At 38.9% G+C, this 288358-nt stretch overlaps 1 protein-coding gene across 1 annotated transcript; it reads right to left on the reverse strand.

Moving 5' to 3' along the window:
- Positions 1-2850: 2850 nt before the first annotated feature.
- On the reverse strand, positions 2851-216098 carry PLCXD3 (phosphatidylinositol specific phospholipase C X domain containing 3). Its single transcript, XM_036736655.1, has 3 exons — positions 215996-216098; positions 62128-62836; positions 2851-3007 (listed from the first exon to the last, which is right to left on the reverse strand). The coding sequence occupies exons 1-3, from the start codon at positions 216096-216098 to the stop codon at positions 2851-2853; spliced, it is 969 nt and encodes a 322-aa protein (XP_036592550.1).
- Positions 216099-288358: the final 72260 nt, after the last annotated feature.

Raw genomic sequence — 288358 nt, forward strand, 5'->3', positions numbered from 1 at the left:
TATGTTCCAATTTAACTATATTCCAGCTATGCATATATTCCAATTTTTATGTATGTATACATGTGTATCTGTACATGTATAAATACATACTTTTTTCCAATTTAAAACTATTTCAGGGAAAAAGAGACAATGGAAACCAGAGCCTGAGGGGTTGGGGGAAGGGCGTAATTTGCCTTCCTGAAATAAATGGGAATACAGACTGTAAGTGTCAACTAAGTACACCAGCAAGTACAATCAGACCTTCATTTTTAAAAAAGTTGCTATCACATATTTTCAACTCTAAAATATTTTGAAGCAAGTTTAGTCAATTGGACTTCCTTAATGTTTCACACTAAGGTTTTTATCTGAAAATCAAAGGATTGTGTGCGTGTCTGTGTGTGTGTATGTGTGTGTGTGTTCGTGTGTGTCTGTGTGTGTGAGTGTGTGTACAATTGTTTTGTTATGCTATGTATGCTAATACATGGAGCTGATATGTACACATAAACATTAGCCTGTACATACGCAGACCCAGTCATCTTACCATGTACACCATCCTACTTATACACTATTTTTTGATTCCTTTTTTAAAGTGGTATAGTAGAAAGCACTGGCCTTGGGTCAGGGGAGCTGGGTTCTGCTCCTGACTCTGAGACTTACTAGCTGTGTGACTATAAGCAAGTCTTTTAACTTTTTTAACTATTATCTAAGGCTAATATCCACACTCCTCACCTCACAGTGTTATTGTGAAGAAAGCACTTTGGTAACCTCACCAGTGTGGTATAAATGAATTACCATCATTAACTAAGAAGATAATAAACACAATTTTCTGGTCACTAGGTTTCCCAGTTGTATAATCTTGATTATGGATTCCTTTTCTAGGTCAGGTTTTAGTCCCTAGAAGTTGGTGAATGTGTTTTTATAATATATAACCTGTGTGTAAAATGTTTATCAAAATTCAGACAAACTTTGAAAGCTTGGTCCTTACTGAATGCAATAATTCAATTGCACTTTACTAATACCAGGATTAGGGGCTGACCCTGGAGTCAAGAGGGCCTGAGTTCAAATCTGGCCCCCAACACTTACTGGCTGTGTGACCTTGGGTAAATCACTTAACTCTGCCTCCATTTCCTCATTTGTAAAATGAACCGGAGAAGGAAATGGCAAACCACTCTAGTATCTCTGCCAAGAAAACCCAAAATGGGGTCATGGAGAGTACAACACAACTGAAACAACTTAACAACAATACTAAGATTTTTTTCTAAGGAATTTAGAGATTTTTGTTAATTTTATCTTCAAAGTAGCCTGCAGAGGCAGTTGGAGAAAAGGTTGCTCCCTTTTTAGACTGGGTTATAATTGGGGGAAAAGGCATCCTAAAAAGTCAAATGATTTGCCCAAGGTCATGCTTAAAAGTTTCTGGCACAGGCAATGCTGGACCATCCTTGGCTGGTTTCTGCAATGTCTAGACCAGTGATTTTCACTTTCCAAGGCTGTGGAACCCTTCTGTCTTCTTGTGCCTGCCCCTGGCAAAAGATGGGGAAAGAGTGATGGGTCAGATACCAATTACATAGGACTGTGAGAACAATGCTTTATTTCAATGAACCCCAGGAAGGACTTACAGGACCTGCCTCATGTGTGCCAGGGAACATTTGAGAACCACTGCTCTGGACTACATGCCATGCCTCTGTCTCTATGAGTTCTCCAGTTTGAAAGACTAAGACTCAACTCATGGGTCCCCAGGAACTATGTCCTGCAAATGCCCATTAGGAAATATAGATCTACTTAGGATTGCTTGCTGCTTAACTTTTTCTTGAAACGTGGACCCTATCTCCTAGAAAAAGTCTGTGGGCAACAGGAAAGTTTATCATCTTTCAGTTATATCTCACTGCAGTTGTTGAGTTTAATCAGCTAACTTGGGTTTTTATTTCACTGATATATTCTTGTTTTTTTTTTAAAATCAGATATTCATTGACTTAGCAGAGAAATATCTAAAAGGTGGGATCTTCAAAGAGTTCTGGTGAGGAAGGGTGTCTTGATTCCTAGTCACTTGTGGTAATCTGTCATTTCCAGGCAATGGCAAGACAAGCATTATTTTTTAAAGGAATTCCCTACACCTAAATCAACATCTCCTGCTCCTCTTTATTACTATTATTTTTTGCTGTGGAATTGGCACTCAGGTTTTTGTCAGAAGAAGTTCTGACTCTATATTTATAGCTGCCTTAAATAGAAATACTGCATATCCTGTTCCTTACACACACACACACACACACACACACACACACACACATCAATAATTATGGTGTCTGGGTTTACTAATGCTGGAAATATTTTAATGCATATTTTCTATTGGGTCAAAACTGGGGGGCTGTGACTGACCAGCCATCTAACTACAAAATTGGGCAGGCCTTTCACATTTTATTAAGTCTCCAAAAGCGAATAAGTTACATCTACCTGAATCAATCTCATGTCAGGTTTACGATTGTGGCATGCCCTATGCTGCCTTTGATAGATGGGTGAGGCATTGTGGGTGAAGCATGAATCTTAATCTTGAAAGTAGAAAATGCAATTAAACAGACACTCATAAATATAAGCCACAGCGATTAATTGTGATAAACATTGAACAGGTCTTTTCTAACCCTAACACTAGATACAAGAATAGACTTGGTTTTTCAAATGGGAACATGAAATATTTATAGAGGTGCAGATCATGATGAGAGTCACTGAAAAAAAATGTTTTCCCCCCTTTTCCCACCCACCCTAAGCCCTAAACACTTCCAAGATTCAGTGGCATAGGAAGATCAATATGTTCTAAGATAATATGCCTAATACAATTGGTCTTCTCTATTTTACGCATGGCCATTTCAAACAGCACTATCAAGTGGTGTCTGCTTCTCCTTCCTCAAGGACGTAGTTGAGTTTGATGACCGTGCTGATAAAATCCCCAAGTTCTACAAAATCAGCAGTGACAATGTTGATGCCGCTTTCTCCAGGTTTCTGAGTCCGGACCCAATGCATCATGGCTGGGAGAGCTCTAATGAGGAAACAAGAAAAAGAAGTTACATAGAGATGAAGAACAGAGAGAGAGGGAGGACATATTTCATAGCACTCCAATTCCCAGTCTGTATTCACGGCCAACAAAGTGGGTTTCTGTGTACATGCAGCTCAATCATGGCTACATGAAGTGAAAGAAGTAGAGAAGGAAATCATTAAGCCAATGTCCCTTTGGTGGTAGGCTGTGGCCAAGTCTATACATTTCACAAGGGAAGAGACAGGCCATGGGGAGCAGATGAAACTAAATTCCCGAAACTTTGGAGCATATAGAATTAAAAGCCGTTTTGGAATTAGGGGATGCTGCTGACCAGTGACTCCTGCCACATAGGCAGCTAGATAACAATTGTTTCTCTGTTCCAAGTATAGCAGAAAGGTTTCCAGTGGTAACTTAATGCCTAAAAGTCCCACGATGACATAAAAACACCTAGCCTGGAGGACTATGAAGACAACTAGGTGGCATAATGGATAGAATGCTGGTATTGGAGTGTTGTGACAAAATCTGCAATAAGGAGAAACTGAGGCACAAAGTTCCAAGTATGGTCAATTTATTAGCAATGCTTACAATTGTTAATAAAAGGGAATTGAAGGATCCACCATAGCCAGGGATACCTTGGGCAGCTAGAGTAGCCTTTTTAATACAGTGAAAATATAATAGGTTATATGAGGTGCCAAAAAGTTCTGTGATAAAAATTAAACTAAGACTGTAATTGGTCTACAGCAGAGGTAAAGGGTGGGCTTACATTTAGCTTGACTCACAAGAGAGGATCTCCAGGACCCATGACAATGGGGAAAACACAGAGATGAACAACATCCTCTGGAAAGTCTCATATAAGGCACTTCCCTACACCACAGTGGTTCAGTGCTAGGTAAAACATCTTATGACCAGGGTGACATCCTCCCTTTCCCCCTTCCTGCATTCCGGGTTGAGGCAGATTTGAGTCCAGGCTGTAATCCAGAAGAGTAGGGAAGTTAAACTCTTACAAATTCTATTATTAAGGCTTATACAATGGACTTTGATCCATAAGAATTGATTCCAGTGATTAGATATAATTCTCAATTAATAAATAAGACAAAATAAAGTAGGGTATCATTTTTCAATTTCACAGGAATCAGGAAGACCTGAGCTCAAATCCTGATTCAGAAACTTACTAGTTGTATATGACTCTAGACAGGTCTCTTAACCTCTCTGTGCCTCAGTTTATTCTTCTGCAAAGTGCAAGTTGGATTTGATAAAATCTATGACCCCTATCCAGATCTAAATCTAAGACCCATTGGATTATCGTAGACTTGGTGAGTCTTCTACCTTGAGCAAGCTGCACAAGCCACAATTTGTGTGGAAGGAAGACGAGAAGAGATCAACATTCTACACATGGGAACCAAAATCATTATTATCTCTATATATCCAATCCCTTTGTTTGACAACTGTATCCTTACAAGCTAAGTAAACCTTCTTGGTTTACTCCTTGGTAGTTTGGGGCCAGTCATTTACACATTTCCAATACCTGGTTGTACAATGACTGGCAGTAGTCCTCCTAAGATACTTTTTCCTTTGAGGGGAAATGAATAGACTTAGGCTGTGATCTGAACAGCAACAGGTGGAGGGATTGTCATAGGAAAGGGGGAGCTAGTACCAGGTATCCAACCTCCCAAAGAAAGTTCCTTAGAGCAAGTATATAAGAGCATCTCTGGTGATCCTCTTGCTTTGTGCCAGAGTCCATGGAAACCTCTTCCAAAAAGAGTCACTAAGGAAGGATTGCTGGGTTCTTTTTCTGGCTCTGTAGGGTCTAACAAATGCCCCTTTCTCTAAAACCACACAGCAGGAAGGGAGGGCCAGCCGAATTCTTCATGTCTGCAGAAATCCACAAGGATTTCTCTCAGTAGGCCAGTTTATGCCAATATCCTTTCCAGAGACCAGCTTAATGCTGCCATTTCGTATATAGTATATACAAAAGCAAGAGATAGTATTTGATAGTAGCTCTGTGAAGTCCCCAGTAAACTGTTAAAAGGCTTTCCAGAGACAGAATCTCCTTTCCTTGTTCTTACTTTTCATCCTTGGATTAACCCATTTCAGCGAGTCTTTGTTTTATCTATATTCCATTGGTCTGCTTCAAAAGCTCAACTTTACCCCAGATCACACCAGGTTGCTTACATTGTTGATGAGCTCATCCCATAGCCTCTGTCTAATTGCAGAAATCCTCTCCCTTTGTGTTCTAAAGGGCATTAGCTTCTATCCTCACCCCCATCCCTATCCCTTTCCTCTGCACACTCCCTGGAGCAGCCAAGCCTTGACATGACTTTAGCTGGCTGGCCAGTGGGAAGGTCAAAAATATTCCTGCTACATTGGAAGGGCTTCTCAGTATATGTGTTGTGTGTAGTAGAATCCCTTTGATTTATGTATGAGGAAACTGCTTAAAAAAGTAAAATTGGCCAAATGGAAAAGGAGATACAAAAATTCGCTGAAGAAAACAACTCTTTAAAGAGTACAATTGGACAAATGAAAAAAAAGTACAAAAGCTAATTGAGGAAAACACCTTAAGTGTTAGAACTGGGTAAGTGGAAGCTAATGACTCTATGAGACATCAAGAATCAACCAAACAAATCAAAAGAATGAAAAAATGAAAAAAATGTAAAATACCTCATGGAATAAAACAACTGACCTGGAAAATAGATCCAGGAAAGACAATATCAGAATCGCTGGACTATCTGAAAGCCATAATCAAAAGGAGGATTTGGACAGCATGTTTCAAGAAATTAGGAAAGCTTCCCCGATGTCCTGGAACCGGGGGATAAAATAGGCATTGAAAGAATACACTGATCGCCTCAGGAAAGAGATCCCAAAATACAAACTCCAAGGAATATTACAGTCAAATTTCAGAACTATCAGGTCAAGGAAAAATACTACAAGTGGCCAGAAAGAAACAATTCAAATATTGGGGAGACACAATCGGGATTACAAAGGACTTGGCACTGCAACATTAAAGGATCAGAGGTCATGGGACATGATATTCTGGAATGCAAAGGAGCTAGGACTACAACCAAGAATCACTTACCTGGCAAAATTAATCATAATACATTAAGTGAAAAAAATGCTCATTCCATGAAATAGAAGGATTTCAAACTTTCATACGGAGAAGATGAACTAAACCAAAAATTTGACCTCCAATATTAAGACCCAAGAAAAGTGTAAACATGTAAAAAGGGAAGAGAAAACACAAGGGATTCAATAGAGCTAAATTATTTGCATTCCTTTATGGGAAGATGATACTTGTAATTCTTTAAAATTGTATCATTAATAGTACCACTAGAAGGAACATACATAGATAAAGGGTATGGGTATAATGTGAATTTGAGGGAATGACATAAAAAACCAAGGTATGAGAAATAGAAATACAATGGGTGCAGAAGGAAGGGAGAGGTAGGATGAGGTAAATTATTTCACATGAAGAGGTGAGAAAGACCTATTACAGTGGAGGGGAAGATGGGAGGGTGGGAGATGCGCATCACTTGTACTTTACTCTCATAAGCATTGGCTGAAAGAGGGAATAATATACATAATCAATTCAACATAGTAATCTATCTTGCCTGACAGAGAAGTAAGAGAAGAGGGGGTTAGGGGAGAGGGAAGGCAGTGCTGAGGACTGACAGAATGGAGGGCAGATCAGGGGAGGTGTTAGACAGAAGCAAAACACTGGTGAGGAGGAAAAGGGTAAAAGAAGAGATAGGACAAACTGGGGGAAGAATAGGATGGAGGGAAATACATAGGTAGTAATCATAACTGTTAATGCAAATGGGACAAACTCACCCATAAAATGGAAGAGGATAGCAGAGTGGAACAATAGGTACACAAGACAAAGTATTCCATGGACATAGTAACCTAATGTTTGATAAGCCCAAAGTCCTCAGCTTTTGAGACATGAGTTCACTATTTTACAAAAACTGCTGAGAAAACTGGAAAACAATAGGGCACAAACTAGATATAAATCAACATCTCATACAATGTTCCAAGATAAGGTCAAAATAGGTGCATGATTTAGACATAAAGGGTGATACTATAAGCAAATTAGAAGAGCAAGGAATAGTCTACCAGTCAAAGCTACAGGGAAGGGAAGAATTCATGACCAAACAAGAGATAGAGAGCATTACAAAATGTAAAATAGATAATTTTGATAATGTTAAATTAAAAATCTTTTTCACAAACAAAACCAATACAACCAAGATTAGAAGGAAAACAGAAAACTGGGGAAAAACCTTTACAAGTGCCTTTGACAAGTGTCTCTGAAAAAAGCCTTATTTCTCAATTATATAGAGAACTGAGTCAAATTTATAAGAATAAAAACCATTCTCCAATTGTTAAGTGGTCAAAGGATATGAACAGGCAGTTTTCAGATGAAGAAATCAAAGCTATCTATAGGCATATGAAGAAGTGCTCTAAATCACTTTTGATTAGAGAAATGCAAATTAAATCAACTCTGAGGTACCACCTCATACCTGTCAGATTGGCTAATGTCATAATAAAGGAAAATGATAAATGTTGGAGGGGATGCGGGAAAATTGGGACACCGGTATACTATTGGTGGAGTTATAAACTGATACAGTCATTTCAGGAAGCAACTTGAAACTATGCCCAAAGAGCTATAAAAGTATGCATATCCCTTGATCCAGCAATACCACTTCTAGGTACGTATCCCAAAGAGATCATAAAAAAGTGAAAAGGACCTACATGTGCAAAAATATTTATAGCAGCCCTTTTTGTTGTGGCAAAATATTGGAAACTGAGGGGGTGCCCATCAAATGGGGTAATGACGGAGCAAGTTGTGGTATATGAATGGAATGGAATACTAGTGTGCAATGAGAAATTATGAACAGGCAGATTTCAGAAAAATCTAGAAAGATTTGTACAAACTGATACACAGTGAAATTGTGTGATGCTCAACTATGAATGATTCAGCAACACAATGATTCAAGACAAGTACAAAAGACTCACAAAGGAAAATGTTATCCACATCCAGATAAAGAACTGGTAAACTGATAAAGAACATAATTTTTTTCACTTCCTTTATTCTTTCTGGTGTGTTATTCCCCTTTTGATCTTTTTCTTCTTTCACAGTTATGACTAATATGGAAATATGTTTACATGATAGCACATGTATACACTACTGCCTACCATTATCAGAAAAGGGGAGGGAAGGGAGGGAGAAAGGGAGAAAAATTTGGAACTCATAATCTTGTAAAAATGAATGCTATAATTTTCTTGACAAGTAATTGGGGAAAATACTATTAAAAAAAGAAAAAATGGGAAGGGGAATAAGCAAAATAGCACATAATCAAGGATGTAGTTACAAAGAATAGCTTTAGGAAATGGAATGATTCCTCTTTGCTGAGACTAGAGGTAAAGAAGAAAGAATGAGTGATGGTGCCAAAAATATTTTTTAAACTATGTTCAGATAGTATTATACAAACGTAAAGTGATGGTACTTTGTGGTACGTGGCCAGTTCTTGCTATTCTTCAATCTCTTTAGGTATAGACTCCTCCCTTCAATTCGATTTCAAACAAAAACACATGAGAAAGCCAAGTCAGATCCCCGTTACTCATAGAATGATGCAAGGTATGAATATTTACCAAATATGTTTAGATGATACAGATACTCCTAAGCCACTATAATTATTTGGAACTGATATGCAAGTCCCTGTATTTGCTTGTATTTAACAAGTAAATAGTATGCTGAAGCTTCTGTGCTTAGGAAAATAGAACCTCCCCTGACCATTTTCATTGCATGGAAGCCAATCAAGCTTTAATTCTTGATTTCTTTCATTATCTCCATTAAAAGATGAGTATTTTAATTCCATTTAGTCCTACTCAAATTTCAGTATAACCACTCCTCCCCTCCCCAAACCTTGGTAAATAACAAACACTTTTCTCCTTTTCCTGGAAACTGTTTTGATCTGCGCTAATGATTCTGTGAAGATACAATCCCTTGGGTTGCATTGCCTGAAATTCCTCCTTCCTCAGAGAGAGCTTAGTTTTACATTTGAGAGGTTCCTTGCTGGATTCAGTGTATTATTTTCTAATGTTCCATATGCCTTCATCCAATTTTTAATCTATCTCAAGGGACCAAGTTCCTAAGTGGGGTCTCAGAGCTTGAACACACCCCGAGACATAATAGAGAGGTATTAATCAATTTCCTTGGGAGGTTGCATAGTAGTACTCTCTTCATAACCATGTACAGAGTGGTCCCTGTTCAGCTGGGGAGGGGGCGTGTCAGTCTCTCTGAGAGCTCATATAATAATGGAATACCACCATTGAAAAGCATTATTGTGTTCCTCCAGCTTTCAAGTACTGATTCTCTACTAGTGCTGTTGTATGGTTAGAAGACATGGAGTAGTGTAGTAGGTAACTCAAGAACTTAGTTGAATATGACTCAAAAGCCAATAGAAGCTCATGTTGGAAGTGAACAGGCTATAACACATTATGAACAAGAAGATACAAAGGAAAAGCAGAGTAAAGAACTATCAAAGAAATTCTCAGATGAAAAATATATTAGATTTGTCAGGTGGCAAAAGCAAAAGATGGCAAGTGGACAGTCTTTGGGTTCCACTGGTACCCTTTTGATGTCAAGAACAGGTGAGGAAGACCCTCTATCTATTAGGTAATGAATTATGATAGGATGTAGAGCAGAGTTGCATAGAATGGACAGGCATGAGGAGTGGCTATGATCTATAGTTATTGGAGGGAATGGTCACATCAAGGTTCTATTTGAGCATGTACCCACTTCTTGAGAAAGTTGATGAACTCAAGATGCCAAATAAGAGGTGCATTTTCAGACATGGCCACTGTGGGAATTTGTCTTGCTTAGCTATACATATTTATTATAAGAGCTTTGGTTTTGTTTTTTCAGTGGGGTAGGTGAGTGGGTAGGAAGGAGGGAAAGAGGTGACAGGGATAAGACAGCAAAAAAAAGAAAAGAAAGAAAAGAGGGATATTTAATAGTACATAAGTAAATGTATGTGTATACCTGTATACATATACACATATGTATACGTACATTATATATATATGTAAATATATGTACATATACATATACACCCACACCCACATATTTTTTCCAGGGAACAAAAGAAAGGCCAGAGAGTAGCACAGACAAGCAGGACAGCTTTGAAAGCTAGAGAATGAATTTATTTTACTTAAAAAGAAAAGCAAGCTACACATAATCGAAATCTTCAGTTTCAGGTGCAATACTTTTTTCCCTATTTACTATGTATATGGAAGTTTCCATTTTATTTGGTGCCTGGTAAGCCCAGAATAAAATAAATTAATTTTTAAAAGACACAAAAAAGAATCTGACGTTGTCTTCTTGCCCAAATGTGTTTTCAGTTCTACCAGTTCTTTCAGTCCTGTGGTTGTGGTGTGGCATTAGCCTCTATGTTATATGCAAGACTGGCTTTATCAGCATGAGGATAAACCGAGTCCTCAAAATCAATCAATTTAATGAACTAGTTAAGTTGGTCCAAAACCCCCAGTTTGGTTGATATTTTTAAAGGTTTTAACTATCATAACCATAGATTCAGTTGTAAATGGAGAAACATCCTTTGTCCAAGTTGCAACGATTCTGAAGGAGAGGTTAATCTATGTATATTTTGAGTAGAGTGGGGCATTATGCCTCATTTAATCAATTTATTGTGTTTATTTAATCCAGTTCTCTTTGGCAAAACTTATTAAGTGCCCACTGCATGTAAGACATTCTTCTTGCCCTGATGGTGAGTGTGAGGTCTGCCGGGATTATAACATTCCACTGTGAACTCTGGCCTGCAATCATCACTCACCAAACTCCTATTTGTGCTTTGGATTTGAGAACATTTCTCCATAATCTTCCTCGACCTTTCCATTTCTTGCTTTGCTGGAGATTCTATCTGGTAGGAAAATTTGCAGGACTGTATCATTTGTAACGGTGTGGTATAATTGATAGAGCACTGGATTCAGATTCAAAAGATTCGGGTTTTGTTCTTTACTACCTCTGTCTAGCAAGCTTCTCATTTGTAAAATGTGGGATTTAGACCAGACAATGCTTTTCAAACTTTTTGTTTTAAGGACTCCTTTATACTCTTAAAAAATACTGAAGAATCCCCAAAGAGTTTTTGTTTGTGCAGGTTATACCTATTGCTATTTACTATATTAGGTATTAAAACATCCTAGAATTATTATGAAACTAGTCTTAACTTTGTGGACCTCCTAAAAGGGTCTCAGGACCCCTCACTTTCGAACTATGGGACTTGATCATCTCTAAGGTCCCGTCTAGTTCTAAATCCAAGCAGCTAGGTGGCGCAGTGGATAGAACACCAAGCCTGGAGTCAGGAAGACTCATCTTCCTGAGATCAAATCTGGCCTCAGACACTGACTAGCTGTGTGACCCTAGGCAAGTCACTTAACTCTGTTTGCCTTGGTTCCTCATCTGTAAAATGAGCTGGAGAAGGAAATGACAAACCACTTCGCTATCTCTGCCAAGAAAACCCCAAATGGGGTCACAAAGAGTAGGACATGACCGAAATGACAGAATAATAACAAAGCTCTAAATCCATGATCCTGTGATTTGGGGGTAGCCCTCTTGCTGTTGTTGAACTCAATATTTTTGAAGTTTTTTTTTTTAAGTCTGAAATCAAGCTATTCATTACACTTCGCCAAATCCCATCTGTCAATTTTCAGATGGGTCAGCACATTTTTAAATGGATTGGTTTTAATATATGAGTCATAACAAATTCCCTAAGTACAGGCTAATAACACCTCAAGGAGCTGGGCTTTCATTGGTGGGTGTTCCCTCCATTAACACAGATTCTACCCACTCACTACCTCATCTGTGGTATCTGCGAATTACCATGGTTAAAAACACCCATTGTCTGATGGCTTAGCCTCCTGGAAACATCTCCCCAAATTTAGCTAGCCTGGTCCTTAGATGACACACAAGGTTCATTGCTGGGCCTATACTCAAAACCTTTTCAGTTTTTGTAGGAATTATCAGAGATTTTGCTTGGCTATGAATGAAGAAGGACTTTGGTGGAAGAGATTAAGATTAAGAACAAGTATACAATTCTAAGGCCCTCTCTGGATTACTTATTAGCCTAGGTATTGGTGTCAAGTTCACATTCAAGAAAGTATATTTCCCCTCCTTTGGAAAATCATGTTGCAGGTTGAGCTGAGTAAAATACTTCCCCCACCATTGTCTCGAGCAGCTCTAAACAGATGTGGATGAGTAGAGGGTTGTTCCTCAGGGTCACTTACATTTAAATGCATTTGATTTTCCCTATAGTGTTCCTCTTAGAGAATGAGATGGAATTTCCATCTCATTCTATTAATTTTTACAAAACTCTTCTTAGGGGGCAAGAATACTATGCTCAAGCTTTTTTATTTCCAGCCCCTTCCTAAGAGTCTTTGTCAATCTGCACAATTCAGATACAGATCACTAGCCTTCTTTTCCCTCAACAATTGAATCTCCCAGATCTGTTTTTTTTTTCATTTAAACATGGCCTGATAGTCTCTTTAAAAAGTAAGAAGAAAATGGAAAGAAAAGCTTGTCTAGGATTTGCAAACAGTACAAATGTTGCGGTGAGACAGCTGCTTCTACAGGCTCCAAATAGGCTATAATTTTCAGAATCTGTGTAGGTAATGAAAACATCACCATATCCAGGATTTCCACAGAAAGGATGCCACTAATTAGGCCAAAGTCTCTTCTCATCCAGAGAACAGCAGGGTTCAATAGCACTAAATAAGTCCTGATTGATGCCTAATGCAAGAAATGATTTTACATTTTGCTGATTTTCTTTTTTTTTCAAGTAATGGGTCTGGGAAAATTTAGTTTTTCGGAATAAATGTAAAATCAAATCTTAATGACCAATTCTGAAGATTTTAGACTTGGTTGCTCCCAAAAGATAAGACCATACATCTCCCAAGATTTAGAATTCTTGTTACCTGGAGGAACAAACTAATGTAACTATTTGGGTAAAACATAGGAAGTAATTACAGACACCAAATAGATCATCTAATACCTGTTTTCCCTCCTTCCAGCTGAGAATGGAGAAATTCCATCTTCTATTGACTTCTGATAGTCTCTATTCAATTAAATTCAGGGAGTGCTTGCTAAGTGCCGGACATCAGGCTAGAATAAAACAGTTCTTGCTTTCAAGGAGCTTACATATTACTGGGGTGGGGGAACCAATATGCTCACAGATAAGTAAATATTGTGCGTGTGTGTGTGTGTGTGTGTGTGTGTGTGTGTGTGTGTGTGTGTGCATGATGTATATGAGGGGGGAAGGAGAGAGACAGATAAACACAGAGAGAGGCAGAGACAAAGAGAGAGGAAGGAGGGAGAGAAATAGAGACCTAGACAGAGAGTAGGAGAGATGGAGGGAGAGAGAAGAAAAGAGAGGGAGGAGGGAGGAAGGGGGTGGGGGGAAGACTCATCTTCATGAGTTCAAATTCAGCTTCAGACACTTACTAGCTAATGTGACCCTGGGCAAGTAGCTTAAGCCTGTTTCCTTATATATGGATATGGATATATGTGTATTGATATACATATATATATATACACACACACACACATATATATATATGTATGTGTGTACATGTCTATGTGTGTGTACCTGTATATGTATGTATATATATATGCATATGTGTGTATGTATATAAAACAAAGCAATCACATACAAGAGGACAGACATTACTAATAACAAGAGGAAAGGGCTCTCGGAGGAGGTGTCATTTAAGCTGAGCCTGATAGGAAGCTGGAGGTCACAAGAGGTGGAGGAGTAAAGGTGGAGCATTCCAGACATTGGGACCAGCTTGTACAAAGGCATGCAGGTGGGGATGGAATACTGCGCATAAAGACCAGCAAGTAGGCAGAACTTGAAGTTTGTGAGTAGAAGCAATATCTAAACAGCTTTGAGAGAGGTTAGAGCCATATTACGACAAGCTTTAAATGCCAAAGAGAGGAATTTGTATTTTATCCTCAAGATGAGAGGGAGTCAATAAAACTTCTGGGGTGGGGGTGACATGGTCATGTGCATATGCCTAATCCGTGGTAAGAGTAGAAAGAATACTGGAGAAATAGGAGTTCAGGGCTCTGATCCCAATCTCACCATTTGCTTGCTTTGTGACTTTGGGTAAAATTCCCTCAGAATTATGTATTTTAAATTCATTACATGGCCTCAGTTTCCCTACCTATGAAATGGGAATAATAGTGCTTTTCCCTATCTGGCTTTCTTGGTAGTTATATAGTTGATCCTCATTGTTTGCAGATTCCATATCTGTAAATTCACTTAAATTTATTTGTAACCCCCAAATCAATACTTGTGGATCTTTCACGGTTATTTGCAGACATGCAGAGAGCATAGAAAAATTGCACACATCCTCAGCTTAGGGTAAACAAGGCCATTGATTCTCTGCCTTCTTGTTTCAGCTCTCATAGAGTAAACAAGTGTTCATTTCGTGGTTTATTAAATGCCGCACTTTTCTCATTCCTGTGCTTTTTCGTTGGTGTTTTTGCTGTGTAAAAATAACCCCATATGCTATAGAGCAAACACATGTGGTAGTTAAACTTTGTTCAGGCATGAGCCATGGCACTGCTGGCCAAGAGTTCAATGTTAATGAATTAACAGTACAGTGTATCCAGAACAAGGGAGATGTAACTCTGGGTTCTGTGCATGAGGCTGCTCCTCAAAGTGCTAAAGTAAATGTTAGGACCAGAGGCTCACAGGAAGCTCACCTTGTATTTCCCCCAGGAACAATTCACTAATTCAATGTTTGCAGCAATTTTATAGAACATAACTACCACAAAAGATGAGAAACAGTCGTATAGTGAATATGAAAAATCATACCAATAAAGGCATGTAGAAAAGTACAAAATACTATACAAATGCAGGGTGTTTAAAATATTCAGCTGTGATAATAGGTAACAGATGTCCTTAAGGGGTTCTCAAAGTCTTTTGGAGAACACTTTGAAGAGGCCTATAGGAGTAGCAGTTGTTCTAGATTGAAGATCCATTTTCAATACTGCAGTGAAGGTATTATTAGTCACACCCTAAGGGTGCACCTGACCCATAGTCACATTAAAAATCCTGAATTCTGCCAGGAACTAACCCAAATAGAAAAGTCACTGAATTAAAAGTCAGAAGACACAGAGTCTCAGCTGTATTCTGTCCCTAAATATATGACCTTGGATATGTCACTTACCCATTTGGGGTTTCCATTCATTTCCTCATACATAAAATAAAAGTGTAAAATTAAATGATCTTCTGCTTAAATATTCCACAGTTCCTCTCATGGACCAAATGGTAGTTGAATTTATAGAAGATTGTCTTAGGGAAGTGGCTAGCTCTCCCTTTCCCTCCCAAAGTATGTGAAATAGTGAAAAAAAAAGATCATCCATTTACCAGATGATTTTAACAAGGACACTGTCTGCTGATGCTGAAGAAAAAGAAATATAAAAAACATTAAAAAATCCATTTTCAATTAAAGTGAGGACAATGCATGTTACAAAACAAATGGCACTAAGATTTCACTGAAGCCATCATGTCCTTGGGCTCTATGTTGGTGCTGAGTGAATGTTTCTGTCTGAGTCAGAAGTCCTGCCAGGGTGACAGAACTGAAGCAGCAGCATCATTCTAATGGGATGCACCCTGTGGGGAAGGATCTTTTCCCTTCTGCTGCCTCTTTAAGGAGGAAAGGCCAGCAGTATTGTACATTCTGAACAAAGGAAACTTTCGTTGACATTTCTTGTTCAGTCATTTCAGTTTTGTCTGATTTTTCGGAACCCCATTTGGGGTTTTCTTGGCAGAGATATTGGAGTAGTTTGCCATTTCCTTCTCCTGTTCATTTTACAGGTGAGGAAACTGAGGTAAACAGGGTTTAAGTTACTTGCCCAGGGTCACACAGTTAATAAGTGTCTGAGGCCACATTTGAACTCAGGTCCTCCTGACTCCAGGCCTGGTGCTCTTTCAGCTGCACCACCTATCTGCCTATTTGGGGGCCATAACAAGATTTAAATGGCTATGAAACCCATACTATATTCTCTTTCAGTACAAAATACTGTACAAGTGTAGGGTATTTAAAATATTTTAAAATATTCAGCAGTGATAACAATTAATATATGGCCTGAAGGGGTTCTGAAAGTCTTTTAGACTTTCAATGAGCAACAATACAATGAATACCCTAGAGAAGAGGTAGGAATTTTGACTCTAGTGACTCGAATTCTGTAATGGAGAGCGATTCTTCCCTTGGTGTCACCTTCCAGGGCACTATGGCATTTGGAGCCCAGAAACAGTAGGCCAACATGCATGGTGGGGAAAGGAAGAAAGGCTGTCATGTATCAACATCATCTCATGCTTGGAATATTATAATAGCTGGCTGATGGGTCTGCCTGCCACACATGTCTCCCTGCTCCTCTCCGTCCTCCATTTAACCACCAAGGTGGAGGCCTTCTTTAAGGTTTTCTATAACTCTATGACGGCTATAAAGCAGAGGTATATCTCTTGTTGTTCAGGTGTGTCCTACTCTTTGTGATCTTTTGGACCATATTGTCTATGGGGAGTTTTCTTGGCAAAGATACTACAGTGGTTTGCCTTTTCCTCCTCTAGTGAATTAAGGTAAACAGAGGTTAAGTGACTTGCCCAGGGTCATAAAGCTAGTAAATATCTGAGGCCAGATTTGAACTCCAGTCTTCCTGACTCTAGGCCCAGTACTTTATTCACTGAGCCACCAAGGTGCCTAAAAAGCACCCTTTTACATGCTTAAAATAATGAAATCAGTGGGTACCCTACCATGGGTCCTGAGTAAGTTGAAGAAAGCAGTCTCAGGAAATGCAAGATTAAGGTTAAGTGTTTAATGGTGGGAGGAGTCAGCCTGGCCTAACAGAGAGAGACTTAGTCTCAAAGTCAGGAAAACATGGGTTCAAGGCCCAACTTTGGCACATCCCTTGGCAAGTTGCTTAATTTCCCAATGACCCCAAACGACTCACTAAGGCCAGAGGCTGCAGAATGGGTTTTGACCTGAATTGGTAGAGAAAGTTCCTCATTGAAAGTTCCCTACACCAAGAAAATCACAGGAATAGCTTCACACTCATATGTATATGCCATATGTGCGAGTGTGTATATATACATATATATTCATTTATTCATTCATCTGTTTATCTGTTTATATATTTATTTCTGACCTGCATTATTGGTAGAGGAAGTTCCTCACTGAAAGCTCCCTATGCCAATAAAATTACAGGAACAGAGTCAAGTGTGTGTGTGTGTGTGTGTGTGTGTGTGTGTGTGTGACATTTAGAAATTGGGAAGCCAAAGCCAATATTTTCAACACTAGCTTTTCACTGGTGTTGTTACATGGCAGCAAGACATGGAACACCACTGTCTCTGAAGAATTAAAAATCAGTGGCAGCTAGGTGGCCCAGTGGATAGAACACTGGCCCTGAGGTCAAGAGGATCTGTGTTCAAAATCTGGTCTCAGACACTTACTAGCTGTGTGACCCTGGGCAAGTTACTTGACCCTGATTGCCTCAAAAAAATTAAATTATTTTTTTAAAAGGAAGCTAAAAAAATAGAGACCACTGTTTGGTGCAGTGGATAGAGCAACCAACGCTGGAGTCAGGAGGACCTGATTTTAAATCCAGCCTCAGATATCTACTAGCTGTGTGACCCTAGGCAAATTGTCTCAGGGGGGAAAAGGGTTGGGAAAGAGGGAAATGGAGGTGTGTGGTAGGTATGATCAGACTGAAACACGTAATCCGTGAAGAATTCCAAAGAACAAGGCTAAGGGTTATCATCAAGGAACTGGATGATACGGTAGAAGGAGAAGATGGATGGTCATGTGGTAAAATTGAGGGATGACAGGCACATAAGCAAAGTAGCTCACTGGTACCCTTGAGATTTGGGAGAAGGTAAAAAAGGTTCCAGTGTGTTGGATGGACCCAACAAACTTTTGGAAGGACATAGACAAGAGTCACATAGGATAGTCAGGAATGGATGAGTTATCATCTGCATTGCTGGAGGGAACTTCCAAATTGATGAGATCACAGAGCCATTTGAGTATTTGGTTATTTAGACTCATCAGTTCTTTTTTACAAAGGCCCCTTTGTCTCACTCCCATTAGGTAACAGCTTCCACTTTTCCTGCCAATCACCTCCAGCAGTAAACCAATCTGGTGGAAGCATAACTACCTAGGAAGAAAAAAGGGGTCCAGCTATTTTGGTTGTCAGCATGTGACAGAATAGTCCATTTTTAGCACAAAAATTCAGGGAGTTGTAATGCCTGGACAATCGTGGTTGTTGTTTAGTTATTTCAGTTGTGTCTGACTCTTCATGACCCCATTTGGGGTTTTCTTGGCAGAGATACTGGAGTAGTTTGCCATATCTTTCTCCAGCTCATTTTACAGATGAAGAAGCTGAAGCAAACAGGTTTAAGTGACTTGTCCAGGGTCACAACCTGGTAAGTGTCTGAAGACAGATTTGAACTCAGGAAGGTTTGGCACTCTATCCACTCCAGCTGCCTCAGACAATCGTGGACTCTACTGATTTTCTTTGTTGTGGTGTTGTTGCTTTTTCACTTCTAAAATGTCGCCCTGAGGCACATAAACATTGAAGATAGCTTCTCTGTGTAGTTTTTTTTTTAAATGGTCACAACTTTTCCACATTCTTCATCTCCAGAATGGATGCTAGCAAAACTGCTCCTTATACATTATGCTGAGATGCCAAACTTTGGTTCCTTTATTTATAAACAATGACAGCATAGTCTTATCTCAACCTTCTGCTGAGATTTTCCCTCTGCATAAATTTAGGCTATGAATAACATACAGGAATCTCATAAAACCTAGCCAAACTCCACAGAAAACCACATCATTACCACCTTCATCAGGGATGTCTTTTAGATCATGGATTGTCAGATCCAGAAAGCACCTTCAAAACAATCCAGTCTCATCCTTTCACTTTACAGATGAGAAGATTGAGGCTCACAGAGGTGAAGTGACTTGGCCAACATCATGCGACAAAATATGGTAGGGTCACAACTTGAACTCAGGCCTCCTAATTCACAGTTAATGAATGTTTTTTTCCTACTCCACAGTGCCTACAGCATCATCAGCGGCCAAATGCTTTTATATGTATCACTTTCACTTCATACACAGCAATTTAATGTTCTCATTCTCTAACAAGCCCTTCCTTTCATTGTATTGTTATCTCTTTTCAGGGGAGACAGGGAAGTTGAGCTAAAACCCAAGGGTTCTTCATTGGGATCTGTGAACATTTTTTTGTTTGTTTTGTTTTTTGCAGGGGGGAAGGCAGGGCAATTGGGGTTAAGTGACTTGCCCAAAGTCACACAGCTACAAGTGTCTGAGGCCGAATTTGAACTCAGGTACTCCTGACTCCAAGGCCAGTGCTGTACTTGCTGTGCCGCCTAGCTGCCCCGATCTGTGAACTTTTAATAAAAATTTTGATAAATACATTTCAGTATGATTATTTCCTTTGTTATCTGGTATATTTTATTTTATGCATTTTAAAAAACATTATTCCAAGAAGGAATATGTAGATTTTGCCAGACTGCCAAATAAGGCCAATAGTGTTAGATCCATAACGCCCTTCTGGGGAAATCTGCTTCCCTAGGTGGCCTTCTAGTGTTTCTACACTTGTGTTTCTTTGTGCTTTTTGTGCCTCTAAGAAAAAATCTCATGCTTCTGCCCTGGGAAAAGTCATACCACCAAGCTAAGTAGTTCTTACAACATTACTTACAGTCACGGCAGCTAGGCAGCGCAATGGTTAGAGGACTGGGTCTGGAACCGGAAAGATTCATCTTTATGAGCTCAAATCTGGCCTCAGACACTTATTAGCTGTGTGACTCTGGGCAAGTCACTTAACTTTGTTTGCCTCAGTTTCCTCATCTGTAAAATGAACCAGAAAAGGAAATGGCAAGCCACTCTAGCATCTCTTCCAAGAAAACTCCCCAAAATAGGGTCATAAGAGTCAGACAAGACTGAGAAGTGGCTTACCAGTAATAACAATTACAGTTATATTCTTGACAACATCTTTTGGAGCTTTTTCCAGGGTATACCTGTGTCAGCGGTGATGGGACCTCTTCATTCAGTAGTTCTGACACTAAGATTTAACATTAAGAAGTTGGGTAGGAAAGTATATGTGCCTGCTTGTATATATGGCCATTCATTACTACCAAGGAGGATGTTATTGACATTCTTCATTTCTAATCATAGAATGCAAGTCACTTAACCCAGAGGATCCTCAGTTTCCTTACCTGTAAAATGGGGGAAAAATAAGGGCATCTACCTCAAAGTGTTGTTGTAAGGATCAAAGAAGACAACATATGTAAAACATTTTGCAAACCTTAAAGCAATAATACATAAATACAATACAATAGATAGATATAGTACTACAAATGCTAGCTATTACGGACTGTAAAAATTATAATAATAATACTTTCACTACTTATACCGTAGATTTTTTTGGGGGGGGAGAATAAGTGTTTTGTAAATGATATACCTCTATATAAATATAAACTATTATTGTGATTAGCCTAACAACAAGGGGGTTGAACTATTGTGTTTCTAAAGTCTCTCTCTGCTTTAAAAGTTTTTGTTTCTATGATTCTCAATCAGAGGATCTTCACTTGGGTTCTGGCTACCTCCAAGGTTTTCCATGGATAGACTTCAGGGGGTCCATGAACTAGTATGAGAAAAAAGCTACATCTTTATTGTCAGTTACCTGTAACTGAAATTGAGCATTTCCTTCCATTATGATTTTTAAAAAAAAAACATACATTGTTGTGAGAATGAGTTCATAGGCTGCACCAGACTGCTGAAAGATTAGGTGATGTTTTAAAAGGTTAGGAATTCCTTTTTCTAGATAGAGGTAAAGCCATCTGTCTGCTCTGATCATCTTAGAGAATGAACCAGGACATCATGAGGGACCACTGAGATTACTAAGCAATGCTGAGGGCAAGACTGAGGGAGACCAGCACAGATCTGCCATTGGTCAAGTCTACAGTGGGGCAGCAAGTGGCACAGTGGATAGAGTGCTGGGCCTAGAATTAGGAATATTCATCTTTATGAGTTCAAATCTGGCCTCGCTTACTAGCTGTGACTCTGGGCAAGTCACTTAACCCTGTTGCCTCAATTTATTCATCTGTAAAATGAGCTGGAGAAGGAAATGGTAGACCATTACCACATCGTTGTCAAGAAAATTCCAAATGGGGTCACAAAGAGTCAGACAGAACTAAAGATGACTGAATAACAACAAAGAACTTCCAGGGAGCAAGAGTAGAGGGATTGTGGGGATGATCCAGAATGAGAAATTGTTATGAAAGGCTAAGTGGTCAGGGAGCTCAAACAGGGGATACCATTTAAGGCACCGTCATGGTCATCAGTGAAATAATGAGTAAAGTAATGGAGCTCAGGGAAGAGAGTTGGGGGTGAGGGAAGAGGTAGAGTTCAATGTAACCACAAAGAGGCTAATGCCTTATTGGAAAGGGTGGAGTTGAAGACATGAAGGGCTTCATAAAGGCCTAGAACAGATTTCACAGATGGGGGAAGGGAGGAGAGATGAAAAGTAAGGATATTGTTGTCAGAGAAGAAGAACAGAGATACTGACTCGTCAAGGACCCTACAGATTTAAAAATCCCTCTGGAATGTGTTGGGGCTGTGTTATTTATATTTGGCATACAATTTTGTTCATGCCTCTTTATCCAATACACCCTCAAAAAATGTAGCTACAACAGTGACTGACTAGTCTACAACACCTGATGAAGAAATGATGAGGTGTTGGGGAAAACCAATGAGCAGAAGGGTCTCTATAGATGAATTCATTCACAAGTTCATTTGCAACATGGTATGTTGCATACAACACTGGGCTTGGAGTTAGAAAGATTTAGCTCCAACTCTTTGATGTGCAGCCCTGGGAAAAATACAACCTCTCGGTATCTTACTTCTTCATCAATAAAAATGAGGGAAGTTGGACTAGAAACTTCCTTCCAGTTCTAAATCTATGACTCTATATTCATTCATTAAGAACTTATTTACTGTGCTAAAGGAATTACAAAGATACTTGATGTGGTCCCTGACCTCATAGATTTTATAATCTAAATGTAGAAAGCAGACATCTCATCTTCTTAACCAAAATCTTGCAAGAGGTACAGTTAGTCACGCCTGCATCTGAGCAAATTGTACTTTTCTTGTGTGGAGAATAGTCTCCTGTGCTCTCCCAGCAGGACCTCTGTAAGATAACTGGGTGGCACAATTTCATTCAGGAAATGAGGCTACCAGCAATCACCACTGTCTGCCTTGTCTCAATGTTTTTGTCTATGACTGAATTTCATACATGGCTGCACACTGTGCCCCTGGAAATGGGTACTATGATATTTCGAAATGACTTAATTAAATAGATAATATATTGAAAAATCGAATACACTGTGTAGGCGGCAAAGTAAATTAGTTTCACCAACTACTTGAAGATTGTAAAATAACTTTAATCCCACACTGTCTCAATTCCCCTGCCCTAAATCATGAGGTCAAAGCAGCATTTTGCTTTCAAATAAAACCAAATTTGAATTTTAAAGGTCCTTCACTGCTGCATCTTATAAATTAGACTTTTTGGCTGATCTTGTCTAGTGGCTAAGGACTGGAAATCAAAGGGATGCCCATCAACTGGGGAATGGCTAAACAAGCTGTGGCATATGATTGTAATGGAATATTGTTGTGCTATAAGAATTGACAAGCAGGATGATTACAGAAAAACTCAGAAAGACTTACATGAACTGAAGCACAGCGAAGTAAACAAAACCAGGAGAACATTGTACACAGTAAGAGCAATATTGTTTGATGAAGAACTATGAGTGACTTAGCTATTCTCAGCAGTACAATGATCTAAGACAATCTCAAAGGCTAATGATGAAGCATCTACTTCATCTGCTTCCAGAGAAAGAATTGATATTGTTTGAATACAGATAGCTACGTTATTTTTCACTTGCTTTCATTTTTTTCTTTTATTCAAGTCTTCTTGTACAAAATGACTAATACGGACATGTTTTACATAATCGCACATGTATAACATATCTGGTTGCTTACCATCTCAAGGAGTGGGGAGGAGATAGAGGGAGGGATTGAATTTGGAACTCAAAACTTTAAATAAAAATGTTAAAAGATTGAAAAAAATAGTGTATGCTAAAACTACAGGTAAATTTATATTTTAAAATACCTGGAAGCACACTACTATTGACTATTGGGTTCTGGTTTCTCCTGCTTGATTTTTTCATCAGTTTCATTAGCAATGCTCTCATTGGTATCTACCAACTCTCATCTGGAGTATTAGGCCTCTTCTGCATGATTCTTCCATGGAATCCTTCAGAAGGACATCTTCAAGTGAAAGCAGATGAAAGAATATTTTATTCAAAAGGAGAAATTTACAAAAAAGTTTTGAATGCCTTCTTAAAATGTTTCCATTGGTTTTCCCAATGTTTCTATAGAGGAACTACCCACATTGGAAGTCACAAATGGAAATATTTTGAAAATACAAAAAAACCTGGTTGTCTTAACCAGCTCAAGCTATAATGTTTTCTACCCCAACTTCATTCATAGAACTTAGTCCCTATTTTTAGGGACTTTAATGTTTTTTGTAGAAAATACAAACCTTGATTAACTAAGATACTGCAAGTGCCAAATGATCTAGGGGTATGTTCAATGATGGGCCTCTCTCAGGCCAATTCCCTGGTAGTTTAAGTACAATAATGGAACAAAGCAAGACACTCAGAGATGAGTCAACAGTTAACAAAAGGAGATTTAATTAGCTACAGTAGGAGGAGGATATTCGAGGAGGAGAGCTATTGAAAACATCTCAAGTTGTTTCAGGTGAGCTAAGCTCCCTTGTCAGAGATGCCCATCATGGCTCACCACCCAAGCATCAGAGAGCCTGGAGCTCCTTGAAGTTGCTTTGTACTCAGGCAACCAGGAAACGAAGGGAAGCTAGGTACAGCGGATAGAATGCTGGGCCTGGAGTCAGGAAGACTCAGCTCCCTGAATTCAAATCTGGCCTCAGACACTTATTAGCTGTGTGACCCCTAGGCAAGCTACTTAACCGTGTTGGCCATAGTTTCCTCATCTGTAAAATGAGTTTGAGAAGGAAATGGCCAACGCCTCCAGTGTCTTTACCAAGAAAACCCTCAATGGGGTCACAAAAAGTTGGACCGAGTGAAATGACTGAACGATAAAAGACCAGGAAGTGATGGTAAACATCTTGTGCCTTTAGTCCCCTGAATCAACCAAGACTCAGGGATGATCTCCGTACTATTTAAGGAGAAATTAGCCTAATTTGCATGGGGGTATTCGCTAGGATATTGCTTCTATCATAGGTCAGATAAAATACTTGCCAATTGCAAAACTAGTACTAATGTTTCAAGTGGCAGGTAGTAATTCAGGGAAATGGCTCTGAGCCTTAGGCCGGTGTATCCACATGCTCATGATGCTATCACAACTTGTGAGATCACTGAAGAAAATCAGCAAGGTCTCATAGAAAGAGAATTGAACTAGAAGTTAGGAAATCTGGATCCTTGTCCTGGTTCTGGCAGTTATTTGGTTGTGTGATCTTGGGCAGATCATTAATCCCTATGTAACTCAGTGTTCTGATCTATATGATAAAGATAATATTTGTCTAAGCCTACTTCACAGGGTCGTTGTGAGGATCATTTGAGAGAATACATTTAAGAGCACGTTGAAAAATTAAAGTGATTATATAATGATAAAGTATTATATTAAACCAGTTATTTGGCCTCATACTTTCTGAATTTTTTTTTTCATTTTTTCAAAAGTTTATACTGACATGGTATACATGCTGCTCAAGGTACATAGTTTCCTTGGCTAGGCACCTCACTGAGGCATTATTTGCCAAGGCCTCTAAACTTCTATATGGGCAGCTAAGTGGCAGAGAGGATAGAGTATCAGGCCTGGAGACAGGAAGACCTGAATTCGAATCCAGCTTCAGATACTTAGAAGCTGTGTGACTCTGGGCAAGTCACTTAACCCTGTTTGCCTCTGTTTTCTCAGCTGCACAATGAACTGGGGAAGGAAATGGCAAACCACTCCAGTCTCTTTGCCAAGAACACTCCAAATGGGGTCACTAAGAGTCAGACACAACTGAACTACAACTATCCCTCTATCTACATTTTTAAAGGGAAACTGAGGAATATAGTCAAGAATTTTTAGGTTCACAATGTGTTTTCATGGCAGAAAGAAGAAAATGTGTCTGTTTTCTCTTCCTGAAATTTAAAGCTTTTTGCTTTTTTCCCCTTTTTCAAGGGAAAGAATCTAACACAAAGATACTTAAATCAGCCAATCATTAGGAGCTCCTGGGTTCCTCATGTTGTCCCGTGTATCACTTAGGAGCCATGCACTGCTGGAGGGGCATTCGGGTACAGTGTTGGACTTAGGGTCAGGAGACCTAACTTTGAATTCCTATGTGGAGCCTGACTAGCTGTGTAATTTTGGACAAGACTTTTGACCTCTCTAAGCCTCAGTTTCTTTATCAGTTAAAAGCTGTGAGAAAAGGACTTTTTAAATCTCAAAGTGCTGTATAAAGGCTAACTTTTAGTGGGTCCCTGCAATCCTCCTTCTTCTATAGGGAGTGGACCTCAGCCCAAATGCTTTTGGTTTTGTTTTGTTTTCTGATTTTTGCACCCATTCTGCTTTCAGCAATGTGGATGACTGAGGATTTACTCTATACCTGATTTCTTGGCAAATGCCAGCCTTGGTTCTAAGAGAGAATTCGAATAAGTGAGAAAAGTACTATGATTCTTCGAAGTTAGTTAACATATGACCAATAGCTGCCAAAATATCCTTCATCTGGCTGCCAAAATATCTTTCATGTGGTTGCCAAAATAATCATCCTCCACATTGCTGCCAAGATAATATTCCTAAGATGCAGACCTGACCAAATCTGATTCCTCTGCTCGAAAACCCTACCTCGAGGAAAAAATGTTAACTCCTAAGCCTGGCATTTAAGACAACTCTCTAATATCCCTTTCTAGCATTATTTCACATTACTGCCCATCATGAACTCTATCTTCCAGCCAGACTCAATACAGAGCCTGACATTTCACATCCTTTTTATGTCTCCCCTCCGCTTCTCTCTGCCCAAGCTGTCCCACATTCCTGGAATACATTCTTTCTCATCAATCCCTTCAAGATCCCATTCCCCCCCACCCCGTTCACTTTCCTACATCCTTTTAGTTCACAGTGTTCAGTCCCCATTCAGAAATCCCTTGAATGGACAGATGCCTTGTCTGGGGCCACAATGTCTTGCTTTGTGTGAAACTGTATCCTTCTGGTGGAACTTAAACTGTCTTGTGCCTAGGATTATTTTTATTTTAGTTTTCATATCTTCATGCCTGACATGATGCCTTGTACATGCTACACACTTAATAACTTATTTCTTGAGTTAGATTGATCTGTGGAGTAGTTGTCTGAGAAGCCCTGATGAAAGCAATGAACTTCTATGAGATGTTTTCTAAATCACTTACCCTGACTTGCCAACATTTTTCCACATCTGAATTAGAGTACTACAGTCTACAGGTACTAGGGACAATGATGTCATATCTCAAAATGTCCTTAAAAGTGTAGCCGGACTTACCACCCTCCCCCATAACCCACTCCCTCCAGCTAATGTGCAGAAAGATGATGTTAAAGTTGCTAAGATGAACTAGAAAAAGAACCGGCAATTTTAAAATAAACCAGCAAATTCCTTAGCTTTGGGGCAACAGCCATGTTCCCCTTCCACATTCTAGGTTTTAGCTTAATTACCCTCCCCTCTGTTCTGTAGCTTCTATCTCTATGCCGTTGCCCTTTCCCTCCTCTTCATCTCATAGGATGTCTCCTTTCTTTTGAGATGCAGCTCAAACACTAATTTCACACCTCAGAGCATTTTGTTTGGGGTTCTCACTCACTGGAAGAGTGTTAGTGTGGAGACTCTGGGTAGCTGCTGGAGCCCCCCAGCTTCGAAGAAACCTAGATGTTGGTGCTTCTCTTTTTGGTAACTATGTATGTGGTGTCTTGATCAGACAAAGCCTGTCTGTTGAATTGTGTTTTTGATCTGTTTATATTTTCTGTTTGTAATTTCTGTTTGTATTTTCTCTGAAGCTCAGGGTGCTGGCTTTTCCCCCTGAACTAAGTGAATGATATATGTTTGATTAACATGATTAATATGGTTGATTAAAGTGAGATTGTAAGTTGCTTTCCTTAGAAAGGCAGATCAAAGAACCTGTGCTGGCAGCTCTTGTTGCTGGTCTTGTTGGGTCTACTAGCAACATTGCTGTTACAGGCATTCGCCCTGTTTGCCAAGAGAAACTTGTCTACAATCCAGAGATTCAACCATTTTGACTGAAATGACTGCTCAATTCAGTCATTCAATTACACAATTTGGTATAATATAATCAACATCTATTAAGCACCTATTGTGTTCAAATTGCTCTGTTGAAATTAGAGATGATACAGTTTAGGAGAGGATTAAATTGAATTGATAGGCAAACTAATTGGCTGAGAAGTCCACATTCAAAAAAAAGAAAGGTATGAACTCCTATGAAAATTTTTGAAAACATTTAACCCAAATAACATGGTTTTTCCAAATCAGAGTCCTGCTCTCTGGACTCCTAGGGCTGATAACTCCTTTGGATTCTTGAGAGCAGGATGTTTGTTTGTTTGTTTGTTCTGTCTATGCTTCTCCCTTGGCATAGCATAACATCAAGTACGAAGACTGCTTGTTGTTGGATTGATTGATGCTCGAATATTGGGTATGTCAGTTCAAAATACCTAGTTATCCTAGGCTGAGAATCCATAGTTTGGCATTCCCATAGTTTTTCCTAGTTCTTCAGGTTGTGTCCTAAACTACTTGATATAAAATGCTTGAGGAATGTATTGAGGCTACATATTTTTTTAGTTATAACACTGTGACTAATAAGGTTGTTTCTAAAACTGGATGATCCTATTATCACCTAAGCCATCTCCTTTCTGACTGCTGCTTACAAGTGTTTTTACCTCCTTGGCTACCAAAGCATATCTTACTAGCTCCTTTTTTCTCTTCCTTCTATGGAATTCTATTCTCCTTTTTTCATCTTTCTCAGCATTCTCTTCCTGGAAAATTTCATTGATTTATACGTAACTTCAGGTAATATTTTTATGCAGATGATTCTTAAATCTATACTACCAAGCCTAATCTCTTCTCTGAACTTCTAGTCCCATATTTCTACTTCTTTTTAGACATTTCCACCAGATACTCAACTGGCACCTCAGACTGGACATTAAAAATCAATGGCATCATCTCCCTCTCCTCCCTTCCCCTCCCCTCTAGCTATGAGGGTCTAGTTTTTCCTGACTTCTTTATTTCTGTAAACCTTCATCTAGTCACCCACACTAGAAACCTTGGAATGACTTTCTGTCCTTCTACCCTCCCTACTCTCCCCATAATCATTTGGGAAGTGTTGTTTCCTTTTCCACAGTGCCTCCTGGCAGTTGTCACTACTCTAATTCAGGTCCTAACTACCTCTAACATATTCCTCTTCACTGTTCCCCCATTCAATGCATCATAGACACATCATGATTGTCACTATTCATTTTCCTAAAGCTTACCTTTGCTTGAGCAATAGGCACCACTGGCTTTTTATTGCATGCTAAATGAAAACCTAATTCCTTAACCTTCTAGGCCCCCCACGATATAACCTCAATTTTTCTAGCCTAATTCCTCACTACTGTCCAACCAGTATTCTTAGTCCCAGCCAAGTTGGATGACTCACTGTTCCGCAAGCATAAACTGTGACTCCCTACTGTTGCACATGCTGTTCTCACCACCTAAAATACTCTCTGTATATCTCTGTCTGCCAAAATCCTACCCATCCTTCATGCCTATACTCAGATATCACCTTCATAAAGCCCTCCTTGATAATCCAACTCTATGTGACCTTCTTCTTCCTCTTAACCCCCTTCCCCAGGGCATAACTCTTTGTACCTCCCAGGTATTACAGTGTACTGGAGTTGCATGTGTATGGGCTTTTTTTCTATACTTATGGCATAAAGGTCCCTTCCGTCTCTGTCTCCTCAAGGTAGGGACTCAGCATAGATAGGCAATTGCACACAGAGAAAGAGACAAACAGTTTCAAATTCTGACTCCAACAATACATTCTAGCTTTGTGTCCCTTAACCTTTCTGTGCCTCACTTTCTTCACCTGTAAAATGAAGACACTGGACTTGAAGATACCAAGAAAACTTTAAGTTTTCTCCCTTACAGCTCTAAATTTATGATACTATGATCTGTAATTCAAAAATGTCCTTAATACTGTAAGGCACATACACAGAAAACCATAACTATACACTGTCACATGCTCAGTACATTGGAAAGTTTTGCAAAAGTACAATGTGAGATCTGTAAGAGAAAGTCCTTGTTGAGGGGGTAGGATGGATCAGAAAAGGTTTCTTAAAGGAGTCAGCTTTGAAGTGGTGCTTTAAAACATGGATGAGAATTCGATTAGTCAAACAGGAAGTCAAAGCAGGTGCTGTCTTATATCTTTGATCTCATCTAATTCTGGGCAGAATGCTTTCCACTAAAATAATTTTCAAAAATCATAACAGTATCTGGGTTGAGAATTTTTTTTGGCCACAAGATAATTTGGTATTCTTACATCCGGATCAAAGAAAGAATGATGTTAGCTTGTTACAAATTCCAGTATTTTTTCCTCTGATTTTAATGAAAATACTTTTCAGTGTAACACCCACCACACTCCTGTTAAAACACTTTCAAAAAAGCCCATTAGTGTATTGGCTGTACACAAGACAAACATTTCCATAAGCTGTTATTTACTTGCTTAAACTGAATTGGGTGATTCACTTATTTAGAGATAAAAATTCTTTCTAATACCGCAGGCATTTCCCCCAATCCCAGCTCAGCTAAATGGTTATTTTGCTGTTTACAATTGAGTATTCACTGAAGGTTCTATAAGCATAGACCTGGCACTATTCACAATATAACAATACCTTGAATAGTGGAAAAAACCCAACAGTCTTCCTAAATTGGTGCTGGGAATTGATGGGCACATTACAAAGAAATGACTTAAGATGGGCCTCTAAAATATGAATAATAAATTGATCTTAAAAGGGAAACATTAAGCCAGTGCTTGGTTTCACGTGGATGGATGCAAAGCAGGACAAGGAGAAGAAAAAAAAAGCTAAGAAATACTTGATACCTTGGGGAAAAGTCTAAGTTTCAATTGAGTGAGACAGAAATATTATGATTTAAGGAAACGAGTGTTCAAATGAGGCTCTATTAAAGTCCTGTGGTTCATATGCAAATGAAAGGGGGGGAAAAGATGGGGCTGGCTTTTTATATTTTAAAACTTCTTCTGTTGAATTATAAACAATCAAAATTATGTTTTAGCAAAATGGCATGATTTTATATATATGTATATATATATAATATACAGATTTTCATCCTCAAAGTCCTATTTTCAATATAACTTTTTCTAAATAGTCCCCTAGATTTGGGAATATTAATTTATTTCTTTGCCTGAAAAATTACTTTGTGTAAGAAAATCTGAATGAAGGTGCCACATGATACTATAAACCAAGTTCCCGGAGACTGATTGTAAATTCATAAGACGTTTAAATGGCCTTTTAAACTTTTCTTCTAAATGCTTTCAGCCAAAACCTTTTCAGGATCTTTCTTAAATAGAGGATCCTTTGAAAATTTTAATTCTGGAGAATTAAAATGCCATCTTTCCAATTGTACTGACCCAAACTACTCAAGTTTATTTCCCTCTCAAAAAAACCAAATAAGTATAAAGGTTAATTAATACAGGCAGGGCTTAAGAAAAATGCTGGTCTATGAACTTAAACTCTCTGACAGTTTTCATTTATTCATTCATCCATGCATTCTTTCATCCAGGAAGCAAATGTTTGTCTTATGCCTATTGAGTGCATAGGTATGGGGTCACCCTAGGCAAAGGCACACCATCAGGGCATGGAAAGGCCTGGAAAAGCAAGCTAGAGTCAAGCAGTAAAAATCATTGAATTCAAAGGTGAGCAGTTTGCATTTTATCCTAGAGGCAATAAAGAGCCCCTGAAGATTTTTAAGTAGCAGAGTTATACGGTCACATGTGTATCCTAGGAAGATTACCGTAGCTGCATTGTAGAGGATGCACCAGAAGTGAGAGACATTGAAATCTGAGAGTCTAAGTATCAGGCAGTTAAAGGCAAGAGGTGATAAGGCCTGAACTAGAGTGACAGCTGTGTGAAGGAAGAGGACAGACAGCTGGTAAAATCAGCAAGCTATGACAATCGATAGGCTTTGGAGATGGGGGGCTCCTGAGGAAGAGCAGCCCTGATTGACTTGCCAGAGAATCACTCTTCAACTACTGATTAAAGATTTTCCTTATGGGAATAGAATAAATGGGGGGGGGGGCAGGATAGGATGGAGGGAAATGTAGTTTGTCTTTCACAGCATGACTATTATGGAGGTGTTTTGCGTGATTACACATGTATAACCTATATTGAACTGCTTGCCTTCTCAATGGGGGTGGGTGGGGAGGGAGGAAGGGAGAGAATGTGGAACTCAAAGTTTTAAGAATGAATGTTAAAAATTGTTTTTACATGCAACTGGGAAATAAAATATACCGGCAATGGGGTATAGAAATCTACCTTGCCCTACAAGAAAATAGAGGGGAAGGGGATAAAAGAAGGGGGGGGGGTATGACATATAATAATTACTTAATAACTGTGTGTTGATTGATTGCTCAATATTGTCCATTTCTAAGATTAGTATGCCTAAAAGCCAGGCAAGTAATAGTGAGCTCTAAGCAGTTCATTATTATAAGAGACAGGCGTCACCTCAGCCCTGGAACTCACAGCTCTTGGCAATTCTCTGCCCCTGCGGGCCCCTCCCTCTCTCTGATTGGCAGGTGGAGGGCTCTTCCCAGAACCTCCATTGAAGGAGGGTGTCCAGGCCAGCTATTCCTTTGCTTCCCACCTTGCTGCTCTCTTCTTTACTTCTTCACCTTGGCCCTTCCCTACCTCCTCTTTTGCATCTTGCTTTTGTGTTGTGTCCTCCCCCATTAGACTGTGAGCTTCTTGAGGAGAAGAACTGGCTTTTGCCTTTCTTTGTATCCCCAGAGCTTAGCACACAGTAGGTGCTTAATAAATGCTTATTGACTAACGAGGAATGGAAGCCATGGGATTCACAAAAGTAAATGCAAAAATTCATTTTAACTTCTGACTTCAGTTTCTTCTTGCATCGTTCCCTAAAGGTTGGATAACTAGCTGAACAGCCCTCCTGAGTTTGCATTTTCTCCAGTTAAGGTACTATTAAGAAACAGAACAATTGGAACAACAACAATAACAACAAAAATCCTGGCAATAAGTAATCACCCTTGGATAATGGGGAGTAGACCAGAGGTGCCAAATACGGTGCTGGCCCACAGCTCTCCAGTGCCGCTGATCTAAAGGTAATTAGGAAATATTTAACAAAATAAAGAAAATACAATAAAACATAGATAATGTTAATATGTGGTTTTCTAAGTCAATATGCAACCCACAGAATCCTCATGTATGGTTTAGTGGCCCCTAATTCAATTTCAGTTTGACATCAGTAGAGTAGATTATATCTCAGAAAAATGCCTCAACTTAGTCGCCCTTTCTCAACTAGGACGATACAAGTCAATGTCTCGGTGCTTTTTATTTTTACAACCTGATGATCTAGTAGGTGTAAAGTCTTCTACAATCCTGGTGTTGTTGGAACTCCATTACTCTTTCCAGAGGCTATTGGGGAGTGAATTAGATCCCAGCCACATTTTGCTTTGAGCTCCTCAGCCACAGGCTAAGTAGTAATGAAGCATGTGCAGGGACTTTGGAGCAGGTTCTTCCACAGGGCTGGCTGGCATTCAGGAACTGGATGTATTTTCAAAAGCATCATTTAGCATTTCCATAGGACTTGATACAAAGTGCTTCCCACTCTGAAAGCTAAGTTAGAAGCATTACCCCTATTTCCTGAATGAGACAGGAGAGAGAATATTCTGGATGCTCTTAGTCAACAAATAGCAGGTTTTTGTGGGTGCCATTACAGGCTAAGAGCATCTCTAAATATACACTGGTGTACCATTTAAAAATATATATTAAAAAAGCAAATATTGAGGCAAAGGAGAAGAGGATGTGAAGGAGTAATTATATGCATGTAAGAGTTTCTGTCAGGGATCTGATGTTCCATTTCCCATCCTCTAATGCATGCTGTTAGCAACAGAAGGATGGAAACTGGATGGGAAACCAGAAAGTGTTATCCAGAAACCCTAAGGAATCTTTTCTCACGACCAGAGCTTATTCTGTGATCTTGCTGATTAATTAGCAAGATAATATGGTGCTTCCATATAATCAAATGGAAGGAGGACTGTATTTATGGTTAGAAACCAGGGTTCAAATCCTGGCTCTATCACTTACTAGCTGTGCCTCAATTCCTAGTGTATAAAGTGAGAGAGCTGGATTATATGATCTCCAAATTCCTTTCTGGTTCTAAATCTATAATCCATGGAGCATATCTGCATCATTTGTTTTACACAGTTATGAAGAAAACACAGTAAACTGAGGCACTATTTAAAAGTGCTTTTGTGATATAAGTAGTCTTTGCACCAATGAAGAAGGGTGGAGGAGTAGATTAAAAAGCTAGCCTCAGAGTCAAAAAGATCTGGTTTCAAGAGGCACTTTGGATACCAACTGTCTGTCTGACCTTGGGCAAGGTACTTAAGCTCTCTGTGCTCTAGGAAATTCTCTGACACTCATTTGCAGGAAGGTTCTGACCTGGATTGGTACAGAGATTTCCATGTGTCCATGAAATCAGAGATCTTATCCTTATCCCTGATGATGATAGCCAGATGCTCTTCCAACTTTGGAATCAAATTTTTTTCTCTGCTCTGACCCCCTTCAAAACTCAATCAGGACCAATGGACACCTATGTCTTTTAGGCCTGGGATAAAGCATCCATGGTGTAGTGGAGAAAAGTGCTAGACTCATTTTTTAATCCCAGCTCTGGCATTTACTATGAACAAGCCACTTAACACTCAGTTTCTTCATCAATAAAATGGGAATAACCTCTTAGGATTGTCATAAGGAGAGGCAGTTATTACCAGCAAACAAGAATTATCATCAGAAGACCAATAGAAATGACAACGAAAGGGTTTTGTTTGCTGCTGAGAGAAATGGCTATTTCTCTCCTATATTAATAACGAATTACTGAATCAAGACTAAGATTTTTCCCCTTTTCTATTTCCTCATTTAGCAATCAGTCCCTGAAGGTTATTCAGGCAGTCTTTGAAGCACAGGGCTGATAATGAGATGAACTGTTGGGTGAAACCAGGAAAATTTATATCTGATCAAAAGGTAAAGAAATTCTAGTTTAGGTAAATTGGTGGGTTCCAGTCCATTGTGTTTTAGTTGGACAGGTCTGAGTGGTAGTAGATTACCCCTTTTGTCTAGATTGCCCTAGACAGGGGGATAGTCTGGTATAGATATGTCTCTATGTGTAAGACTGAGTTATCAGTCATGTTCCCCACATTCATTCTCTCCTTGCTTGTTAACCAATTGTAAAGCTAATCAGTAAGTGAAAGATCTTTCCTGATCATTGAATAGGCCTCAGGTGAGGCCAACAAAGGGAGACCTGATTAGGGCTGCACCCTTTCACTAACTAGATGTGAGGCCCCAGGCTTATACCCTTTTGCTAGTTAGCAAACTAGTTTGCTTATTTTTGAGAGGTGTGAAGGCCTTGGGGCCCTAAGGGGAGTTGCTAAGACCAGAGCCAGTGGTATATGTGCTGAGTTCTAGTCAATCAGATGATAGCTAGGACTGTATAAAAAGAGAGCCCAGAACTGGGAGCAGTGGAGAGAGGCAGGATTCAGAAGTAGACATCAAGAAGACATTGAGGCAGCAGACACAAAGGGAAAGCCAGCATGGAGACTGCTGAGCAGAGAGTGCTGAGTAAGAGAGAGTTATGGAGACTAAGGAACTCGGGGTCAGTGGAGCTGCAGGAGAGAGTGCTGAACAGAGAGTTAGGATTCATGAGTGATCTTTTATAGGAAGGCCCTGGCCGGGGGGTGTGGGGGTGTGGGGGTGGGGTGGGGTGTGGGAGAAGGCTACAGTATGGCTAGATCCCTTCCTATAACATTTTGTTATAATTTCCTTGTTACTACAGTAAGGTAGGCTTACCGGTTTTGGAATATTATTGCTACTGTATGAAATTGGGGGCATTGGTCTTTAGATTTGATCCTTTGGAGTCTAAATAAATGTTATACTTCCTCTGCCTTCTACCTAGAGAATTTCTTATACTTTGTGATTCCAAACCACTCAGGAATGTCCACAGCTCTCTTTGAAGTCGTGAGTCTTGCCTTACTGCTATATCTGGCAATGAAGATGGTAATTAAGGTGGATCTTTTTTACAGTTTTCTCTATTGGAGCACTTGGGTAATCACGTGCCTTTAATGAGTCTGGCCTTTGTTTCTTTGATTAAATTGGGACTCTTTGATGACCAGCTTATGTCAAAGGAAAGCCTAGTTCACACGGGTTTGAGTTCCATGGTTGTGATGCCTGAAGAAGCGTTACACGGTTTTGAGTCGCATGGCTGTGATGCCTTTTGACCCTAAACTGGGTATATAAACTCAGAGGTTAGTGTTTTGCTTGGGGCTCTCACTCACTGGAAGAGTGTTGTGTGATTTGAAGAGACTTTGTCCTAATTAGTAGAGTCCTTTCTATGAAAACCCTGGATATGGTGATGTTTTCGTTACCTACATTGATTCTGAAAATCATAGCCTATTTGCAGCATCTAGAAGTAGCTATCTCGCTGCAACATTTATACTGTTTGCAAATCTTGGACAAGGTTTTCTTTCCATTTTCTTCTTACTTTTGACTCTGGGTAGCCACCCCCAGCTTTGAAAACCCAGATGTTGGTGCCTCTATCTCTGGTAACTATGTAATTCTTTGGTCAGAGAGCTAAAGGCCTGTCTATTGATGACTGTGTGTGTTTGTTTTGTTTATATTGTCTCTGTTTGTAATTTCTGTTTGTATTTGCTCTGAAGTTCAGGGTGCTGGCTTTTCCCCCTCAACTAAGTGAATGGTATATGTATGTTTGATTAAAGTGAGATTGTTAACCCCTTTAAGTTGCTTTCCTTAGAAAAGCAGATCAAAGAATCTGTGCTGGCAGCTCTTCTGTGTGCTGGTATTATAGGTCTTTCACCCTCACAACAGCTGCTAGCAACATTGTTGTTACACCAATCAGAGCTGATTTCCACCCTCAGCAATACTCATGTTTCCAAGGCCGTATGAGGATTGAGTGGGCTCCACAAGGGGTCTTTGGTTTGGGGGAGACAGTCAAATGACCTTTTTATTACTTATACACTAGCCATAATTAATAAAACGATTGTTAATTACCCAGAAACTATGTCTTTTGAACTTTTCATGCATCACCCTGCTCACTGGTTCTGCCCAAATGCAGTCACTAAAGTGAGAGGGAAAAAGGCATAACTGAATTGTTAGAGAATTAGGTCAGTATGTTCAGAGGTGGGAATGTCTGGCTGCTGTAGATGTTGACTGTCCAAAGATAAAGTCTATACTTGCGGGGCAGTAACACCACCTTCTCAGAGTTGAGTGTGTAACATTGTCTTCTTGTTGTTGAGTTATTTCAATCACTTTGGACTCTTCATGACCCCTTTGGGATTTTCCCTGGCAAAGATACTGGAGTGGTTTGCCATTTCCTTCTCTACTCCATTTGACAGACTCTTTTTGTGGGGGTTGGGGAGAGTGGGGGGAGGCAATCAGAGTTGGGTGACTTGCCCAGGGTCACGTTGCTAGTAAGTGACTGAGGTCAGATTTGAACTCCTGACTCCAGGCCCAGCACGTTATCCACTGAATATTGTCCTAGGCGCTGGTGATGATAAGACATGCTGAATAAGAGCCACCTAACCAGATGCTTCTGTTATTATACGGGGAGTCCAAACTAAGTCACATAGCAGAGAAGTATTTCACATTTAAAAGCGAGGGCGTTTTACAGGTCTTTGCTTATAATCATCTAAATAATTCATTTTTTTTTCACTTAAAACATTTAAGTGCCTACTATGTTCAATACTCTAGAAAGTATCTAGAAAGGACATAGAGATAAAGACTTAGTCCCTGTTATCAAAGAGTTTATAGTGCAGTAAACATATGCAAATGGATACAACCTTTCCACTGGAGTATTCTAATCTTTCTAATGTATCTCCCTCCTACCAGCCTTTCCCTGCTCCCATCCATCTTCCACCCTGCTCCCAAACTGATATGCCTAAAATAGAGATCTGACGATATCATACCTCTACTCAAAAAAACCCTCAGTGGCTCCCTAGAATAAAACGCCGACTCCGTAGTCTGGCCTTTCGAGTCTTCCACATTTTGGCTCCCCTCCCCCACTCTTCCCAACTATCTTTCCAGTGTTTCATTTTACTCCCCTTCAATCATTCTTCATTCCTGCCAAACTACCCTGCAGTTATTTTTCACATACACTATTCCATCTTTTGTCTCCGTGCCTTTCCATATTCCCCCTGGCTATAGTGTACTCCTTCCTAATCTCTGTTTTATATAACCAGTAGATGCACAAATTTAGAGACATCTCCACTCCAAATGTTCATGTGGACTATTTGAGCCTGACCTGTGGCAGGGCCTTCCAAGCTCCTATTGGTTTGGTCAGCCAAGGTCAGGCACACTGTACCTTGATTCCAAAATAGTGATGTCATTTTGGTTCTCTTCAAGAAGGACAACAACCAACCAGTTTCCTTCAAAGCACAGTTCAGGTGCCCCCTCTCACATGGGGCTTCTGACCCTCTCCAATTGTTGCTGCTCTCTGTGCCTGTCTGTCTCTCTCTCAAAATTATTTCACATGACTTTGTACATCCTTCTCTGTGCATATATCATATCCCTCCAGGGAGAATTTAAATTCTTTGAGGTTAGAGACAATTTGTTTGTTGTCTTTATATCTCCATCACTAGCTAACACAAAGTCTTGCACTTCATAGGAACTTAATAAATGATAGCTGAATTGAAAAGATAAATAAATGGGTGCAGGGGTCTTTAACTAGAATTTCATGCATGTAAAGTTATTCAAATGGAAAAAACTACCTCTCATACGCAGATGATCTCTAACTTAAGTCTTACTTTCAGGGGCAATTAAGTGGAGCAGCGAATAGAGCACCAGTTCTGGAGTCAGGAGGACCTGAATTTAAATCAGACCTCAGATACTGACTAGCTGTGTGACCCTGGGAAAGTCACCTTACCCTGATTGCCTCCCCCACTCTCCCCAACCCCCACAAAAGTCTTTCTTGCACAGCCCCCTGGGGCACTGAAAGATTAAGTGACTAGTCTATGGTTCAACAGCCAGTGGCTGAAAGACATAGGACTTGAACCCAGATCTTTTTAACTCCACAACTTATCCACAATGTCACATTGCCCAATATGATTTAGAATGTGCTAATGTAGAAGAAAAAATATGGAGGTTGTATGATCCAATAAAAGAAACAATGTATTTGAAGTTAGAAAACCTGAGTTTGTATCCAAGTACTGCTATTTGTGTGATATTCGGCAAACTATCTACCCTCTCCAGGCCTGCCTTGGTTTGCTTGTGTTTAAAATAAGAGGGCTTGACTACGCGATTCCTAAGGTTCCTTGCAGCTTTTGCTCTAATTATCTGTTCACTTTTATGACGTTGGGTGAAAGGATGATCATATTCCACTGAGGCATGAGGGTATCAGTGCACTTTATCTTCATGGAGAAGGTGGTATTTGAGCTGGTCCTTGATGGAGGGATAATATGTTAACAGCGAGTGACCAGAGGGGAGGGCATTATAGAACAATGTGGTTAAAGTGTGGAGACAGCAAGTAAGGAACATTCAGGAAAATGACGAGCAATGGTGGTTTAATCTGCCTGCAGTTTAAGCCACCTAGAAGATTGGTGGAGTGAGGAATAGTAGCACGAGCATACATCTGTCAATGATCAAAAAATGGATGGCAATATTATCCTTCTTCCCCTCCCCCCCCAAAAAAGATTCCCAGTACCTTTCTAATATCTCTTCTGCTTGCATAAACAGCCTACTTCCATTAAGAAGAGGAAGCTGGGGAGGGTTGAATAGACATGTTGCCAGGCTAATGTCCATCGATCATCAGAAAATATATTGTGCAAAAGTTGACAGTGCTGTTCTCCATACTCATTTGTTTATTTAACTAAGGATTACTAGTTTTTTTCAGAAGCTGTTAGCACATGTAATACAACAGATGTATTTGCTTTAGGAACAAACATTGATTTTTCTTTAGTGGATTTTTTTTCCATTTGGCCAATTCTATTTTTTAAGAAATTGTTTTCTTCAGTCAATTGTTGTCCTTCCTTTTCCAAGCTGTTGACTCTCTCTTGCATATCTCTCATTTCTTTTCCTAGTTTTTCTTCTACCTCTCTTATTTGATTTTTAAAATCCTTTTTGAGCTCTTCCAAGAAGGCTTTTTGAGCTTGAGGCCAATTCATATTCCCCTTTGAAGCTTCACGTGTAGGCATTTTGACGTTGTTGTCCTCTTCTGATTTTGTTCCCTGTTGCCACAGTAGCTTTCTATGGTCAGGGATCTTTTCTGAGGTTTTTTTTTTCTCATTTTTAGCCTATATCATGACCTAAAAGTTGAGCTCTGCTCCTGGGACAGAGGGAGCACTGTCCTAAGCTTCTTGTGCTGGGGACCAGGGGCCTGGTCACTAGCTCTCTGTGCCAGGACCTCAGGTACTGGCGGCTTGCCCACTGTGCCGGGGTGGCCCAGCCTAGTTGCTCCTCTTGTGCCCAAGGTTCCAGGGCTAGCAGTTTGCCTTCTACACTAGGGCTGGAAGCCTTACAGATGGCTTCTATGCCACTGGCCTGCTCAGCCAGGACTGTAGGACCTCAGTTGATGATCTGTGCTGTGGCTAAGAGCTTCCCACTCACTTGTCCAGACACTGTGCTGGGCTATGCTCCCCTTTTACCCAAGTGAGACAGACCTTTCCTGAAGTCCTTTTGAGTTATCTTAAACTGGAAAATTGTTTCACTCTGTCTATTTGCAGGTTCTATCATTCTGGAATCTGTTTAGAGGGTTGATTTAACATTTCTGAGGAAAACTGAAAAGAGCTCAGGCAACTTCCTGGCTTTTCTCACAATCTTGGCTCTGCCCAAAGATTGATTTTTCATCTTGGGAAATTCATCAAATAGCATTCCTATCTATGATCAGCTAGCTCCTAATGAGGACAGAAGCTGTCTGCTAAACGGGCCCTCAATTTCTTTTCTCCAGCAAAATTAAATTACTCTTTCAGGTAAAAGAAATGCCATAAAGATACCATAAAGAACTTCCTGGGGATCTCTAAATAAGCCCCCTGGCCTCTACATAAAAACAGGCTTTTCATTGCCAGTCCAGAGCACAGAATTGCAGTTCTTGATTTTTGGGATGAGTAAGGAGTCAGAAGATGGTAAACAAGCTGATCATCCCTTATCATCATGACATCATCTGTGAGGAAATAGGTCAAGGTCATTTCTATATTTAGAAGCCTCATTCTGAGAAGGCTACAAATGTCTTCTGGCTAGGAAAGACATTGTTTTGCTTTTTACCTCTCTTCTATCATTAGTAAATCAGTCCATTTCCTTCTCTCTTTTTCCCTTCTGGTACATGGAAGAGGCTTAAGAACTTCCAGTTGCATTCTTAGGACTGGTGAGTTTACAGTAAAAGTATACTGGAGCCAGTTCATACCTGCCCCAGGAAAAATCATCAAATTCTCTGTGTGAGCATTTATACCTCAGAAATGGGCAAATGTTGCAAATCAAGATTTGGTTTATTATTTTATTAATTGTCCATAGTATAAAAAGTGATGGGGAAAACTTTAAAATGTGCCCTGCATGCATTTTTCCCTCTGGAGGGTTGATCGTTAAACATTTACCAGTACACCGTTAGTTTAAAACCCAAAGAGAGGGCAAACCACTACAGTGTCTTTGCCAAGAAAACCCCAAATGGGGTCACGAAGAATCAGGACTGAATAGCAACAAGAAACAACTCACGATCTCCAGGCCTTTGTTTCCTAACACAAATAAAGGGGCCAGACAAGATAATATCTAAGGTACCTTCCAGCTCTAAAACTTTATAGTTCTAAATAACACTGATATTGGAATGGTGTAGTGAAGAGAGTTCTGCACCTGGGCTTTGATTCCCAGTTTTGATATAAGCTAGAGATATGACTCTGGAGAAATTAGTTAATAGCTCTGTGCCTCAGTTTCTTCATCTATAAATGGGGATAAAATGTTTCAGCACCTACCTCACAGGGCTGTTATTGAGGAGAACTCCATGTAGATCTTAAAGCTTTAGACCAGTGTAAGCTATTATTATTATTATTATTATTATAAATATTCACTCCAATTGCATTAACTATAGTAGTAATAAGAAGAATAAGGGTAGATCCTGCATAAATTTGCAGTCATATAGAGGAAAAAGTTATGTGATTTAGAATCAGAGTCCTTGGGTTGAAATCCTAACTCTTCAGTTTGCTGGCTGTGTTATCATGTAACTTATCAGAAGTTTCCTCTTTGCTAAAAAGGGAATAAAAATCCTCATTATGTTTACTTCACCAGGTTCTGAGGAGAGCACCAAAATGACATGTAAAGGTAAATCATTATCATTGCTATCTGTCTGACCTTGGCTAAGTCATTTAACTTCCTTCAGCTTCAGGAGATTTATGAATAAGAAGGTACCTCAGAAGCCATCTAGTTCAGCCCATATGGAACCAAGAAAATTCCCTGCAATATTGCTGAAAATGGTTTCTAGTCTCTCTTGAAGATGTTTGGTGAGAAGGAACACACTGCCTCATCAAGCACCCCTTATTCCTTTGGGAGCAGCTTTTACTGTTAGGAAACATTTCCAGCTAATTCTGTCTCTGCAGCTGCCATCCATTGTTCCTAGTCCTTCCCTCTAGGCCAAGGAGAACAAGTCCATTCCTTCCTTCCGTGATCTAATCAAGTCCATTCCTAATCCATGATGGACCTTCAATTTTTTGAAGACAGCTATCATACCACTCCAATGCATCTCCACCCAAGACTTTTCATTTTGAGGCTGAATAATATATTTATCCTTGCATGGCACAGTCTCCAATCTTCTTGACATCTTGGTTACCCTATTCTGGGTACTCTAATTTGTCTATGTCCTATCTAAAATGGAGTGTCTCAATCAGACCCTAGTATTCCAGATGTGATGTGACCAGAGAAGAGTATAGCAGGACTATCTCTTCTCTCATCCTAGATACTATGACTTTCTTGATTCAGACAAAGACAGCACTAATATTTTTGGCTGCCATGTCACACCATTAACTAACATTAAGCCAACAGTCCAACAAAATGACCACTTATTTTCCCTAAGTTTCTCTCGTTGGTTTCAACTCCACGAATATCATGCTTCTGCCAGGATATACTCATCACCAGCAATCTCATCACCATGGAGAGTGTTTTAGCCTCAATACCTCCTCAGTAACCTCAGTTGCCTTTCCTCTCTGGTTGAAAGGCTAGGTAGAGGGCAAAGCAATTAATTTTCTCCAGAGCCTCCATTTATAAAGGGCTCAGAATTTCCAGCTTTTCATTTCCCATGCTACTCTGCTTGATTCCAATTTCACAAACATCATGCCCCACTCCTCTCCCTTTTTGCTATTTTTTGTGTATTGTTTTCCCACACTAGATTGTAAACTTCTCAAGGGCAGGAACTGTCTTTTTCTTATTTGCAACTCCAACTGCTTAGCACAGTGCCTAGAACATAATAGGTGCTTAATAAATGTTTATTGACTATTATCATATTGTTTTCTTTTCAAAATAGGAAGTGTTATCTTGTTCTGTTTTTCCTGTCTTGTAGTTGTGAAGGTGATTTTCATAAGTTCGAGGACAAAACTTTATGCATTTATCCTTATCAAATTCCATCCCTTTCCATTTGATCCATCTTTATGGCATACTAGTAAACTCACAAGTCTCCCTGAACTGGAAAGTTGTCCCCATATTTTCTTGAGCACATACTTAAAAAAATTAATTTATTTTAAACTAAAATACACAATAAGAAAAGAAAAAGAAATATGTTATAAACTTAAATATTAACATTTAAATATAAAATAAGAAAGGAAAGCATTGCCACAGGCACAGCAGAACTTAAGAGAGAATTCAAAATATATGGCAATAAATTTCCATTTCAAGAAAGCCTATATAATAAATACTACTCATTGTGTTCAGAACTGTCCATCTTTCTTTGCTTCCTTGTAGGTTTCCCATCATTTTCTGCTGTGCATTTTTTACTTTGTTCTTTTTTCCCCTTCTTTGCTCTTTATCCCCAAACACATATACTCTTAATGATGAGTAGTGTATTCTTGTGGTTAGTGTAACTTTAGCATTGGTACCACTGCCTTTACCTTTGCAATTTGTGGACTAAAACATGTTCAGTTAAGATTTTTTCCTAAGGTTTTTGTTTTTGTTTTTGAAATTCAACAACTTTACTCAACTTTTCATTCCTTCTGTTTCCTTGACTTTAAAATAAACTTAGGAAGAGAGGGAGAAAAAGAGAGGGAGAAGTTCAACACTCTAGAAAAATTTTTATACTTAAAGTTCAGAATGAATTAATATTGACATTAGGTATACAGTTGCAATATTAACTAAGATATATGGTTAAAGACTAAAATGCAGTCATGGAAATTCTATTCTACAGATTAGCCAGATAAGTACATTAACTGATAAATAGCAGTTGCCATTCCTGCATTGCACAGGTTACAGTCACAACAAATGAACCCCTCCGCTTAAAGTAAAAAATGAAGATAATGATGGAACAGACCAATCATTTCTATTATTGCCTGTTTTTTTCTCTATGAAATGAGATGAAATAAAGGTAGAAATCCCACTATATAAGCGAACTTTCTCTATTCAGAATTTTCACTTACAAAGTCTAAAATTTTAAGATCTAGATAGCTTTGGAGCTACCCAAGCAAAACAACAAACACACATCTGAACAATTTCCTGAGAGATGAAAAACACTTTATTCAGAGAGTTTTTTAAAAGAGAAATGGATTTCTTAGCAGAGCTTTCCAAGAGTTCTCTTTGGAGCTAAGAAAAGCCAAAAGAACTTTCAAATCATTTTCTACAAAAAATATATGTGGAAAAGATTCAATTGCACAAGTCTGGAGCTCTCATTTCTCTTGGGATGTTAGGTGTTAGGTAGAACATCAGATATGATTCAGTTCTGCCTATGAGATGCTTCCATCATCCTATAAAATTCACCTCTGGTCAGAGGAGGTAGTTCCCCTGATAATTTCTCTGAAAGTCTGTTACTGAAAGAGCAAGAACCACCAATAAATGGCACTCTTCCTGCCAGCTAGAGAAATGAAGTTATCTCAAGTCACCAAGTCTCTCAGTTGAGTCCAGATAGGGATTTTGAGAACACACATTTTTCCCTGAGGCCCGTCCTTGCCAGGCTGAATTAACTGCACAATTACCCCAATTATTCAAAGAGATCAAAGGACCCAGAAGTGATTTAATGAACCATCTACAGCCTTACTGTAACAGCCCTGTGTACACAGATACGCTTGACCTAATCCCAAGACAAGCATATGCTTGCCTGGGACAAAAGCAACCAGGTTGGAAGAAGCATTTAAAGAATGAAAATGCAATTAATTGCAACTTGTCTTCCTTGGTAGAGCACTTTACAGACATCATCTAGCCCAGCCTGTTGACATCCCCATGAAGGACAAGTATTTGGAAATATTTGTTAATTATACTCATTAATCCTTCCCTTGTAAAGAGCAGTATGACTGAGAAAAATGCTTAGTGTCTGTATATATATATATATATATATATATATATATATATATATATGCGCATATATACATATATATGCAGGCTTTTAGGAATGAAATAGTTATTATTAATTAACAACTGGTATTCTCATAAATCAAGGTGACAAATTCTTAATTCTTCAGCTGATAGTTCTCTACTCAAGAACTGTCAGTAGATATCCTGCCCAAAATTCATTCTTCTAATTAATTGTTTTCTTGCTTACTCATTAGTTCAGTGATTATGAAATTATGACAACAATGATAAATACAATAGAGCTTTTTTATAATTCTGATGTTGTAGACAGGAATAACTCACAGTGTTGTGTGCTTGCTAAATCTCTTAGATTATTTTTTTATTGTCAAGGGTGAGGAGAAGGAAGATAATTTTGTTGAAGTAACAAGTCTAGGATCCTAGATGTAGAAATAGAAGAGAAATTAGAGGGCATCTTGTTGGAACCCTTCATTTTGCAGATGAAGAAACTGAGGCTCAGAGAAGCTAATTGGCCACATATGAAGGTAAAGCGGTAGAGCCAAAATTCAGGCTCAGGTCTTGTGACACCAAGTTCCATATTGAACTGAATTTTTCCGAAGGTCCAGAGTGATTCCTTAGTAGTAAACTAGGTACAAAGGGAGGCTTATTAAGTCTTTCAATTAATTAGTCTTTCTATTTCCAAAGAAATATGTTCTTACTATGCTATTCTCAAATGAATGCTAAAGAGTTAATGCTCCTACTTTTACTCATTCATCAAATATCAAACATTTTCAAGTGTCTACTTTATGCAAATGAAAAATTAATATAAGTCCCAAGGAATAGTTTAGGGACTGGAGATCAAATCTAAAACTCTATTATTCCATTCATTCTTGGGAGTCATGTCCCAGGGTCATCATGAGTGCACAGTGATGCCAACATAACATGATCAAAATACAGGGAAAATGAGTCAGCCATCTGGGCTACATTATTTCTACATGACTTCAATAAGTTTTTAAAAAACATGGAGGCATCTGAACATATTTCATGAACTTACTGTGTTTCCTTACTGAATTCTTTGTGCCACTGATACCTCAACCAAACCTTAATGCTAACATATCCAGAGAGAGATGATTTGTGTTCTCCTGGATGAAAGTTAAGAACATGAGAGAGATGCTGCTCAACTCAAGAGCTAGTAAACATTGTGTTCTATCCATTGGCATGTCACTAAGTCAGTTAATGCTTCAACAAGAGATGGCATGTTATAGTGGAAAGAAGCTCTGGACTCAGAGGACTTGTTCAAACTCTACCTCTGATGCTGCATACTTTTGTGACCTGAGACAAGTCATTTAAGCTCCCTAGGCCTCAGCACCCCCATCTGTAAATGAAGGGCTTGGATTAAATAGTCGTTGAGGTTCTGTCTCACTCTTGAATTCATAAAACACTGTGAAAAGGTAGTATCATCTTTCACACTGACCCTCGAACCCTGAAGACTAAAATCCCTTAAGGATATATTAAATTTCCTTGTAAAGTTATAGAGAAGTATATTCTGTCTCCTGGAAATGATAGAAATATCAGGGTTCCCCTTACTCTTTCCTCACTTTTAGGCCCTGATGAGGGTGGTCCAACTTTATAATAACACCTCTTTAGCTTTAGTAGGCTTTTACCACGTGATCTTGAAATATACAAATTCCTTACTACATAAGCAGTGGAATATTGAAATGACCCCAGAGTACCTGAAGTTAAATTTTCCATTTTGCATGTCTAACTAACTGAAAACTTAAAGGAATTTGAAAGCTTGTGCTTTTAAGGGATACATGTAATTCCCACCCTATATTATTAGACCTCTGAGACAGTCAAGATTCCCTCTGTAGTTTGCCAAGTTGGGATAAAATTGTCCCTTTTGCCAAATGGCCAAGAAAGGAAGTTGGGGTGTGGGTAGAGAGAAAATGCCGATGTGCAAATCAACCACACTTATGCATATGGTTGCTTCCCAGCAAATGTAAAAAGAAAGGTTACCTTTTCTTTCAAGCTAATCCAATAGGCAAAGGAAATATAAATAATTTCATATGTATAACTAAAGGATATTCCTTGGTATGTGAACTGAGCATGACACAATATCAAATTTAAAAGCATGTTGTTTCCCTTACAGTTTTTTTGTCCCCATTTAATCCAAGAAATACAGTATGCATTCACCAGAACAATATAATCAAAGGCAGCCCTCTGATCCAAACCTCACCAATTTCCTAGCACTCCCAAGTTCATGGAGGAGAGAAAATGTTTTAAATAATGGATTGTTTCTTCCTCTCTTCTACCCATGTGGGCAATTACAATGATTTTTCTTTTTCCCAGTTTTCAGCTCATTTGAGATAATCTACGTTACTAGGTAGGAAAGCCCCCCTGGCTACCATTATCAAAGTCAAGCAGACAGAATGATGTGCCTTTGTGAGTGATGCCTCTGGAAACCTCAAGTTGCTCTCACTTGATTCCTCAGAATGATGCTTATATTCTGGACAACATCCAAAATCAAGCAACCATCTCCCCACCAGTGAATAGACACTTATTTTCACTTTAATTGTTTAGTCATTGGTTAGCTGCTAGAGCACAATATGGCTTCTATTAGGATAAACAAAATTATTATGGTCCTGATACATACACATAAAAACTCAAATGTATTAGGGAGTGGGAGAACTCTGCTTTTGCTATTCCCGGGGAATGAGAAATATTGAAGTTGTTATATGCTTGTGATCAAGGCACTTCATGGCTTAGCTCTATCCTACTTTCCCAGTTTTGTTTTGGGCTATTCCTTTAAAATGTTCTAAACCTCAGAAGTGTACTAGTTCCAGAGTCAGAGGTGCCGAATTCAAATCTTGTTTTAGCACTTAATGCTTATGTGATCTTGGGCAAAGTCACATAACCTCCCTGAGACTCAGTTTCCTCATGTATAAAATGAGGGAATTGGACTAGGTGACTTTGAAGCTCTAGGTTTATGATTATGATCCTGTGAGTTGTTTCAGTCATGTCTGAATCTCCATGACCCCATTTGTGTGATTTTCTTGGCAAAGATGCTGGAGTGGTTTTCTGTTTCCTTCTCCAGCACATTTTAAAGGTGAGGAAACTAAGACAAACAGGATTAAGTGACTTGCCTAGGGTTACACAGCTAGTAAGTGTCTGAAATTGGATTTGAACTCAGGTCCTCCAGACTCTAGGCCTGGCACTCTATCCTAGCTGCTCCCTATTATCCCAAAACTATTTCCTAATCTTTTCCTACCCTGTCTCTGCCTTAGTGTTTCTTCACATGCCATCCCTTATGCCTGAAATAGACTCTTTCCATTCTCCCTTCACTTAATTCGTTAATATTCTTCTCTTTCAAAACCTAATGCAGAGGCTCCTGATTCCTTCTCCAGGAGGTCTTCCCTGATGCCTCCAGGTAGAAGGTTCCCATGCTTCAAAGTTCCCAGTCCATTCTATTGGAATATCCTTAATACATTTAATTATCTTTATGCTTTTATCTATTATAATTATTTGTGTCCATGTCACCTCCCCCCCATATTTGTTGAGGCACCATCTTTGCCCTCATTTCCTATTGATTTGTGTATGCCACATAGGACAGAAAGTCACTAAAGACAGAGACTAGGTCTTTAGAAGTCCAGGGGCAAGCTGAGGAGCTTTCACCTAATAGACTCTTGAGGAATGTTTCAAGACTTGACTCAAATCCTTCCAATCCAATTCCCCTGACACTAATAGTCTGAAACATACAATTTGGGTTTCTTGAGTTTTGGGTGATTTTTGTTTTGTTTAGCTTTGTTTTTGGTCTGGATCTGTGATTTCAGCTGCCTGATGTAGACATTCTGTTCACCCATGCAGACCAGAACTTCCTACAACCTGTACTCTTACAGATGCCTAGGGCACTGGGAAGTGAAATAATTTGTGGACTTAAACCCAGGTTGTTCTGATTTCAAGGCCAGCCTAAAAAATCAACAACAATAATAATAGCTACCATTTAAGTCATGCGAAGCACTTTTATGTGTAGTATCTCATTTATTCTTTACAACAATCTGTGAAGTAGGTACTCTTAGTATCCCCATTTTATAGATGAGAAAACTGAGACTGACTAGATAACTTGTCTAGAGCCACACAACTAATAAGTATCTGAGACAGACTCTGAACTCAGATCTTCCTGACTATGAGTCCAAAACTCTGTCTCTAGTTGCCTCTACTTCTGACCCCATGCTGCCATAAAAATGATCATTTGATCATATGTTATATTATATTTTGCTCCCTGTTTTTTTTTGTTTATAATGAGAAATGCTGGTTCTATAGACCAGAGATGAGGTCATATTACTACTTTCCTTTGCCATAGTGCTGCGTCAAATTCCTGGGACCCAAAGAAATACTTGTTCATGGAAAAGTTGATGGATCAAATGGAGGATATGATTATTTTCTCTACCCCCTGTGGTTTGGGTGAGAAGCAGAAGATGGAGAGCACAGGAACATTTTGTGGTCCCTTATTCAGGAGAGAAAGTACACATCTATATGTACACAAAGAGATCATGTATCTCTATGTGCATAGAGAGTATACATAACATCTCTATGTTGTATGGTGAACATTTATTTAAAGCATAAATGCAGACAATTGAACATGACCCACTCTTAACTCACCTCTGTCTGATGCAGAAGAAGGGGCTAGTCGAAGCTATGAACAATCCCATCACCTCCCACCCTCACCCTGGACAAATGTGATAGAGAGTTGGGGAAGATCACTGGGAGACATTCAAGAGCAGAGCTACAATACAGTGGGTCTCATGGGATAGAGACTCAACCTATGATTTCATTGGTGTTGGGATGTGGAAATTTCCTCTTCCAATGCAACTTTATAGGTAGAAGCCTGTCTATTAATATTTTCTCTGTTTGTAATTTCTGTTTGTATTTGCTCTGAAGTTTAGGGTGCTGAATTTTGCCTCTAAATGAATGATATATGTATGTTTAATTAAAGTGAGATTGTTAACTCCTTGAAGTTGCTTTCCTTAGGAAGGCAGATCAAAGAACCTGTGGTAGTAGCCCTCCTGTGTGCTGGTGTTATTGTCCTTACACAGCTACAGCAGCTACAAACAACATTGTTGCTACAAAATGGCATAATTGGCAGGTTCAGCAAATTCAAAGGAAAGCATGGGGCCTGGGATACTTGTTCACTGTTGCCCAGTTGTGGTAACTATGATTCTGTGGATCCTGGAGCAGGAGCTGAGTGCTGCTTGCATGCAGAGCTTTGCTTTGCCAGAAACAGAAATTTTGGACAGGAGCCCCTGGAGCCTACTGTCAGGCAGGAGCAGGAAGAACTTGAAGTGGAGCAGTCCCTGTGGGCTGAGACAACAAGTAGGAGCAGAGAGCTGCTTGTGTGTGAATCCAGGTAAGAGCAGTTGGCCCACAGAAGAAGAGACATGGGACTTGAAAGTCGACCACGGGTCAAGATGAAAAGAGAACTTTACTTGGACTCTTCGTATTGACTTAGGAGATTGTAACTTGCTGTGACCTAGGAGTGGATGGTGTTTGTATTTTCTGCCACGCCTTGAGGATGATATGTTATGCTAGGGAAAACCCTGGCCTGGGACCACCTGATTGTATAAACAAGTATTTTGGGGAATACCACTGAATGATATTTTGCTTAAGGATGTTGCTATGAATGTTATGGTTTAGTTTATTGAACAAACAATGATATATGTTGTGTGGGTATTCTGAGAAATGCTATTAGATATACTGAATGATGTTTTATTGAAGACTATATGGCCACCTTACTAATAAGTTATTACGTAATGAGATTGTAAAGTACAGTGCCTCTATTTGTTCCAGGATCCATGGCCATTTAGAATATAGGCCAAGGATCCCAGAAGGGTGAAATGTAAGGGCAACCAAAGTGGCACTTTTTGCTGAAGGGTGCCTAAGGCATTGAGAGGTTAAGTAATTTGCCTAGAATCACACAGCCAGTTAGTCAATAAACTTATATTAGGTGCTTATACTGCCAAGCACTATACACTAAGTTCTGGGGACATGAGGAAAGTTAGAAAGTTGCTGTCAAGATTGGCAGTCCCTGACCTCAAGGAGCCCCTATTTTGAAAGAGAGAGAGACAACATATAGGTAACTAAGTGCATACAATGTAAATAGGAGATAATCTCAGAGGAGAAGCCACTAGCATCTAGGGAGTTTGGGAACGGTTTCTTGAAGAAGGTAGGATTTCAGTTGAATTTTGAAAGAAGCCAGGGAAGCCAGGAAGCAGAGGTGAGAAAAGCATGAAGGAAAGCCAGTGCAAAGGGAAATGGAGTGTTGTGTGAGAGGAACAAGAAGACAAGTGTAGCAGGATCATAGATCAGATGGAGAGCAATAAAATATAAAAAGACTAGAAAAATAGGAAGACCAGGAAGAAATTTAAGTGTCAGTATACGTCAGGGAGGGGCACTTAAACCCAGATGTTTCTGGACCCCAAGACCAGTGCTTTCACATGATGGATGGAATAATGAAAATAAAAACAGCTGTGATTCGCAGAGCTGGCAGGTAATGCTGCTGAGCAACCCTCAATACAGGTGAAGAAGTGACCAATCGTATGCATTGTTGTCCTGCTACCTGGGCTTTTAGAGAGGTACATCTAATCCATCCTCATCTTGCAAACAAGAACACTAAGCTTCTAGTCCATAATCCACAGAGCCATTAAGCTATAAAGTGACCTTGGAGGACATTTGGTTTAACCCCTTCATTTTACAGATGAAGAAATTGATGTCCAGAGAAAGGAAGTGATTTATCCAGATCTAAGCAGTGAATTAGTTTTAGAGTCAGGACCAGGGCTCAAAATCTCCTGAGCCCTTGTTTATTCTATTCTCTGTATAACTATATATGGCTATGGAGTACTCTCCATGGTCCTATTCCCACTGACTGTCTCTACTCCCAGGTTGCTCTCAACCTTCCACTCAAAGGTGGACCTAGCTGTAGGGAGAGGATATCAGGTCTTCAGGAGCACAGGGAAAGGTTCCTTCTATGTCAAAGCATCATAATCTTTTCCTCAAAGAAGCCTCTTTGAAGGCTAGGCCTGTATTATTTTCTATCTTTGTATCCTTAGAGCCTAGCATGGTACCTTTCTTTCTATCCCCTTTTCTGGACACCCCCCAGTGCCAGGAACTGCTGGATAAGGAAAGTGTAATAGACATAATCCTGTTCACAGCTATGCTTTCCCTTTCCTGACTATAGCCATGACTCTGAAAGGACCCCATTTTCAGAATTTTCCAGCCTGGTGCCATACAGGTACAGAGTCATTGCACAGTAGAGATGTGCTCTGGGTGTGTATGCATGTGGGTGTGTATGCATGTATACACACTTAGCACACACACACACACACACACACATATGCACATACATATGAAAGGTTCTCCTGCTCCCTTAGCATTTGTCAAGTTGCCTAAGGCAGTGTGATATATCCCTTTACAGAGAAAGTATAGGGATCATCAAGAAACCATTTAGCCACTCCCCAGAAAAGGCCAGCAGAAGCAGGATCCAAATTCCTCCCCTGTGGTGTAGTAACAGCTTCAGAATGTCCTTTCTAAACCTACAGAGGGTCTCTATATACCTACTGTGTACTACAAATTGAACTACACAGTCCATCAGAAAGAAATGAATATTTTCCCCTAAGTAAATTATTGCTTCTTGGGATAAGATAAAGGTAATAGATTTAGGATTAGAAGGAATCTTTAAGGCCATCTACTATAATCCAGTTTCTTACTGTTATGGATGCTGTCCCTGATGAGGTAGTGTCAGAGGTGAGATTTGAACCCAGGTCCTCTGGCTATGAATTCAATGATCTTTCCACACTGTATCTGACTGTACTTGGGATGGCAACAAATTGAATTGAAGGAAAGCTCCTAAATTGGAACACATGACCTGAATACTAAATACTTGAAAATAACTTTATAGATCTGCATTGCTTTATTTTCTTTTGGTAATGGGTTTAATTTTAAACGTGAGCTAAGTCATGTTGGTTGCAATTTTTCAGTCTGGCGTTCAGATTAGCAGCAGCAATCTTGGTTGGGGGGAGGGATGGACTGGTTTTCATTCGTGGGAAGAGAGGGAGGACGTTAAATCTCACATACATTTCCAAGGGGCAGGAGTTGATTTGAGCCTGCACTAATGAAATCAGAAGCCATAGTTTTGCTGCCAATCACTGTTCCTTCAAGGTAGGATGCCATAGCCCCAGAAATAGCTGGTGAGCTTTCTTCTTTTTACAGCTGAGACTGGAGGGAGTGGGAAGAAGAAATCTTTTAAGGAAGATTTCAATTCACACTTGTGATTTCTGCCAAAGAGAGGGAAAAATCAATCTCAGCAAGTAAGCCTTGGTCTCTAGATATATTTGTATAATTATTTTTAGCATTTTAAATAAGTTAATTAGCAACAGGCTCTAATCCCAGCTCAATTTTATATATACAATACCAAATAGTGTCTGGAGTTAGCAGAATTTTCTTATAAAAATGCAGAATCCTAACAAGATCTAGTTAGAGAACACTTCCAAGATGATCAGGGGTTCTTTTTTTGATCAGGGGTTCTTAACCAGGGGTCCATAAACTTCATTTTTTAAAGAATAGCTATATTTCAGTATAATTGGTTTCTTTGTAATCCTATATATTTCATACATTTAAAAATTATTCTAAGAATGGCCCCATTGGCTTCACCAAACTGCCAAAGGGGTCCATGATGCAAAAAAATTTAAGAAATCTCAATCTAGGCAAACCCTTCCTTCTTTTTACAAATGAGGAAACTGAGACTTAAGAGAGGCATGGCAAATTGTCCTTGGCTATACAAAGAATTGGTGGCAGAGCCAGAATCACAGCTCAGTTCTTCTGACTCCCTGTGCTCTTTTGCATGCTCTAAGAACATATAACTGAGAGAGAGAAAGACGGGGGTGGGGGGGTGAGAGAGAGAGAGAGAGAGAGAGAGAGAGAGAGAGAGAGAGAGAGAGAGAGACCATTTCTGGCTTTATGAGAATTATTGATTGGCAGTGGGGGCATCATGTCAATAGACATTCAAGAATGAAGAGATGAAGTGGTTTTACCTATACTGGCAGTGGGAAACTTTTTATCATCTGATATTTATGCTTGACCACAGAGAGGAAGGGACCACACAGAGGTCAACTAACCTATCCTTCCCACTTTCAGATGGGACCAGACCTAAACAATCTCATTCAAGTCCATAATAAGTTGAGACTTGGCAGCAGAAAGAGGGCTGAGTTTAGAGATGATCTCTATTTGGATTCTACCTATACCACTTAGAACCTGTATGACTTTGGACAAATTGGTTAACTTCACTGTGCCTCAGTTTCCTCATCTATTAAAAATGATTTAAACTCAGTGGCCTCTGAGGTCCCTTCCAGCTCTTAATCAGTGATCCTATACTATTCTTAAAGACTTTCAAGAAGCTCTCTTTGGTATTCCTGGCCATTGCCCTGTCTGGCATATTAATGTAAACTTATTTACTCAGCATGAGCAACTCAAATATTTATCTCAAAAGTATTTGGGGGCGCACATCAAATAATTACAACAAAAACATTCTTTCCAATGGGCAAATAATCTATTCAGTTGAACAGTGGTTTAGGAAGTAGCCTGGAGGACCCCAAGGCTAAGAGCTGAGTGATTAAGGATCTGCCATGTTTGAAAGTTTTGGGTCCCTTTACAAAAGAATTCTTATCTTCTTCTTAGAGATCTTACAACCTCCTCATTCTATAAATGACGAAACTACAATCCAAGTTCCTTCCTAACTCATCTCCCCCAAAGCTAACAAATTGATATCTTTAACACATGAGAGCTGACTATGAAAACCCTGAAATCTCTTCCTACACATACCTTCTCCTCCCTCCCCCCCACTAATCAAGAATCTTCTATGGCTCACTATTACCTCTAGGATAAAATACAAAATCTTCATTCAGACTGGTATTTAAAGCCCTTCACATAAGCTCATCAGGTCAAACATTTAGAGTTAGAAGGGACCTTAGAAGACATTGAGTCCAATATCATCATTTTATAAATGAGGAAAATGAGGTCAGAGAAGTTAAGTGACTTGCCCAGGATCACACAACTAATAAATATCAGGAGTGAGATTTGAACCTGGGTCTTCCCTCATTCTAAAGTGCAGCAATCATACTCTGACTCTGGATTATCATTCCAGCCTTATTTCATATTATTTTCCTCGCTGCACCGCCTCCCCCCTTCCATGCCTCCTTTTCAATCAACCTAGCCCACAAGCTGCTCCCAGTATAGGAGACTCCTTATTCTGCCTCTGTGCCCTTGAAAAAGTAGTTGCTCATATCTGTAGTCGCTCACTATCTCCTTCTGTGTCTTTTTCTCTGTCTCTCTATCTCTCTCATTTTCTCTTCCTCTGTCTCTCTCCTTCATAGCTTCACATTGAAGACACAGCTCATATGCCACTTCCTACATGGCTTTTCCTGATCCCCTAAGTTATTAGCGCTCTCTCTCTCTCTGTCTCTCTCTCTCTGCCTCTCTGTCTCTCTCTCGAATTTACTTTGCATTACTTAGTATATACATCATGATTACTCATTGGTATATATCCCTTCAACTCCCCAACTCTGTAGAAAAGTAAGCTCTTTGAGAACAAGAGTTGTTTCATTTGCTGTTTTTCTTTTTTATGCCCCAGTGCCTAGTACAGTGCCCTGTGTACAATAGGTACTTAATAAACGTTTTTTAGTTGAATTGAAAGAGCAAATCAACTTTAAAGCCTGGCCCAGAACCCAGGCCTCCTGATTCCAGCCATTTCTATTCCTTACATAGTGTCATTTTCCACTATAGAACCTACCACCCTACCATGGGGTTCTCCACACCTGCCAGTCACTTCCAGACACTCAGCAAAGAAAAAAGAGGCCAGACCAAAGAGGGGAAAACAAATCAAATCCAATGCAACTATTCTACTTTGGCTGAAATTTTGTCTTGGGGGAAAATAGTTCTAAGACCACTGCTTTACCTATGCTCAGCCTTTTCCCTTTACTTTCAAATTTTTCTGTGATTGCAGATAAAGGCTTAAACGCTTAATCACTTTTAATGACAACTGCTGGAGAAATAAATGTGAAGTCCTACTATCCCCACCTCCCAAGGTTTTGCAGAAAAACAAAGAAAAGTGACGCTTCATTTAAATTGCTTACTTTTTCGCCTCAGAATAACTAAGTTTTGCCAAAGAAGAGACTGTAACTACCTGTAGATTTAGAGGAATGAGGAAATGCTAAGAAAGGTAATTTGTACTTTCAACTGTGCCATCAATAAACATTTATTAAGCATCTATTCAGGTTCCTCCACGTCTCTATCCCTGGCTCTTTCCATCATTCCACACTGAAAAATAAAGGCAAAAGAGGGAGTCATCTTACTGTATCATTTGAATGAAGTTAGTTAGGGTGGGGTCTTACCTCTACTCCTATTTTAGTTATTTCTGGCTGTGAAGCTTTTTAAAGTAAAGGAGGAGTGTTCATTCATTCATTCAACAAATACCTGGGAATGCAGAAATGAAAGGGGCAGGAGCTCTACTCTCGAGGGTCTTCAGTAGTGACATAATACACACACACACACACACAGAGCTATAAATCAAGGTAAAAGTGAGCACACATAGATTGGCTCTGGAAATGCTTGGCTGGGAGTTCAGAGCAGCTGCCCACTGCCTGGTCTTAGCATGGCCAAAGCTGAGAGAGTGCTCATTAGTCTCTGGGGGTGAGGTTACAATATCTTCTTGATTACTACTCAGTATCAGTGCTAGGCAGATGCTAGGTTTGGTGTCTTCACGTAGATTGTTTTTGGTGGAGGCACAGAGTCTGGAGAATACTAAGACCTTTGGTCTCAGGTGCTTTGCTTCCCAGGCTTAAAGAGTAAAAAGCAACTGAAATCCTCCTTTTTCACTGGCTGCATGTTCTGCACAATGGGGAGCGACCGTGACAATGGAGAGGCCACTGAAGAAGCATCATTGCTTGAAGAAGACTGATCAGCTATTCTGTCTCCATGGAAGACAGAACAAGAGAAAGCAACTTTAGATGTGACAAGGAAGAATTGGTTTAGACTTCAAGGAGCACTGCATGATAGTGGAATGGGAAATTTTCCAATCTCTTTTTGAGATGTTGAAACCTGGAGTAGTTATTGCTTTGTGGTCTGTGGCTGCTGGGGGTACAGTGTGACCTGGCTAGAAAATGGGTTAGAGTCTGAATGCAGATCAAAGCATACTTTTTAAACTTTTTTTCTTGTTGTTTTTGTCTGTTTTCTCTCATAATATGACTAATATGGAAATATGTTTTGCATGACTGCACATGTATAACCTATATCAAATTGCTTACCTTCTCAATGAGAGGAGAGGAAAAGAAGGTAGGGAGAGAGTTTGGAACTCAATTTAAAAAAATGCTAAAAATTGTTTTCACATATAATTGGAAAAATAAAATATTTGAAGATCCATAAATAAAAAAAGAAAATGGGTTACATAGATAATCTTAGGAAGTTTCCTTTCATTCCTATGAATTCCTATGAACCGAAAAGCTCCCAGAAGAGAGAAAAACCAAGTGGTTATAAATCTATGGAATTGACTCCATAGGATTAGATGTCTTCTCTCTCATCCCTGCATCTGATAGGGTGATGGATTTACCTAATGGTCAGCTTCCAGATTCTCTGACCTGCTTAAGCCCTCATGGGGGTACGACCCACTAGCAAAGTGGATGATGGAGGGGACCATGGGCAATACTGTTTCTGAAGATTCTTTATTAGTATCTCCACTCATACAATGCTCAAAGCCAGTTCCCATGCCCCCCACTCCCCGCCCATGTATTTCTAGCCCGGAATAAAAGTTTTTTTCTGGGCTACCACATAGCCTAGTAGAGTAGCTGTTCTATTGGCTGGTCAACTCTCCAGGGGGTGACAGGTCTCACAGCTGCCTGCTCCAGATAATCTAGCAGCAGATGGTAGTAGTTTTCCTGGGTAGGTGTTGATCAGCCCCAGCTCTGAGAGGAACAATAGCCCTGTTTGGTTGATGCTAATAGGGAGAGAGCTACATGGATGAGAAAACTCTCTGTAAGATATAATGGCCCATGCCTCCAGCTACTCAAAAGCATCTAGTGGCATCATGCTGGAGTCATTATGTGGAGACAACTCCAGCTGTGAATCAATAGGAGCTTTTTTCTGATGATGCCCTGGGGAAATTGTGTATATACAATGTTCTAGCCTCCCACCATCCCAAAGCCTCCTTAACCAGGCAAAACTGTGAAGGAGCTGAAGTGTGTCTTTGGTATTCTCCTTTTCTTGGGCCTCTTGCCAGAGCAATAAGTAGGAATTTTGGCACCTGGGACAAATACAGGTGAGGAGTAGGGCTGCTCCCCAAATCTCAAGCCCCAGGAAGAGGCAGCATGGGTAGGAGGTGACAAGTGTCAGGAAGAGGGTGTGTGTCTGTGGGGAAGACTGGCCAAGGGAGAGGAACAAAACTGAAGGATATATAAGGGAAGTGGCATGGGGTAGGCAGAGGAGCCCCAGAGCACAAGGAGTGTGGGCCAGGAAACAGTCAACCTACACCCTCTAGATGTCAGTACCCCAGGGAAAAGTCCCAGCTGTCCTAGAGTTATCAGTGTAAACTTCTTGGAGTCTGGAAGCAGCATGCTGTTGTCTGGTTTCCCACGAATTTTTTCTATGAGCATCCTGCCTGGGTTTGCTCCTCTCTAACTAGCCAACATGATAAACTAACCCTGGATGGTATTTTAAAGGGGGCTGATAGATTAAGGAGAAAAGAGGAACATTTTAAGTTTTCATTCCTTTCTCAAGCAATTCATTTGTATTTCAACAAGGGCCTTTTAACAAAGGTATAATTCTAATTTTCACCATTTATATGCAGGTCTAATCATGTCAGTTCTCTGAAAAATCCTCAGTGACTATGCATTGCCAACTGACTAAAATTCATCTTCTTTTGCTTGGTACTTGTGTCCTTCTCAATCTGGTAAGAAGGGGGAGGGAAGAGGGAAGGAAGCAAACATTTATTAACCACCTTCTATGTGCCAGGTACTGTGGCAGTAAGAAGTTTACAAATATCTCATCTGATCCTCACAACAATCTTGATAGATAGATGCTATTACTATCTTTATTTTAGAGTTGAAGAAACTGAGGCTGAAAGAAATTAAGTGACTTGTCCAAGGTGTAAGTGTCTGAGGCCAGATTTAAACTCAGGGCTTCCCAACTTTAGCCCCAATGGCTCTATCACCGAGCCACCTAGTGGCCAAATAAAATTCCATTTCTCCAGACTAATTTCATATTTCTTCCCTCCATCTACCCTGCAATCTTAAAAAAATGGGCTATTCTCTATTGTCTGATTCACATCCTTTGCTTTCCTGGCTTCCTGCCTTAGCCCATGCTGCTCACTGAGGCTACAATGCTGAGCCTTTAAAATCTAACACAAATGACACCTCTTTCATGAAGCCTTCCTTGGAAATGCCCCTTTAAAACTAGTTATTATACATTTAATGAGCTTTTAATGTAAAAATGTATATTAGAACTATTTAAGTATTTTTTATTATCACGTAACGAACTCTAAGTTCTATGAAAGCTTGGACACAGTAGGCACTTTACTATTTATTGAAATAACATGCATTTCAGATATTGTAGTATGTGATGAAAGAAACTGAGACATCTTATGGAACAGGTGAGCCTCAAATCATGCTGGAAGTGGTGGCCTACTCTGATTGTGCCAGGCTTCCCTAGACTTGGGGTGTTGTTTTCCTTGAATTAAGTTCCTTTATCTGTAGAAGAAAGGGGTTGGACTAGATGACCTGAATCTCCTTCTCTCTCTGAATATTAGAATCTGTTTTTATACTGGAGAGAGACAGGCAGCAGGGAGACAAATTGAAAAGTTGTTGCAAAATGACTACATGATGGCAAATAACCAAATGAAAAATCCAGCCAATTATTTGGATCTTTCCAGCTATCTGAGTGTTTGGCACTGTGTACAGAAAGAACCTGAACTAGATCTGCAGACATTTTGCCATAAAAAGCCCTGACACTTTAAAAAAAAAACCTTATAGGAAATCTGGGTAGGCTTTTGAAGTGGGGAGTACTTGTAATTTAATAAGTTTCTGCATCCTAGCAATGGACTTGATTCAAGCTGCATACTTTTTTGGGAAGTGTAAAGTCTGTGGGGGTGTAGGTGCAGAGAATGGCACCTAAATTTAAAATAGGTTTTTAAGAAACAAATCTGTGGGAGTTTTTGTTGTTGCTGGATTTTTTTGGTCACCAGTGGTAAGGACAGAACACACAGCTCCAATGTTTGGCACTAGTATACAGACTGAAAGCTATAGTACCTAGAACCAAGCTGGATTTAGTTTCCCTGAAGATTTGCCCAAGTCTCCAAACACTGTTCTCTGAATGCATATGTTCAAGGTTTTGTTAACCCAAATATTAGGTATCATAAACAAAGTATGGAGAAACTCTTAACTCTCCCTATGCTATATGCATCATCTATCTATCTATCTATCTATCTATCTATCTATCTATCTATGTGTGTATATAATATGTTTACATATAAGTATTTATCACATTGCATGGGCATGTATAACACTTGGATTATATAAGAGTATGTGTATACATACACACATTTTTCAGTTATTTTTCAGTCATGCCTGATTCTTACCGACCCCATTTGAGGTTCTCTTAGCCAAGATACTGGAGTGGTTTGTCATTTCCTTCTCTAGCTCATTTTAAAGATGAGAAAACGGAGGTAAATAGGTTTAAGTGACTTGCCCAGGATCATACAGCTAGTAAGTATCTGAGGCACATAGTAGGGACTTAATAAATACTTGTGAACTGATTGACTAAAAAAGACATTTTCTATAGTTATTTCACTAAGGTAGGCTTTAGACAATATTGTAATGCAAGAACAGTGTGTATTCAATTGCCTCCCTCCCCCCAGGCCCTCCCCATGGTCTTTCCCATTTTCTTTTCCACTTATCAACTTACCTGTGATATTCCCTAATCAGTCGACCAAAAAGTGTCTATCAGGAACTTCCTATGTACAAAGCAATGTGTCAGGTGTTGCTATGATTAACTATTTCAATTGACTAATTTGAGGGAAGGTGTTAATAATTTGTTAGGGGATATTCTTTCATGATGATTTTGATTATTTAAAGGGAGTAAATGAAAAAAAAATATGAGATTTACAGTGAGAAAGCAACAGTCATAGAAGTAATTATTTACTCAAGGCAAAGGCCTGCCTTAGTGTTGTATTTCAGCTTTTCATTTGCGTGTGACAGGCTGGAGAACTTTAGAGTTGATACAACAGAAAGGCTGATTCATTCCTATGTGTTTTAGCTTTTTATTAGAATATGAAAATTTGGAAAGCTTCAAAGGTAATAATCATGGAACTCTGAATCCCAGACCTGTTTTAAGATCATTGGATGAATGTACTTTGTCTGATTCTAGTTCGGCTGGTACAGATCAGATTTTGGTAACTCATCCTGAATTGGAATATTGTTTCCCAAGGTGAGGATGGATTTCTGAACCAGGCAGAATAAGAAGGGAAAGAGTGAGAGAAGACACTGCAAAGATGTGTGAAATCAAGGCCATAGCTCTTTGCCCTATCACTTTTTGCTGGGAAGAATTTGATGGTAAAAAAAGGCTATCTGATTAGTGACTCACGAATTTAAAGTATAGTAGGAATAGTCACCCATCAGGGTTATCCCTTGAAAAGTGAGTCCTCTGCCCCCTGAACCCAGGACACTAACACACTGTTTGTGGAATTATGAAGTGATTCAATTATTTTGGAGAACAATCTGGAATTATGCCTAAAGAGTTATAAAACTGTGTATACCCTTTGCCCCCGCAATACCACCATTAGGCCTGTTTCCCAAGGTAATCAGGGAAAAAGGAAAAGAACCTATATGTTCTAAAATATTTACAGCAGCTCTCTTTGTGATGGCAATGAACTAGAAATTGAGGGGATGCCCATTAATCGGGGACTGGCTGAACATGTTGTGGTAGATGATTGTGGTGGAATATTATTGTGCTGTATGAAATGAGTGAGCCATTTGATTTTAGAAAGTCATGGAAAGACTAGCACAAAATGATGAATATTAGCACTTAAGTAAGCCCCTGTCTACCTGCTTGTAAGGCTGGCCTACACACACTAATAAAGGTATGACATCTTAGAAAGGGTGAAGTGTCAGATCATACTTCTAAAAGACTCTTACCTTTCTGTGATTGTTTCTCTGAGACCACTGGCCACCCCCTTGACCACAGTACTAGCTTTGGGGGTCAGCACCACCTGAGATATAAAAAAAGAGCCCTTCTTCCTTCTCTCAGTAATGGACGCCTGGAGAAACTGGATCAGTTTTTCAGGGTCTGTTGTGTTGGCCCAGGGAGCTGGCATCATCTGCCCAGGCCAGAGAAAGGGCACCTCTAGAGCCACTGGGCTGTGATAAAAGACCAAGACTTGGTAATCTTTCTCCCACAGGTACTTCAGACTCACTTCATGGGCAAAAATCGCTGGGCACATTTTATTCCCAAAGATGTCTTTCAGCATTTGGACGAGTTTTTCGTGATGGTATTTCTGCATTCCGTAGAAGTGGTTGAAGTCCAAGAAGACCACCTCCCTGTGGTGATCTGTGAGGAAGGCATTAATCTCTTCCAGGCCTTCATTCACTTTGGCACTGAACAGACCGTGAGCAAAGTAAAGCTCATTGTCAGGGTCTCTGGGCTTGGTGGAAATTCGGAGGTCAAAGTACCGGATCCCAGCCCCCAGCTGACCAGTAAAATTCATCGTCTGAGTTGCTAACCATTTCCTCATTAGCTTTTTGGCCACAGTTCCAAATACAGAGACAAAATTCTGGACAGTTTCTGGTTGCTCGGGTCCTACTGGAGAAGCTTCATCAATGTAGAAACTGAAGGAATCATGAGATCCTAAAAAGAGGACAAGGCACAGTGCAGTTAGATGCCAACATTTAGAATCAGGGTATTACCCTTCTTTTCTAAGGGTATTCCAATATATTCATTTTCAACATGAGACAGTGGAAAAAAAAAAACTAACTAATGCTTATCCCTGTTGATTCCCACTTAAACAAGACTGCTTTTAAAAAATTTCTTCCTGATGTGTTATGTAGAGATCAATTTCACATCAAGAAGGAACTGAAAATTATGGGGAAATTTCTTCTGAGTGAAGTTTAAAGGACTGGCGCACCGCAGTCATACTACTAACCTCAGTTGAATTCTGCTTCAGACACTTACCAGCTGTGTGACCCTGAACAAGTCATTTACCCTCTGTCATCCTTAGTTTCTTAATCTGTAAAATGTGGATAATAACAACACCTACCACTTAGTGTTATTGTGAGGTTCAAAGGAAGTAGCATAAGTAAAGTACTTTGAAAACCTATATAAATGCTAGCTATCATTATTATTATCATCATTATTATTAAGATACATATATGGTCCTTCCTTTTATATAGGTTGTACAAGCAGCCACCTAGACAGTATTATTTGAGGAGTTTTAAAGGCCATTATGAATTCCACATGTCACCCCCATTCTCCTGTCCCCTCCACTTTGTTTTGAAATTCCCCATTTTTAAAATTTATACCTCCTTTGTTGGTAGGCAATGATGACCAGTGCTAGTTCTTTGGAGTTTCCACATAAAATAACTTAACATTATTCTCTCCACACAATTCTCCCTTCTACATAAGGAAGGATTCTTGGAAATCAGTAAGATCTGAAACCTTGAAAGAAGAATGCTCTTCAAGGAGAATGAAATACATTGATTGTTTTTAAGGCATCTGATAATATCTACACTCTTGAAACCATGTGCAGGGTAAACCTGGAGGGACAGATGACCCTTAAAATAATCAGCCTTAATGTTAGAAATGTACTCAAAATTCAATTTTAATGTTAAAAAATATTTCTTTGGTTCTTGGGCAAGATGTATTAAAAAGTTAAAAGTGAAGCTCATGTGTATTGGTACCTCCTACTAAAGAAAAATAAGTGTGTGCTTAGACTGCAAAGAATAACTAATTCATAGAATTTGAGAGTTGAAAAGGACCACAATGGCTGTTGGGACAAAAAGAACCTCCTCTCTAACATCCCTTAAAAATGGTCCTTCAGCTTCTGCTTGAAGATCTCTGAAGAAGGGAAACCCATTATATCTCAAGGTAGCCATTCTTCTTTTGGATGGATCCACTTGCTAAAATTTCTATTTCATGACAGTAAGCCTAAATTAATCTCTTTTCTACTTCTATCCATTGCTCCTGGTTTTGCCCTTTGGGCTAAACAGAACTAAGCTACTCCTTTCTCCACATGACAATCCTTCAAATACTTGAAGACAGCTAATGCGTTCCCCTCTGAGTCTTCTTCCCATCTAAACATTCCCAGCTCCTTCAACTGAACCTTATATGATATGGAGTTCACACTCCCCAGCATCTGGGCTGCTCTCTAACTCATCAACACCCTTCTTAAGCACCAACACCCAGAACACAATACTCCAAGAGAAGTCTGACAAATAGTAGGACTATCACTTTCTGGTTCTTGGAAGCCATGTTCCTCTTTTGCAGTCCAAGACCACATTAGTGATAAGCCACCTCTCCGTTTATCCAAATCATTAATAATGTTAGACAGAAGTTCTCGTTTTCAACACCCACAACTTTCAATGCATGTGCAGGGAGAACTGGCTAAGCCAGAATTTCTCAGAGTAGCCAATGGACCCCTGGAAGCCCCCAAGACTCTGGCATGGGGTTCAAGTGGTCAGAACTATTTTCATAAAAACATTAAGATGTAAATTATGTGTTAAAATGCCTTTCCTTTTTCCAACTATATATCTATGTAATACTGAATTTTCTTCATATACTTTAACCAAAACAAGAGAGGGAACGAAGAAGCAGGTATGAGAATCCCACTGCTTTCTATTAAGCCAGATAGCTAAAAGATTTGCAAAAATATGTAAAATATTGCCACTCTTCTCATTGATTTTTTTGTTTTTGAAAATACAATTTTTAAAATTAAAAATATTTATATTAACATGTAATTGGCTTGTCATTTAAATGCACTACTAATATGTTAATAGTTTCAATTTTGGATATAGTAAATATTGATAGATATAACTCACATAAAAAAAGCTCTTGTGGGGTCCTCAATAATTTTTAAGAGTCTAAAGGGGTCATGAGAACTGCCGAGCTAAGGTAAAATTGGGAAACAAAAAATTTGCTTGAGGATCTCCACAACTCATCGTATTGCTTTCCTCTTTACCTTTACCAGGTTCTCCAGGCCCACAAACAATCTCTACATTCTCCTTGGGTTGACCCACTCTGATCCTGGTCTTTGTACTGGTCCCTTTACTAGAAAAAAAAATTAGCTGGTCATCTCCTTCTTCCTTTTTAGTCCTATTCTTGGATAGCTTAACTCACTGGGGCTACAGTGATTCAACTCCATTGATATGCTACCATCCAAACTGATAAAAATTCTAAGTTGACTCTGTTTTGGCTCTCGTAGACAGAGAGACCTATCCATAAAAGGAAGAGGAGGATGAGGAGGAAAGTTGACTTGTAAAAAGTAAACCAAGACTCACAAAGGTCAACGACTGTCAAACTTATGATGAACTTTTCTAGGGAAATATTTTTGGCTTTACTAAGATTTGTTTTCAAGCTCAAAATCAGATGTCAGGGGACCAATGAAGAACAATGCTTTCCACATGCTACCAGAGAAGAGTTGAACTAAATATACGAATGAGACACACATTTTTAGACATGGCCAATATGGGAATCTGTTTTACTTGATCATACATATTTGTTATGAGGATTTGATTTAGCTTCCCCATACACATTGAGAGGAAAGAAAATAAACACTTGTTAACTGAAAAAAAAAGAATTTTTTTAAAAGCTTTCTACCTCTCTGAAGGTAGAATGTCTTGGAAGATAGTGCGTGATAGTATTTTAAGGCAAACAAGAAAGAAATGGAATTGGATCAAAATTTATCAAAAACACGAATGAATTACTGCCTTGGATTTAGCACAGGTCTAAAGCTCTGCAAGCAGAGACAAATCATGGAAATGGACTGACTTTGAATACAATCAGCAAAAGGCTAACATGACATTATTTGGATTTCCCACAACAAATCAGTTAGTATACAAGGCAGGTCATCTCTGTACTCCGAGTAAAGTAAAACTAAAAACAGGAAAGATGGATGAGCAACCTTAAGAAGCAAAAGATCCTTTCCAGGAGAGTCCCTTTTTCCTGACTTCCTACAGATCAGAACCCATGTCTATTTGAGTTGCTTTATGTACAGGAGTACAGAGTGAGGAACAAATGGGTATTTAAACAGTAAATGTGACTTAGGTTCAAAGAATATTAGGGCTTAAAGAAACTTTGGAGATCATCAATGTCTCCTCTGAACTTTTTTTTACAGATGGAGAAACTGAGGCCCAGAAAGATGAAATAACCTCAGTCAGGTCACACTATGAGTAAGGCAGAACTGGGCCAACCGCCCAGGAAATTTTACTGTTGCTCTGGTGCATTTTCCACCACAACACTGACTAATGATAATAAGAACAATCAGATGAAAAATGTCACTATTTGTGCCAGGGCTTGGGTTTATTTCCCCCTACTACTCTTATCCTCCCCCCCCCATACACACAGTGGAGAAAAATGATCATGCTATCAGGGCCAAAAAAAAACCGGATACATTTTTATGATTTGATTTTGGTCTGGAAATTTACATAGCAGAATTGAGCATTTTCATTACAATATTGTGTTTTCTGCCTGTTGGGGAAAAACAAAAATAAACACAAAACAGGCCTTTATGACTAGAGGGGAAATGTGAAAAAAGAAATGCTTTTTCTCTCTTAATTTCTTTAAAAGTCTTTTAAAATTAATTTTTTCTAAGCCTAACAAATCACACTTGTTTTTGCCAAGGAGATCCCTTTGGGGTCACCAAAAAAGGTCTTATTGCAAAGACCCAAAATCTAATCTAGAAACCTAGAGTTATAATAAAAAGAAGTGAATCTTATGTTGTTTTTATGTGTCTCTCAATATTAAAAAGATGTGTATGTGTGTAGATACACACACACACACATATATATATATACACACAGACACATATATACATACATGTGTATATGTGTGTGTGTGTGTGTGTGTGTGTGTGTATACACCCATATACATAGAAAAGGTGGCTAAGTGGACAGAGTGCTGGGCCTGGAGTCAGGAGGATTCCTCTTCCTGGTTAAGATCTGGCCCCAGATACCTACTAGCTGTGTGACCCTGGGCAAATCACTTAATCCCGTTTGTCTCAGTTTCCTCATCTCTAAAATGAGAAGGAAATGGCAAACCACTCCATTATCTTTTCCAAGGAAAGTCCAAAAAGAGGTCACAATTCTTTTCTGGACATACAAAATCAGAAAGGCAGAAATATTAAAATTTATAAAAATATAGAAATTTGCTGACATAAACATATATGTATATATGTGCATATATACATATATGCAAAAATGTTTTAATATAGAAATGAAATTACACTAATTTACACAATACAGACATATATTCAGAGAGTTTCTTAGCATGTTATCTGGCATTTCATTTTGTGGTAGAGAATTAATTCACAAAAATTTTTAAGCGCCTGTTGTTTGCAAAGCATTGTACTAAAGCAGACCCGCACAACTTGCCGATAGATAGAGGTCAAAATTAAAATAGCTAAACCTCTTCCAGCTGGCAGATACGTTAGACTAGAGACAGACCAGCAACGGTTGGTTGCTGTGGGTCACATGCCAGACAGGAGCGTGTGCAGTGGCAACCTGACATTTTTCAAGGGCCTCCTGAAATCCTCTGGCAGCTGCAGGCAGGACACAGGCTGTATGTTGTTGTGTTTGTCCTTCATTTTCGAAGAGGACCATGGCATCAGGGAAATGATGACATGACTTGCAGTTGACTGATCTGAGTGAGGGAGGGCTGTGCGAGGTCACCAGCCTCACTTTCTCCTCCAGAACCTCAGGCAATCGGGAAAGAAAATAATTGAAACAAGTAATGGAAAGCAATTTGGAATAATTCCAAGAATGTGATTAAAGGTCCAACCTCTTTGACCCAGAGATCCCACTGCTAGACACATATCCCAAATAATAATAGCTGGCATTTACATAGCACTTTAAGGTTTATAAGGTTCTTTACAAATATTATCTCATTTTATCGTCACAGCAGCCGTGGGATGTAGGTGCTATTGTTAACTGTTTTACAGGTAAGAAAACGATGGCAGACACAGGTTCAATAGCTTGCCCAGGCTCGCAGAGCTAGGCACAATTTGAATTCAGGGCTTTCTGACTCCAGATCCAGCGGTCCCATATACATCAAAATAGTCATAGCCGCATTTTATTAGCACCAAGAAAATAGAAATAATAACAAGGTGGCCCATCCTTTGGGAAATGCCTGATCAAACTGTGGCATATGAGTGTAAAGACATATAAAGAATTCAGAGGAACATGAGAAGACTTATATGAACTGATGTAACATGAAGTAAGAACCAGGAGGACAAAATGCACACTGACTATAAGGAAGCAAATGCAAAGACCAGCAACAAAAAGAACTGAAAACTCTTAACTGTGACAGTCAAATTTGATCCTGAAGAAGAGATGAAAAAATGAACCTTCCTCCCTTCTTTGAAGAGGTGGGGGACTATGGCGCTAGATCATTGCATATACTGGCAGACTCAGTTGATGTATTGGAAGTTTTCAGAACTGCTTTTTTCATCTTTTTTATCATTGCTACAAAGGTTAGCTTTCTGGAGTGAGAAAAGGAGAAGGTTATATTTGGAAATGAAGGTCATATTTTTAAAAAAACCCAGAAGATATCAATTTTTCAGGAGAAGTAAAAAAAAAGTCAATTTTTTGTTTGGGGATTTGGGTATAAAGTATATGGTTACTCATCATTCTGCTAAAACAGTCACATTTTAATCTGGAGCAATCCAAATTACCTTATTTCCCTGTAGCTTTGATCTTCTTCCTCAGAAGATTCATATACCTCCCTGTTATAGAAATTGCTATCAGATGGAAACTAAATCCTGCTCCCTCTTCACTTCCTATATTTCTATCATATTTATGAAAGATACATCTGTGGGCTGGTTCTCTGATTACTTAGTTTTTAGGTTTAGAAGTAATTTCCCTTTCTAAATCCACTGAAATTTTGCTTTAACTGACATCAAAGGAAATATATTCATTCAACCTTATCTATGAAATTGGAGACAAGACAGACTGAAAAGGCCAAGACTCAACTTACCCTATGACTGACAATTAAATATATATGTACTGGCCTTTGAATGAAGGCTGTGACATTGTCAAGATAATTACTGTTCTTCTGTTAGTCATCAAGCACTCCGTGCTTGGTGCTTGTAGAAGAGACAGCTGGCCAAAGTCTCTGTGCTTCACCCAGCCTCCCTGCTTTGCTTGTCTACTCTGTTCTTGTCGGCCGCTGAATGCTTGGATTTACAAGAATTCTGCTTACAGGCAGCAGGTTTCTTGAGTATTTTACATTTCCATACCTCTGTAAGAATAGAGAGAACAGTAGAGGAATGGTGGAATGTGCCTGCTTCCAAACTGGGCAAGCTGTGAACCAAAATAAAGGTGGGGTGGGGGCAGGGGGCAAGGGAGGCTAAAAGTGTTCCAGGATTATATTATACTTTTTTTTAATCAATAAGCATTTTTCTAGGATGGAGTAGATCTGCATCAATTTCTCTCTCTCTCTCTCTCTCTCTCTCTCTCTCTCTCTTTCTCTCTCTCTCTCTCTCTCTCTTTCTCTCTGGATCTCTCTCACTTTACATAAGGAGAAATGGAGGTACAGAAGAGTGGCTTATAGTGTTGACACCCCACTCCCTCCTTTTTATCATCCAGATTCCATCCAAGCTATAAGGACCAGCTCAGTTCCCACATGTTCCACAAAGCCTCCTCAGATCACTCCAGTCCCTAGTGATCTCACTTCTCCGAAATCCTGGTGCACCTTCTTGTCTATTACTAGTAATCCCCTGGTACTTAAGAATCATGGACTGCCTTGTAATAACTCTCCGATGTCATCCTGCTTTATTATTTAGCTTTTCATGAGTCCATGCCTTATCTCCCTATCCAGATCAAAAGTATCAGATACTTTTTTGTATCCCCCAGACTCTTTTGCTGCGTAGTAGGTGCTCCAAAAGAAATTGTTTATTCAGCGGCATGAATGAGAACAAAGGTCTTCCAACTTTCCCAACTTATCTATTCTAGCTAGTACTATTGTCCTGGATGAGCCTGCCAAGGTAACCAACCATTGGTGCTAACAAGGGCCTCAAGTTGTAGGCAGAAGAGGTAAAAACAAATACAGGGTTTGCTAAAATGCAGAGCAAGAGTAAAGATGCAAAGCTGTTACCTCTGATTCATCATGTTCAAATCCTGGGGCAGGAAAGGAGGTTGTGTCTGTGGATTAGGAGATGTCTACCTCCCCCTGACTCAGGACCAGCCATTCATTAGTCACTGGGCTAGAGTGGGTGTGAGTCCCCATTCAACAATAAAGACAGATAGTTCTGTAAACTGAGGGGGTAGCGTTAGACCAGGGGTTCTTAACTTTCTTGTGTGTATTTTGACAGTTTGGCAAAGCCTATGGACCTCATCTCAGGATAATGTTTCTTAATGCATAAAATAAATAAGAGCAGGGGCCTCTACACTTAGGGAGGAACACCCTGGGAAGGGGGCTTGGAGCCATTGACAGAGAGTTCTGTCCTCTCTCAGTTCCCTCAAGGGTACTGGAGAACCCTAGGGGAAGGGTGAACTCTCACATACCTGGCCTTCAGGCAGTGAAGGTCACAGTATTTATATGGCAAGTCTAAGCTTCCCAAATGAAATGGAGCTAGCTGGTGACAGGGCTACAGCTCTGTTAAAATCCTCCTGCAGTTGCAAAGGTGGCCTTGAGCAGCCTCCCAAAGGCACTCTCACAGCATAGGGCTTATCAAGCTGGAAAGGCTTGGGGTATGTGTGGTATATTTGTGCTCAAGGAGAGTCCTGCTGAAGTTCAGAGATGTTCATCACCAGGGTCCACAAGGTCATGGAATTTTCACCTACAGCAAATCTACCAGTACTATGCCTCAGGTGTCTTCAGCAGTCCAGTTCAACCTCCACTCGAAGTGATCTTTCTAAAGTGCAGGTCCAGCCAGGTCACTTCTCCCTCTCCATTCAATAAACCTGATCACCTCTATAATCAAATGTAAAATTCTCTGGCATTCAAATTCTTTCCTAACCTGCAATGCCCCCACCCCCATCTTTCCAGGCTTCTTATACCTTATTCCACTTCCATGCCCACCCCTGAAAACTCTGATCCAGTGACACTGTCTCCTGGCTGTTCCTTGGGCTGTTCTTTGAACCAGTCATTCTATCTATAGTCTCCAGACATTTTCATTTACTGTTGCCATGCCTGGAATACTCTCCCTCCTCATCTCTGCCTTCTGGCTTTCCTAACTTCCTTCAAGTCTCAGTTAAAAAAAATAAACAAAAAACACTTTCTATCCTGACTCCATTCTCTTTGTCCATCATCTCCAATTTATCTTGTATACATTTTGTTTATACAGAGTTGTTTGCATGCTGTCTCCCTCATTAGACTATGATACTTTTCTTGGTATCCCCAGTGCTTAGTACTCATCTTGGCACCTAGCTGGTGTTTAATAAATGCTTAATAAATATCATCTACTAAGGTTAGAGGGATTGTGATTGGTGGAGGGAATGACCATACTTATTAAATCCCAGATCCCTAAGATATTAAGCAATGAAGTAGTAGGGAGAAGGGAAGCATAAACATAGAAATTCCCTGAGGGCTTAGGATCATGCCTTGTACAACATCTCATTTCCCACAGTACTTAGCATGGTGCCTTTGTATATTTTGAGGACTCAATGTTGTTCAATGAATTCACTGGTTCATCCAACAAGTATTTAGGTAGTACTTATTATAGGCCAGGCACTGTGAACAATGGGATGACCCTCCCTTATGATTTCTTCAGGAATGATGAACTGCCTAACACCATCCTCTGTAATCTAGAGGAGAAGAAAAAAAAAGATACTGATTCTCATGATTCTGTGGAAAGCCAGTCAGGTTGAGTACCTTTGATTAGATTAGGAAATATCTACCTGCTTGAGGTAAATGAAATCTTTCAGGGCATCATTTAGGGAACTGTTTTTTCTTACACTCCAGTGCCCCTGAAAGATGTAGATTTAAGTCACATTTAGCCTGAGGGGTGGAAGACTCTAGTACACTGGTCCAGAGCATGAAGCACAGAAGTGAAGGATATTCATTTATTCAAAAACATAGCCAGAGTTCATTACATCTGGGCCTTAGAGATCAAATACAACCATATCATTAGAGAAATGATGAAACGAAGCTGCAGAAAAATCAACTGACTTAGCCAAAATCATACAATTAAGAGCCAGGACTAGATTTTTCCATTTATAGATTCTAGCTGTATTTTTTCCTCCATGTGAGCTTGCCTATTTATTTATTGATTCAGGATTAAGCAAAAACTATATACAAGGCATTGCTCCGGGACCTATGTGGCATACAAAAAATGAATAAAATACAGTCTTCATTCTTAAGGTGCTTGCAGTATATTTGGGAAGACAGGATATATACAAGGAAAATTAAAATCTAGGGTGTCCCAAAAGTCCTGATGCTGTTTAAAACAACTAAATGTTAGCATTAGGAATCTTTTTAAAGGAGCTGTATAAGAAATGTTTCATGGCAGTATATGATCAAATGACAATTGAATACTTTTGAGTTTATAAAAGGGAGAGATCCAAGGGGTGTCCTGGAGTCAGCTTACACCAGATTGAGAGAGCCGGTTGTTAAAATTTTCAGTATGAAACTTCGAGCTTCAGAAATCAGTAAATACTACAAATCAGAGCTTGATTTATTGGGTATTTTTTTTGACTGTCTGGACTCTAGACTTCAAAAGAGGCAGCGAGGCAGTACACGGGTAGCTAGTGGCACAGTGGACAGAGTGCCCTGCCTGGATTCAGGAAGACTCATCTTCCTGAGTTCAAATCTGGCCTTAGTCACTTAATAGTTGTGTAACGCTGAGTAAGTCACTTAACACTGTTTACCTCAGTTTCCTCATCTGTAAAATGAGCTTGAGAAGGAAATGGCAAACGACTTCATGCTCTTTGCCAAGAAAACCCTAAAAGGGGTCATGCAGAGGTGGATACAACTGAAAAATGACCAGAGAACAACAGACTTCAGAAAATGATTAAACTTAAAAGTATGTTGTGGTTACACTTTTTTCCCCTGGAGAAAGTAAGTTATTAAACATTTACAAGCACATTTCTGGAGAAATCATTGCGGGCTGGGGATGGTCAAGGAAGCCTCAGACATGTAGAATTATAAAATCAGAGACTGAGATGGAGAAGGACTCTTGAGTTCAATCCTCTTATTTTATAAATAAGGGCACTGAAGGCCAGGGAGGTAAGGCAACTTATCAGTCACATGGGTACTTGGGTAGTAAACGACAGAGAATCTGAACCCATATCCTCTGACTCCAGATCCATTTGAGGTGAGCTTTAAAGAATGAGTTAGTGAAAGGGAGGAAGGGAAGACACTTTACGATAAACAAAGACACAGAGGCTGGAATGAGCCTGAGGTAGCTTCGGTCACGTCCAGCTCTTCGCGATCTCATTTGGGGTTTTCTTGGCAAAGATACTGGAGTGGTTTGCCATTTCCTTCTCCAGCTCATTTTATGGATGAGTAAATTGAAGCAAACAGGATTAAGTGACTTACCCATGGTCACACATGTAGTAAGTGTTTGAGGACAGATTTGAACTCAGGAAGGCAAACCTTTCTGACTGCAGGCCCCATACTCTATCCACTGTGCCACCTGGCTGCATGATATATTTGGGGAATTGTAAGTAGGTCAGACTCAACAGAAGTGAACAGGAATGGAATGAGGCTGGAAAGGTAGGTTGGGCACAGATATTCGAGAGCCTTGGTCATCATGCTAAGACTTTTGGACTCCATCCTATAGATCAGGGGATCTTGATAGATTGAAATCTACTAGCAGATTCAGAAGCTTTATATATTAGCTTTAACAGGTAGCTGCTGTCATCGTGCTACCCCTCCACACCTTATCTGGATTCTGAGTGAGGAGGGAAACCAAACCAGCAACAGGGTCCCATCCCCCACCCCCAAACACACACCACCAGCAAGGGAGTTTATCCCCACCTGTCCCAACAATCAAGGTTACAGTGAAGTTTAAAGCCCCATAAAAAGACTGGGGGCTTTTACAGAGGTGATGGGGGAACCAGTAAAGAATACAGAAATGGGAACAGAATGCACAGAAGATAGTGGGATAGACTTTGGCTGTAGTTTTACTCTTCTCCCTTAAGTGTTTTCCTTTATATTTCTTCCTTTGAGGGCAAGAAAAGCCTTTTTTTGTATTTGCATCATCAGGACTTAGCACAGTGCTTTATTGTTCACTCAGTTCAGTTGTTTCTCTAGCTCATTTTACAGATGAGAAAACTGAGGAAAACAGGGTTAGATGACTTGCCCAGGGTCACACAGCTGGTAAGTGCTAGATTTGAACTCATGAAAATGAGTCTTCCTGACTCCAGGGTCAGCACTCTCCACTTAGCTGCATCATAGCACAACGCTTAGCATATATCAAACACCGAATGAATGTTTTTTTTAAAATTAATTCATTCATTTTATCCTTTTCCCTGAAGCCAACAGAAGAACTGGGTTGGAAACCATAGTCATAGACTTAAGAGTCAGCCTATGGACACCTCAGGACAACATTGTTGTCTTTTTAAAAATTCATAATTGAAGCAAATGCTAATTTTCAGTAAGAGGTTAGTAAAAATAAAGATTCAATTTCCCCCCCATCTAAGTTTATAGACATTCTCCCTCCACCCCCAAACCTTTTCACATATGCCTGGGTGTTCCATTGACTATATATAGAGGCCATCTAATGCAACCCTTTTGCTTTTGCAGATGTGAGAACTGAGCCCCAAAGAGATTAGGTGACTCCTCTAAGGTCACATGATAGCAAAAACACTCAGCCAGGATTCAAACCTGGGTCTTCTGATTCATAAGACAATCCTTTTCCAATTGTATCACACCAAATAAGAAAAGAGTATAGTTTTAAAAAAAGTTCTTCTGTTAGAGAACGGCTTCTGGGAGATCTATTTTCAAACGTAGGGTAAGTGCATTTCGATTTATCTCCCCCACATTCGATTGCTCGCTCCACAGCCTCCTTTTGTTTTAGTCTGATAAAATGTACAGTCAAGTCAGCTTTTCCTTCCTGGTGGTTCTGGAAGGAAAGACACTTGTGTGTAACGAAACAGAAAACGACACCAGTGAAATGTCTGTGTATAAATGCTGTCAAAGAAACCAAATGAAAGCAACAAGCTTAGCCAACCAAATAGCTCTGTAACCTGAGCTGTCTCAAGCAACTGGTCTCACAATTTTTTAATAACAACAATAATAATACCTTGCATTTTTCATGGTCCAGTTGGAGAAAGTCCTGGATGGGGAGTCAGGAAAGACCTAGATTTGGATCATGTTCCTGACTTTCCTAAGTGTATGAGGATGGGCAAACTATGTAACTTCTGTTGAGTCTCAGCTTGCCCCTCTGTAAAATGAGGGTAATAACTAGGGTCATTTTGAAGCTTAAAAAAGATGGTAGATGTAAAACACTTTGCACACCCTAAAGTACCTATGACACATAAAAGTTGTATGACTTTGGAAAGTCGCTTCACTTCTTGTTATCTGGGGCGACTCTCTAAGCCAAGGGTTCTCCAGATTTTCGGTGGCATGGATCCTACTGGTGACCTGGTGAAGCCTATGGATACCTGGGGATGACACTGTTGTCTTTTGTAAAATTTATAATAGAAGGAAATGTTTATTTTCAGTAAGAGTTTAGTAAAAATAAAGATGCAATTTTTCACCCATCTAAGTTCATAGACACTCCTCCTTCACCCCAAAATCTATTCACGGATGCCTGGGTGTTCCATTGACTCCATATAAATATCCTCTGCTCTAAGTTTCAGAGAAGGTGTCAACCTGTGCTGGCAGAGGGAGTTTCCTCACTGACATTAGTAAAATCACAGGTCTAGTTAAAAAAAAAGTTGAAATATTCCTCTTCCCCCATCCTTAACACCTCTCTCTTCCAGTTCTTCTCATCTAAGCTCATAGCACTTCAAAAAAAAATTCTTACGTACTTGGTATTTTCCAAATTTGTATTTCAGTTACTTGTGTATAAATCATCTCTCCCTCCTCAGTTACCTCCCTAAGGTCTTTGAGAGCAAAGGCCTTACTCCATTTATCTTTGTATATTTAAATTATTATTTTATTCTCAGATCTACATCATCTCTCTACCACCTCCTCCCTCCCCCATTTTTATCTTTATATTTTGATGCCCTTTCTCACCTCATCCCAGTGCACAGCACTCTTTCCATACTAAGTACTTGATAAAGTTTGCTAAATAAACGAACAAATGTTATATGTGCCCTAGGGAACTTGCTAATTAAAGAAACTCTAAGATAAAGCCTTATGTAAAGTTTTTTTTTTTTGTGAAGTGAATACACTGCCCTTAATTTATCTTTGGCTAATTCTAGATTTGTTTCCCCTGCCCCCATGCCCATGGCATGAAAGTACTTTCCTTGCCCCAGAGACAAACCAAAGCACAAGGAGTGAGGTCTGTTTACCCAGCTCATCTGAGATAGCTTGCTCTCCCTACAGCCTATTCCATTACCTCTGAGCCTCTTGAGCTCAAATGTCAAGGCAGTATCATTAGGCTTGCTGAGCTGTTTCTGGAATCAGTTATAGAATAGACAGAAAATTTAAGAACCGCATCCTTCAAAGGGGATGGGCCTAATCATGAGTCTATCTCAATAGCTATCCCTTCAGATTCTCTCCACGGATGTTTCTTATTAAGAGCCAGTGGAAGAAGTAACAGAAAAAAATCCAGTGCCATCCCAAGGAAAAGAGCACACCTTAGTGATTACTGTTATTCCACAAGCCATCTCAGCCTAGCATCTGGTCTTTTCTCTGCAAACTCACTAACCATACTGAATCCCACTGGGGAGTTAGGCAGGGGAGGCTAGGCAGAGTGCTTCTCATTTCTCCCTAATGGAACAATTAAAGAATCACAACTTTCCAAACTTAGCTACAGTTTTGCGAAAGTAGCTTCTGAAAAGGGAATATGCTGGCATCAGGCAAAATCTGACTCTGAAAGGCACAGATTATGTGAGGCTCCCCAAGAGAAAAACTAGATTGTGGCATTATTTGTCAGGACCAATAGGCCCATCTATCTGCTCTTGAGCCTCCGATTCCCCAGTGGAAGCTGGCTCTAAGGATTGGAAATTGAAGACAACACTTTAGAAAGGTAACTGGTCCTTTGGACTCTTCAGATGCCCCCATTCTTTCTCAATACACATCAGTTGACATACAGACTTGTGTCTAGAGTCCCTACCAATTGACTTCTCTCTGAATCCTCTCTTTTTCTGTGTGTCAACCACTTCTGTGGATTGTTAGTGGATTGAGCACTGGCCTGGAGATCAGAAAGACCCAAGTTCAAATCCCACTTTAGATAATTATCAGCAGTATGACTCTGGGCAAAATACTTCATGTCTCTGGTCTTCATTTTCCTTATCTGCAAAGTGAGAGAGTTGGGCTTGATGGCTTATAAAGTTCCTTTCCAGTTCTAGATCTAGAGTCCTATCCTATATTTTCCCATGACTTAGAACTGCGTCAGTGAGATATTTCACATCTTCCAGGGCTTGATAATCATAGCTCCTCAAATGCTGATCACACAATGAAGACTGGCACATACCTAGGCACATACCTGCTCTGGCAAAGGTCACCTGACCCTATTACATGCTGGGGAAGGAAAGGAAATAAAGCATTTATTAAGCACCAACGTGCCTAACACTATCTAAGCACTGAACAGACACTATCCCAGATACTATTTGAACACAAAAGCCCTGTGATGTAGGTGCTATTATCTCCATTTTACAGTTGAGGAAATTAAGGTAGATAGAGGTTAAGTGACTTTTTCAGGGTCATAGAGCAGCTGTCTGAGGCTGGATTTGAACTCCGGTCTTCCTAACTCCACACCCACTTTGCTACCTAGTTGTTATCTCAAGCTGGGGATTTAAAGAAAAAATATTAAATAGCCCCTCCCCTCAAGGAGGGACTTTTGGGACCATGGGAACTCCTCTTTCTTCTCTTTTGTTGTTTTTTTTTTCAGATATACTTCTCTTCTTTACCCTTTCCTTGAGAGTAGGGTCTGAATCTATTGTATCCCCCAAACCTACTATAGGTCTAGTTGTTTGAAAACGTTTAAGAAATGAATTGAATTGACCCAATGCAGAGCATCTATAGGTGACTGAAAGACTCAGGACAAATCATATTGTGTGACCATTCCTCCATCTGCCGACAGTTTTGTCCAGGCGAAATCTATTTCAAGAGAGTCAAAAGCAGTTTTTAAGGAAAAATAACAGAATCTCATAGTTGGAAGAAATTTGAGGCTGTATAAAATATCTAGAATCCCCCAAAAGACTTTTCTACAACACTGCAGACTCTGGTCACTGATCATCTGTTGGAAGACCTAAAGTTGGAGGAAGCCCATATTTCATTTGTTAGGAAATTTACATCAAGCCTAAATCCGTCTCTCTCATTCCCACCCTGTGCCTCTAGTTTGGTCCTCTGGGGTCAAACCAGATAAGTCCAATATCTTTTCTAGCTTTTCAAATACTGGAAAACAGCAATCTCACCCCCTCCCCCCAGTTCTCTTCTCCAGGCTAAATGCTGCAGATGTTACAAAAGCACATTGGCAGTATGAGGGCTGGTGCATGGAAGGAGGAAGAAAGTATTATTGCCACATAGCTAGTCTCCTCTCAGCCCTTTGAGACCTTGATGATACCTTTCTGAGCCTCAAGGCCTTTTCTGAGCACCAGCTGTCAACATGGTTTCCAAACAGTAGTTGGCAGTGGGGATGTGGCATAAAGCCCAAGGTCTCAGCTAAATGCCTCAACTGGACATAGAATGGGAATGATACTAGTCTTACCATGGATAAGGTTACCTGAGAATTCCACCTAGGTGATCTAAAGAACTTTTGGCAGACAAATGCTTTTGTTAACTACTCAACTAACTGTAAGCCCTTATTGCAGGGACTTCTGCTTTCTCCAGTATTCCCCACAATACCTAGCACTGTGCAGCTTCCACAGCAGGGGCCCAATAAGTGTCTGTCAGATTGACCTGAATCCCAGTAAACACTATTATGTTTTCCCTCTAAGCAGATAAAGAGTGTAAAGGATGGAAAATGAACAGTTCAATTATTTACCTCCCCTAGATTTTAAACAAGGAGGCCTAAGCAATGATGCTGTCCTGCTTTGTCCTTGAGTCTCTGAATCTATTTGATTTTCTTTTATGAATAATGAAAATCTGAACTAACACAACATTATACTTAATCATGTTTGTGGCAAAAAGAGAGTATCTCCTTGAAATATAAGCCTTTTGATTATGTGTTTCCTCACAAAACACCATTTCTTGACAATAGCTGGATGTTTTCTTGTCAAATTGATGCATATGGTTTGGGGATTTCTAATTCCTATGTCCTTTTCCCCCCTCCTCCCTCAGAGTTTCCTATGTGGATCTGCCTAGAAGAGTGGACCCTTTGTTTTGGGACCTCACACTAGGCTTGTGAGAATTAAATGCTGTGAGCTCTTCAGAGACAAGGGACCTATAAATATCAAGTTTGTTAGAGAAACTGGCCCACTTTAAATGGGTCCAGTCTGGCTGGTGCCATGCCACCTTAAATTGATTTGGCTTTAAAAACAAAATCAGATACAATATGATGCCTGAGCTAAATTGCCTTGGATGTTTCTGATCAACACCTGAGCTCTCATTGCCTCTGTTGAAGGAAATAGGGATGATCACTTTGAAAGAGGGAAGCCAAGACTTGAGGGGAGGCATAAACATGGTCTTCAAATATTTAAAGGGTCTTCATGGGAAAGAAGACCTCTCTGAAACGCAGAAGAGGTCATCTCAGAGGGCAGAAATGGGCCCAATAGACAAACTATAGAGTCAGAATTGGGGCTTACTCTCCAACAATGAAAGCTGTCTGCCCCTCCCCACCCAATAGGTTATCTTGGGAGGAAGCAGATCCTTGACACTGGAGGCTTCTAACTAGAGGACAGATGACCATTTCCAGGAGATGTTGTGAAAGAAATTCTTGATTCAAGTAATGATTAGACAATATGATGGTAAGGGCACCTTACATCTAAGATGTGGATCTTAGATTCTTTGAATCTGTAGTTGATTTCCCATCCTCATCCCTAATGTATTAATAATATACTTGCAAATTATTTGGCATGGGTTAGTTTTAGCAAATCTTTTTAAACAAATCTACATCCTCCCTTCTAAAAAACCTTAACTCCAGGGTCAATAGCCATTAGTTATGTTGGAAACAGTTTTATAGAGAATTAATCAAATTTTCTATGCATAACGCATAAAAAGCCTATACTTCCAATCTATAGGATTCTATTGTACATAAAACAATCAGGGCTGTCTACTTCATGTAAAACAAAACCCATTGTACCATATTTCCCCATGTATAAGATGCACCCCTTTTCGAAAAATTTGAGTTCTAAAAACTGGGTGCTTCTTATACAGTGGTTGTAGATTTTTTTTTTACTTGTACTTCCTGCTTTTTCCACACTTGTTTTTGCGCTCATTGTTGTAGATTTTTTTACTTGCATTTCCCACTTTTTCAGGCTTGTTGTCTTTGTGCTCATTGTTTCGCATTTGTTACCAGTATATTAGGTTACATTTTGCCACGTTCTGCCCAGAAATGGCTCAGAAAAAAATTTTTGTATGGTGTTGAATTCAAGTTAAAAGTGATCCAGTTTGCAAAAGGGAATGGAAATCGTGTTGCTGAACGTAAGTTTGGTCCTCCTCCAACTGAGAAAACAATCCAAGGCTGGCTATGGGAAGAAGAAACCCTACTGAAAACTCCACAGCAGAAGAAGGCTATGAGAAGCAAGTCAGCAAAATGGGCTGATTTAGAGAGGGAATTGAAGATATGGATTGAAGAGCAAAGGACAATTGGAATTCCTGTGTCCACAAAGATGGTTCACCATGAGGCAAGAAGAATTGCTGATGAAAAAGAAGTAAATTTCAAAGGAGGACACAATTGGTGCTGCAGGTTCATGAAACAGAATGGACTAAGCATGTGTACATGCACCAGACTTGCCCGAAAGATGCCTGAAAGCTATGAGCAAATGAATAAAACTTGAGGTCGATAACTTTATGCAATACATTTTTTTCAAATCTCGGGCCCTAAAATTAAGGTGCATCTCATACATTGGGAAATATGGTATTTTTCTGCAGTCATGGCCTCATTCATTATTGTCAGAGTAATTATATATAAAAGACATAGTTAGTGGAAAGACCTGAGTTCAAATCCCACTTCTTTTATCTACTGGTTGTGTGACCCTGGTACAATCACTTAATCTTGCAGTGATGCCATAAGATTATAAACTACAAAATGTGCATTGCCAAACCGCATTGTTAGAATTTTTATTAGTAGAGAGAGGTCACTACATAGATAAAAAAAATCACAAATCAGTCCCCCGCCACCCCCCACCAAGTTAAAAGTACTCACATAAATGCAATATTTTTTGCCTTTAGGAGACTATGCCATAGGAGAAGCAACTGATAGTACACACAAATTCAAATCAGTTTAAACACTTGTTAATTATCTACTCTGTATGAATACGTCATCAGGCAATCCACCCATAGTCATGGCAGAAGGGGGAGCATAGGTGAGAAATGCTAAACGTAGAGCAACCAGGAATATAATCCTTACCCAAACAAGGGTCCAGAAAACACAGGTTGTGGGACAAGGAAGGTTCTGCAGAGACAGCAGCAGCAGGCAGATGTTCATCGAGTATCGTGACTAGTCAGCTTTTTGATTATCTTCTGCCTATGATACTGATCTGCCAATGTGTGTCAGCTGTTACGAGCATCATTCCATTCCCTATGGGGCTGAGTTTGCCTGGGTACCACTGGTGAAAAATGTGGGCCAAATCCAGGGGATGTCAGTTATGAATCAGTTCCCAAGTATTCCCTTCAGGTCCATACCCTTTTCCAGCCACCATCTGCAGCTGCTTATACCACTATCAGAAGCCAAACACATCCTAAGCTATAACTACTATTTGGCTTTCTATTAGGATCAGAAATTGTCCCAAAAATGGATGAATGGACTTTGGGGTTCTCATGAATCTTCCAGAACAATTGACTCAGTAGAACAACTAGTGAATGTTCATGAAGGTAGAAAGTTCCAAGCAGAAGGCCATGAGACAATTTGGGTGATGAAGAATGGTTGACCCTATCCTCTGATTTTTGAAAGTATGGCTAGGCCACAGATTCTGCAGGGGTATCCACAGTTGGCCTATGAAGTATAGCGATTCATCTAGAGCCCATTGGCAGCCTATGATCCACCATTAGGTAAGTTTGAGAGTATGAAGAGTTTCTCTTCTATAGTTTCTAGTTTTCACAAAGTTGTTGCCTATGCATCTCAATTGTGGCTTGTGAGAGGATGAGAATAGTGAGTATGAAAATTATAGTTAGTGAATAAGGATTATTCACTATAGGCACATTTGTGGAGTTATTGAATAGAATTATGATATTATCATTTGATTATTTTTAGGGCTGGGTTACCATTAATTCTTCAAGAGGAAGAGTTTCCTGAATGTTTGAGAGTAACCTTACCTTAGAACTTCCAAATTTCCACTACTGAGATAAGGGATCAAGTTTGTATTTAGTTGACTGATTCCGATTTTGGGCTGTCGGTCCTCCAGTTTTCTGTGCTCGGGTGGCTCAGTGGAAGGGAGTGTCAAGGGAAGGGAATGTCAAGGTAGAACTACTAGAATTATGTTTCAAAAGTCACCTTTAGCACTAGCAATTCCATCTCAGGCTATGTAACTGCATTCCCTAGCCAAAAGCCTCATGAATGAGTTGTGTGAATTGATCTAGGACAGGGATGGATCTTAGATTCTTTGAATCTGTAGTTGATTACCCATCCTTATCCCCAATGTATCAATAATATCCTTGCAAATTATTTGGTATGGGTTAGTTTTAGCAAATCTTTTTAAACAAATCTACATCCTCCCTTCTAAAAAACCCTTAACTCCAAGGTCAATAGCCATTAGCTATGTTGGAATCAGTTTTATAGAGAATTAATCAAATTTTCTATGCATAATGCATAAAAAGCCTATACTTCTAATCTATAGGATTCTATTGTACATAAAACAATCAGGGCTGTCTACTTCAGGTAAAACAAAACAGTTTTACAGAACAAATGTTTTTATTAAGGGGATTTGTTCTGTGAAGTTTGGATTCAGTCAAAGGGCTGCACTTGAGGACCTGGAGGGCCATATGTGGCCTTGAGGCCACAGGTTCTCCACCTCTGAGAGACCTAAACTAGGAGTTCTTAACCTGAGGTCCACAAACTTAAGAAAAAAGAAAACACTTTGATAACTACATTTCAATAGAATGGGTTTTCTTTCTAATCCTATGTATTTTGTTTTAGACATAAACATATTTAAATACATTTAAAAACTTCTTTTTTCTGAGAAGCGTTCTATAGGCTTCACCAGACTGCTAAAGGGGTCCATGATACAAGAAGTGAAGAATCTCTTATTTGGAAAAAGTATAGGGTGCCACGTTTGGGATCAGAGGATCTGGGTTCAAATCCTGATTCTTCTATTTATCACCTTATCCTCTCTAGGTCTTAGTTTCTTCATCTGTAGAATGAAGAGGCAAGATTGTGCTACATCCTTCTGTCTCTAAATTTATGATTCTATCATCTTAAAGTCCCATAATGCCTCCAGTAGGGAGAAGAGGCATTTATTTATACCTCAAAGAGATTATTTAGATAGCAGCAGACTAGGGAAAGTCCAATGAGGAACTACCTCAAATGCTTCCAGTGTATCTGGACTTTTCAGTCTATGAAGAAAGTCACTGGGTGGGGGGGATAACCTAATTATTTCAGTAGGGTTAATTATCCTGAAGTCACACTACCACATCATGCACCAACAGGATATGTTTGGTGGGATTGATGGAATAAATTATCATGTCATTTTAAAAGGTTATTGCCCAACAATATGGCCCCAAAATTGCCCTGCTCCTATAAACTTTACAAGATTGTATTCGTGACAATGGCAAAGATATCACAAAGCCCATATTAGCTCAGCCACAGTCTTCTCCTCCTCCCCCACCTCCCCTAATCCACATCCCCCAGAGGAGTCAATCTCTGGAATGAGAACCTTCTCATCCCAGAGCTGGTAATCATTGAACAACTGGAGTTTTTCTCTTTTCATTTTCCACAGAAAGGATCCAGTCCCTGGCAGGAGAGGTCTATGGCTTAACTCCTCTTAAACATTCATAAGATTAGAGCTCTAGAGCAGTAAAAGCTCTCAGAGGCCATCTGGTCAGCCAACAAAAACGCATTTATGAAATGTTTTATGTGAACCAGGAATGGTGTGCTAAGTGCTAGGGATACAAAGAAAGGCAAAAACAGTCTGCTCCCTAAAGGAACTTACAATCTAATGGGGAAGTAAATGTAAATAACCAGAAGAATACAAAGTATCTACAGAGTAGACAGAAAGTAATCTCAAAGAAGAAACTAGAAGCTGGGAGGAGGAAGGGGGAGGGAGGAAGAAGGGGGAGGGAGGACAGGAAAAGCCTCCTGTAGAAGGTGGAATTTGAGCTGAGTTTTGAAGTAAGCCAGGGAAACTAAAGGGTAGATGAAGAAGGAGAGTATTCTAGGCCAAGGGAGCCCGCCAGGGCAAAGACACAGAAATCGGAGATAGAGTATCATACATAAGAAAGAGCAAGCAGGACTAGCTCTGTTGTAGAGAATGTGGAGAGGAGAAAAGTATAAGGAGACTAGGAAGAAGTCAGGCTGGAGAGAGCTGTAAATTGCAAACAAAGGACTTTATATTTTGCACTGGGGGTAATAGGGAGCCACTGGAATTTACTGAGTAAGGGAATGACATGGTCAGATCTTCACTTTTTAAAAAATTGCTTTGGCAACTGATTGGAAGAAGATAGATTAGAGTGGGAAAGATAAAACAAGGAGATGAATTAGAAGGTTCTGCGGACAGTCCAGGAGAGAGATAAGGACCTAAGGTGGGGTGAGTAGAAAGAAGAAGATGTTTATGAAAGATGTTATGAAGGTAGAAACAAGGAATTTGGTTGAAGTGAGAAGAGATATAGAACAATATATTGAGGGCACTGTTGGGTTTAGTGAGGGGGACTTAGGGCCCCCTTTGCTAGGATGCAAGGAGATCTGTGAAATTTCCCAAGGTTTGAGCCCATTAAGTTATCCGGGAGCTCTCATTCAATGGACAGTAGCAGGTGGCCTGACAGGATCGTGCTTTGGGGAAGTGGGTGGGGAGGGGACTAACTCTTCTGTCCCTCTCTCTCCCTTTCATTTCTCTCCTCCTTCTAGACCCATGGGCCCCAGGAGGGACAGGCACCACACAAATGCTCCTCCTCCTCCACCTTTCTGTTTGCCTTGTCCATTCCATGAAGTTCAGATTGGATTCCAAAGAAGGAGCCCTCAAACGGAGGTGAATTCAAGAACATGTTTCCTAAGTCCCCTTGCCTGTGACAAGAGTACTCTTAATGTATAATTTCTGTCACAAGAGAGCTGGCCAGGAGTGAAGGTATCACCACTCCTGGCCAGTTCATCCTGGAGGTCATAGGACAGCCCCTCCTTTGACTTAAGCAAAGGGCTACTTTGTTCTAGGCAAAATTCTTCCTCAATGTCCTGAACACGCTATTATATCCCACCATTGAGACTTTCCCTCACTGGGGCTACAAATGTACCTTGTCTATGTCTTGAATTGTTATGGATATCCCCAAATTTGCTAAGTTAAACCAGTGAATATTTCTGAAACACACCTTCCCCTGACCTCCATGCTAACCTCCAGCAGGATGTTTTCTTTTAGCAAAAATGATGATATCGTTTGATAGGGAATGAAAACAGAAACCTAATCTTCCCCTGGTCAGTGACACATTTCTTGAGCTTCTAATATCTCTGTGTTGAGCTAAGAAATAAGGCAGTTTATCCATAAACCCTTAAAAATACTTCTCAGTGGAGCTAAGTATGAAAAGAAGAAGTCAAGCCAACTTGACTTAGCTTGACATAGCAAGACATCAGCTTTTCCTTAAGGAAAAATGCAGTGTCATAGGCAGAGGACCAGATTTATCATCAGACAACTTGACTTCCACCCCTGTCCTTTGGCTGATTACCCTGCCCCTGGGCAGGTCATTTAACTTCTCTAGGCCTCAGTTTCCTCATTGTAAAATGGATTTAGACAAGATGACCTTCAAGGTGCCTTTCAGCTCTCTATCTATGATCCTGTGACTCCCCACTGTCCAGTGAGGCTGGTATTATTTAACTGGACACCCTCTATCTTGGCTTGCAGAGTAGACTTCTTCTCCCTGCCTGTTAATTGGGTCAGCAGTTCTGCTGCTTCCTCTGGATCTCAGAAAGGAAGGTTTCATTCTCTTTCTCCTAGGAAAGGCTGCTGGAAGGAAAGAGAGAGGATTTTGAATTGCCTCCTTCCTCTTGGCAGAAAGGTGGTGGACCACAAGTACAAAATGAGGCATATGTTTTCAGATATGACCAAAGTGTTGGTTTATTTTTCTTGACTGTTCTTATTTGTTATAAGTAGGGCCCTATGGAGTAGAGTTCAGGGAAAATGGCAATGGTATTAAAAATAAAATCATCAATAAACATGGATTCAATACAGCCTTTTGTGGTTCCATAAGTAAGGTGACCTAGGGTAAGACACATAACTTCTCAGGGCCTCGGGAGCTCTCTAAGACTCTTATTTACAGATTCTATGTCTTCTGAAGATCCCCTTCATAGCCCTGATTGGTCAGAGATATGGGAGACATGTGCAACTACAAGGATTAATCAGGATGGAGTAACTTGGCCAAGTGAGCAGAAGCATAGGTATCGGCAAGGTAGGTGGAGTTTCTATACCAGGAATCTTCTACATAAAGGAAGTCTCAAGTCTCCTCTCCTCTTTCCCCCCACCCTCCACTTGCCCTACTCACCCCAATGCCATATCCTCTGACAGACACTGGTGGGGAGGAGCATAAATAAGATGTGGCCACTGACCTCAAGCATCTTCCCTTTTGCTGGCATTTAGTATCTCACTCTTCCATAAAGCTACCCCCTTCCTCAGCCTCTCAGACCCACTGTATATAAACTCCCACCCCACTGTTGTCCCTTTGTTATAGTCCTAGTTCCTTTGAAGCTTTATCTTCTTGTTTCTCTGCCATCTTTAGCTGTCTTGGTGTTTCATGCTCAGTCCTTTGAGAATCACACCTCCAACAGCTCCTTATTGCTAAGGGGCACAGATGTTATCTGGACTGGGGAAAGTTCCAATTTAAACAAATAGAAATCTCAAATAACTTAAGGAAAGGGGAGAAAGGGGTGCTAAAGCCCTTTTCATTGCCGTATCATATTGTATTGTTTTAGGAAGAATAGTTTAGTCATCTCTAAATTGAGGTCACCTATCTATTTAATACTCTTAATTACTAGGTCTCCTTAGGAAAAGGATTGATGAGACTTCAGGTGATTATGCCTGACAACCAGACCTTCCAGCGATCTCAGACAGTGGTAAAACCAAACTACCTGCCATTATTATTTTGTCAATTCTTTGGTCAACTATTAGTAGAGAATTCTTATTTAATAGATGAGTTGACAATTTTCTACCTGTGAACCTCCATAATTGAAAATAGTTTACCTGCTTCTAGAGCCCCATTTTATGCAAAATCAGTAATAATTACTGCTGGCCTTTGTGTAGTCCTACACGCTTTGCAAATAGCTTTATGGTTTATGATGACTCTGAAGAGTCTATGAAATCAAGCATAATTATCTCCATTATACAAATGAGAAAACTAAGGTTCAGCAATGTTAAGTAACTCATTTGAGATCGTTGCATGATTATTAAATATCAGAGCTAGAACTCAAGCCTAAGTCTTCCAAAGAAAAAAAAAGCTGATGTTATTTCCACTACCCTGGACTGCCTCTCATAAGTTAAGCAAAGGCCTGACAGGTGAGTAAGCCTAGCATTATGTTTTGAGAGTTATAAAGACTGAGCGAAACCAAGAGCTGGGACAATTGGCTTGAATAAGGGCTGGTTGAATTCCAGGTTGGAGGAATGCAAAGTAAGGGTGAATTCCCTTCCTATTTTAGCTATACTCACTTTAAAATATATTCAGTTCGTCCCTACTATGTATATGCAAAGAACTGTGCTCAGAACTGCTGAATATAAAAAGAAGCATAAATATGTTTTCTGCCTTCCAAGAAAGATTCAATCATGAAAAGTCCTCTGGAGCCAACTGCCAAAAGGATTACAGTTCTTCTATGCCCTTGGCTCATTTTAGTCACAGTAAATGGGCTTAAATGGCCCCATAAAGGATTTAGGCTAGACACGTTGTTAGACTTGATGACATAGAACCAATAGAAACTGGAGAATCTCTTTGAATTGTATGAATTCTTCAATGGCTAACATTGAAAATGATGAGGATTCTGGAAAGATGGCAGAGTAGACCAGAAAACTTCCCGCTCTCCAAATTTCCTCCACAAAAAAAAGACAGAATGTCACCTCGGGGCAGCAGAAATATACATGGGGCAAAATAGTTGTCCTCCTAAGACAATTTGAGAAGACCCCAGGAAAGACCCGACATTAAAAACCAGTTATAAGAGACTCAATAAGATCAAAATGTCTACTTTGTATATATGACAATATTAACAGTAGTCTTGTGGTTGTCATCATTATTTGGGTAGTTTGAAAGAAAGTCTTGGGCTGAGCTGAGAATGAGGGGTTGATTCTAAAAAAATAAAACTGTAGAGAAAGATAAAAAGGAGTAATTATCTCATACAAATGAGGCATAAAAGGAAAAATTGATACAGAAGAAGCTAGTGGGGAGAGGGCAGGTAGTGCTGGAACCTTACTCTCTTTGCGAATCTATTAAAGAGGGAAATGTGTGTGTGTGTGTGTGTGTGTGTGTGTGTGTGTCTGTGTGTGTGTGTGTCTGTGTGTGTGTGTGTCTGTGTGTCTGTGTATAGAAGGATATAAAAGTCTCCTAAATTCAGAAAGAAATAAGAGGGCAAGGGGATAGGGTAGGCGAAGAGGATAAGGGAGGGACTTTTAGAGAGACAGGTAGGTTAAGAAATAGGAAGGCAAGGTAGCCCATGGAAGGAAAGCACAAAAGTGAGGAAAGATAGGGTAAAAAGGGTGAGAAAGATAGTGAGGAAAAATAGGAAGGGGGAAAACATCCAAGTAATTGTAGCTTAGAATGTGAATGGGATGAATTTGCCCATAAAATGAAAGTGTATAGCAGATTAAAAATTTGAATTCAACAGTATGTTGCTCTTAGGTAAAATATAAAAATGAGAGAAACAGACAAAGATAAAATAAAGGGCAGGAGTAGAATTTATTATTTAAAAAATCGGGGATAATAATCATGATCTCAGAAAAAGTTAAAGTTAAAATAAATTTAATAAAAAGGGGAAAAATGAGAAACTACACTATGTATTAGCAATATTATTCAATGTTGTTTTAGATTATTTAAAATACCTAGACAGTATAAAACACCTGAGCATATTCCTACCAAAACAGATACAGGAACTATATGAACATGAACATAAAACACTTTTTATACAAATAAACTCAGACCTAAATAATTGAAGTAATATTTATTGTTTATGGGTAGGTAAAACCAATATAGGCACAGCTAGGTGGCACAGTGAGTAGAGCACTGGCCCTGGAGTCAGGAGGACCTGAGTTCAAATGCGGCCTCAGATGCTTGACACACTTACTAGCTGTGTGACCTTGGGCAAGTCACTTAACCCCAATTGCCCTGCCTTCCCCCTTCAAAAAAAAAACAATATAATTTTTTAAATGACAGTTTTACCTAGCTAATCTATTTATTCAATGTCATCCCAATTAAATTACTAAAAATTATTTACAGAGTTACAAAAAATAATAACAAAGTTCATTTGGAAGAGCAGAAGGTAAAGAACTTGAAAGAAACCAGGAAAAAAGATGTAAATGAAGTAGATTCAATAGTATGAGACCATAAACTATATTATACGGGAGAGCCTTGTTGAAGTGTGAAAAAGGATAATTTTGATTATTTTAAATTAAAATTTTCTTGCATAAATAAAATGAAACTAAGAATAGAAGGAATGCAGAAAATTGGGGGGGGGTGAATTTCATAGACAATCTTTCAGATAAGATGTAATTAGGTTGGGATATTGCTGTGGTGTAGGAAATGATGAGCTGGTCAATTTAGAAAAATATGGAAAGATTTGGACCCGTAAAGGAAGATGCTATCCATCTTCAGAGAAGCAGGTGGAAATAAACACAGGATGGTTTTATGTATATGTGTATGAGTATATATGTGTATGTTTATATATGTATATATGTGTATATATACGTGTATATATATGTGTATATATATGTATATATGTGTATATATGTATATATGTGTATATATATGTATATATGTGTATATATATGTATATATGTGTATATATGTATATATGTGTGTATATATATATATATATATGTATATATATATATATATAAGCTTAATTGTAGTCTTCTTTATGGAGGGAGGGGGAAAAATAAAGTAAAAAGTGCACAGCAGAGAACAAAAGAAAACCAGCAAGGAAACAAATGTGGGCAGCTTTGAAAATAATGTGTCGTATTTATTATATAGGTTTTCTTGAAATTGAAATTTATTTTTTATATTGAATCCTCTCTTATGGTCTGTTGTGTACATGGCAATGTTTTTTTTTCTTTTCTCATTTTGTATTTGTTTAAAATTTTTAAAAATTTACCAAAAAATCCAAACAAACAAAAAAATGATGTGCTGAGGAGACTTAGGTGTCATTTTGCCATTATTGAGCAATGGCCCAAATGTCCTCTCCCAGAGCACTGTGGTCCGGCAAGCTTATGAAAGATAGACTTCTAGAATGATTAACTGTCCCTTATAGCCCTTATTGTGAATATATACACAATTCTTTTGTATCTTCCACACTGACTAGAACAATGCTGAACATGTAGAATCATGGAAAATTTCAGCTAAAAGGGTCTTTAGATAAATCAATCAATCCATTAACCTTTGTTAAGTGCTTACTGTGTACCAGGAACTGTGCTAAGTACTATGGATAAAAAGAGATTGCTGATCCAACCCCCATTCTACAGATGTGGAAACTGAGGCTCAGAGAGATTCAAGTGACTAGAGTCACATGACTAGTTAATGGCAGAGCCAGGACTAGCACCCAGGCAATTTTCCTGATTTCCAGGCTAGTACTCCTTCAACTGAAGCAGTTGGGTGGTGCAGTGGATAGAGTGCTAGGTCTGAGGTCAGGAAGATTTATCTTCCCAAGCTCAAATTCAGCTTCAGACACTTAATATCTGTGTGACCCTGGGCAAGTCACTTAACCCCATTTGCCTCAGTTTCCTTACCTGTCAAATAAGCTAGAGAAGGAAATGGCAAACCACTCCAGTATTTTTGCCACAAACAAAACAAAACAAAAACCCAACCCCCTCCCGAAAATACCCCAACAAACCAAAATGGGGTCATGAAGAGTTGGACAGGACTGAAACAACCAAACAACTCTTTCAACTATGGTGCCTCTTAGACTAGACAATCAGAAACAATGTTTAATAGTTGTTGCACTGGATTAAATTGAGTTTTTAATTTTTCCAATGGTTGATTGAGTAGGGTTTTTTTTTAAAGTACCCTCAGTGAGAAAAAAACCGCAGAACTCTGATACTGAGCCAGGGGCCAACGAGGCACTCTTCTGCTGGGTCTCAGACCATCTATTACCTCATGAATCTGAACCAATGCCATTAGCTTACTCAGAAGCAGATGGGAAGAGAGGGTAGTGCCCAGCACCAAAGTGGGAGGAATGTTCCAAACAACCAGACCCAGTGAGCAATTTTCCTTTGTGAGATGGTGACACAGCAGAGCATATGGCATGCTGGCCACTGCTTGAGGTGTTAGAACAACAAAAGGGAAATCTGAGGCAGTTTAAAGAGGACAGCATTCCTTAGCCAGGGCAGCTGATGCTCTTGCTGAGTCCTTGGCCTGAGGATGTTATTAAAGAGTTAGAAAAGCACTCATAGCAGCAGTGTGTGACAGGAAAAAAGGGAGCTAGGACTTATGTGACACTTCAAGGTTTATTAATCCCTTTACATGTTATCTCATTTGATTTTCAAAGCAATTTTGGGAGGTACATGCTGTTATTATCCCCATTTTACAGATGAGGGAACTAAGAATGAGAAAAATTCGAATGATTTCCCCAGGATCATATAGCTAGTAAAATTAACCGCGGCAGAATTTGAACTTTGGGTCTTCCTGATTCCACGTCCAGCACTCTAACCATTGTATCTCCTAGTTTTTTATAGCCAATGCTCGGTGGATGGCTGAATAAATCACAGTCTTCCACTACAATCATACTGTCATAAATTTACAAAAGCCAAGAATGTATAGAAATGTGGGAAAAATACATGAGGTTGCAAGGTGAAATGAACTGAATGAAGATGTAAGTGTTGACTACAGCTATATAAAAATAACAAAGGCAACAGGTTTTTTAAAGTACACTGATGCATTTGGACCGAGTCATAGTGTAACTTATTTTGTTAAATTTATGTTGTTATTTTTAAATCCAAATGGAAGTACTTTTGATTTTAAAGCTTTAAAGATTTAGAAGAATTTTTGTGCAGATTGGAAAAATTATTGATGTGATTGAATCTTCGAAGTATTTTTAAGGTGACTTAATACTTTACTTCCCCCAATTACAGGTGTAAACAATTTTACCATTTTTTTCTTCAAATTTTGAATTCCAAATTCTCTCTTTTTCTCTCCCTTCCCATGTGCCCCCCCATTAAGAAGGAAAGCAATTTGACATAGGTTATACATGTGTAGGCAGAATCATCAAAGTATTTAGAGATTTATGCCATAGTTTTTGTTTGACTATTTGTACATTCAGTCCTACTAAGTTCATAATTGAATTCTTCAGTGATCATTTCCAGGTCAAGTGGGGATCATACCTTAAAGAAGACTCCTTTTTCTATTTGATTTCTTTTCAAGTTTGGGCCAATGGATGACGTGCTAGGAGCCTTCACCCATGTACCCTTAACACTGGGTTTCAGGGCTTTTTTTTTCTGACTGTCCCTGGCTTGTTCCACACTTTCCCCACATGATACACGCCCCCTTCCTTTCTTGATCATACGTTTCTGGATTCCGAGCTGCTCTCGGATATAGCTAACTTTTTTAAAATACTAATATACTCCTAATAATTTTGCAGGGCTACAAATTAATCTCTGATGAAGGCGAGGACACATGAAGGGCACAGATAGGCATAATAGTATCAGAAGCAGCATAATAATTACAGGTAGACACAACAACATGGTTCTCACATAGGTGAAGTGGCTTAATAAAAGGATAGGGGGCTGAACCTGTAATCTCATTGTCATTTGTAACTTCCAAGTGAGGAAATTCCCTTCACCAATATATGTTGGCACCTTCTCTGCAACTTACAGTCTTAGAAAGATGTTTAGAAAAACAGAAAGTTAAAGGACTTGTCCAAAGTCACACAGCTAGTATCTGGTATAATCAGGACTTGAACACAGTCCTCCAGGCTTTTAAGTCAGGCTCTTTATCCACCTTATTATCTGGCCTTAAGGCATAATCAAATAATCCAGCCATTAATAATCTGTCTGAATTTATTCCTCAATGACTAGCATCCTTGCATTGCATGAAACTTTCTCCAGTCTATTTATTTTAAATCCCAAGCTGTTATTATACAAGCCCCATTCTCCAGTCTCCCCTGCCTACATTCTTACTCTCTTTCCTCTAACACCTCCCACCACCCAACACCCTACTTCAGATACAGCCATCCCTCTCAGTGATCTCTGAAATACCTGGTCCATAGTTAAGGAACTTGCTTTCATCATAAACCTTTTCCTTTCCCACTCTTCCAGTCTTCCCACACTCCCTGAGACCTGGATCACTTCCAATGACAGACCATCCTTTCCAGTACGGGTTGCCCTTTTACTCATCCTTCCTGACTCACCAGTCAAGGTGGGGAAGTTAGAATCCTTGTTTCCCATTGTCACTTTCAGATTCTCCCTCTACCAAAATCACTCAGTTACTCATTCTCCTTTAAAGATCCATTTGATCCATATATATCACCCAATCAAGGTTCTGGTAGCAGTTATCTACCTACCCCCAGGTTACCTCCTTCTTCCTCGATGAGTTCACTACCAGTTTCACAGTTTTCTTGTCTTCCCAAATCCTGCCTTAAGTCCCTTAAGGGACTTAAACCTACATCTTGGTACTTCCTCAAACACCCTAATTTCCCAGTTTGTTAATCTACTCATTTCCCATGACACCACCTCTGCTACACACAGATAGTCATACCTTTGATCTTGCCATTGCTCATGAGTATTCCACTTCCATGTTCATGAACTCTGAAATTTCTTTATCTGATCATAATCTTTTATCCTTCCATTTTCCCCTGTGTCATGCAACCCCTAAACTTATTTTTCATCCTCACTATGACTTCCAGTCATTCCACCCCTCAGTTCTTCACCAGGTTATCACACCTATACTAGCTATATCCTACTCCCTTCCCCCACCTTGTCCTTTTGGTGAACCCATCCAACTCTATATCATCCTCTACTCTCAGATCCCCTGCTTCCTTTTCCTATCATTGATCATACCTTGCCAAGCCCCGGCCATGAATTGCTCCAACAACCTACCATCTTTGCTCCTATTCACATTCAGCTAAACAAAGCTGGCTTCCATGGTTTCCTTCAAGTCTTCAGTTCTGTAGGAAATCTCTCCCAGTCTCTGTTAATGCTAGTGCCTTCCCTGTAGGATTACCTTCCACTTTGACCTTGTTTGTATGGGTTTTGTAAGTGTTATCTTCCCCATTAGATTGTGAGCTCCTTGAGAGCAGGGACTGTTTTTTTGCTTTTCTTTGTACTCCCTAGCACTTAGCACAGTGCCTGGCACATAGGAAGAGCTTAATAAATTCTTGTTGACTGACATTCTCCTCAATTAACTTTATCTCTGCTCTAGGCAAGTGATGCTTCTCCCAGGCACAAGAATGGCTAATTCTTCTTGGTCTTTGGCTGTCTCGTGCCTGTGTTCAATACTCTTGTGTCTCTGAACAGAGTCAGATATAAGTTCAGAAAGGAACTCTTTACCAGTAGTGTCTAATTCTGGGAGGCAGTTCCAGAGAGTAAAATTAACTACTGTGTGCTGTGACTTGGCCTTACTAGGACTGATGCCACACATGCTATATATTCACAAGAGACATTAACATTATAGAATGAGGAAGCATGGTACTGTGGTGATGAAGAATGTTGCGGTGGAAAGAAAACATGGCATCAAAAGATCTGGGTTCAAATCCTGTACTAGTTCTGGGTTCAAATCTAGTACTACTTACTAGATGCGTGACCCTAAACAAGTCACTTTTCTTTACTCTGTCTCTTTTCTTTGGCAAAATGGTGATAATAATTGTACTATCTCACAATTAGGAAAGTACAGTAAAGACAGTACTTTCTAAAACACAAAGCCCTATAGAAATGTGAATTATTATTGTTAGACTTGGTTCAATCAGACTGGATCAATGGTAGTGGCAAAGAATGCCTTTTCAGGGGGACCAGTTCCAATTTGTAGGTCACTTTTCTCCCTCCTACCTCAGGGACCAAAAACCTGGAAGCAGATGAAAACACTTTACTCAATGCCAACGAAAAGATGAGGGAGTTGTTTGGTGAGGTGCCAGAAAAGTAACTTTTACCATGTTCCCTAGTGACTGATGAAGTCCATTTAAACACACAGACACACACACAGACATATTCGTGGCCCTGTCCTAGAATAAAGGTAACTGAAGCTAAGTGCCCAGTCAATCAAAAACTTTTCAGAAAATTTTGGATGATTCCCAAGAGAGGAGGAAAGCTCTAAGCACAGAATAACATTAATATCAGCTACTCTGATTAGCAGTTAATTGTTGCAAATGAGGTTACTGACCTTTTCATGGAAAATCAGGAGACAAATTGTCAAGACTAGAAAAGCTCTCCTGATGACCTGTGATTCTAGAGGGTGAGCACCTAGAAATGTTTCCCTCAACAATGCCCTCCCTACCCAAAGCATCTTCTTGGACTTGCTTCTGAAACATTGGACCATGCTTCCCATTAGGCTTTGAGACTCTTAAAAAGAATGGGGTGTTTCAAAGAAAATGAAAAGAGGTGTTGCTTATCCCACCACGGCATCAACTTAACTAACAAGTGAAATTGTAAGTACCTAAGACTTCAACCCCTTTATGTGAGTAGACCAGCTAATATGACTAATTAATTAAATTACCGAATAGTGACGAGGAAGCCAGTATTTTAAGAGGCACAATAAGGTAGAAAATAGTTTAGGTATAGTTATCTATAGATACAGACGAATGGACTAATTGACACATCATAGTTTTATACAAACCCTGGAGTAAGTTCCTAAAGGTGTCATGATATTTGATTCCCATTCCCCCCTTTCCGACCTAAGGGAAGTGGATTAGTCTTGTAACATATTCGCAGATAGGCAGAAACAGCTATACTTTTAGGTACTCTGATCATGATTGGCCAATACCTTTTCAATATTCTGTGTGTTCAAACTTCTGAGCCAACACAGACATGGAAACACAACATAACTGAGGGAATGCATGCAACATTGGTATCCCTTATTCTAGATGAAAGTAGTTAAAGCAAAACATGGATATACACATAAAAAAAGAATTATCAGGAAATGTGAGCATTGCCTTTGACACCCATGGTCTCTGACAGACCTTTCTATGCATGGTCTCCCCAAATTAGAGTGTGAAGTCCTTGATACTAGGGAATATATAATTTTTATAAGTTTTTATTGGATGTCTTCTGTTTCTTACATGGTCATGGTTATCTCAAGTCTTCCGCCCCCGTCACCAAGAACTATTCCATAGAATAAATAGTATTTTTGGAGGAAAAAAATCACCCAACTGATTAATACATTGAAAAAGTCAGAAAATATACAATGTGCGATAGTTGTAGGCCTTCTAGCTCCTTAGGGGATGGTAGATTGAGGATGGGATTATGTTTTTCTATTTTTATCCCTAGAGCTTAGCCCATAGTTAGCATTTAAATTTGTTTTCATTTGTTTGTTCATTCATTTATTTATGATATAGGTCTTCTCAAAGAAATAGGAAAGAATTCTAAAACTACTGCCTGTAATACAACTCTGATGATCTTATAACTTCCTTCCCTAAGCTCTTCAGTTGTTTTCTGCGCCCAAGAACTCAGATGGTTTATGGCACAGTATGGCACATAAGGCTTCTCAGAGAGGCCACCTTGGGAAACATCAGGTCCTTCAGAGTTAAACTATTTTACCACAAAGATGTTTTACATGGCTCTTTAAAAAAAAGGATTTGACATCTTTTTTCTTTAAAGTAAAATTATTCCCCACCCTTACCCCATGCCTGCACCTTCCATAGAGAATACTCTTTTTTGATAAAGATAAATATTTAAGCAAAAAATCTGATTCAGAAACCTTGAGAAACTTTGACAATGTATACAATATTCTGTCCTAATGATCCTTCACCTTTCTTCCATATAAGAGAGGAGGATATTGGTTTATGCATTACTCATCACTTGGCTCTCTTGCTTTTTCCTTTCTCAACAGAATCTTGCAACCACAGCATAGGGACAAGTGTAGGAAAACCAGGCCAGATGGTCTGAGTTTCCATGGCTTTAGGTTATCCAAGACAGCCTTAGAATGGGAGAAAGGCTGATGCTTTGGGGGGGGGGTATTGGCAGGACTTACTGCCTTCATGTTCCTACTGATGAGCAACTGCCCTGCCTCCTTGACTGTGCTAACAGAAGCAACATCCAAAGTGCGTGCCCAGGTATGTGTGTGCCTACATGTGTGCACGTATGCACACATACACTAATTAAACTTCACCGTATAAATCTAATCAAGTATTTTTTCTGTTTTTCCTTTTCTTTTTTTTTTGGAGGGGGAAGGCAGGGCAGTTGGGGTTATATGACTTGCCCAAGGTCACACAGCTAGTAAGTTTGTCAAATGTCTGACGCTGGATTTGAACTCAGGTCCTCCTGACTCCAGGGCCAGTGCTCTACTCACTGCGCCACCTAGCTGCCCCCTCAAGTATTTTTTATAAATGAATTTGACCTCAAATTTTGTCAGTCATCAAGTTTCACAACCAAAGATTTGCCACACCTACCCCAGACTCAATGACTGAAGTGATTTTATTAATTAAAAAGCAATAGGAGCTAGGGTAATGATTAAAACCAAGGCAATCACAACTGTTTTGGCTGGGAATAAACTAGGTGATAGATTAATTTTTTCCTCCCACGTTTGTTTCAAAAACCCTGTTCACTTGGAGTAAGGAAGATGTGAATTTGAATCCTGCCTATATTTACTACACACACACACACACACACAGACACACACACAATACTATCTTACTATATTTACTATGCTTACTATACTGTATTTACTAGCTGTCTGACACAGAGACCCAACTGCTTTGAGCCTCATTTACTTGTATGTAAACTGGAAAGGAGGAGGGAGGTAGATTTGTTTGTCTCTTAGGCCCCTTCCAGCACTAAATCCATAATCCTATGATTTTGCTATTCTGGGCTCTCTTGATTCATAGAATCACAGAATTGAAACCACATAAGACCCCATGCACTCCGACCCATACCTGAATGGGAGTCTGTTTTATGCAACATAGACTATTGGTGAGCAGTCAGTCTCTTTTGAAGGTCTCCCCACTGGTGGGGAGCCTGCAGTGACTGGCTCTCAGGATAAGGTTTTTGCACAATATAAACTAGATATATTACGCTTAGAGAAAAACTGAAGTTGAGGGGAAATATTTTAATGAGGGAAGTAGAGAATTAAATCTGGGCAGAAAAATATATGTAACAATTATATTTTGACATCACCTACAGATTTCAAGTCATTTGGTAAATCTAAGGACACAAAAAAGTAAATTATTTATCTATTGATTTCCACTGATTTGCTCACTAAACTATCAGATTTGGTATACTTAGGGCAGTGGTTTCCAAACATTTTGGTCTTAGAAAACTTTTATACTTTAAAAAAATTTTGAGGACTCTGTCAAAAAAGTTGTTATTTGGGTTATACATTTATATTCACCATATTATAAATTACAACATCTTAATATTATTATAAAAATTATCTTGACCTTGTGGATCTCAGAAAGGCTTGGGACCCTCAGACCACACTTTGAGAAACCATTGATTTGTAGACATTAATGCTCATGCAGAATAAAGAAATAAAAAAGAGGAAAAAACTTTTTTTCCATAACCTTACATTCATTTTCCTGATTGAGGAAATTCCCCTAAATGTTTGTTTTGCTGCCTTTGAATTTTCCTACATTTACCTTGGGAATTTTAGTTTTTAGTATAGAATTAAGGACATTTGAGAATGGCTTGTTGTATTAATTTTTTAAGGTCTTCAAATCACCTCCCCTTACTCAAGTGATCAGGTGAGTGGGTGGGGGAGGTAAGAGGGAAATCATTTCTATTAGTCCTCATTTGGCATATGGAATCAAAAGTATCCTCTCTCCCTCCTTAGGATTATAGATTTAGACTGGAAGGGAATCTCGAAGATCTTTGAGTCTGTCTTTCCCCTTCCTTTCACCAACTGAACGCGGTAATATCTAAGTTCTGTTCTGGTTCCAAATCTTATGATGCTATGATACAACACAATTACTTACTAATTAATTCAAGACTAAGTCACTAAAATAAAGAGTTTTTAGTTTAATGTTCAGCGACATATTGGAGTGATCAAATGTAACCCTACTTGCTGTTCTCCTCATCCTGCTTGCTCTCACTATACCCTCACGCATGTGCATGTGTGTACTCACACTCAAACACACAAACACCCACAACTATCATCTGAGTACTTGGTTACAGAACTAAGAAAAATAACCAGAGGAAAACACAGGAAAATCTTTGAATGAACTATCTTCCAAGTTATCCTTCCCATTAAATGTGCTTGACTCTTCTCTAGCCCAGAAAGGGCACAAAAAGTCTCTAAAATAATGGAATGCCTGATGCTATGGAACTGCTAAGCATGATGGCACAATAAGCTAATCAGTCCTGTGCTTCATTTGGTGCTTATCATCCATCCAACACAGCCAACCTCAGAGGTCATATGGAATAGGATTATTATAATCACATTTCCATTTGGTAATCGGAAAGTGAAAAGAGGAAAAATGCACAAAATGCGAAAGACTTAAACTGTCTATGCCTCCCAAACTCCTTCCTCATCAAATCACCAAACAGGTTACTCATGGCCCTTAACAGACAACAATCTGAGTTTCTGCCAAACATTCCATGCTTAGCAAGCCAATTCCTCTTGCTTTCTCTGTGATGAGGAGGCCCTTAGAAACTTACGGAGACAATTTATCTTTGCAGGATAATCACATACAAGGAGCCAAGACATGGAACACATATGGGAACAATGAAAGATACCCATTACTGAATTACAGATGGACCCTAGCTCACATTTTTGACCTTTTCTCCGCACTCCAATGCTACTTCTTGATTTCTACATTGTTCTGGAAACCATTGGTTCTTTTATTCAAACCACATATTTTAGCCAGCTTCTCCATGCAATAATCATCCACCTAGATCACACAATTCAACCAATGTTAGGCAAGCACCTATTATGTATGAGGCACAGGGCTAGTGATAGAGAAATGAAAACCAATATTATTCTTTTATACACAAAGAACTTACACTCTAATAGAAGAGATGCGGCATGTACATAAACAACTATAATACACATTGGAATTTGATAGGAGCACCAAAAAAAGAGCCATGTATGTTTCAAGGAGAGATATAAAACACTCATTTCAGGGCTCAGTTAGTGCCTACATAGTAACTGAAAGGTCAAAGGTATTTTTCTCTTGTATTCACTGGCCTATGTGTAAGGGGACAAATGAAAAAATGTCCAAAGTCACAGTGTTATTAGGTACATGCCTGAGGCGTGTTGAATTGGCATGATCCTGCTACTAGCTGCCAGGGACATGGAAGGAGATAGATTAACTCACCCCAGCTCAAATAGCAAGGTATAGGGGGATCCCCAAGGGACAACTGAAGTTGACCTACAAGGTTCTTTTGTGTATTGTCTGGGCAAGGCTGTAGGCCTGACTAAAAGCAAAAGCACTGAAAATGTATGGACTAGCTCTTGGCATGCTGACTGTGCAATTTCACAAAAAAGAGATAATACTTCCTTTGAGAAAAAAGAAGCCTGAGACTGAAGAGAGCTCCTGTAGATTACAGGAGTCAGTACAGATGAAGCCCAGCAGCCTACGACAGCCATAGCTCTGTGTAGAGGCACTAAATGCTGATGTGAAGGCTGCAGGGAGCATCAGTGAGACACAGTCAGTTGCTAGGATCTATGGGAGGTATTCAAAATGGGTTGCAGCCCTAGGAGCATGAGGACATAGGTTTAGAGCTGGAAGATACTTTAGAGGTCATCCAGTCCATCCCTTCATTTATCTGGGGAGTATGAGAATTTGAGAGATTCAGCTTTTAGGAGCAGCTAGGTGGCACAGAGGGTAGAGCACCAACCCTGGAGGCAGGAGGACCTGAGCTCAATTCCAGTCTCAGACACTTAGTAGCTATGTGACCCTGGGCCAGTCACTTAACCTTGATTGTGAGAGAGAAGAGAGAGAAAGAAGAGAGGGAGAAGGAAGAGAGAAAGAGGGAAGAGAGAGAGGGAAGAGAGAAAGGAGAGAGAGAGAAAAGAGAGAGGAGAGAGAGAAGAGGAGAGGAAAGAGATGTATAGCACGTATGTGTATGGTATGATTTTTCTCCTTTTTATTTACTTTGCTATTCTGTCCCAACTAAAAGCTTTGCTATTTGATCTGATTTGATTCCTTTTCTGTAGAAGAGAATCTACTGGATGTGAATTCAAGCCACATATATAACTATCTGTGACTGTCCCAAGCACACAACACTGAAAACATGATAATGATAGGTAATATTTGTTTGTAATAAAGTTCATGTGTCCTCTTTATCTTATTGCAAACAAATATTTAATATAAATTGGGAAAATTAATCAACTCTGGCTCAAGAGTTAGGTAAGGGAACCACTAGGGGCTTCTAGAGACATAGTGCTCACTTAACCTTAACTCATTTCATTGTGTATCTTTATGTAAGTGAAAAATGTAAAATCCAGGGGCTACTGAAACACTATATTTTTAGAAGGCTCTTTATTCTTGGAAAAATATAATTAGTCTCGTTTCCAGCCAAATTAATTCACGACTTCCCTGATTCTACCTCTTTGGTTTTAGACATGGCACGCTCTCTGCTGTCAGGACATATCTTTTGTCTCCTTCACCATTGGGCTCCGAATTCACTTCTGCCAATCTGTTCCACTTAGTTCAATTTAACAATGACTTATTAAGAACTTACTCAGAGCAAAGTAGTGTGCCAGGCTCTGGAGAGAGAGAGTTAAAAATCAGATAATCCCCATCCTCACAAAGCTTACACTTTGCTGCTGGATATGATACATGAACTGTCACACAGATTTAAGATGATTTGAGAAGAGAGACACCACTAACAACAGGAGATCAAGGAGGGCTTCATGTAGGAGGCAGAGTCTCAACTGAACCTTGAAAGTAGATCTAGATTCTGAGAGGAGGAGATAGTACATGGCGGGAGACATGGGCAAAGACACAGGAATAAGAGATGGAATGCCAAGTCCAGGGAATACATAAGACTCAAGTTTGTCTGGAACATACAGTGTATAAAGATGACTAATGTGAAATAAAACTGGAAGTCAGAAACAGATTGTGGAGATCCATAAATGCTAGGTTAAGGTGTTTGCATTTTATGCTATAAGCAATAGAGAGTTACTGAAAATTTTGGAGAAGTGGAAGGACATGATCAGAAAAGTGCCTTAGAAATTATTCTGGCAGCTGCATGGAGCATACATAGGAGAAGGGAAAGACTAGATCAGGTAAATCAATTAAGAGATAACCACAACAGGCCAGAAGAGGAGTGACAAGGACCAGAGCTAGAATAAGGACATATGAGTGTAGAAAAGGAAACATATGTGGGAGCAGACATGTATTCTTGTATGATGCACATATCTGACAACTGATGTGCTGTGGTGAGAGGAGCGTAAAGGAGAAGGTCGAGTCAAAGATGATATTGAGGTTATATATCCGATGTCTGAGAGGATACACTCAATAACCATCCATGCAGAAGGTAGACTGGTTCAGGACTGAATCTTTTGCTGATTTAGTCTAGTAAAAGCTGTATATAACCCTGCATATTCAGCCGCCCCCTTTTATTGTATTATTGGGCAGCAGGTCTCAGACTCAGCAAAGGCCAGAAAAGAATCCTTGATGATGGCAGATGGCAGAACTGCCACACTGCTGAGAGTGGTAACATCCCTGAGAGCTGTGCTATTGCATCTGGCAGCCTCCCAACCAAATGTCCTACTGCTTCTTGGTTGCAACTAACTCCCATCCAAAGCAAGTGTCCTGCTATGACATACTCCAGTGTTTAGGAATTCGGGGGGCAGAGGCAGAGGTGACTGTGAACTGATATGTGTACATTCTTCTTGAGCTTCCTTGCTAATAAATAACCTTCATCAATTGATCAAATGGTGATTGATTTTTCCCTTTCTTAGCTCCAACCTGAATGTTGAATAAAAATCCTACTCGTTGGTATAGTTGACCTGACACTTTGCTATTTCAATCCGATTGGCACAATGAACCTATGTGTTTGTGTTTGAGCATGAGCACTTCTCCCCAACTAGACTTTTGGGATAGGAATCAAATCCTATTTCTTTTGCATCAACCATGGTATTTAATACAGTGATCTTCTGGAGGGATGTGCCCAGAAGATATTTAATGAATCAATTTTAAATGAACAGCTAGGGTGAAGAATTGAAACAAAATTGACTACCCAAGGATGAAAGTTCTAACAAAAGCCACCCTTGTTCCCCAACTCTGAGATCCCAACAAGGTTATGTTTTAGTTTCAAGCCATGCAGGTCTTACTGGGGAAGACAGAGTATAGGAGAAGTCCTATTAGTCTTGCATAGTTGACCCAGCACTTTTATGGTTCAACCACAATGTCACAATGAGCCTATGGGTCTGTATATGAGCATGCTCACATGTTCTCCCCAACTAGATCTTTGGGGCAAGAACCATATCCTATTTCTTTTAAATCCCATCCTATGGAAATCCTAATACAGTCCCAGTCCTTAGTTCTCCTGTCTGGGATGCAGTGACCTTTAGGAGTTAAAAGAAAGAACAATTTAAAAAATTCTTTTTAAATTTAAAAATTTAAAAAAAAATTTTAAAAGGGGAGCTAATCCATTCTGTGGAGTCTGATATATTTTCAGTCACCAAAACCAAAATGCATGGTGATATATAATAGGGCTCTCAAGGAGGAAAGCATCAGGCACATCGAACAAGTTTCTATAAGGCCTCACCTTCCAAAAACCAGACATCTGTTAAGGAAGCAACCAGTGAAGGGGTCAAGGAACTTGATGGAATGGAGCCAGGAAGGCATTGCTTCTGTATATAGGATATATTAGTAACTGGAGACAGCGTATCAGGAGAGCAGAGTTATTAAGGAAGTTATCTGGCCATTAACTCATCAATAGCAATGTCTGAATTGAATTTTAAAGACTGGAACAAAAGAGCAGATTAGGCCAAATGATTTAAGGGAAAGTTAATGAGTTTTGATCTTACAGGACTGGGCTTCTATGCTGCTAAACCATGGATCGGAACCATCTGGTGAACATAGATATGATTTCAAACAGAGCCATACTCTGATTTTGTGGAAGTGCATACTGTGAAATTTTGGGCACACAATAATTTCATGGCTCCATTAGATGGATTGCCATCTATAAAAATATATTTATAAAAATTCTAGATTTGAAACTTCCCTGCCAAGGATCAACTTCTACTCTTCCCAAAGTGACATTTCCTAAGTAGAAATAGTCTAATAGACTTTCAACTCCTAAAGGTTACCTCATTCCAGGCAGACAAAAAGTCATCAGAGAAGTCAATAAATATATGTTTTTAATCACATTATTAGTCTGCTGGCCTCAAATTCAGTGGGCAATCCCTCCTCCCTCAACATATCTAATTTGTACAAAAATCTAAGAGTGACCTAAATTTGGACTGATATGGTAAAAATGAATAACCTATACTTTCTCCCTAAATTTGACTTAAATAAAATCTAAATATGTCTTGAAATTGGTGCTGTATCGGTCCTAATTTACACATTTTTTTGCTTTCAAAGAAATGTAAGTTTTAGGGAGCGACCTATATCCAAACCTCTATAGTATTATTTTTGATGTTCCTCTTGCGGTGAAGGGGGGGCGGGGAGGGTGGAACAAAAGGAAGGGCATCATCTCAACATGTGACTTCATTACTGTAGATAACTCCTACTATAAAAATTTCTCTTACCAATACAGTTTAGTACCTGTCCTGTAGGCTAGTTGGTCTCTGATCAACTTCCCAGCCCAAGAGGCCCAGGAAAAAGAGGAAGGGTAGATAAATGAGGTCACAAGCCTATATCTTTTATGAAGTGTGTGTGTGTGTGGGGGGGGGAATGTTTTGTTTCAATTGGAAAGGTCAATGCCATTTGTTAGCAAAGACTGGCTTCACCCCAGATGGTCCAGTCCCCCAGTCCAGCATAGGCCAGACCCAACTTTGTGAAGTGGGGCCTTTGTGACTATATCAAAGGGCTTCAAGAGGAGATGAGTTGATATTTCTTTGTTCTCCACCCCCATCACCTATAAGAGCAAACCTATTTGAGCAGCAGGAGACAGTACATCTAACATTTCAAAAACTTACCAGTTCAAGAGATTTCAAAGCGCAGTAGAGGGAGTAGAGACACAAATTCTCCAATAGGATGTAGACACAAGTACCCAAAGGGGGTACAACACAACTTCCAGAGCTGCCTGGGTGACTTGCCCAATGTCATACAGCCAGAATGTTTCAGATGTGGGTCCTGAACTCAGGGGTTTTTGACTCTGAGGACAGCTCTTTGTTCCTCTACAGTATACCATATTGCGCCTCAATGCTAGGAGGCATTAATTTTAAAAATCACAACACTGAAAGATACTCAAACATATCATCACCCTAAATGTCTTTGGAATAATAATTTTTAAAATTTATTTAACTTTTAATTTATGGAATAAAATAAGAATTTCCATAACATAGTATAATAAAAAAGATAATTGCACATGAAACTGCACATCTATTATGTACAATGTGCTATTCTTTTTAAATATATAATAAAGTTATTGTGTAAATTTCTTTTTTTTCTTTTTTCTTCCCTCCCCTCCCCCACCCTAGAGATAGCTACCATCAGACACAAAGAGGTGTATACATACTTTGATTTATTATTTCTATTATCAGAACGATTATTTTTGTGTCAGAGATAAATGAACATCTCAAAACCATGATGTCATTGTTTTTCTAGTGCTCCCATCCAAAGCAACTGTAGCCAACTAGAGCAACTAAAGAAACCTGGGACCACGTGAACTCTTGGAGATAGAGATAGACAGAGACGGAGCTAGAGACAGAGGCAGAGTGGAAGATAGAAATGGAGATGGAGACAGAGATGGGTATAGGTATAGATGCGGACACAGGTACAGATACACACACACACACACACACACACATATACACACAGATATGTAGATATATGTATATATACATATGTAGAAATATGCATACCTCACACACATATGTAGGTGTATGTATGTACACACATGTACATATATACACATACATGAAATACACATACACATGTATGTGTGTTCTACACATATACACATATACAAGTTGGATAAAGAGAGCTATATCTGGTTTAAGGTTTTCAAAGAGCTTCTTATATAATCTTATTTGATCCTTAAAGCCCTATGAGGTAGATGTTATTATTATCGTCTTTTTACAGATAAGGGAACTGTGGCTCACAAAAGTTAAGTGATTTGTCCAAGGTCAAACATCCAGAAAGTGTCTGAGGCAGCACTTGTGCTCAGTTATTCATGACTTCAAATCTAGTGCTGCTCTTACTGGAAATTCATGGTTTAGTGGAAAGAGCTCTGAAATGGGAGGCGGAGGACTTGAGTTCAAATCCCAGTTAACAATATTGTGACTTTTAATATGTCATTTCACTTTTCTTGGCCTCAATTTTTTTTAATTAAGATTTTTTATGTTTAGTTTACCACACTCAGTTCCACATGATTTTGATTTCCAGATTTTCTTCCCCCACACCGTGATGGCATGGAATCCGACATGTCTTCTACATATAACTTCACATTGAACTTATTTACACAATAGTCAAGTTGTAAAGAAGAATTATGACCAATGGAATGAATCATGAGAAAGAAGAAACAGAACCAAAAAAAAAAACCAAAAAACAAAAAACCAAAGACAAAAACAAAAGAGAAAAAAAAAACAAAATAAAAAAGGAGAGTAAACAGTGTGCCTCAATCTGTCTTGGCCTCAATTTTATCACCTGTAAAATGAGGGAGTTGACCAAGACAATGTCTAAGGTTCCTTCCAATGGTCAATAAACATTTATTTAGCACCTGCTATATGCCAGGCACTGGGCTAAGCACTGAGAATAGAAATACAAAAATAGAAAAGATGCCCCTTGCCCTCAAGGAGCTTACTGTCAAATGGGAGAAGATGACACACAAAAAGAAGTGGAAAATGGGAGCTAAGGGAGAAGGTACCTGATACCAGGGCACGGTGGAGAAGTCAATCAGAGAAGTCCCAAAGTAGTCTAGCCAGGTGAGAAATGACGATATAACTGAACTGAGCTCTCATTAAATGCAGGTTCGAAGTTCATGGCCCCAGCCTCTAATCAGAGAGGCAGAGGATACTGAGTACCAAGGCTGATGTGATGTTTTAGGATGATTAGCTTATGCCAATAATGAGCTTTCAGGGGACAGAGGAGGGGTCATTCAGAGAAGTCCAGACGTAGTAAAGCCAGCTCAGAAATGAGATGTTTGGCTCCAAATCTTCCGACAAAGGCACTCAGGCTCACTGGTTTACTTAGTTAAGGTTTACTTAATGGAACTAGTACAAGAGAAGACATAAGGCAATAGCAGCCCATCATCCTGCCTATAGTTTTCCAAGGTTAAATAGAATAATGGCAGTAATACAGTCTTCTGAGTATTGTTGCACCACGAAGTTGTAAAAATTTCTATACTCCCCACTGAAATGCAACATGAATGAGGTGGCAAAGGAAAGTAAAGGGGGAAATGAAGTGTTTCCTTAGCTTAGTTGATTCTAGGTTTTTCTCTCTGCTGAAGTTCTCACCTGTTTTGGATAATTCACCTGAAGTAAGAAGTGCAAGTTATTGTTCTGTTATCTTTAAGGACCTCATGAAAGTCTGTAACTGGCTGGGTGAACTGACTCTGCCATGTCCTATTGCCCAATCTGTCAGGGTAAAGACAAGGCAGAAAAAGCTCTGCAAGCTCTTCCCTGCTATCACCTCAAAGTCCTGTTCTGTTAGGTGGTGGTGGAAGGGAATACTATGTATGTGTGTGTGTGTGGGGTGGGGGGGTGGGGGAGAGATAGGAAGCAACTCGAATAGTAGAAAGAGCCCTTTGGGGCTGAAATCAGAAAATCTCAGTTTGAATCCTAGCTCTGTGTGATATTAGGCAGGTCATTTAACTAATCCTATCTCATTCCCTCCCCTGCCCCTTTTTTAGACAGGGTTATTAGACTGGCAGATCAGAAGAATGCTGGAGATAGAGTTTATCTAGATTTTACTAAAGAATGTGATAAAATTTCTCATGCTCTTCTTATAGACAAGATGATTCGATGTGGGTCAAATTGGAATGCAGTAGGTAGATTTGAAACTGATTAAGTGATTGGACCCAAAGAAGAGTCATTAATGCAAAAATCAGTCAGCTTGGAAGAAGCCACTAGTGGAGCATCACAGGCATCTATTCCCAGTCTTGTGCTGTTTAACTTTATTACCAACGACTTAAAGACATTTATCAAATCTTCCGATGACATGCAACTGGGAAAGAAAGATAACACTTGGGATGACAGTCAGGATGAACTCAACAATCTAGAACAAAGGGCAAAATCTAATAATATGTAATTTAGCATGGATAAAAAATAATGTTGAACAAATCAACTTCACAAGTATAAGATTGAATATATAATTAGACAACAGCTCGTGGAAAAAAAGATCTCAGAACTGTAGTGGATTTGAAACAGCATGACTCAACAGTATGAGTTAGAAATTATTAAAAAGCTAATATAATCATAGCTCATATTAAGGGAAAGACATTGTATAGAGCAGGGAAGTTTCCCTATACTCTGCCCTGATGAGACCACATTGGAATGGTATTATTATGTTACAGATGTCACATTTTAGGAAGGACATTGACAAAATGGAAGATATCAAAAAGAGGGTGATCAGAAGGGTCATAGGGCCATAGATAATTCCATGAATAAATCAATTAAAGGCACTGAGGTCTTGCAAAAGATAAGACAGATAGCTGTCTTCAGGCACTTGGAAGACTTGAAAGCAAAAGGGGATTAGAATTATTCTATTTGTTTCCAGGAACCAAGGAGCAGGACTGAAAGCAATGTATGGAAGTAGTAGAGAGAAAATTTAAGCTTTGATGGCAGGAAGAATTTCTTCACCATTAGAACTGTTGACAAGTAGAATGAGCTTCCTAAGAGGATAATAGGTTCCTCCTCTGGAGGGCTTCAAACAGAGGCTGGATTACAGCTTGTTGTTATGCTGTAGAGGGAATTTGTGGTTAGCTGTAGTTTAGAATACATGATTTCTAGGGTGGCATCCAATTCTGAGATTCTCTAAGTCTGTGAATAATTCTGCATCTTGGTTTCCTCATCTGTAAAATGGAAAAATCTCTAAGGTTCTTCTGAGTTACAAAGCTTATGATTCTAAGACTAGATGACCTTCGAGTTCCTTTCCATCTCTAGAACTAGGATCCTATGATCTTATAAAAGGCACCATGTTTGGTACTCAGGATCTACAAAGATAAAATGAAGTTGTCCCTGCCCTCAAGAGTTTATATTCTACATGGATTCTTCCTTAGCTTTCTTTTTCTCCCTTAAACTAACATAATGTTTGTAGAGAGAACAACTGACTGCTTCTTCTCTTAGTGGGAGATAAAGCATCTTTGAGAGAGGATTTCCTTGAAGAATAAAACATACAGAATTTTGTGGAAGATCAAACCTGGAAGTTGTATTTCAGGGGATGATTTTCATAAAAGGTTACATGTTTATTCATGAGAGGGGTCTCACTTTCAATAAAGTTATGTCAAACATTCTTGAAAAGTTATATAAATACAGAGAAGAGAGACAAGTGATAGTAAGATAAGAATCTGATGCAGATCTTACTCACTAGATGTTACATTAAAAAGGTGACCTGCCAATCTAGCTACATCACACTCTTGCATTTGCCATTCGGAACCCAACCCAAAAGAGCAAAATCCATTCACTCCTTTTAGTTTAAAAGAAATGTGATATTTTAATGTGCATTTTTATGTTAAATGCCACAGTAGGAGGCCTCAGCCTCCTGCCTATGTCCATGCTGAACCATTACTGATAAATCCTAATAGGCACCAGGGTTTCTAAAATGAGAAATAACTCATTTCAGAGTTTTCATGACCCTTCATTTTTAGAAATGGAACACATTCATAATACAGAGTTATCTTTAATTTAAAGCTAGCCTCTGGAGATATTCATTTTGTTAATGTTGATCAGGAGTAGTCTGCATTTGTCAGGAATGTTTCCTCTGTTCTCAGAGTAATTTACAAGGAGTTAATCACAAGAAGTAAAAGTAGAGTAATAAATGAGTGGAAAAATGAAAAGGACTAAGGAAAGAGGACTGATCAGAGTACTATTAATGATGGGCAGCTCATATTTATAGGGGGTGGGGAAGAATGAGTATTTATATAGTACCTACTATGTGCTAGGTATTGTGCTAAGCACTTTAAAAAAAAACAAATATCTCATTTAAATCTCACAACAACTCTGCAAGGTAGGTGCTACCATTATCCACATTTTACAGTTGAGAAAACTGAGGTAAAAGGGGTAAGTTTAGGATCACAGCTGGTAAGTGTCTGAAGTCGGATTTGAACTTGGGACTTCCTATCTCTAGGTTCAGGGTTCTATCCACTAGGCTATCAGGTACCTCTAGAGTACTTGATAATTACAAAGCACTTTACGTACACTGTATAATATTTGGTTCTCATAATCTAATGACATCACAGGTAGGATGGGGATCATTAGGTTCATTTTGCAGATGAGGAAACTGAGGAGGAGAGATACCAAGTGAGTGCCCAAGGTCACCTGCACAGGAGTGAGGGTCAGATTCAGACTCAAGCCTCAGTCCAGCACTGTTTCCATTAGGTAACAACATGGTGTTATGGTAATTAGGGTGGGACTTTTTTTTACTGCTTTCTCTTTTTGGAATGCTAAGGCAATCAAGTACCTTGGATGAGTCCTGTCTTTCAAATGCAATGGAAAGCAAAATGGGACTTTTTGCTGTTTTTTGTTTGAGTGGTTCTCAGCACTGAGGTAATCAAGTGTCCCAGGGCCCTGAGACACGTGTATATTAGATCTGAGGTTGTCGTTCTGTTTTGGGGGCACACTCATTGGAAGAGTGTTGGTGATTTGGCCAGACGAGACTCTGGGTAGCCGTTGGAGCCCCACTCCAGCTTTGAAAACCCAGATGTTGGTGCTTCTCTCTCTGGTAACTGTATGCATTGCTATGGACAGATAGAAGCCTGTCTGCTGATTTGTGTTTATTCTGTTTATATGATGTGTGCTTGTAATTTCTGTTTGTATTTTCTCTGAATTTCAGGGTGCTGACTTTTTCCCCTGAACTAAGTGAATGATACATGTATGTTTAATTAAAGTGAGATTGTTAACCCCTTAAAGTTGCTTTCCTTAGCAAAGCAGATCAAAGAACCTATGCTGGCAGCCTTTCTGTGTGCTGGTGTTGTTGGTCTTACACAGCCACAGTAGTGGCAAGCAGCATTGTTGTTACACATGATAAGATGAGAAGAGTTGTCTGAAAGTTTAGGTTGTATCTGTGTACACAACAAACATTGCTTTGTCTACACAATGAATGTTTAGCATTTTCTACACAATGTTAAACAATGTTTTGACTAATGCTTATATGGAGTTGATTTATTTACTGACAACCTGAGAGATATGGAACAATTTGGAAAGAATTTAGAAAGAGTCTGATGCATCTCAGCTATGTCATCATGAGGAAATCACTCATTAACCTCTCAGGTATTTGTCAAAGACTATGAGTTACAGAGCAGTTCGCATATAAATCAGTGGAGGAGTTTCCACACTGGAAGTTCCCTACACCAACTAAAATAAATAAAATGATTAACAACTCACAAACAGACTATTTAGTACCGCCTGGACCTTGGCTTAGAGTACTGTGAAAAGGGAAAGTGGAACACACTGCCCCAAGAACCTATTTCTCCTTTCATGTACACAAATCTTTCTAGTTTTAAATCACTTTTAAAATCAGTCTTTCTACAATAACAGTAGACCCTTAGGCACAGGGAAGATAAGCAATAGAATAAGAGGTTGGACATGAAGCAGGTAACTTGACTGGGACATCTATGTGCGAATTGTGTAAGGAAGGTTCCTTCCATCAGCCTGTACAACAAATCCTGTTTTTCCCACAAAATTGATGGGGGTGAGAGAAATCATGTGGACAGAACCACAGGGAGGAATGGAATACCAGCACCAATATACTCTCCCACAGAGAATCTAGATATTCCACCTCCAAGAAGGCTTTGGAATTTTGGTCAATTAAAGTTTGACCATCATTCAATGAGTAGTAGTAGTCTCTAAGAGTCTGCCAGTTTAACTGTCAGTCTGGAAAGGCATCTTAAGGAATTGAATGGTGGGACTATATTACAGAAGAAAAGAGAAGCAGCAATGTTGGGAGTGACTCTGGCTGTGATCTTTCTCACAATAAAATATTGCAATTATTTATGTCTTTGTGTTATTATTTATCAAATTGTTAACAAATTGTATAATTGCTAACTTTGATAATGATAAACCATCTAGCTACTAATTTGATGGACCCAGGGTCATATAGCTAGCAAGTGACAGGGAGTTGAATTTGAACCCAAATCTTCCTAACTCCAAGCCTGGCCTTCAACCTTTGATGCCAACATAATTTATTAGTATAATATAAGTGAAGGTTGAGATGAATGTCAGTTGATGTTACTAGTACCTAATGTCACACTAGGAGAAGTCAACGGTATAGCTGGGATTTGGATCCAAATTTCTTGAATCCAAACCCAGTGTTCTTTGTAGCACAGCACAATACCTCTAATCATAGATTTTTTTTTCTATGCATGCTCAGTTATAGGAAAAACCAGCACCTGAGCCATCCACACTGATATGTTTCTTCCATTAGTGAATCACAAAAATGATACTAGAAATCAGGAAATAAAAGGACAATTATTGTGGCCTGAATACAGGGCTTATTTATCTCAGTCGATCTAATCAGCACTCTCACAGGAGGGAAAGAAAATTGCTGCAAAATCAAGTAATACATTAAAACCTCACAAATCAATTCTTTGAGTGCATAGAAACAAAAAAACATGAGCCAACTTCTCATTCTTCAGGTGATTTTTGATTCCTTGCCCTGCCTCCTCTGATCTCGTTGCACTAAAGCTCTAAGGGAAAGGAGAAGAAAAACTCCTGTCGATGTTGCTATGTTAGGATGTGAATGACAATGATCTTATATCTCAGCAGTATCACCTGTACTCCAACAGCACAGGAAGCACAGTGACTAAACTCAGACTGCTGGAGAAGCTTGGGGCTCAGGAAAGAACTGAATGGGTGGAAGGGGCAGGCAGGGGTTAGTGAAATTTAAGAAAACAACGGGATAGTGTCTGGACACACAAAGGCTGAAAGCACTTTATATCTTCTTTCCTTATTACAGGAAATTGAAGCTAGATTATTAAGCTAGAAAGAACCTTACAGATAATTCACTCCTTATCTACCTTCTCCTTACTCTATGCTTGACAGATGAGGAAACTGAGGGCCAGAGGACACACAGCTGGTTAGGGTCATCCCCTCCGGTTTTTTGAGATGTGACCAGAGGAATCCAGGCTGAATGGAATCCTGAATTTTGAATGAAAGGAGTTGGGTTTGATTCCCAGTTCTAGGTACTACCAGTGAGATCTTGGGAAAGGAATCTCACCTTTATGGGCCTCAGTTTCTCCTCTGTGAAATAATACTAGACTCTATGATCATGCAACTTTAGAGCCTATGCTAATATGTAGACACAGATACGAAGTATCAGAGCTGTAATCAGGAGTCCTTTCACTTGGGGCAAAACTGTTGAGTGATGGCATGTGGGAGTAGGAGAACATGGGTGGCAGAGGCACTGAGGATGGTATAACCATGGGTCAGTCATGCTGGCAGAGAAAACAACCTGTTCCTTGGAGTGTTTAGCACTCACAGTGATGAGAAGTCAAATGTGGGTGCCAGAAGCATGCTATAGTTCTGGACCCTGAGGGTTCCAACCCAGCACTGGACAAGGGAATGGGGTTACTCTGCAGGTGCATCCTGACAAGAAATGAAGTGGTGAGTCTTCAGTAAGTAGTCACTGAACTTCTATAGACAGGAAATATAGCCTCCCCAAGAAGAAGCATGATTCCTAGAAAAGAAGTGTGTTTAGTCATTTCAGTCATGTCTGACTCTTCATAACACCATTTGGGGTTTTCTTGGCAGAGAGACTGGAATGGTTTGCCATTTCCTTCTCCAGCTCATTTTACAGATGAGGAAACTGAGACAAACAAGGTTAAATGACTGGCCCAGGGTCACACAGTTAGTAAGTGCCTAAGGCTGAATTTGAACTCAGAAAGATGGGTCTTTCTGACTCCAGGCCTGGTGCTCCATCCACTGCTCCACCTAGCTGCCCAGAGAAGTGCACTTCTAAGATAACAACCTCCTGGGACAAACGCCTTATTGCTATATCCTAGCCAGAGTTCTGTTTTTTTGCTTTTTTTCCTCACTCCTAAGCAGAACTTTACTACCAACAAACCTGCAGTCAGCAGTTGCTGCTTGCCAAGCAATATGGGCGATATAAAGATGGAGACAATATGATCCCTACTCTTCCGGAGCTTGCTATCTGATAGGATCTTACCATCTTTTTCTGGAAATACACACCAGCAGTACTATAGTAAACAAAACATTCAGAAAGAAAAGGAGACCAACCATCTGCTACTCAGTTATCAAGCTAGGCTTTCAAGAAATAGAATGTAATTATATGGACCAGATTATTTTACTTGAGACCAAAGAGGACATTCCATGTGGGTGGAATACAGGTGATTGCTAGGTGGCACAGGAGATAGGGAGCTGGACCTGAAGTCAGAAAGACCTGAGTTCAAATCTGGCCTCAGATTCTTACTAGCTGTGTGACCCTGGACAAGTCACTTAACCTCTGTCTGCCTCACTTTCCTCATCTTTAAAAGGGGGACATAATAGCACCTGCCTTACAGGGATACCAACAGCTCTTATTATTATTTCAAGGGCATAGGAAGGTCCCTACAAATGTCTAGTACAAATCTCCCCCAGCCTCCACCTGATATTCCACTTATAACTTCATTCCTTTAGATTTAATCCCTAATAAAAATCTCTCTCTCTCTCTCTCTCTCTCTCTCTCTCTCTCTCTCTCTCTCTCACACACACACACACACACACACACACCCAAGGACTTTTATTAATGATAATAACTCCTATTTTTACAGCACTTTGGTGTTGACAAAGCACTATTCTCCACTTCTCTGGGAATTAAAATATTCATTTTACAGGTAAGGAAACTCAGTCCCAAGACATTTATGTGATTTGTCCAGGGTCAAAACTCAAGACCAGTGTGCTTTGTTTTCAGTGATCTTGCTCTTCACACGTTATTGCTCAATGTGAGTGAGACTTAGAAAAGCTTTGACGGTGGGGTGGGAATTAAGCATGAGAGTACCAGGTAGGAGTGGGAGGGGTGGGACAGAATGAAGGCCCATCACCTAAGAAAAAGAAACAACAGAAACAGGATACCAAAGATGAACTGATGGTTTCACAATTTCCAAGTCTACAAGGAACTGTGTGGTATGGCAGAAAGCTTACTGAACCACACGTGTGGCGGCCTGGGGTCCAGGACTGATTTGGCCAGTTGTATGTCCTATTTACATGGGGCAGCTAGGTGGCATGGTGGATAGAGCACCAGGCCTGAAGTCAAGACATCCTTGTCAGTTCAGATCTGACTAGCTGTGTGACCCTGACCAAGTCACATAACCCAATTTGCCTTAGTTTCCTCAGGTGTAAAAAGAACCTCATCTGTAAAAAGAAATGCCAAACCACTTTAGTATCTTTGCCAAGAAAATCCCAAATAGGGTCATGAAGAGTCAGAAAGGACTGAACAACAACAATAACATGTCCTGTTTACATTGATGTTCTGGTACTGAATACAACCTTGTATTCATGAGGAAGTAGAAGAGATCCTTGACATGCACAAATTTGTGATTTGAGCTTTTAAATTTCTAAATTCTGTGGGCCAGACCACAAGACATTCCCAGAAGTGACTCTTTGAGAATCCTAGCTAAGACACCTACTAGCTGGGTGATTGACAGTGATGCATCTATCCTTTCTAAGACTCAACTTCCTCATCTGTCAAAAGGGAGTAATACAATTTGTGCAACCTTTTTCACAACTTGAAGCCCAATGGACCTGTCGTCTTTGAGCTTTCTGTCATCTTTAGGAGCTCCTGAACTTCGACCTCATGCTTCCCCAGACCCTAGACTACCAATCTCTTTCTTCTCTCTCTTCACCAGCTAATTAATTCTAGGCTATTAATAACATTTGCAACAATGGGCCGCTCATTTAAACTGCAATCTCCTAGAGGGCAGCGACTCTTGTGTTTTGTTTTATACTCATCATAGTACCTGGCACATGTTTCTTATTATTCAGTCTTTTTTTGTCATGTCCAATTCTCTGAGAATTTGGGTTTTCTTGGCATCGATACTGGATGGTTTGCCATTTCCTTCTCCAGTTCATTTTACAGGTGAGGAAACTGAGGCAAACAGTTATGTGACTTGCTCAGGGTCACACAGTTAGTAAGTGTCTGAGGCCAGATTTGAACTCAGGAAGATGAGTCTTCCTGACTCCAGGCTCAGTGCTCTATCCACTGTGCCACCTAGCTGCCCACCTGGCATACAGCAGATGCTTAATAAATGCTTATTAACTGACTGACTGACTGTTTTGAGGTATAGATACCTACTTTGGAGGGCTAATACTTTGCTAAGTTCCATTGGGCAATTAGTAAAAGGGGGTTTTAACTGAAGAAGAAAAGAGTGATAGTAGGAGGTAGGTTGTATAAGATTGGGTCCTTCATAGGTCATAGATCTTAAAGTGGAATGAGCACAAGAAAACATCTAGTCTAGCTTCCTCATTTAACAGGTGAGATAGGTCCTTACCCCTAGGTTACAGATGAGGAAAGTGAGATCCAGAAGAATTTAATGACATACTGAGAATCACATATGCGGTAATTATCAGCTTGAAGGCATTGAGTGTCTAGGAGATAAATCAGTGGAAGCTGATGAAGGTATTAGAATCAGGTTCAGAAAGAGAAAGAAAAGTTTATTCCAAACCTATTTTGTCACCTAGACAATTTCACCTGCATCCAGGTGAAATTTATCATGGTTATCTTTGTTGACAGCGTGTGTGCCGTTAAAAATGACCATCCTTGGCTGCTGATGACTAAATTAAGAAATCCAGACTAGTTTGGAAGGCCACAAACTGAATCATAGATTCAGGATTTCAGAGTCAGAAGTGTCTTCATTGGCCAAACCTGAAGAAGACTATGTCAGACAAGGGATCGTCTGTTCTTTTTGGCCAAGTCCTCAGATGAGAGGAATCTTACTCTCTCCTGAGGTGGCCCATTCCACATTTGGATAGCTCCAGTTGCTAGGAAATTTTTGCTTTTGTTTTTTCTTACATGGAGTCCATTGTTTTTCCTTTTTGCAACTTCTATCCATTGTTCTTCCTTCTGGGACCAAACAGAGCAAATCTGATGCCTCTTCCAAGGATAGGGATCATGTGTCCATTGGGGATCTCCAGATTAAATGTCCCTTATTCCTTCAACCTGTCCTTGTATGGTAACAGCTTGAGGCCCTTGCCCAGCCTAGCTGCCCTTATCCATTTGTTCTCCAGCTTATGGTGTCCTTCTCCAAATGTGATGCCCTGAACTGAGCACAAGAATCTCAATGTGGTCTGATAAAGGCAGAGGATAGTAGAACTCCAATCCCTTTATTCCTTGATTTCTCTTTTGATGAAGCCCAAGGTCATATTAGTAGCCATTGTACTTAGATGGCATGGTGGGTGGAGTGTTAAGCCTGGAACCAGGAAGATCTGAGTTCAAATATCATCTCACAGGTACTTACTAGCTGTGCAACACTGGATTAGTCACTTAACCTCTGTCTGTCTCAGTTTCCTTATCTGTCAAATGGAGATAATAGTCCACTAAACACTCCAGACCTTTTTCAGATAAACTTCTATGTTTCTCCCCTAGCGCTCATGAAGTATAAGTAATAAATGTTTATTGATTGACTGAAGGAACTTTTTGTAACCTAAATGAAAAACCTCAGCACTTCTCCAATTCAGGCCAGTCCCTCCCACTCTGGGCTAATTTATTCCAACTTTTCTATTAGTGCCCCGTCTAATAGCACCCCTACTTTCCCTGGACAGAGAAGAGGAAGAGAAAATAGAGAAAGGAGGAGAAAATGTGCATTCCTCTCCCCCATTTCATCTTTATCATTGGTAGGGTTAAGTATACTATCATCATGAATTCCTGTGAGAAGGACCTAGCCCATTATTAGCCCCCTTGAGCCCAAGAATCTTCTGTGCTCATAGTGGATAAAAATCTAGCCTTGATGCCAGGAAAACCTGGGCTCAGATCCTGCTTCTGCCACAGACTGGCAAGTCACTTAAATTCTCAATACTCTGGGCAACTTTCTAAAATGGGAACTCTCAACCTTGTTTTATGTCCTCTCGCTCTTTGGCAGTCTGGTGGAATCTATACACCTCTTCTCAGAATAAGGGTGGTTTTATTTTTAAATTATAAATGAAGAAAATACTAAATTTCAGTTAGATATTAGTAAAACAACTGTTTTAAAAAAAAACTTAAAAATGAGTTTATGGACCCCAAAAATCTATCCATGGACTAGAGATCTGTGAATATCAGGTGAAGAAACTGCTCTAAAATGGTAAGTTACAGAAAAGGGGCTGACCTTCATTGGTAGAAAGAATGTTTGTATTTAGACATCCCCTCAATCAGTGAAATAAATCACAGGTCTTTATTGCTACCTACATGTCACCTTGAAGACAGCGGGCAAAGATCAAGGCAAGAAGAAGAAAGAGAAAGCGTTTAAAAAAAAGAATGTGATGGAAATTGAACATTTGAGGCAGGGATGCTTGCCTGAAACCTCTCAAGACAATGGGAACATTTAGGATGTTAAAGATGCCTGGAATAATCACAATTGGAAACGTAAAGTACTGTTAACTCAGGCAGTCCCCTCTGGAGCACATAGTTTAGACTGACATTTTGGCTCAGAAATGAACTTTACTTAGCAATCTGTATCAGCTAAAAAGAGCGCACTAATAAATCTGAGTTGATAAAGTTATGTTTCTCTGCTTGGAAAGAAGCCAAAGAAAACAAGTGCATTTATGTTTTTGCTCCTGTAACTACAAAATGATATTTATCTAGATAAGATTTCAAGGTTTTTCACGTGGGAGGATTTTTAGCCTTTGGCACTTCAAATTGAACAAGAAAAATTTAAGAAATCATTGCTGATGCCTTGTAGCACACAGATCCATGGACTACTGTGCTCTCCAGATGTTCTCCTCCTCCTGTGAGTCACCCAGTTTAAAAAACTCTATTTCCAGTGTGGGTCACAAGAGGAGCATGGCTCTGTATAGAAGAAAGAGAAAGGTTGCTGGCTGAGAAGGATCTCATGGCAACACTGTGTATTTTTATTCCCATCTCTCCTGCCACCTCCTACTCTCTCAGATATTCAATAATAAAACAGTGATCAAACAGCAATTGACCAGTCAATCAACAAGCATTTATTAAGCACCTACCATAATGGAATGTGTTAGGGACAGGAAGACCTGGGTTCAAATCCTACCCTGTGATTTATTAGCTTTGTGACTCTGGGCAAGTCACTTAATTTCTCTGAGCCCATTTCCCCATCTGTAAAATGATGATGGACTCCAAGGTCCTTTCCAACTCTAAATTGATGACCAGTCACTGGGGATACCGAGACAAAGATGAAAGTACTTATCGGGCACTTTCTCAGTGCCTAGTACTAGGAGACACAGTCTGAGTTGAGGAGACAAGACATAAGCAATTAAATCATTTTTGAGTAATTCAGGACCATGGATAGGTAAAAGCTAGTATGGACTAGAAGGAGTAAGAATTGTGAGAAGGAAGAGGCAAGGTGCAGTCAGATAACACTAACATGTGGGCAGTGATGGCACCAAACCTGAAGAAATTCATCCTCATGAATAAAAGTTCTTTTGTTCCCCAGTTTTCATGTTCCATTTGTTTTCATCAAGACAGACACATGCAAGACAACTAGGAGTTGAAATTTTCTTTCTGCCATCCCCTTTTCTCTCATTACAAGTCAATTTTCTTACCTCTCTCCCAGAGAAAATGTTCCCCTGGGAGGGTTTTTTTTTCTCAGCATCTTTGTTCAGAAGGAGTCGTTGGGGTTTCTAGAACCAAGAACCAGGTGTCTCTAAGGGGAGCTTTGGGAGAGTTACCATACTTTTCAGAGTCTACCTCTTTTAAGGAAGGTATCATGTGACTCCATTTTGGTGCTTTGACTAGCAATGGAGGGCATTGGAGCAATGGAGTGCCTCTCCTCAGTCTGTCCCCTTCCTGCCCATCATTTAAGGCCCAGCTTTAGTTCTCCTTCCTCCATGAGGAAGTCCACATATGCCTCTTCCTTCATACACTCCTTATTAACCCTTCCAGTCTATATTAATTCTCACTTTTTATTATTAGCATAAATTCAATTAAACTTGAGTCAACAAACACATTAAGGATTGACTATGTAGAAGATGCTATGCAAGTTACTGAAAATGAAGACAAAATGAAATAGTCTTTGCCATCAAGAAGCCTACATTCCACTGAAGGGATACAATATGTCTATGAATTATTAGTTATGCAGTATATACAAAGTAGTACAAAGAAATTTCTAGAGAGAGAAACTAATAACCATTGGAGGAATCAGGAAGGGCTTAATTTGGGAAATCATGCATGAATTATGTTTTGAAGGAAGTTAGGAATTGTAAGAGACAGAGGTTAGTAGGGAAAGCATCCCAGATATGGGGGATAGTTTATGTAAAGATATGAGAATGGTCTGTAATTAAGGAGAGGCCCTAAAGAGCAGTTTAACTGGCATGAAAAGTACATTGAGAGCCTCAAAGCTAGGAAAGCCTAAGTTCAAATCCTTCCTGTGACACATTGGCTATTACCTTGGACAAGTCACTTCACTCTCAGTGTTTTGGTCAACTCTCTTAAGAATGTAAGTAGCAGAGAAGGTGACAACCTCCACTGGCAGAGAAGGGTTTCCTGCTTTGGGGATTCCCTAGATTTATAAAATCACAAATCCAGTCCCTATTCCTATCCCAATGTGAAATAAGGCTGAAAAGGGAAGCAGAAGGCATAGTATGGAGAAGTTTAAAAGCCAGACTGAGGATTTTGTATTTTCCCACAGAAGCAATAGAAGACAGTGGAGATTTCTGAGTAGGAAGTGACATGGTCAGGAGGAATGTCAGTTTTGTGGATATATAGGTGATAGGTTAGAGAGGAGAAAGAAAATAGGCAGGGAAACCAAGTGGGTGGTTATTATACTAGTCAAGGTGAGAAGTGATAAGGGCCTGAAATAAGGTGACAAGCATGAGAGTAGAAAGGAAAGATGTAAGATATAGTATGAAAGTAGAATCGGCATGATTTGGCAAATGACAAAATATCATGTGAAAGGGAGGAGGGGGAGGGGAGAGTCAAAGGTTACCAGACATCAGGTCACAAGTCTGAGGGATTGGAAGGTTAGTGGCACTCTTGACCAAATAAGGAAGTTTGTAAGAATGGTAAGTATAGGGACAGCTAGGTGGCACAGTGAATAGAGCACTGGCCCTGGAGTCAGGAAGACTTGAGTCCAAATCTGGCCTCAGACACTTGATACTTACTACTAGCTGTGTGACCTTGGGCAAGTCACTTAACCCCAATTGCCTCTCCTTCCCCCTCCAAAAAAAGAATGATAAGTCTGGAGAATGACATAATAAATTCAGTTTTTAATATATTTAGTTGGAGATTTCTATGAGATATCTAGATGGGAATGTCTAGCAGGCTCTTAGTAATGTGAGGCTGGAGTCCAAGATAGAAGTGAGGGCTGGATATGTTGATTTGGGAATCACTGAATTAATATTTGCATCTATAGAAACTTATGAGATCACCAAAGGAGAGAGTTTTGAGAGAGAAGAGAAGGAGGTACATGGTAAAGCCTTTGGGGGATGCCCATGCATAAGGGACAGGATAAAGATGATGATATAGGAACTGAGACTGAGAAGAAATATCCAGTCAGGTAGGGAAAGATAGGAAAAATATAGGCCTCAGTCAGCTCTTTCTCCCCCTTTCTATACTCTCTCCCTTGGTCTTCTAAAGCAAACTCAAGATTTCAACTTATACCTTTAAGTAAATGACCTCAAAATCCATATTTCTAGCCTGGTCTCATGTTTACTGAAGTAAACACTTACCTCTTCAGCTGTTGTGTCTCTTTATGTCTTCTTTCCTTTCAACTAAACATCAGCAAGTTCCTTCAAACGATTCTCCTATAGTATGGTCTCCAATTCCCTCACCATACCATTCACATTCCTTTGGACATACTCTAGTCCAAGGGTGGGGCACCTGTGGCCTCGAGGCCACACATGGCCCTCTAGGTCCTCAAGTGTGGCCCTTTGGCTGAATCTAAACTTCACAGAACAAATCCCCTTAATTAAAGGATTTGTTCTGTAAAACTTGGACTCAGTCAAAAGTCATGTGGCCTCCAGGCCTCAGGTTCCCCACCCCTGCTCTAGTCTATGTCTTATCTTTCCTATAAGATTATAAGAAAGATGAAGGCAAGGACCAATTATCACATTCATGTTTGTTCTTTTATCATCCAGAATTAAAACTTTAGCACAATGCCTTGCATACAGTAGATGCTTAATTAATGCTTGTTGTATGAATGAGAATATAATGAACTACCAAGAAGAGGCTTAAGGATGAATACCAGTTCTACTATGGACTCACTAAATGATCTTGAACAACCACTTTAATTCTGTGTGACAGGGTTAAAAAGTGATGCGATAGGAAAAGGATGATGAACTTAAAGTCAGAAGACAGAGACTTTGCCACTTACTAAATGAGTCTTTTCTCTGAACTTCAGTTTCCTTATCTTTAAAATGGGATGACAAAACCTGGCCTGCTCACAAGAATTCTGAGAACAAAAAAGCAAAGACCATGTATAACTAAGAATTCATATAGACTAGAAGGGGTATGAAACTTGTGTGGAGGAAGAGACAGGAGTGGGCTTCCTCGTGGAGGAAGAAGGACTATAGCTAGGCCTTAAATGATGTGTGTGAAAACCCTTTGAAAGCTATAAATACAAATTGATGGTATTGTTATTGTAAAACTTGATCAATAAAATCTTCCTCCACTCAAGGAAAATTCCAGAAAAAATAATTCAGAAAAAATATTGTTTACAAGGATTTTGTTTTATGGGGAAAATTTTTCTCAAGATTTTTTTTCCTGTTTTTTCCTCAGATCTTTCCTTCTCTAACTCTACAAACTAGGTCATTTTATTTGCAGACTAATTTATACCTAATATATTTTTTATATTCTTCAACTGAAGGGCACTAAAAAAGATAAGTATTGCATATATTTCAATGTTCTCAAAATGTCAAGGTTTTTTCCTACAAAGAAATTTTCTTCCCTTTACTTTCCTCTTCCTTCCTGACTTGGTTTCAAAATTTCCAGAAATTTTTTCTATTTCTACTTGACTTGCAGAGATACCAAGGAACAAAGATATGAATAAAGGAATCAGGTACTACAAGTACCTCAGACAAAAAGGTGAGGTAAAATAAATTGTTTATGGTCACATTCAAGGAGGTAAGATGGGGTAATAGAAAATATGCTGGACTGATTGCCAAGGGACTTGGATCTTTGTCCCAGATCTGGCATCAATACATAGTGTTACCCTGGACAAATCACTCAATCTCTCTGAGACTTGTTTTCCTGATCTTTAAGATAAGGGGGGTGGCAAAGAGATTTTTAAAAAGGGAAAAGAACTTATTTGTACAAAATATTTATAACAACTCTTTTTGTGGTGGTTAAGAATTGGAAATTGAAGAGATGACCATCAATTGGGGAATGTCTGAACAAGTTCTGGTATATGATTACAGTGGGATATTACTGTGCTATAAGAAATGACAAACAGGATGATTTCAGAAAAACCTGGAATGACTTACATGAACTGATGGAAAGTGAAATGAGAAGAACCAGGGGAACATTGTACACAGTAACAACAACGTTATATGATGATCAACTGTGAATGATTTAGCTATTCTCAGCAATACAATGAATGATCCAAGGCAATCCCAAAGAACTTATGACAAAAAATGCTATCAGCCTCCAGTGAAAGATGTCGGAATGCAGATGGAAGCATTTCTTTCTTTCTTTCTTTCTTTCTTTCTTTCTTTCTTTCTTTCTTTCTTTCTTTCTCTCTCTCTCTCTCTCTCTCTCTCTCTCTCTCTCTCTCCCTCACTCTCTTTCTCTCTCTCTCTCTTTCTCTTTCTCTCTACTCCATCTTTCTTAAGTCTTCTTGCACAAAATAACCAATATGGAAATATTTTAAATAATTGGACATGTATAACCTATATCAGATTGCTTATCCTCTCAGGGAGAAGGCAGGGGAGGGAGGATGGGTCAGAATTTGGAACTCAAAACTATAAAACAATGAACATTAAAAATTGTTTTTACACGTAATTGCAGAAAAATAAAATATTAAAAAAAGATTAGGGAGTTGAACTCAATTTCTAAGGCTTCTTTTAAGATCTAACACTGTGAATTTCTTTCTGAATATTGATTATGTTTATCTAATTGCACAAAATGATAAATTCTAAATAGCTGGTCCCTGGAATTAATTACAAGGCTGAAATATGTGATGGACTTTGACCCCAACTGTCCAACCATGCATGTGATCACTGCCAGGCCCATGTGGATAGTAGGTCTTCTTTCAGGGGCCTCCTAAGTAGACTTTATTTATAGGAGCCTAGAATATTCACAATTTTAGAGACCTTGGAGACCATTTAGTCCAAACCTCTCATCTGAAAGTAGTAATGGAGGTTCAGAGAATTAAAGTGACTTGGACTGTGCCCCAAGGCTGGAAAAAAGCAAAACCAGGACTCAAACTCCAGAGAAAGGAGTTCCCTATAAAGAATTTCCTTCATCAATACAGATAATCACCTTCTCAACTTGCAGTGTTTGAGAGTTAACAAGGACACCAAGGAGTTAAGTGATTCACCAAGGATCATACAGAAAGTATGTGTCACAGGTAGGGCTTAAACCCTGACTATGTGTAAGTCCCACTCTTTATCCGCTATGGCACACTGATCTTTATTACAGTCATAAAGTAGCAACATATATGGCCTCAGACTACCCTGTGTCAAAATGAATGCCCATTTTGGGGCCATGGCTCCTGAGACAATTGCCAGATAAACTCTGGAGCCCAAAGATCACAAGGTCCCCTTAGAGGTCTCTAACATCCCTTTTTGCTGATAAGGAGATGTGGGAAAATTAACACTAATGTACTATTGGTGAAGTTGAATACTGATTGAACCACTCTAGAGAACAATTTGGAACTATGCCCAAAGGGCTATAAAACCATGCATACCCTCAGACCAAGCAATGCCACTACTAAGTCTGTATCCCAAAGTGATAAGAAACAAAAAGGAAAAGGACTTATATGTACAAAAATATTTATAGCAGCTCTTTTAGTGGTAGCAAAGAATTGGAAATTGAGCAGATTTCCATCATTTGGGGAATGGCTGAACAAGTTGTTGTATGTAGTTGTGATAGAATACCGTTGTACTTTAAGAAATAATGAGCAGGATGCTCTCAGAAAAACATGGAAGACTTTTGGAACTCAAGAACTTGTGGAACTGAGTGTTGTAAACTAAAAAATACCAACTTAATTAATAAAAAAAGTCTTGTGACAAAGGTGGGTCTTTTATCCCAAGGGTAATTAGACAAGAGACTAGAGATAGATCAATCTAGTCAAGGATACTGAATCGTGGAACAGAAGGACCATTTTTCTTGCCTTCAAGTTCCATGTCTGTCATTTGCTACATGTGTAACCTTGGGAAAGTCATTTAACATCTCTCAGTTTTCTGATCTGTATCATACTGACAATATTTGCCTGATTTGTCTCACAGGGTTGGTTCATGGATTGCATAAAACAGGTATAAAGGCTATTATTAGTAATAATGTCATTAATAACATGCACATGAATTCAACCAATAATATTCTTTTAAAGGAGGGTAAAACAAATGGTTATCCTGAGGATTTGTTCATAGAAATCAATAGGCTTTATAATAGTAATTCGATATCAGGTCATCGTTAACAGAAATTACAGAAAAGTTGTCCTTAAGGAACCTATATTTATTGAACAACAAAGATGATGCAAAACAATGGTAGAAACTGTATAACCATCACTCATGGGTTGCAAAAACTTAGCACATATCTGGTATATAGAAAGTCATAGTCAGGTGGCCCAAATTATGCATAAGAAGTTTGATATCATGCATGGACTAACAGATTCATGCTAAATACATATGTCTATGTGTATACACATATACATATACATACACATACATGCATATATTCAGCCTTAGTCAAGCTTTTGGTTAATTTTGCTAAACTTTTCTTTTTTTCTCCTTTGTTTCAAGAGCTAGTTCTCTTGGGTAATGAGACAGAGAGGGATATATTTAGAAAAGAAGGAGATATAAACACAAAAGATGTTTTAAAATTTTTAAAAATAACTTTTTAAAAAAAATGTGGTCACCAGAAGCATGGTACACAGGGAAAACTTCATAAGCTTCTCTAGGGCCTGTCATGAAACCTCAGTCTCTTAACAGTGTCTATTGAATGTCCGTCTTCCCAAGAATGTTTGATATTTTCATGAAATATCGCCTAAGGGCAGCAATCCAACATGGCTTAAAGTTCTTCCTTTAATATTTTCATTAACTACAAAAGAAAAAAATATTAACAATGGAATTTTCCACACCAAAATAGAATATTTTTATATAAATGTTGGCTATAACAATAATATAATAATTAGATATAGATATTATATCAAATATTCTAATACTATTATTAGGTTATATTTCTGGGCAGGAAGGAACTTCTCAGTGCCGGTCCACATTATCTGTACACAAATGTCAATTTCCTCTCTGAACAATGAAATATTTGACGATTACCCTGTCTCAGGCACTTTTTAGTCCTGTTACCTTGGACAGAGCACAAAACTTCTCTGTGCCACAATTCCCTCATCCTTAAAACGGGGATAACAATACCTGTAACACCTACCTTACAGGGCCGTTGTAAGGCTCAAATAAGAGTGCATATCAAAAGCATTTTGCAAACCTTAACACCCTACATAAATATCAGATGATCTATTTTTATTTTTTAATTACTTCAAGGACTTGTGGCTGTCAGTATGTGCCCCCTACCACTATCCAGAATTGCAACCTCTCTACCAGAGTAGTTGGTCTTCATGAGTTGCTAAAACTGGAAAAAATCTTATATCTCCAGAGTCAGTTAGTCAACAAGTATTTATTACACTCCTTCTGTGAATTGGAGACACAAAGACAGACCAAAACTAAAATCCAGTCCCTGCTTTCAAAGAACTCAGAGTCTAATGAGGGAGAAAACATGCGAATACCTACCTACAAACAAACAATATTCAGGGTAAATTGGGGAGAAACTCAGAGGAAGGATGAAGAAGGACTAGGAAAGGCTTCTCAGAGAAGGTAGGGTTTAAGCTGAGACTTAGAAAAAAACCCAGGGAAGTCAGGAGGCAGAGAAGAGGAAGAAGAAATATCCAGGAATTTCCACTGGGGACAGCCAATGAAAATGTTTAGTTAGGAGGAGTGTCTTGTGCAAATAACACCACGGAGGCCAGATTATGAATTCAACTGGGCTGATCTCTGGACAATAGACATCTAATCTATTGCTGGGCTGTTCCTGAAGACTTGCAGTTTGGTAAAACCTACTTGCATTTATACTCTGCTGGCATAGCTTTTGAGAACATAGGGTCACCTCCATAACCACAATGAGTCACTGGAAAAAGGCAGTGATAGAGTATATAGAAATTAAATTCCTCCTGCTGAAGTGAAAATTTATTTCCTCTTATTATGTCCTTGTTATTTAAACAAATTACTCTGGTGCTCTGTCACTGGTTAATCTATTTTACATGCTGGCAAGTTAATCAAAATTAATAAATATGTGAATTAATAAACAAGGCCACATTTTGTTTGTTCCATAGCTGCAGATAAGAGTATTAATAACAATGAATGCTAAAATCCCCAGTTCCATTTTAAATAGGTACCTTTTAGCATGGACCAAAACTCTTCCTTTAATATTCTCATTAACTGTTCGTGCACTCAAGCCCAGACCCAACATGTCATTGCCAAATCCTAAATCAGGGGTAGGGAACCTTCAGCCTTGAGGCCACATGTGGCCCTCTATGTTCTCAAGTTCAGTCCTTTGAATCCAAACTTCATAGAACAAATACTCTTAGGGGATTCAGTCAAAGGGCCATGCTTGAGGACCTAGAAGGCCACGTGTGGCCTTGAGACTGCAAATTCCCCACTCCTGTAACTACTTATAAAGCATAACCTAAAGATCTGTGCCTGTGTATTAACTTTTATTTCCTTTTATGTTTTGTTTTTTGGTCCCTTTTGGGATTAAAATGTGTGTGTGTGTGTATATACATATATAGCATGTCCTTAAATCCCACTTAAGGATGTGTGGGGACTAAAAAGAGCTGACATTTTTAGAGCACCTTATATACATTATATCAGTCAAACCTCACAAAAACCTAGTGAAGTAGATATTCTGCCCATTGTAGAGAAGTGGAAACTGAGGCCCAAAGAGATTAAACATCTTCCCAATGATCATACAGCTAAAAGTACGGGATTTGGATCCAGGTCTTCCTGATGTCATCTGGCACTCTATCCATAGTTGGTTAGTGCTCTAATAATGAAGCTTCTGAAAGTAAAGCTGAGTGCTTCTTCATCAGACACCTTGCAGATAGACAGCTGGCAGCACCTGGGTAGGGCCCTGCATGTAAGGTGTTCCAAGGCCTTCTCTGGGCAGAGTGCCAAAAACATCCTTTCTCCACTAAAAAGAATCCAAACCCACAGCACTCCATGGAAACCTCATGCTTTATATCAAAATGCTAAGCACAGTAGACCAAGGGGAAGGTTAATTTTGATTTTTGACTCCAACATCCTGCAGGCTGAATTCCTAACAAGGCTGGTTTATAGCATCATGGACAGTAATTCTTGGTGACAGACTATTTTCCAGTACCGATTTATTTATATCCCTTTTTCAGGGTCCCTCATTAAGCTACTGAACATAAATCAGAGCCTCCTGTTGCCTACCACAGGAATTGTGCCTACTGGGACACTCTGGTTCTGCCAACTTTGCCTAGTGAGCCAAAGGAAAACAAATGGCATCCAGAAATCCATGATGAAACTTCAACTCACGGCAAAGCTCACCAAGCAAAAATAAATAAATAAATTAAAATTTAAATACTTCTAGTTTTCTTCTGTTAAGGGACATCATTTGTGCTGCCAAATGAAATGCAATAAGCAATCACAGACTCATCAACATGACCATCCTCCATGCCCAGATGCCCTCTGTCCTTCCTTCCATCTCTTAGAGTCCTTCTTTTACTTCAAACTACAGCCCAGGCATTGTCTTTTGCATAAATTCTTTCCTGATCTACAACTACCAGTGCCCTCCTTCTAAACTACCAAATATTTTGTATATATTTGTATTTATTGACTTTATATTTGTCCTGTATATTTATGTGTGTATTTCTTGTCTCTCCCATTGGAATGTAAATTCTTTGGGAGTAGGGATTGTTTCATTCTTTGTACTAGTATCCCGAGGCTTACCACAGTGCCTTGGAGGCAGGAAGTGTTTAATAAATGCTTGTTGATTGATTGACTTGGGGGATCAACTAGCCCAGCCATTTCCTTTTACAAATGAGGAAACTGAGGTCTGGAGAGATTGAATAACTGGCCTTATGTGGAGAAACACAACTATTTTAGTGAAAGAACCAAGACTAGAACCTAGATCAGTTGTCTTTCATTATACCACATGGGTCTTTTGCTGATATTAGCTTTGGGATACTCCTAAGTATAGTATTTAAAAATTAAAAAAAAGGAAAAACAAACAAAGGTTGATTTGTGTTTATATAGGGTGGTTGAAGAAAAAGGTGAAAAAGTCAAGTTTCTTCTTTGAAAAATGAGTGAATCATCCATAACCTTTGACCCAGAGATTCCATAGCTAAGTTGTTTGTCCTTCATTTTCAAAGAGGACCAATGACATCATAGGGTGATATCTTGACTTAAGAGTGAATTGGATTTAAGAGGCAGAGTTGAGAAAAGTCATCAGCTTCACTCTCTCTTCCAGAATCATCAAAGTCTGGTGGTACAATAAAAGTCAAGATGACTGACAATGGCCTGGGATAGAGGAGATGACCTTGACATCTTCAAAGTCTGGCCAAGCTCTAAGTGCCCCACAGCACCTACTTCAGCAGCTGTTGGAACAAATTGTTCTCACCTGCCAGAGGAAGTTTTCCCATACTTGGGGTAGACATCCTCCTAAATCACAGATGGGTTTGAGCCCAGGTGGTTTTACCAGGGTGTGGCCACTGGGCATGCTAGAGCATCTTGAAGCCACAGGTGAGAGCAGAATGAAAGGTGGACACCAGAGGTGGATAAGCAGCCCTGAAAAGGGCTCAGCAAGCCCTCACGCCAGAGGAGCTGGTCCTCCCTGAACACTCCATAACCCATGGCAAAATAAATGCCCCTGGGAGGCTAACGACAGAAAGAATGGTCCAATATACACCAAAATATTTATAGCAACACTTTCTTTGATAGCAAAGAACCAAAAACAAAGATGATCATCAACAAGTCAGAGTCCATGAATGTGATGAAATATTATTGTACTTTAAGAAACTATGAACGTGATGAACATAAGGAAGCATGGAAGTACTTACATCAGCTGACACTAAGAGAAGAAAGGCACCAAGGATAGCAAAAAATAGTAATGAAGCAGTTAAAGCAATGTCAGGAAATTGTAATGACCAAGCAAGCCCCAAAGAAGAGATAGGAGATGACACTTCCCCCACTCTTTTGCTGAAACCAGGGTGTAGGGTACTGCATAGAATATCAGACCTTTTGGCTAATCTGTTTCATCTCATGGAAAAGTTCTTTCCCTCTTTCATATTTTATGATAAGGGGTGGCTTCTTGGAAAGAAGGAGAAAGAGGAATACAATGGGAAACATAGGTGATATAAGACAAAAGTGGCAATAAAAAATTATTTTTTTTAAAATGATTCTTCTCTGAGAAGGAGGGAAATACTTAAGGAAAGAATCCTTCTAAGAGTTTCAAATCAAAGCAGAATGGGATTTAGGAGAATGGGAGGATTTAAGTTGTGAAACTCCTGATCTCCCTAATTATCAGTGCACTCTCACTTCTTAAATTCTCTTGTCTACACTTTACTTGTTTCCCTTGGTAGAATGTGAGCTTCTTGAGGGCAGGGATGTGTGTGTGTGTGTCTGTGTGTTTTAAGCGCATAAGGTCATAGATTTAGAACTGGAAAGGGCCTTAGAGGTCCTCTATTCCAAACCCCCTTTCCTGTAATGAGGAATCTGAGCCCAAGGAGATAAAAGTGATTTTCCTGAGGTCACTCTGATAAGAAAGTGATTTGTTGCACACAACAAGGACTTAATAAATGGATTAGCCTACCTTGAGGATGTCCTAGAGTTCTTTCTTACTGGAAAATTATACTTTACAGGCTAATTTAAGGCTACCTGGATCTGAGAAGGTGAAGTACCCAGTTGCTTTCAGCCTAAAGCAATTAACCAATAATGGAAAGCCTGGCGTCTCTCCAGTAGGCTGTTCATACAAAGGAGAAAAAATACTGATTTGACTGTGATGTGGCTTGACTAGTCACTTCTAAAACAAGCTTCACAGAGGTGTTTCACGCTGGCACATGAAGCCTGTGCAAAACTCCCCATGGAATGGGTAAGTGCTAGTTTAGCCTGCACAGCCTTTTGATTCTGAAGCCAGCCTTCCAGATAAATGCTAAATTAACTATATAATTGCTTGATTCTGAACCTGAAGAGGCCTCCCTCCGGTGGGTGTGCTCTCTAACTACTCCCTAGTTGAAGTGAGCTTTTAATGCTAAGGAACTTGCCCACCCACACAGAACTGTGGTAGGTGGAGGTCAGAACCATTATCACAGTAAAATTGGTTGGAAAAACGGGCTGGAAATCCTGTTAGATTAACCTTTAGCTTTTGCAAAAACTTCTATCCAGCTCACAGTTAATGCCTGATTATATAATCAATTTGGTTGTGTTAATGGAGCTATTACCTTTTCCTTCTCATTCCTTACACATTAATATATTACTAGAAAGGATAATTGGGTAGTAAGTAAGCCTCCACCAGTTGGGGAGACTGAATGGTAATTAGAGGAAGAAGGAAAAGGGATAGATTTAGAGGAGGTGGGGACTACTCCATTGGGGGAGAAGGCCTCATTTGGCCACCTACAGAGGAGATGGGCAGCTAGGTGGTGCAGCTGTAGTGCTGGATTGTGTTCAAATCCAGTCTTAGACATTTACTAGCTGTGTGACCCTTGGCAAGTCACTTAACCCTATTTGCCTCAGTTCCTCATCTACAAAATGTGCTGGAGAAGGAAATGGCAACCCATTCTAGTATCTTTGCCAAGAAAACCTCAAATGGGGTCACAAAGAGTCAGACATGACTGAAATGACTCAAAAACAGAGGATACACCCAAGATATTTCTTTGGGAAGCCTGGGCCAACTGCCCTATCATTCCTATATGCTTGGAAGGAGTTTGGTTTCCAAGATCCATTCCCAGGATCCAAAACCTCTTGGATTTCTTTGTGTCTGAAAGAAAAGGAAAGGTGGAATAGAGTTGTACTCCAGACCTTTATGATTCCAACAGATTGGAGTGAAGATGCACACATGTGGAATGCATGTGACTTGAATCCATTGCTCCCCCCAGCCACATGGATTAGTCCCAGAAGACTTGTCTTTAATTGCCGAGATCACAGAGAAACTTGAAATGTCCCAAGGAGCAGAACATCAATCAGAGGCCTGCCAGGCCTTCCCCTTTCTCTCCTGGCCAACAATCCTGCTGCCATTTCAGTCAAAACCCTCCATTTCTCCTTACTCCAGCTTAGGTGAGGCTGACAAATAAAACTAGCAAAAGCCTCCAAACCTGGGAGGCAAACAGTTATCTCATTAAAGCAAAACACATTAACTTGCAGTCATCAGCGGCTGCCCGCTGCGTTTTGAATAAATTAAATGTGGCTTCAAAACCATCCAGGCTGTCACTGTCTGAGAAGCAATATAACCGGGCAAATGCCACCCACCACCGGAGCCCCAAAATTATGTGAGGAGGAGGCTGGGTGGGTGCTTGAAGGCTGAAGTTTCATCCCCTTGCAATGCTGCATTGAGAGCAGAGACCCTTGGATGAGCTTGTCTCTTGTAAGGATACTTAATATAGATAACAAAGAGTAGGAAGTATGGCTCTCTAGCTTACACGTTCCCAGTTTCCAGGGACTAAACAATCAGCCAGTCTTCAAAGGATTAGTGAAAATCGATGGAGCCTCCTAGGTGAGCTCAATTGGCACCTGGAGCAGATTTCTCCTCTTGCTCTCATAACCTGCAGAGTTGATTTCACTGTTCCTATTGACTTCAAAGAGCTCATCAAGATAAGAAATTTTCCCACTTTCAGATAGAATGGAAAGCTTAGGACAAGCCCTGGGCAAAATTACTTTGGATAGAATTGTTTTGTATCTTCCACAGATTGTTTTATTTTCTACCACCTTCTGCCTCCCCTCCCCTTCCTCCCCACTCCCAAATCTGACAATGGCAGCCTTAATATCACATATTCATAGAACACAGGATTTTGAATTGGGAGAAAATTTTGATTTTATGTAGTTGAAGTTCCTCTCCCATTTCACAAATGAGGAAACTGAGATCTAGGGGAGCAGGCCAAAGTCACACAGCTAAGTCAGTTTGTCAGTCAAGAAGCATCTATTATAGGCTTACTATGGGTCAGACTGTGTTAAGGACTGGAGACAAAAAGAAAGGCAAATAAGTAGTGGTTTAGTGGAGAGAGTTTTAGATTTGGTGTTAGAGGAATTGGGCTCAAATTCTGTTTCTGCCATCACTCCCTCTGTGACCTTGGACAAGTCATTTCACTCTCTAGGCCTTAGTTTCCTTGTCTTTAAATGAAAGGTGGGGCTAGATGGTCGCTAAGGCCTTTTCAGCTGTATATCGACTGTCCCATCATTCCCAGTCCAGAGTTCTTTCTACTACAACAGCTCCAAATTTGTAGATGAATGAAAAGCTCTTTAGGAGTCAGCACTATTTCCAACAGAGTAACTGAAATGAAGAATAGACAGAAGATACAAGATCACTCACATTGTCAAATGGCAAGTGAGTGGCATGGAGACTCAATATGTCTATGCCAGGCTCATCACCTTCTCCCCAAACTGAATTCCTCTCCCGACTTCCTTGTTTCTGTGAAAAGATGCCTTTATCCTCTCAGTCACTCAGCCTAGGAGCCTCAGGAGTTATCTGCAATACTTCTTCCCCTTTCCAACCAGATACTCTTGTTAAATCTGGTAAAAAAAAAAAAAACCATTCCTCCCACCTTTAATGTCTTTGCTTCTTTCCCCACCTTTCCATTAGCAATGCTACCGCCGCGGTAGAGGCCCCCTTCTCCTCACTTGTGAATTATTGTATTAGTCTCCTAATTGGTATCCCTGCTTTGAGTCTTTCCCACTTCTAGTCCATCTGGCACCTGCAACATTAGCTTAATGCCACTTTGAGCATCCTCTCTGCTTAATGGCTACCCACTGCTAGAGGATAAAGTCCAAACTCCTTAGTGCAGCCTTCAAAGATTCCCACAATATGTCCCTCTATTTACTTGTCCAACCCTTTCTTCCACTACTTACATGAATTCTGTACTCAAGCTAGCATGATCTACCTTTGTCCCTCAAAAATATTATCCAAATTATTGCCTCTATACTGTTGTTTACACAGTTCTCCACTGTAGAGAAGAATACCTGTCCTCTTCTTCAATATATGTCTAAATATTGCCCATTCTTCAAGGTCCTCTTGGTGTCCTCCCTCCCACACCCCCTCTCCCTTTTTCTCTCTCTCCTTTCTTTTCTCTTTCTCCTCTCTCTCTCACTCATAGCCCCTTCTCTCCCTTCTCTTTTTTTTCCTCTTTCTCTCATTCCTTCTTTCTCTCTGTCTCTCTCCCCTCCTTTCTCCTTCCCCTATCTCCCCTCTTCTCTCTTCTTCTCCCTCTCTCTTTCTAACTTTCCATCTCTTTCTTTTTTCCTCTCTCTCACCTGTCCCCTTCTCCTTCTCTCTCTTTCTCTTGTTTCTCTATCTCTGTCTCTGTCCCTTCTCTGTCTCTCTTCAATCCTTCATTAGTCCTTAACTTCTATTATAGATATCTACATCACATTTGACTTCTTTTGTTCACATTTGTTATCACTCATTTGGAACCTGAGAGGTAATATTATATAATTAGGTGTCCTGCACTTGGAGTCAAGATCCGTGTTCCAGTCCTGGCCCCAACATATCTAATTGTTTGGCCCTAGACATGTTAGTTCAACTGTCTTAGATTCAGTTTGTTCATTTGTAATTGGAATAATTATGCAAACCTCACAGAGCTTTTGTCCAAAAGAAAATGCCTTGTAAACCTTGACTGGGTTATAGAAAGGGGGGCTGTTATGTTATTCCTTATATTATTATTGGCTTCCTATACTAAATTTCTGTTGATTTTCTCTCTCCAATGAGACTGTGAACTCTGTGAAGTCAAGGAAGTCAAAGTTTCACTGTAGTGCTTAACAACTATTTGCTGAATGAATAGTTAGTTGCCCCTAATTTGGATGTCCCATGTTGTGTTAGTATGTCTTCATACATTCCTTAGCCAAGCATAGCAGAAGGACAATGAGCTCAGCCCATAACTGAGTAGGGGGTAAGAGAATAAGTAAGATTGCATTTGGAAAATTGCACAGTGCTTTGAGCGATCCCAAGATACTCCCTGATGTAAGCCACCTTTAACATTAATATTTTCCTGGAGATATATGACTATGAATTATAGAACATCATAGTCTCTAAAGAAATCAGAATTGGCAGTTAGGTGGCACAGCACATAGAAGGCTAGCCTGGGGTCAGGAAGACTTGAGTTCAAATCTGACCTCAGTTTCCTCAACTATAAAATGGGGCTAATAATAGGAGCGAGCTTGCAGGGTTATTGAGAGGATCAAATGAGATAATTGTAAAGTGCTTACTTAGCACATTACCAGATATAAAGTAAGCTCTATATAAGTACCATGGTTGTTGTTATTATCATGAATTGTGGGTGACCCTAAGGGCAAAGGGAAGATACACTGCAGACGTAAGAGGGCTTCAGTATTAATAAATATCCTTGAATTGTATGACTAGAAAAGGAAGTAAAATAAACATACATGAAGAATGAAGTATCGGCAGAGGGACAGAATGTTAAGAGCACATAAGTAAGATATCTAATGTGTTGAGTAGATCCCCCATTAAGGATTGATAGGGAGACATGGACAAGAATTGCACAAGTAGATAAAGCAGAGATGGTTTATGACCTGCACCAATAGAAGGCAAATGTGCATGACAGAGAGAGTAAATCAATGATGTATATGACACTTTTCACTTTCCAAAGTGTTTTGCTTACAACAATCCTGTGAGACAAAGAGTACAAGTACACTTATTTGAAAGATGATAAAACTGACTTTCAGAGAGAACATATTACTTGACCATGGTGACTTAGTAAAATCTTGTATCTTGAATTTAAACCCAGTTCTCCCATCAAGCCCAGGGTTCTCTTCACTATAGCAAAGAGCTGTTACAGCATCTCTGAATTATCAGGAGGTAACAGCAGGAAGACATTGTTCTAACCATCATTCTCATTGTGCTGATATTAAATGGGCCAACATCCACCAGTCTTCTGGCTTAAAGAAACTGGTTTGTTTCAAATGAAGACATGACAGCAACTTCTAAAAAAATTAAAGTACAATTAAGAGAAAGCTGATTTAATCTACCGGTTAAAACAGTTTCCTAGAGGAGGAGTAAGGAGGAGTAATCAAGAAACCAAGATTAAAGTCGATGTATATAAGTAGGCAGAGCTTTAAAAGGTTATCATCTTATAGGTACGTCCAACCCAAGCATTTTGGTGTTGCAAGGAAGTGATTTAGAGAAGACAGTAGAAGAAAAGATGATGACAGGACCAGTTAGCTGTTGCTAAGAAGAACCCAAAGTTGGCATAGAGCCAAGATGGCAGAGAAAAGACAGCAGCTCTTCTGAGCTCTCCCCCAAACCCTGCTGAATACCTTTAAATAATGCCATAAAACAATTCTTGAAGTGGCAGAAGTCACAAAAGGATGGAGTTCAATGATTTTCCAGCCAAAGACAGCTTGGAAGGTCATCAGGAAAGGTCTGTCACAGCTGGGTAAAAGTGGAGCATAGTCCAGCACAGGCTGTCAGCACAGACCCAGCGCAAGCAAACCAGGAGCAGGCTTTGGGAGCTACTGAATCTGTAGTGGCAGCAGCTGCTTCCAGAACTCTCAGCCCACACACAGTAAGGGGATCAGAAGAAGATTACAAGGGTCTCTTTGCCGGCACTGGGGGCAGGACTCTGTTACTTTGCCCATATTCAGATCTGGTTCACGTTCCTGGGTGGCAGCTCCATGGTGAGGAAGAGCACTAGCACACCAGAGCTTGTGGCTGAAATGGAGTGAGGACCCTTCTTAAGTTCCAGCAAACAACTGGCTTGTGGCTGCTCACAGGCCAGGAGAGTAGTAAACACACCTCTCCTTGGATCATACCACCTTGGAATAACTGAAAACTTACAGGTCCCTAGAAGTATCTCTGAAAACAGCTACACAAACCCCTGAAGCTTGGGACAGTGGTTCTTCTACCTTAGAAGCAGAGCCCTATTTTAACAAAGGGTTAAAAGTCAAGAAATAGGCTAGGAAAATGAGCATACAACAGAAAAACTCTGATTATAGAAAACTACTATGGTGACAATGAAAATCAAAACACACACTCAGAAGAAGATAACAAAGTCAAAACTCCTGCATCCAAAGTGTCAAATAAAAGTATGAATTGGTCTCAGGCCATGGAAGAGCTCAAAAAGGACTTTGAAAATCAAGGAAGAGAGGTAGAGGAAAAATTGGGAAGAGAAATGAAAGCTATGCAAAAAAATCATGAAAATGAGTCAACAGCTTGGTGAAGGAAATGCCAAAAAAATACTGAAGAACATAAAACCTTAAAAAAAAAAAAACAGTCTAGGCCAAATGGCAAAAGAAGTACAAAAAGCCAATGAGGAGAAGAATGCCTTAAAAAGCAGAATTGGCCAAAGAGAAAAAGAGGCACAAAAATTCACTGAAGAAAAAAACTCCTTAAAAAGTAAAATTCACCAAATGAAGAAGGAGATACAAAAGCTCACTGAAGAAAGTAATTCCTTAAAAATTAGAATCAAGCAAATGGAAGCTAATGACTTTATGAGAAATCAAGACACAATAAAACAAAACCAAAAGAATGAAAAATAGAAGACAATGTGAAATATCTCACTGAAAAATGAAAACCTGACCTGGAGAACTAATTTTAAAGTTATTGGACTATGTGAAAGCCATGATAAAAAAAAGAGCCTAGACACCATATTTCAAGAAATTATCAAGGAAAACTACCCTGATGTTCTAGAAGCAGAGGTAAAATAGAAAATGAAAGAATGCCCATATCACCTCCGGAAACAGATCCCAAAATGAAAACTCCCAGGAATATTATAGCCAAACTCTACAGCTCTGAATTCAAGGAGAAAATATTTCACACAGGCAGAAAGAAACAATTCAAGTATTGTGGAGCCATAATAAGGATAACACAAGATTCAGCAGCTTCTACATTAAAGGATCAGAGGGCTTAGAATATGATATTCTGGAGGACAAAGGAGATTGGATTACAACTGAGAATCACCTACCCAGAAAAACTGAGTATAGGCCATCAGGGGAAAAAATGGACATTCAATGAAATAAAGGGTTTTTAAGCATGCTTGATGAAAAGACGAGAACCAAAAATTTGACTTTTAAATACAAGACTCAAGGCATAAAAAAGTAAACAGGAAAGGGAAATCATAAGGAACTTAATAAGTTTAAATTGTTTACATTCCTATATGGGAAGATGATACTTATAAATCATAAGAACTTTCTCCTTATTAGAGCAGTAAGAAGGTGTATATATAGACAAAGGGCACAGGTGTGAATTGATTATGAGGAGATAATGTTTAAAAAATAAAATTAAGGGGAGAGAGAGAAATGTACTGGGAGAAAGGGAAAGGGAGAGGTAGAATGAGATAAATTATCTCACATAAAAGAGGCAAGGAAAAGCTTTTACAGTAGAAGGGAAGAGGGGAAAGGGGGGGGTGAGCAAACCTTACTCTCATCAGAATTGGCTCAAATAGAGAATAACCTATATACTCAATTGGGTATAGAAATCTATCTTACACTACAAAGAAGTAGGAGGGGAAGGGGATAAGAGAAGGGGATGATAATAGAAGGGAGGGAAGATTGGGTGAAGGGGTAGTCAGAAGCACAACACTTTTTTTGCAAACACTTTTGAGGAGGGATAGGGTAAAAGGAGAGAGAGAATAGAATAAAAGCAGGGAGAGGAATAAGATGGAGGGAAATATAGTTAACAATAGAAACTGCGAAAAGAATTTTGAAGCAAGTTTCTCTGATAAAGGCCTCATTTCTCAAACATATAGATAACTAAGTCAAATTAATAAAAACAAGAGCCATTCCCGAATTGATAAATGATCAAAAGATATGAACAGTTTTCAGATGAAATAATCAAAGCTATCTATAGCCATATGAAAAAATTCTTTAACTCACTATTGACTTGAGAAATGCAAACTAAGATGATTCTGAAGTACTTACTACCTGTTAGAGTGGCTAATAGGACAGAAAAGGAAAATGACAAATGTTGGAGGGGATGTGGGGAAAATGAGACTTTAATGCATTGTTAGTGAAGTTGTGAACTGATTCAACCATTCTGTAAAGCAATTTGGAAGTATGCCCAAAGGGCAAAAAAACCATGTATACCCCTTGACCTAGCAATATCACTACTAGGTCTGTATCCCAAAAGCAATAAAAAACAGGAAGTAAAAGGACCTATAGGTACCAAAATATTTATAGCAGCTCTTTTCTGGTAGCAAAGAATTGGAAATTGAGGAGATTCCCATCAACTAGGAATGGCTGAACAAATTGTGGTGTGTGATTATGATGGAATATATTGTGCTATAAGAAATAATGAGCAGGATGCTCTCAGAAAAAACCTGGAAAGACTTACATGAGCTGATGCAAAGGGAAATGTATTGTGTACAAATTAACTGCAATATCGTGCAATGATTACCTGTGAATGACTTAGCTGTTCCCAGCAATACAATGATCCAGGACAACTCTGAGGACTTATGATGAAAAATGCTATCCATCCCCCAAAAGAGAACTGATGGTGTCTGAATACAAATTGAAGCACACTTTTTTAAAATTCATTTTTCTTGAGGGTTTTTTTTGGTCTATATTTTCTTTCAAAACATGACTCATATGAAAATGTTTTGCATGACTATACATGTATAACCTATATCAAATTGATTGCCTTCTTAAATGGGGGGGGGAGAAAGGGAAGGAATTTGGAACTCAAAGTTTTAAAAACAGATGTTAAAAATTGTTTTTGCATGTAACTGGGAAAAAATAAAATACTAAATAAAAATGAAAAAAGAAATCTCAAAAAAGAAAAGAAAAACCCAAAGTTTACATTTATGTATATGCTATTAAACCCAAATCATAACTTCAATATTACCAAGATAAAATGGTTTGACTGTAATTCTACTCATTTATACACTCACCTTCAGGCAGGTAGACCCATAACTAGGGTAAGGCCATCTGCACTTTGACCTAGGGCACTAAAATTTAGAGGGTTCTAATAGTATTTATAGTCCTTAAAAAGATAGAAATAACTCAGCTTAGCACCTAATTAGCAAGAATAGTTAGTTAAAGGAGAAAACTATGAGATAGCTTGCTTCTCCTCCCCCAACTCTACCCTCCCTTCCCTGTTGCTTCCCTTGCAGTAGCCTCAGGGTTCCCTGGGTTCTCTACTCATGAAGGCTGATATCCTAGGGCCTTCATTAACCCCTCTTCCAAGTGGTGAGCAGAGAATTTTCCCCACTGGAACTTTGTGCCCTGAGGTAGATCTCTCACAGAAGTTTCTTTCCTCATTCCACTGAATTTGTCTTAAATGTTGATTCTTCATGCTCTTTGTCTCAAGTATTAGGATTAATGATTATGATTCTTCCTTCAGGTTGTTTATCAGTAACTTGTTTTCCCATTTTAAAGCTGCCCTTGATGTTTGTTTGTTTTAACCTGATTTTACTTGGATAAAAACTTTTTTAACATATTGGAGGGAGGCACACTGTGATTTTGCCCAGGTTCATAGGCCTATAGAGACTGTACTGTGGGTGAGGCTAGGATTTTAGTACAAGGAAGAACCAAATGCAGAAAAATACATTCCACAAAACCTGTTTCTTCTAGAAATTTCCATCATTTCCCACCCAGCAACATCAAATCAGGTGGTAGTCCTGTTTTCTCTAGATATGCTCCCTCTTCAAAGTCCACTGGATTTTAATTATCAAGTTTTACTAGATGAGAGATTAAATATTAACCTTTTTTCATCAATAGTTTAAAGATATGTTCCCTGGGTAGTGCCTGGGAAAGCTGGCTGTCAGAACAGCCATTAGGGAGCTCACATGGATTTCACAGGAATGACAACATTGATAGAAACCAGTTAAAAGGTCCCCCCTCTCCTGAAAACAAACACTTGATTTCAATGGACTGCTGAAAAAAAATAAAGCCAGAAGCAGAGAAGAGAGTGAGTTTACTCCTTTCTCATTTAATGCTTTCTTCCTCAAGGGCATTTAATTTTTAAGTCACTAAAAATATGTTCATAGATGTACCTTATCAGTAACAAATCTTAATAAAGGCCACTGTCAAGGATAAACAGCCTGTTTTCAGATTTACCCCCCTACCCCCAAAGGACCATACAAGGCCAACCGAAGATGAGAATTAGAGAGGAACCTAAGGGCAGAGCTTGTGCCCTAGGCTCTAACCTACTGTCCTTAACCCTGGGAAGATGCCCCAGGATAGAAGCAGGTGCTTTGATACCTGGTGTATATTTAAATGAAATGAATTGGCAGATGGAGATCTGTCAAAATTCTCAGACCTCTCCCAATACTCTTTGAAGAAATACCTCCAGGAGCTCCTTGCAGACACAGGAAGGTCCCATGGCTCTCCACACTTCAGGGAATCCTTTGACATCAAAGTTACTATCAAAATGCCAAAACTAACATAGTTTTGTGATTTTTCTGGCTTACAAAGCTACAAATATTAGTTGCCTTACAAGATAGTGAACTCCCTCACCTCTTGGAGTATTTAAAAATGTAGTAGATGGCTCTCTGTAAGGGAAGTTACAGAGAAGATTCCTAGACCAAGTAGAAGGTTGAACCTGTAAAGCTCCTTCTAATTTGTAAGTTCTATGATGAAACCCTGACAATGAGAAATGCAATTTCAAATGCAATTAAGGACTAACTAGACCCAGGAGTGTTATGTGCACTTACATTGAATTTTTCACCCACATAATCCTCTGATGTGACCAAAGGAGTAGATAAATTCACCTGATTTGTGGCTTCTGGAGAAGGTAATAGTGCCTGCAGACAAGTTCTCCTTGAGAAACCAAAATCTTTGTTTCTTTCATATGTGTCACTTTACTCCAGTGCTTGCAAAGTGCAATTTTCTTTCAACAATGCAATCAACTGATCCACTGAAGAGTAAGATAAAACATCACTTTCTCATCGGTCCAGAGGCTCTCCAAGGTCTCCCTGACACATGAGGCTTGATATTTACCAATTCTGAGCTTGAGACAATTTTGTGATTATGTTCAGAAAGTGTTATTTTCACTGTTGGATTGTTAGGAAAGTTATGCTTTTGCTCACTGAGCCCTGACATAGCCACTTCCATCATAAACCTTCAATGCTAGTCCTATTTTATGGTCCCCACACCCCAGGACTTAATAACATACTTACCAAAGCCATGTTAGTATATAAAGGAGAAAACTCTCCAGAGGCCACTTCAAAGGGAGACTGGAGGAGGGAGAGGGAGAAGGAGAGAAAGAGGGAGAGGGAAAGGGAAAGTAAGAGAGAGAGGGAAAGGGAGAAGGAAGAGAGAGAGGGAAGAGAGATGGAGAAGGAGAAAAAGAGGGAGAGGGAGTAGAAAGGGAGAGAGAGAAGGAGAGAAAGGAGAGGGAACAGAGAGGGAGAGGGAGAAGGAGAGGGAGAGGGAGAAGGAACAGAGAGGGAGAGGGAGAAGGAGAGGGAGAGGGAGAAGGAACAGAGAGGGAGAGGGAGAAGGAGAGAAAGAGGGAGAAGGAACAGAGAGGGAGAGAAAGAGGGAGAGGGAAGAAAGAGGGGGAGGGGAAGGAGAGAGAAGAGGGAGAGGAGAGAAGAGAGAGGAGGGAGTTGAACTTTTTTGCACTTACATAAACTAACAGAGAGAATTTATTAGTCAATTTCCAACCTATAAAGAGAAAATTAGGCACATTAAGAGCACAGCTTATTGTTTTTTCAGCTCCTCTTTAGGACACATTTATCTCATCCTCATTTCATCACTGAGGAAGAGACATGAATTGCTCTACCAGAAGTAGACATTATAGATAGCTGCCTAGGGAACAGCCCCAAGGGTGATGAAAAGTTATATTTTTAACATTATTTTTGATCATGCATATTTTCCACTAAAGTTCAACTCTGATGCTAATCATGGTGTAGAGGTGACCCTAGGTTCTCAAAGGCTTTGCTAATAGGAAACAAGTTCTGAGAGACCTTCTCAATCAGATAAGACCTACAGATATACTGTGAATTTTCTGTCTGATGATCAGGCTTATTGATTTGTGAGTTTCATATCTAAGAAGTTGGCCACTAGATAAATGAATTTGGAGATATACAGAAACTTATAAAGCAATGATTGCAATTTATAGAGAGAGTAACCACACCAATGCAATCACACACCTTTTGTACTACTAGAGAGACACAACTTTAATATCTAAAAATTCTACTTTCCACATCAAGTAAGTATGCATATTGTCAAGTCATGTGTCTTATAATGAAGGCTCAAGGCTGTCAATAGACAGTAAAATGCAGGGCACACAGTTTTCAAATACAAGGGAGTGACATCTCTAACCTTGCCTGAAATACACAAACTTCTTTTTTGGTTTCTACATGATGGCATAAACCAAGTCAAAGGTACCACTCAGACCCAAACTCATATGCTAGACTTGAGGTCTAGCACTGATATAAATCATCACAGTATGCAAGCAATTGAAATCATCTAGGATTCTGATTCAAATATTCAATATATAAAGCTCACTAGACAATTTCCAAAACAATGACTGCATCCTCTCTAAGCTCCATGGATCTCGCTCCATAATGCCATATTGAGTTTGTGTTTAATAGGAAATGAACGATTCTTGCCACCATTAATGACATGGAGAAAGACACACTACCCCCATCCTAAAGCACAATTCTTTCTTAAATATATTTTAACTGGCTTTGGATTTTATTTCCCAAGATAAAAGTAATATATGTAGCAGGAACCTATTGAGTAATATACAAGAGGGATTTCTATCATAGTACAGCTGGCTCAGAAAAAAATAGGTCTTCTATTTCTTTATTTTTCTTGGTCTTCATCTTCACTCTCTCTCCGGATTCAACTGCCCCTGTCATTTTCCTTCCCCTTGAACTGCCAGTCATTGCTCTTTTGATCTACCATTTTCTCAATCCCTCAATGCAATTGGCCCAAATAAGTGACTCAGAAGAGAGTGCCCTTCCCTTTGAGTCACTGAACAATAAGTTGGCCAGGTAAAAGTGGAGGAGGACAGCTCTGAGTAAAGAGGCAAACCTCATCTTTTAGAGACAAAGAATGGCTGAAGGGAACAAAAGGGTATGTTCAATATCCCAGGGGATTTAGGAAATTAGAGGATCTGTGAGCTAAAGGAAACACATCAGTTCTGGCAGAAAGAGGTGAAGTGAAGAAGAAAAATAAGGGTCAGGGCACTGCAGAGAAAAGGAAAGGATCCTGAATCACACTAAATAAAAGTAAATATAAGGGTCATATGCCTACTCTATGAGCAAGTTAATGTGGTCATATCTAAAGGGGAAATGTCTTGCTTGCATTTATAAAGCATCCTTTCCCTTAAGATTCTCAAATGGCTTTAGGGACATCATCTCATTAGCCCTCAAGACATCCCCAAGAGCTAAGAACCATGGACAGCAACCACTGTTTTATAGGCTAAGGAAATGGAAAAAAAGAGAGGTATAGAAGTTTCATAAGGTTCTTGGCGCCATCCAACATCCTATTAACTAGGTTGCCCTGCTCCTTAAGGCAATACTAAGTCCTACAAAATATCAGTGTCATCTTGTGCCTACACAAAAATCATTCCACCATTTCTATTACTGAACTATGATTAGCAGTCTCTTAGAAAATAGTTGGTTGCTCCTGTTTAAAAAAATCCAAAAACAAAACAAAAAAGCTTTTGTTGTTGTTCAGTCATGTCCAACTCTTCATGATCCCATTTGGAGTTTTCTTGGCAAAGATACTGGAGTGGTTTGCCACTTCCTTCTCCAGTTCATTTTACAGATGAGGAAACTGAGGCAAACTGAGTTAAATGATTTGCCCAGGCTCACACAGCTAGTAAGTGTCTGAGGCCAGATTTGAACTCACAAAAATGTCTGTCCATGGAAAAAATGTACTAAGCATGTAATGTGTGTTCTAATGTGAGCACTGTTCTAGAGTATGTAGATGAGAAAACTGAGACTCATGGAAGGACTTGCCTAAGATTATGCAGGTAGCAAATGATAGAGTCAGGATTTGAACAAAGGTCTCCATAGTGCCTCCATGCATCTAGAGAGAGATGCAAAGTTTAGACAAGGCACGGTCTTGGAACTCATGAAGTGTATAATTCATGCATAGATTTCTGATTTTGAGAACACTGTCATCTCCTATGGGCTAACCCAAAAAGCAATCAGAGAGCTGACTGGTTGTCCTTAGCATCTGCTGTATATTCTAGGTAAAAAAATCAGAGGTTCATAGGATTTGGAATCAGAAAAAAATGACATCTATCTCACTTTCTTACTTTACTTATGGAGAAGGAAACTGTGCCCTAGAAAGAGGACTCTGCCAAAGTACCAATACAATAAGTAACAGAGTATCATTCAAACCCAGGCCTTCTGACTTTAAATCCCATGCTCTTGTTCATCACACCACAGCAGCTTCAGTCTGACACACCTGATGGCCTAAAGCAGAACTTTAGTAAAAGTTCTCAGTAATTAAGCAGAGCTCAAAAGCAGAACTGTAACTAGGCCAGGATGATGGATGGGATCTTTGCCCCAGAGCACCAGTTTTAGAGGATACGGACTAAGGGTGCAGGCTCTCAGAAGCATAGGAAAAATGAGCTAAGCAACTCTTTAATAAAAATAATTAGTGAAAAAAGAAGGTATTGAATTGTAGGTAGGGGTGAAATACTTTTCTTCCCTTCTCATCCAGCCAGTGAGCTTTAGCAGGTGTCCCAGAGTCTGGGCATCTCCCCATTATGGGTCAATGTTCCATTCCTCACCCCAAATAAGGGATTGTTTCCCTTCACTTGCCCAAGTATAAAAATGTTTTTTTTGTTCTAACTGTATCAAGTTCCCCAACCTGCTTTGAAGAGGATTTCCTAAACCAAGGCCCTATATGAAGTAAAAATCTACAAAATTAACCACAATAGAAACCATCTCTGGTCAAAACTCATTTCACAGAAGGCCTTGTAGAATGCTGCTAAGTACATATATATCACGTAGAGTTGTTGCTGTTTGTAGCAAGACTTTATCTCAATAGAAAGGGGAAAGATCTCTTTAAAGGATGAACCAAAAATAAAGAATCCATCTATGATAAAGAAAAGGAGGAGTGGTTGATTACTGGAGTTATCCATTTAATTAAATCATCTCACTCTATTCTTTCCTCACTCTGAAATGCTATACCCCACTCCCCCATCGGTGGTGTTTTATGAGAGCCTATTAGCACCAATGGAAATATCATATATTCATCTTCTACAAATTAATAGGATATTAGCTTTCTGCAGAGATATATTTTGGGAATGCTGTTTTTGCCACCTAATAAGCCTTTTTTTTTTAAAAGGGAGCTAATATAAGCACCTAGTCCTCCTTAATGCTAGTGCCTTCCTTTCTGAGATTACTTCCCATTTACACTGTATATCTCTTATAGGTACCTAGTCATTTGCATGTTGCCTCCCCCATTAAAATATGCAAGATTTCCCTTCACAGTGCCCATTCAAGGGAGGCTTGGCATCCCAGGTATTCATCTATTTCATCTCAGCAGGCAGCTCTTAGAGAGTGCTCAGCATGGAGACATGTGTTTGACCTGCAAGCTATTTCCTTTTCATATGGTAAATAGTTAAGTACTAGCACACGGCAGTAGCATTGGAACAGAAAAAATAAAGGGAGAATGAACATTTAAATTCCTAGCCATCTATTAACAAAGAGAATGAATTCCAAGGACATGTTTCATTGCAGCAACTTTATAAGCACGGAGAGAAATCTGAGGCACAGGAATGTATTACCAGACACAGATTTTTCTCTCTGCTCCATTGTAGCTCTAAGTGGGGCAGCTATTTCTCCCCAGACCTCTCAGGGCATGCAGTACTGCTTCCACCTTTCTCTGGATGATTATTCAACTCATGACCCAGAAGACACATGCAATTATTGCCCCAATGTTCCCTTCCCAACCACAGGTGGCTATTTGAGATCTTAGAAAATGACTTGCCCCTGAAGCCTGACCTCAGCTCTGGTCTGGACATAAGAAGATGTCTGTGCCTAAGACAATGCAATTTATCTCCTTCTGAACTTCTGCTGCCAGTGACCCAGCTCTGCTATTTTCTACCTTCATGACAAGGTTGAATAACTTAACTTCTCTGGCCTTCGGTTTCCTCATTGGGTAAAGTGAGGAGGCTGGAAAATTTGGACTCCAAGGCCCCTTTCAACTTGAACCTATGACCCTCTGAACTCAAATCGAGGTCTCCTGTCTTTGGGTCTAGTGCTCTCTCCATTGGAGAGAATTGCTTCTCTAAATTCTACCTCCTGACTTCCTTCAAGTTTTATCTAAAATCCTACCTTCTACAAGAAATCATTCCCAGACCTCCTTAATGCTATTCCTTCTTCTCAGGGATTACTTTCCATTTACACAGTATATTTCTTATAGGTACCTAGTTGTTTGCATGTTACCTCCCAAAGGGCAGAGACTTTTTTGCCTTTCTTTGTATCTCCAGCACTTGGAATAGTGTCTGGCACATGGTAGGTCCTTAATACATACATACATACATATATATATATATATATATATATATATATATATATATATATATATATATATATAATTTATATAATATTATTATATTATTACATATTAATTAATTAATTAATATATTATATATTATTATTTAATTAATTAATATATTATATATTATTATTATATAATATTATATAAAATTATATAATATATTTATGTAAACATTAATAGTTTACATGGGTCACCAGCATCTTAGTCCACTAGCAGGCATATATATATATATATATATATATATATATATATATATATATATAGTGGGGATGCCTGATTCATCTTAAATACTTGTCTCTACTTGCAAGAGCAAACAAAACTGTTATAGGACCTGAGGACTGAGGTAGATGGGGAGAATAGTACTTCCTTAAGAAGTACCTTCTAGCTAGCAGAAGATCCATTTACTTCATGCCCAGAGGCACTATTCTAGGGCTATTAAGAACATAGAGATTTTCATAAGGAGGGAGGGGAAGATAAGCTCTTGGGACAAAAAGTAAAGGCAGCCTTCAAGATAATGAGAAAAAACAGGAAGACTGAAGTGACAATCTAGGTAAGAGAAGGAACAGAGACTAAAAAATAATGGAAGTATTACAGATGATTGAGAAATGACAGTGATGAAGTAGAGGCATTAATGTCATTGAAGGGATGGATTAGGGCAGCATCCATGGGATGACATTAAGGCATAGAAATCAGTTGAAATATGAAGAGAACAAAAAAGCAGTGTAGGGTAATGGAAAGAACTCTGCAGAGGAGACAGAAAACCTAGATTGTAGTGTCTCCTCCACAATTCATTAACTCGATGGTTTTGGAGCAAAACATTTAACCTCTCTGAGCCTCAGTTGCTTTTATCTGTAAATTGAGATTAATAACTTTTTTGGCTGGGTTAGGGCCCATAATTTCATCAAGTAAGGAAAATTGTTTGGTTTACAAACTCCCTCAATCAATACAGATCTGCAACTAGATTTTATAGATTTAAAAAATTAACTGGGGCACTAAAATATTAAGTGACTTGCCCATGGTCATATGGTACTTTTTAGAGGCATCCCTAGAAGTGGGTCTTCCTGACTCTAAGACCAATGTTTTTTACATTGTGCTCTGCTACCTGACAAAATGAGATTAATGATATCTGATTGTAATTTAATAATACTTATTGAATGTGCAGCATATAATAATTGTAATAGATAATAACTAATAATGCCTGAATACAGGAGGTTGGAGCAAGCCCTCTCTGGATATAACTTATAGCTTCACAATTTACAATTCAAATATCACCCAAGAAACTGAAGCTTTGAGGTTTGAAAAGTGAAGATCAGAATATAGAAAAGAATAAAAGACTTAAAATCTAGCCCATAGATATCAAATAGAAACAAGATGTAAATGGGGTCATTTATAGAAAAAAAACGAAGCAAGGAGTAATTAAAGTCTCATTCTGGGTCTTTAGAAGGATAGGGAAAGCATTGAGACAATTAATGAATATGCTTTTATTAAGCACTATGTGCCAAGCACTGAGCTAGGTGCTGAGAATATGAAAGTAATGACGGAATAGTCCCTGTTATCATGGGGCTTACATTTTATTAGAAAAGAGAATATATGAACATATATTGAAAATAGCATGATTGGGGGAAACACAAACACGTCTAATGTCATTCACTTTGGCCAAAAAGTTTAGCCAATGAAAAGGAGTGAGGAAATGAGAAGAGAGAAGGGGGGAACAAGAGGGAGGAGGTTAAACAAAATGTTCAGAACAGAGACTTGATTCATTTCAAATATTGGCAGCCTAGCCACCACACTTATATTCTCCCAGGCACTGTACTGGTGGGTGAAGTTAAAGGAGGAAGAATGAGCTTACATGAAAAAGTAAAAGGTACAAGAAAGGCAGGTTAAGAGCCCTTCAAGAAATTCCATTTAGTTTAGAAACTATACAATCATATGGGAAAGTGCCACAACGGACCCTCAGAACTATTGTGTTGTGTTATACAAACATGTACAGCATATGTGATATATTTCCTGAGTACTTTCAATTTTTTTTTGAAAAAAAAATTACATTTCTTAAGAGTCTCTGTTCCTACAACATATTTCCCCATGAAAGACACCATCTTTTGTTTAGACACTCCTCAAGAGTTGAGCTTGGACTCTGTTAGGAAAATGTGTCCTGGAAGGCCAATTGATTTTTGGATTAACTTCCTGAGAGAATAAAAAATGAGATACCACTGAGAATTCTCAATCTACAAGCAGAGACAAGTGTCCAGTGAGAATGGTTTAAGAAGGAAAATGGAGAAGCATCAGGGAAAGCCACTTTCACTTTCATGTTAAGTTTCTGGCATAGTTCTTTATACACAATAGGCATTTAATGAAAATTTGTTGAATGGATGAATGGCTGGCTGGATGAATAAATGAATTATCCCTGACTATTTTCCCGCCCTGCCTCTCTTCCAATCAGGGTTATCCAGAAGTTTGTCTCTCTATCATCCTGCTCTCTCACTGATCTTCAGTGTCTCCTTATCTACTGACTGCTTCCCTGCTGCATATAACACATAGGTATCTACCCCATCCTTAAAAACCCTCATTTTATCATATCTGCTAGCTATCATCCTATATCATTTCTCCCTTTCATGGACAACCTTGAGAAAGTTTTCTGCACTTCAGGCTGTTACTTTTCCCATCACTCAACTCTTAACCATCTGGCTTCTGACATCATTCAATTGAAACTCTGCAGGGGGTTTGCTCTCTCCGAAGTTATCAATAATCTCTTTAATGTCAAATCTTTTCTCATTCGTTATTTTCCCCAATCCCTTTGCAGCCTTTGACAATGTAAACCAATCTCATTTCGAGATTCTCTCCTCTCTAAGTTTTCCACAACACTATTCTCACTTAGTTATTCTCCTACCTTTCTCACCCCTAATTCTCAGTCTCTTTTGCTGGATTCTCATGTAGGTTATGCCCACTAGCTGTCCTGTTGTTGGTGTTGTTGCTGTTGTCGTCATTGTGTTGTTTCAGTTGTGCCCAACTCTTTGTGACCCCATTTGAGGTTTTCTTGGCAAAGATACTGGAGTGGTTTGTCATTTCTTTCTCCAGCTAATTTTACCAAGGGGGAGATTGAGGCAAAAAGAGTTAAGTGACTTGTCCACAGTCACACAGCTAGTAAGTGTCTGACTCTGAATTTGAATTCTGGAAGAAGAGTCTTCCTGATTTCAGGCCCAGTACTCTATCCACTGCACCTACCTGCCCCAACTGTTCTATAGATATCTTAAATTCAACATGTCCAAAACTGAATTTATTATTTCCTCCTTTCCTCGAACCCTTTCCCTTTCTGAGCTTCCCCATTGCTGTCGAGAACACCACCATTGTCCAAGTCATCTGGGTTTACAACCTTGGTGTCATCCTCGACTCCTCACTCGCACTCATACCACATGTCCAATCTGTTACCAAGACTTACTATTTCTATCTTCAAAACATCTCCTGTATATGGCCATTTCTCTCCACTCCCACAACTATCACCCCAGCAGAGGCCCTCATCACCAAACCTTTTGCTTGGTCTCTTTGCCTTAAGTTTCTTTTGTTCTGTTTCTTGCTAATCAGCTGCCAAAATGATTTTCCCAAGTTGCAGATCTCACTCTAATTCAATAAACTCCAGCAAGGCAGCTAGGAGGCACAGTGCATGGAATGCCAGGACTGGAGTCAGGAAGTCATCCTCCTGAGTTCAAATGTGGCCTGAGACACATAGAAGCTTTGTGAAAAGTCACTTAACCTGCTTTGCCTCAGTTTCCTCATCTGTCAAACGAGCCGGAGAAGGAAATGGCAATGCCAAGAAAATCCCAAATGGGCTCATAGAGAGTCAAACACAACCGAAACAACAACTGTAAGTCTTTATTCCTTTCAGGAAAAAGAAATATAAAAGCCTCTGGCTTTTTTAGCCCTTTAAAACTTGGCCCTCTCTTAACTTTCAGGCTCGTTACACTTTAATCCCTTCTATACGCTCTACAATCTAGGAACACTGGCCTTCTGGTTATCTCTCAAATGTGACATTCCATCTCTCAACTCTCATTTCTCACTGGCTATTCCTCATGTCTTGAATGGTCTGCTTCCTCACCTCTACCTTCTGGTGTCCCTGGTTTCCTTCAAGACTCAGGCCAAATCCCACTTTCTCCAAGACTTTCCTCGTTCCCTTCATGACCCCACCAGTGCCTTCCCTCAGAGCATCTTCCATTTACACTGTGCTGTATATATCTTATACATACGATTTTTTCATATTGTCTCTCCCATTAGAATGTGAGTTTCTTGAGGGAAGGATCTGTTATTGCCTTTTTTTTTTCATTCCCGTAGCTGGCATGTAGTAAGCACTTAATAAGTGCTTGTTGACTGACTGTTCAGATGTGAAATACTTAAATCAAGTTAAAAAACACAATTTTACCTTCCTTTAGTAAATTCTAAAGAAAAGACTGGTAAATTTCAATGGACACCCTCACTTTACACCATCCAAAGTGATAAGGAATCAAAGTGCCCAGATGTCTAACCCAATTCAGAAGGGTGGTTTCCTATCTGGTCTTGCCCCGGTCTTTACACAGCTCTTGTGACTCAATCTCATTCTCACAGATATAAATAGACAATTCTTGTAATGAGCTAAAGCAGCTTTAGAATGAGGACTGTCACATCTCAGCATGGGATTCCTTTACAACTCCTCAGGAAATGCCAAGATATTGCCCGGCTCACCCACACCTAGAATTGAGCCTCTGGAAAGTGGAAAGAATGTGAGGAGATTTTATTAGTCTTCCCCATTTTGCCCTCTGAAAGACTCTTTACCATCACAGCATTGGGTAAATAGAGTCCAAAGTGTTTTCGCGCAGACTGGTTTTGCCTCATGAAATCCCAATCACATTGCAGAAGCTGCCAGATTCATTGACTACATTATGTAATTCTTTAAAAAAAATGTTTTGATATCTTTTGTTTTTATATGGCTGTATTTCCCAGTTTCTCTCTTTTTCTTCTTCCTTCCCAGGAAATTGCCCTATATAACAAAGAAGAAAAAATAGAAGAAAAAAACATCTAGGTCCTCAAAACTAGCCAACATATCAACCAAGTTTCACATTATATAGAGTGTTCCACTGCCATTGTATTACATTTTTGCAATGAAGGAAAGAAGGTACATTCTGATATGACAGTAGTTCTTTCTAACATTAGCTCATTAGACTTCATGCATTATAATTCAATGAGCATTTAGGTGGCTCCACAGATACAGTGCTGGGCCCGGAGTCAGGAAGACTCATTGCCATGAGTTCAAATCTAGCCTCAGATATTTACTAGCTGTGTGACCTTGGGCAACTCACTTAACTCTCCTTGCTTCAATTTCCTCATCTGTAAAAAATGATCTGGAGAAGGAGATGGCAAACTATTCTTTGCCAAGAAAACCCCAAATGGGGTCACAAAGAGTCAGACATAACTGAACAACAGAAATTATCATCTAAAAGTGGCTTATAGTCAACATATTGAAATTAAATTAAAGTTCTTGGTTATCACTATGCAATCTTATCAGAGTTGTCTCTAAATGTCTTCAGCAGAATGTAAGCTCCTCAAGGACCAGAACAGTTGACTTTTGCCTTTGTGGCCAGAGAATTTAATACAGCAACATAGTGGCCACTTAATAAGTGCTTGTGGAATCGAATTGAATTGATGACTTTTGAAATGTCAGGTTTGACTCAGTGTTTGGCTATTTGATCGTTTGAATAGAAATGTTTAGAACTGGCTTCTCTAGGCAAAATTGGGTAAAAAGTTAATTTTCTATTATCAAGCTTGTGGAGGGAATTGATATAGCCATTCCTGTATTGATCTCCCCACCTGACCCCCTTTAGGGAATGACAATCTGCAGAGTTCCAATCATTATGCCTTTGCTGTGTGTGCTTAGGTTTGAACAGATGAAAGACTGATTCAATTTTCTAGCACACAGCAGAATTAGGGCCTGAGGGGAGTCAGAAAAAAATGATCCTGTTGGACTCCCTGATTATTCTAGTACTTTACAATGAAACTCAGTTTCCAGGACGGTTTACTGCTTCTAAAAATATATTTGGCTTTAAACCTAATTGTAATCCAGAAAACATCAGCAGCTGAGCAGCTCCTGAGGCAACAATATGGCCATAGGAAAACTATTGAGTCATGGGAAGGACTATTATTCCCTTAGTTTTCCTGCTATGATGCACTCTTTCCCTGTTCTAAATGACAATATCTCTAAATTAACTCAGGTTCTCTCTAAATAAAGTCTATTTCCTACTATCACAGGAATATGGACAGGACACGACCATAAGGAAATGAGGCTGGTCCTTTCAATAAATATGTCAGAACTTACATATTCCAATGAGGGCTGAGCCCTTACTTACAAGTCACCTTGGGAAGCCACATCCTTACTCCAATATCACTGTCCCTAATGAACATGCCTTTGAAGCCTTTCCTGTGGCATTGCCTTAAAAGCGTTGGTGGTGAAAAATCTCCATCTTTCAAGGATGAGTTTGATTTAAAAAAAAACTGAAGTGGTTTGGAGCTAAGCCTGACAAATAAGCAAGGAAATACTCCTTTGATTCAAAACTGAGATGTGACTAGAAAGTCCTTTCTAAGCTAGGATAAGGGCCTTTTGAGCATACAACGGATTTTAGTATTGAAATAGGATTGGGATCATAAGCCTGAAGGGATTGGGGAGAGTAGGAAATCTTAGCACTGAGATGGGAATAAGGAGATATCAGGCTCTTTATGAGAAGACAAGTTTCTGATGGGAAACATATCAAGCAAGGCAATAAATCAACAATATACTATAATGGCCATCCCTAATTATTTCTAAGGAACCTTAATGTTAAGGACTAGTCAATCTTGGCAAAGGAATTTGATGTTTATGGGAAAGGTAGGGCTATGTATGAATAGGGGCAATTAGGTGGCATGGTGGATAGAGCTCCGGGCCTGCAGTCAGGATGAATCATTTCCCTGAGTTCACATCTGGGCTCAGACACTAACTGTGTGACCCTGGGAAATTTACCTAACCCTGTTTGCCTCAATTTCCTCATCCGTAAAATAAGCTAGAGATGGAAATGGCAAACCACTCCAGTATCTTTGCCAAGAAAATCCCAAATAAGATCACAAAAAGTTGGACATTACTGACATGATTGAAACAACTGAACAACTACAAAAAATGTGTAGATAGGCCGCCAGCAGAGTAAAGAATGAGATGAGTCCATCTATTTGGGAATCACATTCAATATTATATATGAACCTGCAATGATAAAACAGTTGAGGTAACAGTGAAATATTGACCTTCTTCCTCAGTGGTCCACAAATTGAGTGGCAAATAAAGATGTCCTAAATGTAAAGGAACAGGAGATAGGAGAAGGCTAACACCACGTCATTGCAAAATCAGTAGTCTTGTATCTACATATGCGTGGGGGAAATATTTTGGTTTCGGGAATATTGACTTCATCACTCAAGAAAAGTGAAGGGGAAACACCTAGCAGCATTAGGAGAACCCATGAAAAACTAGAGCCTAAATGTGTGATTTTGAGGGAAGTCAAGAAGTAAGACTATGATTTACAAAAGGTCTGGGTCCAAATTTCTTATATGCAAAGAGTGCGCTATTAAATATTATGTATGTAGGCATTCAGGCTTTGTAGGGAAAAGCCATATGTTAAAAAGAAAAATATAGTCTCAACTTGGGGACCTATCAGATGGGCAGAAAGTCCTTGATCCACCAGTTGTTTTTGACAGTGCCTCTGAGAGCTACCCCAGTCCATATTTACCCAGAGCTTACAATTTGGGGCCACAAGATATATAGAAATGTATATAGATGTAGAGAGAAATATAAACTGGAATTTCTCCAGCTTAGAAAAAGAATATCTGAGTAAATTGGCCCTGTAGGGCCTTCCTAGTTAAGAGTATTTTGTTATCAAGTGCTTGAAGATTGACAAGGATTAAATTTTATGTGTATATGAATCTACTAATTTAATGTCTTTGAACTGTATGTATAAACAGTTAATTTATCTTAGATATGGTATGCTATCTTTTGGGCTGGTGTCAAAAAATGAGATAAGGCACAGGAATTGGAAAATCTGTGAGTCACCTGAATTTAGTAAATTAAGGGATTCAGATTTTTGATTATATACAGATTCAGGTGGTTTACCTACTCCTGTTTGACCAGAATGGGGTGATGTTTCAATATTCAGAAGGAATTATGGTAAAAATGTTACATGATTTTAGTATTGTTTATTTGCATTTTGGGTAATTAATTGTAATCATTTTACAGATACAATTTGATTCAATATGGATTTGCCAAATTGTAAATTGTGATGGGATGAAAAACAAATTGATTTGGTTTGGTATTAAAACTATCAATGGAATGTATGGTAGTTTGTCACTGATAAGGAAAGGATGTTCTCTAGGCAAAGGTGGCATACATCGGATTTGATGCTATATTGTGTGGTGAATTTCTATATGCATCCTCTACTGATTATTTGACTAGGAAACAGGCATTAGTTTAGACAGTTGCACCCAGCATGCAATAGATTTCATGGAAGAAATGAATTGAGGATCCCTGAACTGCACTTGGATCTAGGAGGTGGCAAAAAAAAATTGGCACCTTATCTACTTATGGATTCATAAACTCATCATGCTAGACTGATGCACGGATTTCAGATAATTTGTGTGAACAAACTATTTTCAGGTTCCAAGGAGAGAATTTAATGGGATATGCTTAAGACAGACTGGGCTGTGAGTAGGCTAGTCTAGAAACCGCCTTCTAAGGACAGAATGCTATGGAGGAAATGGTGAGGAGAGGATTATTGGACTTGGCAAATGAACAGATATTGTAAATTATGACTAGGGAATAATTTAAAGTAATATAAGGAAGCTATTCAATCACATAATAGGTATACATGCCACATGATACAGAGTGAAGGATATCTCCGATTGGGACTGAGATAATTCTGTTCAACTAAGAAAGAATTCTGGATCTCACCCGAAGGGGAAGTTCCCTTAAGTCTCCAGTGTATCAAGCCAGGGATGGGGACATGATAGAGACTGCCAGCTTTTCTCCTGTCAGCTTCTTCTTAGAGTTTTATTTTTGCTTCATCAACCTGAAGTGGGTTTGGCATCCTCTATCTTCTTTCTCAAAGCTGGAAGTCAGAAGCACCCAAAGGGACACTAGAGCCTAAAGAAATTGAAGAGACTCAAAAAGCTCAAAGAAAGTCTGAAAACTTGAAAAAATTCCAGAACTCAAAGTGTGAACTTCTGCTTTCCCCCACTCTCACCAATTCCACCTTGCCCTTTATGAAAGCATGGAACATTGCTCTCCACCAATGAGGAAAGAGTCCCACACCAGAAGTCTTTGGGATTCTGGTTACACAAAAAAAAAAAAATGCAAGATATTTTCAGAGGGGGAGGAGGGAGTGTACCAGTAACAGGGGGAGGGACTTCAGGAAAGTCTTTGTGTAGGAAGTGGAGCTTAAAATGAGCTTTGGAGGAAAATGGAAATTTAAAGAGGCAGAGATGAGAGGCAGCATGTCAGGCATGGGAGTAATACTGTACAAAGGCACAAAGATGGGAAGGAGAATGTTGCATATGACAGGAATGTCAGTCTAATTGGTCTTTAGAACATGTGATGGAGAATAATATGTAAAAGACCCAAAAAGGCACGGTGGAACCAGATTGTGAAGGGATTTAAATACTAAAGAGAGGGTTGAAAGGAGTTAACTCTATGAGTAAGGGGGAGCTGTGGCAGTTTATTTAGTAGAGGAGTGATATGGACAGGGCTGTGCTTTAGGAATATCATGTATGGGGGATGAATTAGAAATGGGAGAGATAAGACAGCACACTAGCAATCTGTCATTCTGATGGATAGATCAATCAAAGCACCAGACCCTTGCTGTATAACTGGCACTGGGGACAGGAAATTAGGGTCCTGGTCATTGGATGGGGGTGGTGGTGTTGGTGGTGAAGAGACCTCTGAAAATGACAGTATATCTCTCTGTGAAAGGCAAGAGAATGAGAACTGCATTATCTACTCCAGTGAGAGTCAAATCCTTCCTGAGAGGCTTCTGAGTGTTAACAAGGGTGGGAGGTGTAAATGTGAGTGGGGAGGATATGTGCTGGGATACAGCACTTGGACCATAAGTTGATGAAGGCTGTAAGAAAAGCACAACACTCAACCCTAACAGTTTCCTTTTCTTCTCTTTATCCCACAAAAGATCAGGAAATGATCCCTCCTACCCCAGAGACCTGTAAAGGAGGAGGAGGAATAATGTGATTTCATGAAGTAACTGCTCTCTACCAAGCAATCACAAAACTGTTTTCACACATGCTTGGGAAATACCAACAACTAGAAAAAGAGAGAATTATCTTTTCCCCTTTGTAAGTTTCAAGCAAAAGGGTGGTAATTTCTCTCATAAAGCACCGGCTTATTGGGAAGAATTTTTTTTTGTTGCTGCCTTTCTCAGCTGCTAACCTACGCAGATGTTTCTATTTTTAGCTTCACTGACACCACTCTTATTGTTGCAAAAAAAAAAAAAAATCAGGTGTCTGATCACCCTTCTTGTGATGGTAGAAGAAGGGAAGAGAAGTCTGGGCAAGGAACCACGATGGTATAGCTCAGTGGATTTGGAGGCTGAGGACCTGGTTTCCAATCATGGCTGGGGAAAGTGGTGAATGGGGCTCATAGAATCATAGATATAGAGCTATAAGGGACCTAAGATGCTATAGAGTCCAACCCACACATTTTATAGATGAGGCATCCATGGTACAGGGGAAAACGTAATGGCTTTTGAAGCACAAGACCTGTTTTCAAAACCACCCTCAAATACAAATGATCCAGTTGGTGTAGATGATCTCCAAGGTCTCTTTTAGCCCATAATAAGCATTTATTAAATCCTACACTGTACTAAACACTGGAGATACGAAAAAATCTAAATTATTCATGTCCTCAAAAAACCTGCCCTCTAAACCAGTGATCCTACAAGAGGTCCATGAAGGAAACATTAGGACCTTGGGGAGATGGAAAGAACATGTGAATTTTCACAAGGGTCCCTCCTCATAATACTTGTACTATGGTTTGAATTACTTCAATGCATTTGCCGTGAATCTGAACATTCCGAGTGAAATGAAATAGTTCTACACCAACACTTTGACCTTATAATCTTGATGCAGGGGCATCTTTTTTGGAGATGTTATCAGTGAGAATTTAACCAAATGTTCCTATATGTATGTCAAATAGGTTCAATTTTATGTTTGGTATCAAATCACTTGAGCAAAAAGCACTACCTAATTACCCACGGCGCTGAAAAATTGAATTCAAATGGCCCTTGGGACCCTGACAATGTCCCAAGGTCACACATTTTGGCTCTATGGTGTGCTAAGGCATTCAGCAGGATGTATAGCGCAGTCAGTTCTTCTCTGAGATAGCCTCAGATAGCTCCTGCAGAGAGCAGCTCAAAGACTGTCAGCTTGTGTTAATGAGATTTCTCTCTCTGCTCCTCTCTAGCCAGCTCCTACTTCTATCTTTATGACTTTTCCTGCTGATTCAAGAAAGAAGAAGCAATTGGCCTCACATACTATCACGTCGGCTCTGGAAAGGCAACAGTTAACTCAAAGCCTGGACTATCATGACTCCCAGAGATGGTCAGTCCAACGCCTATGGCCCACAGTTGAAAAGAACAACAGCAAAAGTTTAAAATCCTTCAATTCGTTATCAAGGACCTCTCATTAATTCTTACACCCTTGTCCTTGATCCAATCAGAAGGAAGGTACAAATAGAAGACTCTCCTTCTGGGTAAAATTGTGTGCCTGTAACCAACAGGCACCAATACCCTTCAGAGTATGGAAAAAAGAACAAAGAACTAAACATTTCTGCTCTAAAATAAAGCTCCCTTTTATGAGTGAGAGCTGTCACTTTTACCTTCTTGACCTGGCATCTGAACTTGGCCTTCCTTGGTCAGGTTCTTTAAGATCTTCTTTAGTACAATCTTGTTGGAGGATATAAAATATGTGTGCATGAATATAATAAAACTAAATACATGTGGAAAGGTGGAGGAAGTATAATTTGAAGTTTAAAAAGATTATATTAAGAATTCATTCTTTCTCTCTCTCTCTCTCTCTCTCTCTCTCTCTCTCTCTCTCTCTCTCTCTCTCTCTTTCTCTCTCTCTCTCCCAGAAAAACTTTTCTTCTGTAAATTAACCTTTTCTGTCCTGGACAGAGTCTGCTCTGACCTTCAGTATCTTCCTAATGCCACCAAGTTGTTCCATAGACCCCTGAACTCCTGGTTCTGGTTCAGTATAATGATTGATCTTTGATTTCTATCTCTTATACCCTTACATGGCATACATTTTGTCCATTGATTCTCACCTAAAGTGAATATGCCATGTTGAGTACTTTAAAAGTTAATTTCATTCATTTTACTACTGGAATATATCCCACTAGTAGGATCGGAGACAATTTTAAATGGGTACAAGCCCAGTTCACTCTTTACCCATTCAATATTTATTTTGAGACTTTACCTCATACAGAGCATTCTAGAGGTGCTGGAGGAAATACAAAATTTAGATACAATATGGTCCTCACCTCACAGGGGTTACGTTCAAATACAGGGCTAAGATACAAATACTGATAAACACAATGTTATACAATGAGTAAAATATGTGAGGAGTACAACAAAATGCTATACAAAGGTGAAGATTGTTGCCATGAGTAGAGTGGTAGAGGATGGAAAGGAGGCTAAAGGAAGCCCAGAGGCATAAGCAGAAGCATGGAAGAGTGAAAGTAAAGGGCATGTGTTAGTACAGTGTAGTCCATTGTTGCCAGGCTGCATACAACATAAGAGAGAATAATATAAACTTGGAAGAGTAGGGTACCACAAGATTGTGGAAGGCCTTGAATGCCAAGCAAAAAAGTTTAAACTATTCAATAGGCAATAGTCAGCCACTGAACGTTTTTGAGCAGAAGAATGTTATTGCTACATGTTTGTGTAAAGTCATTTAATCTTGCAGTGGTAAGAAGAGGAGGAGAGAGAATGGGAACAGGGAGATGTAGGAAACTTTTATAATGGTTCAGGCTAGTGTAATGAGGGCCTATACTGGGGTGGTGTAGCTGGGATTAGAGAGGAATGAGAAAGGTAAGAAATGCTGAAATGCTGGCTATTTGGGGTAAAAGAGGAGAAAAATCAAAGATAGCACCAAGGTCAAACACGAGACATTTGGCAAACTGACACTGATGGAAATAAGAGAATCAGAAGCAAGTACGTTTTCAAAGCTCTTGATTTCTGGAAAAGCTTGAGTCCTAAGCTGTTGTCTCAGCTTCCATATCAGTTTGTGGCTTCTAAGATACCCCCAAAAGGCCACTTGATTCCAAAGAGATTTGAAAATGTACCTTTTCTCTATAATTTCAAAAAGAGTACTCTGTACTCTCAAAATACATAGTAGAGAAAGCATGAGACTTTTGTTTCTTTTGCTAATCCTAGCTGTGTGACTGTAGGTGGGTCATTTCACTGAGGTGGCTAGTTGGGGCTGTAGATAGATCCCTGGATCTTGAGTCAGGAAGACCTTGATTTCAAATCCAGCCCCAGACATTTACTAGGTGTGTATGACCCTGGACAAGTCATTGAATTTCTAATTACCTCAGTTCCCTCTACTGTAAAATGGGGATAATAATAGCACCTACCTCCCAAGGTTGTTGTGGGGATCAAATGAGATAATATCTGTGAGAGTGCTTAGTGTAGTACCTGGTATACAGTAAGTGCTATATAAATGCCAGTTATTATTATTATTAGAGCCTTAGTGTTTGCATCTGTAAAATAGGGATAATGATACCTATTCTACCTACCTCACTGGGTGGTTGTGAGGAATGTGCTTTGCAAACTGCAAAGCATTATACTCTGTTAATCCAAAGGATATGTGTTTTCATTGTAACACCCTTCTCAAGGTGGAGGAGTATAGTGGCAAACACACTGGCACACCCAGGATGGCTGCTAGCACAGGTTCATATATCTGCTTTTCTAGGAAAGACTGCTCAAAAAGGGGTTAACAATCCTATTTTTAATTACTTTCACTAGTTCAGGGAAAGGGTCAGCACCCTGAATGATAGAGAAAATACAAGTAGAGAAAATACAAGCAGAGAAATTAGCATAAAGACCAATAGACAGGGGTCTGACTGCCTGAATCAAAGCAATATTGCCATACACTTTACATACATCCCTGGATCAAGACAGCCTTTACATTTGAGCAATCAGTGAGCTCTGAACATTCAGAGTCTCTACCAGGGAATCACAAAGTCCTTCTCATGAGTGAGCCCCCAAAGCAAAACCTCACCTCAGAGTATATATACATTTCTCAGAGCCAGAAGGCATCACTGATCCTCATGACTCAATGCCTAATTAGAAATTAGCAAAAGGTGTGAAAGCCTTCCTACAAGCAAGCCTCCCCTAAGCAAGCTCCCCTTAATGGGATCCTCATGAGACCTATTAAAGGGTGGGGAAGATCTTCATACCCCATTAACATTACAAGGAGGGATGCAGAGGAGGAGGAGGAGATATTTTCTTCTGGCCCCTTGAGAACTATGGGAAGTGTAGTTTGATGTCTCAGTGAAACTGTCCTTCAGTGTAAACCGAGGCAAGGTTGAGACAAGTCCTGCTGAGAATTGTCTCTCTTCTACTGTCTCTCCCTACTCCCTCCTATCTTGCTGAAGGGATGGAATTTAAACCCAGAAGTGTTCTAATTTTTTATTAAGTCACTTCCTCAATGAAGCAAATATATTTTTTTTCCTTATTACTTTAGGCAACAGGGTTGTTCCCTATTGTTGTATAGGTGTCCTTAACTAGAATCAAAGTATACAATGTGGGAGAGAGTAGCTCTCCAAAGGGATTTTGTATTTTACAGAATATATACGCTGTTGCCCTGTTATCTTGGCTTGGCAACCAAAGTAACTACCTGAGGGCATCACGAGCTAAATGCATTCAACTTTTGTAGCCCTTTTATAACCCAAAAAGGCAACATGGAGTAAAAACTAGTCTTCTAGTCAAAAAGAACTGGATTCAATTCCCACATCTAAAAACTGAGAGCTTTGTAATCCAGGGCAAGTCACTTAAGTTCTAATTGACTTAAGCAACTCTCAAAGTATAGACCTCTATTGGTAGAATAAGTTTCTTGACTTGGAGAGTCTCCTATAAAAGTAAAATCACAGGTCCAGTTTCTAGGTCTCATAACCATTTAAACCTTAATCCTCTCCCAATGAGCAGAAAGGGGAGTCCATATGATCAAGTCATTCATTTCTCCAATAACTAAAAGAACCTAAGCTCCCATTATCACTATAACGTACATGGTACTCACTAGGACAACATAGCAGTGGGGTCCTAAGCCTAGGCACTTTTCTTTCCCTCAGTCCTAGGTGAAGGACATGTTGGGAACAGAGAAGTTGTTTTTCATCTTTCACTTTCAAATAAGACCAATCACAACATGAGGAATGATGTCTTGACTTGCATGTGATTTGGATTTCAGTGAGGCAGAGTGGTGCAAAACCATGAGCCTCACTCTCTCTTCCAGAGTCATTGAAGTCCAGTGGCAAGACAAAAGTTGGGATGAGTGGCAATGGCTTGGGATTCAGTGAAAGAGCTTGGTGTCTCTGATGTCTGACCAATCTCTAAGCCTTTTGCAGTGCCTGCCTCAGCCACCTTCATGACCATTGCAACAGATTGTTCTTGGCTGCCCATTCCGCCAGAAGAGAAGCAAGGAGGATCGAGAGGAGAAAATCCACCTGAAATGGTCCAAAAGTAGGAGGTAGCAGTGCTCTTGATAATTCTTACTCTTTCAGACTTTGAGCACTACCCATTGGCAGTGTTATATCATCAAAGTGGCCATTTATTCAATGATGCAGATAGCAACTCTTACAAACAGCACATTTTCACACCTTTTGTCCATCTTCTTCCATAAGTTCATCATCCAACATGCTAAGAGACCTCTTTGAATGATCTTGACAACCCAAGGATACCAGTGAAGAACTTTGGCTGAACATTGGTTAGTCCTCATTCTTTCCACAGGGTTAGCTCATTATTTTTTTTTATCAAAAGCATCTTTTGTGACATCCTCAATAAAACCTCTTCATAGTTCTTACAGCCTGATAACTCTCAAAGGTATTCTGGTAAAAGTTTAACAACTGACTCTCCAAAAGAAATTTATGTACAATACACTTTTAAGTTTAATCTGCATTTTTAACATTTTCTCCATCACTTTATTATGTCTATAACAATAAGACAAGCCCTTATTTGTAGCATTTGCTGATTTCTGAAGCATATATGCAAACATTAAAATTTTAACAATCAGTTTTCAGCTGGTGCAAGTTGGCTCAGTACATTCATGATCACACCCATCATACAGCTCTCTATTGGAGTGTGGATGATCTTCCACCTCGATTCTTTAGAGAATATGGTGTTATATGACTCACATCCATAAGATACGAACAGAAGAACTTTAGTAAAACAGTAACAGACCTGAAGGTCAGAAAAGAATGTGTGGTCATTGAAAGAATTTCCCAGTTCTCCCAAATTTCCCGAATTTCCCAGTCAGTCCCCTTTCCTCCTCTTCCTGTTAAATTCTGGAAACAGTCCGTTTCTCACTGGTAATTTATATTTTAAAACACTAAAAGTGAATTATTATTGTTGTTATTGTTGATAATAATCATCTGCAATAAAATCTACTCTTCTTTGATGAAGCAAAATATTGAAAAAGGGTAGAAAACTACTGAATTTGCAAAAATAATTTTATCATACTGAACTTAAAACCTAACGACTGCCATTAGAATGTAGTACAATATGTCTAGTTAACAGAAATGTATTGACAGTTTAAGTGTGTCTACATGGATTTTTTAAGGGTTAACAAAAGGTTGTGATAGAAAAAAATGTTTGAAATCTCATATACTTAAATGAAAAAACCAAATCATTGTCATATTTTTTCCTTCAACTTCAACCACTGTTAATTATTTTAAATAACAGATATTTTGGTTCCTTTTCTATTTACTTTTCAAGTACTGCCTGCCCCCTTCCCAACTCCAAAAGCTCTACCTTGTGACAAAGAAATATAAATCAAAGAAAACCAATTGGTAGGACTATAATGGATTGTGAATGCAGCATTTCACATCTGTAGTCCCTACATCTCTGTGGAAAAGAAGAAAGTACATTTTCAGATGGGTCCTCTAGAGCCAAGATTAGTTATTCAACTATTACCACTTTTTTAAATGAAGCATGTTAGTCACCTCATAATGAAAAGGAACGGTATTCAGGCAGGTTGCTATTTATACACCCAGGTGCACCTTCTATTCACTGAAGGACCACCTAGCAAAAGAATTGGTCAGGAAAAAGCATGTCTACCCAGTTTCAAGCAAAGAGAAATGATTCTCAACATTAAAAAAATAGCAGCAATTCTTTTCAACAAACACAGTTGAACACCTATTCTGTCCTCCATGTTATGCTGGGGGTGGGGGGTGGGGAACATGAGAGGGAGAAGGGAAGTGATTAAGTGACTGCTATGTGCCAAGTACTGTGCTAAGTGATGTTTACAAATATCATATTTGATCCTCACAAAAACCCTGGGAAGTAGGTGCTATTATCATGCCCATTTTATAACTGAGGAAAGTGAGGCAAACAGAGCTTAAGTGGTTTGTCCAGAGTCACACAGCTAGTAAATATCTGAGGCTGGATTTGAACTCAGGTCTTATTGCACCTTATTTTCTGTGCCACCTAGCTGAAAGAAGTATAAGATATGGTCCCTATCTTTACAAAATGGATGGTGAATTGGCTGAGGCCTTAGAGATGTTACGATAATTAGGGTGGAACTTTTTAAATTTTTTTTAATTTTATCATTTTTATTTAATATTTTAGTTTTCAACATTGATTTCCATAAGATTTTGAGTTACAAATTTTCTCCCCATTTCTACCCTCCCCCCCATTCCAAGATGGCACATATTCTAATTGCCTTGTTCACCAGTCAGCCCTCCCATCTTTCACCCCACTCCCCCCCATCCCTTTTCCCTTTACTTTCTTGTAGGGCAGGATAGATTTCTATGCCCCATTCCCTATATATCTTATTTCCTAGATGTATGCAAAAAAACAACTTGTTTTAAGCATCTGCTTTTAAAACTTTGAGTTTCAAATTCTCTCCCCTCTTCTCTTCCCACCCACCCTCCCTAGGAAGGAAAGCAATTCAACATAGGCCACATGCATATCATTATGTAAAACACTTCCACAATGCTCATGTTGTGAAAGGCTAACTATATTTCCTTCCATCTTATCCTGTCTCCCTTTATTCAATTATCTCCTTTGACCCTGTCCCTTTTCAAAAGTGTTTGCTTTTGATTACCTCCTCCTCCTATCTGCCCTCCCTTCTATCATCCCCCCTTTTTCATCCCCTTCCCTTTACGTTCCTGTGGAGTAAGATACCCAGTTGAGTGTGTATGTTATTCCCTCCTCAACCTGATTCCGATGAGAGTAAGATTCACTCGTTCCCCCTCACCTGCCCCCTCTTCCCTTCCAACAGAACTGCTTTTTCTTGCCACTTTTATGTGAGATAATTTATCCCATTCTATCTCTCTCTTTCTCCCTCTCTCAATATATTCCTCTCTTACCCCTTAAATTTATTTCACTTTTTAAGATATCATCCCTTCATATTCAACCCATCCTGTGCTCTCTGTCTATATCCCCTTCAATTCCCCTAATACTGAGAAAGGCCTCATGAATTATACACATCATCTTTCCATGTAGGAATGTAAACATAACAATTCAACTTTAGTAAGTCCCTTATGAATTCTCTTTCTTATTTACCTTTTCATGCTTCTCTTGATTCTTCTGTTTGAAAGTCAAATTTTCTTTTCAGCTCTGGTCTTTTCACTGAGAAAGCTTGAAAGTCTTCTATTTTATTGAAAATCCATATTTTGCCTTGGAGCATGATACTCAGTTTTGCTGGGTAAGTGATTCTTGGTTTTAATCCTAGCTCCATTGACCTCTGGAATATCATATTCCAAACCCTTCAATCCCTTAATGTAGAAACTGCTAGGTCTTGTGTTATTCAGATTGTGTTTCCACAGTATTCACATTGTTTCTTTCTGGTTGCTTGCAGTATTTTTGCCTTGACCTGGAAACTCTGGAATTTGGCGACAATATTCCTAGGAGATTTCTTTTTGGGATCTTTTTTAAGAGGCAATTGGTAGATTCTTTCAATTTCTATTTTACCCTCTGGTTCTAGAATATCAAGGCAGTTTTCCTTGATAATTTCTTGAAAGATGATATCTAGGCTCTTTTTTTGATCATGGCTTTCAGGTAGTCCAATAATTTTTAAATTATCTCTCCTGGATCTATTCTCCAGGTCAGTGGTTTTTCCAATGAGATATTTTACATTGTCTTCCAGTTTTTCATTCCTTTGGTTCTGTTTTATAATATCTTGATTTCTCATAAAGTCACTAGCTTCCATTTGCTCCAATCTAATTTTTAAGGTAGTATTTCCTTCAGTGGTCTTTTGGACCTCCTTTTCCATTTGGCTAATTCTGCCTTTTAAGGCATTCTTCTTCTCATTGGCTTTTTGGAGCTCTTTTGCCATTTGAGTTACTCTATTCTTTAAGTATTATTTTCTTCAGTACCTTTTTGGGGTCTCCTTTCGCAAGTCATTGATTTGTTTTTCATGGTTTTCTTGCATCACTCTCATTTCTCTTTCCAATTTTTCCTCTACTTCTCTTACTTGCTTTTCCAAATCCTTTTTGAGCTCTTCCATGGCCTGAGGCCAATTCATGTTTTTCTTGGAGGCTTTTAATGTAGGCTCTTTGACTTTGTTGACTTCTTCTGGCTACATGTTTAGATCTTCTTTGTCACCAAAAAGGAATCTAGCGTTTGAGTCTGCATTTGAGTTTGAGTTCATTTTCACTGCCTGTTCATGTTCCCATTCAACCACTTGACCCTTGAGCTTTTTGTCAGGATACAACTACTTGCAGAGTAGAGAGTACTTTGTCCCAAGCTTTAGGGTCCAAGCACTGATGTTTTCAGAGATACTTCTACTCCACTGTCATCCCAGGTTCTGTCACCATAGTGTTCCTCCCCGCCCAAGAACTACCAACCAGGACCGCAATACAGATCCAAGCAGGGCACAGCAAGAGCCTTTGGGCTCACAAAGTGCTCCTTGCTCTCCTGATCTGAACTGCTGCTAGATTCCTCCCACTATGTGAGCCAGGGACTCGGGAAGTAGCTGATGCTGTAGCTCTGGAGGCAGCCTCAGGAGTTTCCTGCTGGTGCCACTGCCACTACTGCACCACCTCCACCACCCACAGGACTGGTGATCGGACCACTCTGAACTCGATTCTGCAGTTTCCCTCTAACCTGCTCTTTGGTGTTTGTGGGTTGAGAAGTCTGGTAACTGCCACAACTCACTGATTCACAGCCCCAAGGCCTGTGACTTCGGGTGGCTGACTTCAGGTCTGGTCAGTGTGGGCCATCCTCTGCTCCCCGCACCGTGCAACCATCCAGGCTGTCTTGGGCTGGAGACCTGTTTCTCTCTGCTGTTTCTTGGGTTCTGCTCTAGAATTTGTTCAGAGCCATTTTTTATAGGTGTTTGGAGGGATTTGGGGGAGAGCTTAAGCAAGTCCCTGCTTTCTAGCCACCATCTTGAACCCGCCCTTGGGACTTTTTTAAAACTGTTTTCTCTTTTGGAATACTGGGGTAATCAAGTACCTTTGGTGAGTTTTACCTTTCAAATGTAATGGCAAGCAAAGTGGACTTTTTGTTGTCTTTTGTTTCTTTGATTGAATCTAGAGTCTTTGACCTGCTTAAGAAACAAGAAAGCCTAATTCACATAAGTTTGAGTCCTGTGGTTGTGAAACCTGAAGAAGTGTCACATGGTTTTAAATCCTATGGTTGTGATGCCCTTTGACCCTGAAGAAGTGTATATAAACTCAGAGGTTAGCATTTTGCCTTTGGGGGCACATTCATTGAAAGAGTTTTGGTGATGAGACTGGGTAGCTGCTGTTAAGGAGTGCCCCTCTCCCCGCCCCCCCCCCACACCTGGCTTTGAAAACCCAGATGTTGGTGCTTCTCTCTGATAACTATATATTGCTGTGGATAGACTGATTTGTGTTTATTTGCTCTTTTTATATAATATATGCTCGTAATTTCTGTTTGTATTTGCTCTGAAGTTCAGGGTGCTGACTTTTCCCCCTTAACTAAGTGAATGGCGTATGTATGTTTAATTAAAGTAAAATTGTTAACCCCTTAAAGTTGCTTTCCTTAGAAAAGAAGATCAAAGAACCCTTCTGTGTGCTGGTGTTGCTGGTCTTACACAGCCACAGTGGCTGCTAGCAACATTGTTACAAGAGACCACTACTCTCACCTCCCCTCACCCATTTTACAAATTCAATTTAATTTAAAGAGCATTTATTAAGCAGCTACTCTGTGCTAAGCTCTGTATTAGGTGTTGGGGTGGGGGGGTACAAAAGGAGGATAAGTGATCTGCCCAGGAAGTAGGATTCGAACCAAATGTCTCTGCTTTTTCTACTTCACTGCTCTAAGGTGGGGAAACAACAAAAACAAAAACAACAGCAACAACCCCACCCACACACACACACCCCACAACTAAATACCAAAACAAGATGGCAGCTGTCATTCCCTAAGGCATCAGTATGTATGAACATGGACTTGGGAGGGACAAAGCAGTGTGGTAACTTTCCCTTTCCTGCTTCAGATGGATGGTGGTTCCTTAACCTGATACACCTTCATAGTCAATAAACATTTATTTAGCCCCTACTATGCCAAGCACTTTGCCTACCACTTTACAAATATCTCATTTGATTCTCACAGCAACCTTTGGGGGTTGGGGATATTACTAATCCCCATTTTACAGTTGAGGAAACATAGCTAGTAAGAATCTGACGCCATATTTGAACTCAGGTCTTCCAGACTCTAGGCTTATTGCTACATCTATTTGTGAAACTTCATCACCAGAGGGTCTCAGACTGGTAATTGATATTTTTGGCCATGAGATCTCCAGACACCAGTCTGCTGAGTTGTGGAGGACTTTCAATCTGCCCTGATGAAGTGAGTACCCACCCCCAAGGGACTCAGAGCTCTAGAAAGTACTCATGTACAGCATTTGTTTGGGGAGGGAAGAAATTGGTGGAGACAAAGGATGAATAAGAAAAGAAATCAAAGGATCACTGCCTTTGTGGACTTGGAAATCTACTTGGGGGTGTGGGGAGGATAGATAAGACAAGTACAAAAGTAAATCTAACATAAAATAGATTAAGACCCACACACCCAATGAGTTGAATGAGACCAGATGAGAAAGAAATCACTTCCAGCTGAGAAAAAATTAAGAAAGGCTTCATAGAAAAGTAGGCATTTAAGCAGGGCCTTGAAGGTTATATTAAGTGTTCTCCTTTTTTTTAACTCAAATTATTCCCTCTACAAATTAACCTATTTCTTATTGTTCTGTTTTAGCAAAGCTTTTAGCAGCTGTTCTGTCTGCTCCATCTAAGAACCCTTCATAGAATTGAAAACTGATTGAGTGGTAGGCTCCTCATCTCCCCTTCACTGTCTATAAACTCAAAAAAAAAATGAAATCCTATTTCCTTTTATCTTTTTCTCTAGTTTCCATTATCCACCACTTAAATAATATTAGCTGTTCCCCATCATGTCTTCTCTCCAAGGTCTCTTAAGTTTTAGAATTTCCAAAGGGTTGTATTATGCTAAGAAAGACTTGACCCCATTCTTCCTTCAAGGTCCAGCTTAGGTGCCACTTCCTTCAAGAAACCTTCTTTGATTCCCCCAGCTGAAAGAAAACTTCCCCTCCTAAAATGTTTTTCATATATATGTGTGTGTTACTATTCCTATTTTAAAATATAAGGAAAGTGACTGAAGCTTAGAGAGTTTAAGGACTCGCCTATGGTACAAGTCAGCCAGGACTGCATCCTCCATCAGGGTAGGGAACCTGCAGCCTCAAGGCCACATGTAGCCCTCTAGGTCTTCAAGTATGACCCTTTGACTGAATCCAAGTTTTATAAAACAAATCCTTTTATTAAGGGGCTTTGTTCTGTGAAGTTTGGATTTTGTCAAAGGACCATACTTGAGGACCTAGAGGGCCATCTGTGACCTTGAGCCCCAGGTTCCCCACCCCTAATTTAGATCTTCTGATTGCAAGTCTGGGTTCTACCATATCATAGAACCTGTCTTAACGAACACAAGAAATATTGGTAGCTAAAGTGGACATCAAAAAAAAAACATTAACTTTGAGGTCATTATGATATTTTTAGAAAACTATAGCATCTTACAAAAACAGAGTAATGAGTGAGACAAAGGATTATACTTACAAATATGATAACAATATCAAAAAGATATGTACCATACCACTTTGTATACAATATCTAAGTCCTGATCAGTTTGAACAATGAATTACTCTGAAATGGTTGCACTACTAGAATTCACACTACATATTTCCATTGGGCTAGAACCAATTCCCGTATTTTAGATAATTATAAATTTGAATATATGTGACCACTTTGAAGGATTCATCATTTGCACTAATTGGAACCTAGCTATACTTCATTCTTCTGAAAAGCAAAAAGCATACACTATTTCCCAATATATTTCCATTCAAGTCCATGAATTTGAGCAGCAATAGAGAATTTATCCACTGTTGCCATTTTCTTGGTTCACCTCAATGTCTCCCCCACCATTCTCTTCTCGATTTCCTTATGACAGCTGCTTTTTTTAGATGACATGATGAATGCCAGCATGGAGACTGAGGAACTAAAAATGATGGCCAGCTAAATGTGAATCAAGTGAAAGGTTCTTATATATTTTGTCCCAGTGTATGTTCAGGCCAATATGGCATCTGCTGATTTAGCATGACATGAAATTTGAAAACAGAGCATGAGCAAAGAAAAGGAAAAGGAAACCACATTGGATTTGAGTTCTGGTCTGGGGGTTGTGCTTTAGTAAAGAAAATGTTTGAGAGTTATAAATAAAGCAGATGCCCATTGATTACGGAATGAACAAATACATAGTGGCACATTCATGTAAGAGAAGATTACTATGTTGTAAGAAATGATGACCATAGCTGGTACAGGGGATAGAAGCTGAGCTTGGAATCAGGAAGACCTAAAACTCAAATCTTGCCTCAGATATTCACTAGCTGTGTGACTCTAGGCAAGTCGCTTAACTTCTCTTCTTCTCCATTTCTTCACCAGTAAAAAAAAAAGAGGATAATAATATCATTAACCTCACATAGCCATTGTGAGCACCAAGTGAGATAATATGAGCAAAGTGCTTTGCCAAACTAAAAATGCTATCTAAATGCTATTATCTTTGCTGTTATTACCAAAAGGCATAGGAAGACTTAGGTGAACTGATGCAAAGTGAAGTAAAGAAAACCAAGGAAATCACACACACAATAACTACAACAGTGTAAATGGAAAGAACCACAGAACAACTAAAACTGTATGCTGTGAAATTATAATGATTGATCTTAGTCCCAAAGAGGAGATCCAAGAAAGCACGTCCTCTAACCTTCGCAGAAAGAAATGGGAGACCACAGGTATAAAAGTCTGCACATAGCATCAAAATTTTTCAATACGTAATTTATTTTGTATTATTTTTTTTTCCTTTTTTTATCCTTCAGTAGAAGAGATTGTTCTCTGGAAGAGGGCAGGAGAAAGGAAATGTGGGTAATGTGAAAACAACCAATATTAACAAAATTAATTTAAAAAAAGAAAGTGTTTAAAACATTTTAATCTGCATTGTATAAATGTATGGCAAAAGCCAAGACACAGTAACTCACACAAATTTGGAAGATAATATTTTAACATCATCTAACTTAATTCCAGCTTAGCATATGAAGAGATGCATAGTTTAATCCTAAAATTTGTCATTAAAAATAAAATTTAAAACATTTAAAAAAATAATCCACCAAGTGGAAGCTCGGAATATCTTGTCCTATTCCTTTGCCTGGTCCCTGTTTTGAGAGGCTTTGAGGCTGAAGGTCTGTGAGATTTCAATCGCTCATTAAATGAAGGTTTTCTCTTTGTCTCCCTTTTCCATAGTAAGATCTTCCGTCTTGATTCTAGCACAAGGTTGCAGCTATGCGACATAGCCCAGGAACATCAAACTGGGTTTCAAATAAGAGGACCAGAGTTCAGATCCTGATTCTGCTATTTACAACTTACGTGACCCTGGGCAAATCCCTTCCAGTCTCTAGGCCACAATTTTCTTGCCTGTAAAATGAAGGGGATCAGACTAAATTATTCCTAAGGCCCCTTCTAGTGCTAACTTCCTAAAAGGCCCGTTTTCTCTCCTCTTTCCTTTTTGCCCCTCCTCTGGCCCCTGGCAGCAGGAAAACCCACAGAGAAAAAGGGGGGGAAAGAAAGGTTGAAAGTATACCTTCTCCTACTCCAGATGGCTCACTCAGGCTCCTGACCATCTCAGAACCCATCTGAAATCTGCCATTGCTCATACATCTTCAATGAGATGAAAGTAACCAACTCTGTTCCTTTTGATAAATCAGAGGAACACCAGGCCTTAGCACCTGTCCTCCCTCTACACACCAAAGGCCTTAGCACTGTTATCTAATACAACTTAAGGACTCAGTCCTTGCTTTCTGTCCCTCCGCTATACCCTTATGGCTTCTAGGCCTCTCTATCTGCCCTGTGGCTAAACTTTCTTTTATGTGTTGCCTCCCTCAGTTGCAACATTGTGCTATGTCCCAGCTCTCTACATCATGTTTGGCACATAGTAAATGCTTAATAAGTGCTTTTTCCTTTCATTTATATGAATGAACATTCAATAAATCAATCAGGTATTATTTGAATGACTAATTTGAGTAAGGTGCTATCCCATATAGGTGATTTAATAGATATATGTTTTACAGTATTTAGGCATGGTTAAGGGGAAAAAAATCAATCAGTATTAAGCCACTATCTTCTTGTCACTCCGGTGTGAAATGCAAATATAAATCTAAAAACAAGACAGCCCCTGCCATCAAGGAACTGATTTTCTCAACTATAGGAATACAACATACTTGCAGATAAGCATATACAGCAGGTGGGGCAGCTAGGTGGTATGGTTCAGCGCTTCTTAAACTGTGGGTCACAAAAAATTTGGCAACAGTAAAAGATTGATGAATGCACAACAACCAAAAATTAATTCAAAATCAAACTGGTAATGAATCCGAGGTCTTTCAGGCAGTGTTTGCCAGTGTTACATGGAGCAACTTCACTGAAGCCTTGGCTCTGAACACAAAGCATATGTACTTTGCACTGTGCATGCCCTCAACACACACAACACCAACAAATGCTGACTAAATGCAAAAAAGGGTCGCAAGTGGAAAAAGTTGGGGAAGCCCTGGTAGTAGATAGAATACCTGCCCTGGAGTCTGGAGGGCCTGAGTTCAAATGTGACCTCGGACACTTACTAGCACCAAAAAACTTGCCTCCAAAAAAATTTTTTTTAAAGCCCCCTCCCCGCCCCTCCCCCCCAAAATAATCTAGCTTCAGACACTTAGCTGTCTGACCCTGGGCAAGTCACTTAACCCTGTTTACCTCAGTTTCCTTATTTGGAAAATGAGCTGGAGAAGGAAATGGCAGACCCCTCCAGTTTCTTTGCCCAGAAAACCCTAAATAGGATCAGGAAGAGATGGCTATGCCTGCAAATGACTGAACAAAAACAACATATACAGCATATATACAGAATAAATAGTTATTTTCTCTATGCGGGGAAGAGACCAACAACTAGGAGAGTTGGAAAAAAAGTCTCTTGGCATAAATTTCCATAAGTGTGAGCCTCGAAAAAGGAGCTAGAGATTCCAAGAGGCAGAGGTGAAGAGTGAGAGCATTTAAGACATGGGAGCCAACAGGGTGCAAGATGATGGGCAGAATATACCAACATTCCAGTGCCATGAAAAAGTGGATTTGAATAGATGGACTAAAATGTTCTGTGCCTTGCTAATGAGCAAGAGTAGGCTATCATGTGGGCTGTGAAACAAAAGTGTGCTTTGCATGATACATTGTTGCACATAGACCCCCATCAGTTTTAAAAGATTTTAGTGATTAACACATCATTTTCATGCCAGCTGAGGGTACATTTCAGACTTTTCCCCTCCAAGATATCACACAGTTTAAAACTCTAATTTTTTCCTCACCAAAGTTGCTGGTAGTAATGAACCTCAAACTACATGGAATACTCTGACAGGATCTGTGTCATAAAGGAAATCTCCATCTGGCTTCAAGAGGCACCAAGAGCTTTGCTCTTTTGGCCCTTTAACTGCCCTTCTGACTCTTTTTTTCCAAACTGAATGATTTCTGTATCTATAAATGGAGAAAACAAAATCCCTAGAAGCATCAGTTGCAGGCCATGTGGCCTAGTCAACCTGCCCTGCCTTATTCCCTATTACATATCAAGCAAAGACTGACCTAAGTGGCAGATAAACTATTTATCCTTCCCAATGTCTAATTCCAAAAGGTTTCTCTTAGGGCTTGAGCTTTCCTGACATATGGTAGCAGCAAGAGATTTAAGGTGTTGATGGAAAGATAAAAACATTTTTGTGCAGGGATTTTATTAAAGGAATAATCAGAAGTGACTGCTTTATCGAGTTTTTAATTAAATGGATTTCTCCAAAATCTTCCCTGTTGTTTGAATCGAGCCCTTGCAAAGACAGTGCTTTAAAGAGTTGACAACATTGCTTTCCTTTGAAACCACATCCCTTCGGTCCAGTAATGTGCCAGGCTGGTCTGTCTCACAGATGAGATTACAGTGGCTTCAGGCACTATTGCAATGACAACTTAGAGGTTATGTTATTCACTGGCTAGATAATGGCTGAATTCTTGAGAGGTGAGATTCCTCAGCCTGGTCTCAAACCCCCGGTACCCTAGAGCTTTATTATCTGAGTGACAAAGGGGAACTGTTCACCAGTGTTAATAAAAGCCTGAAGTTGAATCTCTAATATAAAATGTAGTGATTCTTTCTCTGTGTAAGAAACACTGAATAGTTACCTATTTGTGCCTCTGAGAGGATGCTTGTTCTTGGAATCCAACTGTAGCTGCCTCTGTCACGCTTTCCCAGTAGGAGTATAGGGAATACAAAACAGAAAACAAAAAGTCACTTATGTTTGGCCTCAGGGTGTGCTAAGTGATCTTTCTGCAGAAGATTGCCCTCCCTGCCTAGCTTTTGCTTAGGCTAGCATTTTAAATAGATAGCATTTACTGAACACATGCCAACAGATGGCATAAGGACATGCTCTAGAAACATGTTAGGTAGCAGGAAGAAGCCAGCCTGCGATTAAAAATCTGCTTCAAAATAATATTTTAAAAAATAGATAACTTACATACTGCTAATTGAGAACTGGCTGTCCTTGGACAGAATCAAAGATGAACTGCCCCTTAGATAGAGTGTAACGTTTATACTTTTACATACATTGTCATTCAATAGAGGATTAGCAACTTGCTTCATTTTTTTACCCCCTAGAGCTTAGTGTATACTGTAGGTATGGTGGCTAATCAGGAGGTGTTTAATAATGCTTGTTGATTGATATCCAAAAGGCTCCCACTCTTCATCTTTGCCTCTTATAATCTCTATCTCTCTTCTATGGCCTTTCTAATCCCCTGCTTGTTAGTGCTTAGCACAGTGTCTCGTATATAGTAGGTACTTAATAAATGCTTGCTCTTTTCCCTTCCCCTTAGTACTTTCTCTCACTTGAAATGACTGTATTATTTTGCATATTTGAGAGAGAATCCCCTGCTTGTTAGTGCTTAGCACAGTGTCTCGTATATAGTAGGTACTTAATAAATGCTTGCTCTTTTCCCTTCCCCTTAGTACTTTCTCTCACTTGAAATGACTGTATTATTTTGCATATTTGAGAGGCAGTGTGGTATAGTGGATAGTAAGTAGTGGGTAAGATTTGGAGTCAGGACAACCTGGCTTCAGGTCCTACTGGTGACATATAAGGGCCCCATGGTCTTGGGCAAATCACTTAATCTTGGTCCCCCATTCAAATCTCTGAGACTATAATCTACAGAGGAGTTGCAGATCAGTACTGGTAGAAGTGTCAAAACCAGGGATTCTCCTCATGGATGAAATAGCAAACTACTTTGTTAAATATTCTTTGAATTTACTCATCTGTATATGTGTTGTATCCTCCAGATAAAAGGTATGTAGCTTGGGGACAGTAATGGTTTCATTTTTGTATCCTCAATAGCCAGCATGATGTCGTGCACATAATAGGTGCTTAATGAACGTTTGTTGAATTGAATCCTAGATGATGCATCAAGCAATTTTCTACCTCTGAGATTTCCATGGTGCAATTAGGTAAGGACTGAATTTTTCAGTTTCCTCATCTGTTAAATGGGATAACGCCTGCAATATTTACCTTGGGGCATTTTTGAGAGGCTCAAATGACAGAATGAGATTAGAGAATGGGGATGAAGCATTTGGGGCAAACCCTGAAGTCTTATAGAAATATCCGTAGTCATAGGACTAGTACTTCTAATTCTTTTCCAGCACGAACCTAATGCTCTCCAGTTTTTAGATAGATACCTGGCCTCCTTCATGTGATGAGGGCACTGTTGCACATTACCACTGCATTGAACACTTAAAGAATTCATATTCCTCTAGAACCCTGTGGGAAAATTACAGAAAAGGGTTCTCAAGTTTCTTTGCTCATAGCAAAATAAAATACACCCAATCTCCCATCATGGATGGCTTTGCAGCTAAAACGCTACTTGGGTAGTGTTTTCAATTCTATTTTCCTTCTTAAGCATTTTATTTGCTTTTAGGGAGTGTGAGCACAATAGAAGTACAGGGCTATTGCATTTATGCATAGAACTTGGAGGGAGAAACTGAGAGACAGTGTGGGGTAAGAGAAAGAACACTTGATTTAGAGTCAGAATGCCCTGGTTTGTTACTTACTCTGTATGTGACATTGGACACATCACCTCACTTCTCTGGGCCTCAGTTTCCAAGATGAGAATATTGAACTAGATGATCTAAAGTCCCTTCTGTGAGTCTACGACTCCTTGAAAGTCAGGATGATTCTGTCATATGTATGCACCCCACCTCACAAAAATCCTGTGAGATTCTCTTCTGTAATGCTCCTCAATTTAAACCCTGAAAGTCAAAGCCAAATCTCACCTCTATGTCAGTGTCTCCCTAATTCCTTCAAGCCTCAGCTCAATCCTCCCTTCTCCGGGGGCTAGTGCCTTCCCCTCGGAAATCACTTTCCATCGATTTTTCATCCATCTTGTATTTACCTAGTTGTTTACATGTTGTCTACCCCATTAGAATGGGAGCTTCCTGAGGGCAGGCCTGCTTCACTTTTGTTTCTGTTCCCTGAGCACTCAGCACAACACTTGGCACATAGTAATTTCTAAATAAATGCTTGTTGACTACTTGTTTGCTCCCTTGAGCTTCCTTAGAAAAGATTCTGCTTCTCGAAAGTTGGGCATCTCTAGCAATAGGACCTGATCATCTAGCAGATTTTATCAGTTAAAGGGACTATGCATATTTATCCTGGAGAAGAGAAGACAAGGCGGACAGAAGAGGTGCCTTCGAGTATTTGAAGGGCTGTCACATGAGAGAAGGATTAGACTTTCTTTGGTCCCAGAAGACAGAACCTGGGGCAATGGCTAGAAGGTGTAGAGAGGCTGATTTGGGCTTTACATCAAGAAAAACTCCCCCCAAATCAGAGCTGTTCAATGCAGTGGGCTGTTTAGTGAAGTGGTGGATTCCCCTTCCTTGGAAGTCTTCTAGCAGAGGCTGAATTAAAACTTGTTGGGTCTTATAGTGGGAATTCTTTTCATGTATGGGTGGCACCAGATGGCCACTGAAATGGCGTCCAACTCTCAAATTCTCTGATTCTGTTATTTTATTATCACAAGCCAAGAGCTGGTGCTGAAAGACGTTTCAAATTCATTACAGTGCCATATTTAATGAAGTAGAACACGGCTGCCCATAAAGGCAGCTTCTATGACTGCTTCCTAATTATACTAAAAGGACTGATCCAAGGGACTTAGTCATCATGCTCCCATTTCCAATACACCAAACCTAAACTGAATTTCAGGACCTTCATACTCTAACTTGACTTTTTACAATCTCTTCGCCATGATCTGGTGAGACTAGATATCTTACCATTCTGCAAACACACCATGCTCATTTCCTTCTCTTTTCTTTGCTCATGTTATTGCTCACCCTAGAAGAATGTCCCCTAAACTTTAGCCATCTTCAAAATCCAACTGCAGCTCTATGTCTCATTACCAGTCTAGCCCTACAATGTTTGCTTTCCTTCAACAAGACCTTTGCTATAGCATTTCTAGACCATATCAACCAATTTAGTGCTTCTAGATTTTACTCTTCAGGATTCAGTTATGTATGTTATTCTTAGGTAGAGTTCAATTCAACAAATATTTATTAAGTACTTAGTATGGAAAAGGCGCTGGGGATACAAAGACCAAAACAGAACAGTACCTGTCCTCAAGGATCTTACATTGTAGTAGGAGGATACAACATATATACAGAGAAGTAAACAAAAAGTGTATGTGAAGTAATATGAATGAATGAATGAATAAGCATTTATTAAATACTTACTTTGTACCAAGTACTGTGTTAAGTGCTGGGAATATAAATACAAAAGGAAAGATGATTCTTACACTCTGGAGTTTACATTCTAAAAGGGGAAATGATATTCATAATGGAGTGGGAGCCAGGGAGGGTTACTTGGGACTGGAAAGAAACAAGAAGGTAACTGGGGCTGTAGGGAAGCAGATCAGTGCCTCCCATCCAGGAACAATGTAGTTGATTCCAATATGGTTCTTGGTTCCATAACTAAGGTGGAAAGATGAGAAGGAGCTGCTGCAAGGCAGCTGTTGTATAGGGTGTAGAGGAAGCTCCCAAGAGAAGGGAGTGGTGTGAAACATGACCGGGGCTTTGTTAAAAATGTCCCAGGAAAGGTAGTGAGCAAAGTGGTCTCCAGGGCAGAAGTTTTTCCAGGCTATGGACTATAGTGTAAGCATCTAGGTGGTTGGCCAAGGGGTTGTGGAGGAAGCAGGGACAGAGGAGAAAATAATTTAAAGGGTCAGAGAGGATAGTTATGTGCGGTACTTTGAAGGAAACAGTGTAGTGGTGACAAAGGATACACACCAGACATGCTGAATTTTGTGTACAAGGATATGGAGGTTGAAATGGAGTGTTGTAGACAAGTAGAAGGCAGCAGGCAAGTTTAACTGTAACAAAGAATGTGTGAAAGGGGATAGTATGAAAGGGGACCAGAATAATAGTTAACATTTATATAGCTCTTACTATGTGCCAAGCACTGTGCCAAGCATTTTACAAGTATTATCTTGTTTGATCCTCACAATAACCTCGGGAAGTAGGTACTATCATTATCACTATTTTACAGCTGAGGAAACTGAGGCAAACAGAGTTTGTGACAGAAAGATAAGCGGGACTGCAGTAAGATTTGGGGGCTTTTCAATATCAGACTGGGGATTGTATTTTACTTTCATCATCTCTTATAATCCTCACAACCCATAGCATTGTTGGACACATAGTAGGTCCTCAATAAATTCTTGCTTACTGAACTGCTTTGCTCACCTGTCTCATTTGCCTTGGAAAAACAACTCAAAGAATCAGACACATTTTGTTTTAGGGTGATTGCAACACAGACTTTGGACTACAATGACATGAAGGATTTAACAACCCTGAGATACCTCACTCATGCCACAGTCAAATGTTCAGAACATATCCAGGCATTATAAGTCATCTTTGAACAGCTCCTTCACTATTTAGTGCAATTTCCTACTCTCCTGCTACAGACACTGTAGCTGGCTCTCAGCAGATGGCAGCTGACCTCTTTGGGAAAGAAAAGAAGTCATTTAAAAAACAACCCTCTTTGACAAGTTGTCTTTCTTATATGATGCAGGTGAGAATAGAACCTCGAACATAAACCAGAACACCTCCAAGGGGGCCAGTACCCTGAGAGGAGCTTTATTGAGGGAGGAAGGGAGGTTTCAACTTCACCAGCATTAATTAAGCACCAAAGTGGAAGGTGTTGTACAAAGTACTGACTATACCAAGAAAAAAGCCAAAACAAAAACAAAAGCAGCCTGTATTCTAAAGAAGTTTACATTCCACTGGGGGTTATAAAATATAAACAGATAAGTAAATTCAAGATAATTTGAGAATTAAGGGAATGCTAATAACCTGGGGGAGGGGGAGGTAGCAAAGGCTCCCTGTAAGAAGTGGCACCTGAAATGAACATTAAGAGAAACTAGAGATTTTAGCAGGCAAAGATCCGGAGGGAAGAGACAGCCTAGGCAAAAGCCTAGAGGTGATAAATGGAATGCTGAGTTTAGTAATGTAAAATACAGTGGGAAGGGAAGACTAAAGGCAGATTGTAAAGGGCTTGAAGTGCCAAATTAAGGATTTAGTATTTTATTTTTGAGTGTGGGCCCTTAAATTTCTGTTCCTGTCATAGACTTCTTAGGCTTTTTGGCAAAGTTTATGGATCCTTTTTCAGAATAAAGTTTTTAAATATTTGAAAAAAATACAAAAACAATTGAGGATCAATGTTGCAAAATTGTAAAGTAAGGAAGGGAACCAAACATTTATTAAGCACCTATTATGTGCCAGGTACCCTGCTAAATGTTTTACAAATATCATCTGATCTGATCTTCACAACTCCCCTGTGAAGCAGGTGTTATTATAACCCCCATTTTATTTTGAGAAAATTAAAACAGAGACTTGCTTGCCTAGCATCAACACAGCTTAGTGCCCAAGGCCAGATGTGAATTTTAGTCTTTCTGACTCCATGCCCAGCACCACCTCCACGATACCACCTGGCATTCAAGAACAAACTTGATCCCAAAAAAGAGATATGAGAAAAAGGTTAGATGGCTCCCCATTACACAAGTAGGGGTTTAATGAGTGTGGAATATTGTATAGAACACCAAAGTTTTTTGATGTATTAATTTTGCTGATTTTTTTTCTCTCCCTTTTTTTAAAAAGTTTTTTGTTATGGCATTGCTCTCTCAGAAGGGGTGGGGAAAGGATACAGGTGGAAATTTAGGCAATTTAAAACCAAAAGACATCAACAAAATATATTTAAAGGGGCAGCTAGGTGGCGCAGTGAGTAAAGTACCGGCCCTGGAGTCTGGAGGACCTGAGTTCAAATCCGGCCTCAAACATCTGACACACTTACTAGCTGTGTGACCTAAGGCAATTCACTTAACCCCAATTGGCCTTGCCTTCCCCCCTCCAAATACATACGTACGTACGTACGTACATACATACATACATAAATACATGTGTATGTATGCAAAAGTATATATATTACATACATATATACATATATACACCTATACATACATATATATACACACACATATATGTGTGTATATATGTATATATGTATGTGTGTGTGTATATATATATAATATATATATATATATATAATATATATATACACACACACACACACACACACACATACATATATATAAAGAATTCTGGACCAAAGCTTAAAATACAGGATTAATGGGCTCTTGGCTAGGTATGGAATAACCTTAATGAAGGCAGATATAAATATATTTCCCTGGAGACTTTCAAATCTTACCAAGAGAGTAGAAAATGAAAGACAAAAACCTTTCCACTTATATTTATCATCCCAAATACCATGGAGAGCAGATGACATTAAATAGAAGAGTACCAGTTGAGAGGACCACTGATTCATAGGAGAACGAAAAGGAGAGCAAGAAAAACCTGTGTATGTGTCTTTAAACAAACCTGTGTATACGTCTATAAACAAACCTGTTTATATGTCTATAAACAAAGTATGAGAAATACAGCGGACTAAAGTTCTCATGCAAGGATCAAAGATTTAGAGCTGGAAGGGAATTTCAAGGCCATCCAGGTCCAAATCCTTCTGTTTACAGATAGGCTGAGAGATGACAAATGCCTTATTCAAGGTCACACAGCTTGTGACTGAAACAGGATTTTAACTCAGACCTTCTTGACTCTGAATCCAGAGAGAGTCCTGACTCTCTCCACAGTGCCTGTCTCAAGGAGATAACTTTTACTTTATAGATATCACTGATTCTTGGGATGGTATGGATGCCTAGAATATAGCCACAGACAGATATGTCTTATTCCAAAAGAAAAGGGGTAGAACAGTAGTGCTGTACGTTGAGGGGAAGAAGGAGGGGGAGGAGGAAGGGGGGGAGGAGGAAGGGGAGGAGGAGAAAGGGGAGGAGGAGGCCAAAGATGACGATGAAGATGACAACAAGAATGACAAGGAGAAGAGCAGGTATTCAGCCATGTGCCAGAGCTCTCCTGTTTAAAGCAGAGTAGGTGATAAATTCTTGACTTGCCTTGATGATAATTTCAATGTTCCAAAGGTCTCACAAAGAGAAGGGAAACCGTCGTTTTGCAAATGATTCCAAGAATAAGGAGGATTGTATTGTAGATGGGATCCTCAAGGAAAGTGAGCCCTCTAGCTTAAAATATATGATAAAAGGGGGCGGGGCGGAGCCAAGATGGCGGCTGGTAAGCACGGACTAGAGTGAGCTCCCTACCCGAGTCCCTCCAAAAACCTATAAAAAAATGGCTCTGAACCAATTCTAGAATGGCAGAACCCACAGAACAGCAGAGGGAAGCAGGGCTCCAGCCCAGGACAGCCTGGATGGTCTCTGGGTGAGGTCTATTCCACACGGAGCTGGGAGCTGGGAACAGAGTGGAGCAGAGCCCAGCCTGAGCGGCGTGGACCATCCAGACCAGAAGCCTGGCGGAGGGGGCCCTAGTGCCCTGAATATGTGAGCTGCGGCAGTTACCAGACCCCTGACCCACAAACACCAAAGACTGCGGAGAAGGTTAGTGGGAAAAGCTGCGGGAGAGGAAGGAGTTCACGGTTCGGCTTCCAGCCCCGGGGGCAGCGGAGGTGGGGCAGCTACAGCTGTTGTTACTTCCGGCTCCAGGCCCACCTGGTGGGAGGAATTAAGTGGCAGATCAGAGCAGGAGTGCAACAGCCTGCTGAAGATCTAAGCCCAGTCTGGACTGGGGGTCCTTGGGGAAGGAGGAGTGCGGCTCTGACAGAGCTGGCACCTCCCCCCCAAACGTAGAACATAGAACTCGTTAGTCTACAAGCAGTCATACCCCACTGAAAAACTCAAGGGTCAAGTTAGTTGGTTGGGAATATGGCCAGGCTGCGAAAACGCACCCAGATTCAGTCTCAGACTTTGGATTCTTTCTTTGGTGACAAAGAAGACCAAAACATACAGCCTAAAGAAGACAACAAAGTCATAGAGCCTACAACCAAAGCCTCCAAGAAAAACATGAACTGGCCCCAGGCCATAGAAGAACTCAAAAAGGATTTGGAAAAGCAAGTTAGAGAAGTAGAGGAAAAATTGGGAAGAGAAATGAGAAGGATGCGAGAAAACCATGAAAAACAAGTCAATGACTTGCTAAAGGAGACCCAAAAAAATACTGAAAAATACACTGAAGAAAACAACACCTTAAAAAACAGACTAACTCAAATGGCAAAAGAGCTCCAAAAAGCCAATGAGGAGAAGAATGCCTTGAAAGGCAGAATTAGCCAAATGGAAAAGGAGGTCCAAAAGACCACTGAAGAAAATACTACTTTAAAAATTAGATTGGAGCAAGTGGAAGCTAGTGACTTTATGAGAAATCAGGATATTATAAAACAGAACCAGAGGAATGAAAAAATGGAAGACAATGTGAAATATCTCCTTGGAAAAACCACTGACCTGGAAAATAGATCCAGGAGAGATAATTTAAAAATTATTGGACTACCTGAAAGCCATGATCAAAAAAAGAGCCTAGATACCATCTTTCAGGAAATTATCAAGGAGAACTGCCCTGATATTCTAGAGCCACAGGGCAAAATAGAAATTGAAAGAATCCATCGATCGCCTCCTCAAATAGATCCCAAAAAGAAATCTCCTAGGAATATTGTTGCCAAATTCCAGAGCTCCCAGATCAAGGAGAAAATATTGCAAGCAGCCAGAAAGAAACAATTTGAGTATTGTGGAAACCCAATCAGAATAATCCAAGATCTGGCAGCTTCTACATTAAGAGATCAAAGGGCTTGGAATGCGATATTCCGGAGGTCAATGGAGCTAGGATTAAAACCTAGAATCACCTACCCAGCAAAACTGAGTATCATGTTCCAAGGCAAAATATGGAGTTTCAATAAAATAGAGGACTTTCAAGCTTTCTCAGTGAAAAGACCAGAGCTGAATAGAAAATTTGACTTTCAAACACAAGAATCAAGAGAAGCATGAAAAGGCAATCAAGAAACGGAAATTGCAAGGGACTTACTAAAGTTGAACTGTTTTGTTTACATTCCTACATGGAAAGATGATGAGTATGATTCATGAGACCTCAGTATTAGGGTAGTTGAAGGGAATATGCATATATATATATATGTGTATATATATATATGTATATATATATGTTTATGTATATATATAAGTGAATGTGTATGTATGTATATATCTATGTGTATATGTATGCATGTGTATGTATGTGTATGTATGTGTGTATATATATATATGTGTTTATGTATGTATGTATGTATGTATATATATATGTAAAAGAGAGAGAGCAGACACAGGGTGAGTTGAAGATGAAGGGAAGATATCTAAAAGAAATAAAATGAAATTAAGGGATGAGAGAGTAACATATTGAGAGAGGGAGATAGGGAGAGATAGAATGGGGTGGATTATCTTGCATAAAGGTGGCAAGAGGAAGCAGTTCTATGGGAGGAGGGGAGAGGGCAGGTGAGGGGGGAATGAGTGAACCTTGCTCTCATCGGATTTGGCCTGAGGGGGAATACCATACATACTCAGTTGGGTATCTTACCCCACAGGAAAGAAGAGGGAGGAAGATAAAAAAAAATAAAAGGCGGGGGGTTGATGGAGGGGAGGGCAGATGGGGGTGGAGGTAATCAAAACGAACACTTTGGAAAGGGGACAGGGTCAAGGGAGAAAATTCAATAAAGCGGGATGGGTTGGGAAGGAGCAAAATGTAGTTAGCCTTTCACAACATGAGTATTGTGGAAGGGTTATACATAATAATACATGTGTGGCCCAAGTTGCATTGCTCAACTTCTTAGGGAGGGTGGGTGGGAAGGGAAGAGGGAAGAGAATTTGGAACTCAAAGTTTTAAAATCAGATGTTCAAAAACAAAAAAAGTTTTTGTATGCAACTAAAAAATAAGATACACAGGCAATGGGGCGTAGAAATTTATCTTGCCCTACAAGAAAGGAAGGGAAAAGGGGATGAGAGGGGAGGGGGGTGATAGAGGGGAGGGCTGACTGGGGAACAGGGCAACCAGAATATAAGCCATCTTGGAGTAGGGGGGAGGGTAGAAATGGGGAGAAAATTTGTAATTCAAAATGTTGTGAAAATCAATGCTGAAAACCAAATATGTTAAATAAATAAATTGCATTTAAAAAATATATGATAAAAAAGGAGGAAGAATTCACAGAGCCTCTCTTTGGGGAGAGTGGATTTCATAGTATTCAGAGAAAGGATAAGGAGGATCATTTGACCTTGAATGCTATGGGAAAAGTCTGCCCAGGAAGGATGAAAAATTCTTCAGAAGGAAATTCCAATAGCAAATATACTTCCAATGAAGGATAAAAACAGGAATTGTCTAAAAACACTGATGTGAATACAAAGGGAACTTATTAGCCAAATTTAATTTAATGTAGACATTTCTGGAGATGGAAGTAAGGAAGATGAGGATGAATGCAAAAAGTGGGACAGTCCTGTAAGAAGAGTGACAGTCAGGATGGCTAAAGCTTAGAACAAGCTCAGGTTAGTGATGAATGCCTAGGAAACCAAAAATGTCCTCAAGCTTTGTGGGCTATAGGGGAAGAATAAAGAAGGGATATTCAAGGTAGATGGGAAGAACAAAAGAAGGCAAAATTACTCAGTTTGTATTAGTGTATGCTCTTTAACAAGAGGAACTGCCTCAATTTCTCTGTGTCCCCAGATACATTACCATGGTGACTGGCACATAGAAAACAAAACCTTAATAAACTTTTTGTTTCTTTTTCCACTACTTTCCATTTATTTATTGTGGGAGGTCTAGAAACTATTCTTTAAGATTATTAGTTAAAGGAATAAGCCTAATGTAACAAAGGTATGGAGGAACACTATAGTGGTCTTCAAGTTTTTGAATGATTATCATGTGAAAGATGGAATAGAGGTAAATCAAATCAACAAGCATTTCTTTGCACCAGCCACTATGCTAAACTCTGAGGACACAAAGAAACAACCCTTGCCCTCAAGGAGCAATATCTAATGATTTAACTGGTTCATTTTCACCAAGAGGCCAACACTAGCAAAAATGTGTGAACATTGTAGAGAGATAGTTTTTTTTATTTGAAAATATATACTTCCTAACAGTAAAAGCTAACCTAAAGTAAAAATAGTAAAAGGTAAAAATAGGTTTCCTTGATTCAAGGATTCCTCGAAGACTTGAATAGAAGTCTTCAACCAAATACTGGATGATCACTTGCTAAAGATGTTGTAGAGAAAATTCCTATGGGCTAGATGGAGTCACTTCTAACTCTCGATGCTGTGTCTATGAAAGTTCTGTTATCTGAACAATTTACTTATGTGTAACAGCTCCTTCTTAAATGATGTCAGAGAAATAAGTGGCTTCATATTAATTATGTTTAAATGGAAAGAAAAATGCACAGTACCTTTTTTCTTTTTTATTTCTCTATTAAAAGCTCTTTTTTTCTGTAAAGTTTGTTATGGTACATCTATTATGAATGGCAGGCAATAAGTACTCAGTGCATCTTTAGTCAAACATTTTTTTAGAGAAGCCAAGAAGTGGGCCTATTTTCAGTGGTTGAAAAGCAGGCCTTGCCAGTCACTCAGAAATCGCTGAACAGCAATTTTTCAAACTGAAGGAAAAAGAAATTACTTTCACCCAAACATTAACCATGAGAAGCGTCAACGCCTAAAGTTATATTCAGAGAAAAGGCTTTAGGCCATCCGTAAAACAGGCAAAAAGAAATCAAAACGCCACCTCTGTCTAAGTCAAGGCATGATACTGGCTATGATGAAAGATGCTTGGGATGTTGTCCCACACCAATGTTTCCTAGAATGTCATAGTCGGGTTTAAACTCCCACTCAAGGACTCAAGAAGCAACTTTTATATTTTTGCTCAATTATAATATTTTTTATTCATGGCTCAATGGAAAATGGAATAACAAGTTTTTTGCCATCCACTGCAGAGGAAGGAATGGGGAGTGGGGACACAATTCAAGGTTTAAGAAATGAGGTCGATTTTTATCCCTGGATATTCTGGATGAATTTAAATAAAACCAGGATCAGTGCTCTGATAATGCAGGATTTAAGACCATTTCCAGGTGTGGCATGTGAGAGATGAAATGACTGAGGAAACAAAGGTTCAGTCTTTGAAGTATATCTCTTTATTAAGAAATATACCAATTGGTCAACAAACCAGGACCAGCCCTCCTCAGCTTAGACCCCAAATACAGGAGAGAAAGAGTTTTGTACATTTAAAACCAAATAGTCAAATAAGACCAATTATTTAAAAGGAAACAAGTGACCAGGATAAAATATTAAGTAGTCTGATTTCTAATTGATAGAAATGTTAGGGACTTTCCAAGTTGGGAGGGGGAAATAGGTGCGATTCACTGAAATCAGAAAAGGGAGCAGTCCTGCTTCCCCCAAATGTCTATAAACAATCAAAGGAACATGGAAACAGTTACTGATTTATCAGTATGTAGCCAGTTATCAGATAAAACACATAGGTTGCTTAAGATGTACAATTGTGAGGAAACTCTTTGCACACACATGTGGTAAGAGTATCATTACCGTGCCCATTGTACAGTTGGGTAGGCTAAAGCTCAGAAATTTTAATCTCGTGCTCTCCCTACTGCACCAACATCACCTTAGATAAGGGAACATCTCCTATTTCTCAGTTCATTGAAATATATCCTATTCTGTTCATTTGACACAGGGATATAAGATGAATTTTATATGGATGAGAAGACAATGTTAGTTATCTGATTATGTTCAATGGGAAAATATTGCACACTGAATTTTTTTAAAAGGTTTACATACCTGATTTCTGTTTAGAGCTGTGTGGATTGCTCTAGCATCCACTTAATAGCTCCTAGTGACTCTTTAACTATATCCAGACTCTACCAATTACTCTTTTGTTTCTCTTTATCACAATTCTCAGAAGAGAAAAGAATATATAATTATGAACAATGTGATATTTGGGGGAAAACAAACCCAATAAAGATTTCTATTTAAGACTCATTTCCTATTCAGGTACATTCCACCCAAGGGTCTTTTGTTCCTAGAATCTGGTCTTTCTAACCATCATTCAGTAAGCTCCCTCAGAATGAGACCTCTGTCCAACAGCTTTCCTAAATCATGGGTCACTATTTGGAGAGCCAAACATACAAGGGGTAAAAAAAATTTAAACAACCTAATAGTTTTCTTTTAATCACTTCAGAAATGACACCTTTTAGGACTTCTACTTAACGGAAAGGGACATCCAGGATCCTACTGGTTGCCCGGTCCTCAGCAAGAGCTCCCTGGTTGGGTATGTGCCTTCTAAAGTCCATTCTTTTAAAAATATTATTACACTCAAAATATAGCAATATTTTGTTGAATTTGTATCAAATGTTTCTCAAATGGTTTCTTGTGTTCTTTTACAGATATTATCATAATTGATATCTACAACTCTGCAAGGTAGGTGTTATTATTATGCCTATTTTAGAGTTGAGGAAACTGAGGCAAATAGAAGTCAAATGACTGCTCAGAGTCATAACCTATAATATATATCGGAGGCTAGATTTGAACTCAAGTCTTCTTCAGATCCAGTATTCTATACACAGTGCCACCAGTTGAGGCAGAAGAGGAGGAAACTCACAGAATTCTAGTCCTTCTTCGGGAGTTAGCTCACCAATCAAAGAGGTGTACTCTTCATCATTTACCTCCTGGTTCAGGGGTAGGAAAGTGAAGAGGGACAGAAGTCACTTAGACAGCTTTATGAAAAATGACAAGTGAAGTCAATCATCAGGATGTGGGTGGAAATAAAGACTTTCCCGATAAGTGACGCAGTCTCCCAACATTTTTCAACTATTCTCTTCATACTGACTCATGTGGTCTCACAATTGACATCCACCCTCCAATGCTAACGGTGAAAGGAGTCCTCTAGAGGCGGACAGGATAAATCATATTTAGATGAACAATAGAGTACCCTCCATGTAAGAATCTCACTGTGCTATTGTTTCCTTTAGTTCTTTCCAAAGGGGCACCTAGGGAGATAAGAAGTTATCATTTGCCATCTTGTGGCTGAGGAAATGGAGGCAGAGAGGTGATGTAATTTAAACTATTCGTGAACATTTAATCAATAAAGAGTATAGGAGTAAAACAACCAAGGTTATCAATCCCCTAGACATGTTTTTCATGTAATGATGACTCTTCCCATTTTGAAAGTCCCCAAGGATTACTGAAATGTTGGACAGACTCCAAATGGACCAGAATCACCATTAGCTGAAGGTCAAAGAAACTGTGATATGCATTCAATACCAGTAAAGGTTGAATAGACCGGGCAAGCCAATTTGAAGGGATGTCCCTAGATAGATGATGTCAGTCAGAGTGAGAGACATCTTCAAGAATTAAAGTTCACCTTATCTGTACTGATCAAAAACCCCACATTTCTCAAATGGTTTGTATTAAAAGAAAACAGTGATGGCAAATAGCAATGTTTGCATAGTTCAGCTGGCATTCCCAATAAAAGAAAAAAGGGAGGGCAGGTGGACCAGAAGGGGAGCTAGTTTTGTAAGAGGCCAGTGGAAAAACTGGGTTTGGGAATGGAAGCATAATATTTGAAAGATACAGTAGAAATCAGGGAAAACATACTTCATATAGAGATGCACCTGAGACAAATTAAAATGACTTCACATCTGAAGAGAGGTAACTCAGGATTGTACCACATTTTTAAGGCTATATTGAAAAATAATTACAATTAAATCAGGTAAGCCTCATATGACATTGGAAGTAGAGAGTAGGTTATTCAAGTTATTTTGCTATTTGAATTAATTCGTGAGTCCATATTAAATTCCCTATTACACAGAATTTAGATCAAATATCACCTCTCCCCTCCCCCCACTACCTGATAAAATATTCATTCTATTAGTCTTGGCTTTATATTATGTATTTCAATGCAAAGTCTGAAGCTCCTTTGAGATAGATCACGTCATATCTTCTTGAGGGGCATCAATCATTCACAGGGCTAGTTTTATATTTGGAGAAACAGAAGCTTAAAGGTATAGGGTGGCATTCCCAACAATCACAGATTATTGAGCTGAAAAGGCCCTTCTATCTAGTGCAACTTTCTCAAATTTTACAGATGAAGAAACAAGACCAGAAAGTTAGTCGGCTTGCTTACAGCCACACAGATAGTTAAGCCAGAGAGTTCATCTTTTGACTCCTGAGCCAGAATTCTTTCCACTTTACCACACCATCAATCAATCAATATTTATGAAGTATGTACCAGGCACTATGCTAAGAGCTAAGGATACAAAAAGAAGCAAAAGACAATCCTTGTTCTCAAGGAGCTTACAATCTAACACACGCAAACACACACACACACACACACACACACACACACACACACACACAGCAATAAACAGGATAAACAGGACACAATTAGCAGAGGGAAAGACCTAGAATTGAGAGGGGTTGGGGAAGGCTTCCTGTAGCAAAGGTGGGATTTTAATTGGAACTTAAAGGAAACCAGGCAGCTAGATGGCACAGTGGATAGAATGCGAGGCCTGGAGTCAGAAAGACCTGAGTTCAAGTCCAGCCTTGGATGCTAGCTGTGTGACCCTAGACAAGTCATTTAACCCTGCTGGCCTCAGTTTCCTCATCTGAAAAATGAGCTGGAGAAGGAAATAGCAAACCATTCCAATACCTTTGCCAAGAAAATCCCAAAAGGGGTCACAAAGAGTTGGACACAACTGAAAATGACTAAACAATAAAGAAAGCCAGGGAAGTTGGTAGTCAGGGCAGATGAGAGAGAACATTCCAGGCATGGGGGACAGCCAGAGAAAATATCCACAGCTGAGAGATGGAGTGTCTTGTTCATTGAAAAGCCATGAGACCAGTGTCACTGGATTGAAATGTGGGTGGGTGGGTGGGTGTGGGGTGAAGGAGACCGGTTAAGGTGTAAGAAGCCTGGAAAGGTAGGAGGGGGCTAGCTTATAAGAAAATGTGAATGCAGTTGAATCCAGTTTCTTCTGGAGGCACTAGGATTTTCTTCCTAATTGCCAATCTGAAACTTGTGATAAACAGGGTAAATTACAAGCAGAAGTATTTATGGCCATGTTTTGTGAGGTGCAAATACTTTTAACATGTAAAACATACTCTATGCACATTTGAGTTTCAGTGTTTAATCAGGTTCACTTTATACCATAAAATCCTGGAATTAATTAAATGAATCATTTGAAATACCATCACTGATGTATTGCTTATTATCTAATTAGTCTGTCTATGTGCACTAAAAGACAAATGAAACTTTACTACTTTGGGACCTGGTTTTCTATGGTTTGGCTAATCATAATAAATTACATCATTCAAATTAGCTAGAGAAGAGCCAAATCTCCACTTGGCTTTGGACTTCATAGATAAATTAAAGCATTAGTAATCAACTCCATAGAGACAGAGATGTTTTTGTCCATGTCCTTCATTCTCGAAGCAGACCATGAATGAAGGACAAGGACAAAAACATCTTTATCTCTATGGAGTTGATTACTATACACAAACATATATACATACATACATACATTAAAACAGGAAAAGAGGTATGTGTTGTTTCTGAGAGTAAGATACTTCTAATTATTAGGAAATTAAAACACCTTTTTAGAAGGAACTTTAACCCCAAGGGAAAGCACTATGTGAATTCTCTTTGTGTCACCTACACACCCTCTGTAAGCCATTTCAGTTTCTGTAGCAGAGACTGAAATATGGACTTCTTTGGCTTATCCTGTCAACTCCTTTCAGTCTTGGTTCTGATAATTTAAGCAGAGATCTAGCAGAAGAAAGGATTAAGGAAAATTGTTTCTCTCTTTCAAACAAACAGGAAAATTGGTAAAGTCCATTGGAAACCTTAGATATTAATCTAGAGACTAGAAAGCAAAACTAGAATATAGAATCTTCTAGAATCTGTTTCCCTGATTCTTAATATCAAGTGTCCAAGGCCCCTGGTATTAACCTTTCCTGTCTGCCTGGACACTCAGATGATTCCTTCTCCTGGACTCTTGACTTGTAGGGACTCAATGTATTAATCAATCTACAAGCATTTATTAAACATTGACTATGTTTCAGGCACTGTGCTAGGGACTGGGGGGAGAAGTGTAATCTCTACTTATAGGAAGCCTAAATATCTAACAGATAGAGAAAGGGAGAGAGACAGAGAAAGAGAGAAACAGAGAGAGACAAAGACCGAGACAGAGATAAAGAGAGATAAAGAGGCAGAGAGACACCAAGTACATATTAAGTACATGAAGAATAAATATAAAGAGAACAATTACAAGTCAATGTAGAGGTTACACATGTCGAGTATAAATAATTATAATCAGATAAATAATGAATAAGTACAAAATAAATAAGTCAAAGTAGATAAATACAAGGTCATTTGGGTAGGCACAAGCAGTTGAGAGGATAAGGCTTCATGTAGAAGATGATGCATGAGCTATATCTTGAAGAAAGAGAGGGATTCTATCAGGTGGATGGTCAGTTCAAAGGCATAGAGATGGGACACAGAGTGCCATGTAAGAAGAGAGAGAAGGTCATTTTATCTGGACCTCAAAGACAAGGAGGCAGAATATACACAATTAGACTAGAGAGATGGGACCAGACCAGGTTGTGAGAAGCTTTAAAAGCTAAATAGAGAAGTTTGTATTTGAAACTAGAAGCAATAGGGAGCCAATGGAGTTGTTTGAGTAGGAGAGTGACATTGTCACAACTATAGTTAAAGAAAATAACTTCAGCATCTTTGTCAAGACATTTTTAGTCTTTAAAACTAAACTCAAATCCTACTTTCTATAGGAAGCCATTCCTGGGATGCCCTTCCCCTCAACCTGCGTCACCTCCCATGTGTCTTCCCTCTGGGATTAGCTTCCAGTCATAATATATTATATGTATATAATTAATTTGTATGCTTTTTCCCTTATTAGGGTGTAAACTCCTTGAGGGCAAGGACTATGTTTTGCCTTTCTTTGTATGTTGCTGTTGTTGTCCAGCTGTTTTTCAGTTGTGTTTCCCTCTTCATGATCCTATTTGGGATTTTCTTGGCAAAGATACTGGAGTGGTTTGCTATTTCTTTCTCCAGCTCATTTTACAGATGAGGATACAGATGAAGCAAATGTGATTAAGTGACTTGCCCAGGGTCATAGAGCTTGTAAGCATCTAAAGATGAATTTGAATTCAAAGGGCATGACACATATAAATTGTTTTCTAAATGCTTGTTGATTCACTGACTGTGAGATGGCTTGTACTGGAGAGGGTCTTGAGGCACAGACTCATTAGGAGGTTCTTGCAATAATCTAGTAGTGAGATGATGAGGGCCTGAACTAAAGTAGTAGCCATATGAATGGAGATAAGGGGCCATAGACTTGAGGAAGCCTTTTTTCTCTGGCTCCCTAAATGAAAAAGTCTTTTCCCCCCGGTTATCCAGTAAGTCATAATTCTTTCTATGAGTTTTCATACTCTAGTCATGGAAATTATCTCATCTTTCACTCATGTTCAGTCATGTTCTTTCACTCCTGGATGGTTTCTCTGAAGTAGTTTTGCCAATCACCTAAAATATCTGATTCTGTTCCTGCTGATCACATTGACTTCTCCATCCTATGGTTCTAGACTAGTATATGGGCCCCCTAATTTCTGGAGGGTCTAGTGACCATGGAGGGTCATTCTAGATTACCGTGACCCCCTCTCCTGAGCCTGTTTCCATGCTCTACTAATGCTAGTCTGGGGTCACCTATCAAACTGAGCTCTTGCTGGTCAAATCCTGCCTCTCACCCCAACTCCACTCATCGTATCTCACATACCAACTTACTGATAGGAGAACGATGAGAGACACACCCCTAAACACAATCAACCATGGACACATGACTCCTACTCGGTACATCTACCTACCTGTTCAGGCTGTCAAATCATGGCTCAGTCCCATTACCTAGAGATGGTGGTTTTTCAGAATCCAGTTTTTACAATAAAACAAACACATCTGGCATATCAATAAATGAAAACAACTAGTAAGGGCAAGATACCATGCTATAGACTAGAGGAATGCAGATACTAGAGAGACACAGGCTTACAAATTCTGTGACACCTTGAACTTGCAAGCAGCAGATAAACTAAGCTTCTGGTTGCTGTTTAAGCTATCCTCAGTCCTAATCTTGCTTCATTCTTATTTCACACCATTCTGCCTTTTAAGAAAGGCCTCTAATGTATAATTATGTATAAAAAATCATTACCAGATTTTCTTGTGGTAGCAAAAAAAAAAAGTAGAAACAAAGTGAGGACCCATGGCCTGAGGAATGGCTGCACAAATGAATTGTGAATATATGAATATATTATATTTATATTATATATTATATTATTATAATTATGAATATATAGGAATATCATTGTGCTAATAAGAGACAGTTAATTTTAGGAGTAGGAACTCAAATAGCTATGGGAAAACTTGTCAGTATCTTTTCTGGCTAGAAGAAAATATTCATACTGACTACAATAATGTAAATGAAAACAACATTAAAATATATTTGAACTCTCATAAATTATGATGAATATTATTGGTCTTTTAAAATTGATAAAGAAACACCTCCATTCTCTCAGTAGAGAGGTAGGGGAATAATCACAAGGATTCAATAGGATAAACACTATTAGACATGGTCTATTGCTTTTACTGAAACGTTTTTCTTTGGGTAACAGAAGAAATTTGTAACTTGTAAAATGAGGGTTCTATGTGTAAGGGGCAAGCTGTTAAAGAGAAAGAGAAGCAGTGGGGTTGGGGATTAAAATATATTAGTAAAATTAAAAAAAACTAAACAACAACAAAGGATCTCAGGTTGTCTCCAGAAGAGGTCTATGCCTTTATTTGGGGAGAAATGTTTTATACTATGAGATGGATGTATTTTCTGATTTTAACTTGGGATCTTTTTTGTTGTTGTTAGAAAAGAAATGAAGTCCAATGTGGGGTGAGGGGGCTTGCTACATAAGATATGCATAAGTGGGATCCTTGTCAATTTCTCAGCATACCAAATATTAAGAATAAATTGCTGGCTTCTCAGTCTGAGGGGGAGGGGAGGGGCAGTAGAGATTTCTCTCCAACATTCCAGGCCACTGAGTTGGATTTTCTCCCTTTCAGTAGCTATCCATAAGAGCAAACACTTAGGCTGCAGGGATATCTCTAATTCAAGAAAAGTAGAATGGGCTTGCTCTGTGTATTTGGCAGCAAAAGTGATGAAAATCTGAAATCAATGCATTTCCTATCATTCTTATCATACCAGGAGAGTAAAAGCAATAAGGTCATGATAAAAGAAAAATAAATGTCATACCCCAAGATGCTGAAATAACGTTTCTCATACCAATTGCCCAGGAAGGAGTTCAGGTTTTGAATTAAACTAGGTTTAGTTCTTGCTGTGTTGAATTTACAATCAGTAGTCTCCCTGCTCGAAAGGATAGTTGAATCCTGATAGGGTTTTAGTCATTGCTTAATCTTTGTGGAAATAGGAAAGGAAGAAAAATATGGAAAACAAACCTGCATGTTGGAAAGGAGATAGAGAAATGAAATCTGATAGTTTAAGATGGCTGTCAGTCAGGAAGATATGTCTTTGATGGTAGGTTCTGAGAGCCATGGAGTTCTTTATAGGTAAAAGATATCTCAGGTGTCATCTGCTCAAACATCCCACCTAATACAAGAATCTTCTCTATAACTCTTAAGATCTAGGGATGCTTCAAGGCAGCTGATTGGGGCTTTCATGGGTATATTTAAAATGATCACATGACAATTTCACTGCTACGTTGGTAAGGTTGATGTGTGTTTGGGGTCTAGACAAAGAGAAGCAATTGGGGGAGTAGGAAAAGAACGATGTCTAGTTGTTTGTTGAACTATGAAAGAATAAGTTCCTGGTGAGATTGCTTGAAGAGTTGGGTGTACAAACACAGAAAATTAACATCAGAATGTTTCAATAGAAAGAGCAATGTATTTAGAATCAGAGAAACAGGTTTAAACAAGGTTCTACTCATCTCTGCTACTTACTACCTATTTAACCCTAGTCAAACCATTTAACCTCTTTAGGCTCCAATTTCTTCATCTGTAGAAGGAGGGGGGTTGATTAAATGACCTCTGAGTTACCTTCCAGCTTCAAAGCTACAATCCTATGATCTGTGTGGAGAATGCATTGAATGCTTGGAGAATTCAGTCATAGTATATCTTCTAAGTGATTTCTCTGTAAAAAGTGATTCAGCCATTGTACAGAAGAGAGTCACCAAACCAGTACATGAGCTATGGATACCCTGCTTGGGCATTCAACACTGATCTGAGGCAGGCTAAATAGAGTGTAGGGCAGAGCCCTTAGTCCTGGAGTTTCCTGCCCCACCCCCACCCCCACCCCCCTCCACACACACAATGTTACAGGGCAGTAAGGAAAAAAAAAAACTGAAGATCAGATTTTCCTTATGCAACATATCTGAACTGCATATTTCTAAGATCTTCCTAGTTTTGCTTTGGAAAGAGATTGCCATAGATGATAGGTTCCCTAGGACAAGGCACATGACAATAGTAAAACAAATAGCTCTTTGGAGATATCTCTAGATTCTACAAGAATGCTTCTTATGGAGAGCAGCTTACTGTCTCACACAGTAGCTCTTTCCACATTTGACAACTCTGATTATTAGAAAGTTCTTTTCTGTACTGGGCTAAAATCTTTTTGCATGCCTAGAACTGCCTTTAGGAGTTACATAGAAGAAGTCCAATTGCCTTCCACATGAAAGCCTTTCAAATATTTGAAGGTGGCTACTATCATGCCCCCTTCACTGCCAAATTACAGTATCCTAAGCTAAATAGCACCAATTCTCCCAATCGCTCATCACATGAGCTGGTTTCCAGATCCTTCACAGCCCTGGTGGCTCTCTTTTGGAGAGAATCCAGCATGTTTATATTTGTGTTATGTTGTGACCAGAACAGAATGCCACTGTCTACTAGACGTGGGCTGACTAGCACAGGGTTCAGTGGGACTATTTACAGCCTCCATCTCAACATTCTACTTCTATTAATGTGACCTAGACTACATAAGTTTGTGTGGATTTTTTGGCAGCTGCATCATGCTGTTGGCACATGTTGAGCTTTCAATCAATGAAAAACTCTAAATTTTTTGTCACATTCACTGCTAGGTCTCCCCCATCCTGTTTGTTTTAACCTACATGCAGGACTTTGTGTTCATTCCAATTAAATCTCCTCTAGTTAGTTTCAGTCCATTCTTCCAACCTGTCAAGATCGTTTTGAAACATGATTCTACAATCTAGTTTATTATATATCCCTCCTATCTTTACATCATCTACAATCTTGGTAAGTATTCTTTCTATTTCTTAATTTAAGCCATTGGCAAAAATGTTGAATAGGCCAGGGCCAAATATAAAGAGCCTTGAAGCATACTGAAGAGACTTCCTTTCTGTTTGATATTAATATTAACACATTTGTCAATGCTCATTGAATATCGTTGTTATAGCAGACACCAATCCACCTGGATACAATATTATTGAGCCTACATTTCCCAATGTTATCCATAAGGATGTGAAGAGAGATTTTTTTCAAGTGCCTTACATAAATCAGGATATAAATCACCTGATGCAAGTCTAGTTTTCAAGGAATTCTTGATGTCATTCCTGTTCTCTTTGAATCAGCACAAATTGTCACTCTCCTGTGGTCTTCATTTTCAAGAATTGGCAAAAGAATCATCATCTTCTGGCTAACTTGGTGGAGAGGCTCTCTAAACTTAGCTAGGCTGGGGCTTAAGGGATAGGTATTCTGTCAATCACTGAGCCCATAGTAAAAACTTTTGCAGCTTGGCAAGACCAGCTGGAGTTGCTGACATAAAAGGCTTCAATTCCACAATGAAGAATTGACATAGCACTTTGGTAAAGGAATAGTTTTTCACCCCTTCTTAAAATGAAATGAAATTCATTCTGAGTGACTTGCTTTAGGGAATCTATCCTGGCTCCTAAAAATCATTAACTACTTCCTTTTTTAAGTACTCACAAGTGATTTATTAACTGTCATTAAACAATCCTAAACAAATTAATTCTAATATTTTATTTTTCCCAGGTATCAACAGCCAGTTTACTGGTGCATAGTTTCTCTAATATATCTTTTCTCACTTTTTGACTATTGGGATGTTTGCCTCTCTCAGCCATCTAATGCCTATTCTTGTCTTTCAGGATCCTTCAAAAATCATTCAAGGCAATGATATCTCCAATTTTTCCTACTACTCTAAGTAGTATTCCAGGATGTTACTAGAGTTAAGCTTATTTAAAATGCCTTTGATCTTCCAATCTCTTGACATATCTTGAGTTTCAATTGCCTCAGTGATATGTTCTATCATATTTTGAAGATCATTCTCCTTGATAAGAAAGAGAGAAGCAAAATAAGAAGAAAGAAATTTTGATTTCTCTCTTATGTCTATTACCATTATGATTGTACTAAGGCCTGAGCCAATCACAAGTAAGCCTATGAGTCCCAGAGATAGCAATGGCCCCCAGACCATCTTCCATACTTCTAATCTGACCATCTTCCTGAATTCTCCTGTATGCATAGTTTCCCCCATAAGAATATAAGATCTTTGAAACAAGGACCATCTTGCCTTTCTCAGGGCTTTGTACATAGCAAATGTTCAGTAGACACATTTTCATTCATTCATGATTTAAACATGGCTTTAAAATATCCTGTTTATTGAACTTAACATTTTGTAAACCTCAGCTCATTCTGTGTTTTAGACTGTTAAACATTATTTTAAAAATTCATGAAACTCTTTTCTACTTGTTCATATTTATGAGCCCCTTCCTTCAATTTTTTATGTCATTCTAAAATATCGGTTCATTAAAGAGCGCCCCTACATCGGTTTCTTCAGGTGCCTCTTCTTTTCATTCCTCACAGGGAAAATTCATCACTATATTGTCATAATTTAATTTACTTAAAGTGTCCTATCCTCATGAGCAATATTCTCGTTCAGCATTGAGCGTGCTAATCTTTATCTTTAATTCAAAGTCATTGGGGAATGAGGTAGTGTGCTTAATTTAATGTTGTACTGGGATTAAACCAAAATTGACCTAAAGCTTCAATAAAAGACATTAAACTATTTGGAAAGTAACAATCACTTTTTAACGATTCAGGAGAATCTATGAAGCCTTATAAGTGCCCCAACATCATCATCACAGCCATCATCAGTTTTCCTCTAGCAGGTAAATGAGGAATTTGTAGGATACTGGGCCAAGTTTCTGCTAATGCTCCAACAGGCAGAAAATTGATTGTTTAAAAAAATCTTAATGTACAATTATTTAGCTTTCATGTTTCTCTTAAAAAGCAAGATGTGTAATGAACTTCCCAAAATGTGATTTTCTGAGTTCTCAGCTTGATATGGTGGGAAGCACATTGAATTTTAAAGTCAGAAGGCTTGGGTTCAAATATGAGCTTTGTTATTTCCTTATTTTAGCCTTGAAGAAGTCAAAATATTTGGGCTGTATGATCTCTAAGGTCCTTCTGAGACCTATTATTCTGGCTCTACCAATTACTAGCCATGTGCCTTTGCCTGATTAACCTCAGTCTTACTTCATCTGTAAATGACTGATGATAGTTTAGAGGTAGATTGCTTGTGTGACCTACTTTATAGGGTTATTGTAAAGATCAACCAAGATAATGTACATAACACTTCTTTGAAACCATTGCTTTATTCTCTTTGTCTAGATTATAGATAATGGAAAGTTTCCTCTAAAATTCTAACTAATAAAGCTGACATTCAAGTATGGAGGGGAATGAGTCATATCCCAGAGAAGAAGAGTTTTGAAGAATTCAGATATGGTACACAGAAATTAGACATTTTCATAGGACAGAGAATCTGGAGGAAGACAACCAGGATGATGAAAAGCCTCAAGTTCATATCATATGATCATTTGTTAAAAAGGCTGGGAATGTTAAAACTGATGATTAGAAGACTTAGAGGGAATATTGTAGCTACCTTCAAATATGTGAAAGGCAGTCACCTAGAAGAAGGATGAAACTTATACTGCTTACCCCAGAGGGTAGCAACTGAAAAGAATCAAATTTGTGCTTAGTGTAAGGACAAATTTCCTAACAATGATAATTATCCAAGAGCAGAATGCTGTGGAACATAGTGCCATTGGAGGTCTCTCAACAAAGTCTGAAAGGACCATTATTTGTAAAGGAATTTATTTTTCAGGTACAGTTTGTATTGAATGGCCATGAGAGTCTTTTCCAGCTCTGAGATTCTGTAATTATTTTTTCCAAAGGAATACACATTTAGTTTCTCTAACTCCCGCTCTCAAACAAAAAAAAATGAAAACTTCGTGACAAATATGTTTAGTCAAAAAAAACAAATGCCTACATGGGCCATGTGTGTCTCAGAGATTTTGTTATTCTGAGAGGAATGATTTCTAACCTCTTCCAGGTTCCCTAAGGGTAGAGACTGTGTTTTTTGCCTTTCTTTGTATACCCCTTGCTTAGCATGATATCTGGCACAGAGATGTTTAACAAATGCTTGTTGACTTGATTTCAATATGAGGATACTTTTTGAACATCAGTAAATTTAACAGTCCCATGCATTATTATTCTGTTATTAGTATTTTTTGATTTAAAAATGCATGGTTATAAAACTACTGTGAATTCAATAACACTTTTAAATTAATTTGTATTTTAGTTGTCCCAATATCTATATACACTTGAAAAAATAGACAGACAGACAGACAGGTAAATCTATAGCTAGACAGATAGACAGACAGACAGACAGATAGCTAGCTAGCTAGCTAGCTAGATATTTATTCGGTCTAGGAAGCACATTAGCTTATTTACTTTATATACTTAACTCATGTTCCACATTTTATTGGAGTTAAGTGAATATCAGAATGGCAACACTTTGTACCTATATGGATTGTTTTATTCTTTGCCACAGCTTTGTGGTCTCCCAAGAGATGACTACCCACAGATTGGGAACCACTGGTATAGTGGGAAAAGCCCCTGGACTGGGAGAGAAGAGGTTGGCTTCTAGTCCTGACTCTGATACTAACTAGTTGGATAAACTTGAGCAAATCATTTCGCCTGTTCCTTGTGTAGAAAATATGGGCATTAGAAACGATCTCTAACATTCCTTCATGCTTTGATATGCATTACTTTGCTATGGTTACTTTATACATACAGTGTGCTTGCCTAATTGTTTGCTGGGTCTATTTTAAAACACCAACTGATAAAACTGCTTCCACCCTTTTTCCTACAAGGCTTTTTTTCTCAAGTCTATAGTCTTTCTGAGAGAAAGTATTCCCTAAAACCCAAGCAGGACTTTTCCTGCCCTGATTCATCTTTAAAGTAAAGGGGTTGGATTAGTTGTCCACAGACTCTCTTCCAGATTCAGATCCATGATCTTCTGATCTCAGGTCCTTTACTTGGAGTCCCATTGCCTTCTCTTATGTTTGCTGATGATGAGTCTAGATAGTTTACATCAATTGTGCAAAACATCCTAAACTCACTTCAATCCTCTAATTCCAAATTCACTGTGCTGGCTCTCTCCTGACCTGGGCGGGGGCACCAGTACAGGCCTGGAAGAGGCAGAGGTGTGGCTGGCCTTAGGAAGGAGGTGTGTGGGACCAAAGCTTCACTAGAGCAGCTCTACTCCTTCCTCACCAGGTGGAAAAGGGGGCATGTAAGCCAAATAGGATGAGGACAGCAATTACATTCAGGACTCATGCCAGGTACACAGGCTTTGTCTTTAAACAACACATGGGATGTAAACATATGTCCTTGGAGAGACGAGAGTACTGACAAATAGAAACCATAACCTCTCAGGTGCTTCTTTCCTCTTTAGATGTACAATCCTCCCTGTGCACAAGGGAGAAAGAAAAATGTCACTTATAATGCTGACTAAAGATAAACAGACATGAAACTTTCTAAAAGTCAACTTATGGAAAGCATTCTATATAATATTAGCTGGCATTTAAAATACAGTGGTGCAGGAGTTGACAGTCTCCCAGGATTGGTAATGGAATATAGGAATATAACAATTGCACAGCAAACAAATTGACAGCCCATCTGTTTCAGTACCTTGTCTCTGGCAGAAGCCAATGATGGTTAAACCTCAAGAATTTTTAATCTATTTTTCTTCCTCCTTCAGCTCTTCCCTTCACTACCGCCTTCACCACCACCACCACACACAGACACGGACACGGACACAGACACTTAATATAGTTTCAGTGTATTACATTGCAAGAAACATCATGGTGAATAGAAGGCTGATCTCAGGGTCAAGGGAACTTGGGTTGAAGTAATATCTCTGGCACATATTAGGTGTATTATCTTGGGCAAATCAATTTCATTCCCAGTGACCATGGGAAACCCTCTAGGACTAAAAAATTTCAGAGAAGGTAATAAACTTCATTGCTAAAGGGGTTTTCATCACTGGGATTTCCCAATATCAGGAGAAGAGATGACGGAGAGGAGAGGGGAGGGGAAGAGAGGAGAGGGAGAGGGAAAAGGAGAGGGAGATTGAGAGGGAGAGGGAGAGAAACCTGAATATTTCTTTAATGTTCATCTAGTGTAATCCTCCACGTAATATATGAGTAAACTAAGGTTCAGTGAGATTAAGTGACTTGTCCAAAGTCATACAAAGAGTATGTGGCATAGCCAAGATTATATTCCATGTCATCTGACTCCAAATATATTTTCCTGTTTTATCCTCAGTGCTCATCACAATATTTTGCACATTTACTAAGTGCTTCATATATGCTTTTTCATTCATTCCTATCCAGTGATTTTTGCACTGCACTATGTTTCCCAAGTTTTCTGTCTATAACAACATACTTTGGGCTGATAGAAAAGGTAACATGTATAAACTTCTAGAACTGAAACTTTATTTTTAAGGGGTAGGTATTGTAGATCTCTATGACTGCTAAGTCAAAGAATCAATAGACAGATAGATATCACACCACAAGAAACTAAGTATACTCAGTTCTAGTTATAAGTATACCTGCCAAGAAAAAGAAAAGGTATTCCCATAGCACAAGGTCTCCAGGCTAGTCGGTCATTAAGTATTATTATGGCTAGGCAATGTGCTAAATGCTGAAGATACCAAAAGATAATTTAAAAAAGCAGCTCTTGACCTCAAGGGCTTGCATCCTAATGATGAGTCAATGAATAAATAAATAGGTACACACAAGCTTATATACAAAGTAAGGAGAGGGTACTTTGAGTAGAGAAGGAACTAGTTGAGGAGACTGAGAAAGGCCTCTTGTGGAAAGGTGGGATTTGAGTTGCATCATAAAGAAATTACAGAGAAACTAAGAGGCAAAGGTGAGGAGAGAAATAATTACAGGTATGAAGGACAGCCAATGCTAAAGCACAGAGAGAAGTGATGGAGTTTCTTATTTGAGTAACAGCAAGTGGTCTATTATTGCTATATCTTCGAATTCATGGAGGGGAGTAAGATGGAAGAAGACTAGAAAGACAGGAAGGAGTCAGGCTATGAAGAGCTTTAAGTGGGACAGTGATCTGGAAAGGTGGATAGATGACTGAGCCAAGAGTCAGACATATCTGTGTTCAGATTTAGCCTCAGACACGTAGGAGCTTTGAAACCTTGGGCAAGTCATTTAACCTCTACATCCCTCAGCTTCCTCACCTATAAAATGGGGATGATAATAGTACCTACTTCCCAGAGCTGTTGTAAGGATCAAATGAGATAATATTGGCAAAGCTCCTGGCACATAATAAGCACTATATAAATGTTATTATTACTATTATTAAATGGCAAACATAAGAGTTTGTATTTGATACTAAGAAGTGGTTCTTAACATTTTTTAGTATCATGGACCCTTAGGCAGTTTGGGGAAAGCCTACAGACCACTACTCAGAATATTGTTTTAAAATGCATAAAATAAAATACCCAGTATCATAAAATAAACCAATTATATTGAAAGACAATTGTAATGTTTTTAAAAAGTTCATGGATGCCAGGTTGAGAACCCCATACCTAGAGAGACAATATTGGGTAACTTGAGCTCACTGAGCATGGAAGTGTCATGGTCATATCTACTCTTAAGAAAGATTGCCTTTGCAGTTTAATGGAGAACAGATTGGAGTAGGGATATACTTGGGGCAAGGATTCAGGTTAGAAGGCTATTGCAGTGATCTAGGCAAGAAGCAACAAGAGCATGAACTGCATGGGGGAGGCAGAGGGAACAACTGTATAAGTGAACAAGAGCAAATTATGCAAGAGGGATTGTGAAGATAGGGATGGCATGATTTTTCAAACTGTTGGCTTTTCAGGGTGAGCGGGTATGGAGAGTCAAGAATGATACCAAAGTTTGGGTCTGGGTGACTGGGAGGATTGTGGCATCCTTAATAATAATAGAGAAATTGAGAATAGAGGAAGGTTTGGGAAAAGGGAAGATAGTAAGTTCTTTTTTGGACATGTTAAATTTGAGGTGTCTATGAGACATGCAGCTCAATATATCTGAAAGGCAGTTGGTAATGTATGACTGAAGCTCAGAAGGGAGTCTAAAGAGAGAGACTGCCATGGGGGTATGTATTCTGACTCTGGTTAAGATAGATGAACAGATAGGATGATAGTCACTCACTCAATTTGTTTGGGGTCTCAAAGTACTTTAATATCTCATTTATTGCCATCTACAAAAAATAAGGTATTGCATTCAAGTAAAATTTTTAGAGAATCTTGGGAATTTTACATTGTTTTTATTTTAACCATTTTGGATAGAAATTTTTATGTATCATATTCTTCCCTGCCTTATTAAATAGAGCATACCAAATGAAATCTAACTTTTCCTTAGTGACTGAATCACAATCATTATACTGTGTTGGTGTGACATCATGTAATGAAAAAAAAACCCACTGAAACAGGAATCGAAAGATCTTTGAATCCTGACATTTACTTTCTACCTTTGAGACCTTGGGAAAGTTATCATCATAAGGGATTTAGACCAGATGACCTCCAGCTCTAAAATACTATGATTCTATATAATTATGCCTTCAAAGACTATTGAGATATATAGTGATATTAGCCTTACACTAGATGGTCTGAGATTTTTAAAATTTCTTTTGTCTGCTGTTTGCAGCTCTTATATCTCAATCAGTCAGTCAATAGGTATTTTTCTTGCCCAAGGAACATTGGGCAGATAGGAGGTAGGGGATAGAGTGCTGTACCTGGAGTCAGAAATACCTGAGTTCAAATATGGCCTCAGACACTCTAGTTGTGTGGACACAGGCAAGCTTCATCCTCTGTTTTCTCATGTGTAAAATGGAGATAGTAATAACACCCACCTCCCAGGGTCGTTGTGAGGATTACACGAGATATTTGTAAAGCACAGTCCAGTGCCACTAAGTGGCTGTCATTTCACTTTTGTCATTGTTAATTATTATTATTTTTTTAAATTCCATTCTTTCTTTTTCCCTTCCTCCTTTTCTTCTTCTTTCCTTACAGCATGGTTGGGATCTGCATCAGTAGATGTGGTGCCCACATTAATAACAGTATGTCATTAGCGTACTGAAATATAATTATAAGTAATCATGATATAATTTTATAGCTTAAATGTTTCTGGCCTTAATATTATAAAAATATCATCTAGAAGACACATTAGTTAAATACATTATAATACCATTATGGAGGGACATGATACCTATTTTCATATATCTGAACAAGAAATTTGACATGCTTTGCTTGTCTCCAAAGGGCTAATGTACAACTAATAGATAGAAATTATAGGAGGGCAGATTTTAGCCCTATATAAAGAATTTCCTAATAATTAGAGCTATTTGGAAAGGGAATGGGCCACCACTGGAGGTAGTAAGTTTCCCATCATAAGCCATAGTATTCAAGAAAATGAATTACTACCCTTTTCAGGGTTATTTAGAGGGAATTCATGAAGTGAGTAGCATATTACATAACATGAAAAGACCCTTCCAGTTCTGAATCTCTCATTCTAATTTGCTGTGACCTGGGAAATCCAATAACCAAACTTGTTTTCAATTCTATTTAACTGATTTAGTAGACATGTGATCTCACTGACATCAGTATTTCTTCCATTGGTAAGCCACCCATCTATGCCTTCACATTCTGGGCAATTCTTGTCCCTCTTATTTAATGGAACAACTGCAGTAGTTGCATAAAAAGTACTAGAAAACTTCCTCTAGGATTTGTGTATGTTCCATGGCCACCAGGGGAGCACTCAGACTGCGATCCTCACCAACCAGGTTATTTTCTCAAGAATATCATTTATGTCATTATTTCACACAGGTCATCCTCGAAATACACTACACTCTAATTCTGAATACCATAAAGTGTCAAATATGCACCCATGGGTCACATGTAGCCCATAACACTCAAATGTGGCCTGAACCAGATTAAAATGTAATTGAGAAATATTTAGTAAAATAAAATTAAAATATAATAAAAGACAGATTATTACATTTTAAAACTAAATAAACATGCAGCCCACAGGGATCATTATGTATGGATTAGTGGCCCCCATTTCTATTTGAGTTTGACACCACTGTTCCATACCACTGCCCTGTGAACCATCTGTGCTTGAATCTTCAGAGGATAATGATGTTCAAAGAATTACAACCATACAGCATTGCTGGGATAATATGTGTCAGAGCAATGCATCAGGAAGCAGCCTGGAATCATTAAAAGACCCAAATGCAATCTGTTCCATTCTTTTATTCAGCCCTGAACTGAATTGATTGTTCTTTACCAGTGCCTATCTAAGAGGTATGTACTTATGGGCTAACTCAGTGGATTAGCCTTCCAACTACCCATCATAGTCTGGACAAAAGGTTTTCGCTTTGTGTTTAAAATAAGAATAAATGGATTGTGAATGAGGTCCTGAAGTGTTATTCTATGTGCAAAGTGCCTGGTGTTATTTGTGACATCATTGTTGGCTGATTGGTGGCCTTTTCTGTTGTATCTTACTTATTTCTGGGCTGCTGTCTCTATAGATAAAGTAACAGATAAGTGACCTTGGAAAAAGTGGTATTACTACTGAAGTATAGCTAGAAGTTACTTTCTATTCCTATGAAAACAGGCTTAGAACCAATGAGTCTATACTCACAAATCCAAATACAATGGATAACTAAGTTTCTTTTCAGCAAAAACATCAGTTTTATATAAACTTACCTTTTGTTTATTTTGTTTTCATAGAATCCCAGTACTGGCTATTGCTACTTCATATATTCACAGCCTCCATGCCCAGTCAAAAGCACCATTCAAAAACAGATTGAATGTGAAAGGAAGAGCCCTAGTGAATGAAGACTAGTTGAACCAGGTGTGATGAGTTTAAAAGTATCATTGCTATCACTGAGCTGAAGTTGCATGCACCTGTGGCACACAGAGGAGGGAAATGAGGTGGAAAGTTTTGACATTTATCCTAAGTATTTACTGGTGACCTAAGAACTATTTTGGCAGGAATGAAATCTCATTTGTGTTGGATTGTTCAAGGTGTATGATGAACTGAGAAGGGCTACTTTATCAGAAATACTCCCCAACTAGGTTCATTAAGCTAAAAAGCATTGAGCTTAGATAAAGGCTGCAGTTCCAAACACCATTTGAACTTTGGACAGGAATATCAGCTAAAGCATCTGTTTAGTCTGTCAAAGGGCAAGTTGGATTATCCCTGTTTGATAAGAGTGACAGAAATACAATGGGAATCAATGTACAGTAAATCAAGCCATATGTTCTCTTATAGCCCATTTTTTCTTTTGTAATTAATATGAGGGAGTGGGCAGGAGTAGCTAGGCTCATCCTGAAAAATTTTATTGCTCATTGACTGCCCAAGAAGGTTAACAAATGCCACTACCCTTTTTAGGTACTCAGCTCAGTGTAGTATATAGCATGTTGAACTTGAAATCAGGAAGACTTAGATTTACATTACCTCTGATAGGAGAATGAATGAACATTTAACTGCTTATTATATGCTTAGCACTGTGCTAAGTTCTAGGACTGCAAAGAGAAAAAGTAAGAGAGTCTCTGCTCTTAAGTAGCTTATACTTTAATTGAGGGAGATAATAAATAAAGAAAACTTCCACAGCAGGGCTAACAGCAAGACCTAGGGGTTCTTATGTTGCATCAGTAGGTCAGATGACAGTGCCAGTGGTCTACAGGTATAGAGGCAGGGTGAATGATGAGGACTAGAGGAATTTAGGATGAAAAGGTAAGGCCTAAAGGTCCCCCATCTCCCTGGAAGGAGTACAGTTGGTGACGGTTATGTCATCCAAGCTAAGTGATCAGCAAGCCTAAGTGGGTCCTGGATGTGGTCAGGAATGGGGGAGGAGAGGAATAAAGGACAGGGCTGAAGGGTGGCACTACCACTTACTAGGTAGGTGATTATGGGCAAGTCAATTGGCCTCTCTGAGCCTTGGTTTCCTCATCTGTAAAATAGGGATAATAATACCTGTAATACTTTCTTTACAAGGTTGTTGTCAGCATCAAACGAGGTAATATATAAAATGATTTGAAATTTTCGAAGTGCTGTATCTGGTTATTCTTTTAAAAGATCAAAAATAGAGAATTACTGAGGAAATAATGATTGTCATGGAATGTTATTATGCTGAAATAAATAACAAGAATGAAGAATTTAAATAAAAATAGAAAAACATACAAAATGAAGTCAGCAGAACTTGGAGATCAGTAATACAGACAATAATGATGTAAATGAAAAGAACGCTGAAGCCAAACAGTGAGTAAATGTAATGGTCAATCTTGGCCCCAGAGAAGAATTAAAGAAGTACACCTCCTTCCTTTCCAGTAGAAAAGTAAGTCTATGGGTGTATAATGTTGCATTCACTATCAGACTTAGTCACTTGGTCATTTGTGGTAATTGGTTTTCTTTTTTTACAGAGGAGTACCCACTCGGTGAGGATAGGGGGAAATATTTGGAAATGACTGTGATGTAAAAAACAAGACATCAATTAAACTCATTTGATAAATAAATTAGCATACATTTTAAATTAGGTGTTTGAAGTAGCCGCTTCCATTAGGTCTTTGCTGTTTACTTGGCAAAGTAATAGTTTAATGCTGTATTAACACTGTTTCTTTAGAATAAAATGTCTTTGGAGGTGATGGAGGAGCACGTTGGTATTTTCCAAAGAAAATAAATGGAAGACAAATGTTATGCTGGTTTCATGAGAGAGGAGTTTAGCTACAAAAGTACCTCCTCATCAAAGGAAAAAATGAAGGGATTTCTCAATTGCCCTAAGTTTTGAGAGATTTCTCTAAAACCAATTTTTTTTTCTGTTAAGGGTCAGTTCACTGAAGCAGTTGAAAAAAAAATTCCCAAAGCTACATCAGGTATGTAGCTGGGACCAACCAAGAGCTAAATTATTTATATCCTTTTCCAGATTTGGTCAATAACCAAGGGAAATTCTATTAGAAGAAACAAATGATCCACCGTTTAAAAATGTTAGAGGCCATCAGTATTACATAGCAACAGGATGATTTTCCAAGGTGGCCCCAACCATTACGATGCTCAGCTTTAATCTGCTTCTTATACTTTTACCTTTTCCTGCCTTTTTTTTCTCTGTTTAAATAAACTTGCATTTCCACAGTTTTCATTGCTTCTCCAATTTGTAGCAAGGGGGAGTATGATTAAAAATCCAAATGCTAGGATGTCATTAAACAAACATTTATGAATCAAAATTTAATTTGGTTTTCAAGAGAAAAGGAAATCATAAATTGCACTGAAAAGTCCAGCAAATGGGAAAGATTGTTCATTGTTGCCTAGCATAACATGTCTTTTTAAAAACAAATTAAAAAGTAAAACAACTAATACCAATGACTAACTTGATTTCTCAACCCCATCAATACCAAATCATGGGGCCATTTAAATGCAAAACAGCCATAGAAAGACATTATTTCTGAAAGCATTAAAACACACAGTCACTTGTGATATGTTTAAATAGATTGCCACTGACTTTGAGTGATAAATATTATACACCTGCCAATTGTTATGTTCTATACCAAAAGGTATAATCCAGGTCAGCTGCTCCAACTATTCCCTCTCTTAATTAGACCACTTTTCACTTCCCAATCACCTAACCCAAGGAAACCCAAAACATTAAGGGTGCTCCAGGAAAAATACCTCCTATCACTGAAACACTTATTTGAGGTAGAGAAGAAGCTTTAAATGGTGGAGATAATTACTTAATTCAAGCTGGAACAACTGGCCAAGTAAACATGTAGCAGCCAGGAAGCTATTAGCATGATTTTGAGGCAATTATTCCATTAGTGTTTAATAGTCTCCAATTAGACATCTCAGAATAAAAATGTTTCACCTTTTTTTCCTCCAAGAAGAAAAGTAGTTTATAGAGGACTTAAGTATTCAAATAGGTCCCCTTTGCCCATTCTGAATTAACAAAGTCTGGGGTGATTGTGTCATTTTGGTCCTGACTGATTTTAATGGACTTTATTAATATCTTTTGTTTTTACATCACCTAGATTTCCCTCACATTCCTACTGTCTCCCATGGTGTCTCTCATTACAAATATTTTTTAAAAGAGGAAGAATAGAAACTCAACAAAATAAATCAGTATACCAAAAAATTACATTATATTTGTATTATTCCACACATTTGGGATGACTGCCCCCCCAACCAAGTTCCTCTGCAAAGAACATGGAGAAAGTTCTACATTTTTAATAACCTCTCCTTAGAACCTTATAAAACCCTATGCTTAGTACCTCTCTATCTATAATGTAATGTGTATAATAGTTACATGTTTGTGTTTTATCCTCTACTAGACTATAAGCTCCAAGAAAGCAGGAATCATGATTTAAACTTTGTATCTACACACACACACACACACACACACACACACACACACAGCCTAGTGTAGTATTCTTCAAAAGCAATTAGTGTCTAATGAATTAATTAATGAATGAAGTCAGGCTCTCATATAGTGGTCAGAAAACAGGAGTTTTATCCTCCTGAAAGATCGCATAGACAGAGGGACAAGAGAGATCCTTCAGTGAATGTAGTAATGGGGGTATTTCTGAAATAACAAAGGGATAGAGATATATCTCAAATTGGGAATAAAAAATTCTATGTAGGAGACTAAAAGTCTTAAGTTTGATATCAGATTTATAGTTTGGAAACTCCAGGTCTCTGTCACCAGCAAATAGATATGGCAGCTGGAGCATAAGAAATAGAAGGAAGCTGTCTCATCCCACTCTCAGTCCCTATCCTAGACTCAATCTCTGGTACCTTTTGTGTTCAAACATATCTAGATATGCTGGTGTATCACCTGTTCCATGCTAGTTACACCACTGTGAAAGCAAAGAATTATGGAGAGAAGGGGTGTTAAGTTTTCTCTAAATACAGTAAGACCTCCTTCTTTGAACTGTCATATAATAGAAAGAGGTTTTAAAGGCAAAGGCTCAAATTTTGGCTACATCAACTAGTAGCCATATGATCCTTAGGTAAAGGGAGCATTTATTAAGCACCTACTATGTGCCAAACACTATGCTGAGTGCTAATGGGGCTAATAATAACTGGCCTACCTACCTCATGAAGTAACTTTTCTGGGCCTCAGTTTTCTCATTGATAAGATGAGGGCATGGAAACTAGATGATCCATAAGCTCTCCTTCAAATAGAAATCTTAGTAATGAAGTGTGAACAGGCTTCCAAAAATGGCACATCATATTCATAAATGTTTTTAATGACAAAATACACATGCATATGATGAAGTCTACAACTAAGTAGGTACTAGCTATGTGACCTTAATCAGATCATTTTCTTTCAGTTTCTTTCTTGTTTTGTCAGATGGTTTTAATCCCTGCCCTCACAGGATTGTAATGTTCAGATAAAACAATGTATAGGTAAGCATGATGAAAAAAAATGAAATATGATGCAAACTAAATCAAGGATCATTGATGTAGGGAATTCAGGACTAGGATGTTCCCAGCAAACCCAATCATATACTTTCTACACAGCTTTCTTTGAGAGAATAATTCTTAGTCTATCCAAGGTGTCACTTGGATGGGAAAATTGGAGTTTGGGAAGTATTATTTTCACTCTAGGATCCTTAAAACTAAAAAAAAGCTGCATCTTTAGTGTCAGAACACAAACATTTCCAAATTCTAGTACCCCAGAATGGTAGAGCTCGCAAGATGACTGAAAACCTATTTACTGTCGTTGCCTGCAGTCGTTGCAAAAGATATGCCAAATTCACAACCAAACGTTGAACAAACCCAGTTAATGAGCAAATTCAGCCGTCCTTCAGTCGAGTCTTTGTCGATTTTCAGTACCTGATGCCATTCTCTGAGATGGGATTGGGGTAGAGGAAGAGGGAGGGACGGGGGCAGAACAGTTGGCCAAAGAACCTAGATCCGAACAGGCAAGAAGGCACTGAGGGCCCCAACAGCCAAAGAAGCAGTTTCTGAGGTCCTGAAATGGACAGCGGCATCTACAGCTCTCTAGGCACATTTCACCCCGCTAGGGAGTAATGGCCAAATTTGTACCCAGTTCCGACCATGTTCCTAGTGTTGTGAACTCTGCAAATGACCCGTTGTTTCCTATATGCCTGACCCAGAAGGTGTGGCATGCTTCTGTTGCGGAAGTCTTTCACCTACAGCCCTAAGTAGTCTGTAACCTTCTAGGTCTAGCAGTTTCTACCTTTCAGAGAGATTCAATTCATCTGGCAGAATTCCTTTTTCTACCTATTTCCTTTCCACTACCCTTTCTCTGGCTTCAAAAACCTACTCCCGATTAAACTCCTAACCGGTTTTGACCCTAGAACCAAGTGCTCTCCCTCCACTAACCTCCTTGAGGTTGGTTTTCTGGCCAAGAGCTCTTCATACCATTGTCATGTACTTCCAGACGCGGAACTGCACCTGACAGCCCACAATCCACCAAGCCCATTCTGCCCTCGCTTCCCCGCACACATCTGGAGACATCTGGAAAGGTCTCCTTTGCCTCCTCTGTCCCAACCTCCCACCTCTTCCAAGAACAACCTTTTCTGGTCCCCCGAACTTTCCTCGGCTCTTTGGAAGGTTCTTTGTCTCTTTAAGGGAGACCCGAGAAGAATATTAATGACCTGGGAGGGTCTGACCGAGAAATTCACCAAAGCTGCTCAATTCTGTGTAGCGGAAGGAGCCTGAGGTCCTTCAACTGAAAGCTGAGCCCCCTGGAGGCGCACTGAGGTTGGTCATACAAGACGACCACCCCAACTCCCCGAAGCTCCTTCCGCCTGGCCCCCCATGTCGAAGGAAAAAAAATAGTGCTGGGAGGACAAGGGGGCTGTAAAGCTCCAAGCATCCCTGGAATCGTCTTGCACACAGTCTATCCAAAAGCTACTGGAAACCCCAGTCACCTTGACACCAATTGAGGCGCTCTGGTCCCCAGAGATTTGCAAAACGCCCGGAAGCCAGGAGCTCCTGGGTATGTGTTCCCCTAACCCTGAGAAAATAGCTTCTTTCTAGCCAGCGACAAGTTGCCACTCATTGGCAGAAAAAGCAGAGCAGGATGGCAGGGCAGAAAGAAGAAGAGAGGGCAAACCCACCCCAACCCCTCCGACCGGAGCCGGCCAGGGCAGCCACTTCATCCGTACCTGGGATTGCTAAATTGGTGAGGGGGATGCTGTGGATGCTTTCTGGCAAAGTTGCCATCCAGTCGGCGAATTTCAGCTCGTTCTTCCCTTGAGACGAAGCCATCCTGCTCCCCGTGTGCCTCCCGCTCCTGTCTCCTTTACTTCTCTGCCTGGCAGGCTCGCTGCCTATAATCCAATGTTTGCTCCAGCCCTGCTAGAGTTTACACTCCGCTCTGCACCACACCCACAGGATGGCGCAGACACATGCTAATTTTAATAATTATTCAAAACACCCCATGCTCCCTCCTTGCCGCCGCCAGACTCGACTAGGGCTTTTGTTCTTTATGTCCCTGCTCTGCTCTCTCGGCTCCTACACCCGCCTTCCCTCCTCCCCTTAATTCTTCCCCAGCGGTTCTTCCTTCCCTCACAGTTTCTCAGTTAGTCTTGGCTTTCATACAGAGATTTTTAAACTTGGTACGCGCCAGTTGTTTTGCCTCCTTTCCTTTTCACCCCTGCGGTTCGTCTGCTTTCTGATATGACTCCCTGGACCACTTTACTGAGAGAGTGCGGGACTAATTTTTCCCCAAATTGTGGTAGACTTTATAGGGTAGGTTCACCCTTCGCAGTACTAAAGCTGTCGCTTGAGGTTTCTCTGCTCTTTCCATTCTTATCCTTCTGTGACTACAGTAGGCATTCTCTAGTATTGCTCCCAATCATTGGCGCAAGTGACTTTTTTTTTAAACCAAATCTGGTCGTTGCAAACAGCAATTAGCCAGTAATAGAAGGGGAGACCATGCAACTAGGACTCAGACTTTGCTTTGTTAAGTCAAACATTCCAAATGAAGACACTTTCTCCCATCCACCTCCCCTCCCCCCGCCCCAGAAGGAAGAAACTGTTATTTCCACAGGGAGTGTTGCCCGCATAGGTATATGGCTGTCATCTTTGTTGCATTAAGGACAAGCCTCATGCCTGATTCTAGAAGGAGCTGCTACATCTCTCAGTGACGTGTGCCGCAATAATTGTCAGTGGCGTTCAGTGGAATCTATTTGGCACCATTCAAAATGATCCATGTGATTGTCTGAATTTTCATTCCTTGGCAGACTGGAGATGTGACTCTCAGAGGAGAAATGGCTCACAGAGCCTCCAAAGAAATGTCTTAGCCCACCTGCTTTTAAAAAGGGAAGAGAGCAAGAAAATCCTAGCAACACAATGAGTCCCAAAGTGCTAAGAGGATGAGTGTCTAAGAGATATAGTATGCTTTTGGTCTCTCCAATCTCTCAAAATTTGGATTCACTCATGGTGCCTCTATTCTCTCTAGTCCATTGTTGTGCAAATCTTTCTTTTCCTAAAGTAGAAGCATTAGATTGGAAAAATGGAAATGAAAGTAGGTACATGTGGTGTAGGGGAGAGCTTTTAATAGCCTTTCATTTAAGTAAGCCCATTTAACATTTAAACGGCTAAAGACTAGCTTATTTTGTACAAGAGTACAGAACAACAAAGACCCTACGCCTTCTCTCCCAAGGGAAGGGAACGTAGGAAATAAAGAGACAGAGGAGATTTTGCCTCCCATCACTGGAATCAAAGAGTTATTTCTTCTAAGGATCAGCTCAGACCTTCAAAAGGACACCTGGGGATTTACTTCAGAAAAGAGGTGCACAGGGATGGTGTACAAACAAAAACCACATGGTTGCACAATAGAATGCCAGAGTACCTTGGATTGAAGTGAACATTGACTTTGTATTATTTCATTGGTTAAAAATTGCCCTAAGCCAACCATCATACTGTGTTCTGGTTGTCCGCTGTCTCCAATGCAGAATGATGAATGAATAGTTTACCAAACTAAATGCCAAGGGACATTGAATTCTATCCTTGGTACTGCCACTAACCAGCTTCATATCCTCAAGTAATCCATTTAATTTTTCTGACCTTTGGGTTCCCTTTCTGCTCTATGAAGATAATAATCAGAGTTCCATCAACCTCATAGGGTTGTTATGAAGAGATAATGTAAAAGTTCTTTCTAAAGAGCTTGTTAAAGCTAAGCTAGGGTTATCAGGATAGCTGCTATCTCTTTCCCAACATTTTTGTTCCCCAAAATATCTGTTTCCAAGTGAATAATTTTGAGGCCACCATAAATGTTAAATGAAATATGAACTATCTATTGTACAGGTATGGTGCTTTTTATACAGGATATGTGTTCTTGAAGTTCCCTGAAAAAAAATAAAATTGCATTCTAGAAATACTAGGCAAATTCATTGCTTTCAGGACTCCTGCATTGAAGCCTTTGTTAAAGCAAATTTCATTATTGCATTTTTAAGAATTCCAGGTTTTCATGTATTGGGTTTATTTAAAGGAGTGAATTTTGCAGGAAGAGCTTAAAAGACATAATCCAAACCAGAAGAGACCATGGGCCAGTCATAGTAAAAGAGCAGTAGATAATAGATGTTCAGTCTAATTATTGTTATCCCAGTTCAACTCAATTCAACAAATATAGTTATTGATTTATTTTATGATTAATAATTTATTTTTGTCATTCTGAATTTGACAAACATAAATGTTTTAATATACAAATAAGAATAGAAAAAGTGTATTGCATGTGAAACTATGAATTGCTATCACGTACAGCTTGTGTTTTTTTTAGTGTAGATGGAAGTCAACACGTTAGGTTAAAAGATGTGATGCTTGTCTATCTCCCATTTTTTAAAGATTTATTTTTTAAATAAAAATTACTTTTACTTCTTTTTTCCTCTTCTTTTCCCTTTTGATTGGAGGAGGAAATGTAAAGGAGAGAAATATTAGTGGTAGTTATGCTGATTAAAACAAAAAAAACAAAGAATTTTTTTAGCACATTGGAGAATTCTATGGCACATTTTTTAAAATAAATAGAAGTTAGAAGATCTAATCTACACCTCTGAAGACAGTGTCCTTCACAACATTAAAGTAAAATAGGAGATATGTCTATTTGCCTCAGAAAAGACAGTAACAGTTGAAGGCATCAGTCTTGAATGGAAGTTGTAAGTCTTGGGTTCTATTCCTAGGTCTGATAGCAACTCAACTCTGAGCAAGTTTCTGATTGTTCCCTCATCTATCTCATCTCAGCTTTGTCAATAATGAATTAATTATGTAACTTTGGGCAAATCACTTAACTTCTATGTCCTTCAAATTAGGAAGTTAAAATAGATGATCTCTAATGTCTCTTTCAGCCTCAATTTCAATAATTCTATGATCTGCTAAATGGAATATTACCAACCTAGCTAATTGACCCCCCCCCCCATGGCAGTAGGATAAATATAAAAGTTTCACATTATTTTCATTATTCTTTACAGCAACAATGAATGGTGGCTCTGTGTTATCTCTACTTTACAAATGAGAAAGTACCTAATGGTCTTTCTCTCATAGTAGCAAATGTCTGAAACACAAAATCCTTTACACACAAATAGGCTTACAGAAAGACTTATTATGGTGGCTTAATAAGACTGCTAAGGCTTTTTAATATAATCTGTTGGCATGAGATATAGTATGTGGTACTGGAAAAATTAATGGCCTTTAGGTCAAAGGCCTGGGTTGGAATCCTGGCTCTGCCACTTACTGACCATATGACCTTGAACAAATTACTCTGGGATACAGTTTGCTCATGTGAAATGAGAATGATATATTAAGTCCTTTCCAACCATATCATGCTATGATTTCTACCACCAAATATCACTACATGGTGAAGTAATTCACAATATGACCCCTCTGATCATGCCCCCTTTAGCAACACACACACACACACACACACACACACACACACACACACACAGAGTTTAAACTGTGCTATCATATACTTTCTTAGCTTTGCTCCCTCATTATTCTTAAGCTGTTTGATAAATATCTGTTTTCTTTCTTTACCTAAATTAGGAATGTTTGAAGAGCAGGTTTCTATGTTGTCATATCTTTTATGGACCTGGTATGATGCTATATTCATGAAATCTTAATAAATGATTGTTGAATGCAAAATAAACTTCTTATATGGTTGCTCTATCTCTAAAAGACATAGTATAAATTTGATGGGTTAGATTTGGAAGCTCAATACTCAGAAACTGTTTGTGTTTTTAAAGTTTTTAAAGAATTCTGTTGGAATGCCAATACTTCAAGAATCTATAATTTCATAAGAATGGGCAATAATTCTTCCATAAACACATTTCAATTCCTTTGTATATTAGGAAACAGTTTTTTAATGTTGCTGTACCCCCCACATACATGACTCCTTAGTATAACCTGTAATGAACTTTTCCAAACTTAGCAGGTCTGATTCCCAGACTGCAGGAATATAGTCCATCCTAGTAATCAAACTCAAGACCTTCCAGTTTGGCAGAACCTGAAATAGCTCATGATCCTCTCAAATAACTTTCAAGAATGCAGGTTAACTCAACGTCATGGTAAGAGATCAGACTAAGACTTTAGTGCAGATTCTATTAAAATAGCCAAGCAAAATACTAAAGAATATCAAATCAAAAAATAAAATATATGTTTAAAGTAAGATTTAAGGAACAAAAACACCTAGGGAAAATTATATACCTTTTCCCACTAATACCTGTTAATCAGTCACTTCTTATTCTTTCCCCTAGACTTATCTACCAACTTGGCTTTTATCTAGCCTTTCTACCTTCCAACCTTCCTACCTACCAGCCTGCCTATATCTGGTTAGCTAGCTAGGAGCTAGCTATCATCTATCTGCAGCTAGGTGGCACAGTAGATAGAGTATCAGGCCTGAAGTCAGGAAAACTCTTCCTGAGTTCAAATCCAGGGTTAAACACTTTCTAGCTGTGTGACACTGTACAAATCACTTAACCCTGTTTACCTCAGCTTCCTCATCTGTAAAACGAGCTGGAGAAGGAAATGGCCAACCACTCCAGTATCTTTACCAAGAAAATCCCAAATGGGGTCATGAGGAGTCAAAAACAACAATAATGTTTTAGCCAAATTGGACTATTCTATTCTTCAAACATTCTTTTTGCTTTCCTAATTCCTTGTTCTCACAATATTCTCTGTGCCTAGAATATTTTCCCTTGTTTCATTTCATATATTAAATTACCACTTATCATTTAAAGTTCAACTCAAATAATACTTCACTGATTAAGTCTTCCTTGATGCCTCCTGTCAGTAAAGCTGTTCCCCTTTGGGTTCGTACAGCCCTTTATTTTGTACCTCTCTAATGCATTTATCTTATATTACTGTAAACTATAACTATCTATGTCTGTATCTTTCCCTACCCCCTGTACTAAGCTGTGAATTGCACGAGAATAGGGACCCTGCATCATCTAAACTTTGTACTTCTCCTAGTATTTGGCACAATGGTGTACATATAGTATGTTTTAAATCAGCATTTGCTAATTGAAACTAAATAGATTGAAATTGTTCACTCTTCTCTAAAATTATCTTGAATTTTCAACCTCTATACCTTTGTTCATGATGTTCCCCCCACCCCCATTTATACCTGTTGAGATCCTCCCTATGTATTGTGGCAGACCTTGCTCTTAAGGTCAGAGAGGGCAAATATGGTAATGCAAAATGCTTGATTTTGTATGCTTAAGATTAATTAAGGGCAGCTAGGTGGCAGAGTGGATAGAGCACTGGCCCTGGAGTCCAAAAGATTCATCTTCCTGAGTTCAAATCTGTCTTCAGATGTTTAGTAGCTGTCTGACCCTGGTCAAGTCACTTAACCCGTTTGCCTTATTTTCCTCATCTGTAAAATGGGCTGAAGAAGGAAATGTCAAACCACTCTAGTATCTTTGACAAGAAAACTCCAAATGGGGTCACAAAGAGTCAATAACAAAACAACAACAACAAAAATAACAACAAAGATTAATACTGTATATTCCAAGTTCCAGGCTAATCTAGAATACCGTTTTCTAGGAAAGAAGACTATGCTATAACATAAGCCAAGGGAAGATGTCAATTGTTTATTGTTCATTGAATGATAAGCAGATTAACATTAATATAGTTTTGGGAAGGGCATGACAATCAATGATTATGATTCTACTCAGAATCACTGTGCTTTTGAGTCAAAGGATGTCTAGGTTGAAACTCCCTTCCCTGGCCACCATTACCTACTCTCTTATAATAATATTCATTAATTCCATCCCTTCTATGTCCCTAGCCCACTGGGACCCTTTCCTTCTGCTACACCCCCGGGAATCCCAATTCTATTGTTAAATTACTCTTCATATTTGACCTGTTCTTCCCATTCTTGTTCCATTTCCTTTTATTCATACTAACAAGGCTGCCCACAGAAGTCACAGAATGAAGCCATCCAACACTAATTACACCTTTCCTTGTGACCAGCTCATACATTGGGCCAGGAGGAGCAGTATATATGTTTTATTCTTCTCACTGCCACTTTCAGATTATCCCTTTATTACTATCACTCAGTAACCTCTACTTTTCTGAAGTTCACTCCAACCAGGTATATTAACATATCTAGATCCTAGTGGCCATTATCTACCATTTCCCTGGCCTCTCCCTCTCTCCCTCCTTTCTTCATGATTTCAATACTTGCCCCATCTAGGCAACATTGTGAATGAGTTATAGACTGAGATTGGAGGATAATGGTAGCTTAGATCAGAGAATCACAGGATTTAGAGGTGAAAATAATCTTAAAAATAGCATTAGATGTAAATGTAGCACAGCTCATTGATTTTACAACTGAGGAAAGTGAAGCCCATAGAAGGAAAATAACTTGTCCAAGAACACCTAAGCAAGTAACAGAGTTAGGATTTGAATTCAGATCTTCTGACTCCAAATCCTCTCTTGCTTTTTTTATCTCTCTCTCTCTCTCTCTCTCTCTCTCTCTCTCTCTCTCTCTCTCTCTCCCTCTCTCTCTCTCTCTCTCTCCTTTCTAGCCTTTAAGACTGAATGATTAAGGGGAACTGGTCACATGATTTAGTGACATAAGATGAAAAAAGCTAAATTTATTATAAGGACATGCCATCTGTGCTTATGGCCAATAGATTCAATTTAAAACAACTGAACACAGAACACAGGCCAATGTCAAAGGAAGAGGCCCTTCCAGAAGTGTATATCCTAAAAATCTAGGAACAAGATTGAGCTAGGCATGGCTTTCAGGGGAAATAACTTGAAGCTCAAGAGGCAACTTTTTAAGGAGTCTTTTTCAACCACAGAGTCAGAAGTAAGACAAACGTTTTTCCTAGGCCACAGATTAGAGAACTCATTTCAGAGACCACAAAAGAAGATGTCTGTCAAGGCCTACAAAATTCCAAACCTAGAACTAAGAATTGGAAAAGTAGATTCTAAAATGTCATTTATGTTTACAGCTTTGATCAATCAAATCTATTTTAGAGACCAAGAACTCTAAAAACACCTTGTTAGATGACTCTAGAACAAAGTCTATAAGAAAAAGGGAGGCTAGTCAGAATTAGGAAGGACAAAAAAATCAGACTTAATTCACTTAATATCTTGTGTGTGTAGATAGAAAAATACCTATATAACCTTATAACTCATTTCTTTGGTCATTAGACCCTGTATTTTTCTTTATAGCATATAGTACTTAAAATTTTTTACAGTATCCAAAGTCAGGAATAGGAAATATCTGAATACCTCTCTGCAAGCTCCATTGGGATTGCTATCCAGAAAAGAGTTGGTGAGAGCTAAAAACCAGAAAGACGCTCTTATGAGCCAAGTTCTGAGGATCACAACAGGGAACAAAGAATAAATTGTATGGGTGAGGACACATAATATAGTAGTAGACCTCACCTCAAAGCCCCAGAGCATCATTTTGAGATTCAGATCTATGGCTACTTCCCACAGGAAGCCTTTTCTAATCTTTCCATTAGGGAGTTCTCTCTCCTCCCTCTGAATATCTATAGCACTTTGCCTCTCAAGGCATGTTTTACATTCTGCTTTCTTTCTAATTGCTTCTATAATTGTCTTCTCTACTCTCTTAAACTGTAACCACCCCATGGCTAAGGATCATGTATTATTCATCTTTTAAGCCCCTACAGCACCCATCACAGTGCTTTACATCTAGTAAGTACATTATAAATATTTGGTGAAGTAATGAATGAATGAATATACTATGAATTTCTGAACTTTGTATCAAAAACACTTCCCAAATTATATTCATGGCTTTTGTGCTAATTCATTTCAGTAGGTATCAAACTCCAAGTGCTTGGTACAATTTAACAACTTTTCTGATACATAACTATATGTATATTATACATATACACACAACACACATGTGTTATATATAAATATACACACATATGTATACATATGTACACTTGTAGATATGTATACATACAAACACATACATATACACACATACAAATAATTAGAATTGTTCTGCTCAAAAATGTTTAAGCCAGTTTACAAAGTTTCCATCAATCCTTCTCATAACCACTGATGACCTACCTACTAGATGGCTATTAAGGTCCTTTCCAGTTCACAGTCTTAGATCCTATGATTCTATGAAATCTTAATTCAGCTCCCTTCTTTCTATCCATGCTAATACTGTCTTAGTAAAGGCCTTCACTGCCTCCCATTGACTATCCTAACAATCCCTCCCACTGCCCATGGTATCCTTCACATTGTTGCTAATTTTTATCATTCATTCCCAATCCCCTTTCTCAAAATTCTTAATGGCACCCTATTTCCTATAGAATTAAGCCTAAGCTACTTACCCTGGCACTCAAGCCCCTGTACAATCTGGAACCAGACTATCCTTCCAGCTTTTTCCTACACCAGTCATTACTATAACCCAATTTCCTATCCAAGTGAACAATTTATTATCCACTGCAAACCTTACACAATTTCTAGTCTCTATGAACATTCCCTGTGCTTAAGGTACTATCACCTCCTCATTTCTGTCGAAGTCATACCAGTCTTTCAAAATAAAAGTTCAAAGCCTCAGCCTCCAAATCTTTCCCTGATGACACTTAGCCAGAAATATTTCCTTCCCTAAACTTTATATAGTATTGTCTGTACTGCTTCATGTTCTTATCATATACAGTTCTGCATTGTAAATTAAGTTAATTGAAAATGACTTCCAAGTCTTATTTTATATCTCCTGATGTGACTAGTACATAGTAGGTGCTTAATTAATGGTTACTGCATGCATGAATGAATATTATACATTTTGAAATTGAACATTTTCGCTGACTATTCCCCTTGCTTGGAGTACTCTCATCCCTCATTTCTGGCAGTGAGGCAGTGAAGTAGACAGAGTGCTGAGGCTGGAATTAGGATGACTGAGTTCAAATCTGTATGATTCTAGACAAGCCATTTAACCTCTGTCTGCCTCAGTTTCCTTAACTATGAAATGGCAATAAATATAACGCCTTCTTCATAGATTTGCTATAAGGATCAAATGAGATAAATTTGTAAAGTGCTTAATACAGTGCTTGATGTAGTAGGTACTCAATAAATGCTTATTCCTTTCCCCTTTCTTTTCTGCCTTTTGGATTCCCTCAAATCTTGGCTAAAGTCACACTTTTTGCAAGAAGCCTTTCCTCTGAGATTATCTCCAACTTATCCTTTCTATATCTTGTTTGTACATAGCTGTTCACTTATCATCACCCCCATTAGACTGTTCCAATCTCATCTCTGATGATTTGGAAATACCAGACTAGTTCAAATATTAAATATTAGTAACAGGTTATAATACTTTCTCATTCACCAAATGTCTACATATATCACTGTTATCACCCTATAGCATTTACTAAGAAACTTTACTTTAGCGAATGAATGACAGAAAGGTATTTTAAGCATGTACTACATGCCAAGAATTATGTAAAGTGATGAAGATAAATATATAAAAGCAACATAGTCCCTATTTTCAAGGAGTTTATATTCTACTAAAGGGGGACAATACATGTAAGGAAAGTGGTGGCCAGGTGAGGGTGTTTGGTGACTGGAAAGTCACAGGAATGATGATTGTGGATACAGGGGAATTTATTGGTCTGCTTCCATAAGCAATATGAAAAGTAATGATATGGTAGGATCAATAGGATAGCATTGATAGGATTATGGATCCCAGAACAAGAGCAGAGAGGGTATATGCAGGGGTGCTTATACCCTCACAGTGGCAGAGTAGATGACCAAAACATAACCAGGTTGGAGGGTTGAAAGCAAAGTCTAGAGATTAATTGATATAGTGGGCTACACAAATTTGTGCTATTTGATTTTTCTATTGTGTTCCCTATTTGTCTATTGGGATAGCTCAGCCCTGGGGCAGAAGTTCAAAATCGGGGTAGACTGAAGATAAAAGAGCATGTTCTTTGGTGCTCTGGTAGTCTAGAGGGGAAGTGACATAACAGATGGCAAGAATGTGGCCAGAGAGGAGATCTAGAAGCATGATCTGGTTGCTTAGAGTGAGTCTGTGCTCTGTTATCATGATCATTAAGCCCCCAGGCAAGAGTTTGAAAAGTGAGAAGATTGAGGTGCAATGGCAAGTGATATTTTGTTTTACATAAGCCTATTATTTTAAGTACAAGCTTATGGAGGAAGGTTTCACCAATAGTTTAAAATCACAACTTTTGTAAAGACCATGGAAATAGAGGAATGCCTCCCCCCCAATTCACACCATTAATTAGTTTCAAGAAAGAAAATGATACTAAATGAAACAACATTAAAGGGGGCAGTTAGTTTCAAAGGAAAAATATTATAAAGGGATGATTAGCAAAATAGTGTTTATCAGATGATTTTGTGACATAAAAGCAGACTTTGATTATAACGTATTAATGACATCACAAAAGGATCTTGGTTGGGCCAATGGTCTTCAGGCTGTGTGTGATTGTGTGTTAGCAAATGCAAACTCCAGAGGATGCTTTCTACACTTCTGCCATTTTCAAATGTACTAATTTCTATGAACACTAGGAGATAATCCCTTCAGCAGGGTAAACTTTCCCAATGCTAAATGACATCCTGAAAGCCCCCAAGGCAATTGTTCATATCTAGTCCTGTCTGACAGGCACAGATAATGCTTTGGTACAATAAGAATATCTAGTGGGGGGAGAGGAAAATCAGATAATGAACTCTCTGTCGGGCCCCAGCCCTAGATGACTGAGGGAAGGTAGAAAGGTTTATAGGATGGTATAGCAATATATTATATAAGAGCACAAGACAAGTATATTAACATTTATAGGCCTGGGAAGAAATTTGGGAGAATTGGGAAGCAACTTGGGGTTGAAAGAATTAAAAAGGCAGAATGGAAAGGATTCAGAATCTAACTCCTTCAATTTGTTGCCTATCGATCAGACATCTTTCAAGAATATAGTATTACCTAGTAAATTCTGTGAAGATTCTCAAATATGAGATCCCACATTGATAGTTGTTAGGTGCTTTATGTAATCACTAGTTGGTAACTCTGGAAAATTTTCCCTTTGTGGGTAACAATGACAGAGCAGGCACCCTGCAGAATGTGAGCTTCTGTTTGCCACAGCTGCAGACTACACATAATGACTCAAATACAGCCATACTCTTCTTCATGTACATTACCAAATTCTCTTTATTTGTAATGATTCATTCCATCGTGTTTATGATCGCTTTTGCTTTTATTCAACACCATAATGTTTGGACACACCACTCCTGTCAAAATAGCTTACAGTATCTCAGAAAGATCTAAAGAGAAACATGTATAAACAAGGCAATTAATCTTGTCTTCATCCCAGAAATAAAGTTATCTGTGCCTTGCTTGTATTTGCAAACAGAGAGATAAAGCTCTGTATCCTCTATTTTCTTACCAAATGCATAAACCTTTCAGGATTGTGATGCTGAGTCATACACTACAGTCTGTGAGGAGCTGTCCATATATTCAGTACTGAACATGGAAAGATTCATCATCTGCTCCATGTGTATCACTAACACAGCTTGTTGCATTTATTCAGTTACTGCCCTTCCTGCTGTCACAACCTATGGTTGTGTTGATGTCACTAGCAGCTTCAACTTTTTTTTTTTATTTAGTGACCACTCAATTTGCTCCAAAAACTGGTCATCAGTACTAATGATAATAATGATATCAGGAGTTTGAATTTAATTTTTGTAACTGAATTGATCAGTTGATGAATTGAATAGCTATTGAATCAAAAATACTCTATCATTGTCTAGCCCCTCTGAGTTTCACTTTCATTATCTGTAAAATGAGAGTGTTGCATCTTAGTGGATATTAGTGGATTATTTCCAGCTCTAACATGCTATGATTTGAACCATTTTTCTTAACATAACAATGAATAATTGAATTAATTATGAATTCTCCAGCTCTTTTATCACTTGGGATTTTTTAAGTGTTTAAGCTATGAGTGTGTTTCTTACACACTGAATCCTAAATGGTCAAAGCACATTAAGAAAAAAAAACACAAAAACTGACATGTAAACTTCATTACACAGTACCTAATGACTAGATTGAAAGGGAAGAAATTTTTTCCCATTAGATTAAAAGTTCCTCCAAGAAGTCTCCAACAGATTGCAGATCACGGAATTTGTTTTACACAATGTAAAGTATTGTTTTTTCCCATGATGGAAATGTATATAAGTGAGCCTTCCAAAGTTATATTCCTTCACATTTGCCTTTTTAAAGTTATTACAGGTAAATACAATTGCATGGCATGTATGTGTCTGTTCTTTGTGATTAAGATTTATGGTTGTATATCTGTACTATCTTCAGTTTCAAATTATCCCCCAAATATCTGCTATCAAATGTTGCTCTAGGTCATCTGAAAATATTATTTCACAAGTCTCTTTACAATATATGAAGATTACTTTCAAGAATCAGGGAATTTTTTCTGTTTTGTGTAATTGTGATACAACCACTGCTATGTTGGCAAAGAAAAAAAGTTATCACATAAAGAAGTGGAAAATTCAGAATAATTCAGTTCAACTATAAACCAATACTTACTGTTGTCAAAATTTTTGCCCCAATTTGTGTTTTAGACAAGTATACAAAAAGGCCACATCAATGATCACAAAAATGCTCTATGCTGCCAAAAAGCTGAAACTTTCTCACCTCTGGATTAAACCACACCACCTTCACTCAAGTCATAAGATAATAGAGTTTAAAGATAGAAGGAATCTTTGAGATTATCTGAAACAACTTTACATAAGAGGAGACTGAAACCCAGAAATGTTAGGTGAATCATTCAAGATCATATAGGTACTATAAGAAAGTGTGGTGTGGTTGGAAAGAAAGCACTAGAGTTGACATCAAGAGACATAGATTTGAATCTTGGCAGAGGAGGGGCCAGTTGCTTCACTTCTATGGGATTTCATTTTCTCATATTTGAGGTGGGGGATAGAAGGAAGGGAAGTCTAGTTGATATCTAAGTTTCCTTCCAATTCTAGATCCTATGATAAGCAATAGACTTGAATTAATTCAACTTCAATTCATTTGAACCAAATCTATTACCTTTTCTCTACATATTGGATAATTTGGTATAGCATTTACATATTCCTCAAGATTTCTTTTGATCTTTCAGTAAAAATACTCATTTGGTACAAAAATGTCATGCTGCTCACAAATAACATTTGTAAAAATACTTTCCAATATCATTTTTGAAGAATTGTCTGCAAAGACATAGAAGTCAGAATTTTACAGCCATAAAAATCATAAAGGCAGGGATATCAATCATGATGTAAGATGGCAATAACAAAAATAGGCCTAATTAAAAGAGATAAAAGGAAAAGCTACATTTTGTTGAAAGGAACCATACATAATTAATTTAAATAAAATAGAAGTCATTAGCTAAATCAATTTTTTAAATGATAAGGAAGCCAAGTTATCAGTATCAAAAATGAAATAGGTGAATTCACAACCAATGAAGAAGAAAATTTTTAAAATTAGGAGCTATTTCATCCAATTATTTGCCAGCAAAACTGTAATCCAAATGAAATAGATGAATAGTAATTGAATAAATTATCCAGATTTCCAAAATATCCAGAATAGGAAATAGAGAACATAAATAATCCTACCTCAGGAAAAAAAATTGGACAAGCCATAAATGAACTCCCAAAGGAAAAATACAATCCAGAACCATATGGATTTACATATGCATTCCATCAAAATTTTAAAGAACTATTAATTCCAATAGAGGGATAAGGCATAGCCACAGTCTTCTGGGTCACATGAGTAACAAGATGTCAGACTAGACATTCTTCCAATCCCCATGTCCTCTCAGATCTCTCTAAAACAGATTATGCACTAAAAATAAAGCAACTTCAATTATTTCCCATACTCTAGGACACACAGATTCCAAAAAAAGATTAAAAACCCTCAAAACTTAAGAGTCTATGTTCATTAACCCCAAGCTTATTTAGCACCCTCTTCCACCTCCTATGCCACTGGCAGCAAGGTTACAGACCCCAAGGACATAACACAGGCTTAAATCAAAACCCACCCAAACCCCATTACCCTCTTCCTCTTTACAGTACTCTAGAGAATCCGGGCTGCAAAAGTTTGCTCAGACCTTGAAAGTCAACTTGATTACAGGTCTTCAGGAGCAAAAGCTTACCAAACTTTGCAGCCTAGAAGGATCAGCACTGCAAAGCCATTAACTGAACTGCTGGTGCAAGGGAAAACAGAATCTGAAGCTCCAATGCTTGGGAAAGAAAGTTCTGAGCTACCACTGCCAGCCAGAAAATTGGGAAATAGAGGGAGTGTGATGGATCAACAGGACACTTGCATGTAAGGAGCTGCGCAGTACTCCACTAAGACTGAGAGAGGGAGTACAGCATCTACATGGGGCTAGCTCTGACTACCCAAAAGTCAGCTAGGGCAGAGACCTAGGCTGGTGAACCATGAATTTTCCAGCATAGGAGTAGGCTGAGACACTTTGAGAAGCAACATTTAAGTAAACCACAATCAGCAGGGAGGGAGTCAGGAAGTGAGTGATAAGAAAAATGGGGGGAGGGGGAGAATGAAAGTATCAAAGATTTCAGGAAGAAGAAAATTTAAGGGTCTAAATCATAAATAGAAAAATCTATAGGGAAAACTAACAGAAGAAGGAAATATGGCAACCAGATATAATTAGTTTCGGCATTTATGAATAAATACTGCAAAATGTAGGAAAATTATCCAAGACTTAATGAGAAACAGGACTCTGTGTAATTTGAGGAGAACATGGAATCACAATACACTGTTCCTGAGTGGTATAAAGAGAAATGAGAATTACAAGAGCAGAATTTATGTCTTGCACAACAAAGAAATAATGAATAGAATAGAAAAACTAGAATCTGCAATGGTAAGCTTCATGAAAGAAAAAAGAGAGAACTATAGATTGGGAATGCAAATACACAGAAGTGAAGGACAACCTAGAAGAAGAAAAGCAAAAACAAGAACACTGAAAGACAATATGCTCACTGCACAAGCAAAACATACATATCAGAAAGACAGGATGGATAGAGACAACCTAAGGATCATAGTTCTCCCAAAAGAACAGATTGGGACAAAAAACATTATGAAAGAAATAGTGGAAGAGATTCACCTAGAATTTTTGAATATAGAAAATGAATTCCCAAAGGAAAGAATTCACAGATCACCTTCAGAAAAAAAAAAGGCTGAACACATCCAGATACATGGTGGTCAAATTTAACAATTCAATTCAGAAAAAAAGGTTCTGAAGCCTTCAAGAGAAAGGACTTCAAATACCAAGAAAAGGACATTTGAATAGTGCAAGACACCACTAGAAAAATGAGGGAATGGAATAATCTGTCCTGAAGACAGAGCTCAAAATTCAGCCCAGAATGACCTATCCTGCAAATCTGAGCTTAACCATACAGGACAAAAAATGAACATTCAATAATTAAAAAGAATTTGACACATTTTTTAGAAAAAAAAACAGGACTGCTTCTTGAACATCATAAACAACAGAATTGTACAAGGAGTGAATAAATACAAACAGCAAAGAGTGTCAATAGAAATACCAGTAAGAAACTTCTTTCTAAATATATACAAGGAGATAAGAGTGAAAGCAGAAGTGTAATAGAGGTAACAGTGAAGAGGAGGACAGCAGTCATTATGGACAGATCCTGGTAACAGCTGCCTACGGGTGAACAATTTTTTTGTAGAACTATATCACAACATGGGAGGGTACATTAAAAGGGGGAGAGGAGCAGGGGGATGGAGAGGAGTGAGAAATGTGCTGGGGCTAAATCAAGGACAAGCAATGAGGAGAAGGTGATCTCTGTGGTCTCAAAAAGAGAACAGTCTACAGGGAAGTCGGGGGAAAGGAGGAAGAAAATATTTAAAAGTGGAGGAAAAAGGCCATACTTTGGACCTGGGTTCCTCTGGCTCTTACACATGAAGGGAGATGAAGACTTTACATTGAGTGAGGCCTGGGGGATTTGGTGTCTGGAAAATCTACTTATCCTGGGAGGGGGAGAGTTGGGATCCTGGGAGCAACTGGTCCCTGGAAGAGTGGGAAAACATGGACACAGGGAGGTTATTTCCAGGCAAAGGTAGAAAAAATAGAGGTCAACAAAAAATGGAATAGGTCAGAGGTGGGTTGGAGTGGCTACCATGGGGCAACATTCTCTCTGACACCTGCAATAATTGGCATTATTCTGAGAGTGAGGCACAGTAGAAAAGAGGAACTCATGGGGTTGGCCCTACAAGGCAGTGCCAGGAAGCATCTAAAGGGCAGAATCTAGAATGGATATGTTGAAAACTTTAATTGTATAAAGAATACAGAGAAAAGAGAGAAACCAGATGATTATAGGGGTTGTGAATCAGAGAATGAGAGTTTACAGTAAATAGAAATAGAATACAGATAATGAAGAGAGTAAGAGAAATTTTTCCTGGAGAAAGACATAAAAATGAAATTTGGAAACTAGTGAATAAGACTAGCTGAAGGAAAGGAGAGAGAGGAAGAATCTACTTGAGTAACTGAGATGAACAAAGAGGGGAAAGAAATATATAACCAGATAAAAGCAGGGGAGAAAAACAAATAAATAAAGCCCTAAAAGGAAAACCATAACAAAAAAGAAGAGGAAATTGGGGGCACAGGAAAAGAGCCAGTAGAAAGGCAGTAGAAAAATATTGAAGTAAAGTAATTGAAGAAACCTATAGCAGAAGAAGGGAGAGGAATCATAACTAGGAAAAATAATTTTGGAGACTGATGGAGGAAATATAAACCTAACTCATAACTTTAAATGTGAATTGATTAAATAACCCAATAAAATGAAAAACAGTGACAGATTGGATAAGAAAACAAAACGCTATGATCTCTTGCTTACAATAAACACATTTTAAAAAACAAAGACACACACACAAAATAAAATTGAGGGAATGGGAAGAATCACAATGCATAGAGTGAATTTTTAAAAAGCAGACGATGCCATCAAAGTATGAGACAAAACAAAAACAAACATTCAAAAAAATAAACAGGGATTAAAATGAAACTATATTATGCTGAACAGAACCATAGATTACAAACCAATACCGGTAATAAAAGTATATGCTCCAATGTCTTAGGATCCAAATTCATAAAGGAAAAATTATCTGAGCTTCAAGAAGTCATAGTCAGTAGTAGTACAGTACTTTCCCTAGAATGACATTCCTTTATCAGTTTTAAAGAAGTCTAACAGAAAGATAAAAAAAGGAAAATATGAAACTGAACAAATTTCTGGAGAAACTTAAAAGACTTAGGGCATCTTTTAAAAGGGACAGTAAAATACATGTTTCTCTGCACTACATAGAACATTTACAAAAATCAACCATGCACAAGAGCACAACAATATTGCACACCAATACAAAAAAGGAAGAAATAACCAATTTATCCTTTACAGACCATAATTCAAGAAGAATAGAAATTGATTCAGGGACCACAAACAAAAGATACAAACACAAATGGAGAATTAATAATGAAATGTTAAATAATGAGGGGGTCAAAAAACAAATCATAAAAACAATTAATAATTACGTAAAAGGAAATGATAATGATAAAATGACATAACAATTTCTGGAAAGCACCTAAGATAGTTCTGTGGGAGAAAAGTATATCTTTATAATGATACATGAAAAAGAGAAGGTTAATAAACTAAATATACATTTTTTAAAAATTAGAAAATCAACAAATAGACAAACTTAAAATAAGAAAAAAGGAGGAAATATTAAAAATTAGGGGAGACACAGATAAATTAGAAATAAAAACACAGAAATGATAAATAATATGAAAATCTAATTCTTTGAAAAGACTAATAAAATTGATAAGCCCAGAGCTAATCAGATGAAAGAGAGCAGTAAACAAAATCAACAAAATGGGAAAGTGAATCACAGCAAAAACCAGAAGAAATACAAAGAGTAATCAAATATATTGTGCACAGTTATGCTTACAAAAAACTGAGAACACAAAAGAAATAGAGGAATACCTTCAAAAATATAAAATACTCAAACTATCAAAAGATGAGATGAATATCTTAACCCAATTTCCAAAAGGGAAATTGATCTAGCTGTAAAGGAACTTCTAAAGAAAAAAAAAACTCCTGGGCTTGATGGACTTACAGGAGAATTCTATCAAAATTTTAAAGAACAGCATCCACATTTCACAAATCACGCTCAAACACTGAGAAAAAAGAACCCAACCAGAACCTAGAAAGAAAATTATACACTAATATCACTAATGGATATGACTCAAAATGAATAATGACTCAAAAATTTTCACCAACACTCTATCCAACACAATGTGTCAATTTATCAACATTCATTATGATTAAATAGGGATGCAAGGATGGTTCAACATTAGGAAAACAATCCACACAATTAATCATGGTAAAAGCCAAAATGTCCAAAACTATGTGATCATCTTGATAAATGCAGAAAAAGCTCTTGACAAAGTATAGTACTCCTTTATGTTAAGAACCCTATAGCATAGAGGGGCTTTTTTAATATCACAAAAAGCATCTATCTACAACCACAAGTAAGCATAACATGTAATAAGGACACATTAAAACCCTTTTCTATAGATGCAGGAGTGAAGGAAGGATGTCCACTACCCCCACTATTATTATATATTGTTCTTGAAATGCTAGCAATAAAGTAAAAGAAAGGAATTGAAAGGAAAAGTAGTTAAAGAGGAGATAAAAATTATCCCTGTTTGCAGATGATATGCCTTGGAAGACCTCAGGGAATCAACAAAGATACTAACTGAGATAATTAAAAACCTCAGCAAAATGCCAACAAAATAAGTCTAAAAAATCAACAGCACTTCTACATAATAATAATATCAACACACAAAAAGTAATCATAAAAAGGGAATTCAAATTCCAAATAACTACAAAATGCATTAAAAAAAATCTGAGGATCGACCTCTCAAGGTACATGAAAGGTTCATATAAATTAAATTACAAAGTATTTCTTAAGGAAGTAAAGAACAACATAAATAACTAGAGGAATATTCAGTGCTCTTGGCTGGGCCAAGCCAATAGAATTAAAATGGCAATACTACTAAAATTAATTTGCATTCTTAATGCAATATCAATTAAATTACCAACAGTAGGGGGTGGAACCAAGATGGCGGCTGGAAAGCAGGGACTAGTGTGAGCTCCCCACCAAGTCCCAAAAAAACTATAGAAAATGGCTCTGAACAAATTCTACAACTGCAGAACCCACAAAATAGCAGAGGGAAGCAGGGCTCCAGCCCAGGACAGCCAGGGTGGTCGCTGGGGGAGTTCTATCAGTGAGCTGTGGCAGTTGCCAGACTTTTCAACCCACAAACACAAAAGACAATAGAGAAGAACTGCTATAAATCACCAATAATTCAAGAAATTTGAATTTAAAAAAACTCTGAGGTGTTCAACTCACATTTATCACATTGGTAAAAATTGACCAAAAAGAAAAATGGTAAATATTAGAGTGACCGCAGGAAAATAGGTACACTAATTCATAGTTGCTAAAACTATGAATTGGTCCAACTATTCTGAGAAGCAAAAAAACTATTTAGCTGCAATCCCTTTGACTCAGCAGTGTTACTACTAGATCTATATCCCAAAGAAAGAGGAAAGGACCCAAGTGTATAAAAGTATCTAAAGCAGCTCTTTTTGTGGTAGCAAAGACTTGGAAAACTATAGAGCTTCCCATCAACTGAGGAATGGACAAAAAAATTATGCTATATGTGTGTGATACAATACTATAATACAATAAGAAATTATGAAAGGGGATAGTTTCAGGGAAACATAAGAAAGTTTGTATAAATTGATGGTGAATGAAACAAACAACCAGGAGAACAATTTCTACAATAACAACAATATTGTAAAGATAAGTATCTTTGGAAGACTTAGGAACTATGATCAAGACCACTATTAACTACAATTTCAGTGGACTCAAAGTGAAGCTTGCTACTCACCTCTAGACGGAGAGTACATCTGACGTACAGATTAAGGCATACATTTTTCACATGGCAAATGTGAGAATTTGTTTTGATTGGCTACTCATGTTAGTAACAGGTTTTGTTTTTTTTCTCTTTGATGGAGTAGGAGTAGCAGTAGGATAGGCAAGATGGAGCAAATTTGGAACAGAAAATAAAATAAAATTGAATTTTTAAAAAATCAGTAAAACTAACAGAGAGTGAGATGAGAAAATATATTGCCCACCTCCCTTTACAGAAATGGGAGAAGGGGGAGGTGTGGAACTTTGCATATACTGGGAGATACTTGATGTATTTGTTAGTTTTCCTAAACTACTTTTATTCTCTCTTTCTTTTTATGCATTATTACAAGGAATGTTGCTCTTTGGGTAGTGGGTGAATAGGGAAAATGATATATTTTGAAATGAAGGTGAAGAAAAAATAAAAGATAGCAATAAAACATTTAAGAAATACAGTAAAAAAGAAAGAAAAAGAAACCAGATGTTTCTTCAAAGTGTGTGTATGTCTTTAATCAGATATATGATCATAAACTGTTAGATATCAAGGAAGCTTTAGATGTCACCTAGTCCAGAGGTGTCAAACACACACTCTGTGGGTCAACCAAATTAAAACGTTATTGGGAAATATTTAACAAAAAATAAAATAGCACATACGTATATTATTTTCTAAGTCATTATATGTTCAGCAGAATTTGACACCACTGCTCTAGTCCAATTTCTTACTTTTTGTGGACAAAGAAACACAAGACCAGAGAGGTCATATGATTTGCCCAACGCCATACAGCTAGTGAGTGGCAGAGTTGAAATTTGGACACAGGATTATTTCTTTTTCTGGTAGTTCAGTGCGCATGGAACATCACCAAAGCTGCTTTTGTCAAGCATTACATTTCCATACAAAACATGTGTACGCTTAACAAGTCTGTAGAGAACCTTGATATTACACGTATTGCATTGCAGAAGATTGTTTTTAAATGGAAGTAGTGTACAAAAAGAATGAACCCTAGGCCATAGTAGAATCTGAACTTCTTGACTACCTAGTCTTTGTATTTGTATCCACAGTGACCTATACAGTAGGTATTCATTAAGTGCTTGTCGGATGTTTGGATGATTGATTGACCTTGATATAATTCTGAAATAGCACTCTCACTTTGTGGCCCAGCAGCACATTTCATAGTCATTATCAAAGTCATCCACAGAACCAGCAGAGAAGACTATTGGCCCATCAAAGCCATGTATACCAGTTGACAGAAAAATTCAGGAAGGGACTCTAGGTTGTATGATGGCTTAGTTATCCTGCTGTCTGCCTCTGAGCCTGAATTCAGTCCAGAATCGGATTCCATAGGAGAGGGGAAATTAAATGGAAATGCTTGCCACTGTAAGATAATGTGCCATTGGGGCAGAATAAAAGAAAGTTAGGAAGTGGTGCTAATGCGTCCCTTTCTGAAAAGGAATGTTAGTAAACATGAAGTGTATCTGTAAAAAATCTTTGTGAGCTGGGCCAGTGACAAATGGAACTCTGCTTGAAATGCATAGTGTCATTTTGCAGTCACAAAGAATCACTAAGAAAAATCTTGATTTTGCAATGAAATTTGGAAATATATTGTGTTGTTATTGCCTTAGTCATGCTGGCCACCTGCAGGCAGTTAAGCAGCAGAGGGAGAATACTCCAGCATAGAGTACTTAGTAACAGAGAAGTCTTTTCCTGTTTAAAATACTTTGTAGAAAGAAAATTATACCCAGCTATTGTTATATACTGTGGGTACTTACTGAACTTGATTTCTTGATATATGACAATTGTTGGTATAATTTATCACAAAGATATTATCCATTTTACCTTTTTATTAACTTTGATTATTGTGCTTGAAAATCAATACACTTAATATTATGATTATTCATGCAGTTCTGGTCTCTTTCTCAGGATCAGCATAAATTCAGATGTTATTCTTGGCATACCTCAAAGAGACATAGGTTTGGGTAGATCCAGTATTCAGAAAGAGTGGGCTTAAATTGATTGTGGTTCACTTGAAAGATCATAAAGAGGATTGGGAGACCCTGGCATAGTCAGAAAACACTTAAAAACAAATTATGCTAAATGACTGTTGAAAACAATAATGAGGAGACATGAAGGAGGAACATTTTCACAAGCTATGTGCATAAAATATGGCTTCAGGAGGGAACACCCTGCTAACATTATTAGTCATAAAAGTAATTATAAGCATATTACAAACTCTTTCAAAAAAGGATATGGAAAGCCTTAGCATAAAGCACAAATTGGCAGGCCCATTGATTAGTGAGATTATGTGAAAGAAATAAATGATTGTCACAACATTTCTTTCAGGCCATGAATGAATGCTTTTAGGTACTATTAGTGAGAACCATTAACATTTGTTCAATCTCTTTGAGAGAAGTACTGAAATTTCCATTACCAACCATTTGCTAGAAAAAAGAAATGGAGGTTACCACCAAAAGGAAGAATTCAATTGAACAAGCGTTAATTACCCACTTGTTATTTTCAAGCCATTGAAGATACAAAGAGAAAAAGAAATGAAAGAGAATGGTTCTGGGGGGTGGGGAGGATATATTGAGGAATATAGATAGTGTAAAATATATCAACAAAACATATTTAAAAATACAAAAAAAATATGGAAGTAACTGAGAAGAAAGAAAATAAATAGGGCCATAACGAGGGCAAAAATGGAAGGCCAGAAAGGTGAGATTGATTCGCTATAGAAGGATTTCATGTTATTAATGAATATTGACTCAAAAAATATAATCTTATTGAGGCAATGTTACAGGATCCATGGCTATTTAACCATAGTAATTTATGCAAGATATAATCCATGATGATCAAGTTGGATTTATACCAGGGATGCAATAAAGGTTCAAATAATAGGACAACAATGTAAGTAATCATATTCAAAACAAAAACATTCAAAATCACATGAATAGCTCAATAGATGCAGCAAAAGTCATTGATAAAATACAACAGTCATTTATGATACACATACAAAGTATAGGCAAAAGGGGATCTTTTTAAATCATAAAATAATTATCTCAGACAAAAAGCAATTTCCATATCCAGTGGAAATACACTAGAAGCTTTCCCAATAAACAAAGGAGTAAAGCAAAGATTCACCTCACTTCCACTGCCCTCCCCCACAATTTATTTGCTATAATTCTAGAAATGCCAGCAATGGCAATAATACAAGAAAAAGAAATTAAAAGCATAAAAATATTTTTTAAAAAGACAAAACTATCCTTATTTGCTGGTAGTATGCTAGTTTGCTTGGAAAGTCCTAGGGAAAAAATTATTGAGACAACTAAGAAACTTGAGGAGAGCAGCAAGCTATTGAATAAATCCATAAATATCAACATTTCTATGTAATAGTAACAAAATTCAAGAGACAATAATAGTGAAATTCTATTCAAAATAATTATAAAATGCATAAAATATTTGGGGATCAACCTGTTAAAAACACTTAATACTTTTAAAGATTTGCTTATAAAATGTCTCTTAAAGATTTTTTAAAAAAAGCTTAAATAGCTGAAGGAATGCTTATTGCTCATGGATGGGTTGTGCTAATGTAATAAAAATGGCAATACTACCAAAGTTAATTTACATATTTTTTGTTACATCACTCAAACTGCCACAAGGACACTTTATAGTGCCTGATAAAATAATAATGAAATTTATTTGGGGGGTGGCAAGATCTATAATATCATTAGAAATAATAAAAATGGGTTGAAGCAAAGGGGAAATATCACTTCTGGATGCCAAACTACCATTTGAAGCAACAAGGCTCAAAATCATTTAGCACTGGTTAAAAAAAAAGTTGATCAATGAACAGACTAGACAGGAGAAAATCAGAAATAAATCAATGTTTGGCAAACCCTAAAATATAAATTACCTATGGAAGAATTCCCTATTTGATAAGTATTTCTAAGAAAATTGGAAAACAGGATGTCAGAAAGTAGGTTTAGACCAGCATCATATAATATATTCCATAATAAGTTTAAAGGTGATAGGCAGTCTGAATATTAAAGATTATACTACTAAAAATTAGAAGAGAAGCTTGCTACATACCTTTCACAGATATGGTTAGGAGATTAATTCTTAACCAAACAAGAAATAAAGACAATTCCAGAAGATAAAGTAACTAATTTTGATTAAATGGAATTGAAAAGCTCTTCCCCCAATAAAATTAATGCATTTAGGATAAAAAGGGAAGCAGCCAATTGGGAAAGTTCATGGACTCTTAAAAGGTGTTAATTTGGCACCAAGTGAAGGAGAGATACAGTTATTCAGTCAAATGAATTATTATAGACAATCAAACTAGATAAATCAGACTGAAATAATTTTATGACATGAGTAATTTTGTTAATATTCACTGACCAAATTAATTACATCTATTTCATTTTGTATTATGTAAATGCAACTGGCATAACTGAGACAGAATGGATAAAGAGCTGGCCTCAGAGTCAGAAGGATATGGCTTCAAATCCAAGCTCTGCCACCTACTATATTTGTGGCCTTGGGCAGTCAATCTATTAATCTGTCATTATCTCAGTCAACTAGGGCTGTATGCTGCAGAACTGGTGATCATCAGCAATTGTAGATATGCATCTAGATTTTCTTGGACTAATGAAATAACAAGTCTGATACCTCCACCTGAAAATACAACCTAAGGTTGAAACTTTATTATATCAAAAACAACCAGAAAAAAAATAAATCAAATGTTTTATTTACACATTGACTGTTACCTGAAATTTTCACTTTTTAACTAGATAGTTTACCAATACATTTACATAGCTTAAAAATCTAGGCCAAAATGGAACCTAAGGATTTTTTTCTATCCATAGTGCTTCTGAAGATTCCAAATCCAACTGAAAAGAACATACAAACCAAGTAAAAAAATTTTTAACTTAATTCATTATTGCGAGTTTTTGAAACCCATATCTGCATTGGTATATGTGGATTTTTTACGTTGCAGTAATCATCCTTTACTCAGTAATGCAAACATCCACAGCTTAGACATATATTACCTATGTGATATAACCAAGAGAGAAAGTTAGATCCTCGGAGAGTTTGTATGAATTTTTTGAAGCCGTCTTTTTAGTCCTCAAGCTCTTAGACAATAATACAAGTGACAGGGAGTCTGGGGCAGTGACAAAGTACTGAATTTAGAGTAAAAAAAACACAGGTTCAAATGTGGTCTCAGTCCTTTACTCTGGGCATAACCTAGACAGAGCAAGCCATACCCTCTGTGGGCTTAAGTTCCCTCACCTGTAAAAAGAAAGGTTTGGACTAGATTACCTCTAAAGTTCTAGCTCTGTATCTATGATATTATGATTGCTTATGTCATAAACATGTGGCTGAGTGATCAACAAACAGCCATCCTTAAGGGTATTTTAGGAATGTTGATACTCTTAAATATGGATATTCCTAAATGAATGGTCCAAAGGCCGGTATTTTCCCACATATACATACACTCCCCTACACTAGAGGTATCAAACACAGACTACAGGGCCACATTGAAGCAACACTCAAGGATAGCCTGAACCAGATAAAAATGTAATTGAGAAATATGTAACAAAATAAATGAAAGTGCAATAGAACCTGGATAATGTTAATATGTTCTTTCCTAGGTGAACATTCAGACTGAGGGGATCCTTATGTAAGGTTTAATGACCCTGTTTCTATTTGAATTTGACATCACTGCCCTGAGGGCCTCTGGGTAGGGACTCAAGGAGGCAGGCATGGGGAAGAAGGTCATAGCTGATACCTGAGGACCATGTACGTTCTACCAGATCAGAAACGTATTTACTACCAACTGCAGCAACAAAACAATGAGCACTAAGGAGGCTTGGATTCAAGTCTCAATTCTGACAATAACTAGAAGTCTGACTCTCAGTAAGCCACTTAATGAGTCTGGGCCTGGGTTTTCTCTCCTATAAAGTGAGGAGCATTTGCCAGTGGAGGAAAATGATATTTACCAAGTCTACGATTCTCGGTATTTTGTATTGCCCCTTCCCACTTCCATACACCCTCCTGGCTGTCTTGTGGTAACCCCCTTTCCTCTTCAAGGCTGCTATTGCTGTTCATTTTAACGTTAATGCACCGGAATATAAATATCAGGAGATAAGGAAAGCTAATATTTAGTTCACTTTGCTCTGAGCTCAAAACCCCCAGGATGACCTGGAGCAATGAACTCACCTACAATGCTCAAATGACAGATGCTCTTTTCTCAGACTTTTGTATGGAAGTCTGGGATAGAGTTAGGAGTTTCTTGCCTCATAAGGGGAGTTCTCCCATGCCCATTTTTCCATAATTAATTTCCCCTGTGATTATAGGATATTTGTGTAGGGAAAAGAGCATAATCCATGAGATACTTGTGTAAGTAACCAGTTTTTTTTAAATCTTAGTTCTCTTTTTAAAACACTTCTTGTGTTTGAAAAACTTAGAGCAAACATGAATCTTCTCCCTTACTCTATGTGTTCAAGTGTGGTCTTATACTGAAGAAGCTACAGAATTTTAAAAATCAAGCATCTATCCATGCCTCACAAACACAAATACCTCTGGTGCCTGTGTGTCTTAAGACTTTTACGGAATTGTGCCCTTAAGGTTTTACTGCTAAAAACCACGTAGGCATGAAATGAGAAAGGTATTGTGTTTGCTCCAAAAGTGGATTGTAAACAGAGAATAGCCATCTCCTCCAAATTTTACCAAATAACTCTTCCTTTCTATTCTTGTAAGGCAGAATTGAAAGGTAATGTGGCATAATAGAAAGAAAATGGGCCTCAGAGTTGAGAAGACCTTCACTTTCACGATACTGTTCTATTCTGGTTCTTTTACATGTCTGACCACCCCTTCTCAATTTCTTTTATTGGCTCATAATCCATATCATGCCCCCTAAATGGAAGTATTCTCCAAGGCTTCGTCCTGGATTTTAACTCGCCCCTGCTTTATTGCTGACTGCTTCCATGGATTTTATTATTGTTTCTATGCAAATAATATACAGATTTTTATTTTTAGCCAATTACCTATCGGGCATTCCAAAATGGATGGATGGCACAGAGACAACTCAAACACAATACGTCTAAAATGGAACTCATGTTTCCCCTCAAACCTACAGCTGTTCCATCAAAGGCATCACCAGTCTTCCAGACTCTCAGATTCGTAACATCATCCTTAACTCCTCATTCTTCCTGAAATCGTGTTTTATTTGTTGCCATATCTTTCCACCTCTGCAACATCTATCTCATCCTATCCTTTCTCTCTAGTCCCATAGCTACTATTTAATAAGTTCAAGGCCTCATCGCGTCTTGCCTAAATTATTGCAACAGTCTACTAATTGGTTTCAAGTCTCTCCTCACTTCTTTCTATATGTTCAAACAGAACTCACCGTGTCACTCCTCTAATCCACAAAGACCAGTGACTACATATTGCCTCTAGGATAACACATGAACTTCTCTGTTGGACCCTTGTAATCTGGCCTCAGTTTATTTTTTACAACATTATTGTACTTTATTCTCCCTCCCATACCTTGCAATCCAGCCAAACTGCCCTCCTGTCTATTCCTCATACATGACACTCAAGTTCCTGTCTCCATGATTTTGCATTGGCATTCTCCATGCCTCAAACATCCTTGTTTACTCCTCACCTCTGCCTCATAGAATCCCTTTCTTCCTTCAAGATGCAATTTAAGCAACTCCTTCTACACATTTTTCCTGACTCCCCCATCCCAATACCATTGTCTTCCTTTGCCCTACCCATCTTACATGTGACTATATTTATTTATTTATATTTTTCTCTTGGGACTTATTCTGTATATACTTAATATATGCTTGTTTCCTCATTGAAATGTAAGCTTATAAGCAGGGATTGCATCATTCTTGGTATTTACATCCTGGTATTATTTGTGCCTGGCCTGTGGTAGAGCTTTCTGAGATCATACTGGACTAGGATGCACTGTACCTTGACTCCAACATCATGATGTCATTGGTCCTTTTTGAGTACGAAAGGCAAACTACAACAACTACAGAACAAGTGCTTAAGAATCCTTTTTGATTGATTGATCTCTTGGTTGCTTGATGGTATTGGCCAGAGAGGAGGTTTCTTCTTTATATGTACGAAGACTGGGGCTCTCTCTCTCAACTTCAGGTTGGAAATGCAGGTTGGCTCCTAAGATCAGTCCCATTATGATCAACGTGGGAGCTTTGGCCTGGGGCAGTTCGACTCTCCCTAGGCAACCTAGTGGCTTACCTGCTCCTGGGAACTCACAGTATTGATGGCAGACTTAGTGTGCACATTTGATTGGCTTAGCCCACCAAGGCTCAGAATTCCTGAATTCAAGAGAGCTGGCAGGCCCACCCTCCCTGATAACAGGTATTACAAATGTGTATCCACTATTCCCAGTAGGCAGGAAGTTTCAAATATTCTGTGCCCTAAAACAGAACCAGCATAAGATTGGAACATCCTTCTTTTTGCCTCTTTCCTCCTTTGTCTTCCATCCCCCTTTGCTCTTTGGCTACTATAACTACTATTTCCACATCTCATGGATCTACAAAGTCCTAATGACATGACCTCAGGAGGCAGAAATGATGAAAGGAATATAGTACCTACTCCAGAAAAGGACCCACCATGTGCAGCTTGGGCTGGTTTTCAGGTGTCTAGACACAGGTTCTTTGACCAACAAGGATATGTGGCTTGCCCATAGTCACGAAGATAATGAATAAGAGAATTCAGATTCGAATGTAAGTCTTCTGGCTACAATTCCTCGTTCTTTCTATTACACCCTCTATGGCACAATGATTCACCCAATTTTTTGTGCTGTTTTTGTTGTTAAGAAAAATCTTGGCATTATCTTTAAGCCACCCCTTTCCCTCACCTTTCATATTTAATCAGTTATCAATTCCAGTGGACTCCACAACTACTCTCATTTTCATTCCCTACCTCTCCTCTCACTGCCACACCCCTCTTGGACAGCTGTAACAACCTTTTAAGAGATCTCAGTCACTGCCCCCTCCAGGTCTGTCATCTATGCTATTACCAGAATCATCTTTTATAAGCATTAACCTGGCCTTGTTATTCCTGTACTCAAAAATCAAACACCCCCTAGTGTCTGCTAAGTCAGGCTCAAACTCCTATGCCTGGCAATCAAGAGCTTCTGCAGTTTGAAACAACCCTGCCTTTTTGGGGTCATTTTCAGTTTATTGATATGTTTCATTTTTACATTAAATTTACAGATTATCCTCACTTAATGAAAGGTGTGTCACAGCAAAGTGAAGTAAAGTAAAGCTAATAATACAGTGACTTCATCTAAAAGTTTGTGTAATATTTTATGTCTTTAGCACTCCCTCACCTTTTTACTTCTAAAAATTAGCAAAAAAGCTTTTTTTTGCTTCTTCCTCATACCATTGCGAAAAAGAGTATTGTAACAAATATGCAGAGCCAAGCAAAACAAATCCATTCATGACTATATGCAAAAAATATGTATGTCTGATTCCACACTCTAAATGCACCATCCCTCTGTCATGGATAATGTGTTTTATCATCAGTCCTCTGGAATCATGGGTATTGTATTGATCATAACTTCATGCCTAACTATCATTATGTCTATTATGTTGATCATAGTTTTTAATAGCTTTCAAAATTGTTGTTTTTACAGTGTTTTGTCATCGTAGAAATTGTTCTTCTGGCTCTGTTCATTTCATTCTTCATTAGTTTATAAAAGTCCCCCAAATTACTCATTTTTATACTATCAATGTTATAATATAAATAATTCTTCTGGATCTGTTCACTCTGCATCAATTCATAAAACTCTTTTAAGTCCCAACTAAAATCCCACATTCTACACGAAACCCTTCCCAATCCTTCTTAGTTCTAGTGACTTGCCTCTGTTGATTGTTTCCAATCCTGTATAGATCTTGTTTTACATCCTGTATAGTTCTTGTTTTAAATATTTGTTTGCATATTGTCTCCTGCATTAGACTGCATGCTACTTGAGAGAAGGGACTGTCTTTTAAGCCTTTCTTTGTATCTCCAGTGCTTGGTACATAGTAAGATCTTAATGAATGTTTACTGACTGACTGCTAGAAATATTTTTTACATAAATGACCTTTTCCTCTTTCTTTTGGTATAGGTCTAGCACTGGTATAGCTGGATCAAAAGACTCACACTGTTTCTTAGTTTTTTGTTAATAAAATTGCTTTCCAGAATCCCAGAATTTCCAGAATTGTTTATGTACCCATTCGCAAGTACACCAGCAGTTCATCAATGTGACTATTTTCCCAAAGCCTCTAGAAGGACATCCAAGAATTGAAGAATACTGGATAAATTGTGGTATATGAATGTGATGAAGTACTATTGTTCTGTAAGAAATGAGGAAATGATTTCAAAAAGACATATAAAGACTTATGTGAATATTTTTTATTGATCTTAGTTCTGCCTTCTCAGGACAGGGAGAACAAATTTATTCCTTTTTCCAAATAATAACCTTTCAAATACTCAAAGACAGATTTCATGTTCTCTCTCAATGTTCTCTGCTTCAGGTTAAACATCTCCACTTTCTCTAGCAAGCAACACACACATACACACTCACACGCATACACACACGCACACACGTACACTCAGAGCATGTATTCAAATCTCTCCTAGTTAACCATCCTCTGGACCCTCTCTCCAGTTTGTCAATGGCCTTCTTGAAATGAGGTGTCTGGATAATACTTTGCTAGCTAGACACAATGCTCCAGATGGGCTCTGACCAGGGCAACCTATCACTTTCCTTGCTCTGGGCATGATAGTTCTATTAATGTAGCCCAAGATTGACTTATGGCTTCTGGTAGTCACATAACAGGGCTGACTTTTATTGATCTTACCTTCTACTAAAACTCCCAAGTGTTTTTCACATGTCTTGCTGTCCACCCACATCTCCCCTACTTCCCACTTGGACTTTTAATGACTCATCCTTCAGATGCCTCCCAGGGAGTGAGTGATCCTTTTTAGAATCTAGGTTTATAATAGCAAAATGCTTTACACATACAGCTTTGATAAGAGGCAGTTCCCACACACTCTCTGGGAAGAGTCACAAGTCATTAAATGTAATTGGAATGGGGAAAGGGTTGGTGCATACCTACCCTGGAGAAACCAGATAATAGTGATCAATTGTGGTGACAACACTGTGTGCCTTGATACCAGAGATGCCAGTACATGGAGGCAAAATCAGCAGCCACCAAGAGCTTCCAAAGAGAGTTGGACTATTCCAAAAGATCTCTGCCTACCCGTTATGGTACCTGAAATTTCCATCAGTGAAATCCCAGACCTATCAAAATATAAAAAAAATCATGTGTTAGAGGGCATTTTACATGGGTTATGGCATATTACTTGAGAATTAATTAACACGTGAGTTAGGTACATTTGCAAGATTACTGTTACAGTTGGCATGTACCTGATGCCCAAGCTGCTCAGAAACTTATGTCAGCTGAGGTGTCCCAAAGGCTCCTAGGGAGCACACAGGGAGCTCTGCTCAGACCATAGACAAGCATGGTTAAACCTCTGGAGAGGAGAAGAGAGCAAAGAAAAAGAATTCCCGTATGTGGCAGCAAAAGTAAGAGAGAATATAAATAACCCCCACATTGGAAATTAGATAGTTTTTCCTGACTTCTGCAAAATTTCTACATGTGGACTGTGTCTCACTGCCCTCTGCTGGGTAGAATGGTCCCTCTCCTTCCTTCTGTGTTGGTCTTTGCCATGGCTCTTCCTCAGTCATGTGGTGCTCTATACTTCCTCACATCAGAGCTAACAAGTGAAAAGGCTGTTTCTCCAGGTTCTGTCCTTTAGGAATAAAGAAGTTAGCAGGATTAATCTTCCTTCATAGTTTGCTCTTCTTGTATGTTACCCAAGTCCCAAAGCCCATTGGGATGGGACTCTCTCTGGTCTCCCTCTTGCCCTTTCTGCTCTGCTCCTCACAGAGGTGTGGGACACTGATCTCTGCCAATGAGGAGAGAGTCCCACACAGATGGCCTTTGGGACTGAGGTTACATTAATGAAGCCCAGGCATCCTTCAAGGCCAAGAATGATTCCTATTCTATCCATAAGGCCTTCCCTGGAATACTCCAGCCCAAGTGATCTCTTCTTTCTCTGAACTTCTATTGTACCTAAGGGGGCCATTTCAATTTGTCCTGATCTGTTTCTTGCCATTGAACCCAAACAGCACCAGAGGAAAAAGTGAGGCTGGTGACTTTGCACAGCCCTCCCTCACTTAAATCCAATTTGCTTGTAATTCATGGCATCATCTTCTTAATGTCATGGAGGACAAACAACCTATGAGTAGTCTGAGCTGCCCCACTGGTCACCCAACTGGCCAGTTCCAGTTGGACAATATAACTTGCTCCTTCCTTCCTTCCTTCTTTTCTTTCTCTTCCTCTTCCATTCCCTTCCCTTCTGCTTCCCCTTCCTTTCCTTCCTGTCCCTCTGTCCACATAGGGTACCCTTACATGCAGGTGCTCCATCCAAAGGAATGTAAATTTTGATGGCTGAAACCTAGAAAGATATCTTGGGGTTTACAGGCTAGATTTCTTTCTTAAAGACCATGTCTTAAATACAATTCACTCTGACTCTTATTCATTGGCCAACAATAGCTCCCAGACCAAGGCCCACTTAGTGGTCATAGTTTGGGCCCTGATGGCTCAGAGTGAATGTAAATTAATTGTTTCTTAATTGGCCAGAAACCCTAAGGGTCTTCTCTTCCCAGACTGATTTTTTTTAATTAGGTAAAAGGGGCCATTCCTTGGCTCATTTCTTACTTAGCTTTAATCACTGAATGGGTGTTGCCTAAGTCAAAATAAGAACTGGGAAAGACCTTAGGCCAAGGTCTCCCACTGCATCTAGGGCTGTCTCCAGTCATCCGGATCTATATCTTGTCACTGGACCTAAATGGTTCCAGAGGAGAAAGTGAGGCTGGTGACCTTTGCACAGCTCTCCACTTAAATCCAATTCACTTGAAAGTCGTGGCATAACCCTCCTGATGGCATGGTCCTCTTCCAGAATAAAGGACAAACAACAGAAATTGTACCTAAACTCAGTACTACAAATTTTAGCACTTAATTAATCTCTAATTGTTTCACATGGGTGAGTTTAGTCTCCTGACCAGACTACAAGTTCTTGTAGATCAGGAACCGTGTGCTATACTCCTGTGTTTCCCCAGCGCCTAGGCCACAAAGCAGATAATACTTGACTACCTCCCTTCCTGAGATCCTGCTCTCAATCCAAATATCCCTTCTTCCCACACATACAGGCAATTGCGTGCATATTTGCACATGTGCATTTGGGCACACACACACACATACACACACGCCAGGTAACCAGTACACTCCTATGGCCCTGTGGTTGCCTAAATCCTTCCAGTGCAGAGCCTTACCTAGACTTGTTCTTCCCAGAGAGTGGCCTATAGAACAAATTAATTCTCTCATTCCCCCCTGCCCCCACCACCCCAACACACGTATACTTCTCTGTCCTTCCCTTGGGGCCAGAGATCTCAGCTGGGGATTGGGGGAAAAATCTATCTTTCATTCTCAGATATGAGTGACTGTACTTTCCTTTAACCTCATCCCAAGGGTCATTTGCATTTTTGAAAGGAATTCTTGTTAACCTCAATGAATCTCTAATTGCCAGAACTTCATGCTGTGACAGTAAAATGCAAACTCTCAGGTAGTATGGGTGGAGATATTTTTGGATAGGGAGGGACTTCTTAGGTGGGAGGATAGGCTATCATCTGCTTTGTAGTCACACAACACCATCCCTGCCTAGCACTGGGCATTTTCAAGAAGGCATTCAAATACTTGATTGATTGATGACTTGGAATATCATATATGTGAGGATCATTATTCTCTGAGGGGAACTGGATCACATGGAAAATGAGCTCAGTCTGGTCAGATGTTAGAGAGATTGAGTCTTTCTAAAAAAGTCTTTATGGATCCTCTTTTCTAAAAACTCTCCTGGAGCCTGGGTCCTACAGTATAATTAGTGCCATCCCTGTTTATATTGCTGAGAACTTAATTTTTGATTTTGAAGTGAGTGAAATGGGAAAAATTGGCCTGGCAGGACAGAGACAAGTCAAGAAGCATTATTGGAAACAAAAATAGAAGGAAAAATAAAGACAATCTCTGCCCTCAAAGAGATTATATTCTAAAGGAAGAAGACAACACACAAAAGGAAGCTGAAAAGGGGTTGAGGCTCTGGAAGGAACTAAAGAACTTCACATCCCTGCCCATAAAATCATATTTCTAGAGTGGGGGGTTAGGTTTAGAGGTCATCTTGTACAATCCTCCCATTTTACAGATATGGAAACTGAGGCCCATAGAGGGCAAATTCCCATGGTCATATAGCTAGTAAAGTGGCAGAGCAGGGCTCAGACTCAGGTCATGACTCCAGGTTTCTAACTGTCAAGTTTCTTTCACACTCTACAGGATCAGAAGCTTTGCATGTATGTTTATCTGTACCTATGGCAGATGGAGTGCATTACACTAACAACGGCTATGATATTCTGGGAGGTTAGAAGTTTCCTAAGGGATGAAAAGTGTATTTAAGGAATTAACACTTAGTCACTGAGGCATTGAGTCTCCATTACTCATCATAATTCTCATGTAGCATCGGAGAGTTGTTTCCATTATGGGTAAGCCTTGTAATACAAAAACAGCATACATAGCACTTGTAGAATTGCTAACACGGGGAATGGATAGATTTTAAATAACTCAAAATCTTGAGCTTAAGATATGTCAAAATAGAATGTAACATATGTTAGATAGCAATTAGTCAAGGGAGATATTATAGCCAAAGGATTTGACTCTAAGAATTTGTAATGGATCTTTTTTCGGGGTGGGGGGAGGAGGCAGACTTATGGGAGCTGGGAAAATGTAGTTAGAAGATCCACCAGCATTCCCACAATTCCTATCACTTCCACTGAAGAAATGACATATAGGCTCATTAATATTGCACTGTTAGGAATGTATTGTAAGGTCTTAGAGGGGAAAAAATATTACCACAGCAACACTACAACTATTAGAATATAAGTTGGTCTGTATGCATGGCTACTGAAAAAATGGCTGATATAATGACCAAGCCACTTGTCAATGATATTTCAAAGGATGGATGATGGAAAGATACTATAGGCCTGAAGAAGAGCAAATGTCCTTACCTGGAAAAAGAAGAGAGTCAAATCTGTGAATTTTTGGCCTTCAATTTCTGGCAAGACTACAGACTATGTTATTAAGGGGTGGTTAGTGAAGATCCAGAGAAGGAAACAGTGATCACAAAGAGCAAGACTGACTTCATTTAAAACAGGCCATGTCAGACTAACCGCATTAAGTTCTTTGATTGGGTTACCCAAGGTGGATCAGAGAAATTTTGTAAATATTGTTTGCCTAGATTTTGGTAGATCATTTAATAAATTCTCTAGGCTATTCTTGTGGAAAAGATGGAGAGATGGGGACTAAATTATAGAACAGTTAGATATAGACCTTGATGCTGAATAAGAGGACTTGACACAATGAAGTGATTGCTGGGCTGATGTCCATGTATAAGGAGGTCTATCTTAGTGTTTTACAGTTTGTTCAGTGACTGACATGAAAATATAGGTGATGTACTTATCAACATTTCTAATTACACAAAATTACAAGGGATAACTAAAACATCATTTGACAGTCAGAACCCAAAATGATTTTGAGAGGCTAGAATGTTGGGTCTGATTTAATACTAATAAGATTTATAACTTACAATCATAAGATTTAGCAATAAATCTGCAGCAGCAGGGCTGCACAGTGGATAGAGTGCTAGGCCAGGAGTCAGGAAGACTCATATTTATGAGTTCAAATCCGGCCTCAGGAACTTACCAGCTTTGTAACCCTGGGCAAGTCACTTAACCCTGTTTGCCTCAGTTTTCTCATCTGTAAAGTGATTTGGAGACGGAAATGGCAAACCATTACAGTATTTTTGCCAAGAAAATCCCAAATGGGATCACAAAGAGTAGAAAACAACTGAAATATCCGAACAACAAGCAATAAATCTAGCAACTTATGCATGAGTTTGAATCAACAAGTATAAGGCAGTGATGGCATACCTAGATATCAATTCATTTGGAAAAGAAAGAAAGTGGAGTGGGGTGGAATTAATGGACTTAAGTGGTCAGTAAGTCAACAATTCAGCAACCAAAACAGCTAACATAGATTGTATTAGGGCAGCTAGGTGGTGCAGTGAGTAGAGCAATAGCCCTGGAGTCAGGAGGATCTGAGTTCAAATCCGGCCTCAGACACTTGACACACTTACTAGCTGTGTGACCTTGGGCAAGTCACTTAATCCCAATTGCCCTGCCTTTGCCTCTCCAAAAAACCAAAATAGATTGTATTAAGGAAAGGCTGGTTAGGTCACATTTGAAGTTATGCTTAGTTCTGGGAAACATTTTAGAAAAGGAAAAGGAAAGGGAGAGGAAAGGAGTAAGCATTTACACAGCACCTACTATGTGCCAGACACTGCTCTAAGTAAGCATCACCTGATCCTCATAACAAGCCTGAGAGGTAGGTCCTATCATCATCGTCATTTTATTATTGAGGAAACCAAGGCAGACAGAAGTTAGGAGATTTGCTCAGGGTTGCAAAGCTGGTAAATGTCTGAGGCCAGATTTGAACTCAGATCTTCTTGAGACGAGGCCCAACAACTCTATCCACTGTGCCATCAACTATTTCAAGAAAAAAAAAACACTGAAAAGATGGATACTTGTTGACTGATTGACTGAATAGTATTCAGATCCCTAAGGTGAGGAGTGTCTGCTGGGTATGTAAAGGATACACTGGTCAGAAACAGCAAAGATCGGTTGGTGACTTGCACACAGTAGGAACAAAGGAAATGGCTAATGAATGAATGGATGCATGAAATACCCATGAATTGTTGCTCCTGGAGCAACAATGAATGTGTATAAAGCCAGCATCGTTATATTTCAGCACACACTAGGAACATTTCTCTTGATTGAAAATTAGTCAATAAAAATTCAGTTTTAAAGAACTGCTGCTGTTGGGATCTGCCCTTATTTCCTGAAGTGGAAGAGACTTGCTGAGAATCTGAAGAAAGGAATAATGCACAGCACTTAATAAAAAGCTATGAAGTCATGAGAAGATACAGTCCCTAGTTAATTTTTTAAAGAAATCTATATGCAGGTCAAACATTCTGAAATATAAATTATTTTTTATTGAACCAAAAGATTACTTAAGTATTTTCATTAAAATCTGTATATATTAGAATGATGAAAATAATTAAGTGCAAAAAGTAAACGTAGTTATCTACTGGACACTGAGATAATAAGAGAGAAGAAGGATTTAGAATAAAAATAAGCCTCCAAGGGACTAAGACTCATTACATGGGCAATTAAAGGCACATATTCAAGTCACTGGGTTATAGTCTTGGCTTCTTAGTCATTCTAATTTATGAGTATTTAATTAACTCCAGGGGGTGGAGTCCCCTGTTGTTACTCCTTGAATTTAATAAAATCATAGAGAAAATTATAAAACTAATTTGAAATGGAGAGGAAAAAACCCAGTGAATGAAACGGAGCTTCATCCTCTCTTAGGCCCTCAAAGTTTATAATCCACTTGTGTTTAGCAGAGTTCTTCAGATTTACACATTATTTAGCTTGTTCTTTGCTCCAGATTTCAGTGGACTTGGAAGAGAGGAAATGAGGTGGAATTAACCTCTCCTCACTTTTTCTTAGGAGAGTCTGAAAAGTGTCTCTTGTCAGACTTGCCTCCAGAAGACCATAATTATGGATGAGTCAATCAACCAACACATATGTCCTAAGAGAACCCCTACCAACTCTCATCTTCTACCATCACCCCTTAATGACATGCCCCCCCCCACCAAATGTCATTTTCTTGCTTTGCAACTGAAATGATAGGCCATGGAACTAGAATACTTAACTTAGAAGGGGCCTCAGAGACTTTCTGGTACAGCACCCTGCCACGTCCCTACCCCAACTCCTTTTGCAGATTTGAAAAACAATATAGAGTGGTGAGTGCCTTTTCCAAGGCCATGCACTTGATAAATAACAGAATTACAATTCATATCTTACCTACTACTTTAATTGTTGTCTGTCTTCACCAACTGACTTATTCGTACACGTTATTCATTGATAACAGAGTTACCTAAGGTGCTCCTAGTGAGACAGTTTAGACTGCATTACTTAGGAGATGTGTTCCTAAAAAGCCTATTATAAATGAGATTGAACTTTAAATGAATTAGGAGCATCCATTACTTAAAACTTATGTGAACTTTGCTAAACTATTTCCCTTTTCTGGGCCTCCGTTTCTCATTTCTTATCCGAAGCATGAATCACCTCCAAAGACTCTTCCAGTTTGAGACTCTATGATCTTCTGACTTCAAATTCAGTATTCTTGTCTATTCACACCATTTGCAACATAGATTCAAACCCAGACCATTAATTCCAAATTCAGAGTTCTTTATATTACATCTACTTTTTTTGTACTTTCAGTGTTATTAACGTTTTGCTTTTATGTTACATTTACAGATTACTCCTACTTTGTGAGAAGTCCCTTGTAATAAAGTAAAATAGTTAAATAAAACTAATAACATGGGAGCTTAATTCGAAAGTTCATGCAGGATTTCATATCTGTAACAGCCCCCCGTCTATTTATTTTTTAATTCAACACAAATCTATTTTATATCCCCACCCCTTAGTAGGGAAGGAAGGAAGGAAGTTTCAGATGTGGGTATAATGACAATGTTGTCCTCTTCTGAATTTGTGTTTTGATCTTTCCTGACCCCATAATAAGAATCAATGGTGCTTGATTTTCTATGCTGCTTCTTGCTCATTGTGCTTGCCTTTTCCCTGGCTTTTAAAGTTGATCTCTGCTTCTGGGGCAGAGGGAGATAATTCTTTCTTTTTTTGTCCCTTCCCTCAAAATCTTTGATGATGGTTTCTCATATGGATATGATAAATCTGATACCATATTTTCCCCTTCTTATGGAAAAAGAATAAGAATTGGAGAAAAGGAAAAAAATAAAGTAAATGGGAGAGGTAAAAAGAAGGGGATAGGGAAAAGGAAAGAAAGGAAGTAAAAAAGAACAAATATCAGTCTCCTAGATTACCAAACTGCTGCTGCCTGCAACTGCTTAGGAATAAGGAAAGGTAATAAATCCTTCCTAGAGTTTACAGGCTTAGAAGCACCAAGTTGGAGAGTTAGGGATAGAGACTGGGCCTGTGATTTTACTGGTTTTGAGAATGAATGGATGAGGAAACTCTACCAAATGCATATTGGTACCTTCTGTGCATTTTACAGTCTTAGAGTGTTGCCAAGAGATGAGGTAACTTGCCAAGTGTCACATGGTTAGTATCTGTCAGAGGCAGGACTTGAACCTTGGTCTTTAAATGGTAGCAGCTAACATTTATATAATGTTAAGATTCACACAGCACTTTACATATGTTATCTCATTAGATCCTTACGATAACCCTGGGAGATGTATTACAATTATTATTTAACCTCCTTTCACAAATGAGAAAAATGAGATTAAGAAAAGCTGAATGGGGGGGTGGAGCCAAGATGGCAGCTGGAAAACAGGGACTAGCGTGAGCTCCCCACCGAGTCCCTCCAAAAACCTATAAAAAATGGCTATGAACCAATTCTAGAACGGCAGAACCCACAAAACAGCAGAGGGAAGCAGGGCTCCAGCCCAGGACAGCCTGGATGGTTTCTGGGTGAGGTCTATCCCACACGGAGCTGGGAGCTGGGAGCTGGGAGCAGAGCAGAGGAGAGCCCAGCATGAGTGGCTCGGACCAACCAGACCAGGAACCAGGCAGAGCGGGCCCTAGCGCCCTGAATCAGTGAGCTGTGGCAGTTACCAGACTTCTCAACCCACAAACACCAAAGACAGTGGAGAAGGTTAGTGGGAAAAGCTGTGGGAGTGGAAGGAGTTCGCGGTTCGGCCACCACCCCCGGGGCAGCAGAGGTGGGGCAGCTACAGCGGCTGTTGCTTCCAGCCCCAGGCCCACCTGGTGGGAGGAATTAAGTGGCGGATCAGAGCAGGAGTGCCCAGCCTGCTGAAGATGTAAGCCCAGTCTGGGTTGGGGGTTCTTGGGGAAGGAGGAGTGCTGGTGTGGCAGAGCTGGCACATCCCCGCTCCCAAACGTGGAACATAGAACTCTTTAGTCTACAAACAGTCATACCCCACTGAAAAACTCAAGGGTCAAGTTAGTTGGTTGGGAATATGGCCAGGCAGCGAAAACACACCCAGATTCAGTCTCAGACTTTGGATTCTTTCTTTGGTGACAAAGAAGACCAAAACATACAGCCTAAAGAAGGCAACAAAGTGCAAGAGCCTACACCAAAAGCTTCCAAGAAAAACATGAACTGGTCCCAGGCCATGGAAGAGCTCAAAAAGGATTTGGAAAAGCAAGTTAGAGAAGTAGAGGAAAAATTGGGAAGAGAAATGAGAAGGATGCAAAAAAAACATGAAAAACAAGTCAATGACTTGCTAAAGGAGACCCAAAAAAATACTGAAAAATACACTGAAGAAAACAACACCTTAAAAAATAGACTAACTCAAATGGCAAAAGAGCTCCAAAAAGCCAATGAGGAGAAGAATGCCTTGAAAGGCAGAATTAGTCAAATGGAAAAGGAGGTCCAAAAGACCACTGAAGAAAATACTACTTTTAAAATTAGATTGGAGCAAGTGGAAGCTAGTGACTTGATGAGAAATCAAAATATTATAAAACAGAACCAAAGGAATGAAAAAAATGGAAGACAATGTGAAATATCTCCTTGGAAAAACCACTGACCTGGAAAATAGATCCAGGAGAGATAATTTAAAAATTATTGGACTACCTGAAAGCCAAGATCAAAAAAAGAGCCTAGATATCATCTTTCAAGAAATTATCAAGGAGAATTGCCCTGATATACTAGAGCCACAGGGCAAAATAGAAATTGAAAGAATCCACCGATTGCCTCCTCAAATAGATCCCAAAAAGAAATCTCCTATTAATATTGTCTACAAATTCCAGAGCTCCCAGATCAAGGAGAAAATACTGCAAGCAGCCAGAAAGAAACAATTTGAGTATTGTGGAAACCCAATCAGAATAACCCAAGATCTGGCAGCTTCTACATTAAGAGATCAAAGGGTTTGGAATACGATATTCCGGAGGTCAATGGAGCTAGGATTAAAACCTAGAATCACCTACCCAGCAAAACTGAGTATCATGCTCCAAGGTAAAATATGGATTTTCAATAAAATAGAGGACTTTCAAGCTTTCTCAGTGAAAAGACCAGAGCTGAATAGAAAATTTGACTTTCAAACACAAGAATCAAGAGAAGCACGAAAAGGTAAACAAGAAAGAGAAATCATAAGGGACTTACTGAAGTTGAACTGTTTTGTTTACATTCCTACGTAGAAAGATGATGTGTATGATTCATGAGATCTCGATATCACAGTAGCTGAAAGGAATATGCATATATATATATATATATATATATATATATATATATATATGGAGAGAGAGAGAGAGAGAGAGAGAGAGAGAGAGAGAGAGAGAGAGAGAGAGAAAGATGAGGGGGGAATGAGTGAATCTTGCTCTCATCAAATTTGGCCTGAGGAGGGAATACCATACATACTCAATTGGGTATATTACCCCACAGGAAAGAAGAGGGAAGAAGATAAAAAATGGGGGGGGGATGATGGAGGGAAGGGCATATGGGGTTGGAGGTAATCAAAAACAAACACTTTGGAAAGGGGACAGGGTCAAGGGAGAAAATTGAATAACACGGGATGGGTTGGGAAGGAGCAAAATATAGTTAGTCTTTCACAACATGAGTATTGTGGAAGGGTTATACATAATGATACACGTGTAGCCTATGTTGAATTGCTTGACTTCTTAGGGAGGGTGGGTGGGAAGGGAAGAGGGGAGAGAATTTGGAACTCAAAGTTTTAAAAACAGATGTTCAAAAACAAAAAAAAAAGTTTTTGCATGCAACTAGAAAATAAGATACACAGGCAATGGGGCATAGAAATTTATCTTGCCCTACAAGAAAGGAAGGGAAAAGGGAATGGGAGGGGAGGGGGGTGACAGAAGGGAGGGCTGAATGGGGAACAGGGCAACCAGAATATATGTCATCTTGGAGTGGGAGGGAGGGTAGAAATGGGGAGAAAATTTGTAATTCAAACTCTTGTGAAAATCAATGCTGAAAACTAAATATGTTAAATAAACAAATTTTTTAAAAAAAGCAATAGACAAAAAAACTAGTCAAAATAAGAGAAATAAAAAAAATGTGAAAAAAGAAAAGCTGAATGATTTGTCTAAAGTCACACAGATACTAAGTGTATGAGGTGAAATATTAAAGAATTTCTCCCCAGTAACATCATGATGGATCATGGTTGTCCTCACTCAAAAATCATTTCTGGCAACAATAGCCTTGGCCTATGTCTAGCTCTTTCTTACATTCAGTTCATCTTCAATAACCAATGGTGCCAAAGAGCATTTGAATAAAGAACAAATTTATAACACAGTAAGGAAAGAAAGAAATGGGATTTGACTCCCAATTAGTAATAAAGAAAGAAAGAAACCTTCATGCCGAGCCTGTTCCTTTCTCATGTTCAACTCATAGTCAGTCCTTGCAAATTCCCAGCACCATTTGGTGAAGTGTCCAGTTCTCAAGTGGTGCTGAAGAACTCACTGAAGAGAAAAATCTGTCTGGCTGCTCTCCTATTTTCCCTAGATGTAATCTCTACCTGCTCCATCATCAGTATGCTCCATCTACATCCTGTTTCTCTCGGTTCTGGGCTCTTTAGATCTCACTGCCTCTCCCTAGTGCTGGAAGATTGTAGCAGCTTCGGCAGTTCCCTCGTATCTCAAGAAACCTAAGTACTTACCCAGTAGCCAGGACCTTTTCTTCTCATGACCAAAATCCAGCAGCCACAGGGCATCTTATGGCTTCTCCTCCCCAGAAGTCTTTATTCTCCTCCAGGGATCCTCACTTCTTGCCTTGCTACATAAAGGATCATATGATAACAGATTTCAATCTAGAAGGGATTGTAGAGTTCTTCCGGTTTAACCCTCTCCTGTTACAGATGAGAAAACTGAAGTCCAAGGAGGTTATGACTCACCTCAGGCCGCATAGGTAGCAAATATCAGAAGTGGGACTTGAACCTTGGTCCACTGGCTTGCCAGTCAATGTTCTTTCCAGTTGACCACAGGCTATAGAACTGTGAGAACAACAGGCTTTTCCCATCAATACATGTCTACTACATCTGATTTTATATATGAATTTTCATTATTGTGACTAGCTGTGCCTAGGGTACAATGCAAGGCAGAACAGGGTAGAATTTTGTCAAAATTTGTCCCAGGAATTCAAATGTCCTGCTGTCCTCCACCCCCACCCTACCCCCTGCTGTTCCCCATTACACACGTTGCATAGAGTGTACCAGGTGAAAAAAACAGGGCAGACTTCTTTTAACATTTCTTTTAGACTTGGCCGTATTGCTTTCAAATCCAGAACCCTGCTAATTAAAAAGTGTGGCTATCTATAATAATTTTGCCCCAGGTGAGTGACTTGGACACTATCAGCCTTTGCAACTTCTAGGTTGTCAATTTCAGATGGTCTCATTCTACCTGTGTCAGATAGAGGTTTTCTAAAGAGGGCCTCTTTTCCTGCAGTTCTCAAGAATTCATTTATTTTCTTCACTGCTGTGCCAGCCAATGGTGACAATACACTTTCTCTCTCATCATATTCCACTGCTACAAAGGTCAAATCCACACTACAGTCTCCCAGCAAGAAGGCTTTCTAAGGCACATGTAGTTCCATCAGCCAGACTGTGCAGTCCCTTACTCACTGTTAACAGGTCCCTGAAATTTCTTAATTAAAACACACCAGGTTTATCAACAGCCACGGGCCTACTTTAGGCTGCTGGTGAGAGTTCAACTGTTTAAGTTTTCTATTTATTTACAGTCAGTGATTTTCCTGATGTTTTTCATTTAGTGCATAAGGTTTAGAGTCACAGCTATCTTAGACAGAGTCTCACCTAGTTAAGAGGAAAATTGAAAGCTGTTGTATAGTGCCCATTTGTTACAGTTTGGATGGTAATAGGAAGATGTTGGGGAGTCAGAATGTAAGGGTTTCCTGTCAGGTAGAATATAATAGAAGTGGAAGAAGCAGAGAAGTGGAAGGGACAAATAAAGCATTTAATAGGTGCTTATCATGTGCCCAGTACTTCTAAGCCGTGGGGCTACAAGTACGGAGTAAAAGAATACAGACTCTACTTTCAAGAGACATATTCTAAGATAAAGGGGAGATGGAAAGGGAGAGGGTACCTGATTGGAAGAAAGTTTGCTGGTGAGGAGGTGGAGAAATACAAGGAGTAAATTGAGTTAAGAGTTAAGTGAGAATGGCTAGGGTCCCTCATGACATGGTAATCCAGGTCAGGGACTCACCAATCAGGAGATCAAGCTTCAGGGAGCACAGGCATCTCCAGGAGAGCTGGATTGCAGGTAAGGAAGGGGAACAGTCTAGAGAATGAGTTGAACTGGGAACGAGGTGACTTTGGTGAGACTCAGCCCTTCCTCAATTCTCTATTATGGGAAATGAATTTCAAGGAAGCTTAAAAAAATCCAAACAAATAAACAAACAAAAAACAACAAGAATAAGAAAGTAAAAAGTTAAAGAATTCTAGTTCTGGTTCAGCCTCTAATTTAGTCTATTCATAAATCCTGGTAAATTGCCTAGGGCTTACCTCAGGGATAGGATTTGAATCCAGATCTTCCCGATATTAAGCCTAGGCTTGGATACACTGTGCAACACTCAATCTTCATGCTACATTTTGGTTCCAACCTGTGATTTCATTAGTGTGAGGAACTCCTCTTCATTGTTGATCTAAACCAACAACGTCTCCAGTTATAGTCTTGAGACCATGCATATAGTTTTAAGAGAGTTGCCAATGGTCATAGTATTGTTGTGGTTTCGTGATGTGTTGTGGTGGGACTGTCTCAAAGAATTCAGTCAGATCACTTCTAATCCAAGTATAGGTATTTATTAAGATTGATGCCTCTCATGAGGCAGGCTGAGTTCCAAGAAGAATCAGCAACTTGGTAAGACAACACAAGCAATTTTATAGCGTAGTGATGCTCATTACACAAAAGCAGGAGGGGTTTGTTAAGGAATTAGGTAATGGTGGAGGGGTCCCTTCTATGGTTTGGTGGTCGAATATCCTGGTCATGCTGCTTTCTGATTTGCTAGCTGTTGTGGGCTTATCTGGTCAAGATGGATAGTTAGGTATTGTGGTCCTGTCCTGAGCTAAAATGGATGATCTGATTGTGGTTGAGTGCAAAGATACACCTGTTCAAACATATGAATTGGATCTGGGGGCGGTGGCTAGCTAGGGTCAGTGGCAGTACTGAGTCTTAGGGCCTGTGGTATCATTAAAGCTAGAGTGTGATTAAATCAGGACATGCCTGCTGTTCCCTGGGGCCCATAAGGAATTTAGAATATTGAGGCTGGAGGCATCTTTATTAAGATCACATCATTCTCCCCTCAAAGAGCTAGGGCCCAAATTCATCTGAGAAAAGGGACAAAGGTCTTGGCTTCTGTAGCTTCTTCAGGCTGAAAAAGGGTACAGAGCTGTCCCTATCTCAATGGGTCCCAGGGAAGAGGTTGACTGGAACTGAGCATAGGCCACATCCAGGGGATGATAGGTTGGTATGGGCTGGTATCCACCGTTTGCTACCAAATGTAAGTGAATGACCCGTAGTCTGGAAGACCCAAATCTGACAGGCAAGTTTAATATGAAGGGCCTCAGAATTAAGGAGAACGAAACCAAGAGCCCCATGATGCTATTATTTACTTTTGACAGGATTTCCTGATTTTATTACTTTCCCAAAAGTTTCCACTCTGATTCCAATTCCTTCAGGAGGAATTGGAAAGCTATTGAGGAAATATAAGTAACAACACTTTTGCAGGTAGAAGCTTTCCCTCCCTGGGTTCAATAGTTATACAAATGAATTTGCTTATAAGAGATTAACTTTACTCCAATTATAATAAAACACTTGGGAGGACACTTTAAGTATTTAATTAACAGGCAGACGACTAGGCCTAATACCTATTTACTAAATTTTTTAAGATATAGAAAGGAATATAATTTTAGGCTGAGTAGCTCAGATCTTAAACACACATTTTATGATAATAGCACAGATATATCCCAGACTTAGTCTATGGCAGGGGTAGGGAACCTTCACCCTTGAGTCCACATGTGGCCCTCCAGGTCTTCAAGTGAGGCCTATTGACTAAATTCAAACTTCACAGAACAAATCCCCTTAATAAAAGAATTTGTTCTGCAAAAAAAAGGTTCCATCCAAGGACTTAGAAGGTCACATGTTGCCTCGAGGCCCCAGGTTTCCCACGCCTGGTCTATGGGATACTGATTCAACGTTGTGTTTGCACCTTTGTTTCAAAACTTCTCTTCCCTTTTTCTAATTATTCCCATATCATTCAGAAAGATCTCTGTTCCAGGGATTCAATCTTTCACTTGACTATGCAGGCAGGTAGATGATAAGCATGAGTACTAATGTACCAAGTTGTTTGGGATATGGAATAACTATGTATTCACATCAAAGATAGCAAGATCTGACATATTTAACTTGTGCTCATATCTTTTACTGACCGCTTGCTCTGATTATAGAAACTTGCTATAAAAGGACAAAGCAAGGAAATCGTTATGCCAAATATGACAGAACAAAATATCCTTAACTCTGTTTGAATTTAGATAAGAGTCCTAGATATCAACTCCACCTCATAGCCAGACTCAGGAATAGCCAGGTGGGAAATATTCCTTTTCAAAGGAACACAATGGGGAAACTGAGCCAGGAGGATCTCACCTTGGGCTGATGCCAAGGTTGTCCTCTCAGCTTTTCCTCTCCACCTGCAACAGGATTTGAACCCAAGTTCTTCTGACTTCAGAGACAATTCCTCTGAGTGCTATGCCATGCTGCCTTCTGTATACAGTGCTAAAATAAACATTAGCCTTCCCTTAGAATAGCAGTCATCAAACTTTGTGATCTGAGAGCCCCTTTATACTCTTTAAAACTATTAAAACACTACCACCACCCCATATCAAGAGTTCTTGTTCATGTGGATTACAGCTATTGATATTTACAACAGGAGAAATTAAAACATCTATGTGTTGTTATGAAAGTCATTTTGTCTTTGCAGACCCCCTGAGAGGATCTTAGGGCCACCTAGGAATCCTTGGACCACACTTTGAGAACTGAGCAGGAAAAGCACATTTCCCAAAGCAACTCATTATTTCACAGTTAGAATCTACAAGAAAAAAGGGTGGATTTAACATTATTAATGAATGACTGAAAAGCACTTTGAAAATCCTATCATTAAAGGAGCTATTAAAATGAAAAGCATCATCAGATTACATTTTCATAGTCAAGCAAGATGAAAAAGATAATAATGGGAAGTGATACTGCAGTTAACCAGGGAAGACAGGGAAGATGATTCCTTTCCAATAGTACTTTTTGTCAACAAAGCACTTTCAGATAATTTCCTGAAAGGCAATGTGAACTCTATTCTCCTTACCCTAGGTTCCTCCTTACGTATAAAAGCCCCCACTAACTACAAAGGGCACAAGTGCATGGGGTGGAGAAGGTGTCATGCAATTTGTCTCTAACCTTTTCAGGTGTTCTTTTATATGATCATCAGTTAATCTTCAATTCATATGTCTTTACCTGGTGCAAGACACTAGGAACTCTTCTATTTAATACTTAGTAGTGTTCTCTATATCAATGGTATCCAGACTAGGAACCCCAGTCCCCTAGGGATCCATGGCATGACCCTAAGGGGTATGTTAGCAACCAATCAGAAGGTCTGAATATATTTAAACTGAGACCATTCTATTGAGTTGAAATCAAAGAAGTTTTAGTTTTGAGTTCTGTTTTTACATTGTCTTGTATCTATATACAGAGAAATGTGACTCCTGCTGAAAAATTTTTATGTTCGTTGACTGTAATGACTAATTATTAAATTATTGTATTGTATGTCTTTCAATAAAAAAGTATCTAAAAAAGAAATTTCTCTTCTTGTATAGCATTGATCAAATAAAATAAATAATTCATTGTTAATAATTATATTTTACAAGTTTTCCCAATCCTTAGGACATACACGTAATAAAACATATTCAATCATGTCGCTCATACAAAAATATTATTAATATCTTAATTAGGACAAAATGTTTTTGTACCCTTGATAAACAAATTTTGAAATATTTCAGTTTCTGCACGTTTTATTATGTATGTCATATATGAGTACATAGTATTAAAACAATTCAAAAATAGACATACATATGTTGGATACACTTAATTTTTTTATTCCGATGAGGTGCAAAGTGAACACAGTTTGGAGGCCACTGCTATAGAGCATTACATTCTAAATACAAATATAGAATCTTAAAATTAAGAAAAATTGGAATTTAAATAAAACACAAACTGCCTGTCCAATGCATGAAGTCTTCCTGTATCCCAACAGCCTTGACCAGAATTTGTCCAGTCTCAAATCAAGTGAACTAGCATTTGTTAAGTGCTTACTGAATGCCAGGCTCTGTGCTTGGTTTGGAATACAAATATAAGCAGAAAGACAGATAGTTTCTATCCTCAAAGAGCTGACATTCTAATGAGGAAAAAGAATACATAAAGGAAGAGGTAGGGGTGGCCCTCTGAAGGTATGCTAGAGATGCTGAAGGACTGAGCATACTTCTGGTGTGAGAAGGCCAGGAGAAAAGTGAACTTCCAGGGTGAAAAGTGAACTTTCATGGTAGAGAAAGTCCAGACTCAGGACTGTAGCTGAAGGGTCCAGTCAGGCTGAAGGCCTCAGTTCAGAAGCAGCCACTGTAATTTGCCACTGACCCCCTGTAGGCCTAAGTTTTTTCATATACAAAAAGAAGTGGTTGGATGAAATGGCCTCTGAGACCCCTTAAACTATAAATCTATATTCTTCTTATTAGCAGTCAAGCCTACAGCCGGTTAATTCTATTCATTATAAAGTTCTTCTTTATTTGGAAATTTACCTCCTTCCACTCAGTGGTCTTACCTGGGGAAGTCACACAGAATATATTTAGTTCATGTTCTGTAAGAATTCAAATACAAAAATTCTTTCAAATACTTAAGAACATATTATGTGCTACCCTAAAATCTTCTCTTCTCCAGGATAAAGCTCCCACCAACTCCCACATAAAATGGTTCCAAATGCCCTCAGCATTCTGGCCACTCTTTTCTGGGTGTGTTCCAGCCTGTCAAAATGAGGTTACAAGGGGTGAACATAATAATACTCCTGAAATGGTCTGACCCATACAATACATATTGAGACTATTAATCAATCAATAAACATTTTAAGCACCTATTATATACCAAGCACTGTGCTATCACCTTCCTTGACTTAGGACATAGTACTTTAGACATTTGGGGGGAATGGGTGCAACCAAAAGAAATTGTTAGCACCTGTTAAGCTCAAAATCTATGAAAAATCCTTTCTCATTTGTAGAAAGTATTTAGGCAGTATTGTCTGCCTTATTCTTTATCTATGTGATTGATAGTGTTTCATTTTGTTCTATTTTACCCATTTGTTGAGACCCATTCATTTATCCTGATTCCATTTCATCTTTTTCTTTTCATTGTTTAATGGGTTGCCACAGTTGAAGAATGCATCACTTAGTACCAAACCCACTGGTGACAAGCCCTCTCCATTCATAGCTGTATTAGTCACCCAACAGCAGACTCATTTTGTTTCTGGGATTGTACCCAAATCTTTTTCAGCACAACTGACACTCCCAGAGCTTATGTTCTGCTAGCCTAGCCTTCAAAGAACCTAGGAACATCCCTATGTGGAATGGTATTTTGCGAGTATTTAAAATATTTCATCTTGCTAGTGTAGGCCCATCTTTTTGAATTCCAATTCTGCCACCCACTGTTCTTGCTCTCCCTATCAGCTTCAGGTCATCTGCAAATAAAATTAGCACATGTGCTATGCCTTTATCTAAGTCACTGATAAAAATGTTGAACAGAACAGGATAGAGGACAGAATCCTACTCTGCCCCATTAGACAGTGAAACCCTTTTGGATGACATCGATCCATTAATCATTGTTCTTTGGTTATTGATACTGAAGGGCAGCATGGTGGTGCAGTGGATAGAGTGCTAGGTCTGGAGCCAGGGAGACTCATCTCTGTGAGTTCAAATCAAACCTCAGACCTTTTACTAGTTATGTAACCCTGGGCAAGTCACTTAACCCTGTGTGCCTCTTCTGTAAAATGGAAGAAGGAAATGGCAAAACCACGCCAGTATTTTTGCCAAGAAAACTCCAAATGGGGTCAAAAAGAGTCAGACATGACTGAAACGATTGAACAACTTTGTTTTTGAGGTATCAGTAAAAATAGTGCCAAGAGCACAAACAAAAGGTACAGACTCAAATGGATACTTCCTAATGAAATCCTGAATAATGAATGGGTCAAAGAACAACTCATAGAAACAATAATTATGTAAGAGAAAATGATTATGATGAAACAAAACACTAAAATATCTGGGATGCAGCTAAAGCAATTTCCAGAGGGGAAACTCATATCTCTACAAATGTACACTAACAAAATACAAAAAGCTGGGATTCGCAAGCTGAATATGCCCTTTTAAAAATGAGAAAGCCAACAAACAAACACGCCTGAATGAATAAACCTAGAATAAACACAAAAGAAAAATATTCAAGTATCTATGAGTCAAAAATATAATTCATCCAAACTACTTTGTTCTATCATGTAAGTCCCAGCTAGCAAGAGTAATAAATCCTAAGACTTAGTCACATATATTTGAATTCACACTATTAGAAGTTATAATTATGTAAAATATGGTAATTGGTTCCAGCCCGATGGTAACACACAGTACAGATTCTAATATTGCCACTTCTTCACAGAATTCCTTATTGGCACTATTGGGGACTTAGCTGTAGTGGGTAAAAGGAACCAGAGAGATCACATGTATCCCAATCACTTCATTTTACAGATGAGGAAACCGAATCCCAGTAAAAAGAAATCACGTACTCAGTTGAACATGTAACTATATAGTAGACATTATTTCTCTAATGTTAACTTTAATATTCTCTATAAGAGTTCTAGAAGGATGCTTATAAGTACAACTGTTTGTAGAAAATTCTTTGCTTTTTCTAGCTTTAGAACTCTCTATTGCATAGAAAAATGAGTTATAAAAAGATAACCAATCTTCCTTCTTAGCACCTTTTGTTGTTGAGAGACCCAGGGCTTTTAACAAAAAATGTAAATTTGTTAAGCCTGTCAATAATTGACAAAATAAGCATTACAATTTTAAATAAGATTTTTCTATAATTGTGTATAATTCTGCAAAATGTATGTGGCTCTCCTGCACATATCAACCATATACACAAATACCCCTATCAGAGCTTACATGTCATGTGATATTGTGCCAGGCAAGCACCTTTTGCTTCAGACAAGTCTAGCCTCATATTCATTCAACACTAAGGAAACAATTATTGAAGGGGCTACTTGGCAAAAGCTACTATCCTGGGGGCTCTGGGTAGATCATTCAAATAGGCTCAATGTCACTTAGGAAGTAAGTGCTTAAGGAAGCCATGCTGAATTGAACTAAATGAAACTGAACTGAATGGAAGTGAATTTAACTGAATGCAGAATGTACAAATGCAATGAGAAAGTATTGCAGGGGATTTTCCCCCCATAGCTCATGGTAATAATAGAGGGAGTATTTAACTTCCCCAATCCATTCTCCTACCTTAGATGTGATAGGAAAGGAGTCCCAGGCAGTTTGAATAAATCTTTCCCATTTGGCCCCCCAAAATCTATAGGGTTTGAAATATAATTGGCAAGAAATTAGGGTGTCTTCTTAAGCCTGTAGATCTGTGAGAAGTGCTAATGTGGGCAGGGAGTATTCTGTTTGAGAGCTGGAGAAAAGAGACATTAGACTATGAAATTACCCTGCCCCAATTATGTTTCAATTATGAAGAACTACTTTGAGATTAGAAATGCAAGATGTTGTCTTAGGCAAATTCTTCTTAGATGATAGAGACTGGCAGAAACTGTAATGGCAGAGAGAGACATTAAAGTTGGAGCACCCTAGTGTAACCTATCAGTTAAACTGAAATGCTACCATAACAACACCAAAAAATGTCTCTAATACTCTCTTTGGCATACTCAGATGAGCCTATGACAATAGGCTTTTCAACTTCCAAATGGGAGGCCCATGCTGGGAATTATGGAGAATTGCAGGCATAGTGACAAAAACTATAAGAATTGACACCACCAGGGGCAGCTAGGTGGCACAGTGAGTACAGCACCGGCCCTGGAGTCAGGAGGACCTAAATTCAAATCCAGCCTCAGACACTTGACACATGTACTAGCTGTGTGACCTTGGGCAAGTCACTTAACCCCAATTGCCCTGCCAAGAATTGACACCACCAGCTGGAAGCTGACGATAGCTACAAAAAGGATGATGAGGATGATGATGACAATGCCAACTAGCATTTATACACAACAAGGTGCTGATTAGGGTAAGTAATGAGTCCCCTGAAGTAGTTACACATATTGAAATTTGTACTATTGGAGGTTATAATGAAGTAAAATATGGCAGTTAGTTACAGTCCAATGGAAATATGCACTGCAAAACCAAATAATGCGGTCACTTCAAAGGATTCATTATTTGTACTAATCAAGACCCAGCTGTAGTGCTTTAAGGTTTGCAAAGTAATTTACAAATGTTATCTTCACAACAATCCTAGGGGATAATACAATTATTATATGTATTTTATGAATATGGAAAATAAGACCAAACGACCTTGAGACTTGCGCTAGTATGGTCTTCCTTTAAACTCAGGTTTTCCTGACTCCAGGCCCAGCATTTTATCCACTGTGCCACAGGCTCAGGAACTATAATGTGCTGAGAACCATATCTAGTGTATAACTCTAAGCAATTGAGGTGGTACGAGTGCCTGGGGAACAGTCACTCATTAACTGGTGTTGATGTTTTCCATGAACTTTGTTTTAAGTTCTATCCATGCTTTCCTTGACCTATACTTAACCTTTTCCTTCTTTGGGCTTATAAATATGGAGAGTTAGTGATAGTGCATTGTGTCATAGAGTGAAATTCCAAGATTGTGTAGGTGGGGACAACAAAGCACAGACATCAGAAATTTCCCAAAATGCTTCTGGGCAATTCATGACCTGTGTAAAGAAAATTTTTTACACATGGGTTCAGGACCATATTCATTTCAAAAAAAAAAAAAGAGTGGGCAGTATCAATTGGGGAATGGCTGAACAAGTTGTGGTATATGAATGTAATGGAATACTATTGTGCTATAAGAAATGAGGACCAGACAGACTTCATAATAACCTGGAATGACTTATATGAACTGATGCTGAGTGAGGGGAGCAGAACCAGAACATTATACACAATTACAGACACACTATATCTGTGATGACTAACTTTGATAAACTTGGCTCTTCTCAGCAATGCAAGGTTGAAAAGACTCATGATGGGAAGAGCTATCTATATCCAGAGAAAGAACTGTGGAGTCTGAGTGCAGATTAAGGCAAACCACTTGCTCTCTCTCTTTTTTTTCTTTTTTGGTTTTATTTCTTCTTTCTCGTGATTTATTCCATTGGTTATAGTTCTTCTTTACAACTTGACTATTGTGAAAATAAGTTTAATGTGAAGGTATATATAGAATCTATATCAGATTACATTCTGTCTTGGGGGGAGGGAGAAGGAGGGAGGGGGAGAAAATTTGGAACTCAAGAACTTGTGGAACTGAGTGATGTAAACTAATAATAAAAAATAAATTGAAAAAAAAGAGTGGGCAGCTGCCTGAGTTGTAGAGGAAATATATTGTAGTAAAAGAAAGCTAGACCTGGAATGAGAAGGCCAACCCTTACTGCTGTGGGACCTAGATTGAGTCATTTAACTCCTTGAGTTTTCATTTCTTTTATGGGAAGAGAATAATATTTGCACAGCCTATTTCACAGTCACGAGGAAACTATTTTACTTGGCCAATTTTAAATCAGTATATAAATGTAAGTTATTATTATTCAAGAGGACCACAAGTCCCTACCAATCCCTCAAATCTCCCAAAATAGTCCCTAATAATACACTCATTACTATGGGTTAAGCATTCTCTTTAGGCATCCCCTATTAAAATGCAATTATGTTATACGAGTGTCAAGGCAGTGGACAAAGAACTTTGCAGGAAGTCTGGAAGGCCTGGCTTTAAGACATATCTCTTGCTACTTCCTAGATGTACAACCTTGGGTCACATAACATCTGTAGACTTCAGTTTTTTTCATCTATAAAGTCAGGGTGCTGAAGTAGATTCAATCAGATAATATCTAAGCCCCTTCCAGCTCTAAATCTCATGAGTGTTTGATTCTCTTGTTCCATATTTTTGTCCAGGGTAGAGCTTACCACCCTGTACTTCTCGGCTGTGCTAGACTGTGGGCACAGGGATCAATCACTGTGTAATATGGGAGACCAGAGTGAAAAGGAGGAGAGGAACTGTGTATCCACAGTATACGTTTCAGGTCTATGGGCAACAGCAACCAACCAGAAAACACTTATTAAGTCTTATTATGCATCAGGCACTGCAGTAGGCACTGGGGGTACAAAGATGAAACTGTGCTCCCAGAATTTACACCTAGTGGGAGAAAATGTCAAGTAAATATGAAGATATTTGTAAAATGAATACAAAATAGACACAAGATAATTTGGATGGCAAAAATACTGAAAGCTAGGGTACTTGAGCTAAGCTTTGAAGGAAACTATGGATTCCAGCAGATGGAGGTGAAGAGGGAGTGTGTTCCAGTAATTCAGTTGTGTCTGACTCTTTGTGATCCCATTTGGGGTTTTCTTGGCAAAGATAGTACAGTGGTTTGCCATTTTATTCTCCAGCTCATTTGGCAGATGAGGAAACTGAGGCAAACAGGGTTAAGTAACTTAACCAGGGTCACACAGTCTTCCTAAGTCCAGGCCTGGCCCTCTCTACCCACTGTGCCATCTAGCTGCTTACATTCTAGTCATGAGGGAAAGCTAATGCAAAGTCATGGAGAGGGGAAATCAAGTGCCAAGTATAAGAAATAGTTTGGTTGAACTGTAATTCATGTGAAGGGGAGTGATGTATGTGTAAAAAGTCTGGAAAGGTAGGGTGAGGACAGGTTGTTAATGGCTTGATGTCAAACAGAAGAGTGAATATTTGATCCTGGAAGTAATAAAAAGAAATTGGAGTTTTTGAGTAGGGAAGTGGTACACACTGTCAAGATCACTTTGGTAACTGAATGATGAATGGACCAAAATGCAGACAGAATAGTCTAGATGAGAGTTGATGAGGGTCTGAAACAGAGTAGTAACTGTATGAGTTGAGAGAAGAGGATGGATGTGAGAGATGTGGATATAAAAAGAACAAAATTTGTCAGTGGATTGAATATGTGGGCTGGGGGATAGCAATATGCAGGAGAAGACACCAAGGTTGCAAACCTGAATGATAAGAAGGATAGTGGTATCTTCAGCAGAAACAGAGAAGTTCAATGGATGGAGTTGGTTTGAGAGAAAGAGAATACATTTTATTTTGGAGATGCATTTGAGAGGCCTACAAAATGCCCAGTTCAATATGTGTTCTAGGCACTTTTGAAAAGGGACAGGGTCAAAGGAGAAAATAGAATAAATGGGGGGGGGGGCGGTGGGATAGGATGGAGGGAAATATATTTAGTCCTTCAGAACATGACTATTATGGAAGTGTTTTGCATGACTACACATGTATAACCTATATTGAATTGCTTGCCTTCTCAATGAGGATGGGTGGGGAGAGAAGAAGAAAGAGAATTTGGAATTCAAAGTTTTAAAAACAAATGTTAATGGGCAGCTAGGTGATGCAGCGAATAGAGCACTGGCCCTGGAGTCAGAAGGACCTGAGTTCAAATCCGACCTCAGACAATTGACACTTTCTAGCTGTGTGACCTTGGGCAAGTCACCTAAACTCAATTGCCTTCCCCCCTCCAAAAGAAAAAATTAGAGCCATAAAAACAAATGTGAAAAATTGTTTTTACACATGGCTAGAAAATAAGATATACAGGCAATGGGGTATAGAAATCTATCTTGCTCTACAGGAAAATAGAAGGGAAGGGAATAAGAGAAGGGGGGGTGATAGAAGGGAGGCAAAGTGGGGAAAGGGCTAATCAGAATTCATGCCATCTTGGGGTGGGGGTAGGGGAGAGATGGGGAGAAAATTTGAAACTCAAAATCTTGTGGAAATGAATGTTGAAAACTAAAAATAAATTAATATATTTTTTTTAAAGAAGCAATACAAGGACACTCTCAAGGTCTCTCTTAAAAAAAACCAACAAAATGTGCTCTAGATCATTCGGGATAGTTAACTGGAACAAAAGAGAGAGACAGAAGCTCATTATATAGGTATGATAGTCATTAGCACAAAGATGATAATTAAGCCTATGTGAGCTGATAAGATTCAGATGTTGTCATGAAAGCTGATAGGGTGGTGGTGACCAGTTGTGACAATGTTGAGAAGGTGAGCAAATACCCAGCACCTGGCCACTATTGTCAAGCACGCATGAAATTCTTTTCTAATATAATAATCCCTAATTCCTAAGAAAAAGAGGCTTAGAGATTGTAATTTAGAGACAGTCCCGGAGATTATAACTAAAGTCACACCAGGCCAATACTGCCCCCTGCAGGGGTTTTGAATCCTGCCTACAGTGTTGCTGCCATGCTAGTTTTATGGCCAGTTAGCATCAAGATTAGAAAAAGCAACTTCTTCCCCAACAAGCTTCAGGCAGCTATGAATTCTACAAACTCCTGAAATGACACAAACCCTCAGCCTTAGCCAGATGCTATTTCTTTTCAATTAGATAAATATTAGATTTATTTGACTGTAGACTCCTTGTGCCTGTTTCTGTATCCTATCTACTTATATATCCCCAGCCACTAAGAGCACATAGAGAGAAGAGAGGAAGGAGGCAGAGCTTTGGGGCTCATGCACAGTCAGGGGATTGGCCAAATATAAATGATAATTCAGCGAAGGATACTGAGAGGGAGCTGTCAGGCATCTACAGCAGTGTCACAAAAAATCAGAGAGGAGAGGAAGCAGGAGGAGAGGGTTGTCAGTAGCATCAAATGCTGTAGCAAGGTAGAGAAGTATGAGGATTAACAAAAGGCTATGATGTTTGTTGTTTAAGAGATCCTTTGGAGTACCTTAGGAGTACCTTTGGAAAGAACAATTTCAGTTGAGTCATGATGTTGGAAAGCAGATTGCAAAAGGCTGAGAAATAAATGAGAGGAGAGAAAGTGGAGGCAATTAAGGTGAACAACTTTTTGTTAGGAGTTTTGCTGGAAAAGGGAGGAGAGCACTAAACTGGACCCCGCAACCTGGAAACATTATGTTTTCTTTTCTCGTCGGAGATCATCCAGCCCAACTCTCTCATTTTACACATCTTCACCTCTCAATTAGGCTTAAATTAATTTACCCAGGGTCGTACAATTAGGTAAGGGCCAAGTCAGAACCACAACACAGATGTCAAAACTCAAATCAATGCTTTCAGAATTTTTTTTCAGAATGATACCTTCTATTAATTGCCAAATAACCACATCTTCAGTGCAAAGCACACGCCCTCCCTCCCCACGGTACCTCCACTTCTACAAGTGTTTCTTCTGATGTAATAGTTATTTGGGGAATTTACCCCTTTTGACTTCCCTCCCAGGGCCTATTTTCCAGTCCATTCAAACTTCTCAGATGTGAGTTTACCGGAAGCTACAGCAGCTCCCTAAAGGGTGCTACAACATCAGGGAATTTTACTTCCATTCTATCCTAAAGAAGATTCTGAGCTCATGCTGAAAGATCATTTGCTCCCCAAGGTATCAGACACTGTTTTTCTCCATTAAAGTGCAGTTGGCCTCATTAATGAGGCTCAAGGGGAAGAGTTCACAGTCAATGATGTCTCTTTAGCTCCAGATGCTAATTACAACCCCACGCCAAAGCTCCTGAGAATTTGTTACCACGTGCTTCTTTCCCTTTTTTAGCATTGTTTAGGCTCTAGTGCTGAGAGATAGGACACCTCTAGCTTGGGGTTGTGGTAGTTTTTGGATGGCAACTTTAGCTATATAAGGCTTACTGAGTAAACCAGAATCAAGAGGACGAGACATATGCACACATACCCACATATAAAGACTATAATTATGCAAATGATCAAAATTCTGATTAATTGTGATGCATAATCTGGCTCCTGGAGAACTGACCTTTCCTATCCTCAAGATCTGGGTGGAGTCTATAGATGGGAATTACCCTCTACAGTACACCATCAAAGCTTAGGTGGCTGTGTACCTTGGTTTTGCTTAAATGTTTTTCTTTGATTCTATGACAGGTTCAATGGTGGGATAGGGTTAAATGGGAATTATTTCAAAATACAAAAAGCAACATTAAAACTTAAAAAAAATTAACTAGATATTAATGGGCTAGATTTTAAAAATCAAATATAAAGAAAAATACTCATCTCCTTGAAATATAATTATATAATACAATAATATATATTATATGTAACATATAATATAATAATATAATATAAAATATGTAATATAATATATATTACATATAATTATATGTAAAGAGGTTGGCAACAATGGGGTAGTGAAATGAACACTGGACTATAAGTCAACAGACCTTGGTTCTTAGCTGAGATCCTGACACTAACTAGGAGCATGACCTTGGGCAAATCAATTCACTTCTCTGGACACATCTATAAAATGAAAAGGTAGAACTAGACCTCGAAGATTCCTTCCAGCCCTCAGATACTTATCATCCTATGACATATGATCTTATAAATTCCCTTCCATCTGTGACACGCTGTGATAAAACATACACATTTTATCATGTACACATGATATGTATACACGTTTACACTGAGGCTATAACAACCACCAGCTCTGGCAGCAATCATTTTATCTGCCATCAATTCACCTCTCAAACTGTCAACCACCATATTTTTATTGAAACCTGACAAGTCTGAGATTGAAGAAAATCTCAGCATGTCACAATAATTCTTTGGTGTTAGAGGAACAAAATAGGCTTGATAAATTAACCTCTTCTTTGTTGTTTCAAGGGATATCTTTCCAGTGAGAGTCTGGGGAGAAATATTAACAAAGGCTCTTTCCTCCACTCTTCATTTCTTGAATTTTGAAAGGCAGTGATCCTTGGAGCTAAAATATTTGCGAGGTGTTTTCCCTTAACGCACTATTTCTTTTCCTCCCTAGAACATTTTACAAAATGTTTTACACATGTCATTACTATTTCTACTTCAGTGATCCGGATTAGCTCAACATGTTATTCTTTTCCCTCACTATGACCAAACCAATAGAAAAAAGCTTGCAAAGCAGCATTTATGCCATAGGAAAGAATAAACTATAGAAACTTATAAATTATTAATTCTCCAAAAGAGAAATACAATTAAAAGTAGCACATCTTATCTAGTTTTCACTTCCTAAAATACTGGTTTTATGTCTTCTCAGTTTGTTATCATGATTCCCAAAAGAAAATCCCAAAGCAGCTCTGGGTTTCCCTAGTAACTGAATCAGGTGTTAACTGTATTCCTGTATCTCCAAACATCTGTATCCAAGCAACATGCCAAACCGTGTAGCCAGCTGATGTATGTACAGTCTGTAAGACTGATGTTAGTGAGGGAGGACAAGAGAAAGGAGGTAAAGAAGGAAAAAATAAGAAACCACGCACAGATTTTTTGCCCTAATTGTCATTTTATCTGTGTGATAAAGGTCCAATTGTGCAAACTCCTTCTACCAATGGCAACCTGAGTGTAATTTATGGTACCCTCCTGCCAATAAATTATCTTGCACTTGCTTTATGCATAGAAGGTATCTCCAGTGATTAAAAGCTTAAAATTACACTAAGACTTTGGTAACAATCTGTTGTTTGGGGACATATGTTGTCTCTTCTAATAGACTGTAAACTCCTTGATGGCAAGAACTGTTTCATTTTTGTCTTTGTATCCCAGTGCCTGTCATACAGTAGGAATTTAGTATATCTTTGATTGATTGGTTTGTTGTTTGGTTGATACAATTAGAGAATTTTCTGGGACACTGAAAGGTTGAGTCACTTGACCTTGGTCATACAAGTTGTATGCACCAGAGAAGTGAACATAGGTATTTCTGGGCAGCTAGGTGGTGCAGCAGATACAGCTCTGGGCTTGGAATCAGGAAGACTCATCTTCCTGAGTTCAAATCTGGGCTCAGACACTTACTAGCTATGTGACCCTGGGCAAGTCAATTAACCCTGTTTCCCCCAGTTCCTCATATGTAAAATGAGCTGGAGAGGGAAATAGCAAACCATTCCAATATTTCTCCCAAGAATACCCCAAATGGACTCATGGAGAGTCAGACATGACTGAAAAATGACTGAACGACAAAATTCCTGGCACCAAGATTGACCCCTATAGATTACGTCACCCTGCTACACATAGACAGACAGACACACGTACACACTTAATGTTTTCATTTTTAGAACTGCTCTTCTCAGTTTGGGGAAAGAGAAGAGGAGTCTTATAAGATTAATACTGTATATAAACTATATAAACGTATAACACCATATAGTATATTTTCATTTCTGGGGATTTAGGCACTCTGAATCTTAGTTTCACTTACCTCATCTATAAAATGATGGAACTGGATTAGATAATCCTCAATGTCCCTTCCTATCCCAAATTTTATGAACCATGAACCTCATAGCAAAAGACCAATGAAGATACTTGTCTATGTTCTTCCACTGTTGGCCATCCTCTTCTGCAAATTAAGTATGGAGAGGTGTGCTGTTTTTATCCAAGAGAATTATTCTGTGACAACAAGAAAATAGGACCTCACAAAACAATACTATGCAAACCTTCTTCATGAGTGCTAAGACCTATGAAGAAATAAAGTAGGCAAGCAGGGGGAAACACAATTAGTTATTCTCAAAAAGTCTCTGAGTTTCATTTCAAACCTAGCTTGTATTCATGGTCCTAATTCAGCATGTCTCTGAGGCTTTTTTCTGTGTCCAAGTAGACTTGGCAGGCCCAGATTTGTTTTTCATGTAGTCCCTGGAAATTAGAATTCACTATAAATTAAGACCTTATTTCTACACATGCATTCCAGGTCCTCAAAATTAGCAGCTGTAGGTACCAACATCAATGTATTAATAGAAATTGACTCTTGAAATCCTGTAACAGACACCGATAGACAACTCTGCAATTGTCTTACACTTCCAATACAACAACCTAGAATCATAGCAAAGAATGAGAGAGCATTCATTAGAGTTGAAAGGCACCTTAGAGATCATCTAGGCTAGTTGTTCTTAATTTTTCCTTGTGTCATTGTCCTCTTTGACAGTCTGGTGAAATCAGTGGACCCCTTCTCAGAATAATGTTCTTAAATGCATAAAAGAGAGGATAATAAATGAAAGCAATTATATTTTAAATACAGTTATCAATTTTTTTGAAAGAAATAGATATTTGATACTAGTCAGTTGTGAAAATAAGCACAAACTACACTGCTTTTTCTTGGAATATTCAATGAAAAAAGAAAGAGTAACTGTGAACTCCTTGACACTAGATGAGGAGAACAGGACTGGTATAACATGTACCAGGCCTGAGAAGTCATGGCATACCAAGGAGTCAGCAGCAACCAGGATACTTAAATCCAATAACGGATAAGTTGAATCTCAATGAATTGCAAAATATGCATACATTGCCATGTGTTTGACCATCTGAGGCACAGATAGGAGTATACTTTTTGGTGCACATGTATGGTGGTCATGTCAAATACATGCTACATTTTGGTGGATCTCTTGGATTTTTCTTGCTAGAAATACCTGAGTAAACAGTTATCCTCAAGATGAAAAGTCTAAAGAGAGCCTTCTTTATCAGTTGGAAGGAGGCCATTCAGCCTCTGGGGAGTTCCTGGATCATGTTCTCTCAGAGGGAAGAAGAGATGGACAAGAAGTTGAAATGGTCTTCAAAATATTTTTTAAAAACAAGTTTATAGACCTCAGGTTAAGAATCCCTGATCTAGTCCATTTCTTCATTTTACATAGGAGGGAAATAAGGTCCAGAGTTATGTGACTTTTCCAAGGGCATAAAGCTTGTTACTGGCGGAAATAGGAAAAGATCTCAGGTCTGCAGAGACCAAATCCAGTTTTGTTTTAAGCATGACCAGCAGTAGCCTTTAATTCCCTCAAGACTCAAAGTGTTAACTAGCATTTCTGATAAACCAATTTATACTAATGAACAGAGCTATAAAGGCCCAGTTTCTAAAAATGCAAGTTTCAATTATAGGTTTCTGGAGACAATGCACAATAATTTGCAGTCTAAACTATCACAATTGTCAGATGAAGGTGGGGTGGAAAGAGGGGAAGGGGAGAAAGAAGGCATCTAGAAAAGGAAGAGGAGATCACAATGAGCCAATAGGACTTCATTAAAAGCAGGTGAACCAGAGTAATCTCAGACAATATTATTAGCCTGGAAGTATGATAAACAAACATGCATTAAGCACCTACTATATGCCAGGTATTGTGCCAAGTGCTATACTAAGCAGTATTTCTTAGAAATGCTGTAGATTTGCCTACATTTTTGCAAAAGAATTGGCAGTCATGCCATTCTTGTGGAAGAGACAGAGATTTGACAGTATTTCCATTAACTGGATTGAACTGCTCAGTTGACCCCACTTCAAGAGCATAGTCATGAATGATTTTATGTAAACTTGGAAAGAGGTCTTTAATGTAATTGTCTGCAATACTCTGGTAGTTGTACAAAGGTAGAATTAGACTTTTCTTTCCTGGCCCCAGAGGACAGAACTAGGATCAACAAATGGATGAAAGTTGTAGAGAAGGAGATTTAGGCTTTATGTAAAAAAAATATTCCTAATAAGAGTTATATGAAAGTGAAATGGGCTACTTCAGAGGTAATGTATTGCCCCTCACTGAGGTTCTTCAAGCAAAAGCTGGGGTGTGGGGAGAGAGCATGAGAGGGAGGGAGAATTCTTGTTTAGTTACAGGTTGAGATAGGTGCCCCCAAAAGTTCCCTCCAATTTAGAATAATCAGATTATGCAAACTTCAAGCCAGATAGAAGAGGGCAGGGCCACCAGGGTGAACTGAGTTTTATGGGAGAGAATTTCAAGAAACTTTTTAATCATCAGACCATATCCTATAGGACTTGCTCTGTTCTGCATAATTTGAATGACTAGGTGATAATAGAATATCTCATTTAGTTATCTAGATTTTTCCTTAAACTGGTACTCTGCCCTTAGAATTGGGTATTTCAGCTTAGAAGTTGGTAGTCCCTATTATATCCTCGCACTCCCATTCATCAACCTACTCAATTCCTAGGATCTGTACCTTCATTCCATCTTAGTCACAAAGAAGAATGGTCATACCCATGATTTCATCACCTACAGGTGACCTGCCTTAACAATCCATAACTCTGACAATAATTTCTCTTCTTTCTATCTCTCCCTGTGCTTTGCCCCACCTATTCTCTGTACTCATCATAAACTTTCATCATTCCTTACACTTCACCTCCCCCTTCCACTTTCCCAGATAATTCCTACCAGTAGCCTCACTTGCATGCCTTCGAAAATCTCCCCTCTTTTGGTTAACCTGCTCAACTTTATGCTATCCTTAACCCTTGAGACCCTTGCCCCATGATCTATTATTGCTCATTCTTTTCCAGACCACTATATGGTCCCCATCATCGGCCACCTCTGCTCCAACTCAGGTGATGCTGAACACTACTAAAGGAAATCATACCGCAGTACTGAATCGTCTACAGATTTTGTTGAATTTAATCTCAACTGAGACCTCAATTGCCAATCTCTATACTCTTCCTACAATAACTCTCCATTATAATCCTCATATCAGCTAAGCCTTCCCTCTTCTAAATATACCTGTTTCACTTCCTTCCCCTCTCCCCCTCAGTGGGAGACCTTGCTTCATACTTCACTGAAAAGGATGGAAACCTTCCAACTTGAGTTTTTTGCATACACATGCATACACACATAGTTTCACACTTCAAATCACCTCAGCATCATCTCCATCCTCTCCTTCTTTGCTCCAGTCCCAGAGAATGAGGTGGCCCCTCTCCTTGCCACTGTCTTCTCCCTTACTTGTGTCTTTGATTTCACCCCCTCCCATCTCCTCCAGAACCTTTTCCTTCTCCCTAATTTTCAATCTCTCCTTATCTACCAGCTTCTTCCATGTTGCCTACAAATACTCCTAAAGCTTCCAATTTCTTTTTATAAAAACCCTTTCATTTTTCCCTACCATCATCTCAAGCTATAATTCTATATCCTCTTTTTCTACAGCCAAACCTCAGAGCTGAGGTCACCAGTAATCTCCTTGTTGCTAAATTCAATGGCCACTTTTCAGTCTTTGTCTTTCTTGACCTCTCTTCAGAAGTTAATCATCACCCCATCCCCTACCCCCAACTCCTGTATGTGTTTTCCCTATCTGGATTTTCATGACACTGCTCTGTCATGTTTCTCTTCCTATATATTTGACTAATCTTCTGTTTCTTTGCAGTTTCATCCTACTTTCTATAGTTCAGTGTGTATATCAGGAGTTCTGTTCTAGTTCCTTTCCCCATATCTCTCTGCCCTCTCCCTGATGTCTTCATCTCTTATTAATTGAAATAAGCAGTCCATACTGATGGATGCATTTAAATATACAGCCCCAATCTCTCTCCTGAAGTCCAACTTTCATTACCAGCAGCCTGCTTGACATTGCTACCTGAATGTTCCCAAGACATTTCAAATACAACCAATTGAAAACAGAGCTCATTATTTCTTTCCCTAAAACCACACCTCCTTCTAAGTTACTTATTTCTCTTAAGGGTGTCATTATTTTTCTGGTCACTCAGGTTCAAAACATAAGAATTATCCTTGACTCTTTATTCTCCTTCACATCCCATATCCAATCAGTGGCCAAGTCTGTCCAATTCTATTTGAACATCTCTCTTATGCATCCCCTTCTCTCTATTTACATAGTTACCACCCTGGTTCAAGCCAATATCACTTCCCTCTCTTTTTCCTTCTCTCTCTCTCCATCTCTCTCTCCCTCTCCCTGTCCTCCTTCCTCTCCCTCTCCCTCTCTCTCCTCTTCTCCTTCTCTCTCTCTTCCCTCCTTCCTACTGACCTTGTGTCCTAATTGATCTCCTTACCCCAAGTCTTCCCCCCCTTCTCCAATCCATATTCCACAAAGCTACAAAATTTGAAATATTGTTCTATGTGCTCCCTTGCTCAAAAAGTGTCGGTGGATCATTAGTGCCTTTAAGATCAAATAACTCTTGCTTGAGTATTCAACAATTCGTTCCAGCTTATCTGTCTAGACTGTTTGTGTACAGTATTCCTCCTCATGTATTTTAAGCTCTAGCAAAGCTAACCTACCTTTTGTTTCCTTATGATATTCCATCTACCATCTCTGTGACTTTGCACAGGATGCCCCTATACCTGGAATATTCTCCTTCCTTATATCTACATCTTGGAACCCCTAATTCTCTTCAAGGATCTGTTCAAGTCTCAACTCCTTCAAGAGACTTTTCTTGATTCCTCAGGTTTTTGGTTGGCTCCCCCCAATAATCATGTAATTATCTTGTATATATCCTGTGCCCATGCTATCTGTGACAATGTTGTGTCTCTAGTACAATATAAGCTCCCTGAGAGTAAGGACTTCTCCACATTTGTACATGAATCCCAAGTGACTAGCACAATACCTAGCACATAGTAGAGGCTTAATAAATGCTTGTAGTTGGGTTGATTGAAATATTTGGGTGTTTGCCATTGTAAAGACACAAACTATCACAGACTCACCCTTCTTGTTGAAAGTAGACCAGCCTTTAAAAAAAGTAGGGGACTTTAATCTTCCCCTCTCAGAACTAGATAAGTCTAACCAAAAATAAATAAGAAACAAGTTAAGGAAATAAATACAATTTTAGATAAACTAGATATGATATATAACTGAAGAGAAATGAATGAAAATAGAAAGGAATACATCTCTTTCTCAGTGGTCCATGGCACCTTTACAAAGATTGACCATATATTAGTATATAAAAAATGTATTAATGTGTAAAGATTTAATATTTTGGGATGAGAATTCATTATTTAGTTTAAAAAATTGTTAGGAAGATGGAAAACAGTATGGCAGAAACTGGTTGTGGACCAATATCTCACACCATTTACCAAGATATGGTCAAAATGGGCACATGACCTAGATATAAAGAGAGATTTTACAAGAAAATTAGAACATGGAATATATTGCTTATGATACTTATGGGTAGGTGAACAAATTATGAATAAATGAGAGAGGGCAAAATTAGGTGTAAAATGGATAGTTTCCGTTACATTAAATTAAAAAGGTTTTGTACAACTAAAATTAATATAGCCAAGATTGGGGGGAAAGGAGAAAATTAGGGGAACTTTTTTATAGATAGTTTGTCAGATAAAGATGTCATGTCTAAAACATATAAAGAATTTATCAAATATGTAAGAATAGGAATCACTCCCCAATTTATAAATGGTTGGGGGATATAAACAGTCAGTTTTCCAATGAATAAATCAAAACAACTTATATTCATATAAAATGCTCTAAATCATTATTGATTAGAGAAATGCAAATTTAAACAACCTTGAGACATCATCTTACACCTACCAGATTGGCTAAAATGAGAGAAGGGAAAAGTGACAAATGTTGAAGAGGATGTAGAAAAATTGGGACAGTAATTCATGGTGGAATTCATTGGTGGAATTGTGAAATGATCCAACCATTTTGGAGAGCAATCTGGAATTATGCCCAAAGAGTTATTAAATTATCTATATGCTTTGACCCATCAATACCACTACTTGGTCTATTTCCAAAGATGATTAGAGAAAAAGGAAAAGAATGTTTATAGCATCTCTCTTTGTGGTGGCAAAGAACTGGAAATTGCAGGGAAGCCCATCAATTGGGAAATGGCTGAACAAGTTGTAGTATATGATCATGATGGAATACTAGTGTGCTATAAGAAATGATGAGCTTGATGATTTTAGAAAAACATGAAAAGGCTTGCACAAAATAATGAAAAGCAAAATGAGCAGACAAGACAACATTGTATACAGTAACAGCAATATTGTTTTAAGAACAATCTTGAATGAATAAGTTATTTTGTATATTATAAATACCCATATTAACTATAAAGTACATATGAAGAAAGATACTATCTGCATCCAAAGAAAGAACTGATAAATAAATATGTATAGAATAATTTTACATATATATACATACATATAAGTGTATGTATGTATGTGTGCTTGTGTGTGTGTATATATGTACATACACATATTTGTGTGTAATGGTAGCCATCTATAGAGTGGGGGTGGGGGAGAGAGAAGAGAAAAAAAAAACATGTGATAATTTTGCTGTATATTTGAAAGGAATAGCAAATTGTGCATAGTAGATTTGCAGCTTCATATACAATCATATTTTTATTTTATTATGCTATGGAAATGCTTATTTTATTCCATAAATTAAAAAGAAAAGAAAAGAAAAGAAAGAATGTAGACCAGACTTCCACAAACCCTTGGAGCTGGATCAACATGACATTCAGAAATTTAATTGTGGTATAATTGTGCTTAGAAATCGAAACCATCGGACTCATTTCATTGACTTAAATGGGAAATCACTGGTAACTAATCATTACTCTTCTTCTTTCTCCATAGACATACCTTATCCACCCCTGACCTAGAAAGCATCATCAGTTCTTTCCAGGTATTTATTATCTTTCTACAAGTAATCTCCAAGAGAGTAGGACCTTCATCTTATCTGAACTTTTTTTTAATCTCTGTATCCAATAGGCACTTGTTAAATGTTTGAATAATTACTTAATGTCTTTCATTTATTCTAGCCAAATATATAGTAACCCTTCACCAATAACAGAAGCAAGTGGAGGTTTTAGTAAAGACAAGTTTGCTAGCAAGGAAGCATGGTGCAATGGAAAAAGAGCTGAACTTCGAATCACAGAATGTGATCTTGGGTAAGTCACTTAACATCTCTTTGCCTCAATTTCCTTGTTTGAACAATGAGGGAATTTAACCATATCTGACTTCTAACATTACTTCCGGCTCCCCTGCTAAGGTAGGGGAAATTTGGCATCAGGGAGTTCTGAAGAAAAAAAAGTCAGGAAGTTTCATGTGGGGAGATGTATAAGCTGTCAAACAAAAGAGTAAATTAGCACAGTTTGTCACCTAGCCATGCATTTGACCTTCTTCCAGGTACATGTTTCTTTGCTGTCTTTGTTCAGTATAAGGGAGAAAAAGATGGAACAAAACAGAATGAAGGATATCTGTAAAGCTAGATACTAATGGGCTCTTGTTAGCCAATCGCTCTTTCAAAGCCACATATTCCCAAGGGGCTTAGTGGGTAATGGAGTGACCAGGTTCTTTGAAGTGATAAACAATTCCTTGCAAAATGAGTATATTTCTTGATCCTGATCTACACTTAAAGATGGGGGAGGAGTAGGCTTCTCTTTTGTATTCTTTGCAGCTGGTAGAGATCAAGAGGGTTTGGGGGCCTTGACCCTCTGTGCCTTATTGCTCCATCCAAAGAAGGTTTATTAGGGAGATGAACTATAATATGCTTAATTTTTTACCAGCTCTTTCAACTCCTTCTCAATTGTACTTCTGAAGCTCTTTGAGCTCTCTGGGTTACCTGCTGTTAAGAGAAACAATAATTGGCACTATTATTATGGCCATAATGCAAAAGCTGCACTTTTCTTCTGCCACCTGGCAAAGAACCCAAACTTAAACAACCCATGATTATATTCTTAGGTGAGAGAACGCATCTGTGGGTTAACCATTCTGCTGACAGCTCAGGAGCAGCAGCCCAGGCTTTCTGTTCTGTTGTTCCTTAAGCCCACCACTCTCCCATCCCTTTAGTGCTGAGTGTCCATGGAGAGCACTCTCCCCTGCTAACGACAGGACTTCAGAGGAATCTTCTTCTTTTTGGAATACTTAAAGTTTAGAGCAACTTTGCAACTCTTAAAAGAGGGAAATGAGTTTTCCAGACTGTCTTCACATAAAAGCAAACCAGAGTTTTGAACAGGAATAAACCAGGGCCAGCTATGTGGACTATGTGTCTTGCATGTCATTCATCTTTCTGAGGAAAGATGTGCCTGTGGGCAGTATGGGAAGTTTTACACTGGCAATGCTTGATGAGCTGTCCAGGGTCCTGAGATTCATACTCCTTACCCTAGCTCCTTGTGGTCAAATAACACAAAGAACCAAAACGTTTTCTGTGATCAAGTAGCACAGTGAGGGTCAAAAAACATGCCCCCGGCAGTCTGTGCCTCTATATTAAAAGAGAACTTTGATCTGGATAACTATTTGGAATTTTGCAAGAAAAATAGCTAAAATGTTCATACACACCCAACTCAGAAAAGTCATAACTGAGTATATAGCCCAAGGAGGACAAAGACAGAAATGAAGTATGTATAAATATATTTATAGCAGTCCTTTTATGGTAGCAAAGAACCAGAAACAAAGCAGGTGTCTTTTAATTGGGGAATGGTTAAACAAACTATGATCTATGAATGAAATGTAATATTGTACAAATGATAAATATGAGAAATTCAGAGAAACATGGGAAGATTTGCATAAGCTACTGCAGAGTGAAGTAAGCATAACCAAAAGAAGAATATGTACAATGTCTACAACAGTGTTATCTAAAAATAATTGAAAGGAATTTTAGCTATGAGCAATTTTAAAACCACTAATGGTATCAGAGAATAAATAATGAAATATACCTCTCTCCTCTTGGCAGAGATGTGTTGTACTTTAGGGCAGAATGCCTCAGATCACTCTATTGGTTTTGTCTGCTTAATTTTTTTGTTACAAAAGGGTTCAATTCAAGTAGAACAATGTCCTGAAATTCCTCTGCCATAAAAATAACAACAAAAATCAATATAACTTTTTTAAGAATAACTTTGAAAACTCAATCAAAATGATGGTTAGCTCATGTCTGGATAAAGATGAGCCCTGGGTACACAAATAAGGAAGAGGCCTTCCAATACCACATTTTTTTAATGTTCAGTGTTTTAATTTCAATTATCTCTGTATACCTGCTCCCTCTTGCCTCTCTGCTCTCTCTACTCCTCTTGCTATCTGGGGGGCAAATGTCAGGGCATTCCTACTATGGCATCCAGTGATAACTATTTACATGAGAACTAAAAGCAAGTCACAGCAACAACAGACCAGATCTGATATTACTTTGTGACCTTGGACAAGTCTCTTCACCTCTTTGAACCTCTTTATCTGTAAAATAGGGACAATAATATTTATACTGTCTGACTCATAGAGTTGTTATGAGTACAACAATAACAAATTCTATTGAGTGTAGGGGGGATGAGGCACTAGTCCTTTCCATACCCAATAACAATATCTCTCAGCTCTGGACCCGTGTATGCAGACTAGCTTCAGTCTTAGAGGTGTCTGAAAAAGAGAGGTGGGTTGTTGCTTTTTTTTTCATTTTTTTAGCTCTTTACACCTTTATCTCAGTTCCCTTGGGATAATCACTTAAAGCTTTAGGTATAGCTAACATCTAGGGTCTCCCCCTAAAGGGGAAGTAAAAGATATTCATTGTATAACATAAATTAGGTATTGGCCAACTATTTATTTCCTCCACAAAAAGAGAAATGTTTAATACAAGATATTCATAAGTGCATATTGACAAAGACTTAAAACATGAAATTGTCGCTTATGAAGGGAAGAAAATAAGCATTTTATGGAGCACCCACTGTGTATGTGCCAGACACTGACCTAAGTGCTTCTTACAAATATTGTCTCATTTGATCCTGACAACAACCCCGGGGTGTAGATGCTATCATTATCCCCATTTTATAATTTAGGAAACTGAGGCAAACAGATTTTAAGTGATTTGCCCAAGGTCACACAGTTAAAACGTTTCTGAGGCTGGATTTGAATTCAGGTCTTCCTGACTCTGGACCCAGGGCTCTATCAACTACATTATCATATCCTATCACTGAAGCATCAGCTACCACCACTGTCCCAACCAGCTGCCACTAACCGCCACTTATAACAACTGTTATACTCTCCGAGGAAGCTGACACTTAAAATATCAAAATATGAAACATTTTGAAGAACTTCTGAGTAAGCATTTCACCTTTCCCTTAACTCTGTGTTGACTAAACAGCTCCCTCAAGAAAGATGTCTTCTGGCAAGCCAGGCCAGATGTTAGGCTCATCCTCTTGCCAGTGGCTATTTTTTTCAGATTTTTTTGAAGGGGGAAGCAGGGTAATTGGGGTTAAGTGACTCACCCAAGGTCACACAGCTAGTAAGTGTGTCAACTGTCTGAGGCTGGATTTAAACTCAGGTCCTCTTGACTCCAGGGCCAGTACTCTACTCACTTTTCCACCTAGCTGCTCTGTGGTTCTTTTTTGAAATAATAGTCTTGGAGTCAGCCAGACCTGGGCATAGGTCGTGTATCAGATACTTACTAGCTAGGTAACCCTGGGTATTGCACTTAAGTCCATTGGGCCTCAGTGTCTTCATCTTTAGAAAGAAAGAGTTAGACTCAATGGTCTGTAAGACCCTTTCCAGATCTGATGCTACGACCCTAGGTCCGTTGTGGTAGCATACACGAAGAGTGAAAAGACTTGGTTTCCAAACCTACCTACCACTAACAGGCCCTGTGACCTCAGACAAGTCATTTATGGTCCCTGGTCCTCAGTTTTGTAATCTATAACAGACAGAGGGTTGGACTTGAGACTATATTGTTTTTAACATTCTGTGAGAGTAGCATGCTATTCTGCAGACTCGAATTGCCACACCCTTCAGTGGAAAGGAGAATCCAGTTACTATTGCTCCCACTAACTTCAAAGAATCTTTTC

Source organism: Trichosurus vulpecula, chromosome 1 (genome assembly GCF_011100635.1).
Source record: "Trichosurus vulpecula isolate mTriVul1 chromosome 1, mTriVul1.pri, whole genome shotgun sequence".
In the NCBI taxonomy this organism is placed as follows: Eukaryota; Metazoa; Chordata; class Mammalia; order Diprotodontia; family Phalangeridae; genus Trichosurus; species Trichosurus vulpecula.

Excerpts from the sequence above, each read along its gene's own strand:
- PLCXD3 (XM_036736655.1), bottom strand. The coding sequence starts at position 216,098 with ATGGCTTCGTCTCAAGGGAAGAACGAGCTGAAATTCGCCGACTGGATG. Across the intron at positions 62,837-215,995 it reads CACCAATTTAGCAATCCCAG|GATCTCATGATTCCTTCAGT; the intron begins GTACGGATGAAG and ends TCCTCTTTTTAG. Across the intron at positions 3,008-62,127 it reads AGAGAAACAATCACAGAAAG|AGCTCTCCCAGCCATGATGC; the intron begins GTAAGAGTCTTT and ends TTTCCTCATTAG.